This window comes from Amphibalanus amphitrite, unplaced genomic scaffold (assembly GCF_019059575.1).
Source record: "Amphibalanus amphitrite isolate SeventyFive unplaced genomic scaffold, NRLGWU_Aamphi_draft 000591F_arrow, whole genome shotgun sequence".
Lineage (NCBI taxonomy): Eukaryota > Metazoa > Arthropoda > Thecostraca > Balanomorpha > Balanidae > Amphibalanus > Amphibalanus amphitrite.
In genome coordinates this window covers 4,042-290,501 of record NW_024882085.1, presented here as the reverse complement: position 1 = coordinate 290,501, position 286,460 = coordinate 4,042, and the positions used below count along the sequence as shown (strand labels likewise).

General features: G+C 51.0%; 11 protein-coding genes across 17 annotated transcripts; 4 read left to right on the top strand and 7 right to left on the bottom strand.

The window, feature by feature from the left end:
* The first annotated feature begins 61,639 nt into the window (after positions 1 to 61,639).
* Positions 61,640 to 74,967, top strand: LOC122394445 (ikaros family zinc finger protein-like). Of its 2 annotated transcripts, none has more exons than XM_043391331.1 (2): positions 61,640 to 61,762; positions 71,887 to 74,967. In XM_043391331.1, the coding sequence occupies exon 2, from the start codon at positions 71,917 to 71,919 to the stop codon at positions 74,485 to 74,487; it is 2,571 nt and encodes an 856-aa protein (XP_043247266.1). In that variant the 5' UTR covers positions 61,640 to 61,762; positions 71,887 to 71,916; the 3' UTR covers positions 74,488 to 74,967. The 2 variants fall into 2 exon arrangements, with proteins under 2 accessions (XP_043247266.1, XP_043247267.1); XM_043391332.1 differs by lacking the exon at positions 61,640 to 61,762 and adding an exon at positions 68,460 to 68,581.
* A 1,195-nt stretch (positions 74,968 to 76,162) lies between these two features.
* On the bottom strand, positions 76,163 to 133,603 carry LOC122394431 (sodium-dependent transporter bedraggled-like). The gene is made up of 13 exons (XM_043391303.1): positions 133,335 to 133,603; positions 109,581 to 110,880; positions 85,653 to 85,933; positions 85,112 to 85,242; positions 83,880 to 84,073; positions 83,430 to 83,551; positions 82,957 to 83,111; positions 82,347 to 82,575; positions 80,519 to 80,805; positions 79,882 to 80,091; positions 79,375 to 79,521; positions 78,900 to 79,100; positions 76,163 to 77,409 (listed from the first exon to the last, which is right to left on the bottom strand). Exons 2-13 carry the CDS (start codon positions 110,786 to 110,788, stop codon positions 76,639 to 76,641), a joined length of 3,936 nt encoding a protein of 1,311 aa, XP_043247238.1. The 5' UTR covers positions 110,789 to 110,880; positions 133,335 to 133,603; the 3' UTR covers positions 76,163 to 76,638.
* Positions 124,068 to 129,124, top strand: LOC122394429 (uncharacterized protein K02A2.6-like). The gene has a single exon (XM_043391302.1). The coding sequence runs from the start codon at positions 124,803 to 124,805 to the stop codon at positions 129,120 to 129,122; it is 4,320 nt and encodes a 1,439-aa protein (XP_043247237.1). The 5' UTR covers positions 124,068 to 124,802; the 3' UTR covers positions 129,123 to 129,124.
* Positions 133,604 to 138,837: 5,234 nt separating the features above from the next.
* On the top strand, positions 138,838 to 166,728 carry LOC122394423 (bromodomain-containing protein 1-like). Its single transcript, XM_043391291.1, has 23 exons — positions 138,838 to 138,853; positions 141,934 to 142,116; positions 142,507 to 142,700; positions 143,227 to 143,483; positions 143,830 to 144,007; positions 144,269 to 144,589; positions 144,709 to 144,835; positions 145,940 to 146,079; positions 146,405 to 146,556; positions 147,011 to 147,194; positions 147,339 to 147,457; positions 147,669 to 147,789; positions 148,988 to 149,176; positions 149,405 to 149,537; positions 149,798 to 149,933; positions 150,247 to 150,395; positions 150,722 to 150,859; positions 151,198 to 151,511; positions 151,740 to 151,823; positions 159,342 to 159,474; positions 159,963 to 160,159; positions 165,352 to 165,494; positions 165,824 to 166,728. Exons 2-23 carry the CDS (start codon positions 141,942 to 141,944, stop codon positions 166,044 to 166,046), a joined length of 3,807 nt encoding a protein of 1,268 aa, XP_043247226.1. The 5' UTR covers positions 138,838 to 138,853; positions 141,934 to 141,941; the 3' UTR covers positions 166,047 to 166,728.
* A 1,204-nt stretch (positions 166,729 to 167,932) lies between these two features.
* On the bottom strand, positions 167,933 to 169,885 carry LOC122394426. The gene is made up of 4 exons (XM_043391298.1): positions 169,470 to 169,885; positions 168,861 to 169,028; positions 168,595 to 168,749; positions 167,933 to 168,447 (listed from the first exon to the last, which is right to left on the bottom strand). Exons 1-4 carry the CDS (start codon positions 169,563 to 169,565, stop codon positions 168,078 to 168,080), a joined length of 789 nt encoding a protein of 262 aa, XP_043247233.1. The 5' UTR covers positions 169,566 to 169,885; the 3' UTR covers positions 167,933 to 168,077.
* Positions 169,886 to 170,939: 1,054 nt separating this feature from the next.
* On the top strand, positions 170,940 to 204,054 carry LOC122394425 (3-hydroxy-3-methylglutaryl-coenzyme A reductase-like). 5 transcript variants are annotated; one of them, XR_006258864.1, is made up of 19 exons: positions 170,943 to 171,098; positions 185,161 to 185,342; positions 185,515 to 185,626; positions 186,059 to 186,146; positions 186,416 to 186,606; positions 187,834 to 187,940; positions 188,655 to 188,803; positions 189,903 to 190,010; positions 190,354 to 190,487; positions 191,216 to 191,505; positions 191,835 to 192,147; positions 192,380 to 192,506; positions 193,625 to 193,802; positions 194,148 to 194,254; positions 194,797 to 195,001; positions 195,510 to 195,684; positions 196,789 to 196,927; positions 202,116 to 203,806; positions 203,840 to 204,054. XR_006258864.1 is itself a non-coding variant. In XM_043391293.1 (18 exons), the coding sequence occupies exons 2-18, from the start codon at positions 185,181 to 185,183 to the stop codon at positions 202,159 to 202,161; spliced, it is 2,631 nt and encodes an 876-aa protein (XP_043247228.1). In that variant the 5' UTR covers positions 170,940 to 171,098; positions 185,161 to 185,180; the 3' UTR covers positions 202,162 to 204,054. The 5 variants fall into 5 exon arrangements, 4 of the variants coding, with proteins under 4 accessions (XP_043247228.1, XP_043247231.1, XP_043247229.1 ...); XM_043391293.1 differs by having other exon boundaries at positions 170,940 to 171,098; positions 202,116 to 204,054; XM_043391296.1 differs by lacking the exon at positions 170,943 to 171,098 and adding an exon at positions 171,209 to 171,313 and having other exon boundaries at positions 202,116 to 204,054.
* Positions 204,055 to 211,817: 7,763 nt separating this feature from the next.
* On the bottom strand, positions 211,818 to 214,106 carry LOC122394421. Its single transcript, XM_043391290.1, has 4 exons — positions 213,833 to 214,106; positions 213,237 to 213,353; positions 212,824 to 213,083; positions 211,818 to 212,639 (listed from the first exon to the last, which is right to left on the bottom strand). Exons 1-4 carry the CDS (start codon positions 214,104 to 214,106, stop codon positions 212,136 to 212,138), a joined length of 1,155 nt encoding a protein of 384 aa, XP_043247225.1. The 3' UTR covers positions 211,818 to 212,135.
* Positions 214,107 to 215,330: 1,224 nt separating this feature from the next.
* LOC122394433 (protein asteroid homolog 1-like) lies at positions 215,331 to 218,407 on the bottom strand. Its single transcript, XM_043391305.1, has 5 exons — positions 218,214 to 218,407; positions 217,706 to 217,883; positions 217,342 to 217,574; positions 215,386 to 215,462; positions 215,331 to 215,344 (listed from the first exon to the last, which is right to left on the bottom strand). Exons 1-5 carry the CDS (start codon positions 218,405 to 218,407, stop codon positions 215,331 to 215,333), a joined length of 696 nt encoding a protein of 231 aa, XP_043247240.1.
* A 6,410-nt stretch (positions 218,408 to 224,817) lies between these two features.
* Positions 224,818 to 268,493, bottom strand: LOC122394427 (dopamine receptor 1-like). Of its 2 annotated transcripts, none has more exons than XM_043391300.1 (2): positions 230,265 to 230,328; positions 224,818 to 226,698 (listed from the first exon to the last, which is right to left on the bottom strand). In XM_043391300.1, exon 2 carries the CDS (start codon positions 226,645 to 226,647, stop codon positions 225,490 to 225,492), a length of 1,158 nt encoding a protein of 385 aa, XP_043247235.1. In that variant the 5' UTR covers positions 226,648 to 226,698; positions 230,265 to 230,328; the 3' UTR covers positions 224,818 to 225,489. The 2 variants fall into 2 exon arrangements, with proteins under 2 accessions (XP_043247235.1, XP_043247234.1); XM_043391299.1 differs by lacking the exon at positions 230,265 to 230,328 and adding an exon at positions 268,344 to 268,493 and having other exon boundaries at positions 224,876 to 226,698.
* On the bottom strand, positions 239,670 to 241,457 carry LOC122394428 (glycine receptor subunit alpha-2-like). The gene has a single exon (XM_043391301.1). The coding sequence runs from the start codon at positions 241,259 to 241,261 to the stop codon at positions 239,804 to 239,806; it is 1,458 nt and encodes a 485-aa protein (XP_043247236.1). The 5' UTR covers positions 241,262 to 241,457; the 3' UTR covers positions 239,670 to 239,803.
* A 2,786-nt stretch (positions 268,494 to 271,279) lies between the features above and the next one.
* LOC122394432 (60S ribosomal protein L24-like) lies at positions 271,280 to 285,556 on the bottom strand. The gene is made up of 6 exons (XM_043391304.1): positions 285,449 to 285,556; positions 285,271 to 285,346; positions 277,966 to 278,051; positions 277,152 to 277,313; positions 276,064 to 276,127; positions 271,280 to 271,421 (listed from the first exon to the last, which is right to left on the bottom strand). The coding sequence occupies exons 1-6, from the start codon at positions 285,451 to 285,453 to the stop codon at positions 271,338 to 271,340; spliced, it is 477 nt and encodes a 158-aa protein (XP_043247239.1). The 5' UTR covers positions 285,454 to 285,556; the 3' UTR covers positions 271,280 to 271,337.
* Between the last annotated feature and the right edge of the window lie 904 nt (positions 285,557 to 286,460).

Genomic DNA, 286,460 nt, shown 5'->3' with positions numbered 1-286,460 from the left:
GGTGTCTTGCGTTGAGGATGTGTGCCTTGCATATATTTCCATCCAGTATGAAAAGAGCATGGGTCCCGAAAATTCTTCAGAAACTAGAGAAATTATCTACGAGAACTCTAGAGAAATTCTCGTACTGATCAATTAGGACATTCAGGGGAACATTATCAGATCGAGCAGATCGCCCAAATGCCGATGGCTGCGATAATTTCTCTGTTTCTGAAGAATTTTCGGGACCCATGCTCTTTTCATACTGGATCGCGTGTGCCTTACAGAAACTGAAAAGTTCTTCCTATATCAAAATATAGAAAAAAATATTTTGTTATAAAAAGGATTTATTTTCTTTGCTGATTATTTTGAACATAAAAAATCATAAATCCGTTGCAAAAAAATAATTTCGTGAAAGTGAACTATTTCCTTTAATATGATCGGAATTTTGAGGCCACTTGGCCTGTAGGGAACCGCTCTCAAACAACCGCACTCATTCGCTGAAAGTGATCGTTAAAAACCTACGGATTTTATCAAAGATCAGCATTCAATATCCCGTGCACCTTGAGGCAGTCTGTATGTACCGCCAGCCGTTCGCTCGGTCGTGCTACGTGCTGCTGACAGCGCCCTCCGCAGGTGGTGTCGAGCGCTGGAACCTTAGCTTCAGCGTTTGGCGCTAGGTGGCTTCTTAGATCCGCCGCTCCGCGATAGAGAAGCTCGTTGGAGAAGCGCGAATGTTTATTTCGCTCACTAGGCGGCGCTAGCAGGCCTTTAGTGGGCTGCGGCCAGCCAGTCGGCCACTGCGGGCCTCTGGGCTCCGCTCTGGGACATGGATGGGTATTGGGTATATGTGTGCGCCTAGCTGAGAGGAGAGAGGACGGGGGAGATTTGATGCACTAGTATATGGCATGTCAAACCAACAACCATTGATGTCCGGTTCATCCCGTTCTTCCCGGTTTGTCGGGTTCTTCGGATTCCTTATGGTGAGCTGAGGTCTTGGGCTCGGCTCTCTCCAGTTTCCGAGGTATGGAAGTTGACAGTTAAAGGGACCCTCCCACCTTCAAAAAAGTTAATGAATTGGCATGAAAGTGATGTCGCTCGGTTCAGAAAGAGCGAAAACGAATATCTACCAAATTTCACCGAAAAATATTCACCGGTTTTCAAGATATTAGACTTTTACATTTGTTTACTTTGTTGGGATCTCCGCTGTTTCTAGCGACTTTATTTTAGAAGTGCGGCGTTTGCGGCAGATGTTGCGCGCAAATAGCATATACCACCGCGTGCTACAAAACGTTTTAGTCAAACATTTAAAAATCGTTAGATATCTGCGCTGACGTCACACATTCAGAGGGGTATTCCTAAGCATTAGCCCCTCTGAATCAAAATGCTGCAATTTTGAAATTCAATATTTCCGATTTAAGGCATTTCTCGATGTTGTGAGTGCCGAAACCGGTAATTGTGAGCCAGGGACCCCATTTTGGCTATCTCAACTCAAATCTAATGTTAAGGTGGGAGGGTCCCTTTAAATGAGGATGGTCCCCGGTTGGTGGGAGCAACCGCAGCGCAGCCAGCCAATGAGTAGGACACATTCACTGCAACGGTCATGAGCAGACAAATGCCGGGTCTTGTGAGTATGCTGAACCTATAGCCTTCTAGAATCTAGCTGGCCTGATCTAGATTCTCCCGTCAGCTCGGAAACCCCTAATCGAATGGTGTTCGGTGGAGGTCTGCCTCGTCCTCCGCAACAAGCTGCTTGGAGGGCAGGCTCTGCCTTCGACAAGCCTTCCATCCGAAAGGTTTGAGTGCTATTGAAAATATCGGTGAATCCATGAACTTGGATTTATCCGCCTTGCTTTGTCTCCTTTTACATTTCGATGGCAATCACCTATCCTAACTTAGCCGGTCCGTCTATTTTCTACCACGGACCCCGGCCAACGGGGAAAGTATTGCCTCCATTGCTGTTTTGGCTATCTAAGCAAGAAATTCGCAAAAAAAACTAGTATACATATATGCCGCTACGGGGTGAAGCGACTAGTGCACGGTTTTACTGTTTCGGCTCAGTCGATGACTTCCCAGGTCAGGTCTGCGAGTGACGACCCATAGATCGGATCCTGCGTTTGACTAATTACTCCGCAAAACGATCGCAGAACGTATATTTTGGCACCATTAAACTTCTCACGCCTATCCGTGACGAACGGAACAATAAATGGCATATTATTTATTATTTACTTGATTCGATAAAAGTAAACGTGGGTGTTGACTGCTGACCTCAGGTCAAGGTCAAATCGAAGCCGGCCAGGTCAGGATATTGGCCGAGGGAAAACATGCGCATCATTCGTTTTGTCAGCTCATTCTGATGTCATCGATGCCTTTCTGTCATTCCCGATGCGGATTTAACTATTGTTCATCGTTATCGTTATCTTTATTAACGTTATTAACTAGCATTTATTTTTGTTTGTCATTGAAAACTACGGCGTATGGCATTAGCGCCAGGAAACGTGGCATATCTTGCTCAATTTTACTACCTCCCAATCCCGTGTAAAATTGGTTACCCCACTCCTAGGTCGCCTAAGATAGGTAAGTCACCTTGTCAAACCAAGAAATCGTTACCGAAAGCGACCGCATTTTAAAAGCTCTGCTTTGCTCAGCTTATATATCCTTCAGCTGACCAACCAGTTGAAGCGTATTGGCCTGCTATAATTCGCTCTTGCCGCCGCCGTCCTTTGTGGTGATCTGGTTCTGGTGGCCGGTGGTCGCTCCGCCGTCTTTGTCTGGTGATCGGGTTGTGGCAGCGCTCCTCTGCTCTATTCACACCTCTGCGGCCACAGCGCTGGTGCAGCTGCCGGCTATAGCAGTGTCCGGCACCCGTCCGCAGATCGCCGCTCTCCGGTCAGTGGACGAGACAGATCGGGCGCTTTGTGGAGCACCCTCCGACCGGTGCTCGGCGCCCTCTCTTGTCCATCTGCCCCCCTTTCTGCCCCCTCATCAGGTCACGTGCTCGACAAACACCCAACTGGGGCGGTCTGCACTCGTGGGGGACGGCGGGCCCTGGCCGGTCAGCTGCCGCTGTTTATTCTGCGTCCATCCGCGTCTGTTTTGGGGCGCGCGCTGACCAGGGGCCGGCGCCGGGTCAGACAAAGGTCACACAATGGACCTCTGGGCCGCTGGACCGTCCACCTGGCCGGCCAGTGTCCCCGGGTCAGGGAGATCCGCCCGGACCGCGGTCGGCCCGCGCTCTCTGCGTGTGCGTGCCGCGGGAGGGGGTGACCCAGTTGTCGGTTTTGCGGGTCAGCTGGTCGGCCAGCGTGAAAGGGCTGGCCGCTGGGGAGCGCCGTGCGGCCGCGCTGAAAAGGCGCGCTGACCGGTGCGGTGTTGCCGTTCTGGCTGGCCGGTTGTGATGACCGCAGTCGGCACACATCTGCCCGACATACCCTGCGGGCGGAGCGCTGAATGCCACCCGTTCCATGGGCGCCGGGGAGGGGCTACATCGCGGGGTCGACACGGCACGTCAAACAGAATACAAATTAGCAGTCTGTTCTACATATACAGTCTCGGGCTAGACATTGTTAGACATTTGTTTCCTGCAAAGTGAAAAATATTTTCTGTTTGTCCGGTTGCACATTCCGCGCTTATTCATTAGAATCGGCCTTTGTGCCTGTTTTCACGTTCTTGTGTTCTTGGCCATTTTATGGTGCATTTTTGTGCCTAACTTCTTAGTCCTGTCAATAAAGAAACGATGCCTTCACATTTTAAACGGAGGCAGTGATCCATGGCCGTGCTTTTCATTGATGAGCAATCCAAGGCTGTTGCACCGTCAAGAAAAGCCACATGTGATTCTAACTGCTGAAGCAGGCTAGGTATGGCAACAAGTTATTGACATGGCCGGAAAACCATTCGACGAATGAACTTCAACTTGCAAACAAGGTCCGTTCGGCTGGCGCTCATTCAGAAGAGCCTGCCATTACCAAAGAGCCGTGCGCGGGCGTCACCGCAAACGTTCACTGCTTTGATACCGCACGTGGACGACCCGACAATAAGGCGGTAAGCAGCAGCAGGCTCGCCAATCGCATTCCGTTTGAATTCGGGAGCGTTCCGCCCACATATCTGAGCGGATCGGTGGGTGGGTGTCCGTCGGCCTCAAGTATTTCGGCGTGTAAACAGCCGTTTGGAACAATGCGGCAGGTGCGAGAGCGCCGGCCCGCGCCGGTGACGGACAGTTGGCCGGCCGGTCGGCGGGGGCGGGCTATAATAGCGGGGGCGGGCACGGCCCGGCAGCCGGGAGGGCCGCGGAGGGGCCGCAAGACGGCCACAGCCTCGGAGCGAATCGGAGACGCTGGGGTGGGGCTGATTTGGGCGTCACTTAGGAATGATGCTGCGCGGAATAGAAACGAATCAATTCGCTGCCATAACAGTCCCTCAACTTAAAATCTACTGCGCTTTTTTACTTTTATCTCCTTGCTACTCACCTATAAAAATCTACCTAAATCCTAATGCTGTGTAAAAAGAGCTTACTAAAATGTTCTGACACCGTAAAGATTGTGTTACTCTTGTTTATTTTTGCAATTGCCGTTTTAAAACATTATTTTTGCTCTTCAATAAACTATGTTTCAATTACGTTATTTTAGTATAGCAACTTTCTACCAGCCTGCAACTGAAGAAGTGAGTGGACACACGATCAGCATGTAACACGATCCCCGTTAAACATCTCTCCGTTATCTTTTGGCACATTTGTCGGGTTGTTTTCGCCGCTCTATGGACGGCGGCCGGCGTCTGTTTGAAGAGTCTGCTGACCACAGCTGACCCGTCCAGTGTCCGGGGAACCGGAGCCCAGTGGACACTGCTCGGTTCACAGGCTACACTGCGGAAAAACACCGCGCCGGCCGCAGATGGACCGCACATGGCCCGCTCCCTCCCTCCCCAGCGGGCCTCCCTCCCCCTCCCTGTCTCAACCCTTGCGCCGGTCATTTTATCAGCGCCTGTTGTTGCCGCGTCGGCGCCGACAGCGGCGTAGCGCGCGCGTCGGTCGCGCTTTGTGCGCCGTCGGACGGCGGACGGGAGCGACGGGCGCGGCGATGGCGGCGCTCCAATGATGGACGATGTAAATCAGACCGATTGTGAGCCGGCCGACAGCCGCGTCCGATCGGCTCCGTCAACAATACTGACCGCCGTCCAGTCGGTCCGTCTGTCTGTCTGTGTGTGCGTCCGTCCCCGCGCGCTCCCCCAGGGAGGCGGTCCTCTGACCCTCCCCGGGTGAAGCGTCCCGGGAACACTGGACGCTGCTCCCCATTGGCAGCAGCAGAGAGCAGCGCTGCGTTTAAACAAATATTGATTCGACTCCAAACTTTACTGCCCCGCTGTAGACCAATCTGTACCGTGATGGATGCTACGGGGGATGTGGCGGTGCCCATTATGCATATGCGACATAAAATAATACTAAAATATTTGTGCTTGATTAAAATCGTTAAGCAATAAGCGTAGGTACCGAGAACCCTACACGTTTGTTTTCGGGATAAGAATTGAGAAGAAATGAGAAAAACAGAGGAATCCTTGTTTTTGTGCCTACACAAAATCTAACTCGTTTCACATATCTTTTGTCTTTTCATGTAAATATTTTTCATTCAGCTTCGAATCACAAAATTTATAATGTATTAAAGTCCAACGCTGGGTGGGACAGCGTTACGTAGGCTGCGTTCCGTTCCACTTGATCGTAACATTGACCGGCCGGATATGTAGGCACAGCCCGTGCATTGTGCTTTTACTTTTTAACTCCGTCTTTTATTGGGTTTTGTGCCTGTTGACGGTTTTAATAACATACAATAATACAAATACAACTGAAAAATAAAGAACTTCATCTGCCCTGTGGACACTGGACTGAATGCCATTTTACCGCAATCTGCGATTGCTCATAGGGAAATATCGAGCGCCGAAGTGGCTCGAACCGGGCTCTTTTCCCACTCGATTCACGGACCCAGCTCTCACCAGCCCGAGCTACGGAGCTGGGCTGATTTATATTGCAGTCAAGTCAACTTCTAAAACTAATTGTGATCTTGGGTGTGAAAACTGTCCTACTATCGCATTTGAACTTACGCCGTCCTTTAGGTAAAGCTTTATCCGTAATGAATGACTTTTCGTGCAGTAAAACCCTTGTACGAAGTATCCCTATAGATCCTCGTTCCAAAGAAGGAACCCAACTCCCAAGAAAAGACGGCCACTCTCAAAGCCGTCCATCGCGAATTTCCTCCTCCATTTTCCACTCCGTTAAACCGTCTTCGGATAAAATACGTCACAAACACCCACGTCGGTCAAAGGGATTCCAGAATAAGAAAAGTCTCGTCTCAGACGCCGGACTGGGAAGGTTGAATTTGCGGTCCTCTTTTTGAGCTGAATTCCAATCTCATTTCCTCCCCATATATTAGGTAGGACAGGCGCTGGATGGCCTTTATTCCGACTCGCGTGTTTTACATAAAGAGCTCGCTACCACTCACCGAATCACACGCGACCAGCGCCAGGTGCCCCACCAAAAACGACGCCCCAGCGACAAAAGTAAATCCCCGCTCTGTTCCTGTTTTTATTTCCATTTCCTATTCAAGTCGGCACCGATAGTCCCTGCTTTAGTACCACGAATTTATGAAAACCGTTATGCAAATGTTCTGCTGCTTGTAAAGCTGAGCTTTTTTTGCACTTAGACAGAGAGGAGTGGCTTCAAAGTCTAAGCTAAGAAAAATGTAGACGTGCAAAGTTATGTGAAGATTTTGCGTTGACTTTTTAGGCACGAACGCACGGTGCACTCAACCGTGCCACCGAATCCAGCTCCCAGCCCGCACTGCTCCCAGCACCCATATGCCACTATCGGGCCGACCCGTCCTTTCTACGTCGCTGCTGCCCAATTTTTGTCGTGCTTCAATAGTAAAAATTATTGGTTTTCAAAGCCAATAAAAAGAGAGGTGGTCGTGTGAATGGGGCGGCGCGCGCGGCTGCCGCCAGAAACGTGGCCGGCACCTGCCGACCGGGCCACAATGGCGGCGCCGGCCGGCCCGGGACCGCCGGCGACCCAGCGCGACGGTAAAACGTGGAAAATGAGGCTGCATTGCTGCCCAGACGCCCACGAGCCGGCGGCATTGTGCCTCGCAGAATGGTCAGTGGCAGCAGCGGTCGGTGGCGCGCGCGACAAAGAAGCCACGGCTATAACTCATGACCAGTGCCCGGCCCAAGACGGTAGCGAGTCACAGCTGAGACGGGCGAAGAGGCTCGAGCGAGTCTCGTCGAGACTCGACTCCGTTCCACAGCGCACAGTCGGATTACATGGGGCGTAAAACGGCGCACCGCAGCGGCGCTGAAGTGGGGGATGCCGCCAGCGGTTCTCTGGACCACTTGTGCGTCCCGCGACCGATGGGTGGCTGGTGGGTGGCTCAGCTGGAGATAAGAGGATCTTCTCTGCTCGATGTGTCGACTCAACACAGTAGCTCGGCGGCTTGGACGAGGAGTGGATTAACTCAGAGCAGGCATTCGCAGATGGCCCCAACCCTCACGTCAAGTTTTCATCGATGCTATCGTATGATATATCCAGTCTTTTGATAGACAATTAAAGTCTTTCATAGTTCTGTGGGTAGAGCATTTTGCACGTGACCATGGTTGCCTGTGAGATGTGCACATGGGACCGATGGCGGCTGGAGGAGCTGGTCGGAACAGATGTCTGGGCCTGTGCACTGCAGTGGTGACCGGGGAGAGAAACGGAGCCGACGTACAGCATGGCCCACCTGCAAACCCTCCTCTACTCTACCCACCCACATACCCTCTCCGTCCTCAGCGACCCACCCTATCCCGCCAGAGCAGGGCGGGCCACGCATAAATAAACCCTCGCATGTGTAGGGGGGGGGGGGTCGGATGGACCCCCCCCCCATGTTTTTTCGCGAATAACTCGCGTAAAAAGCGGCCGATCGCGACGAAACTTTCAGTACCCTCGCATTGATCAATTTTACACCTACCCTGAAAATTTCATGACCCTGACCCAAATGACCTTTGACCTGTGACCTCTTTTCCGAGACCATGTTTGGCCGGAATCGCGATTTCGCGTATGTCGGCTCGCACTAGCCGCGTGTTTGCAAGCTTTCCGTGCTTTCAAATGTTCAAACATGTGATTTGATGTTACTCCAGTGTGTGTCACGGTCACCTGAAGGTCAGGTCAGGTCATTGACCTTTGGTGACCTCGGGTGACCTCGGTTCACTTTTTCGAGTTTTACATGTTTCTAGGCTAGTTTTTGGAGCTGAATTCGAATTTAGCAACCATTTGAACATTTACGAAGTAGTTTTGGTGACTTCGTAACATGTTACGAAGCTGTCAGAGGTGGTTGACACGTACTACGAATACCCGTCACGACGCCTACTGGTTGACCTGGCCTGACCTGACCCGACCTGGTCTAAATGCTTCAATACATCATCTGTGATCAAAACTAACACGATATTCGTGATCAGCACCCCGAAAAACCCCTTAGCAGCCACACTTTACGACTTTCTAACAGGTCCCGATTTTCCCGACTTTGGGTCATTGACCTGACCTGGAAGGTCACCCAATGACCTAGGACCTTAAAATTGGGTATCATCGGCTTCCTCTCGTCACGTGCAACACGCTCGTTTTTTCCGCGAAGCTCTAGCTCGATCAGGGGCCAAACGGCAAGGGGGGGTCCAACCGACCCCCCCCCCCCCTACACATTAGAAGCTGGCAAACGCCGCACACATGCGAGGGTAAATACCCCGGCCGAGCCGTCACCCGGCCGACTCAGCCCGCCGCTAAAGCCCGACAGCACCGGCTCCAACCCGACAGTCGTCCACGAGTGGGTGGGGATAAGCAGACATGAGCGAAAAACGAACATAGGATGTTATACGTCAACTGTCAGATCTGTCTGAGATTGATGTCAGTGGAAACTGGAAAGGGATCGCAGTTGGCCACGGGGAAGGGGGAAGTGACACCATTAATTTCGAACAAATAATTAATTGCATATTTACGCAGTACCTAATGCTTGAAAGTGTTACAGACTGGAATATGTATTTGCACATTCCACCTTGATTATGCGAATGCTGCACGCTGAAAAACAATAGGGGAAGCCGGGGGAAGCCCGGCATAGTAAGCTCTTTTTCATTTTTATTACATACCATACGTGCTGTATAAAATGTTGATATCCTGCTAGCTAGCTAAGTTCATTGGCCGTGTTTTCCCAAAAATTCGGTTTCGTGGAATAAGTATAAGGTTGAGAAAATCGAGTTTTAAAAAAGTGTTGATTTTTCTGGGGTAAGCCCGGCATAGGGGTAACGCCGGCCACCTCCCCAGCGCTTTACAACGAGTTGATGAAACCATTATGTGTTTTCCAAATATTAACGGAAACTGAAATATTAAGGTACTGATTAGCTCTGGACATCTTAGAGTTTATGTCATTACTGGTATTTTAGCTAGCGTCTACTACATATACAGTACAGGTCGATGAAAATCGTGATGCAAAATTGACAAAAAATGTGTATTTCAAAATTCCTTAAAATTTATTTTTCTTTTAACCTTATTGCATCATATTGCATATCATTCGACTCGGCTGATGAAGAAGAACACAACGACACCATTTTTGAAGCCCTAGCTTCATTGTCTGTCGCGTTATCTGCAAAAACGTAGTTTGACCCTAGTTGACCTTAAGTGACATGACTGGCTTTGTCTATGATAACATGTTTATTTTCGAAATTTATCTTTGATCTAGGTGTAAACCAAACCTGCTCAGTACCTATTATCTCATGGAAAACAGTGGTTTAGTGGCATTGCTCTCGGTTGGGGGTAAGCTTGGCCACTCGCCCGGGGTTACCCCAATGTGCTAATTTTTATTTTAGAACAGCGATATTCGAAAAAAAATGTCATACTAAAGCCAGCCTGCCTCGTCACCCCTCACTACAAACACTTAAACGGTCCTTACATAACATTCGTATGAATATTAGTACTGTATGGTATAACATTAACAGTGCAACATATCTCACTTTTTAGCTAAAAACCCTTAAAATATCATTTTTGCGCTATAACTTTAACAATATGCAATTTTTGTCAGTCTTAACTTTTTTGCTGGCGTTACCTTAGCTGCCACGCTGAAAGGACAAACAGTTGAACATTTTATTGTGAATAATTTAGCCGGAAACGGGGTGGCCGGGCTTCCCCCGCGCCCGGGCTTCCCCCGGCTTCCCCTACCTATAAGGAAGAGAAAAAAAAAGAAGACAAGGATCAGCGTTATTTTGATTAAAAAAAAAATAAATAAGGTAGCAAATTTGCCATGATTCGAGTTACGTATTCCCATAGATAACAGTAGAACTGTTCTACTGTTATCATGGTATTCCCTTTAATGATAATCTCAAGCATGTGAATTCCTAGATAACGTGTTTGATTAAAAACACTCCTTTGGCATAACCATTTTTTTTTTTTTGTATGGCCTCCGCATATTTCATGACTTTTTGGTCAAGAGTCAAGGCCTGGCTACACTATGCGTTTTCTGCGTGCGTTTTTGCAGGTTTGCGTGTTTTGCGTAATATCGTTCTAGGAAAAAAGTTATAAACAATATAATTTTTACTTTGGTTATATACAAAAGCTAATATAACTCTTATGTAACTAAAATTTAAGGTGAAAAACATCACAAAAACGTAATATCGTTCTTTTTTCTAGAACGATATCACGCAAAACACGCAAACACGCAAAAAACGCACGAAGAAAACGCATAGTGTAGCCAGGCCTTCACAGTACCTACCTACCTACCTATTTAGGTGCGTATACGGAAAAGTGAGATTACGAAATTACATTTACTTATACAAGCAATATTGCTGTCTAGAATTTTACGCTTACTTCAAAGAAAAAATGGAGAAATGAAAAAACGAAATTAATTTTCAGGATCCAACCGTCCAAACTGTTATGTTTTGCCATATTTGAATGAGTACCTTCTCTGAGACTATGTTAGTATTTTAATGCGAATTTCTACGAAGTAGGACTGACGAGCAGTGACGTATACATCAGTTGATATATTAACTCAGCGTTATCAGTCAGTAATGCCTACATATGCACATAGTTTGACAGATATTCCCGCACAAACATGGTTTCCGTGTTAGTACCGACACAGACCTCCATCGGTACCGTCATAACCCCCATCGGTAGGTACTATCCCTCCATCGGTACCGTCATAACCCCCATCGGTACTATCCCTCCATCGGTACTGTCATAACCCCATCGGTACTATCCCTCCATCGGTACCGACACAACCCTCCGTCGAGCTCGGCGATCAGGGGCGCCCGTGCCGGCCGTGCGGACGCGCGGGTGAAAATAAACCGAAAATCAATACGTCCGCGGCGACTGCCCAGCGGTCAGGGGACGCGAAGGGTGGAGGGGACGGCAGGGCCGGCCAGCGACGCTGTTTTTACGAGGGGACCTCCCCAATGGCGGCCAACGAACGCGTGACACCCCGCCGGAGCCGACGGAGCGACGAGACGGCGACGGCGACGGCGGCGGCGGCGGCGGCGATTTTTGCCCCGTCGGCGCCGGCGGGCGATCGGGTGTCACCGACCCGTCCCTGTCCGCCGGCCGACAGACAGTCGACACGCACAAAACGCACACGGCCGCACCGCCGACCCAGACACGTGGCGGCCGGCCAGAGACGGGCGGGACGGCCGACCGTCCATCCCTGCACTCCCCCGTCTCCAAAACGGGGCACTACATCCCTCTCAATCATTCAGGCGTTATATTGTTGACTTGCGTCGCAGCGTGAGTTATTTATACGGCGCACCTCGGCCCGTCCCACCCACTCCTGTGACGATGTGTTTTATTGACCGGGAAGGTAGAGTCCCATGACGGGTCACTCACTTCCTGAATACAAACTCATCGATAGACTGAAGTGATCTAAGCCACTTCAGCGTTCTCTCCCGCCACTGATATCCATCATCAATCTCACTTTTACCAAAGACCTTGATCGCTCATCTCGCCGCGCTACCGACCGGTCGCCAAAATAAGACCCGGCCAAGCGGCCGTCATGCGTGTACGCAGCCCGCGGTGTGCGGCGGGGCCGGTGCGTCGTCCGGCCGGCCGGCCGGCGCGGCGACCGTCAGCTGACGGCAGTGCGCCCGCCGACCGCGGCCGCCGGCGCTGCCCGCGGCGGTTTCTTCCGGCTGTCTGGGGGAGCTACTCGTCCCATGTGAGTACCGAGTACCCGGCTGAACCGCGGTGACCCACCTACCCGCCTCCTTTGCGGTCCTCCGCGGCAGGTTAGATTCCGGACTTCCGGTTAGAGCCGCCCCTCGGCCGCTCCGCCCGGCCGCGAGGACCGTGTGTACGGGTGACGTCATAGCTGTGCGTATGGGCAGTCCACGGCCGGTCGATCGGCCCGTATCCCCCCTCCCCTCCCCTGCCACCTCCCACTATTTGACCAAACCGGATATTGAATAGGGTGGTGTGCAGACCTGCACATCATGCATTTCTGCAGAATGTAGCAGACATCAGTATACTGATGTCTGCTCTAGTTATCACCCTTCTATGTCGTATCTTAATTCTTATGCATGTCTTGATCAAAGCTTCTAGACACAGAACATTCGCAACGAAGAAACCACTGCGTTATAGTCCACATATCAGTACAGTGCACTGGAAAACACCCTCCTGAAAACAGCGGCGTCTTAAAAACAGCTGACAGCGTGCTCCAGAGGGCATTGGCCCTCACTCCAACGGTTAGTTCCCCGACAAAAACAATCACACAATCATCCGCCTTCAAGCGCGCGGCTAAAGCTGAATAAGACCCGCCGAGCGGCCTGAAAGCATTTCATCGACAAGCATTTCCTTCAAGGAAAAAGATGGCCGAATTGAAAACATGTTTACGGCCGGGGCTGAAGCGTCTCGTCTCCTCGTTACCAATGTCTGGGCCGGTGCCGGTCCTCCGCGCCGTCCTCTTTGAACCGGCCTGGCCTGTCACGTGGTGTAACGGTGAGTAACGGTCGGGCCAACCCTTCCGACCAGCGCGGCGACCAGCGCTCCCAGGCGGCCGCACTGTGCAGCCCAGATTTTTAGCGCAAACAAGTCGGTGGTATGGAGGCCGGGGCGGGGCTCAGCGCAGCCCGGCCCGAACTGCCCCGCCCCGTTCCGTCCCGCTCAGACCGGCCCGGCGCAGCGCGCGGTCCCTCGCCCTCTGACTCTGACATCGGTGGGTAGACGGCGCAATCCTAGCATTAGCTTTTTTGCATTAATGAATGGACAATTTGTATATGTACAGTAGGTCGAAATGAAGACATATGTACCTTATAACCTAGGATATACGTCGTAATTTTACCTCCGTCGACTTCAGCAGCTCAAGATGCGATTGTCTCCATCTGTCATATTATTCCTCCTTTCACCCTCCTACATAGGTATATAAGTATCTAGCACTAGCTAGCTGACCACCAATAATCTAGTTATTGCAATTTGAATCACTTATATAATTTACGAATGTGCATTGATTTTCGGCCGCAAGTTTCGGCACCTCTGTAGCTTTCACTGGCGCCAGTTTGATGTCTTGCGAATAATTCACCATTTCCAAAAATCCACCACCGCGACCGGTTGGCCGATGCCATCTGTGGTCCCAGGTGTGAGTCTGGCCCGCCCGCACCGCACGGTGTTATTGGGAGCTCCACGCGATATCACGACTATGTACATATAGGACTGTATATACACTGTATATATATACACTGACTATATATATATATATATATATATATATATATATATATATATATATATATATATATATATATATATATATATATATATATATATATATATATATATGTATATGTAAATTTGGGCAGCGGGTTCTCATTGATGCATGTTTGTGTAAAAATGACAGCATAACGGGCGTTTGTTTGCTTTTTTGCCAAGTTCTCTAAACTTCGTACGATCTTCTTGCCATCTGTTTCAAATTCATGTAAAATTGTGCCTTTATTGCCGGGTAACGTTTCGTTAATATCACCATTAACATCTTCAGACATACAAAACAGACACAATATCACCAAATATAACATTTGTCTCGTCTCGAAAATCGCAAGGAATGAGTTTCCTATTGACACGGATCTAATCGGATATATTATAAAAGAGAAGTTGTCTGTGTGTCACAAACGAAAAGTGTCATCCACATCTGGGTGTCTTGCGCCGGAACGGCGCCATGTAGGAGCGTGAAATTTGGCAGGCACCAAGCGTGGTCAAATCGAACGATCGTATTAAAATTTGGGGGCAATCCGACCAGGGGTGCGTCTCTGGCAGGGTCGCGAGCACGAGGCACGCTCGCCATTGGTTTAGCACGGGGCGCGAAAAATGGCGATATTGGCCGAAATCGGTCCGACGCGTGCTCCTTTCCGGGCTTATATCTTGACGACCGGTGGTCACAGCGACACGCGGTTGCCACCGATCGCCAGAGGAGAGATAAAGCTAGCGTATTGATATGGTTTTATAACGTTGGGCGCGTCACGTGCACATCAGGACCTTTTGTTGTACAGAAATGGACGATTTCGTGCCTCGTAGACATAAAATCGGTGCCGTTTGAAAACGGTTTGGCCGAATGAAATCGGTATGGCACCATTTTTTAGGTAATTGCACGTGTGATGCAATGAATGAAAAGAAAAAGTGATTTTTACTACCACTTCCTTAATAATGAAAAATTTATTTGAAAGTGTGATGCGCGCAGAGTGCGCTGTCCTTAACAACATCATAACGCATCGAAAACGTTAAAGATTGACCATGAAACGCACATATTCGGATAGCGCATTCTTTTCTGATCAATATCCACCCAAAATATTATCAAAAAGTCAATAAACTACCGTGAAAATGACTCAGGCATACCACAGTGTTTTGTTAACGTTAGACATATTTTCCGATGAAATCCGATCGATGGCTTATAGCCGGCATGTCATTAAACATTTGACTATCAGTCAGCACGGCATAGGCTGCAAGGCACCGCCCGCTTACGGATATCGCAAACCCTTGAAAATTGTACTTGCATATAACTCAGCCGTTTCTGGGCCGATTGCGCTGAAACTTGGACTGTCGGCAGGCAGGGCACTCACCAAGCGATGTAGGGTCATGTGTCACAGGTGGGGTAGACTCATGCACGTGCGCACGTGAGGGGGTCTGCTTCTACATCTGATGAATCCCTGGGTCGATTTCAATCAAATTTTGTACACTGTTAGGGACAATTTAGACAGGTGGCTTACATAAGTCATCTGGAGTCTCAGTAAGCGCGTGCGCACGTGCAGGGGCCCATTTATATATCTCAAGAACCGGTAGGACGACAGCACTCAAATGTTGTGAAACTCTTTGGCCAAGTATGAGTAGGGCATGAGTATGCCGGGTATAGGTAGGGTACGGTATGGGAAGGGTAGGGTATGGGTAGGGTAGGGTAGGGTAGGGTAGGGAAGGGCAGGGTAGGGTATGGGTAGGGTATTGTATAGGATAGAGGTAGTTTTGGGTATGGGTAGGATAGGGTAGAGGTAGGTTTGCCGTTTGGGTAGGGTAGGGTAAAGTTGGGTATGATAGGGTAAAGTTCGGTAGGGTAGGGTATGGGTAGGGTATGGGTAGGACTAGGGTATGGGTAGGGTATGTATATTGGTAGGGTAGGGTAGGGCCTTTTGCGGCTTTTCCTATTGGCGGCGGTTAGGCGTACGATGTGGGCGGTTTCCTTTGTTGCGGCGTTTGCGGCGTTTTGCGGTTGGCGGCGGGGAGGCGTGCGATTCGGGCGGGCGGTTTTATGCGGCGGCGTTTGCGCTTTTGCGGTGTTTGCGTTTATCGGCACGCGGTCGTTTTTTGCGGCGTTTTGCGGTTGGCGGCGGGCAGGCGTGCGATGCGGGCGGTTTTTTGCGGCGGTGTTTGTTTGGTGGCGGTCGGGCGGGCGATGCGGGCGGTTTTGATTTGTTTTCGGCGTTTTTGCGTTTTTTTTGCGGTTGACGGCGGGCGGGCGATTTTTTATTTGTTTTTATTTATTGCGACGTTTGCGTTGGCGCTTCGGGCGTGCGTTTTGCGTTTGGGGCGGGCGGGCGCTTTTTTGGTTCCTTTTTTTCGGTGTTTGCGTTTGAAGCGAGCGGGCGCTTTTTGCGGTGTTTGCGTTTGGTGGCGGGCGGGCGATTTTTAGGCGTTTTCGGTTGGCGGTTAGCGTGCGTTCGATGCGAACGGTTTTATTTTTGCGGCGTTTTTTGCGTTTTTTTTTGCGTCGGGCGGGCGATTCTTTATTTTTTGCGACGTTTGCGTCGGCATTTCGGGCGTGCCTTTGGCGCATTTTGCGGTGTTTGCGTTTTGCGGCGGACAATTCGGCGTTTCACAATTCAAAGTCCCAACATTAGGATCTCCATTGCTCCTCGAAAAGCCATACACACCTACTATACAGTTTAATGAAGAAACTACCAAACTCTACTTATTAAACCTAGAAGTTTTGACAACCAAACTGATAATCCCCTTAATATATCTCGAACCTATACAGTTATCGCGTAAACCTGTATTCTAGTCGGATATATTATAAAAGAGAAGTTGTCTGTGTGTCACAAACGAAAAGTGTCATCCACATCTGGGTGTCTTGCGCCGGAACGGCGCCATGTAGGAGCGTGAAATTTGGCAGGCACCAAGCGTGGTCAAATCGAACGATCGTATCAAAATCTGGGCGCAATCCGACCAGGGGTGCGTCTCTGGCGGCGTCGCGAGCACGAGGCACGCTCGCCATTGGTTTAACACGGGGCGCGAAAAATGGCGATATTGGCCGAAATCGGTGCGACGCCTGCTCCTTTCCGGGCTTATATCTTGACGACCGGTTGTCACAGCGACACGTGGTTGCCACCGATCGATATGGGAGAGATGGACCTAGCGTACTGATATAGTTTCATAGCATAGCACGCGTCACGTGCACATCAGGACCCATTGTTGTGAAAAAATGACCGATTTCGTGCCTCGTGGAGGAAAAATCGGTGCCGTTTGAAAACGGTTTGGCCGAATGAAATTGGTGTGGTACCATTTTTTAGGCAATTGCACGTGTGATGTAATGAATAAAAAGAAAAAGTGATTGTTGCAATGCTACCACTTCATTAATAACGAAAAATTTATTTGAAAGTTTGATGCGCGCCGAGTGCGCTGTCCTTTACAACATCATAACGTATCGAAAACGTTGAAAATTGACCATGAAACACACATCTTCGGATAGCGCATTCTTTTCTGATCAATATCCACCCAAAACATTATCAAAAGTCAATAAACTTCCGTGAAAATGACTCAGGCATACCACCGTGTTTCGTTAACGTTAGACATATTTTCCGATGAAATCCGATCGAGATGGCTTATAGCCGGCATGTCATTGCACTTTTGCCAATCAGTCAGCACGGCATAGGCAGCAAGGCACCGCCCGCTTAGGGATATCGCAAACCCTTGAAAATTGTACTTGCATATAACTCAGCCGTTTCTGGGCCGATTGCGCTGAAAATTGGACTGTCGGCAGGCAGGGCACTCACCAAGCGATGTAGGGTCATGTGTCACAGGTGGGGTGGACTCATGCACGCGCGCACGTGAGGGGGTCTGCTTCTACATCTGATGAATCCCTGGGTCGATTTCAATCAAATTTTGTACACTGTTAGGGACAATTTAGACAGGTGGCTTACATAAGTCATCTGGAGTCTCAGTAAGCGCGTGCGCACGTGCAGGGGCCCATTTATATATCTCAAGAACCGGTAGGACGACAGCACTCAAATGTTGTGAAACTCTTTGGTCAAGTATGAGTAGGGCATGAGTATGCCGGGTATAGGTAGGGTACGGTATGGGAAGGGTAGGGTATGGGTAGGGTAGGGTAGGGTAGGGTAGGGTAGGGTATTGTATGGGTAGGGTATTGTATAGGATAGAGGTAGTTTTGGGTATGGGTATGATAGGGTAGAGGTAGGTTTGCCGTTTGGGTAGGGTAGGGTAAAGTTGGGTATGATAGGGTAAAGTTCGGTATGGTAGGGTATAAGGTAATCGTAGGGTAGGGTATGGGTAGGGTATGGGTAGGACTAGGGTATGGGTAGGGTATGTATATTGGTAGGGTAGGGTAGGGCCTTTTGCGGCTTTTCCTATTGGCGGCGGTTAGGCGTACGATGTGGGCGGTTTCCTTTGTTGCGGCGTTTGCGGCGTTTTGCGGTTGGCGGCGGGGAGGCGTGCGATTCGGGCGGGCGGTTTTTTGCGGCGGCGTTTGCGCTTTTGCGGTGTTTGCGTTTATCGGCACGCGGTCGTTTTTTGCGGCGTTTTGCGGTTGGCGGCGGGCAGGCGTGCGATGCGGGCGGTTTTTTGCGGCGGTGTTTGTTTGGTGGCGGTCGGGCGGGCGATGCGGGCGGTTTTGATTTGTTTTCGGCGTTTTTGCGTTTTTTTTTGCGGTTGACGGCGGGCGGGCGATTTTTTATTTGTTTTTATTTATTGCGACGTTTGCGTTGGCGCTTCGGGCGTGCGTTTTGCGTTTGGGGCGGGCGGGCGCTTTTTTGGTTCCTTTTTTCGGTGTTTGCGTTTGAAGCGAGCGGGCGCTTTTTTGCGGTGTTTGCGTTTGGTGGCGGGCGGGCGATTTTTAGGCGTTTTCGGTTGGCGGTTAGCGTGCGTTCGATGCGAACGGTTTTATTTTTGCGGCGTTTTTGCGTTTTTTTTTTGCGTCGGGCGGGCGATTCTTTATTTTTTGCGACGTTTGCGTCGGCATTTCGGGCGTGCCTTTGGCGTATTTTGCGGTGTTTGCGTTTTGCGGCGGACGGGCGGCGTTTCACAATTCAAAGTCCCAACATTAGGATCTCCATTGCTCCTCGAAAAGCCATACACACCTACTATACAGTTTAATGAAGAAACTACCAAACTCTACTTATTAAACCTAGAAGTTTTGACAACCAAACTGATAATCCCCTTAATATATCTCGAACCTATACAGTTATCGCGTAAACCTGTATTCTAGTCTTACTTAATAAATTATAAGTTGTCATCATCGCTGTGTCATGCCTTATGTGTCTTAAAGCGCCGGAACGGCGCCGCGTATCGACATGAAATTTAGTGGCCACAAACTTTGGGTGGGGCGGACCATCGTATCAAAAGATGGGCGCAATCGGACCACGGGTGCGGCGTCGGCACGTGCAAAAGGGCGCTTCCATAGGGATAACACGGGGCTGGCTGACATGCCGATCGGACGAAAATTGGGCCTGCAGCGCTCCTTTCTCGAGCTTATTACTCTGCGAAACGAGGTGGCAGAGACATGCGGTTGCCACCAATGGATAGAGGAGAGATGGAACTAGCGTATTGACATGGTTTCATAGTATAGCACGCGTCACGTGCAAGGCAATGCCTCCGATTGTGAAAAAATGACCGATTTCGTGCATTACGGGAAGAAAATCGGTGCCGCTGGAAAACAGTTTGACGGAATGAAATCGGTGTGGTACCATTTTGCAGGTAAATGTACGTGTAATCAGAGGAAAGGAAATAAAAAGTGTTGATCAGTACCATTTCCTTAATAATGATAGATTTATTTGAAAATTTAATTCGCGCGGAGCGCGGTGTCCTTTGCAACATCAAAACGTATTGAAAAAGCTTATAAATGGTTATGAAACCTACATATTCGGAAAGAGCATTCTTTTCTGACCATATTATGATTTATAAGATGTCCGTGCGTGCCCGTGTCTGTCAGGACTTATGTGTCTTATTGCGCCTGAAAGGCGCCGCGTATCGGCGTGAAATTTGGCATGCCGAATCTGTAGGCGTGGGCGGCCTTTGTATTCAAATTTGGGCGTGATCGGACCAGGGCCGGGGTGCGCCGTCGGCACGCGCTCGCGTGCGCCATAGGGTTAACACGGGAAACGGTCAAATCGAAGATCGGGCGAAAACCGGCCTGCGGCGCCCGCTTCTCGGGCCCAAAACTCGGCGACAGATTGTCGTAGCGAGGTGGGGTTGCCACCACTGCATAGAGGAGAGATGGGCCTAGCGTATTGACATGGTTTCATAGTATAGCACGCGCCACGTGCAAGACAGCACCCCCGGTTGTGAAAAAATGACCGATTTCGTGCATTGTGACGGGAAAATCGATGCCGCTGGAAAACGGCTTGACGGAATGAACTCGGTGTTGTATCATTTTGTAGACAAATGTACGTGTAATCAGAGGAAAGCAAATAAAAAGTGATGATCCGTACCATTTCCTTAATAATTAAAAATTATTTGAAAATTTGATTCGCGCGGAGCGCGATGTCCTTTACAACACCAAAACGTATTGAAAACGATGATCAATGGCTATAAAACCTACATATTCGGAAAGAGCATTCTTTTCTGACCAATATCCACCCAAAATTTTATCGAAAAGTCAATAAACTTTTGTGAAAATGACTCAAACATACGACCGTGTTTTGTTAACGTTACAGGTATTTTTCGACAAAATCCGATCGATGGCTTATGGCCGGTAGGCCATACAACTTTTGACAATAGCTATCAAAGCATGGGCTGCAATGCACCACCCGCAAAGGGGAACTCCAAACACTCAAAACAAGCGCCTACCAGTAAACAGCACATTATTGTACTAAGAATAACTCAGCTGCTACTGGGCCGATTGCGCTGAAACTTGGACTGTGGGTGGAGGGGGCACTCATCTGGCGATGCATGGTCATGTGTGACAGGTAGGGTGGATCGATTGCACGTGCGCACGTGAGGGGTCCACTTATACATCTCAAGAACGGCTGGGCCGATTTCGCTCAAATTTTGTTCACTGTTGGGGACAATTTAGAAAGGCAGCTGGCACAAGTCATCTGGAGTCTCAGTTAGCGCGTGCGCACGTGCAGCGGACGGCTTTTATATCTCAAGAACGGCTGGGCCGATTGCGCTCAAATTTGGTACATTACTTTAATCGAGTATGAGAAGGGTAACTATGTGCTATTAATAAGGTAGGGTATGGGTAGGTTAGGGTAGGGTAGGGTGGATTTGAGTTCGATAAAGGCAAACCATGAGAAGGCTCTTACAAACCGCAACCAGCGCCAGCATACCATGCCGTTCAAACAAATATCCACCTCCCACAAAATAAGACAAATAAAAATCAAAAGTTCGGCCACACCCAAACTAATGCCCCCTCAAACGCTTCTATCCAAACGTACAGTTATCGCACCAACATGGCCATCTGGTCTATATTATGAATTATAAGTCGTCCGTCCAATCTCCATCCGTGTGTCATGACTTATGTGTCTTATTGCGCCTGAAAGGCGCCGCGTATCGACGTGAAATTTGGCATGCCGAATCTGTGGGCGTGGGCGGCCTTTGTATTAAAATTTGGACGCGATCGGGCCAGGGGTGCGCCGTCAGCACGTGCAAAAGGGCGCTCTCATAGGGATAGCATGGTGTCGGCGAGAGCGGCGGTCGGCCGAAAATCGGGCCGACACGGCTCACTTTCCGGCTTGATATCTCGGCAACGGGTGATTGCAGCGAGAAGCGGTTGCCACCAATGGATAGAGGAGAGATGGGCCTAGCGTATTGATATGGTTTCATAGTATAGCACGCGTCACGTGCAAGGCAGCACCCCCAGTTGTGAAAACATGACCGATTTCGTGCATTGTGACGGGAAAATCGATGCCGCTGGAAAACGGCTTGACGGAATGGAATCGGTGTGGTGCCATTTTCCAGGCAAATGTACGTGTCATCAGAGGATAGCAGATAAAAAGTGATGATCCGTACCATTTCTTTAATAATGAAAAATTGATTTGAAAATTTGATTCGCGCGGAGCGCGGTGTTCTTTACAACATCAAAACGTATTTAAAACGCTAATCAATGGCTATGAAACCTACATATTCGGAAAGAGCATTCTTTTCTGACCAATATCCATCCAAAATATTATCGAAAAGTCAATAAACTTTCGTGAAAATGACTCAAACATACGGCCGTGTTTTGTTAACGTTACAGGTATTTTTCGACAAAATCCGATCGATGGCTTATGGCCGGCAGGTCATACAACTTTTGACAATAGCTATCAAAGCATGGGCTGCAATGCACCGCCCGCCCATCGGAATCCCAAATACTTGAAATAAGTGCTAACCAGTAAACAGTACATTTGTGTACTAGGAATAACTCAGCAGCTACTGGGCCGATTGGACTGAAACTTGGACTGTGGGTGGAGGGGGCTATAACCTGGCGATGCATGGTCATTTGTGACAGGTAGGGTGGATCGATTGCACGTGCGCACGTGAGGGGTCCATTTATACATCTCAAGAACGGCTGGGCCGATTTCGCTCAAATTTTGTACACTGATAGCGACAATTTAGAAAGGTGGCTGGCACAAGTCATCTGGAGTCTCAGTTTGCGCGTGCGCACGTGCGGTGGGCCAGTTTTATATCTCAAGAACTGCTGGGCCGATTGCGCTCAAATTTGGTACGTTACTTTAATCGAGGATGAGAAGGGTAACTATATGTGTTATCAGTAAGGTAGGGTATGGGTAGGTTAGGGTAGGGTAGGGTGGGTTTGAGTTCAATAAAGGCAAACCATGAGAAAGGCTCTAACAACCCGCAACCAGCACCAGCATAACATGCCGTTCAAACAAATATCCAACTCCGACAAAATAAGACAAAAAAATATCATAAGTTCCCACACCCAAACTCAAAACGCACAGTTATAGCGCAAAACATGCCATCTAGTCGGATATATTATAAAAGAGAAGTTGTCGGTCTGTACGTCTGTGTGTCACAAACGAAAAGTGTCATCCACATCTGGGTGTCTTGCGCCGGAACGGCGCCATCCAGGAGCGTGAAATTTGGCAGGCACCAAGCGTGGTCAAATCGAACGATCGTATCAAAATTTGGGCGCAATCCGACCAGGGGTGCGTCTCTGGCAGGGTCAAGAGCACGAGGCACGCTCGCCATTGGTTTAACACGCGGCGCGAAAAATGGCGATATTGGCCGAAATCGGTCCGACGCGTGCTCCTTTCCGGGCCTATATCTTGACGACCAGTTGTCACAGCGACACGCGGTTGCCACCGATCGATAGAGGAGAGATACAGCTAGCGTATTGATATGTTTTTATAACGTTGGGCGCGTCACGTGCACATCAGGACCAATTGTTGTGAAAAAATGACCGATTTCGTGCCTCGTGGAGGCAAAATCGGTGCCGTTTGAAAACGGTTTGACCGAATGAAATCGGTGTGGTACCATTTTTTAGGTAATTGCACGTGTGATGCAATGAATGAAAAGAAAAAGTGATTGTTACTACCAGTTCCTTAATAATGAAAAATTTATTTGAAAGTTTGATGCGCACCGAGTGCGCTGTCCTTTACAACATCATAACGCATCGAAAACGTTGAAAATTGACCATGAAACACACATATTCGGAGAGCTCATTCTTTTCTGATCAATATCCACCCAAAACATTATCAAAAAGTCAATAAACATCCGTGAAAATGACTCAGGCATGCCACCGTGTTTTGTTAACGTTAGACATATTTTCCGATGAAATCCGATCGATGGCTTATAGCCATCGATCGGATCGTCTTCAAACATTTGACCATCAGTCAGCACGGCATAGGCTGCAAGGCACCGCCCGCTTAGGGATATCGTAAACCCTTGAAAATTGTACTTGCATATAACTCAGCCGTTTCTGGGCCGATTGCGCTGAAACTTGGACTGTCGGCAGGCAGGGCACTCACCAAGCGATGTAGGGTCATGTGTCACAGGTGGGGGTGGACTCATGCACGTGCGCACGTGTGGGGTCCCTTTCTACATCTCAAGAACGGCTGGGCCGATTTCACTCACATTTTGCACACTGTTAGGGACAATTTAGACAGGTGGCTTACATAAGTCATCCGGAGTCTCAGTAAGCGCGTGCGCACGTGCAGGGGCCCATTTATATATCTCAAGAACAGGTAGGACGATAGCACTCAAATTTGGTAAAACCCCTCGGTCAAGTATGAGTGGGGCATGAGTATGCCGGCTATAGGTAGGATACGATATGGGAAGGGTAGGGTATTGGTAGGGTAGGGTAGGGTAGGGTAGGGTAGGGTAGGGTAGGGTAGGGTAGGGTATGGGTAGGGTATTGTATAGGATAGAGGTAGTTTTTGGTATGGGTAGGATAGGGTAGAGGTAGGTTTGCCGTTTGGGTAGGGTAGGGTAAAGTTGGGTATGATAGGGTATAAGCTAGACATAGGGTAGGGTATGGGTAGGGTATGTATATTGGTAGGGTAGGGTAGGGCCTTTTGCGGCTTTTCCGATTGGCGGCGGTTAGGCGTGCGATGTGGGCGGTTTCCTTTGTTGCGGCGTTTGCGGCGTTTTGCGGTTGGCGGCGGGCAGGCGTGCGATGCGGGCGGTTTTTTGCGGCGGTGTTTGCGTTTTTGCGGTGTTTGCGTTTATCGGCACGCGGTCGTTTTTTGCGGCGTTTTGCGGTTGGCGGCGGGCAGGCGTGCGATGCGGGCGGTTTTTTGCGGCGGTGTTTGTGTTTGGTGGCGGTCGGGCGGGCGATGCGGGCGGTTTTGATTTGTTTCCGGAGTTTTTGCGTTTTTTGCGGTTTACGGCGGGCGGGCGATTTTTTATTTGTTTTTATTTATTGCGACGCTTGCGTTGGCGTTTCGGGCGTGCGTTTTGCGTTTGGGGCGGGCGGGCGCTTTTTTTTCCTTTTTTCGGTGTTTGCGTTTGGGGCGAGCGGGCGCTTTTTTTGCGGTGTTTGCGTTTGGTGGCGGGCGGGCGATTTTTAGGCGTTTTCGGTCGGCGGTTAGCGTGCGTGCGATGCGAACGGTTTTATTTTTGCGGCGTTTTTACGTTTTTTTTTGCGTCGGGCGGGCGATTCTTTATTTTTTGCGACGTTTGCGTCGGCATTTCGGGCGTGCCTTTGGCGCATTTTGCGGTGTTTGCGTTTTGCGGCGGGCGGGCGGCGTTTCACAATTCAAAGTCCCAACATTCGGATCTCCATAGCTCCTCGAAAAGCCATACACACCTACTATACAGTTTAATGAAGAAACTAACAAACTCTACTTATTAAACCTAGAAGTTTTGACAACCAAACTGATAATCCCCTTAATATATCTCGAACCTATACAGTTATCGCGTAAACCTGTATTCTAGTCGGATATATTATAAAAGAGAAGTTGTCGGTCTGTCTGTAACAACCAAAAAGTGTCATCCACATCTGGGTGTCTTGCGCCGGAACGGCGCCATGTAGGAGCGTGAAATTTGGCAGTCGACAAGCGCGGTCAAATCGAACGATCGTATTAAAATCTGGGTGCGATCCGACCAGGGGTGCGTCTCTGACAGGGTCGCGAGCACGAGGCACGCTCGCCATTGGTTTAGCACGGGGCGCGAAAAATGGCGATATTGGCCGAAATCGGTCCGACGCGTGTCCCTTTCCGGGCCTATATCTTGACGACCAGTTGTCACAGCGACACGCGGTTGCCACCGATCGATAGAGGAGAGCTAAAGCTAGCGTAATGCTATGGTTTTATAACGTTGGTCGCGTCACGTGCACATCAGGACCAATTGTTGTGAAAAAATGACCGATTTCGTGCCTCGTGGAGGAAAAATCGGTGCCGTTTGAAAACGGTTTGACCGAATGAAATCGGTGTGGTACCATTTTTTAGGTAATTGCACGTGTGATACAATGAATGAAAAGAAAAAGTGATTGTTGCTACCACTTCCTTAATAATGAGAAATTTATTTGAAAATTTGATGCGAGCCGAGTGCGCTGTCCTTTACAACATCATAACGTATCGAAAACGTTGAAAATTGACCATAAAACACACATATTCGGATAGCGCATTCTTTTGAGACCAATATCCACCCAAAATATTATCAAAAAGTCAATAAACTTCTGTGAAAATGACTCAGGCATGCCACCGTGTTTTGTTAACGTTAGACATATTTTCCGATGAAATCCGATCGATGGCTTATAGCCGGCATGTCTTTAAACATTTGACCATCAGTCAGCACGGCATAGGCTGTAAGGCACCGCCCGCTTAGGGATATCGCCAAACCCTTGAAAATTGTACTTGCATATAACTCAGCCGTTTCTGGGCCGATTGCGCTGAAACTTGGACTGTCGACAGGCAGGGCACTCACCAAGCAATGTAGGGTCATGTGTCACAGGTGAGGTGGACTCATGCACGTGCGCACGTGAGGGGGTCTGCTTCTACATCTGATGAATCCCTGGGTCGGTTTCAATCAAATTTTGTACACTGCTAGGGACAATTCAGACAGGTGGCTGACATAAGTCATCTGGAGTTTATTAAGCGCGTGCGCACGTGCAGGGGCCCATTTATACATGTCTCAAGAACAGGTAGGACGATAGCACTCAAATTTGGTAAAACTCCTCAGTCAAGTATGAGTAGGGCATGAGTATGCCGGGTATAGGTAGGGTACGGTATGGGAAGGGTAGGGTTTGGGTAGGAATAGGGTATGGGTAGGGTATGTATATTGGTAGGGTAGGGTAGGGCCTTTTGCGGCTTTTTCGATTGGCGGCGGTTGGGCGTGCGATGCGGGCGGTTTCCTTTATTGCGGCGTTTGCGGCGTTTTGCGGTTGGCGGCGGGCAGGCGTGCGATGCGGGCGGTTTTTTGCGGCGGTGTTTGCGTTTTTGCGGTGATTGCGATTGTCGGCGGGCGGCCGTTTTTTTTGCGGAGTTTGGCGGTTGGCGGCGGGCAGGCGTGCGATGCGGGCGGTTTTTTGCGGCGGTGTTTGCGTTTTTTGGTGTTTGAGTTTGTCGGCGGGCGGCCGCTTTTTTGGCGGCGTTTTGCGATTGGCGGCGGGCAGGCGTGCGATGCGGGCGGTTTTTTGCGGCGGTGTTTGAGTTTGGCGGCGGGCGGGCGGGCGATGCGGGCGGTTTTGATTTGTTTGCGGCATTTTTGCGTTTTTTGCGGTTTGCGGCGGGCGGGCGATTTTTTATTTGTTTTAATTTATTGCGACGTTTGCGTTGGCGTTTCGGGCGTGCGTTTTGCGCGTTTTGCGTTTTGGGGCGGGCGGGCGCTTTTTTGTTTCCTTTTTACGGTGTTTGCGTTTGGAGCGAGCGGGCGCTTTTTGCGGTGTTTGTGTTTGGTGGCGGGCGGGCGATTTTTAGGCGTTTTCGGTTGGCGGTTAGCGTGCGTGCGATGCGGACGGTTTTTAGGCGTTTTTGCGTCGGCATTTCGGGCGTGCCTTTGGCGCATTTTGCGGTTTTAGCGTTTGGCGGCGAGCGGCCGTTTTTTCGAGGATTTTGCGGTTGGCGGCGGGCGGGCGTGCGATGCGGGCGGTTTTCATTTTTGCAGCGTTTGCGGTTGGCGGCGGGCGGGCGCGCGATGCCAGCGGTTTTTTATTTTTTGCGCCGTTTGCGGTGTTGTTTGCGGTTGGAGGCGGTCGTTTTCATTTTTGCGGCGTTTGCGGTTGGCGGCGGGCGGGCGTGTTTTTTTTTAAATAATTCAATGTCCAAACTTTTACATCCGTAGTGCTCCTCGAAGAGCCATACCTACCTACTATACAATTAAATAAAGTAACCATCAAACCCAACCCTACTTATATAAACATACAAACCAAACTAATGGCCCCATCAACAGTATCTATCCAAACGTACAGTTATCGCGTAAACCTGTATTCTAGTCTATATTATGATTTATAAGTTGTCTGTACGACGTGCATCCGTGTGTCATGTCTTATGTGTCTTATTGCGCCTGAAAGGCGCCGCGTAGCGACGTGAAATTTGGCATGTCGAATCTGTGGGCGTGGGCGGCCTTTGTATTAAAATTTGGGCGTGTACGGACCAGGGGTGCGCCGTCGGCACGTGCAAAAGGGTGCTCCCATAGGCTTAACACGTGGCCGGCGAAAACCGCCAACGGGCGAAAATCGGGCCTGCAGCGCTCCTCTCCCGGGCTTATAACTCGGCGATGGGTAACCGCAGCGAGATGGGATTGCCACCAATGGATAGAGGAGAGATTGGCCTAGCGTATTGATATGGTTTCATAGTAAAGCACGCGTCACGTGCAAGGCAATATCCGCGGTTGCGAAAAAATGACCGATTTCGTGCATTGTGACGGGAAAATCGATGCCGCTGGAAGACGGCTTGACGGAATGAAATCGGTGTGGTGCCATTTTGCAGGCAAATGTACGTGTAATCAGAGGATAGCAGATAAAAATTGATGATCCGTACCATTTCCTAAATAATGAAAAATTAATTTGAAAATTTAATTCGTGCGGAGCGCGATGTCCTTTACAACATCAAAACGCATTGAAAACGCTGATCAATCGCTATGAAACCTACATATTCGGAAAGAGCATTCTTTTCTGACCAATATCCACCCAAAATATTATCGAAAAGTCAATAAACTTTTGTGAAAATGACTCAAGCATGTGACCGTGTTTTGTTAACGTTACCGGTATTTTTCGACGAAATCGGATCGGTGGCTTCGGCAGGCAGGCCCAAGATTACTTGGCAGGCCAAGGCAGGCCATTGAACCTTTGACAACAAACGGTAGCGGAAGGCACCTCTCGCCAGGGGAATTCGCCAGTAAATAAAATAAATTCATTCTTGCAATAACTCAGCCGCTACCGGGCCGATTGTGCTGAATTTTGGGACTGATAACGGGCACACATCGAACGACACATTGCCATATGTAGGGTGCTAAATGCTAATGCACGTGCACCCCTGGAAAGGAGCAGTTTCCTATCTCAAGAACGGCTGGGCCAATTTCTCTCAAACTTGGTACACACTACAGAACCCGTAAAATCAATTAAATACTATACAGTTATCGCGCAAATATGGCCATCTAGTCTATATTATGAATTATAACATGTCCGTCCATCCGTGCCCGCGTCCGTCAGGACTTATGTGTCTTATTGCGCCTGAAAGGCGCCGCGTATCGGCGTGAAATTTGGCATGCCGTATCTGTGGGCGTGGGGGACCTCTGTATTAAAATTTGGGCGTGATCGGACCAGGGATACGCCGTCAGCACGCGCTCGCGTGCGCCATAGGGTTAACACGGGAAACGGTCAAATCGGCGATCGGGCGAAAACCGGCCTGCGGCGCCTGCTTCCCGGCTGTATAAATCGGCAACGGAAGGTCGCAGCGAGAAGCGGTTTACACCACTCGATAGAGGAGAGATGGGCCTAGCGTATTGACTTGGTTTCATAGTATAGCACGCGCCACGTGCAAGACAGCACCCCCGGTTGTGAAAAAATGACCGATTTCGTGCATTGTGACGGGAAAATCGATGCCGCTGGAAAACGGCTTGACGGAATGAAATCGGTGTTGTATCATTTTGCAGACAAATGTATGTGTAATCAGAGAATAGCAAACAAAAACTGATGATCCATACCATTTCCTTAATAATAAAAAATTAATTTGAAAATTTAATTCGCGCGGAACGCGATGTCCTTTACAACATCAAAACGCATTGAAAACGCTGATCAATCGCTATGAAACCTGCACATTCGGAAAGAGCATTCTTTTCTGACCAATATCCATCCAAAATATTATCGAAAAGTCTATAAACTTTCATGAAAATGACTGAAGCATACGACCGTGTTTTGTTAACGTTCCCGGTATTTTTCGACAAAATCCGATCGATGGCTTATGGCCGGCAAGTCATTCAACTTTTGACAATAGCTATCAAAGCATGGGCTGCAATGCACCACCCGTAAAGGGGAATTCCAAACAAACACTGAAAATAAGCGCCTACCAATAAACAGCACATTATTGTACCACGAATAACTCAGCTACCACTGGGCCGATTGCGCTGAAACTTGGCCTGTGGGTGGAGGGGGCATTAACCTGGCGATGCATGGTCATTTGTGACAGGTAGGGTGGATCGATTGCACGTACGCACGTGAGGGGTCCATTTATACATCTCAAGAACGGCTGGGCCGATTTCGCTCAAATTTTGTACACTGATAGCGACAATTTAGAAAGGTGGCTGGCACAAGTCATCTGGAGGCTCAGTTTGCGCGTGCGCACGTGCAATGGGCCAGTTTTATATCTCAAGAACGGCTGGGCCGATTGCGCTCAAATTTGGTACGTTACTTTAATCGAGTATGAGAAGGGTAATTATGTGTTATTAGTAAGGTAGGGTATGGGTAGGTTAGGGTAGGGTAGGGTGGGTTTGAGTTCGATAAAGGCAAATCATGAGAAAGGCTCTAACAACCCGCAACCAGCACCAGCATACCATGCCGTTCAAACAAATATCCAACTCCGACAAAATAAGACAAATAAAAATCACAAGTTCCCACCCCCAAACTAATGCCCCATCAAACGCATCTATCAAAACGCACAGTTATAGCGCAAAATATGCCATCTAGTTCAATTTGATGTAGCACTTTAAAGTACAAACGCACATGATCATTGCAATGGCACCTCTCGCGATTACATTTTCAGCGCAAATATATGGACACTCTACGTACATATTCATTATACACCGACACACATTTCGTATAGCACAAACATTCAGTTACAATCATCGGTTCAGTTACATTCAGTTACAATCATCAGACAAGCCACACATGTTTCAATGACAGTTTCGCATGCATTCGGCCTACACATAATCAACTAGCACACAAGTCTAAAACCTAAGTGCTATCTATCTGGGCGCCAAGGGTCTTCCGTCGTATAAGGACAGAGTACCCGTCATGTTCATTTGCCGGTTGATAGCTGGGTCTCTATCCCTGATGAAGACGGCTTCAAGAATCGCAAGCTTATGTTTTTTGGGACATCTAGCTATGATGCTGGTATTGTTAACCATCATGCTGCGAGTGAGTTTGCTGCCGTGTTCTAGTCGGACGTGTTTTTCGGGGGCACCATTTTGAAGGTGCATAGTGATGCGTCGTGACAAGGTCGTAGTGGTGTGGCCAATATATGAGTTGTTTGGTCGGCGCGCGCAGTCGCCAATGGGGCATCGAAACTCATAAATGACGTTGGTCGCCTTGAGATCACTGTTGTCGCGTGATGCGTTGTTGATCATGACTAATCTTGATGTGCTGGGTGTTTGGTAGTAGACGATAAGTTTGATACTGGTATAAGGCGCGACCGGAACACAGTTACGATGTATGATGTTTCGGATGACCTTCTCGTCCTTCTTGTACGCAGATGACATGTGCCCTTTGAAGAAGAGTTTTACTGTTTGGGTGTCACTGTTTGGTGTGAGTGCGGGACGAGAGAGGTGTTTGTGTAGTTGACGTCTGATGTGAATGTCGATGTCGGTAACAGTGTACTTGTTGTTGACTAGAATCTGTTTGATTCGCTGAAGTTCCTGGTGTAAAAGAGGCCATGACGAGCAGTGTTTGATTGCGCGGTTGATGTATGACCTAATGACGCTGTCCTTATATTTGTCGGGACATTCGCTATCGCCGTTCAGGCAGTGACCAGTATCGGTGGGTTTCCTATGTACTGTCGTGGTAAATGGGCCGTGGGTAGCGTCTATTTCTACATCAAGGAACGGTAACTTATGGTCGATGGACGACTCTACCGTGAATCGAAGAACAGAGTGTTCCTCGAGAGCAGTTTTGACAGCGAGCAGTTGTTCATCACTTTGGACATCCACGAAGATATCGTCTATGTATCTGCAGTACGTGTACGGTTTCACATCTAGGCTATCAAGTGCAATTGACTCCACGTGCGCCATGTACGATTCAGCGAAAAGAACCCCTAGTGGCGAGCCCATCGCGACCCCATCAATTTGACGGTACATGTTTCCCTGTGGGCAGCGGAAAGCCGTTTCCATGGTGCAGATTTCGAGCATGCGTTTGAGGACGGCTCGAGGGAGCCGGGGCGCTGGGATGGAATCATGTTCGTAAACATTGCACAGTATGATCTCGATTGTCGTGTCGACCGGTACATTGGTAAACAGCGACGAGGCGTCCAAAGAGGCTAGAGTGCCCTGCCTTTCTTTCACTTTCAGGATCTGGATGAATTCATCAGATGACTTCAACGAGAATCTTTTAGGTACATAGGGCGAAATTATCGAGTTTAACTGCTTAGCAACCTCATACGCAGGGGTGGGAATCTGCGAAATAATGGGTCGAATAGGTGCGCCCGCCTTGTGCGTTTTCGGGTTCCCGTAAAAATACCCAGGACTGAACTCACCGGATAGTTTGCGGAATTTAACACCATCGACCTCCGCATTAGCAGCGTCGATCAGTGCATTTAAGTCTCTCTTTTGCTTCTCGATTGGGTTTCTTCGCAGTCTCTGGAACTTCGATGTGTCACTCAGAATAGCGTCAGTTTTTTCAAGGTAGTCAGCGCGGTTTAGGATGACGAAAGTAGACGACTTGTCTGCTCTCCTGATGATGACGTCTGGGTTGTCCTTGAGTTGTTTGGCCGCCTGACGGAGTCTGGGAGTGAGGATGCCGCTTCTGTTGGTGCCTCTGGTTTTGGTGCTCTCTGCCGAGAGCTGCTCCTGTATGTCTGGGTTGACCTCAATCTTGCCATCTCTGTGACGATCACAGATCTGCTCGTAGAGTAGCTCGACTTCAGCCAGACAAAAAGCAAACAAACGCCCGTTATGCTGTCATTTTTACACAAACATGCATATATGTATATATATGTACATATATATATATATATATATATATATATATATATATATATATATATATATATATATATATATATATATATATATATATATATATATATATATACATATATACATATATATAGGGGAAGTTGGGGGAACGCCGAAGACTTTTTTTCTGACGCCCGTAGCACGCAAGGTAGACAACATAAGCTATTCTTGTTGGCGTCATTCGAGAGGCCAGTCTTTTGCCTTTCAAACATACCAGGCGCATTTGATGAATTCGCATACCGTTAAGCGCACAAACTAAAAATATCAAAGAAGTGACTTTTTCGGCGTTGCCCCGGACTGCGGGGAAAGCCGAAAATGGGAGAAATGATCTACGGGAAATGCCGACATTGATGTTTTGCCATTTTATCTCAAACTTTATCCAGAATTGATCAAAGCTGACACGCGTTTTAAGAGCTTGAGGACGCGGTGCACACTGGAAGTTATAATTGTGTGATTTAATAAGAACATGCCAGGTAAATCATTCCTTATAGGTAACAGGCCGTTGTGTCGGTTGAAAGTGTAATTTGTGTGACTAAAAATACGCGTTGCTATTCTACAGCAGTAAAGTCCACGTAGCGTGCTTTTAACACGTGCGTAATCGCACGTTTTCGGCATTACCCCAGCCTGCCATACTTTCATTTGCAGGCCCATAACTTTTCAACGTGCTGTATAAATTTCAAATAGGCAGCACACTTATGCAAAGACATGCTAAAGATTACTTGACCGAATTGGCCAGACAAACGGTAGCTTAATGAGTAAGAAATGCAGCTTCAAAGGCGCATGTAGTACAAGGGAAACGTACCTTGAAAACGCTCTTGGCGCCCTCACAGTCGAAGTATTCCGAATGACGACTCGTAACAAACATGCGATAATTGTAGTTACTTAAGCTTCAGAGCATCACTGACAGGTGGCATCCATGTCTTACGGTTTTCGAAATATCTCGAATTTCGGCTTTGCCCCAACTCCGGCATTGCCCCAACTTCCCCTATATATATATATATATATATATATATATATATATATATATATATATATATATATATATATATATATATATATATATATATATATATATATATATATAATATATATAATAGAATATATATATATATATATATATATATATACATATATATATATATATATATATATATATATATATATATATATATATATATATATATATATATATATATATATATATATATATATATATATATATATATATACATATATACATATATATATACATATATATATATATATATATATATATATATATATATATATATATATATATATATATATATATATATATATATATATATATATATATATATATATATATATATATATATATATATATATATATATATATATATATATATATATATATATATATATTCTATTATATATATATTATATATATATATATATATATATATATATATTTTGTTTAGGCGACGGCGGCGGCGGCGGCGGCAATACGCTAGCGGCAGCTATGCGCATTAAATCGGAATTAATACTAAATTAATTCTTATATTGAGCTAGGCAAAACACATATTGTTTGATCAGTTCCGCCAGCAAAACTGGGCCAAGACCCAGCCGCTATTTCTTTATTTAAACATTCTCGTGAATGACATCATAATGAGACCTCACTCTCGGAGGTACCGATTTTAGCAATCGGCCGAACATCCTCCCTCCCCGTGGAGCAACGTATGCTCCACCTAGCTATCACACAGTCACAGTCACCTTCACATCACACTCTAGTCAGATCACACACTAGTCATTACTCCGCCGTAGGGGGCAGAGGCGCATGATGAGCCGGGCGTAAGTGCGGTAACGATTCTGACCTCCACAGTCCGCACATGTCCATCGCGGCCGGGATGAGTCCTCTCCACCCGTGCCCGAGGTAAGTGTCCGCGGGGCTCGTGGTGTCCAGCACCAGCACCACGTTACCATCTTTGAAATCTGGCCTTACGTCGTACCGCTTGTGCAGTATGTTGAGATTGGAGGAGCATCTCTCGCAGAAATCTCTTCCATGTCTTGCTGAAAACTCTCTGAGTGTGGCGCCATCTCCGTCTTGGAAAAGCAGCTTCTTTTCCTGTAGCTGAGAAGCCAAGGCACTGTCTATTTGACCGACCAGAAGGTGATTTGGTGCCAGGGAACTGTCGACCCTCGGATCGGAGCTCGGATACGTAAGCGGAGGCGAGTTCAGAAGGCTTTCGATCTCTGCTAGGACAGGCCGGTCCGCCTTCTGCAATCTTCCTCCCATGGTCATGACACCAGACTCTGACATGAGTGGCAGCAGCTCACTTAGTTTGCTGTAATTGTGGAGATCTCGTTTTGCTGCAAGGGACGTCTTTGCCTCGCCGAAGTCTTCTTTTCGTGCGTGCTTTAGCCGGAGTTTCTGTGCCTTCTCAAGTTCCAGAGCCGTCAGTTGTCCTTTCAAGCGGTTGGCTTTTGCAGTGCGGCAGTTCCGCGCGAATCTTTGGACCCAAGCGGTGACGGCTGTCAGGTGACTCCAGCTCGAGGAGGCGCCTGGCTGGAGGAGGGGCTCGGCAGACTTCGCTGAGGACGACATAACCACCTTCTTCTCTTCTTTCTTGGCGTCTTCGGAGGCAGAAAAGACTGGTGTTTTGAGCCAGCCCTCCGATGGCCGATGCAGAGAAGCTGGGCCGTTTATCCAGCGATTTTCAGCTTTCATTCCTCTGACGCTGAGGCCACTTGAGCAGTCGTCTTCACCAGCAGGATTCTTCAGTCCCGAAACATGTCTGGACTGACTTGAACATGTCTTCGAGTTAAGGCTGCTACTGTTGAGTTGGGCAGCAGAATTCGTTACGATGCTTACGATGACGATCGTTAGGATCGTTATGATCGTTTCAATGTTCGTCTGCCTGACTCCTCTCACGACGGGGAAATGAGGCCAGGCGGGTCCATTGCAATCGTTCTCCTTTCCTTCCACCAACCTCTCATAACCTTTCCCCAAACTTTCTCTCCTTTTCTCTTTATACTTCTTGATCATGTTCGGTTTACTCTCGGGGCTTTTCTCCAGCGAGCCGATACGAGCGAGCGCCGCTTTTCTGTTGTCCGGCAGAGTGGGTCCATCTCCTTTCCACGGTATGCCGATTTTGTACCGGTACTCATCAAAACGAAGCGGCTGGTCCGCTTTCTTGTCAGCGGTTTGCTCTTCTGGTGACAGGATCTTGTTTCGCTCTGTTTCGTTCCCACTCACTGTAGCATCGTCTACTTCCAAAAAGCTTCTCAGTTCTCAGCATAATTTCAGGGCTTTCTTCTACTGCTGAGGCGCGGGCTGTTACACGGTTCATAACGTCAGCTGACCCGACCGGGCCAACACAGACCCAGCCCAGAGGCGTTAGCTCTGCGACTGGCGACTGAGAAGGCCCGCTTCGCCTCTCGAGTACGTGGTGCAGCTCGGGGTAATCACTGCCGATGAGTAACTCGACAACATTCGGGATGGGCGGCTCCATGAATGGAATCTGGCTGAGGTGAGTCCATCTTCTTTTTTCGTTCGCCCAGTTCGTCACCTTCATCCCGCCACACACAACTGGAATAGTCCAGGCCTGGACCACTCCGACGAAATCGTCCTGTCCTGCGGGTCCTAGCTCTAGCCCTACTTCAGTAGTGCTCTGCTGCATCACATTTCCTCCCAGAGTTGTAATGTTGATGCTCCTTGGGTCCCACTGCGCTCCTAAGTCTCGAGCAACGTCTTCAGAAAGGTAAGTGGTGTCTGAGCCACCGTCAAGGAAGGCGTTCACCACCATTTCTTTACCATGGTGCTTTATCCGTACCGGTAAGGTCCGCAGTGCTACGGCGTTAAAAGTACCCCCCTGTATGCCGCCCAGTGTGCCGGCTGCCGTTCGAGATGGTGTCGTGGCGTCACCGATCTGCCGTTCGTCACAGAGGAGCGGGTGATGCGGCCTTCCGCACCCACAGCGGCGGCTTTGACGGCAGTCAGCGGAACGATGACTTCTTTTTAGACACGAGAAGCAAAGTTTGCTCTCTTTAGCAATGCTCCAGCGTCCTTCCATATCTTGATCCAGGAAGACCTTGCACTTCTCCAGCTGATGATCTCCATTCTTGCATATGCTGCAACTAGCGCTTATTTTGACGGCGAACGTGCGTTTCCGAGGGCTCTGATTGGTTCGTCCGACCGCTTCATCACTCCGTCGGCTGTCGGCTGTCGGCTGTGACTTCCTGTAAGTCTCGCTTAGCAGACTGGCTTCGGCCCGGCGCTGCAACCACGGCTCCAGTGTCACCAGATTACAGGCCTGTTCGGAGGAGACACACATCTCGAAGAATGCATCTCGGTCTTTGGAAGACAGCTTAGCCACTACTTCTCTGAGAAGGGTATCGGAATAAATGTTGCTTGTATCCCCGATGTTGCGTAATTTGTTCAAGGATGATGTAACCGCATCTGCAAACTCTCTAAGGCCGTGTGCCGATCCACTGCTGGACAGGCCTTGCAGTGCTCGGAGGCGCTTGAGGCTGTCTTGGATCAGGCGATCTCTGCCGCCGAAGCGCCGCTCCAAAATCAAGAGGGCCGAGACATAGTCTGCCTCGGAGAAGGCCAGACCACCGATGGCGTTTAGAGCAGCGCCACGGAGCTTGTCTTTTAGACGGAGCATCTTCTCCATTGCCGACATGTTCGGGTTATTGGCTACCAAGACTTTAAATGCGGCGATAAATTCAGGGTATGCGCAAGGATCTCCATCAAAAGGTAGCATCTTAACGGGCTCGAGATTGGGAAGGACAACAGAAGGCTGCGAACTTTTCAGATAGTTTTGAGCCCGCCCTAAACTGGACCTCTCCAGTGCCTCTAACTGAGCCCACGATTCGAGCTCCGTCTCCAGTGTCTCTTCACTCACCTCCGCTAAGAGCTTTTCATAGCTCTCTGTCAGTGTGGCTTTCTTTTGCTTCACGCTGTCTTAGTAGACTTTTACTTCTTCCCTGCTCTTTTCTTCTATGATCAGAGCGTCTAGTTCTGTTAAACTTCTAGTTAACATCGCTTTCTTGGCTCTTACTTGTTTTTGCAACCTGGCTTCCATGATGCTATTTCGTTCTTGGCTGGTCTTATCGAGATCCGGCCCGGAGGACCATTTGTTTAGGCGACGGCGGCGGCGGCGGCGGCAATACGCTAGCGGCAGCTATGCGCATTAAATCGGAATTAATATTAAATTAATTCTTATATTGAGCTAGGCAAAACACATATTGTTTGATCAGTTCCGCCAGCAAAACTGGGCCCAAGGCCATATAACCAGGTATGGTCATCAGGCTTTTTTTTACCGTCCCCTTACCGGGCCCGAATGACGTCACTGGGATGGTAACTCGCCGGCCGCCGTCCGTAGCCATTATGGAGGACGGACGTTTAAATACGTTTTCAGCGGATTTTAGTGCAGTTTTGATGTCCGATGCAAGGCAGAACGGTGTGATGTTTCCTCAGTGAAGCAAATCAGGACCAGCTGTTACTCGAACCAAAGATTTGGCGACATTATTGGGATCGGACCGAGCCAACGTGCGCCCCGCCGGTGATCCGGCCAGCACATCGGCGGCTCTCTCGTAGATGAAAATCGCCATAGTTTTGCGCCAGGCTTCGGAGTCAATGGATTTCTGGTGACTCTGACTCCAACCGCGACTTCCAAAAACCAACTCCGACTCCGACTCCGGGCTGGGTAATCAACTCCGACCGACTCTAACTCCGACTCCGCAGCCCTGCCAGATCTGCGGAGCGGCCAGGGCTGCGGAGTCGGAGTCGGAGTCGGTCGGAGTCGACAGTTGTGACCGGAGTCGGAGTCGGAGTCGACTTTAGAAACCCGAGCCGGAGTCGGAGTCGGAGTCACCGAAAATATGTCGACTCCGCAGCCCTGCTAGATCTGCGGAGTCGGAGTCGGGAGTTGGAGTCGGTCGGAGTCGACAATTCTGCCCGGAGTCGGAGTCGGAGCTGGTTTTTTAAAGCCGGAGTCGGAGTCGGAGTCGGAGTCGCCGAAAATCCATCGACTCCGCAGCCCTGGCGGAGCCGATGGATTTTCGGTGACCCCGACTCCGACTCGGTTTCCAAAATCGACTCCGAGTCCGGTCAGAACTGTCGACCCTGACTCCGACTCCGCAGCCCTGGTTTTGCGTCTATTTCGCCCCATAATTAAGAGAGGTGTGAACTGCACAAACCGAAATTGTACCGTAACACAAGTATATGTACACATTCCAAACTTCTGACTGGAACGAACCAAATGCGTACACAATATACCGGTTTATGTCATACCATAAATCGTAGTTATAAAAAAAACATATTGGACAGATTGGTAGAGGACAAATAAGGCACAAGTCTAATCTCTTGCGACTTGAGTAGGTACAATAAAATGCTCCGAACTGTCGGAAAGTTGTACAAGATGTCGCCTCTCCAAACACAATGTGCCGATTGACTCCGCGACAGCCAGGAACCGGGCAACATAACACGTGAAACAGAGCGGTGGCACCTCAGCACAGGCTCCCCAAGCTCGTCAAGGCGGCGAGAAAGGTCCGGCAAGTCGGTAACAGGTTCACCACGGCAGCGACAGGTCAGGCAGGTCGGCAGCAGATTCACCAGGGCGGTGGCAGGTGCGACAGGTCGGCAGCAGGTTTACCAGGGCGGCGACAGATCCGGCAGGGCGACGGCAGTTTCACCAGGGCGGAAGCGTAGACGCGGCGGCAGGTCCGCCGGGGTGGCAGCAGGTCCAGGGCGGCCGCAGGCTCACCAGGGCGGCGACAGGTTCGGCAGGGCGACGGCAGTTTCACCAGGGCGGCAGCGTAGACACGGCGGCAGGTCCGCCGGGGTGGCAGCAGGTCCAGGGCGGCCGCAGGCTCACCAGGGCGGCGACAGGTCCGGCAGGGCGACGGCAGTTTCACCAGGGCGGCAGCGTAGACACGGCGGCAAGTTCCAGGGCGGCTCAGGCTCACCAGGGCGGCGACAGGTCCGGCAGGTCGTCGGCAGGTCGGCCTCAGCAGCAGGCAGTCAGCACTAGCAGATTCTCGGGGCAGCCCTGGCTGAGGTGGGATGTCATCAGAAACTGCACGTCTGGGTGCCGGTGTCGGATGTCGTACAGACCACGCAGCGAGGCTTTACTGCGCAGCACGCCCTGCTGGCAGCGCAGGAGTGTCGGCAGCCCAGCGGGTGCTTTCGGGTCGCCTTCCTCAACTTCCTTTCGGAAACTGGCGCTCGCCACTCAGGGAGTCGGGCGACGTCTCCAAAGCTGGGAGACAGATGCTGAAGTCGATATGATGTGATTTTATGCCCTCAGCTCGGTGCCAGTCATTGTGTTATGTGCAGGTAGCCACTCCTCGCCGTCCTGCACGCCAGAGGACCAGCCCCGGACCTGCAAAACACATTACCAAGTTTATTAACACAATGCAACATGAAAAAATTCACTAAGCGATGGCAAGCAAAAATAATCAATGCCCAAAGATGCCTTTTCTTCGATTGCCTTTTCTATGTGCTGATATGTAGCCTCAAAACATGTACCATTTTATATTATGTATTGATTGCAGGCCTGACTCAGAATTCAGTTGAAACAAGCAAATAACACAATTTTTCATTATTATTTTGAATTTGGGTCTGGCATTACTGTTCCATGCACAGGTGCATCTGCGTATAAAATCATATGAAGCAAATGCATTAGGTAAATAGTCTCAACAAATAGAAATTAGTAGTAGCACAGGTGGTATAAATAGAAACCAATATATAGACATTAGACAAGGATGAGCTTGTTTAGTTAGCAAATGTCAATGACATAACATTTACATAAACAAGAATGGGATTTTCAGTAATAAGCATGTCAGAAATCCTTTTAAATTCAATTTTGAAAGTTTAGATACAGATTATAAAATCTGGCAACAACTAATATTGAAAAGAAGTAACAATGAGCTTCAACTTTGCACAAAAGATGTGCCAAAATTTTGGTGAGAAATCACTTGCGCTGAATTTTGAGACCCGAAAGCCCCTGGGCCCTGGCGCATCTGACAGTGAGTGAATTTTTTTCCAGTCTGGGAGGTAAGCATAGATTGATTTGTTATTTGATACTATTTAATTTGACAAATAAGTTGTTATTTTCACAAAGCATTAAGATTTATAGAAGCTAACCACTTCCGATCCGAAACAATTTACAACTATTCCATCTCCATTCTCCTTCTCATTATGTTTTAAACAATGCTAAGGTATTTTACAACTTAATATGAGATTATCATGCTCCCTTTGAAAGCCAAAAATGACAAAAAAAAGGTTAAACCGGGTTGAACTGAAACGTGGCTGACCTGCCTATGATACTCATGCTTATACAGTTGAATTAATTGAATACCTGAGCTGAACTGCTGAAGCTGGTCATTCTTCATGATCTCTGAGACGACAAGTGTGTGAATGCCACTTATGTATATGCTTTTCCGATCTTCAAACACATAAAAAGTGATATTATTATCAAATAAACAATATTCAAACTCCGTATAACAATACACGCAACGGCTGGAAAACACTGCGCCGGTGCGCCAGAATTGACAGCATCGCCTGAATCTCAGCGACCAATCAGCTTTCGACCATCCCAGTGACGTCACATTGGCAGCATTTGGTAGCAATTTTCCTCCTATGGCCCGGTAAAGGGACGGACCCCCCCTGACTGGGCCAAGACCCAGCCGCTATTTCTTTATTTAAACATTCTCGTGAATGACATCATAATGAGACCTCACTCTCGGAGGTACCGATTTTAGCAATCGGCCGAACATATATATATGCACTGACTGTATATACTGACTGTATATACATATAGACTGTATCATGTAGGGGTCTGGTCAGATATCGCGAGCTGTTTCAGCTGAAGGTGTGCGTGCCTATAATGTTGAAATCCCACACACGGTGGCTTCACGCGAGAATACCTATGCATTAATGACGCAGATGTTGGCTCCACGTAATGATTCTGTAGCTTTGAAAACACTGGAGGACAAAAAATTATGTCAACAATGTCACAATATTTATCCGATTTAATATCAATACCAGTACCATTTGCTCCGGCCGATTCACACAACAGTAAAGTGGAAATGAAGTAAGTCGAGGCTACTGAAAGTTTCGTCACGATAGGCTGATTTTTTACCTTAGTTATTCGCGAAAAACCCAGGGGTTCCATCCAACCCCTAATAGAACTAGGGTAAAATTTGGGGTTATTTCAAAGAAATAAGATAATATATCCACAACCTTACATATTAAAGCAGGGTAACTTTTAAAGGGGGAAAAGGGAATTTCCCCCCCCCCTTCGTAAATTCTGCTCCCCCTTTGAAATTGTGCGTGAACGGCTAGGGAGGGAAAGGGGAATTTCCCTCTTTCAAATTTATTTTTGAGCCCATTTTCAATCAATTCGCTATTCAGATTCTATAATAATCATCGTTGATCATACTCTAGTCATCAAGCAACGTTGCTGGAGATTAGATAATTTTCAATTTGAGGTTCCATCCAACCATTTTACGTTCAGTGCAGCGGGAACTCCAGATTTGACCCGATACCGATCGGATGGTCGGTGGGACCGTCTCTTGTCTCTTCCGTCTCTTCGCAATCACTGACATATCGCTACAGGCGTCGGCGTAGAAACCGGCGGGGGACGGGGGTCATGACCTTTCCGAACCAAGGGTCTTCTTTCGAACCAGGGTCCTTCAATCGGTCTTGGCCTAGCAAAAATAGTCACGCGTTAACCTCTCTCTCTAGGCCTATTTAGAAAGGCCGTGCTTGATGTTTGGCCAGGGTAATATGGTTGATACTACTGATTGACATTTGCAAGGGCGCAGTCAAGTTGGGACCTCACCCGCCCCTTACCGCCATGGTAGGTACGTACCTACGTATATTTTTGAGCTAATTTATTTTTTGGCAACCTTACAATATAAAGTGGCCAGAATCCGGGGAGAGAGTAGGATTTGGGGGTAGGTAAGGTTCTGCAGGCGCCATCCTAACAAAAACCTAATGGCATTGGGCCCCCCTTTCAGATGCCCCTGGATCCGCCCTTGCCCCGAACTTTTTCCCCTCTCGACTTTTCCTGTAAAAGTAGGCCTGTATTAAAGCTACGTTCACTACAGCAGTCAAAACACTTAGTTCGGGGACGTGAAGCCTACTCACCATAAGGCGCCATGTTCGGAGCCCGCGGAGGTTCTTCGCGTAACTTTTCCCGATGTGTCGTCGTCCCGGGAGCTGGGAGTGCCGGGCCGATGCAATGTGCCGGTCAGTCACCCTCAGTTGTAAACCAGCGGGATGTTACTTAAAGGGACTATCCCACCTTCTAAAATGTTGTTAAAACCAGTTAAATTGTGCCCGACTTTATAGATTGGATGACCAGGAACACGGTTCTGGCATTTATTTTTCATTAAACATCTTAGGCTTCCCATATTCCAAGCACAAACTTTCAAATATGTGACGTCACAGCCCAAAATTACCTCCTTCCCCAGGCCACATTACTGTCATAAAGCTGATTCTTTTTACTCTGTAGGCACCACAACAAAGTTCAGACCAAGTTTTAAGCGATTTTTCAACGAACAAACCCATTTAAATCAGAATGACTAAACGAGGTGACGTCACACTAACGGTCGCTCCATGTTGAAGATAGGGCCTTGTACAAGGCCCATTTTCAAATGAAGGGAACGAATTTCTTCAACACCAAGAGGCCGTGGGGGTTGCAACCTAGATAGATAGTGGTTTCTGAACCTCGCCGCAAACTTGGCTATCTCAACTCAAACCCCATGTTAAAGGTGGGATAGTCCCTTTAACGCCTAGAGGTTGATGAAAGAATTAAATGATGCTCATACATGGAGAAATGGGCTGATTCAAAAAGTCATAAAACAGCCTCGATTGGTACGGTGGTCAACGTGAAACGCAATACGTTTATGAATGACGAAAAATGAGCTAGTAACATTTTACCGATTTTCGATACCTAAATGGCAATGTAAAATGTTTCCGCCAGTAATCAACTATCGTGCTTTATTTTTCGGTCAACCGCTAAAGTAGCGCTCGGTATCCTCAGATGACCTTCTTTCACCCCGGCCGACCGGTCACGACCCTCACAGCCGCCCCGTGACCCCCGGCCACTCCTCCCGCCCCCCTCCGGCCAGGTGGTGAGTCAGCTCGCCCTGACGAGCCGACGACACCGTCCGGTAGCGGCGGCCTCCGCGGCCGGGCGCCGGGGGTCATCTCTGAGAAAACACGTCTAAAATTATCAGCGCCGCGTGCCGCGCTCGGCCGCCTCACGCGCGTGCGTGTCGGCCCTTCCGGTGTGTGCGTGCGCCGGGGCGGAGGCGGCGCCGGGCTGGACTGGCCGGCAGAGCTGTTTGTCGGCTCTCTGGTCACCAGATGAGCGGATGTCGGTCCGTCCACGGTCAGACAGATGCCTCCCCGCCGCCGCCACTCCGGTAATGGGGTGAAATGCAGCGGCGGCCCGGGAGGAGGTGTCTGGTTAGTTGGCTTGTTTGATTCCGTTTGTTCTTTGCGGACTCGTCGATATTGAGCTTTAATCATGGGAAGATTTTTCTTTAGTCTTCATTTTATTTAATGGTTATGAAGCGGTGATTGTGGTACCTATATTTTATTTTATTTTAATTCATTATGATTTATTTTCACGGAAAACAAATATTTTTTATCCATTCAGACTACCGCTATCGGTTTTTTGCGGACGATACGTCCGCTTACAAAATGAAATTCCACAAAAAGATTTGAAAACGCTTGATAGGGTAGCTGTTGATCCTTACACTGTGGAGTGTGGCCTATAAATGGGGAAAAAGCCGAAGTCTAAGTAGGGGAGAGTGGGGTAATTTGGCCGGTGGTGTAAATTGGCCGCCCCCTCCTGTACGAAAGCTCATAAAAGTGAATGAAATAACTTTAGTCTCTATTCATTTGTCATCGGCAGAACTAACTCGAGAACAAATGTCAAAACTTTTCCCCTCTTAGTTTTATTCAAAATTAATAAAAGGTGAATTTCGTTAGAAAATGATAACTTTTACTTCCGTTTAAAAATTTGTATAGCATGTAGTATTTGGGCTGTTAACAGATTCCAACATTATAACTCCATTTTTGAGGGTGTTCAGCGGTTCCAAGAGCAATTTCATCTAGTTTTGTACAGCCATGACGACTTTAAAGACAAAAATTTTCAGAATGGCAATGCGGGGTTATTTGGCCGGGACTAGCGGGGCAACTTGGCCGGTGCGCTCAGAGTCACTATGCTGGGACGGCCGAGTTGTCATGGTCAATTATACCATAAAGGACATAATTCATGACCAACTTTAACTACCTTGACGCCATATTTCCTATTGGATAGCTGTAAGGGCATGTGACGTCATCAAAGGTTACCTGACGCTTTTTTGCTAATAAATACTTACAGAAAAAAGATACAGCCGCGCAAATGGTCTCATTGTGTTCAGCTTGTCAAGGCGCATCGAATGATATACATGATGACCTTGGACTCACGTAACCTTGAGGTCAAGCGACCTGAGGTAGCGTGACCTGAAGCCAGCCTTTGACCTTGACCTCTCGAGGTCAACACATACATGTTTCGATGCGGAATGACGAGAGAATTACGATGGTACTTTTAGTTTTGGCCTAGCTTGATTACTTCAAAAGCTATTCGTAAAAAACTGTCATCGCATCTAAAGCCGTTATTTTGACTATTTTCGACCCCTGTGACGGCTAAGTCAACCTCCAAAATGCTTCAAATGCGTCGTAGGACACGTGTCATTGCTGAATATAAAGCTGACTCGCCTTTAACAAAAATCAGGGCCTCAAACTGACACCGGCCAAATTGCCCCACACCCCCGGCCAAATAACCCTGCTAGTGGGGCAATTTGGCCGCTTTGCAGACCTTTGTAATGCGTCACAATTTCAATATAAGTAGTTAACCTATCATTTCAAGTTTACTGTCCAAGAAAGTAAAATGTATGCCACACCTGTCAGCGTTGAGAAAATGCAGAAATGTGTTGTCAATTTTTAGTTACATCGTTTTCTAAAAAAAGCGGCCAAATTACCCCACTCTCCCCTAGTTGCATAAACGGCAACAGAAAAAAACGAGCAACAATAATCTGATTGACAATTCTTAGATGCAGTGTATTGCTGCATATAATTGAAGTGCTAATTTTACTGTCATCTCAGTGTATCGGTACGGTTTGATCTGCCATGTTCTGGCCTGTCCGACACGGGTTTCCGGCTTCACACGGAAGTGCAGGGCCCGGCAGTGGGGGTTACTGGGGAGTTTAACTCGGTCTAATCTGCTGCCGACTCTGTCTGTCTGGGCTGCTGGCCATTAATTAGCTGCTGCGGCTGACCCATAATTGGCTGCGGCCGACAGCTGGCTCCACTGACCGGTCAGGTGGGATAACTCCGCAGAGGGCACGGGTCAATCAAACAGCGCCGCCCCCGCTCCCGCCCCCGCCCCCGCCCCCGCCCCGCCGGGCACCAGGCCGGCCGGCAGGGGCGGAAGTGCCCCACTAATGACCGTGTTTGTAAACGGCCGAGACGACGAGAACAGCGGCCGATCTAATTAGGATCCACCGAATGCAAGCACACAACGATGGAAATTAAAAACAAGCCCGAACGCGGCCGATCAGCGCCGCTGGTTGCCATGGCAACTGAAGTCGCTGCCGGGTGCCTGTCATACCAGCGTCGAGTGAGGTGCCTGTTGCGGAAGCGGTCGTATCGGAGGATAACCAACCTGCGGTAATGGCAGGCGATGGCGGTCAGTTATTTATTAGGGAGCTGAAGGGGTATAGGGTTTGCCCAGGGAATGAGTACATACCTGGGGTATTACAGGGGGTGTGGACAGCTGCTGTTGGCGGTTTTGCCACGGGGACAGGCCGGCGGCACGGGATCACCCTGATCTGTAATGAGACGGTGGGTTATCCGCATGACTGCAGGTGGCCTCAAACACCAGCCAGGTATGGGCGAGCACGGCGAATCAATTACGGGGGCAGGGCCGCCGAAAACTACCAGGGTAATCTTTGGGCGCCGCTCGTGATGGAGCGAGCGCTGAGCGCCATTTTGCAGACCATGCAGCTGGCTCTGTTCATAATGAGCCGACTGGCATCGGGAGAGCAGAGTGAAACATAATTTGTGGGCGATGCAGCTCCAACTGAAGCTCGTCACAATCTGCTGCAAGCCAAAAACGCATTTGCGTATGCGTTTTCGGCCTATCTACGTTCAATGTTGGTTAGTTAGATAGATAAGAATAGGGGAGACCCGGGAGGAAGGTATGGGCCTCCGGGAGGTATGGGCCATCGCAGTTTTGAAGAAGTGTTGCATATTTTTACACATTTGACCGCGTAAACTGGTAGCAGCCATTTCGTTATACAACCCATGTGATTTCCAAAATCTTCCTCAGTTTTCTTTGGCAATGAGCGGTGATCATGCGTTTTTTGCCCTCTTGGAGTAAAATACGGTACATACAGAAAATTCGTGATAAAATTGAACCAGGCTCGTTTTATTATGTCACGCCATCGCTAACATAAAACTTAAAACATACAAAGTAAGACTGGATAGACAATTGAAGCTTTCTTGCAAGATTATGATATGAGCTGAGATGCTACGCGCATTCTGGCGTCCTAACCGGGAGGTTCGGGCCACCCACCCCCAGTGATCCTAAATGAATGAAATGATGCTTTCATTGAATGTCCTCTTCAATAAGTTTTATTTTTGTCGCACAATGTCGAAAATTTAAGTACAAACTGCATTCGAACAGAAAAATATTATTTGTCTTATTTCATGAAACATGATGAGAGTTTACCAAAATACATATGTGCCCCCAAGTGACCTCCATGAAGTAAGCTGTTGGCCGCTTATGCGGTACCTGGGCTCTAAGAGAGCTCAAGGTAGAGCCCAGCTACAAGTATTATCTCAATGTCGAGAAAAAATGTGAAATATGACACCGACCCATACCTCCCGGGCCATGGCCCATCCTCCCGGTGTATTTTGATGGATCGAAAAAGCGCATGATTTGTTGAAAGTTATCTCGAGACAAAATAGTTTATCCCAGCTGCCTACCTAATATCAGGGCCACTTTACAGGCGAAAGGCAATTTCACGTACACAGAGTAAAAAACCAGGTCTAGCCACTGCCCATCGGAAGAAAATTGCCCTTTCACAAAACCGGCCCATACCTCCCGGGTCTCCCCTACGTAACGACATTTTAGGACTGTAATGGTTAGCGAATATCTTGAACTTTGTAACCATCATTTAAAAGTGATCTGATAAGTACCTATGTATGGCTTTAATATCAGATCAACACCAAGATACAGAGAAAGTCTTAGATCGGGAGACCGTATCTTACACTCCTCATTACTGACGCTGCATATTTCCACTCGGTCCGCAAGCCTTCCGTTTTCTGTGTGCCCGTTTTCCACGCTGTGCTGTGCGCGCCGGTAGCGCTGGCCCACATTTCGGCGATTTGCCGGGGCCGTGAGAGGGCTTTTACCCCGGTCCTGGATCCCTCGGGGCACGGCCATGTGCGTACCGCGGCTCGTTCCACTAGGGCAGCACGCATGGCGAGGGTTCACCGGCGACCGGAGCTCTGGGCGAAGTAGGCCGCTGTTTTCGAGTAAACATGGTCGGAAAGTCGGCCCGTCAGGTGGATTCCAGGTCACCGGCTGGACCAGGACCCAAGGGCCGGATGCACGCGAGATTGCCGCCCGTTTTCACCCGGTTACTGGTTGCTGTTTGCTTCCCTGGGTCGCTGCCGCCGCCCGGCGAGCCGTCAACAGGCCACCAACGCTGCCGTGAATTCTGCCTCACAGTTGAACCACCATTGCTGCAATGCCGACCATCCGATCAACGGATGAAATTATCTGTTGTCGACAACGAGTGCTTTTAAACATGTTTTTTATCTTGGAAACAAGATCGCGAGTCTTCCATTGAATAAAGTATATTTGATAAACAATTTTTTTTTTAATTTTTATTTTTTTTTTATAAATTTAGTTCGAATGGTTGAATGGATGGATTTGAGGAATCAGAGCCTGCACTAAGCATAGCTTGTTGTGCCGACCCTGACCCCACCACCCGATCGCGCAATTCCGGTTGTACGGCAGAATTTTGTCCGAACGTTTAACGTGCCCTCACGACTGGACACGGCCCCCTCCGCTCACTCACGTTACTTGGCTTCTGTGCGGCCCCTGCCACAGACACGCACGCCATTACACGTAGGAGCTAAATGTGGCCGCCCGCACCGGGGCTGGAACCGGGCTCTCACTACCGGCTTAGCGTCGAATTCCGGCGCTTTAATCCACTCGGCCACGGAGGGGACTAAAGCGCCGGTAGCGCTTTAGTCCCCTCCGTGGCCGAACAATAACCATCTCCGTCTGATTGCATCCATGGATCACCGGCCACCGATCGCTCTGATTATTCAATATTCTTATCAGTGTGCCGAACTCGTTCTTATGAGTAAATCATAGGGATGCTTTTTCTTCATAAGCTCATGAAGGGTTTGATGAGCTTTGGGGCTTGGGAGTCGAGTTGCTGTCAGTTGTTGTTTCACTCAGGCAGTCGTTGATCCGTTTTTTGGTTTTGCACTAGGAGCACATCCGTCCCCGGTTCCTGTGCTTTCTCAGTGCAGTGGACCGGCAGACGAGGTCAGGGGTCAGCTCCGGGCCGGCGGGCGGGGTCAGAGGTCAGCACTCGGCTCGTGCCAGACGCTGGCTCCCCGCTGCTGGGGGACCGGGCGCCGGCGGTATTTTGTCCATCCGTCATGTCTCGGCCGGACGGCGGCCAGCCTCGGAGGAAGTCCGCAGGGGGAGGGAGAGGGGTGGACGGGTGTCGGCGGGTATGGCAGGGGCACGCGGCGTTTTGACGCCATGAGCGGAGGAGTTGTCGCGTCAACAAGCATCTTGGCACGTGGCGGGGCGCCGGACCGGATGTGGGGCTGTTCCTCGGCCGGGGATGGACGGGAAAGGCCGGGGAGGGCGCCGGAACCGACCTGGGCCGGGGTGGCCATCCCCCTCCACCCCCGGCTTCGTCTCTGTCTCCGTCGTCGGCCCCGACTCTTGACACAAGGGTGAAGACTCGTCAGCTGTTGAGAAAATGAGATGCACCAGAAAGTAAAAATCTGAGACCATGCTGAAGCTTGGCATCGAGCGATTTAGTATTTTTTTCCATTTTATTTCGCATAACCGCAGGGTTACTTTTACAGGAAAAGTTGAGAGGGGGAATAAAGTTCGGGGCAAAGGCGGATCCAGGGGCATCTGAAAGGGGGGTGGGCGGCAATACCATTAGGTTTTTCGTTAGGATGGAGCCTGCAGAACCTTACCTACCCCCAAATCCTATTCTTTCCTCGGGTTTCAGCCACTTTATTTTGGAAGGTTGCCAAAAAATAATTTTGCTAAAAAATATACGCACCTACCTTGGCTGTAAGGGGCGGGGGAGGTCCCAACTTGACTGCGCCCTTGCAAATGCCAATCAGTAGTATCAACCTATCAGTGGTATCAATAATAGAGTTGCAAAGTTTTCCCTATGGGCTGCTACCGGCACCGCCCCGCCCCACAAAAATTTTCTGGGATACCGGCATGCTACCACACCCCAAGCAAAAACACCGCCAAATTACCGGCATACTTAAAAACCTGCTTTCTTGATTCTGGCTTACCCCTACTGAGATGCCACATTTTGGCAATTTCAGTTACCGCCCCACCCAGCAGCCACCCATTGTCCAACCAAAACTCCAGCAGCCTGATTTTGGCTGAGTTAGCCCCACAAATACCACAATTTTGAAACTCAATTCCAGTTTACAGCTGTTAAAATATCACCTGGAATCAAAGAGGTATTGCCTACAAAAAGCCTACACACATTCATCAAAAAAGCAAGGTCAAAAAGAACTTGAATTACTGAAATGTGTTCCTGAAGACTGCACAGTGAGCAGCAATCACATCTACCACAAGCGTTCTTATTTTCCACATTACCCTAAAATGAACTATAGCTAGTCATAAATCACAATATAAAAAAACTACAGATTAAGCCATGTTCCTAACTGAGGAAGCGAGATCAACATCTGCTTTTTCCTATCCGCCATGGCTTGCTGGCTCGTGAGTAAGATACGATTACGAATCATGTAAAAATATGTGTTAATAACTCACTTGTCCTGCGAAGTCACCAAATAATATGTATAAAAACGATATAATATCCTCTCCCATCTCAAACGCAGGAACAAACACAAGGTTATAAAGGATCGAAACATATGCGCCATAACACAGTTTTTAACCAGCTGATTAAAACACTGCAAAAAAAGTTTTAGGACTGCAAACTACTGCCTCGTGAATGATTTTTTTGATAAAAATCATCCAACACGATATTAAAATCCAATAAAATCAACACTGTGAGTGTTATACACTACAAGAAAATCCACTTCTCTTGAGTAATTCAACCAAAAGGGCATATGAATAAATATTACGTCATCAGCTTACATCCTTTTTTTAGGGGACAGAAGATCTTAAAAGTCAATCCTTGGTTGCTTGATCAGCTGATCATATTGCGCCACTTTGTATTCATTTGGTCTGCATGTTGTGTTTTCTTGTAAAGATAAGACAAAATGCCAGTTTAATTCATTTTCATTTCACTTTGGGACCGAAGTTAGGCTCAGGGCTTCCTAACACCTGCCTTTTCAGCTGGATTTTCAGTGTCAAATTCTTTGTAGAGTATCTCAGACCACATCTCAGGACTCAAGGCCAGTTTCCAAACAATGTGTTTTGTGTTGTTTTGATTCTGCATTTTGCCTAGGGAATGTTGCCATCAACATTAATTTATTTTATTGCATTATACCTATTACCTACCATTAGACTTACTAATTGGTTGTGCTTTTGCAACATGAATGAGTATTGGTAATATTACTAAGTGCTCGAGCGAGGAACATATTGAATATAATTAGATAAATAAAAGAAGTTGACCTTTTCCTCGACATCAAAAATGTAAAAAGCCGAATAATATTATTCGGCTTTTTACATTTTTGATGTCGAGGAAAAGGTCAACTTCTTTTATTTATCTAATTATATGAATGAGTATTCTTCAGTTCCTTTGATAGACCACAGTACCTAGATTCTTGACAATTCTTATTAGAGCCAAACCTGTGAAATGCTGAGGTTCATGTGTACAATTACCCTTAGCAATGGAACTTCTACCACAAAATGTATTTTGCAGTGGCTAAGATTGCTGTTATTACAATTCAATAGCCTCTTAGTGTCCAAAGTTTGAATCATTTGCTGATAATTTTTTTTTTTGGTGCAAAATCAAAAATACCGGCATGCTACCGGCAGAATATGCCAAATACCACGAAAAAACCTGCGGTAGTGAAAAATTACCGGCATGCCGGTAGTGCGGTAGGGAAATTTTGCAACTCTAATCAATAACTAGTAGGTATACCCCGGCCAAACATTAAGTAACGCCTTTCTAAAGAGAGAGGTTAATCCGCGCCCTGATTGGAGGTCATTTTGGCCCCCATGTGGGTTTTCTTGAAAAGCGAAAAACGGCGGCGCGCAGCGCCGCCAAATTTTTAGTACCTTACCGGGCATCAATTTGAAACCTTCGCACAAAATTTCAAGTCTTAGGTCACCTTAGGTCAGGAGTAATTGATGTCAAACTGTTCGAGCAAAAATGAGCAAAAAACATGAAATTCTTAAACGCTCACAAAAGCTACAGTTAACGAGCAATTCCAAAGTTCTTTGTGTGGTCGTGTATGTAGAGAAACGACGGCGCTACAAAACTGCAACCTCTTCAACTACAAGGTGGGCAGTGATATCCGAACAAAAACTAATGAAGCACAAAACTTGAATTATTACTATTAGTATTAGTGAGCAGTGAAAGTTCCATTGGGAAAGCCGGCTGTGATGAGGTACATTTTTTTTGCGCCCTGCTCTGCATGCAAAGCAGATGAACGTGAATGCTGCATAAAGAGAAAAGTCATTTATTACTCAAAGCTTTAATGCCTATGGGACAAAAATAACGTTGTTTTTCCTTCAATGATTCCGGTTTGGAGGATGGTTAAACACGGCCATTGTCATATTGGGACAAAAATTTTAGATGTCTGGCCTTGGCGTCGATGAAAAAGTGAAAATAATCGTGAATAAATGGGTCGTTTCTGAGAAAGAACACAGAATATAAAAGGGGGTCCAAAAGGGGGTCACCTTCTTTTTGCGTCAAAGGAGGGGCCATGGCCCATTGCCCCCCTCCCCCTGTATCCACCCTTGGTTCGGAGAGGTAATCCCGTCCCCCGCCGGTTTCTACGCCGACGCCTGTACCGATATGTCAGTGATTGCGAAAAGACGGAAGAGACAAGACAAGAGACGGTCCCACCGACTATCCGATCGGTATCGGGTCAAATCTGGAGTTCCTGCTGCACTGAACGTAAAATGGTTGGATGGAACCGAAAATTGAAAATTAATAATTATCTTAACGCCAGCAACGTTGATTGATGACGAGAATCTGATTAACGATGGCTATAGAATCTGAATAGCGAATTGATTGAAAATGGGCTCCAAAATAAATTTGAAAGGGGGAAATTCCCCTTTCCCTCCCTAGCCGTTCAGACACGATTTGAAAGGGGGAGCGGAATTTTCGAAGGGGGGAAATTCCCCTCTTCCCCCCCTTTAAAAGTAACCCTGCATAACCGTATTAATTTTCCCCGTTCAGCATTTGACTTGTTCTGTTCTGATGTCAGCATTGGAGAGACGACTTGCCAGTTAGGCATTATCGTTATTTTTAACAGGAAAATGCTTCTGATGCTTTATTCTTTTCAATCGTTCCCCTCAAACTACCTTTGCAGTGAGTAGGTACACAACGCCAATAACGGCTGTTTGGTCTAACTTCAAATCACCGGATAAATTTTGCTATATTTGATCAAACTTTACTCGTTTTGTTCCTGCCAGCTCTAAGCGACGCCACAGCCGGCCTACACTGAAAACAAGCCCACACGGACTGCAGACAATGGCGACACTATGTGAACCGGCGGGGGAGTGCAGCGTCCTGTCAGCTTATTGAAATCGGCGGCGGAGTCGGGGCCGGACCGGCAGTCCGGTCCACAAAGGCCCCAAACGGCGCCGGACACTGACCACTCAATGGGGCGGCGCGCATAAAGCCGCCAATGGCCGGGATGCATTGCAGTGTCAAAACGGTCAAGCGTGCCATTTTAGTGTCGGGGCCGGGCCGGACCAGAGGAGGGTCGGTGCCGGAGAGTGGAATAAATCAGCGCCGGCGCAGCTGTGCCGCGGCAGCTGCGGGAGCGCTCCGCCGCTGACCAATGGCCACTTTTTGTCGCCGCTGACCGGCGCTTTGTGACCGCTGTCGGCGCAGCTTTGTCGCCCCCGACGCCGCGCCTAAAAACGGTCCACCCCGCGCGCCGGACCCGCGGCGCGAGATGCGGCGGTTCTCACGCGGCCGGCGCCGCCAGAGGTGCATTTCAATGCAAAACTGGCCAGTGGCCAGCGGCGATTCACACGGTCGCATTCTTCGTGTCCGGTGGAGGCTGGGGGCCGCCGGACCCGCCGGGCTGGCGCAGGGGGCCGCGGTGTAAAAAATGCGGAGGGACACTGCAGGCAGCCTGCGTCCACCGGGCGTCCACCGGGCGTCCACCGGGCGTCCACCGGGCGTCCAGGGGCGCCCGGTGCCGGCCGCAGCACCGGGGCGCCGTCAAATTTCACAGGGAGAGCCGAACCATACAGCTGCACGGTACTTGGGTGGGGACTGAGAAAAGAATGCGCAATGAAAAAAAACGTTTACTATATAACATCACAAGTTTTATCTATGCTGCGATAAATAATGGCATTATACCAAAATAAGACGCCCAGTTTTGGCTAGGATGGGGAGAGGTGGCTGGTGATAGTGACAGTTATCTAATTTTCAGCATCATCTAACATCTTTGCCACTCTGTCACTCCGCTCCGGGTGTTCAGCCTATCTTAACTTAATATCACCATCTCGGCCCGCTTCTCCTTCGCCAGCCCCTCCAGCCGCGAATCCAAGGATGGCGCGTCTCTTCCGGCCGTCTGTATGTCTGTGTGCGCGCGTGTGCCTCTCTCACTCTCTGTGTGATGGCTTTCATTAGTGTCAAAATTGGCCGTAGCCCTCGCGTTTGTGGCCCCCAGTGCATCAATCATCTACGGTGCGGCTGAAAACGGACCAATAAAAAGCGTCCGCGACGCGGCGCCGCCAATCGGGGCCGGCCGACCGCTGAATGGGCGCCCGGCCGGATTTTTGTCATTGGCAGCCGCCCGGCGGCCCGCCGATCAAAAGGCCGGCCCGTGGCAGCGCGTGCGTTTTTAAAAGAGCTCGAGTTTTGGGTAATTTTTATTGTGAATAGCGCGCGCGGCGCCGTCCGTTGAAATCTAAAAAGGGAGGGATATTCAGACAGTTGGTGAAATATCGATGGTTTCTGTGGAGGGAGGACGGTTGGAATATAGCGGACCAATGTCGACCCGTCGACTGTTCCCCAGTGTCGCCTTCGCTGTAACGGCTCGGGCATAACGTGGGCCCGAGAGGAAACGCTTGTCACTGCGACAATTTCTTGAAAATCTGCCTTATCGAGGTACGGCTTTGTGGCGGCGGCAATGCTCCTGCATATCGCTCACACTTCACGGCGGTTACTCGTCCTAAAAGCTGCGCGCCCAACGTGCCATGAACTATAGGTTTGACATTCGTAGATGCCAGTCGATAATCGAAATGCATAATGCGTCTTCTCTAATTGATCATGTAAGACCCGAGGACAGGTGCAGCATGTAGTAATGGGCGTCTTCCCGAGAGTATTACGCTGGTCATGTACGTTTGAACAATTTGCGTTACGTTAGCTTTTTGGGCATCTGCATGTATATGTATGTTCGCACATGAGCTTGCAAGTAAAAATGACTTAACTAAGAGCGGTTTTATCGAACTGCAGATGGTCTTCAAGCGATTACCTATGTGCGACTTAACTAGGTAACTATGTTTTCATTTGTAAAATATTTCACCGCTCACAAGTCACAATGATTCCAGCTCAAGCGGCCATTTCGCTCTATTCTAGCGAGGCTGTCTGGTCGGTCCTAGTACGCTGGCACGCTCACTCGACGTATAGTCGGCACGCTGTGGCATTGACCACGCACTGGCGACGAATAGTGCGCGCTGTCGATAAAAGACTGTGGTGAATGACACGACCCCCACTGACATATAGTGCGTGAGGAGCCGCACTTCTATACGCACACTGGCACAGCTGTATCTTCCACGGGATGTCAAGGGGACTAGAAAACGGCGAGACATCGCTCGCTGTTTGGTAGGACCTTCGTCGGCATATTTGTTCATTGCAACCAGTCTGAACTATGATTTATTGAATAAATAGATAAAAAAAATATAACGGAGACCTCCCACTTTTTATTTTATAATGTCTTGTGCCGCAGAGATTGCCTGCACACAGAAAAATATTGACACCGTTAGCGGTGTAATTGCACAGTACATATCTGAGCACTTGAGGAAAGTTAATTTAGTCCCTTCCCCGCTTAAATTACTCGCGCTTCCAAATGAACACCAGGAAGAAGGTAATAGAACACTGTTAGAAGGGTTGGGTGTTTTACTTCATGTAGCAAAACACCCAACCCTCCTAACAGTGTTCTATTACCTTCTTCCTGGTGTTCATTTGGAAGCGCGAGTAATTTAAGCGGGGAAGGGACTAAATTAACTTTCCTCAAGTGCTCAGATATGTACTGTGCAATTACACCGCTAACGGTGTTAATATTTTTCTGTGTGTGGGAATCGGGTCTGTTCCCGTCGGACGACACGACAACGGTTGAACCTTGGGTTTCGTAGTGCTCAAAACGGGTCGGTCTCCGTCTGTCTATTGAGACAGTAGCCGGACACTGAGACAGGGGCTGGACACTGAGACAGTGCCTCACACCGGTCGGCAGTTTGTCACCTCACACAGAGCGGAGCCGCCACTATCCTACAGCCAACGGAAGCCTGGCCGCCGCCGCCGCGACCCCTCCCCTCCTCCCCCACACAGACCGCGTCTGGGCCGCGATTTGTTACCGGTGTTTTTTGCCGCGTCTGGTCAGTGGGCCAGCCGGCCACCGCCGGAAGGTCGGTCTGCAAGGCGCTCTGCGGCCTCCCACGGTGACATGAGTTCAGCTGCTCGCCAAAAAACGCCGCCGACTGACCCTCCGGAGGGGGGGGGGGGGTCCTGGTGAATGAACGGGGAGGGGGGCACCCCGCGGGGAGAGAGGACAGCTGGGTCCAGTGGAACCAGTGGTCCGTCAGTTCGGACACGGGCTACCCCGCATACCGGGCCCTTTTGGTGACAAAAAAGCGGCTCTGGAAACGGACAGGAGGTAGAAAATGGCTTTCCTTAGTGATTGGTTCTGTTGTTCCAAAGCTCGTGAGTTGTAGTATGTATTTGTTAATTGTTTTATGATGTTCGTAAGATCTTGAAGTAAAGGGACTATGACAAAAGACTGAACTGAGGCGAGATAATGTTTTTCTTTTCTTCTTAGGAAGGTTAGTATCACTTGTTTGTGAATGTACTTACTTGGCATGATTAGTGCTCGCTTTCAATTAACCCGCGCCCCGTTGGGGTCTGCCGAGCAACGCGCCCTGCTGGGGGGGGGGGGGGGAATTTGCCCCCCCCCCCCTAAGATCTCGAGAACCACGCAACATAGCGACAAGCGGCAAACTGTGTTGGATAGCCCCATCAGTGAACTACCTTGTGACCCAATTTCATTGACCTAGGTCAAACCGATGACGTCACAGGTCAGGTCAAAGGTCGAATTTTCACCGTTTACAGGTATTTCAAGAGATGCGTTGTAAAATCGAGTAAAATGCATTTCATTGAAAATCATCGATGGGGAAATGTTCATCCAACACATATTTTGCTATTTGAGGTCACTGATACCAGGTCAGGTCACAGAGGTCAGGTCACTGAGGGTCGGTCACAATATGAAAATATCATGTGATGCATGTTTTATGGTCCATTTTATAAGCCAAATACGATTATGTGGGTCAGACAGCCTTTGGGGTCAGTTTAGATTATGTTCTGGTGGATGTCAGGTCAAGGTCAGGTCAAGGTCAGGTCAAGGTCAGGTCAAGGTCAGGTCAAGTTAGGTAAAATTTCAAAATTGATATTTTTGCATAAAATAGGTATCGATTCGATGCCGGTCGTCACGGGGAGTTCAATGGTGGTCTTTGTTTTGCGCTACGTGGTCTAGAATTGCTAAAAATTGAGTTCAAAAATTTGACGTCAACAATTTTAAACAGCTTTTTGCTGTGAAATAATATTTTCGGAGTTTCTTGAGTGATATATATTGAAAAATTGATAGCAAATATTTCGATACTCGTAGTGGTACCCTTTTCAATGCGAGTGATGCACAGTGCGAGCTTTGTTAAGCACAACAAAATAACACAATTCCCATGCAATCGGTGGAGCTGGGTCCTCCAGTGCAGATAAAATAACCTATACGATACCGCCTTCCTAAGAACTTATACAATATCACTGTCTATCACGGAATTTTAATTAAATATTTAGACAATCAGCGCTAATTTAATAAAAAGAGCGTCACTTCAGTTACAGGTAAGTCACACTTACACAAGGTGACCCCCCCCCCCCCCTCGCGTGTTCGTTCAGCGTGCCAACCACTATCAAGGTAGCTCACAAATCCAAGCGATTGAGGGGTCACCTGGTTAATGTCAAAGATCCCGTGGAGCAGAGCAAGAAGAAAGGGGCCGTATACGAGATAAAGTGCTCGTGCGGCTCCAGCTATATCGGAGAGTCAGGGCGACCAAAACAGGACAGATTGAAGGAGCACACCGCCGATATCAAGCACGGACGCTGCGATACGTCAGCGACGGCCAGACACTTTTGTACCTGTGGCGGTGACTTGAACCCGTTCGAGGCGAGAACCCTAGCCATCGAACGCCACTGGAAAAAACGTAAAATCAGGGAGGCCATCGAGATCCGACAGCTGCGCCCGTCAATGAATCTCGACAGCGGTGGCGTCCAGCTGAGCCCAATATGGGACATTGTGCTAAAAAAATAGTGGTTGGCACGCTGAACGAACACGCGAGGGGGGGGGGGGTCACCTTGTGTAAGTGTGACTTACCTGTAACTGAAGTGACGCTCTTTTTATTAAATTAGCGCTGATTGTCTAAATATTTAATAAAATTCCGTGATAGACAGTGATATTGTATAAGTTCTTAGGAAGGCGGTATCGTATAGGTTATTTTATCTGCACTGGAGGACCCAGCTCCACCGATTGCATGGGAATTGTGTTATTTTGTTGTGCTTAACAAAGCTCGCACTGTGCATCACTCGCATTGAAAAAGGTACCACTACGAGTATCGAAATATTTGCTATCAATTTTTCAATATATATCACTCAAGCAGACTTGTGACAGCTCAAGAAAAAAGTGAGCTCGCTCAGCTCAACTCCGTCTTATCCGCTCCCGCTCAGCTCCCGCTCAGTTTAACGCGGCTCAGCTCAGCTCACGTTCCGCTCAAACCGGTTGCGCTCCGCTCACGCTCAGCTCAGCTCAGCTCAGTTTCCGCTCAGCTCAGCTCAGCTCAGTTTCCGCTCAGCTCAGCTCAGCTCAGTTTCCGCTCAGCTCAGTTCAGTTTTCGCTCAGCTCAGTTTCCGCTCAGCTCAGCTCAGCTCAACTCAGTTCCCGTTCAGCTCAGCTCAGTTTCCGATCAGAAAAATGTACCGACGAAAAAATGCACGGACGAAAAAATGTACAGACGAAAAAAATGCGAGACGAAAAAAGTCGGACGAAAATCTGCGGACGAAAAATTGTCCGACGAAAATCTTCTAGACGAAAAAAACGTCATGGAATCATCTTATAGGTGGTGTTTCACGGCCGAGAGCAGCACCCCCACGCCGCCATCCGCTCTTGGCACCATGCCAGGAGCTGACGTTACATTTTGGGGTAGTGTTGGAACTTGGAGATAAGAGTTTGTTTATATCTCCATGGAAACCCCATTTGACACGTGTGATAGCAGCGTGCTGTTATCAGTGAAACCTATAATACCACCCTGATCTCAACCAAGGCAATGTCAACACTATTAGAATTCATAGTCGGCGTGTGAATAAGAGAGCTTTTCCCATATAATGGACATCAGAAGGTGAGAGTTCCAGTTAGCGCCTCTGCCCCACCCCACTTTCAATAGGATATGGTTGCTTAGCCCACATTCAACCAACGAAGAGGAACTTTATTTGCTAATTCCTAATTGTAAATATTTTATGCAGAGGTAAGAACCCTTATTGATAAAATTAATTTAAATAACTGCTTAAATAACAAAATGAAGAATGCTGAATTGTACATTGCGGAGCAGAGTGTCAAGGCGAAGCATCAAAGCCTGACAGTAGGTATTCATTCATCTTGCAGTCAGACTTGAAACTTGAGACTGGCTGTATTAGCCTGTAAATTGGCCAAGACCCTGGTCTTCCAATTTCCATGCAATATGGGTGAAAGAAATTAAGCTTGATTAGTGATTACTATTGATTTCTTTAGAGTTTTGATATTTTTAAGTGCGATCACGAAGGCAGTGTAATTGCTCACTCCATAGCTAGCTCATAGCTGAAGCATCAAAGCCTGAGTTAATTTCCAAGCATGAAGTGAACAGAATTAGAACTGGATCAGCTCAGCTCAGCTAAATCAGCTAAGCTCAATCAGCTCAGCTCAGCTCGCTCAGCTCAGCTCAGCTTAATCAGCTCAGCTCGCTCAGCTCAGCTCAGCTCAGCTCAGCTCGCTCAGCTCAGCTCAATCAGCTCAGCTCAGCTCAATCAGCTCAGCTCAGCTCAGCTCAAGCTCATTCAGCTCAGCTCAGCTCAAGCTCATTCAGCTCAGCTCAGACAGCAGCTCAGCTCAATGCATTACTGAGCCGGCTCAGCTCACAGCTCAACAATTTGGCAAAATGTTGAGCCGGCTCATGAGCTGAGCTGATTTTTGAGCCGGCTCAACTGAGCTGATCACAAGTCTGCACTCAAGAAACTCCGAAAATATTATTTCATATTCATTATAACTTGAGGAAAAGGTAACATGACTCTTAAGTCATAGCTTTTTCGCTATAACTTGGCCAAAAAAGGAGGTATCGATCTGAAATTTGGTATGCATGTATATAGAAGAGCGCAGGGACTATCACATATATTCCGGTTTTCTGAAATTCGGAAATATTTATGGATTTTTTTTGCGTTTTTCTAAAAAAATCATTTTTGAATTTTTGGGATCAAAAACCCAAAATTTTGAAAATCCGAGATGGCCGTGTTGTAGCGCCGCCTTTTGTCTACATGAACATATAAACAACTTTGAAATTGCTTGGTAACTAGATTTTGTGAGCGTTTCAAGATTTCATGTTTTTTTGCTCATTTATTGCTCGAACATGACCTCAGTTTGACCTCAATAACTCCTGACCTAAGGAGACCTAAGACTTGAAATTTTGTGTGAAGGTTTCAAATTGATGCCCGGGAAGGTACTGAAAATTTGGCAGCCGTTTTCTTGCTATTCAGGAAAACCACAGGGGGGAGGGGCAAATTGCCCCCCCCCAGCGGGGCGAGGGTTATTCGTATTATCGGCAGCGTTCGATACTAGCGTTGTTCAGAGACAAGTGACAACTGCTTCAAACGGTGTAGGTATTCCAGCGCAGTCATTGTCAGGAACCGCAAAACGGTTTCGCACCCTGCCCAGTGTCCATAGTCCGTCTCCTCACATAATGCCTTCATTGACCGTTAATACCGTCTTGTTAACGATTAGTTTGGAGCCGTTCTGTCCATTCACTTGGGACCCGGGTGACGACACAGAGAAACAGCCGGCGTGGCGGCTCATCCTTTCTGTGACCGAGGAGCTGCAGCTGGTCAGTGCCGCGGTGTTTGTCGCTGAGGTCTCCTCTCTGAGGCGCCGTCGGGGGGCACGTGCGCCCGTCTCGGTATTCCCGCGGCTGCACCGACCGGCCATCCGCCCCAGCCGCCGCGTTCTCCCCGCTGATCGAACTGGTCACCGCTGCCGTCCACACAGATGTCGGTGAACAAAAGTGTCGCCGGCGGCTGGCGGCCGGTGACCATTGTCCAGTCTAGGGGGCCGAGTTTGAGCCGCTGTCCGCTGGGCGGCGCTGCGCTCGCCGAGGGGGCGGCCGCCGCCCGTAGGACGTGCCGCAGGGGATGGCGGTGCGTGCTGATCTCGAGAGGGGAGAGGAGGCCGGCCAGAGGTGACGGGGTGGCCGCCGGCGCCGGACACCGCCGCCGTGAGTGAGTTCAGAGAGTGGGATCGGAGGACGGAGCCGGGGTGACACGGCGAGGAGCGCGGCACAGGTAGGTGTCCCAGGGAGGGCGTGCTCAGGTGGGGCCGTGACACGGCGCGGAGAGACGGGTGATCATGATGTGATTGATCACTCGGACGACCCTGCTGTTTAGTGGATCGGCAGTGGTCAGTGGATGTGGACTCCGGTGTACAGACTTGTGTGGTGATTGTCGCGTGGCGATGGCTTGGGCTGTGGTTTGGCGGGCTGGGCATGATAGGCTTGTTGAGGTGCATGACTGCCACACAAAAGTTTACACAGTTCCGTGATGTTGGGCATCTTTTTCTGCAGCACTAAGAATTCGGTGTTTGATACGTATCTACGAATGGTGTTTTGCCATTGCTCTTGGCTGTTATTTGGAATGGCTGCTTCTAATGTGTCATATCATATAAGGGCATCGTGAATTCGGAATGTGCTCGAGCTATAACCATTGTACTGGTTTTAAATCACATTATATGTTTCTATAACTGCAGGCTTCTATTACGCGGATAATTTGTGCTTAATTGGATCTTGTTCTTCATGACACGCATGTAGCTGCCCATCAACCAGGTGACGGATGTAGTGCGGTAATTACTGTTCGAAATTTTTTATCTGTCTTCCTACATGCATTCGGAAGGCGTACCTATAATTAGCTAAATATCAAGGATCGTAGGCTCTAGCTGTCGATGGCGATTCTTGTTTTAAATGGTTGCATTATCTGCCGGAGACAATGAATATGCTTTCTGGCTGTCATCGATCAGCTATTCAGTCATATATCTGCCGGTTCTGGCAGATAAATTCTTAGGTCATCCGCACGTGTGTCCGTTGGGGTATGGTATTAAGTTGTTTTTGCATTAGCTGACTCAGAATGGCGAGCCATACTTGAGTCGAATATCGTCTCTTATAAAATGGGGACCAAGTATTTGAAGTAAGTGTAACGTCTAAAAAAATTCAATTTGTCAGCAGTCTCTAATCTTACATCAATAGCGGCATCGTAAGCATAATCGCAAGCACCTCATAAAAATCGTATATCATCAGCATCCTAAGCAAGCAATAGGTATGCATTTCAGCGCAAATGTTCTTATCTTTAAATGCCGGGAGCAATGGCACTATAACTAGTGGTGCCAGCTTTAGAAAATATTCGTCCAATGTCCGTCCGCTATGTCCGATATTTTCGTCGACTGTCAGTCCAAAATGTCTAAGCCAGCCATTTTTCCAAAGATGTCCGAAAACTATGCAACATTCAGTGCTCGCCAAAATTGTCATTTACTTTCCTTTTATTGTACTTTCTGGCTAAAAGCTGAATAACACCGAACAGAGGCGGATCCAGCTCAGAGGTTTGGGGGGGGGGGGGCAAACCATAACAATTTATCGATTCTTTCCATGCATCGTATCGTCCATAGGCGTAACGTTCAAATTATGCAGTTTGGGGGGGGGGGGGGCAAATGCCCATTTTGCCCCCCCCCCCTGGATCCGCCACTGACACCGAAAGCAGGGTTTTCTGTTTAGGCACTTTTAGTGATATATACGACTATATTTTAAAAGGTTGAGATGCAGCCAGTGATTATCCGACTTTGTCCAAATCCTGCTGTCTCTGCCCAAGCAATTGTTCCGTATTGGACAGTGGACAAAGCCTGAATTCCGAATGTCCGAGTTCCGATTGGCATCTCTGGATCTAACAAATTACCTTATGTCTCGGAGCATCCAAACGATTAGTGATTACAGACTTCTTTTTTCTAGTGATTCCACACATACTTTTATTGAACTTCTGTGCCTTGACTCGACAGCGGATATCGGACACATTTGACCAAATGGCCGTTGTTATTGGCGACTTCTTTGAGTTCCATATAATAAATCTGCCCCTCCCCGACTATATATTATATAATAAATCTGCTTAGTCGGCGTGGGTGAAATTTAATGGGTCAAACAAACGTCAGTCGCATTATTCTCTGAATGGTCTTTCAGCGTGCAACGTCTTCGAAACACGGGAACTGTGGTTGTAAATAATACAAAGGAACGTAGGTAGGCTGTGCCGCAATGGCGGGTGTTGTGCGGCACAGTCTACCTACTGTCTCTCGCTGAGCAAAGCTAGCTTTACATTGGCGGTTGTGTTCATCAAGAAACTTGGTCAGGCTGACAACGTATTTCCATAAACGATTACTTGACAGGCTTCCAGTATGCAGCCAGGTTTCAGTTTACGTCAGCTTTATTTGTTGTTGTTGGGAAGGGTTAGATTGCACGACATTCGCTGTTCATCATTTTTATTACGCCGGGGACAAAGTACGCAAATTTGAAAATACAGCATTGAATAATGCATTGCTTTTGTCAGGATACCTGCTATTTTTTATTTCATACTAATGTTCTGATTGTTAGTTGGAAGTGCATTTTATGAGGCATACTTTTCCTAACTATTTCCTAACATTTCAACTAGATTTGATCACCTGTCAAATGCTTGCTGGAGGAATCTGAGTTTGATGCAAGCGGCTTTTCGTCAGCTTTTGAAACTTCTCACAGCACCGACTTTCCTGGGAAAAGATGCTTATTGCGTTTTGCCCAATCATTCTGTTCAAGAGATGCGCGGCACGAACACGGGATTCACTTTGGCGTTAGACGAAGTCCGCCCATCAGTCAGTCCATCTAACTCCGTCTGGCTGTCCGTATTTCTGTTGATCCGTCTTTCCGTCTGTCCGTCTGTCACTGTCCGTCTGTCCGTCCGTTTATCCGTGTATCTGGCCGTGTACCTGTCAGTCCGGCTATTCGTATTATATCCGTCTATCCGTCTGTCCGTATGTTCGTCTGACTGTCTGTATGCTCGTCTGTCCGTCTTTCCGTCTGTCCATCTGTCCTTCCTGTCTGCCATCTGTACGTCTGTCCGTCTATCCGTCCGTCTGTCCTTCTGTCCGTCCGTCGATTCCTGTATCTGGCTGTGTATCTGTCAGTCCGTCTGTTCGTATATTCGTCTGTCCGTCTGTCCGTCTGTCCGTCTGGCTATCCGTCTGTCCGTCTGTTTGTAAGTGTATCTGTCTGTCCGTCCGTTGGTCTATCCGTCCGTCCTTCCGTCCATCTGTCCCTTTACTGTGTGTATGTGCCTCGCTATCCTATCTCCCAATGTTGCATTCCACCGGCCACACCGTTCTCTGTTCTGCCGACTGCCGCGGCTGCTGAGTGCTGGTGGGACTCCGCTCGCTGCCCGGCCCTCCCCTCTCCACTGCAGCCGCCGCCGTGTCGCCGTCCATTTTCCCTGGCGCGCTCCCCTCCGACCCTCCTGTTTAATTTACATTTTTATCCCTGATTTAATATTCGGCGGCCGGCGCGGGGCGCGGACGGCACGTGCCGGCGGCGTCGCGTGCGCCGCTCGCGCCGCGCCGCCGCCCCGACCATAAAGGGCCGCTAAAAAAGCCGGGCGGCCGCCCGCCGGCCGGCAGCCAATCAGCTCGTCTGATGGCACCGCACCGGCGGCGTAAAAAGCTGCACACCGTCAAAAATGGCCGACTAATAGCGGCCCCCGCGGCGCCATTATGAAGGGTTGCTTATAAAAAGCCCGGGCGCGAGCTGGATCGCGGGTAATAGGGACACGATCAAAATGTCGGACAGACCTGGTGGTTTTGGTGATGCTTTAGTGGGTAAAGTGGCAAATGATTTTTATTAACGGGACTGATAATAAAGGTACAGCATCTGATGCCTTTAGTGCTGATGGTGAGCCTAATCAAACACTTTTTAGTTGATAAAAAAGAAAATAACACTGGTGCGTGGTCTAGGATTCGCCTGGTCACTCGTGTGGTAGTCACCACAGTTGCAGTCCAGTTGCGATGGGATGCCGTTTATTGATTTATCTTCACGACAAGAAGAAACGTTTTATTATAGCCTATTTTTGTTTTTATGTATTTTGACTCAGACATTGAATTGATCGTTAGGACTACACGCCACGTTTGTAGTTCTAAGTTTTCAGCCAGGCCAAACTTTTAAATTGTGTTCAGATTTTGCTCTGATTTGCTGTGCATGTGCAAGGAAGGCAGGCACATCGTATACCTATTCATTGATTTGTCGAGCTCGTCTCACCGTCGTCAGTGATGCCTAGGTCTGTATCTGGCGGAGTAATCAGACCACCGCCCCTTCGTTCCATCCCGTCCCCTTGCCTCCGTCAGACGAAATTCTCTGGGATTTTATCGGAGACTCGGTCGATGCTTACGGTAGTAAAACCACCAGACTTGGCCGTTTTAAGAATTCCTCTTCGTACCACCCGGCTCCGTGCCAGTAGCCGTCCGTTTGCGCCGCTCCGGTCTGCAGTGCGCCAATATCGTCTGTTCCGCGGCGCTATCGCCGGCTGCGCGCCGAGCCCGCCGCTGACTCAGACGCCGCCCCCGCGTACAATCACCACTTTATCATAGTTTATTGGCCATTTTATAAGGGAGGGTATTTTAGGAATAATAGGAAAACGCGCCGGCGGCGCGCGGCGACTCGGGATGGCGCGGCTGCGGCGGACGGCCGGGGGCGAGAGTAGTGGCGGCGCGGAGCGCACGGGGGGGGGGGAGGTCTCAGGAGACCGGCGGCAGAGAGGCTAGATGGCTGCGCTGCAGACCCCAGCTCGGCGGCCCCCTGCCAGCTGAAAACAGCCGCCAATAACCACCACCGGCGCCCCTCACCCATTCAAAATTGGAAATATGAGATTATTTAGGGTGTGCGGACGAGGGAGGGCCGATCAATCGGCGGCGATGGCCGCGACGTGCCGCGTCCGATCGCGCCGCGTCGGTCGCGACGGCGCGGCTAAAGGGTGCGCCCGCCGCCGGCCGTCGATGAGTCAGCGAACGGCGGCCATTTTTGGGAGCGGCGCTCCGCGATGGCGGGACGGCTGGTGAGAGAGCTAAAACAGCTGAGGGCGGCGCCCGTTGCACGACCGGCCGCCGCGCTGTGCAACGGACCGCGGACGGCGGCGATGGCGGCTGCTGCAGAGGACCGCGGGAGGCCTGTGGTTGGAGTGGTGCTACTGCTGACTGCTGCGCTGATATGTGTCTGAGGACTCACTGGGGATATTTTTGGACCGTTCTTTGTGCTTGAGCTCCCCACAAATGGATTTAGCTTAAAGTGAACAAAGCAACCTGCTAAACTCTCATAATGATACAGTTGAATTAGCTGCATAAGTGATTTCAGCAGCATTTTGCATCAGTTGATGAACAATAAGCTCGACTCTGGCTATGTAGTGTTGCAGTTTTCATCACCTTCCTGGGCCTCTGACGGTACTTTCCACCTGCGGCTTCGCGGTGGCCAGGATGTCGCGGCCCGGGGGTGTCACGGTCCGGGGCGGGTATCCAGCCTGCCGTTCGGACTGGGCGAGTCTGCCGTCCACATGACCGGTCTGCCGTCCGGTACTCCTCGGACCATCCGGTACCAGCTGTTTACCGGTCCTCAACCGCCGGCCTGGCCCACTTCTGAGCCGGCACAAGAATGCGATTTCCCCGGGCCCCATTGTTTATTCCTTTCTGTGCCCTCTCGCTCTCACAGAGAGCATTTCCTTGGTCGGGGAACACAACAACATGCCCTGACGGGCCGCGCCCGGGGCGGGCGACATCCTGCTCCGAGCGCAGCCTTCCGCGCCGCCGCGCGCACCAGTGCACCAGCGCACCAGCGCACTGCCGGGGCTGGACCAACCAGAGCCACCATCACCACTCCAGGTGGTGCAGTTACCAACTGGCACAGCCGCCATGGCCGGAGTCGCAGAGGGACAACCTGTTTGGTGTGGTGATCTGGAGTCGCTCAAAATGTCTCAAAATAGACGCAGCAAGTGACAGCGCTGTCGGTCGAGACGGGAACGTAAACGTCCTCTGTCCTCTTCTCCGCCTGGTTTTGCTGACAGTTCGCATGGTTCGTCTGGTTCGCCTGGTTCGCGTGGTTCTGGCGTTTCTACTGCGTCTGTTGTATTCTACCGCGCTCGAGAACATCCTATATTCGACTTATTCTTACTAGCTGGGGCCGGCCGAATGAAGCTGTTTTACCGTATATGATTCAAATGATAAGAGGCTCAAAAAAGCATTTTCATGAGGCCACATACGCTATGTGGTTTATTTAATTGCGTTAAATGATGTTCATTGCTGGACGCAGTTACAAAAACATATCAAACGGTATTTTAAATGAATGTCAAATGAAATGTCATTTATCACTATCGGATAAGGTTAAACTTTATGATAAAACGTCATATTTTTGTACCTTATACTTTACTTTGAATGCATTTTGAATTTATTCAGTTGTGTATATGTGGGATTTACGTTTAAAAGCAATGATTTTAAATTCATTTGATTCTCTTCGTGAAGCACCATAATTGAGCTTATTTACTCTTTGCGATTATTACGGTGGATAAATGGATCTCGTAAAAAGAAAAATAATTCAAACAAACTTAGGTATCTGTTCACTTTGTGGTTACTCAGCATCAAAAGCAGAGTCGCACTCTATCTTCCGTCCGATCTTAGCGGGCTACCCTACCGAATTAGTCCCGTCCCGGTCCGGCAATCCCTCCATGGCCCACCGCCGCGCCCGTCCCGCTAGACCGGCCATGCTGTCACCCTTTCGAAAGTGTTACACGCAAACGCCCACATCCGCACGCGCTCCACGCACATGCGTCGCTGCCTGGGATGTGGGTCACCGTTTTAACCCACTTTACCCCACAAACAAACAACAATGGCGGAGCGGGCGGCGGGCGGCGGGCGGGCGGCGGTGGCGGCGCGGCCCGCAGAAGGGTTGTGCGTGTGCGTGTGCGTGCGTCGCCGACGTGTCGCTCCCGGTGCGGGCCTGCTCTCGGCTGTCGCCTCACTGTCGCACCGTCCGTCCGTCCGTCCGTCGCCGCTCTCCGTCGGAAGCTTAGGTGAGGACACATTGGTCTCCTCAGAGTGAACTTTCAGTTTAGTGTGGTGTTACTGTTTTGAATTGACACGCATAAACATTTATTGCATTGTAGTGCAGTGTACCCTGTTTAAAAAGGAAATATTCCTTATCATGTTTATTTTTATACGCAAGGTAAGTAGTCGAATTTTTTTTAGCTAATTGACCATATTGATTGTTATAGTCGAGGAGGTATCATGGAGCTTCTTTGAAGCCTTTAATTGCATTTTGCATTTTTACATGCATAATTAAATCATGCACATCATTAGGTACGTGCCGGTGCTTTATTTCATTATTCGAATGAAATGCTCTCTGGAGTCGTTAGTCCATTTTACACTCCATTCGGTACCTACTCCTTATTGGAAACAATACCAATCGGATTTAAAAGTGTCTTGATTTTGCGTAACGTTCATTTTAGTTTATCTTCTACTTTTGACCCGACCGCTCATTCCTTCTTATATTATTTTATAGATAAATGTGTTGCTAGTTTTAAGCGAATACGTTTTATATTATTCGCAACGCTTCTGCGATTAAATATATGAGAATCGTTTGTTAATACTTTTCTCATATATTTACCTTTAAAATATATCATGTGTCGTCATAAATCATGCGTAAAAATTGTTTTTATATTATTAGCTCTATCATATATTTTTGTTTTTGATAATTTCATAAACCGGTATACACTGAACAAAATATCCCGGTACAATTACGTCCGGCTATTGTTGGTTCGCTGATCGTTATTCTTTTTGCTGGTTCTCGTTATGAAAATTCAGGAAATAATATCGAGAGCTAACACAGTAGAGCTACAATTCGAATGTAATTGACTCTCTGAAGGTGGACTATAACGGTTGAAAAAGTGATCCCATATATCCCAGTTATTAAATATGGCAGGTTCTATAGCGATTAGTCACACACTCGCATTATTTTACATTTCCTGTGTCATTTTTCTGAACGCTTTTCACTGTAAAATTCGGAAAGGTTTCTTCATTCGGTTGTAGTCTCCTTGTGGTGGTATGAAATTGCTTAGCAAGTATCTGAAGAAGCATTGCTTAGTTTCATTTCTCAGTCAAACATATTCCCATCATTTGCCGCTACCTCCGCTCGTGTGATCAGCTGTGCTCGCTTCAGTTCTGTCCCCATGGTGCCACCCCTCTCGCTGCTGATGGCCCGCTCACTTTCGCTAACCATATTTGCCGGCTGCCGTCCGTCCGCTCCTTCCGCGAATCATACGCGCCGCGGGAGGCAGCTTTCACTTTTGACGACTATTTCGGTCCGCGGCGACAGGGAGCAACGGCCGGCCACAAAACGCTGTCCGCGAGCGGCGCAAAGGGTTCGGTCCGCACTACCTACAGCCGAGGACGGGCTGGAAAACACCCCATATACCGGGCACGTGTCGCGCGCCGCAGCCGGCCGGCGCACCGCCTGTTCCGCTTCCCGGTCGGCACAGGTGGGGCGGCGCCCGTTCGGCCGCCTGCCCGCCTGCCCGACTGTTTGCCGATCCATATTTTTGTCATTGCGGAAGGCGCGGCGTCACCGAGCGGCGCCGGGGGGGTGGCATGTCGCCGGCCGCTGACGAAAACAGACGGCGGCCGCAGCGCCTCTGGCGGAGATCGCCGGCAGCTCGTGTAGTGTCGGACCGTGTTGGAACTTCGTCATGAGGTCTTTATCAATCAGTTCCGGATTATGACTACCTCGTGGCTTTCAGAAATCAGCATCCAAATCTGTTGGAAAGGCGGATAAAGACTCTTCGGCAAAGGCGGAGGAGGAGACGCTCTGAGGCGTTATAAATCGGTAACGGTCACGGCTTATTTCCCACGATCAGGCGAGACGTTTCAGCGAAAGGATTCCACTCCACGCTCTTATCCCTCTTACGGGTCTGACTTGTGGCCATGCTGCTGCTTTGCTTGCTTGTGTTCTGATTAGCCTGTGGCCGATTTTTCCGGCACTTACCATTCATATGCGGGCGGCTTCTCTTCCGGTTCGCTCAGATGGGTGGTGCGGTCGTGTTTGCATGATCTATTTTTATTTATGCAGGGTTGGTAATTAGGGTAGAACATGTAATCACCTATACTAATCATGAGGTGCGGAATAACTCACCATGTTCTCTCTTGAACGAATAAGTGAGTAGAACTGAACTAAACTCATGACGTTGGATCATGACCCAGGGCTTCCATAAAGTCGTATCGTTGGTCGGCAAGTCCATTACCTGTAATGAGGATTTCAATGCTTGTTACGGATTTCTAAATGTTATCTTCTTTTACACGATAGACAGGCTCGCATTTCAGCTTTTCGACATCATCAGATATATCTGCCTAACTGGCGCACAATCACCCGAGACACCGAACATTTTGGGACCGGGCAGCCGATGAGCGGATTCCGTATTTAGCCCTCGGTTTCCTTTTCAGCGGTCAGTAACCCTTTCTTCCGCTTCCTCCCCTCCATGGCACCGATCGGGGGTCAAAAATCGGATCACCAACGCGGAAGTGGCTGTGTGTGTGTGCGTGTTTTCCGATGGATTTTACCGGCACTACCGGAGCCTGTTTACGTGGCCCACTTCTGGCGCGGCGCGGCGAAAGCGCGGGGAGGCGCGGGCGCGCGCGAAAGGGGAGCAGGCGGGGTGCGTGTGTGCGTGAACGGCCGATAACCGGGTCGGTGGCAGCGCGCCGAACGGTCCGCCGACAAACAGTGTGCGTGCCGGGCGCGGCGGCGGCCAACGGCCCGGCCGGTCACACCGCCCGGCCATGGGACGGTAAACGGGACGCCAGATAGGTGCCGCGGGCGGAACGGCGACACCGGACGGCACCGGAATAACTGACGGGTGCTAAACGGGATACAGGACGGGAGAAGAGATATTTAGAGCAATGATCAGACCTGACATCGCGACTGCACGGTGCTCGAACGTATTTTAAGCTCACAGATTTATAAGTTCAGTGCAGCTAATAGCGATTTGTGTATGCATAATCATTCAGTGAAACTGGCTCTTGGTATCAATCATGTGAGGATGATTTCTAGAGAAAAAAGCACGTTTTCCACATCACCGGTTGTAAGATGGAGTGTTGTAAGTCAAAGATAGGAGGGCTATAAAGAAAAATAAGTACCTATATGTTGCCAGCGCAAAAAAAAAACGTGTGCGAAAGTTTTCACATTCCCACTATCGTAAATCAATGTTCGGCAACCTCGTTCCAAATGGGCCGTCTCAGTCGCTGTTAGACAGCTCGGGCAGTCCATTGACTCCTTGCTGAAGTCTCATGGAATGCCAAGTCTCTGACCCGCGCCGTCCTCCGCCAGGTACTCTCTGCTGTCTCGCCAGCCGCGCCCATGCTGGAGGAACCGCTGAAGATGGCCCCGAGCCATGACCACACGGGCGGGCCGACCGGCGGCTACCAGGCTAGCCTGCACTCGCCGCCGCCAGCAGCGCCGCCGTCGCCGCCGCCAGACGCGCCACCATCGCCGCAGCAGTACCCCTCGCCGGCCGAGCCGCCTCGGCCGCGCGAGACCAGCTCACCCGACTACAGCCTGTACGGGTTCGGCGCGGGCCACGGCGGCTTCCCGGTGCCCGTGTACCTGGACAAACCCCGGGAGGTAGAGGAGAGGTCAGAGAACGGCCACCCGGAGCCGGCGCCCAGCCCGCCGCCGGCCGCCAACGGCCACCACGGCAGCCCGCGGCCGGCCGCGGACGGCGCCGCCTCGCCGCCGCCGGTGGAGCCGGGCTCTCCGCCCGCCGACTGGCCGCGCACCGACTCCGTGCTGCGGTTCGGAGACCGTCTCCACCCGCCCCCCTCGGCAGGACCGGAGCGGACCGGTAACGGAGAAGGAGACTGCGAGACCGGGACCGAGGACCGCGGACCGCGGACCACCAGCTCCCCGCCGGCTCCCGGGACTGAGACCGACCAGCGGCCCGAGGGAGACGCCGCGCCCGCGCCCGGCTTCAACGCCCTGCAGCGGCTGCAGCACGCGCTGGAGCAGAACGGCACGTTCAGCGTCTACGGCGAGGAGTCGCCGAACGGCGGCGGCGGCGGCGGCGGAGGAGGCACCGAGATCTACCAGTGCCATCTCTGCACCTACACGGGCAGCTCAAAGTTCCACTTCAGCCAGCACATGCACTCGCACTACGACTTCAAGTGCTCGCAGTGCGACTTCAGCACCCACTCCAACGTCAGCCTCAAGGAGCACATGAAGACGGAGCACAACATCGAGATCAAGGACTACATGGACGAGCCGGGAGTTCGCGTGCCGCGCGTCAACGCCTCCGGTAAGGTGCGCCTCCACAAGTGCAAGTTCTGCGAGTTCAAGACGGCCACCCAGGTGGAGCACTGGGAGCACCTGAAGGGCCACATCGCTCCCGAGAAGCGATTCTGGTGTCACGTGTGTCCGTTCATCACAGACGTCAAACACCACCTCACCTACCACCTGCGTAACCACTTCAACTCAAAGCCGTTCAAGTGCAACAAGTGCGAGTACTCGTGCGTCAACAAGTCGATGCTGAGCTCGCACATGAAGTCGCACACCAACTTCTACCAGTACCGCTGTGGCGACTGCAACTTCGCCGCCAAGTACGCCAACGCGCTCAAGAACCACCTGCGCAAGGAGAAGCACCGGCCGGGCATGGTTCTCAACCCGGACGGCTCGCCAAACCCGTTCGTCATCATTGATGTGTACGGCACGCGACGAGGACCCAAGATCAAGAAGGACGACAACGGCATGCCCATCCTGCCGTCATCGCTGCAGGAGAACTACGTCAACTTTATCCAGACGCAGAGCAAGTACATTACGAGTCCGACCAACCCGTGTAACAACTTCAGCTCGCCGTACCTGAAGTCAGAGCCGCCGCTGGACGCTGGCGAGGGCAAGCTGGCGCTGCCGCGCGGCTACATCCGCTGTGACATGTGTCCATACAGCACGCCGGACCGGGAGCAGCTGACCCGGCACATGATGAACCACATGACGCCCGACAGCCAGCAGCCCGAGGAGACCTCGCCCGCCTCGTCCAAGTCTGGAGACGAGGTCCGCGAGCCGCCTCCACCCCCACCGCCGTCCGGGCTCGGCAGGATGGAGCTGCTGCGCAGCGCGCTCGCACAGCCCGTGCGCCTGCCGACCAGCCACCTGTCCATGACGGCGTCCCCGCCGCCGCCGCCGCCGCCGCCTCCGCCGCCCCCGCCGCCGGCGTACCGCCGCCCGGAGCCCAGCGAGCCGGCCGCGCCGCGGCTGCCGCAGTACGACTCCCTGGCGGCCCACCGGGTGCGCGAGTACTTCAGCCGCGCGCTGCAGTCGCCGCTTCTCTACAACCTGTCGATGGCGGCCGGTCTGAACGGCGCGCCGCCGCCGGCCGCCGGCCTGCCGCTGCCCTTCAGCATGACCCGGCCGCCGCCGCAGCCGGCCCCCAGCCCGCCGCACACGCGCGTCGTCTCGCCGCGGCCCAGCTCGCCGCCGTTCTACGAGCGTCCGCCGCCGCAGAGCGAGTCTCCGCAGCCGAGCTCGCCGCCGACCGAGCGCGGCGACGTAGCGCTCGACCTGAGCCGACTCGGCAAGCGCTCGAGCAGCGACGAGTCGCCACCTCCTCCGACCAAGCACCGGCGCAAGGGGCGCGCGCAGAAGCTGGAGCTGATCTCCCAGCGTCTTCAGGAGGCGGGCGGCTCTCCGCAGCACTCTGCCGGCAGCCGGGAGCGCAGCAGTTCTCCGGAGCGCGGCGGCGAGGAGCCGACTGACTGGCGCTCCGGCGCGCACACCTGCCACAACTGCGGCATCGCCTTCAAGGACCTGGTCATGTACACCATGCACATGGGCTTCCACGACTACCGGCGCCCGTTCAGCTGCAACAAGTGTGGCGAGCAGTGCCGGGACGCCATCGCCTTCTTCCTGCACATCGCGCGCGTGCCGCACTCGTCCTAGGAGCGGCCGGCGCCTGCTGTGCCGCCGGCCCGGTGCCTCACCGTTGTCTCGTCACACCACCGCGTGCCTCGAGCTCAGCTGCTGTGTCTCAGTGTCTCACCATCGCAGCCTCACTGGTCCGAGGTGGCTGCATCTTGTTGATTGTTTTCTTTTTATTTCTGATAGTATTTTTGTTGGTCGGTTTTGAAAGCGCGACGGCCAGTAGAAGACGAATTTGCATATCTTGCCTGCATTTAATCGTGTGAGTCATTTATTGTTTATTTATGCGTTGTCGCTGTATTTGTATTTTTATGGTGGTTGTTCCTGAATATCTAGTCCGGGCATGACATCGTTGCTAGACTTCCTTGAAACAAAGGCAGTGACCTCTTCGTATCTCTATATCGACTGATGTTATTTTTCGTATCGTTGAACTTCATTTATAGGAAATCTTCAAACTTTTGACCATATTGTGGCCTTGACGTTAGTGCTCTGAAGTTCATTTCCGCCTCAGACTTTATTTCGGGTTCCGACTTGATATTGCTACAATAGTCTTTTGTAAATATTCGTGACGTTTTTCTTGTGCGCAAGTGGTATGTATTGCATTGATTGACCTGAAGCTAGGCACTTCACAGTCCAACGTATTTGTATCGTTTGATACACAGTGTGCATGCATGTATTGTAAATGTTAGAATAGGCATTCAAGGATATCTCAGGGAATCGCAGGGATTTTGTGTGCACGTTTAGTTACACTAAGTGCATTTCGCATGAGCTCACTGGCATTTTATCGAATCGATCTCTGGAACTGGCATTTCCCCTGTGGCGCTGTCTCTGCCGGATACGGCCACCTGCTCATAGTGTATGATCTCCACAGAGCGTGTTCGCCGCTCTCTCCTCTCACTATAGGTATTAGTACCTCTGGGTAGTTCCACCCCTGTACGCCGGGACAGCGGTGCCCAACTGCCGCCGCCGTCCGAACCATGTCCAGACCTCGCACCGCTCCCAGTACAAAGGTAGACCCGCGCCCGGAGTGTCACCACTGAGCGACCGCAGTGTTTCGGTGTTTGTCTCATGATTGTCTCCGGGGAGACAGGCGCCAGGGCGGTGTTTGTCTCGATCAAGATCGCGCCGGATCTGACGGGCCTTATTGGTTGCCTCTATGCATCTCAGGAAGTTCAGTTCCGGTTGATTGGCCCGCTGGTGTAGAGCGGCGTGAACAATGTGTACAACGTACTGACAGAAACGGGTTTTCATTGCCAAATGTGTGAACAGTCGGCGTGTGAGTGTGGGTGAGTGCTTGCATCGTTTTGTAATTTCCTAGATCTGGATGTAAGATTGTTTATTCTTTTGTGGTTGGTGAATGGTAGCTCTCTAGTATGCTAACTTCATGAATAAACCGGCAAACCATTCGGCCTGTTTCTGGGGATATCGCAAGGCCCAGTTGCAGGACCGAGTCTTGGTAGAAGCTGCTTTGCGTGATTGTCGATACTGAATTTCGTATGAAGGTAGGAAACAGGTCGTGGCTAATCTATAACGTTTAATTAAATAGACGTTCAATCAAATAGATCGATGTCGGTTGTGGTACTTTTAGAAGCAGGTATGTACCAGTTATAGGTGACATCCCATGGACAAGGTCATCTAAATCTTCACCACCAGTGTTCTTATGAGGGCTCTTTCGTAGCCCCATGCAGAAAACAAATGGCTTGTTTCATTTATTATTGCACATACTTTCGGCGTCATTGACTATAGATATTATCGCACATATTGAGCCACCACGCGGTGGAAAACAGCAATTTCTACTAAAAGCATCCAGCGAAGCGATTTCCTCTTATATAAAAGCTACACTGTAAAACCTGCACCATCAACACCAAACATTGGACACAAGCACGAGTCTCGAACATGATCACATTGGACAGACGCTGCTGTCACCTGGAGCCGACACCTCGCAGCTCCAGTACACAGTTATCACGCTAGGTGGCACTCAAGTCGCGCGCGCCGCGCTCACCCGCTCACCGTATTATGTGCGGCTTCTCACCGCATCGCAGCTGCCGAAAAGTCAACCGCTCACCACAACCCGAACTCGCTGGATAGGGCCTCATGTCACAGTGGCCCGTGTCCGTGTCCGTGTCAGTGACCCGCGGCCGTGGCAGACGGCGGGCCGGCGCCGGCGCGGGGTCACGCGTCGGTAGTCTCCTCCTCCAGGGTGGCGTCGATGAGACTCTCGGCCCTGCTGGCGGGCCGCGGCAGGCCGCGTGTGGTACCGCCGCGCAGCACCTGCCGCACCTCGTCCGGGGTGAGCTGGCGCGGCGCGGCGCTCTCGGGCAGGCTGAGTCGGCCTGTCCGCAGCACCTCGCGCACCTGCTCCGGGGTCAGGTCACGGGGCAGACTCCGTGACACGGGCGGCACGCTGTCGGCCGGCAGCTGGCGCAGCAGGCCCAGACTGAATGAGCGCTGGTGACCGAGCGGCGGGGCGGGCGGCCGCCGCGGGTATCCCTCCTCGGTCAGCACGGCTGGCGGCGCGGCCGGCGCCGGCGGAGGCGCCCGCTCGGCCGCCGGCCGGCGCATGGAGCTGCCGAAGCGGCGCAGCGAGCGGCGCAGCGGTGCCGGCATCTGCTCCATCAGCAGCGAGGCGTAGCTGGGCGGCGGGTCCGAGGGCACGCCGCGCTCGGCGGCCGAGCTGGCGCGGGCGGCGGCTCCCTCCTCTGCCCGCTCAGCCGGCGCCGCCAGCTGGCGGACCGCGCGCATCGAGCGCCGCATGCTCTGTCGGAGCATCTTGGCGAGCCGGGCGCCAGTGGCGGTGCTGTAGCTGGGCGGCGGCGTGTACTTGGGCGGCGGGTCCGTGTAGCGGGTGCGCGTGCGCTGCACTGTGTGCTCCTCCTCCTCCTCGGCCGTCACTCTGCCCAGCATCGCCTCGTTGTACTCGGGGCGGTACAGACTCTGCACGCGCTGAAACCACAGAGCAGAGAACGATTAGCGTCAAACCGGAAACAGCCTATACATATGATACGGCTTTGCTAGTTACGGAGCGAGCGAAGCGAGCGAAGTCTTTCCTTAGATTAACGGAAATTTCTGAGTATGAGCGGCCGGCCGGCCGGCCGGCCGGCCGGCCGGCCGGCCGTGCGGACGCTTTTGCGAGGCTTATATCTCAGCAACCACTTGACCGATTTACACGCGGTAATTTTTGTAGGGTAGCTTCATTCCTTCTACCAAGTATTGGACCATTCCCGATGCATATAGGTGACCCCTTATGCACGTGCCACGTGCAAAACGAAGAGGTGTCAGTTTTGTAATTGTTGCAATATCTCGGTAACTACTTGGCCGATTGCGCTGAAAGTTGGTATGTAGGTAGGCACCCACTAGGCACTGCATATCCATGTGCCAGAGTTGGGGTGCTGCTGCACGTGCGCACGTGCAGGGGTCGTTTCCAGATCTCGAGAACGGCTGGACCGATGGCGCTCAAATTTGGTACACGGTTAGGGACCAGTTAGTAGGGTGCCGTGCACAAGTCAGTTGGGACCCATTTTGCACGTGCGCACGTGCAGGGTGCCGCTCCCAGATCTCGAGAACGGCTGGGCCGATTGTGCTCAAATTTGGCACATCGCTAGAAACCGGTCATTAGGGTGCCGTGCACGAGTCAGTTGGAGGTGCCCCCTCGAAATTTCGCACGTGCAAGACTCAACCCCTCGCTCGCTCCGTTAGTCGCCCCAAAAGGCGCTATACTGGTAGTTACTTCGTAAAACAACTTATTTCTCACAAGGACGTTGAGGCAATTGATTCACTAAACCCATTCCGTCACATCAATGCCATATCATACCTATGCGGTACGACATCGGCCGAATGGCTTAAAACAAGAAAACATAAATAAGAAATATGAAACAGCTACTCGTACTATCTAGGGCAGACATGTCGCTTGAAACCGTATGTCAGAGCGTAACTACAAGCGCTATTCAATCTCGACGGCTGCAGAACGTCGCATAATGCCGTGCGGCACAGCATAGCTTCAGGCGCTATCCGCTGCTGCCACCTAGCGTCAGGAATCAAAACTCGTTTTGTGTCATCCGGCACAGCATATCTTTAGGCGCCATTCACTGCTGCCATCTACCGACAGATATATAAGCTCGCTAAATGCCTTGCGGCGCAGCATAGCTACAGGCGCTATTCACTGCTGCCACCTAGCGTCAGGAAGGAAAGCTCACGCAAGGCCGTGCGGCACAGCATAGCTTTAGGCGCTATTCTTTACTGCCGTCTAGCGTCTCGCAACGACATGCGGCACAGTATAGCTTCAGGCGCTTTTCACTGCTGCCATCTAGCGTCCGCTCTGGAAACTCGCTCTGCGGTATGCATATGCCTACTACACCGCTTATTAATGCTCAGCGCTGTTGTCTTGCACAGCCGATCTGCTTATCACCCTCCCTCCCCATCCACCGTTCACTTACGTCGTAGAGGTCGCCCTCTCCGGAGCGGACGAAACGGATGGCCTGTACGAGTCCGACGATGGGTACCAGCAGGATGGGGAACATCATGAGCATGGAGCCCAGCTGGCGCACCCACAGGCCCCAGTAGCCGTAGCCGGAGCTCTCCTCCCACGTGAAGATGGCGTCGAAGCCGCCCGTCCGGAAAGACACCACCGAGAGGACCTGGCGGTGGGCGGAGAAACACAGAAGAGCGTCAGACATGGGCAGGACTCGAGCGACAGAGAATGATCATTGCGCTTCATTCAAACGAATTACACACCGAGACGTGGGAGCTCTGAGAAGCAAACGTAAAAATCCATGACCGTATTAGATTGAAATAAAAGACTGGAAGCAGACATAGTACGTTTAACATAATACGTTTAACATAGGTCATACACTTAATACATTCGATCGTGAGGTGATAACTGTATGAACATCAAGCGTAGCAATTTCTCACCAGTAGTGCCATAGGCATCAGGACGTGCCAGACGAAGCTGAGGAAGGGCCCCGCCCAGTTGGTCATGCAGCCGTTATTGGCTATCAGAATGGTGACCACTTGAGTGGACGCGAACGGCGTGCCGCGGATGTAGAACACGGCAAACAACTGCAGGGTGGAGGGGAACGGATCGTCAGACACAAGGCGAGTCGAGGGGGCGGGTCACAGTCTGGAGTACTACAAGTCTGTCTACTTTAGCGAATCGCCACATAAATTGCATAAACTTGAACAATGAGTGAGAATTTGAGGACTTCAATGCAAATGAAGCGTGTCTAAAATACATAAACGATAAGCATCTACTAGCTTGTTACTCTGATTGAAGCACTCAAGATCGATACGAAACAAAATTGATATATGACTAATGCCAGCACAAACCTCAAACAGTCATGACCTACAAACAACCCGCCTTCTCCAGCCCCACATGAGGCTACCACCCTCCCACCGCACGCGCCAAACCGCACCGCTCACCTCCAGCACGTAGATGACGACCAGCCACCACAGACAGCCGACGCAGTAGTCGAGGAAGTAGATGATGTGGATGCCGATCTCGGTCATCAGCGGCAGGCTGAGGCCGAAGCCGGTGACGCAGACGATGAACGTGGTGGTCAGCTCCCAGGAGCGCATTTTGGCTGGACAGACGGAGATGACGGCCTCGACCACGGCTCGCCAGATGGCCAGCTGGGGAGGGGAGAGAGGTCAGAGTCAGAGACGGGCTGGGTGGGTGGCATACCACACCGTGCTGTAACTAAGATGATTCTATAAACAAAATTTCAATCGTATCTTACTCCGTTGTTTTCCCTTTTCAACCGTCCCACCTCTTTCACTGCTCCCTGAGTCACGTGAGATGCTCACCATTGCCCAATGCCCATGCTCATCCCCGTCTCTCTTCTCTCTCTCTCTCTCTCTCTCTCTCTCTCTCTCTCTCTCTCTCTCTCTCTCTCTCTCTCTCTCTCTCTCTCTCTCTCTCTCTCTCTCTCTCTCTCTCTCTCTCTCTCTCTCTCTCACTCTCTCTCTCTCCCTCTCCCCCTCCCTCCCTCCCTCCCTCTCTCTCTCCCTCTCTCTCTCTACTCCCTCTCTCTCTAATCCCTCTCTCTCTCTCTCTCACCTGTTGTCCCACTCCAAACAGCAGCAGAGCCAGGTAGAAGACCAGCGCCCAGAACGAGCTGATGCCGCTGCCACCCACCACCGCCAGAAGCGAGGGGAACAGCTCGGTGGCCAGCCGGTGCACCTGGTAACCCGAGCTCCACACCGTGCCCTCCTCGCTGGCTGCCGACAGCTTGATGATGACGCCCGAGACCAGGTTGGTGTAGTGCTTCACCTCGGGCGGTGTGCCGCCGGAGTGCGAGGAGCCGATACCGGGCGCGATCAGGAACCGGCTCCGCTGCTCCGTCTCTGTTGAACGAGAGAGCGGTAGAAGGTGTGGTCAGAGACTGATGTGAAAATTTACCTTAACCCGCGACCTGGTGGGGGGGGGGGCTATTTTTTGCCCCCCCCCCTCCAGACTTTTCGATATATCTCCAGAACCGCTGCGCCGATCGTCACCAAACTTTCAGTACCCTCCCGGACATCAATTTTACACATTGTGACCAAAAATTTTTCCAAAAGCTATGATAGGTTGGCCGTAAATGACGTCAGAGTGACGTCATGTTCTGCCGTTTTCGACCCAAAAAAGGGTTTCGCGGGAAGAGCTGTCAGGCCTATAGCTTTGCAAATACAGAAAAATGTTTAAGACATAAAAGCTGTAGAATTGACAGGGCTACAAAACTGCTATCTCGAATTTTTGAATTTTTTTGATTTTGACCCCCAAAAATCAAAAAATAGATTTTTTGGATATAATAGTCAAAAAATCCAAAAAGTTTTTTGAATTTCGCAAAAACCGGAATATATGTGATAGTCCTTACCGCCTTCCATCCACATACCAAATTTTAGATTGATACCTCTTTTTTTGGCGAAGTTATAGCGAAAAAACTGTTCAAAATTGATGACGTCAAATTTTCAAACTCAATTTTTAGCAATTCTAGACCTCGTAGTGCAAAAAAAAAGACCACCATTAGACTCCCCGTGACGAGCTGCATCGAATCGATACCCATTTTATGCAAAGATATCAACTTTGAAATTTGACCTTTTTTGACCTGACCTTGACCTGACCTCCACCAGAAAGTGACCTAAACCGTACCTGATGGTCTTATAACCAACACCATTGGGTTGGAAATGAAAAACTGGCCATAAAACATGCATCGCACAACCTTAGTAAAGTTGGGTTCATGTGGTGACCCTTGGTGACCTTTGGTGACCTGACCTGTGACCTGACCTGGTATGACCAGTGACCTCTAATAGCAACATATGTACTAGACAACTGACGTCTTATCGCTGATTTTCGACAAAATGCGTTTTACTCGGTGTTATAGCGCTTTCCCTAGAAGCCCCGTGAACGGTGAAACATTTTATCTTTGACCTGACCTGTGACGTCATCGGTGACCCCGAGGTCAATAAACTTTGGTTTCCCTCGACAAATTTGACAGGGCTATCGAACACCGTTTGAATTTTGCGGATCCGTCCAGTAGTTTCGGAGATACGAGGGGGGGCAAAAAATAGCCCCCCCCCCACCAGGTCGCGTTATAAACAGACCCCACCAGGGCGCGGGTTAACGACCAAATAAACGTGTTCTCTCAGCATCTCCCTTCAGGTACAGCGTAAATAGTATCTGGATTTCAAGCGTCGATATTAGCATACAAATCCAGATACTGGTCCGTGTATCTTGAAAGAGCTCTCAATATTTAGCGAAGCAATGGAATACCAAAATATGTCGATAATGTCATGCGAGGCATGAGACCAGTGTTCATTACGATCCATTGAAAATACATGTGTCGTCAGTTACAAAAAATAATAACCCTTTCTATCCTCAGACCTCAGTATCCCCACGGCGCTCTTACCGAAGGAGCTGGAGCCGATGATGTAGCCGATGTCTCCCACCCGCAGCGCGTGCAGACAGGCGTATCCAAACAGTGCCGATAGGAAGAGCACCACTAATGTGACAAAAGCCACCAGCGTGGTGTCCCGCCGAAGATTGTGGTTGAATTTGTTATGTGATGTCACAGCCATCAGCGCGGCGCCGTGCAGGCCCCAGATCATGAACGTCTCCCGGGCAGCCACCACCCATGGCTGTGGGGAGGGGAAGGAAAGTGTCAGAGCGGCCATCATTCACAACTGGGAGGGGGGGGGGGGGGCAAGGCAGTGTCAGAGCGGCCACCACCCACGGCCGGGGGAGGGGAGGGAGAGTGTCAGAACGGGCCGAAATCTGTCCACGACTGAGTACACGAGAGGAGTCAGAACGGTTACCAACCAATTCTGGGAAGGCAATGGGTAAGTCATAGAGATGAGTCATAAATAGCGCGACATTTCGGCTCTTTGGATCCCGGACTATATAAAATGCGCGTTTAGACACTGCCTAACACTTGTAGCAGGCTCAATTATGGAATGCGGAACTTGAACAGGGACTGGCTCACAATTTATTGCATTATGTGTCCTAGCTCTTGCACTTACCACGGTGCTCCAGAAGACGTTATCGAAGAGGACCTTGTCGGTGAAGAACTCGTTGAGTCCCTCCGTCCAGGAGAGCAGCTGGATGCAGACGGTGAAGAAGGACACCATGGCCAGCAGTACGATGGCGTACACCACCTTACCGTACGACCGCAGACCTGAGTGTACGAACGGAGGGGAACGGGGTTAGCTGACGGTGGAGAGAAACAATGCATACTTGAGAGCCAATGACGTACTTATAGCATTGATACATGCTAGTAAAAATATCGCTAAAAATGCAGCATATTCATTCGATCACTATTTATCTGTAAATTTATGACATTTTTTAGTTTCAAAGTCCAATTTGAATAAGCATATCCTATGCGCTGGGGCATAAATGGGGTATTCAAAAACACGGTTTACGAGCAAACGATCTATCGCCAGAGTATCAGTGCACTTATAAGCTACACGTTTTACAAGAAGCACGCTCCACTTACCTCTTCCTAGAGAGAGGTACACCAGAATCCAGGTGACGGCCAGGTTGAACGAGATCTCGAAGCCCAGGTAGCCCACCTCCGGAAGGCCCGTTCCTGACATGTTACGCTGCAGAACGCGTTGGCTGGAAAAACGAGTAGGTAATGTGAAATGTCGGCACATTGTCATGCATATGGTTCTTGTAGCCATCAATAACAAACGGCTAACTGAGCAATATCGGTATGCACCCGTACAATTACGACATTGGTAGTTAACGAAGAGGAACTGACGCAAAAAGTTCCGTTCAAAGAGAAAATATCGTTAAAGAATAAAGTGCTTGCTATTTGGTGCAGTTCAAATCAAGAGACGATGTTGGAGAAAAATATCATTCAATGCCTTTCCAACAGCGATCTCAGTCGTAGCCTCTCCGTTTTCAAGCCCCGCGCTCCTGTCGTCCCCGAGCCCCAACTCACTTGAAGTACTGTGGCACGGTATAGGTGACGAGCTCGGCGTACCCGACCGAGCAGTTGCCCGGACACGCGGCCCACTTGTACCGGTCGTAGCTGGAGACGAAGCTGTCGCGCAGGTAGACGAGCATCCACGAGATGGGCACCACCGTATAGACGCCCAGTATCAACTCGGCTAGTACCGCCGCCAGACCGATACCCTGTGGTGAGGGGCAGGGTGGGTTAGGTTAAGGTGGGTCAGGGTGGGTTAGGGTGAGTCAGGGTGAGTCAGGGTGAGTCAGGACTGCGCTGGCACGACCGCCAGACCGATGTCCTGCGACGAGGGACAGGGCAGGGAAGGTCAGGGTGGGCTAAGTTTGTCTCAGGGCAGGGCATGCAGGGTCAGGGCAGATAAAATCGGGGCGGATCAGATGACGGCTAAGCAAGGCAGGGTACGCTACAAAAGAATGGGACAGGATAGTGGGCGGAACGCACCTACAATGGCAGTTAACGGCATAAGAAGTTCACAGAGTGGGATCTGATTAAGGCTTAGGAAGAGTGTCGTGCCAATAAGAACGGCGAAGAAAACGAAAGTCTTAATTGGCGTTGACGAATTAGTTGACGAGGTTAGTGGGACAGCCTCTAAAAATAAACCCGGCCTCGGGTGTCCACCCACATCGAGGCGAAGCCAGAAATCGGTATGTACTGCAGCTTATTATAAAGACCGTCCAGCCCCCACACTTTTTTGTGAAGCTAACGGTTTGACGACCCAATGATGGACGGATAAGCCGGATCTGGTCACTGATCCGGGTGGGTATTAATTAACGGAGCGCACGCTCGTGACTGTGGGCAGACGTCGGAGTTTTATTATCGGATTCAGCATTATCAGAGCTGGAAAGTTCGGAAATGAGAGACCTGGCTTATTACGTAAAGATAGTTAAGTTTGGCAACACAAGGGAGAAGACAAGAGAGAGATAGAGAGAGCGAAATGGATGATATACATGATGATATAGAGAGCGACAGAGGGAGAAAGAGAGAGAGAGAGAGAGAGAGAGAGAGAGAGAGAGAGAGAGAGAGAGAGAGAGAGAGGAGAGAGAGAGAGAGAGAGAGAGAGAGAGAGAGAGAGAGAGAGAGAGAGAGAGAGAGAGAGAGAGAGAGAGAGAGAGAGAGAGAGAGAGAGAGAGAGAGAGAGAGAGAGAGAGAGAGAGAGAAAGGGAGATACGGACAGGCGGCAGACAGACACAGAGACTGCTGTTTACCTTGAATATGGGCGATATCCGCCACATGTCGACGATTCCGGAGCCGATGTACTGTCCCATGGTCATGTGCAGCGTCATCAGAGGCATCCCAACGAGCAGCGACAGAATGAAAAACTGGATCACGAACGCCACTGAAAACAACACATGTGACCGTTCAAACACGAATTATGGCAACGAGCGCTCCGGTTCAAAAGTAAGTCGACACGTTTATGTACACATTACACATTTAACACATTCCGATAAAAGGAGCAAAAGGTTGTAGCATATTATGGTTACTCGTTCACGTTGCCTTGTAGTGTACTTTTCAATAGCAACAGAACTATACGAGTGTTGGTGGCTTTTCAAGCCTCTCCCGACCTTTCACTGCTCGAAAAGTCCATTTGCCCTTTTATGTGATGCGACATTATTGACTTTGGACACATTCCTGATAATTGACTCAGTACACTCTTATCACTCCCGCTCCCTCATGTCATCCTGCCACCCACATATCCGTATTTCCCTACTCCCTACTCTCCCTTCCACCGTACTCTTGCCCACTTACCTCCATAGGTGCCTCCGAACAGGGCGAACCGGCATATGGCGCCCAGGCCGATGGTACACGAGAGACAGGCCAGCGGCGAGGAGTAGTTGTGCTGCCAGAAGCCCCTGGCGGCGCGGCGCGTCTCCTCCTGGTCGCTGAGCTCCGGCACGGTCTGATACACGCCCAGGAAGGAGGAGCCGCGCGACAGCAGCCGGTTGGCGCGGCTGGAGCTCGCCGCCGGCCGGTCGGCGATCGGAGACGGCGCCGGTAGCGGAGGGGGAGGCGGTGTGTCGAACGACACACTGAAACAGACAGGGACAGAGGTCAGACGGGGTTACACAGGTCACACAGGTCACACGGGTCACATAGGTCAGTCGGGGAGCACACAGGTCACACAGGTCACACGGGTCACAAAGGCCACACGGCAGCGTAAAGGCCGACTGAGAAATTCGGCGGAAAGAGGCGGTGAGAGACCGGACAGAGGTCACAGTCCACGACAGGGAGGTGCAGCTAAACAAACATGTTTGTAACGTGGGGTACTGAGTATCGCTTAGTCAACGGTTCCGTTTTATGAATTGGGGGAAACGAACATTTGCACGAAAATTCACTCAAATTGAGTCTTGCACGATCAAGGCGGGCGACGGGAAATTCCATCGTCCCGTAACCATCATCATGATGATGCAGCATCAATAAACGCTCAGTCATTCAATTAGCCGCTCATTACGTGTACATGGAGCCAATTAACTGTATGAACACAATGCGACGACCTCTAGCCCGACAGGATCATGACAATGAGTTCCCAGCACACTCCACTTAGTCATAACCATGCGACCGCAATAGCGCATCTCAGCATGGAGTTCATTCATCCAAAATGCTCTGTCAGCATGTTACATCACCTACAGACGTGCCGGCTGCTCAGCATTGGACGGTACTGCAGAGGTGCGTCCGTTTTATGACTATGAGAGGGAGTGGGGCTCCACCGGCACCGTATGTATTGTCTGCACTCTGCACCGTTAGCCAGCGATACAGCTGATCGGTGCATTGTGGCCCGTCCTAGCCCAGCTGTGTAAGCTCTGGTTGTGACCGGTAAGCCGTGACGACTCGAGTGTCACGACCGTGTGGGGACTAAGTGCAGGACTATGTGCAGCAGGTCGACGATGTCGGATCAGAGGGAAGAAAAGGACGTCTGGTGCTGTCAGAGATTCAACCATGCGAAGAGTGGAAAGGACGTCTGGGGTCGTCGGCAGTTGAACAACATCGCGAGAAGAGGGAAGGACGTCAAACAACATCCCGTATCTGCACAACTCACGCATAACCGTGACTCTGGAATTTAGGCCCACCCAGCTAGTCTCTCCTCTCCGAGTCCGACCTCTGTTATTCCTCCCATCTCCCCACTCCCGAGTAATTCCAATTCCTAGCTCTGCCGACTCCGGCGGCGGCTCAAGAAGGGCCGATCCATCGACCCACCCATGCCATCGGTCTCACCCCAGCCACGCTCTGGTCTGTGCCGTGTAGCGGTTCGGTGGGCGCGGAGCGGTCCTCGTGGGCGTCCCATTGACACCGGCCCGATGACGTGATGTCGGGGTGACAGTGAGGCGGGGTGGGGCGGCATCAGACTGACGCGGCTCTGTAGCGTGCCGTGCAACGTGACTGTGACCTTATGGTGATGATGGTTCACACCTGATCGACGCCAGTTAAGTCAGGATCGCTTCAAATCGAAATGTTTAACTAGGTGAACGTTCTGGTATTCATTGTTGACTGTATATTTTGTTCTTTCTTTCCAATGGCTAACGGATCAGGATACCGGAGCATTCAAAAGACGGCGAGCGCCTGCTGTCACCGTTTAGACCGTGTGCCTGTGCCACTGCATTCCGCTGTTTTCTGTCAGAAATGTCACAACAGTCACCTTTCCGACTGTCACCAGGCCTTGCCGGCTGCACCTCGACCGCCGGCGGTGATCTCATGCCGCTGACGTCACCGCTAAGCTCCGCGAGTTCTCAACCCAAACTGTGGCGCATCATAAACCTTTCAACCACTGCTGCACACTACCTCGTCCACTAGCGCTACTCTGCTACGTACAGCAGCACTCGGCCGAATTCGAATTAGCAGCGATCACGTGTGTCTTACTGTTTCCGAAATCGGCCCTGCCCTTAGTGACGTCACACTCTGCACGTCAGCGTGCACGGAGTGGAGGACGGGGGCGGTAACACGGGCTCAAATATACGACACGGGACAGAAATAGCGAGACAGGCCGATGAACGAACGGTGGACAGACGGATAAAACGATGGATGGACCAATGAACCAATGAAATACTAAATATTGAAATTATCCAGCAACAATATATAACAAACGAGCAGAAGAAAAAACGAGCAAACGATCAATCAATCGAAAGAGCGTGTTAATGAATGAAGTAGCGAAGAAACGAGCGAATAAATACACTTACTAACGAGATAACAAACGAATAAACCGTCTAACCGGCCAGGAAACATGATTGAAAGAATGCTGTCCGTATGGAGGAAGGGATAGACGGACGGACGGACGAACGGACGGAGGGAAGGATGGACAGTGCGAACGAGGATGGATGACGGACGAAGATGACCAGATAGCCATACGGACGGTGGGCTGGTATGATGGACCCGGGGCGGTAGTGAGAGTACGCTGTCGAGTGCGTCGGGTGCGTGTGCCCACCGGCCGAGCCGCGCTGTCTGCTCCGCGCGAGCTGATGGGTCCGTCGATATGGTGACACGGAATGTGGCGGCTAGCGGGGTGAGGTGCTGTTGTCACCGGAGAAGCGCCGAGGACGGTGAGGCGGAGAGCGACATGGAGTAGGATGGGGAGGAGAAGAAGCACATGAACGGGCAGTGAAAGATTGGCACACCTGTGTCCTCCCTGCAACACTGCTTTCCAAAAACAGCTTCAGTTTGGCTGTATGCTTGGGTGTTTATCAACCTCTGCCGCTCCGCTCCTTCTGTAGCATCGCCCTTGCCACCAATGCCCGTTCAAATGCACACTATGCCCCAAGGCCGACTGGACGGCGCGGTGCGGCAGTACCGACCTGTCCACCTGTCCGTCACGTCCGTATAACCGCCGGTCCGTTTCAGCCGCGTATTGTGCACTGAGCCGCGCCAAACGCCACGCACGCCCTAACAGACAGTGACGTGACGCCGGGACACGGCGTTACGTGACGTTACGTGACGTTACGCGCCGTGACGCCGTGTGAGGTCAGAGGCGGATCAGCCCTCGGGGCACTGCGGGAACTGGGGCAGGGTCGGGGAAAGGTCACGACCCTCGCCATGGCGGCCGCCGCAAACAGTGCACCCAGCAGCGAAAGCGGGACAAACAAAACTGAGAACGACAAAGGCCAGGGGTTTATGTCATCGACCGGGAGCTGACCTCAGGAAGTTTCTGTCTGGGAGCATGTCTAGGAGGATGTCTAGGTGGATCTCTGAGAGGATGTCTGGCTGAGTCCGCGGCGAGTGGTGGATAGGCTCCATCTAACGGTGATCGGTTCGAGCGTTCTGTCTGAACAAATCGTGAGTCAGCTGGGCCGAATGACGGCCGATACACAGAGCCGTCAGCGGAGCGTGGCGAAATCCCAATCAATGGTCAGACGGCGCCGAATGCGGCACCGTGCCATCTGTCTAGTAATTACGGCACGCTGTTCAGCGTCCACGCTGCTCCACATCCAGGGCGTGTTCCACCGCCACCACCACGCTCCCCTACCCACAGCTGGGCCACGCCCGACTCCCGACACACCCACTTCCCAAACCGCGTCCCACCCAGGCTCTGTCCCGCTACCACGTTCCAGCCATACTCCATCCCGTTCATTGTGGCCGTTTTCACGACGGAATAGCAGGCATCTATTTAATCCCCATTTGATCCTTAAGTTCCTCAGGAATTTTAGTAGTTCTTTTTAGTAGGTTCCCCAGCTTTCGAATGAATGGTGCGTTAGTTTGCTATTTTTCTATTAAATATCACATCGATTTACTTTATCTAATGATTTATCACTAATATCAACATAAAGCGTAAGCACAATTATAAAATTATGAAATTATTAAATACTAGTACAATAGTTAAAAAAAGATACTGAGTTGCCAGGCTACAAAGAATATATTCATTTATGGCGCACGACAGACATTTAGAAAGCAGCGCCCTGTTTTATTGCACGCTGCTAGCCGCTTCCATGGGGTTTTGCAGGCCGTCGTCATTGGTCGTTACACGTATGATGTCACGCGACTTGTGGCCTGTCACGGCTATTTAATGATCTCCACTAAATGAATGCAACAATGGCCTTTTAAGTTGATCTCTGTGGCCATCTGTCTATGGAGCGACCAATATGAAAGTTGGGTGAATTTACCGGGGTTACATGACTATGAGCAAGCAAATGTGTATCAGGAATGGATTTAGGTGGAGAATTGCGCTGGACCATGAGTGCTCGAACGCTCCCAATTCCACGCCTGTTTGGCTTTGGAGCCGAGACAGACGATGCGGGTCAAGGTCACCGCTGGGGTAACGGTGGATTGGGTGCGCCCGAGCACCCGTAACGCGGCACAATTCTCCATCTATGGATTTTCCTATTCGCTCAGCATTGTGATAGGCGTTCGTAATAGCATTTACTCTGCTCATGTACCTATCCCCGGTTATTTAAAAGAAATTTTTGTGGGGGAATATCACGGCTTTAGGTACTCGGTGGCCCTATTCACGACTTTCAAAGAATGCTCCGATAACTAAACACCGCACAGACCTACTGCATTAGTGAATCTGACAGAATGTCTGTGGAATTACATCCCCCCTCACCACACCCCTAAAAACTCATCCAGTGTCCAAAACCACTTTTATCGACTCGCCAAAAAAAAAAAACACACACACACATACACACACAAAGCATGGGGCATGTCAGCTCTCAGTTCATTTATTATTGTCTTTACCATGGTTCAATTGCATTGCGCGATTTAAAGCACGTGAGTGCCTATATAGTATATATGTAGAAAATAATATCTACAGCAAAACATCCAAAATTACAAAGGCTACAATGCTTAAAAAGTAGGTTCATCAAGGAAGCCCATTTTTACTTGCGTTGTGTTCCCAACCATGCGATTCCAACGCGGGCTATTCGCAACGTCTGTAAGGCACGTTAACAACTGACAGGCCGCCACCGCTGCCACTTATTCATAGATGGTTGATATCGCAGCTTGGGCGTCAGCAGCGCGGCCCACAACGCGTCGGCGCCAGCGCACGCAGCTGTTGGCACTCGGCAGCCGGTGTTGCGACTTAACGGCCGGCCGGCCCCATGAAGGAGAAGCTCTTGGTGAAGCTTTGTGATCGCCTCATAGCCGCCTTGGATGTCATCTTTCTTGGCAGATCCATCCGTTCAGATGGTACGGTGCAGTCTGGATAAAGGACGAAGTCCAACGCCGCTAACCCCGCGACCGCCACCCCACAACGTGGCCGCAGACCGAACGGGCGTGAGGGCCGTAAGGGCCACCCCGCCATCCGGTAGGTGGCTGAGCAGCCGGGCGCAGCGGCGCCTGGGCGGCGGCCGCGCTGAGATGAAGTCCCAAACCGCCATGTCGCCATCACCGCCATCACCATTGCTGCAGCTGTTCCCAACCGCCTCAATCGCCGCCGTTTTGCCAGCAGTCGCGCCGCGGAATGGCAGAAGCTCCAGAGTAGCCTCCAGCGCCCCTCTCCGCACGTGTGCAGGTGCACTGCGGCTGCCGGGTCCGACGTCCAGGCAGAACATGATATTTCCATGCTGCTCCGACGGTGGGCTGGTCTTGTTTGGGCGTTCCTCCACTGTGACGTCGGTCACGCCTGCCCCGGCCAGGGCGCAGAGGCCGACGTGTCACCATCCGGTTGCAGTCCTCAGTCGGGTCGCAACGTGTACCTCTTCCGCAGCGTGGAGCGCGCTCCCGCTGGGCAGCGATACAGCCAAAAGTAGCATAGCATGCGGGCGGCCAGCGCTGCGCCGGACAGCGAACCCATGCCGGGGGTATGCCGGTCTCGGCCATTAGCGGGGTCGTCGGGGCCGAGGCTGTACATACAGCTGGTGACCGCGTGAGCCGCCAATCGAAGCTCACGGCTTATAAGCTCGACGCGGGCATCACACGCCGTCCCGATGGGAGCTCCACGACGCCGCCGCGAACTCCAGCGCGGCTCGCAGCGCGAAGACCAGTACGGACGGCCGGGGCAAACGGCGTGCGGGAGTCGCAGGCGACGTTCTGCGGACAGAAAGGGTTGGGCATAAGCTGGTCGGCAGGACACTCTTGAGCCGAGCCTTTGATGTAATTACAGATGATCCAGAAGCATGCACAAAAATTCATGACACACCATTCTCATTTATGTATTTGCTACATATGATATGATATACCAGCTCATGATCAGTGACGCATTCTGGGCAATATGTTCTAAAGTGAAGTAACTGAAGTTACAGCTTAAAAGCTTAAAAAAAAACAGCTTAAAAAAACACACACACATTCGATAGCTTATGAGAATAACATGCCTTGTGTGCTTAATGCAGGAAAATATTTTTTTTCACTTTTTTAGAAACAGCAAAAGAGTTGTCAACAAGCCATGTCAACTATCTAAACAATTTTTATGGAAACTGCTCTAGCTAGCTTAAAGTTCCACAACGTTTCCGGAGCACCGTACCCAAACTCAGTTCATGTTACAAGAAAAAACAGTAATAATGCCTCCTAATTTTGAATGAAATATAGGTATGAGTAATTTGATTTGGAAAGCAACAAATTTCCGCACATCATTTTAGCAAAATTACTATTTTCTTCAGCCATCAGGTTACACAAAACTATAGTTAACTTTATGATCTAGTTTACAAAAAACCAAAGCCCCGATTTTAACAAATGTAGATAAAATTTAAACAATTTTAAAAAATGTATCGTGGAGAAAATGAAAAGTGTAGATTTGTAAAGCCGGGATATTTCAATTTCACGGATTAGGCACTTAAAGAAATATCTTCACCTTTCTTTGAGCCACCAGCCTTCACCCAAGTTTTACACGAATGTAGTGAAGCAGACGATGTGGCAACTCAAAATTGTGATGGTTTGAGATAATTATGACGGTAAAAGAAAAAGCAACACAAGGTACCTTACCGTCGTTTTTTCACATGGGTTCAGATGAGGCTTCAACTGTTGCCGACCTGAGGAGCTATAGGGACTTGAGCTTTCCAAAACTCAATTTCTAAGGGCACTGAGCAGTGTTTGGCTTTCACACGAATGCGATAGTAAGTTATATGAAGTTGACAAAGCAAGCAAAGCAAAGCATGATGCCCCGCGCGTCCGCCCGCGACCACGCCCCGCGTCCGACTCCCGACCGCCGCGTGACCCGAGGCGCCCGGCGGTCACGTGACCTACCGGCCGGGACTGCAAACGGCCTTCACCACCATTCTTGTATGACGTCATATCCTACTGAGGTGCTGATTGGTCGGAATTAGATACCTGAAGGTAATTATCTGCCGTAGTTATTTTTGTTTCATTGTTTTGCGTGTTTTCTTATATGAAATGTAATTAAAAAATTTGTCATATTTTAATCACCATTAAAACATAACTGAATAGGTATAAAAGAGAACTCGATATATACTTTTCTTGTTTTTAAGAATTCCGGAATTAGATACCCGAGGGAGCAAAGAGGGAGCAAGTTGCCACGCTGATTTAATACCTCATAGTCGAAAGGTGGGCTACTAGAACCAAAAATTGCTGTGTTTGTAAATAAATAAGTGATTTGAGGGCAAAAAATGCCCAGATTTAAACTTCTAAAATTATTTTGAACATAAAATATTTCAGTTTGAGGGATGTTAAGGCCTCTAAGGGTAGGTACTTTTTAGGTATCAAATAAGTTCCTCTGCGAAAGTTCCGTCGTGAAAACGGCCTGTATGTACCACTCTGCAGAGGAAATTGAGCAATGCTGCCCGTCTGTCCCAACCCCGAAGTTTAAAAACGTTTGAGTAGCGCTGCTAGTTCAAACTATCACGGTAAGTTATAACTGACGGGGTCGCTGCCATTGGAAGTACTGACCGGTGATAAGGGCACATATAAATAGTGGAATGCCCGAGTACCGCCAGGGGCGATAAGGGCGCCCACACGCGAGTCGAAAGGGCACCTATAGGCGACCCGAGGGGCGCCAATACCCGAGCAAGGAGCGCCCACAGTCGAGCGGTCTATAGATGGGCTCCCAGGGCCCACGAAGCAGCAGTGAGGTGGCGGTGCGCCCAGCGAACCGGAGCGGTCGCCGCCCTCTCCCTCCCACGCCGGCGAGTCTCCGGCGCCGACTCCGAACGCTGACCATTTCTCACCGGCGCCGACTCCGAACGCTGACCGTTTCTCACGGGACTTAGTTCCGAGATTCGGACGTCCGGTTTTCGAGCGTTTCACGACTTCGCATTACGTGCGTGCTCGAAATAGGAGGAACGTGAGGATTGTGTAAAAACTTCTAATAGCACCATGCATTGTGTAAAAACTTCTAATAGCACATCTCAAAGCAAGACACATTATCAATGCTGTAGATGACTCAACATTGGTTAATTTGTTATAACTGGATTCAGGATGGGCCAATTGTTTACAAAAATGATGCAACTGGTTTACGGAAGACCCAAGCACAACAGCCTATCATCAGCCTTTTCTTTCACAGCTTATCGGAGCCCTGTGTGTACTGAACAGCGACCCGGCGCCCCGGGATCGACTCACCTCATCCTCAGAGCAGTGAGCAGGGCGGGCCGACATGTCCTCATCGGACGGCCGGCCGCCGCCCGGGCGGCGCGCTCACCCGCCACCGTCACTCCTTCCGCCGCCCCCGCCCGCGCCCGCGCCCGCGCGCACCGGAACAGGAAGCCGCTCACAACGGTACCGCCGCCGCCGCCGCCGCCGCCGCCGCCGGGGTGGGTGTGCGCACTTTGGCGGCTGCCGGCGACCGTCTCCACGGGGACGCCGAACGCTCACCACCGGACCCACGCGTCACGTGATCGGCCGCCGACGGCTCAACGGGGTCACGTGATCGACGTGACGGTATCGACGTCGCGACGGCGTCGATGAGGCTCGGCCGGCGCCGACGACCTGTTGACCACCTTCGGACGCGCCGTGGTTTGAGTCCGTAAGGCACTGGAGCCCGATCCAACACCGCTAACCACGCAGCACTGGCGGCGACTGCTCGGTCGGAATCAGCACACACACTGTCTGATGGAGAGCCGACCGGCCTGTCACACGCGCCCGCCTCGGCTCCCGGCGTCCCACTGCCACAGAATGTCACCGACCGACTGCGGCGCGGCGTGCCCGGCGTGGCGGGCGTAGCGGCGCGACGGACTGTGCTGCTCGCGCAGCGGGCCCGGCTGACGGACTGCGCCGGCCGGCCGACTGCCGCGGCAGCGACACACGTGGAGTCGGCGGAGGTACCGTAACGGGAGGACAGCCGAGCCGCAGCGGGCCGAACCACCCGCACAAAGGAGAGAGGAGTGAACGCACGCGCAGATGGCCGGCAGTGGCAGAGGGGTGACGGGCGAGCGGACGGACAGACGGACGGACGGCTGGCAGTGGCAGAGGGGTGACGGACGAGCGGCGGGAGGACGGACGGACAGACGGACGGACGGACGACTGGCAATGGCAGAGGAGTGACGGATGGACGGACGGAGGGCTGATAGAGGAGGAGTGCAAGCTCAGGAGGGCGGGAGCGCAAGGACGCGTTACTAAACAATCGTCAGACGGGGAAGTTATGGAACGCGATAACAATGGAACTCAGCTGCCACCGAAATGGTGGTGAAACAAGACCCGTGACTGGTGATGGCTTGGTGGCTGATAATGGCGGTGTTTGTCAACCAAAGCAACGGCAGATGGAGGACGTAAGTTAGAAAGGATAAATGGGTGAAATAATAGCCCATAAAGATATAACAACTGTTATTGACGAATGGTACAGAAAACCGTCCTGATGCTTAGGCATAAACTTGCATGATGACTTCAGCAACCCCAGTCCGTCGACTCCAATCAGCAATTCATTCCATCAATTCATCCCAACTCAGCCCAATTCAGCAGAACTCAGCCCAGTCCAGCTCAGTCCAGCTGCAGCCATCTCGGGTCGGTGACTCGCAGTTCCATGCCTGCCGTCTCGACAACCCGAGTCCCGCTAGTCCAGGCGCGGTCGGCCGGCAGCTGCGCCGATCGGGCCACTGGCATGGAGGGCAGACCCGACACGAGCAGGGACATCTGCCGCCCTGCGACCGCCACCTGGCACCGGCAGAAGCCGCGGGATCAGCCGCCAGCAGTGGGATTCAGTAGATCCAGTGGGATGTGGTAACCACGTGTGTCGCCGGCCGGCACGGGAGTTCCCGGCGCAGACCGATTCGCGCGCCGACTTGTGACGTCGCTACCCCGCCCCGGCGCTGGGGAGGCGGCCCAGGACGTGTCTGTTCGTGAACTTTGTCCCATCACGATGCGACCGCGTGGCTGCGGCCCTGCGCTGCCGCAGTGCGTCGGCCAGTGACCAATCCGCGCTCCGATCGGCAGCCACGTGGTGTCCGAGTGCTTCTGCGCATGTCTGGGCCCGGCCCGCTGCGTCGGGCCGCGCGCTCCCAGGGACTTCTGGCCGAGCTCTTGGCCCGAGCAGACGCGTCACGTCTGGCTCCGCGATTTGGCCCGTTCTGTCCGGGATTTATAACTTAGATTAGGCAGGGCATATTTGGCAAACTTGGATTTCATTCTCGTCTCTTCGTCGCTCCATTGTCTGATTCGCTGTTTTGGTTTTTGACTTCGTTTTGGTAATTTAAATATAACAACCCGCTCCTTTAATTAATTCTTTTACTTGGGGCCGTTTGGATCGAACTGATTGAATTTTTGGAACACGCACCAGGTTGATATTCTCCATTTCTGATTAACGTAAAATCCAGTCACTGATATGTGGTGAACTGCCCCACAGCACCACATATTGGTGACCCCGACGTGATTCTTGTTCGATTTTTTTCCATACTTCCGGGTTGTCGCCTCCGCTCATTCCCGAATCAATTATTTTATATTATTCCCCACATGGATTGCTATTCCGTCGCTCCACAGTGGCTTCTGCGCCACTTTTCCATGATGGTTTCTGTGCCATCTCTCCGCCGTGTGATTAGTTAGGCATTTATCTTCTAGGTGATTTTATTTCGGCGTTCCATTGGCTCTTTTGGATTTTGCACTCGGTGTTTTAAATTTTAATTGTTCAGTGCATTGCAAACACCGGCTATTCTTTAACGATCATGACGAACGACGGCACGATGGAGCCCGCTCATGCTGAGCCGGTCCATCATGTCTCGATCAAGCCGCCGGTTTTTATGGACACCGCGGTTGACGGCTGGTTTGCCATTATGGACGCCCAATTTAACATTGCCAAAATCACCAACTCGCAGACCAAATTCTACCACGTTCTCTCTGCCCTGCCTCCGGAAACCATCTCACACATCCCGCGTGCTGTCTTGAGCAACAAAAATTTCTCTGAGCTACAGACAGCCGTCACTGACATGTACGAAAAGACAAAGCCAGAGATGTTTGAGAAACTGATCAGCAAAACGCGTCTGACGGGCCGCCCCTCACTCTTTCTAAGCGAGCTCAGAGAGGTGGCCGACAAGGTTGGCGTCGGAGACGATCTCGTTCGGCACAAATTCATCCAGTCGTTACCCACAGGCATTGCTACGGCCCTGGCTTCTCAGCGCGAGCTCTCACTGTCGCAGTTGGGCAAACTCGCGGACGAACTGATGCCTCTTGTGCAAAACTCAGCTGCTAACATGGTTCACTGTCAGGATCAGGACCCACAGTCTGACTCACAGGCGTTCCTTGTGGCTCAGCAGCACCCAAGGTACCACAGGGCCACTCAGCCGCAGAGCCGAGCCGCCACACACTCCCCTGCTCGTGGTGCTCGTGATTCAAGAGCGTCTCTCGGTCTCACGCCGTTCCACCCTGACCAGAAGCCGAAAGTATGCCGTGCTCACCTGTTTTTCGGCAGCAGAGCACGCACTTGCAAGCCATGGTGTCACTGGCCCGACAAAGCTGCTGATCTGACCATGCAGCCGTCCTCACGAGCTGCATCTCCCTCCCGTGCAGCCTCAGAGTCGGGAAACGAGAGGAGCAGGCCGTAAACGCAGCCCTCGGCCTGCCGCTCCTTAGGGTAACAGCCAAGGTGAATGATCAGCCCCTGAAATTCATCGTGGATACTGGCGCTGGTGTATCCCTGGTTCCACCCTCCTATGTGAATGGAACTCTAATTCACCCGTCCGCTGTTTCGATCACGACTGCCAGCGGGCAGCCACTGCGCGTGCATGGCGAGGCCACTCTCGATATTGTCCTCCCCACACTCAGACGCAGTTACACATGGACATTTGTAGTGGCTGAAGTGACAGAGCCACTACTCGGTAACGATTTTCTCGCTCACAACTCGTTGGTTGTCGATTGTGGTTCCCAAGTTCTCCGCGACTCCACCACTCTGCTCTCTGCTCCCGGTGTACCGACGACCGGGGAGTCTGTTCATTTGGTGATAAATGATCTCGCTCAGGTGCCTGAGGCAGTGCGGCCCATCCTAGAGGATCACCCCGCTGTTCTCAGCCCTAACCAGCCGGATTACACAGACTCGCCAATCAAAACCACTCACTTCATCGACACCGGCAGCGCTCCACCCACGTTCGCCAGCCCACGCAAGCTGCCGCCCGACAAACTAACCGCAGCAAAGCAAGCACTCGATGTGCTGCTCAAAACAGGAGTGATTCGTCCGTCTAGGTCCCCGTGGGCCTCACCCATCCACATGGTTCCGAAGAGTACCCCTGGTGAGTGGCGTGTCACCGGTGATTACCGCGCGCTCAACGCCGTGACCAAACCGGACCGCTACCCACTGCCGCACATTCAGAGCCTCTCAACCAAGCTCCACAACGCTCAGTGGTTCAGCAAAATCGATCTGCTCCGTGCATATCACCAGGTGCCTATGAACCCCGCTGACTCAGAGAAGACGGCCGTCACCACGCCCTTCGGCTTGTACGAATACACCTTCATTCCAATGGGGCTTCGCAACGCAGGTGCCACATTCCAGAGGGTCATGGACGGCATCTTCCGAGACGTGCCGTGCGTATTCGTCTATCTTGACGATATCCTGGTATTTTCCGAGAACCAGGAGCAGCATGAGAAAGATTTGCGCCTCGTGTTCAGCAAGCTGGCTGAGCACAAGCTTCGCATCTCACTGGAGAAATGCGAGTTCATGAAAAAGTCACTCATTTTCCTCGGTCATGACGTCACCAGCACAGGTGTCACACCTCCCAAGGCCAGAGTGAAGGAGATTCTGGACCTCCCTCTACCGCATGACTCAGAGTCACTGCGTCGCTATCTGGGACTCATCGGCTTCTACCGGCGTATGATTCCGCGATTCGCCGATGTCACGTTCCACCTGACAGAACTGATTCGACTCAACCCAAAAAGCAAAGAACTGACGTGGACAGAGGAACAGACTCAGGCGTTCAGTGACAGTAAAGCAGCGCTGGCTGGCGCCTGCACTCTGCCACACCCAGTGCCACACTGCGAACAGTACGAGCTCGTTACTGACGCATCACAAGTCGCGGTGGGTGCCGCGCTCCATCAGATTGTGGACGGAGTACCCGTTCCCATTGGCTTCTTTTCACGGAAGCTCAGTCAGGCCCAACAGAAGTATGCCGCGTATGACAGAGAGCTACTCGCGGCTTATCTGGCCACACTACATTTTCGTGACATGATCGAAGGCCGCCACGTTACCCTGCGAACGGACCACAAGCCACTCGTGCGCGCTTTTCACAGCCCGCACACTGCTAAGTCTGACCGCCAACAGCGCCACTGGTGTGTCGTCACGGAATACATCACGGAGGTCTCGTACATTCGTGGCAGTGACAACGTGGTGGCGGACTGCCTCAGTCGCCCGGTAAATGCAGTGTCCCTCGATGCATGTGACCTCCATTTTATCGCGGCGGCTCAGAAGCAGGAAAAGGAGAGAGACGCCGACGACAGTGCCGATTCAGAGCACCAGGATTCCGAGTCAGGTCCAGGATCGCGCTCAAACCCGCAGGACACCTCCCGATTGGAGCCAGTAACACTGTCTGGCGACATCACAGTCCTGTGTGAAACCACTGGACCACATCCACGCCCGTACGTACCAGAGGCGTGCAGGCGCGCCGTGTTTGATCGTTTCCACGGCCTGTCACACCCGGGTAGGAAAGGCACCACCCGTCTCATCAGCTCTCGCTATTTCTGGCATGATATGCGCCGTGACATTGCGCGATGGGTGAAGGAGTGTGAAGCATGCCAGGAAGCCAAGGTGCACAGGCACACTCGTTCTCCGCCCGGTCGGTTTGACGTGCCCTCACAGCGGTTCGAAACTGTACATATAGACATAGTCGGGCCGCTGCCCCCGTCAGTACCCCACGGGCACCCCTTCACCGCGCCATTTCGTTATTTGTTGACATGCATCGATCGCGCCACGCGTTGGGTCGAGGCCGTGCCGTTGGTCTCGATCACCGCGGAAAGTGTAGCCTCCGCTTTCCTCGACACTTGGGTGTCCCGGTTCGGAGTGCCACTGCATGTAGTCACGGACCGCGGTTCCCAATTCGAATCGGAACTGTTTGCGCACTTGTCTTCAATGATAGGTTTCCATCGCCTCCGAACCACTGCTTATCATCCGACATGTAATGGGATGGTGGAAAGAGTCCACCGAACGCTCAAAGCCGCCATCCGGGCGCGCAGGCAAGAGTGGCTGCGCGCGCTACCCGTCGTTTTGCTAGGTTTGAGAGCCATGCCAGCAGAGTCGGGGTTTTCGGCATTCACTGCCGTCACAGGCGCACAGGTGCTGTTTCCCCGCTGCGCCGTCGAGAAGGTCCCCGTCGGGACAAAGTACGTCCAAGAACTGGCAAAGCGTATGTCAGAAATCGATTTCGTCACACTCTCACAGGGCTCGAACCACGCCCGCACACCACCGACGCACGTGCCACCCGATCTCATGACATGCACACACGTGTGGGTACGCGTTGACCGCGTGCGGCACTCTCTGGAGTCCCCGTACCGCGGCCCCATGCGAGTCATCAGACGCAGCCCTAAAGTGTTCACGTTGGAGCTGCCGACTGGCGCCCACGACACTGTAAGCGTCGACAGACTCAAACCGGCACACATGCCGCCACCTGAGGACACGCTTGGTCCGAGCAGTACTGAGCCTACGGCTCCGGAGCAGCAGCCGTCACCGTCGACCTCGCTCGGGCCCCTCGCCACTGGGGCGCCCGACGAGCCGACACAGACGCCGACGACTACAAGATCGTCCAGCAAGAGGACTTCAAGACCTGGAGTGACGTCTTCCGCATCGCCGGACGAGGACGACAAGCCGTCCGCGGCTGCGCCGGTGCACACCCGCAGCGGCCGCCGCGTGCAGTTCCGGCCGCAACCGGACTTCCGATACTTTTAAGTGCGCCCGCGTACGTCCGTTCGAGGACGATCCTGATCGCGTGGCGCCGACAGTGAAGTGATAACTGCGTCGCGCGGTGTAGTGATTCTTGCAACGCGCAGGACCGTGCAGTGACAATTGCGTTGCGCCGTACCGTGTAGTGATTATTGCGTCGCGCAGTGAAGTGTCGATCGCGTCGCGCACCGAGTGATGTGAAAAGTGATTGTTTTGGCTTATCGTGTATGCGCTCCGCGCTGAGGCGGTGAGTACTGTGGTAACCACGTGTGTCGCCGGCCGGCACGGGAGTTCCCGGCGCAGACCGATTCGCGCGCCGACTTGTGACGTCGCTACCCCGCCCCGGCGCTGGGGAGGCGGCCCAGGACGTGTCTGTTCGTGAACTTTGTCCCATCACGATGCGACCGCGTGGCTGCGGCCCTGCGCTGCCGCAGTGCGTCGGCCAGTGACCAATCCGCGCTCCGATCGGCAGCCACGTGGTGTCCGAGTGCTTCTGCGCATGTCTGGGCCCGGCCCGCTGCGTCGGGCCGCGCGCTCCCAGGGACTTCTGGCCGAGCTCTTGGCCCGAGCAGACGCGTCACGTCTGGCTCCGCGATTTGGCCCGTTCTGTCCGGGATTTATAACTTAGATTAGGCAGGGCATATTTGGCAAACTTGGATTTCATTCTCGTCTCTTCGTCGCTCCATTGTCTGATTCGCTGTTTTGGTTTTTGACTTCGTTTTGGTAATTTAAATATAACAACCCGCTCCTTTAATTAATTCTTTTACTTGGGGCCGTTTGGATCGAACTGATTGAATTTTTGGAACACGCACCAGGTTGATATTCTCCATTTCTGATTAACGTAAAATCCAGTCACTGATATGTGGTGAACTGCCCCACAGCACCACAGGATACAGAGCGACAGACGCCAGCCGGGTCGGAGCTCCAGCGCGGCGGCGCGGTCAGTCGCCCCGGAGACCGAGAGAACTGCTGGGCGGCGGAATAGTCGGCCGTATATGAAAAAGGTGTGCCGACTGATGGTCTGAAGATGCATGATGTTGGATTTTAATCTATTGAATCGGGAGTGGAAGGAAAGATTAACATATCCGCACGCAAGGACGATTGAGGATTGGGATTGGTAATGGGATGTGCGCCATCTAAAAAGTGATTAAAATGTTAACGTTACGTCATATTCATTCATATTTCTCTCCTTTTGCTGCAATATTCACCCATGAATTATACCTATGTAGCGAATACGTGAAGCTAAGAAGTTCAACGCCCTACACAGTACCCACCCACCCACACGCCGAGCGTAACCAAGTGTAAGATGCCTCGCTATACCGTGAACAGCATTACACCTATCTACCTACGGTCCGGCCTTTTTGACGGCATAATTCGCCGAGTGCTAACTGTACACGGGCCGTGTCCGTCCGACTGACGGGCTATAAAGCCAGCAGGCCGGAACCGCCGCTCCCCGGGGCCATCGTTAGTCGGTGTCGCCGCGAACGGGCGGTTCCGCGGGGCGAGACGCGGCCCGGCTCATGGGCGGCGGCGGGGCGGGGCGGGGCGGTCCCACGCTCCCCGGCACCGGACATTGGCAGGAGACGCCCCGATTATCACCACACAGAGTGACAGACAGGAACTGACCGAACGGATGGTGGTGTGTTCCGGTGGGGCCAGCGAGCCATCACAGAAGGCTGATTTATTGGTTATAAAAAATGAAATGTAGCTGTCATAAAGAGGCATCTGACTTAACTGCAAGTCCCGGCAATGGTCTATGAGCTGAATTTGAAATTTATGAAGCATTCACTACGATGATGGCATGAAGATGCTATAACAAAGGTAATTCGCCTTTTGTTCCGATGTGCGCTCCCGTCCAATTAGTTTTCGTTTCTGCCCACACCGTTATAACCTACCTCAAAGAATGGCCGTCCCCTTCCGGCCATTGCGGTCCGTTACCGTTTCCGGACACGTGCTGGGATTCCAGTATCCAGGCTGATGTGGCCATGTGTTCGTGCCGGCGGACACATGGCCTTTCTCACCACTTTCTCAGTAAACTCTTTTGTGTGTGTGGGGGGGGGGGGAGCAGGTCATCGCATCATTGTAACGATGAATTGATGCGGGCATGCGATGCTTGTTGAATAGTCGTGAATAGGGCCACGCCTCTCAAAAGTGGAAACATTATACATTTGAGGCAGATTTAGCACTCCAGGTACAGGTGGTGAATGGAAATGCTAAAAAAAATATAGGTATCTATAGCAATTCAGAGCGGTGCAACAGGGGCGGACAATGTTCTGCCTGAATCTATTCTATGTGAGGTAATCATTGCTGGCGCTCTCCAGGTAAACGGTCCCCCCCCCCCCCCGGCTCCGTGCAATGGTGAGGACAGTACCGGCAGACAAAGGGTCGGAACAACAGCTGGACAACCACCTGGGAGCGCATTGTGTGTGTCTGTGCGCCTCTGTGTGTGTTTGTATGTGTGTCTGCCAGCGTGAGCATATAACGGAGCCCGAACGAATATGCATAAACTTCGTGTTCAGAGCAGGGCCTGCACTTCAAAAAGTAGGCATGCTTTCTGTTAAGCCCATTAGCATATTCTAATGGGCTGATTTGAAATTCATCCATTAGTGCCCGTCTAAGTGCACGTGCTCTAAAAGTTAGCCTTCTTGAGATGAATTAACACTCGAAAGGTTGCGCTTCATTGCAACAAACAATGTCCCTTTCAATTATCATTCAGTTCGAAGTGGCGCTGTTTTGAAGTCTTTCAGGTCCAGGTATGTACCAGAGCACATTGGCGGCGGAACGGGGGGGGGGGGGCGGCACGGGGCACCGTGCCGGGTGCCCCCCTTTGATGTTGCTATTTGAACATTAGCCCTAATGGGCGTTGCATGGAAAGAATGGGACCAAAAGTCGGCAGTGCCCCTCCCCCCCCCCTTATCTGAAGGTATTCCGCCGCTACTGCCAGAGCATCGGTGTTGTTTCGCTCCTACAGGCTGACACCCTACCAAAGTGATGAATTGACCCGAGACGGGCCAGACGGCTCAGTTGGCGGCTCTGTGGAACCGACGCGACACCGTGCGGCCAGGTAGTGCTTCCACACCTGTCCGACAGAGGCGCTGCGGGCGGCGCCCGGCGGTGCGCAGGGACGCGTCGAGGCTATCAATCATGTCACGCCTGCTAAAGGGGGAGGGTGAGGGAGGGGAGGGGAGGGGAGCACAGCAGCGGCGGACTGCAGCAGAGCGGCGCGGCGTAGCGACTTCCTCATTGGCTCACAGGCGACACATACACTACGGCTCGAGCATCGAGCGACCGAGTGAGCCTTCTGAGGCGAGCGATGGGGACCACTGCGCCACTGCCGGCTGATTCTGATACCGCCCCTGCAGCCGTGTCCTTGGGGACGGCGGCCCTGTCCGCGAGCGGGGAGCGGCCAACACGCCGGCGGTAGGCGTGGAATCACGGCACGGGCCCGAGCTGAGAGCCCGCGCCTGGCGAGGGTCACCACAATCCGACTGCAGCTGGCGGAGCCGACCCGATAAAGGGCGGGGCATCAGTATCACGCATCGAACGCTAGGCAAAGACCGACCTAACCTCATCCGATCCATTTTGATATGATTGAAAATCTCTGAGCCGTAATAATATCTAAATAAGTATCTGGAATCACAGGCTTTTCCGTGACTTTTGAACAATGAGTTCTCCAAAAAATTAAGCAAGGTCATCTTTGTTTTGGCTTTGTTGAGACAACATACCTACCTATGGCTGCAGAGCGGGTAATATTACTCTGTGTCCCGATAAGAAAACAGCTGGCGTGCAGGCAGGCCAGAGTGCTTCATCTCGTGCATACCAATGGAAGCATCGCCTAATTACGATCTGCGCAATAGCGTCGTGTTGTGCCGACCGGCTATACGGAGCGGCGGCGGCAGATGCCATCAGAGACCAGATTCTGAAGGCCAGTGACGGTAAGCACGGAAATACCAGACAGTGCCTACACGGTGATGAAGGGTTACATAAAATCGACAACCGAGGCCAACACATTCGGCCGTTTACCTTAAATGCAAGGTGAGCTGATAAAGCTGCTATAATAATGAAAGGTTAGGTTAAAATGGTCTATCTTTAAAAGTATTGAAAGAAGGCTGCATTGAGGTGCAGTGTCACCGGGAATCAGGATTAAACCATGCCCATCTATGGCCACATGGCAAATCGAGCACAGTTGCACACCCTCGTGGCCCCATGCAATGTGCTCCTGGTGGGGTTTCTCCTCGGGAGACACTAGTAGTCGCGCTATCTCGCTGGACTTTCACTGGCCGCGAGCTGCTGAGGCCGCCCAGTACCGATCACGGCCCGTCCGGGCACACCCAGTACTGATCACGGTTTAACCGAACCGGCATCGATCGTGGTACGACCGATCCCACCGAATACCGATCACTGTCGGACTCAAACACCGAACACCGCGGTCACAGTTCAACGGAACCTCTACGGCTGATCACGGCAGACGACAAGTATCACCGTTGATACTGGACTCATATTAGGCCCAAATCGTTCATAGCATTTTCTAACCGCCTTGCAGTCGATTTCCTCGGTCCAATTTATCTCTTCCCGGGGCTCTGACGCATTTGTAGCGGCTAGTTTTCGCAATTATGTATGGACGAGTATAGGCTGGTGAATTTTCCTGAGTATGTGCGATGGTCACATTTGAGTCGGACTCTCCGCGTGTCCCCGCCGTCGCGGCGAAGTGTGGCGCCAGTCCGGCGACCAGACCAGCCGGACCGGTCAGCAGAGCCGTGGGCCCGACTCACACCAGGAAACAGGGCCGGCAGGGAAACCAGAGGCCGTGTGACGGCGGACAGGACACTGCGGTCCCAGAGGGGTCCGTCCCGGTCCGTCCTGCAGCCCTGCACGGCTGAGCGTTGCGCCAGAAGGCAAAAAAGACATATCTTCATTGACAAGCCCCGAGAGACACATCCATCGGGGGCATCGGGACTCTTGCTGTGAGTGCATGCGAAACTTATCCCTAAATGAAACATAAACATCATATGTCAATGCTGCTAAATACTGCATCGGTTATAATCACGTCTCTAAGCTCGTTTAAAGTTCCTTCGAGCTGATATGGGTGTTGGTTGACAGACCACGGCGCCAGCAAGAGTTGGCGAGTTAGAACCTCACGGGACCCCCGGGAGTGACTCGGCAGTCAGTCCGGTGTACCCAGGCCTGTCCCCGAGCCTTCCCGTCCCTCTGACTGAGGCCAACCGTGACGCTCTGTCCACACGGGCCTCCTTCCTACAAGAGGGCGGGTCAAGGCGCGGCATGCGCCAGTCACGTCCGCTAGTTTGCGCTCAGCATGAGAAGCCAAAAAGGTCAGCTGTGGTGTCCGATTACACAGTAGGTAACTTGTGTTTTGATCGGACCTGGACTGCGCTGTAGACACCAACAAAGGACGTGCTGACGCTTTACTGACGGCAAATCGAGTGAATATCTAATCTATGATCAGGAGCGCAACGAACCAAACAGGTATCTTTCCAAGTTTATCCCTTGGCTCAAATATGCAAGCCAGATGGTTTGAAGGTGCCGCTTAGCACACTTACTTATTCAAATCTAACTCAAGTGCGGCTTTGACGATCAGCTATCTACCGGGAATTTTCCTGTAACCTATCCCACCCTTGTGTCACAGCAGCGCGTCCAATTCAAGATGGCGGCCTCCAGTGGGCCCTGAAGCCGTGACAGGGCGGGTCGGCCAGCCTTCGGTGGCAAGGTTACGCGAGTGCCGCTGCTGTGCGAGTGGAAGTAGCTGGCGGCGGACCAGTCCAACTAACGGGGAGGGGTGAGGGACACAGTGCGTGACGCAACGCCGGCCGAACTGGAGCCACTGGCGACGGTCAGAGGAAAATACAGACTGTCCTGTGACGGTCAGAAGAAAAAACGCCGCCTGCGTCGTCCGCACAGAGGGAGAGGGAGAAGAAGAGGGAGAGAAAGAGGGAGAGGGAGAGGGAGAGGGGGAGGGAGAGGGAGAGGGAGAGGGAGAAGGAGAGAGAGAGGGAGAGGGAGAGGGAGAGGGAGAGGGAGTGGGAGAGGGAGAGGGAGAGGGAGAGGGAGAGGGAGAGGGAGAGGGAGAGGGAGAGGGAGAGGGAGAGGGAGAGGGAGAGAGAGGGGCGAGGGCTCATTCGCCAAGTAGTGATAAGCGGCACGATTGCAGTATGGGCCAGCTGGACAGCGCATGGTCTAATTTATCGGGGCCTCTTGAGTGCACCCAATTAGGGTCCATGACGTCACAGAGGCCAAGGTGCTGCCGAGGTGATGCTGCTGAGTTAGTGCGATGAATGTTTGAATCACACTCGCCGCTGCGAACGATCTGCACTCTGCGCCCGTCAAAAGGCCTATGCGGAGTTGAAGTCCCCGAGATGTGATACGTTGTGGTGAGGTGATGCAGTCTCCAATGTTCATTGATCACTGGACTTATCCCTGTGATCTGAATCGATACGCTGTGCCGCACTGAGAGGCTGTTCTGCGGGACAGGATACCCCGACAGGCGGCATCCACGAGAACCGGAGACTGCAGCCCCTCACAAGAGCCAAACACCAGTGAACAGTGACCGAACTTCAAAATAACCCTTCCTAGTTCATACCTACGCATGGCTCGACATCCGATCGCCATAGTATTTTTGTTGAATATGTAGATACTGATTTATCATTCAAGTCAAAGGATATTTCAGGAAATAAAAATGAACCTAGACTTTGCAGCTATGTTGAAATGGCTGTAAACGACCATTGTCACTGATAGCCAGTGAATTCCCTCGGAGACAAATAACGGACAACCAAACGGTTTGAAACGGGTTATGATGACCATTGTTCAGACTTCGAAACATCAGGTGAAGGGCACTCAATCACTGAGCAGCTTGGACGGGCAGTTTACGACACAAGGTCTTAACGAAAGCATGGTGACTAAGCCTCGTGCACAATACTGAGCCTCATGATTGTTGATTCATCTATGCAAATACGTCTTTGCAGCATCATATCCAGAGAAAAGATGCTCTCGAGGTAACCACTTAGCAATGGCTTCCCTTTGCATCGGCGCAATAGCCGCTCGCAACTGGTGTGGTGTCGTGAATACTGAGCTGTGATTATAAGCCCACCAGTCTCGGTCGGGTCAGGGCTGATTGCTGTAACTAAGACCGATAGAGCCGTATCGGTGTCCACACAGTGTGTTCGCGAATTAGGCTCACCCACATAATCGAGCACATCAATGCATACCGATCGAGCACGTACCAACAATAATTTACATAGAAAATGTGTTTCGGTTACAAGGGCACGCTCAACAGGACATCGACAGCTGATTTCAGCAGCACGAGCGCCAAGGCAGTGGCTACATTACACAGCTCGTGCTGCGCACTTCTCTATATACATGATCGGTGCGGATGTTCGTGCCCGTGCATATGAAGTGGAAACTGTGTTCACCACGGTGCCCACCGCCGCAGTTTATAGCTTGCTATAGCTTTGCATGTTATCGCGCTGCATAGCTTTGCATGTTAAAGTTATAATTGCAGCGCGGTTCTTTAGACGGCTATAGGCGCCAGTGTCACCGCGAATCCAACGCTCGATCAACGCCAACAATGCAGTGCCCAGTTGCGGTCGGTGGGTGGTGACAGTGTTGTTCGCTCCTGTGTTACGAGCTGCTCCACCGTGCAGTGCTGAACAGGCCGTCCGGCCACAATAGTCGACAGCCACAAACAGCTGTGCCGGCGGAGACAACAGTGCCAGATCGAGTACGATTGTGCCGGAGATAGTCATTCCACACATACTCCAGAGGTGTACTCGTATGCTTGTAAAACCAGTAAGACGTATTTTGAGGAAGAAAGGATCGAGCGCGAGAGTGAGCCTTGTATGTTTATAAGTTCTTTCTTTATAAATTTGTTGTGACAACTAGTTATATTTAAAAAGCTATGCCTCACCGATCATTGAAAAAAGTCTTTATAGAACAAATGGTCACACTATCTTTATAGAGTATAAGCAGATTACCATTATAGCCTAATTGACAGTATGGAAGCTGAAACAGTGCGTAAATGAAAAGTCGTTTGCGTCACAAGCATGTAGTTTCGACGCATGGCCTAGCCGATTGTGGCAGCTTATACCTAATGGAGTCCGCTGAGCGATTTGCTGCGATACCACCGCTGAGGGAACCCCAGCAGTCAGCGGAGTTTAAGAAGTGATATCATGAATAGACATTAGAATGGGCGAATTGCCTTGAGCAGTCCATAAGCATTTGCAAAGGAACCGTTGTTCGTTTGTGAAATTAATGGCAATTGGCATTGAAAGAAAATGTGGAGAATAGTGTGATTGAGGTAGCAGTCCTAGCTTAATTTGACACTTTCCAGCCATCCAAAGGTTCTTATGATTGATATCTAAATTTGCTGTTAATTTTGAACCTAAATTACAAGCCAATTGGTATTACACACTACACAGGAATAGATTAGGGGTTAATGTCTTGCAAACATACACCGCGAATATCAGCACACAGTTCCGGCAGTGAGCCGGTGCCCCCGGCGGGGGCCGACTGACCTTTCCGATTCCTCCAGGGCCGGCAGCGGCGCGTCGTGCAGGTGCGGCTCACGCGTGCTGACCTGGATGAGGTCGGGACCGGCCGCCACGCCGCTGGTGCCGGCCGCGCTGCTGGCCGCGCTGCTGGCGCCGGCAGCCGCGCCGTTCAGCCGGTCCAGCAGCGTGCTCATGCGGATGGTCTGGCCGCCGCCGGTGGCGCCGGCCTGTCCCGGCGGCGGCGAGTCCGTGTCGTCTCCGGCCGGGCTGCAGCACACCTGTTCGTCGGAGGTGCGCCGCGCCGCGCGCGCCGCACGGGTCTCCATTGCAGTGCGCGTCGACGGCGTCGGTGATGATTGCGACGGCTGCGAGGCGCTGCTGCGCCGGCGCAGACCGCGCGACGACAGACGGAAGTGGAACATCTTCCTCATGGACGCGCGCAGGAACCGGGACACAGCGCCGCCGCCCTCATCGTCCGTGCTGACGTCGGAGTCGGGCGGCACCAGCTCCAGCCGCGAGTCGGCGCACGAGCCGGGCCCCTCCGCCGGCTCCCGGCGCTCCGAGGGGTCCTCCGAGGGGTCCGCGGGGTCCGCGGGGTCCTCCGAGGGGCTCTCCGCCGGCGCCTCACTCAGCGGGTGCGCCGGCGATTCGGCACGCGCCACCGTCCCCGCCTCCTCCGCGCGGTGCGACGTGACGGGAGACTCAACACTCTGCAATGGCACTGTTGACTCCGACTCGGCCGACTCAGCCGACTCCACTGACTCGTGCGGTGACTGGGAGCAGTCGGCGTGCTCGGAGCGGTCGCCCAAGACGGTGTTCCGACACTCGGCGGGCCGGCCGCGCTGGCCTCCATCCGGGTCACGGCCGCTGCCTTTCTCCTCCCCGTCCGAGGTGTAGCGGCTCTCGGCCGCCGGCTCGCACCGCCAGCCGAGCGTGGGGCTGCCCGCGGGGCTCGCCCCGGGACTCGGCGCCGGGCTGAGCTCCGAGCTCGGCCTCTGACACACCTCCGGACTGGACTGCAGACTCCGCTCCTGGCCGTGCTTCTGACGGAGCTCCGGACTGGACTCCGGACTCGATCCCGGACTCGACTCCACGTTGGACTCGGAGTCGGCGCCGCGCTCGCTGGGTGGTGCCGTCTCGTCGTCGTCACTCTCACCGTCTCCTTCAGTGGCCGCCCCGGGCCCGTCCTCAGGCGTCGGAGCACGCGTCGTGACGTCATCGGCGGCTGCCATGGCGCGTCGGGCCCCTCTGCGGCGCGTTGGCGGCGGCAGAGCTGGCGCAGCGGCGGCGCGGGCGGCGCGGCTGGGACTGGCGCGCGCGGCACCTGCCGGCACGGACGGGGCGAGTCAGCGGTGCGGGGCGGCCGCGGCACGGTACAGAGCCAAGGCGAGAGGGCTGGCTCCCCGTGACCGCGCGAGGGGGGGGGGGAGGGAGGCGGAAGCCGGGGGGCTGCTGAAGCGAAAATATAGCGTCGTTAAATGGATCGCTCTCAAATAAAAACACATTGCTAAGAGCAAGACGGGATTCGTTAGCGCCAGTTCCCACGATAGACGAGCATGATGAAACGGCAGCACGGAATTCATGTCTCACGACTCCGGAGCAGGGCGCGAGACTGTGCATGCGATTGACCTTTGCACGCTGAGGGTTTGGTTTGCCGCTGGCAGAAATAGGCCAGCGAAGGTGACGCGAAGGCCCGTAGAGGGCTGCGCTCGCCGTATATGGGTTACTTGCACGAGAAAGGTGCGGCCTCAACACCAATTGTCACGAGCGTCCCTGGACCACTGCTTTCCGCAGTGGTCAGGGTGGATTAGCGACAGGCCACAACAACGCGTCTACGCTGCTTACAAACACGAAACAGTTTCAGAAGAATGAGAATGACAAAAAAAACGCTGGCCCACCATAAAACGCGACATCATCAGAATGTTCGATAACTAGGCGATAACTGGCATTGCGCAAAATGACGCGGTTCGGGGAGGAAAATTCTTTTACGCAATAATGGCTGTTCAGCATGAGCACAATGGAGCCTGTGTCGATAGGTTTAGGGCCAATTTTACGAATGGCATAGAACATGTGACTGTGGTGAAAGTTACCTATTCGGGTGACAAGGTCCATATAAGATGGCAATGGTAAAATGTCAGCAAAGTGATGTTAACCTTTTAACATACACACATCTTTCTGAGCTACAATGCTCTGTGCATGCCGTTAAAAAACGCCGTTCTGTCCCTCATTATCTACCGAACACGCCAAACGAACACCCCGCACACCGAACACCCCGCACCAAACACACCGCCAAGTTCAAACGAGCACGCGGCGTGCGATCCTGATGGTATCGATTATGGGACCGGTGGACCCTCCCCTCCCCTCGCGCGGGCGTCCCTGTGTGCTCCTCGGGCCGTCCCTGGCGATAGGGGGCGGTCTGGCTGACAAACAGCCGCGTACCATACCTACAGCACACAGGCGGCCGCCGAGATATGGCCGGGAGGCGGCGCGCGGCGGCGGGCGGGAGCTGAAAGGGCCGGCCGGAGAGGGCGATTATTCAGCCGGTGACGCTGGCCAGGGGCCGGTGGGATTGAGAATGAAGCACAGAATGCACTAGAGCACAGATATGCTTCAAATTACCATGACTAAAATGTTAATGAACATTGTTCAACCAGACATAAGAGAGGTTAACTTTGTCGTTTACTCGTATATCGTGTTATACAACCAAACTGGACCGCATTAAGCGACAACTATCAGCTATTTCCGCCTGCAAGCCGATCATATCTCAACAGGTAAGATGACTGCTCAGCAGGATGTTTGGTTTGGTCGTTGTCCTTGAAGCGAGCTCGACCACCGCTGCCGAAGGAAGTTCAGGCACCAGGAAAAACTCTTAGAGGTCCTTAACCGACTTCTCGGCCGAATGTGAGCCGTGCTGGGCCGGACCTGCCACTTCCGCCCCTGCACCCCCACTCCAGCCTTTCCCGCCCGTCCCTGAACGGTGGAGAAGCGGCCATCGGAAACTGCAACGTAGCACACGAGCGTACCCAGAAGACTACAACGTGGCACACGGGCCTAACTAAGAGACTGCCGCAGCACAGCGACTTTACCAAAACCAGAGGCTGCTGTGGATCACACAGGTCTATCCAGGGGACGGCAACGTGGCACTAGGTCTAACCAGGACACTATGTATGTAGGTATCCGTAGCACACGGGTCCAACTAAGCTATTACAGCAGATGCAGCAAGTCTATCCAAGAGACTGGCAACGTGATTCACGGATCTATAACCAAGAGACTGCAACGCAGCACACAGAAGTAGCTTAGAGAATGCAACGCATCATACGCATATAACCAGTCTGCAACGCGGCAGACACATCTGACACAGTCTAGCCAGGAGACTGCAATGAGGCACATAAATCTAAACAGGAAACTATACCGTTGAGCACATGGATCTAGCCAAGACACTACAAACGTGGGTCCGTAACCGAACGAATGTAGGTGTGGCCACACGAATCTAACAAGGAGACTGCAACGTATCACAAGGGTCTAACCGAGAGACTGCAGCGCATCACAAGGGTCTAACCGAGAGACTGTAACGTATCACAGGGGTCTAACCGAGAGACTGCAGCGCATCACAAGGGTCTAACCTAGAGGCTACAGCGTATCACAAGGGTCTAACCTAGAGGCTGCAACGTAGATCATGAGTGAAGTCAAGAGACTGCAGCGCAGCAAAGGATCTAGCCACGAGACTGCAACGCGGCACAAACGTATAGCCACGAGACTGTGCCAGTTCACAGGGGCCTAACCACTTGCAACGCAGCACATAGGTCCAACCAAAAGACTGCAGCGACCACTATACCCAAACGAATCTAGCCAGGAGGCTGCAACGTGGCATATTATAGGCATAGACAGGAAGCGACTGCAACGTGGCACTCGGTGTAATCAGGAGACTGTCATGCGACACATGAAGCTTCATATGGAACGTTAGTGGACGGACAGGATCGTCTTCCAGCACGGCTCACACTGATTTTAAGTTGTCACTGATGCATGTTCTCCTTCGTATCTATACCTACCGTATCCGTAAACGACGCTCTAGCACGGCGTCATTTTTACGCACATCAGTGAACGCTTTGCCGAAAGAGAATACAATAAACTATGAAATAAATGTATCAAATCAGGCCTGATTTTACATGGTAGGAAATGTTTTAACACCGTCTTTGCATAGGTACATTTGTATGGCATGTTGTTGGATAGAAAATATTGCTTCAGCCCCTCGCTTCCATTATCCTGTAGCACCGACTTTCTTTGGTCAACTCCTGGATGCGCCTCTGACCAGCGAAAGCATGACGATTACCTTCACGGTTTTTTAATGTACCTACACCCCCGGCTAGCAAGAGACTGGTCGGACTGGAAAGACTGCCGATTTTCCTCATGCCAGCATGCCTACCTTCAGCTTTTGCATTGTTTCCAATGCCAGTCTAAAACACTCCTTACCGTAAGTAACATTTCAATCAGCGTTACCATTAAAGCTTAAACAAATACCGTTGGCATATCAGCGGGCCCCACATGCTACTTATGTAGGACCCATGTGCACAGTGAAATCAATAGACGGCCTGCTGTAAACGTCCCGTCCAGCAGTCTAATCCCTGATTTCGCCTTTAAATATTCGTAGAAGCAGAGCAGGATGCAGCCAGTAGCGACTGGTTCAGCGATTTGCTTCAGGCTTTATTGTGCTCGGACCAAACCGGTCTAGCAACCTTCCTCCTATGCACTTAGCAAGGAGGCCAGCCTTGACGTCTGTGAGGGCCCTGGTGGTAGCGAACAGAACGAGTAGTGTCGCCTGTTACCACTAGACGGCGCTGTCGTATCCCTTCTGATGTGCCTCTTGCTGAGCATTGAGTAGGCACTAAGCATATCTCGATGTATATTGAGCGATAGAGCATTCAGATGCATAGGCATGGTATATGGATGCTTCACTGTCGGAAGTAGGTACAGATCTTCTGGCCTCTTCATCAAGATGGTAAGTAGGCTGTTATACGAGGTTCCCTTGTAGGTAGGTATACCTACCTATACCTATACTGGTTTACCAGTCGCATTCGCAAGTCACCTGTCCGTGCTTCTATCCTCAGGATACTGAAATCCTTCTCCTCCACGCCACAACCCCCTTCCGGGCTGGGCAGGCAACTTTATCTCATGCGGGCTGCTCCCTTGGAGCGGCATCGCTGCTCCTGAGGGAGCGCACCCCGTAGCCGGGTGCAGTGAGTGCCTTGGGGCTGGGTGGCCTGTCCTCTGGACGGGCTCAGCCCCGGCGACTCACTAGGGTGCCTGCCCAGACCAATGTCTCCCCCTAATTCCTATCATCCTTCCGGCTCTGCAATGGTCTTGTCGACCGAAAGGGCCTAACCCAACAAAACAAACAAACAATTCGCAAGTCGCAGCGACATTTAGCTTTCCTGATACCTGACGTCAAACGTAACTACCATATTTGAGAGCATAAGAACAATGGAAACCTAAATCTTATAAGTTATATGGTCATACGGAAAGTGGTGGAAAGTCACCAGCGTACCTACCACAGTCACCCACAGTTCACATATTCCTAAATCCTATTACGACGCTGCATTTAGACGGCACAGAGCGGCAGCGTGAGGATAACCGGGCACTTGCTACGCACATCACCCATGGCCTACAAATTTCAGCTGGTGTACCATTTCCACAGCTGCAGACGCCGCTACCCCGTCTGCTAGCCCAGCCGGCCGCCCGCCGCCGCCCGTCCCGCTACACAGCCTGTTACCACAGAGGTCGCACAGGTGGCTGTCTCCCAGTGCCGGCTGCAGCCCGCACGGCTGAGTCGGCCGCGGCGGCTGCGAAAGGCCCGTCACCTCAGACCTGCCCTCACGGCGGCATTAGAGTGGACGGCTCCATCCGCTGCAGTAACCGATGCAGAAACCAGACCGATGGCATATGTCGGCATATGGTGGACAAACTGGGATGGAACAGGGCGAGTTAACCGAGGAACATTGCACATCCTGCAATTCATTTAATTATCTGTGATAATTGAAAGAAAACTGAATGACAGTATCAACGACTTTGTTATTGATACGTGACATAAAAGCTAGGTACGGCTGGAAAAAGACGTGGTACCTATTCTTCCAAAGATTTCAAAATCAAAACGCAAATTCAGATATTAAACGGACTTCGGAAGACGAAAGTAGGATGGATTACATTTTGACGTCCTAAATCGTGCGGGAAGCTGTAAATTTTCAAAGTTTTGGAAGTTCAGAAACAAACAGGCACAGACGATAAATCAATTTTCGACAGGTATTGTTCGCTTATCGCTTTTCGCTTCTCTCATTGCGATTGCAATGTCGTACCGACATACTATCGGAAAGAGAATATGTTTTGATATACCCTGTGGTCCTACAAAGATAGAACATATCCCTTCATCATTTCTGTACCTATTGCTTTGCATGGCAGTCCTGCCACCCACTATTCCTTGATAGGTCAATTACTGCAAAAGTCAGTTGCAGTTGTCAAAGTCAAAGCATTTGGACGCTACCTCTGGATGTGATTAGCTCCGCCACTTATCATTGAACCACATATTTCGGCCATTCTGCAGGGGCAGAGCGGCTGATGTTTCCTGAATTACCGTCTTACCACCGAGCCGCGGCGCGACGGTGCCTGGCCCTGGATCAGTCATGCTATGACAGCAGTCAGTGAGCGGCAAACGGCGATAAGTCGAGCTGCATGAAGTTTCCCGCTGAGCCATTGACAGCATCGATGCAGCGTCTTAGAGGCGGATATAACCGATTTGCCCTCGCCCGAGCGGACATTTTGCCATCTCCCCGACAATCCGGCTCAAGGACTAATGGTGCTAAAACCGGCTGCGAGCCTTAGCGCAGGCTCTGCTTTCTTGAAACCGGTATTTTACGCGCCGCCATTGGCGACTGGAAGCAGCGTGGTCACAAGATTTCCAGGCGACGGACCCATGCTGGGACAGTTGAAAAAACCAGTCGGACAAAGTCGAGAAGTGTCTTTCTCTTTGGAAAGAAATGGTAAAACTGGTCATGACAGGCATGTGTGATAAACCTGCTGTGAAAATGTTTTGCCTATCTATCCCTCCCGAAGAAAACTTGGCTTTCATTCCAACATTATTTTCGATAAGGAAATGCTTTCTTTAGCAAAATAAATGTTTTATAAGCAGACATGGACATACAACGTATTGTCTGAGCGTTCATACTCGTATACAAATCGCGTTCTTAAAGTTTTTATCCCTGACGTGGCGGACGACCATGCTCGTTCAATCAATAATTTGATGGCAGACCGCGGCTGAGTTCGGTCCTACCGTGGTGTGCATAGCATCTGTACACCAGGACCGCTTTGTTCTACGGTTCGATGCTGACTGCTGACAGATGAACATTAGACAGTCTGCGACAGATCTGGCGCACTATCACCGCGCGGCTGGCGCAGCCCGTGCCGCTCATGCGAGCCAGAGCTGTCAGCTGCTGATAGCAGCTCGAGTTTCCCGTGACTAAATTGAGCGTACGTACATGACAGTCTGCAGCTGTTGGATATCATATAACGTAATGAGAGCTGCACTAGCCGGCACGCAATGGATGATATGTGACCATACAGGGCCTCCTCTAACATACCCACTGGGTGGGCAAATGCCTACCCAGTCACCACAATTGCCCACCCAGTGGCGTCGATTTGCCCACCCAGAAGCAAATGCAAAAATAAAGGTCCGGCCAGACGTCCGGTAGGAACTACCACTTCGGTTTCCCGGGGAAAAAGACTTGCTAGCAGCCAGTGCCCCAGCCCCCAATCACTGCAGTGCAAGTTATTTTTTTTTTTTACAATGGATGCATCTGAATGCAGGGGCGGTAGCAGACTTGGCGTTTGGGGGTGGGGGCAACTTGGCAACTTTGCCAACCCTCGGAGGGGGGGGGGCGGTGCTAGCTTACAGGGGCCCATGGCCATAGCGGCCTCAAAGGCCCGTATGGAACCCCAGAGGCCGATGTGGGCTCTCAGAGGCCAGTGCGTGACGCCTAAAGGTGTAAGCCATGGGTCCCCAACCACACAACAAAATAGGGCCATCAGAGACCTTATAGGCTGATTAGGGACTAAATAGGGCCTCAATTTGGAGCCATCAGAGGCAAATGTGGGCCTCAGATATCAGTGTGAGGCCCTTATAAGACTGACATTGGTCCTCAGAGACCGGCATCGATCCTTCAGAAGCCAGTACGGGGCCCTCAGAGGCACAAAAGGGTCAGTCTTGGATCTCAGAGGCAGAAAATGGGCCATCAGCAACCGGTGCGGGACCTTTAGAGGTCGGTTTGTGCCCTCAGAGGCCAGTTTAAGGCCCTCAGCGACCAGTACAGGGCCTGAAAATGGCAGTTTGAGGCCATCAGAGGCCGACTTAGGCTCTCAAAGGCTAATGCGGGTCCTTGAGGCAAGGATGGGACCCTCAGGGGTCAGTGTGGCACCCTAAAAGACAGGCTTGGGCTGGTGTTGGACCCCAGAGTCCAGAAAAGGCCAAGTTGAGCCCTCAGAGCCGATGCAGGTCCTTAACCCGGCAGTTGCTGGGGTATTTCGCCACCCACCGTTTGCTGGGGGGGGGGGCGTTAAACGCCCCCAGCCGATAACTCGAGAACCAATAGGCGCAGCGAAACGCACGAGGCGGCAAACGAAAGAACGCGACGAGACGCTTCAGATGAGTACTTTAAAGTTGAATTTTGAGGTCACAGGTCGGGTCAAGGTCAGGTCAAACACCTGAAATCGGACTTTCAGTAGCATGGACTTCAGGACTTTACAATGGGCGCCTCCCGTCATAAACTCTGTCAAAACGGTGCACAATCCATCATATAAGGCCTACAAGAGTGTCAGCTCCATGTAGGGGTCAGTCAAGCATAGGTCAGGGTCAAGGTCAGGTCAATATCCTCACATATCCTCACACATATCCTCGAAAATCAAAACTGATATTCGCAGCCTGTGACACATGTTTTATGGGTAATTTGGGGCGTAGAACACGATGGTGACATTCAATTTATCATATGTGTACGTGTTTGGGTCAAAAAGTTCAAATTAAGAAATACATGTATCATGGTCGTGAAGTAGTCATGAGAAATTGCCAAGATTCAGTTCAAGATTTTGGAAAATGGGGAACGATAATCAATAATCGAAGATTACCATTAAATTGTTCATGGTATTGGCAGTCTAATGCCGTTTACGGCATGTCTGTATGTCTATTCTGTGATTTTATATGATTTTTTGAACATATAACGTTTTTGGTCGAAAACCAAGAAATCATGACGTCACTGAAACCTCGATATCTCAAAAATTTTTCGGCCGATATTTTTGAAATATTGTCACAATAAACGTCAAACAATTCCCTAGAGGCACCCAAAATTTGGCGTGCCTGCGGCGCGCCGTTTTTTTTTTTTTTTGCTATGGCCCAGCGAAAAAAGTGGGGGCGTTTAACGCCCCCCAGCAACTCGGGGGGTAACCCTCGCCCGTATAGGGGGGAGTCGATCGGACCCCCCTCGATTTTTTGCGAATAACTCGCGACCTGTGACCTCTTTTCCGTGACCATGTTTGGCCGAAATCGCGATTCGGCGTATGTCGGCTCGCATTAGCCGCGCGTTTGCAAGCTTTTCGTGATTTCAAACGTTCAAACATGTGATTTGATGTTGCTCCCATACATAAGGGTGGGTGTCAAGGTCACCTAAAGGTCAGGTCACGTCATTGACCTTTGGTGACCTCGGGTGACCTCGGTTCACTTTTTCGAGTTTTTTCATGTTCTAGGCTAGTTTTTTAGCTGAATTCGAATTTAGCAACCATTTGAACATTTACGATGTAGTTTTGGTGCCTTCGGAACATGTTACGAAGCTGTCAGAGGCGGTTGACACGTAATACGAATACCCGTCACAACCCCTACCGGTTGACCTGACCTGACCTGACCCGACCTGGTCTAAATGGCATGCTTAAAACATCATCTCTGATCAAAACTAACACGATATTCGTGATCAGCACCCCGGAAAACCACATAGCAGCCACACTTTACGACTTTCTAACAAGTCCCGATTTTCCCGGTGTTCGGGTCATTGACCTGACCTGGAAGGTCACCCGATGACCTAGGACCTTAAAATTGGGTATCATCGGCTTCCTCTCGTAACGGGCAACACGCTCGTTTTTTCCGTGAAGCTTTAGCTTGATCAGGGGCCAAACGCGAGGGGGGGGGGGTCGTGCCGCCGAAGGACGCAATGGCCTGTGCCGGCGAGGGTTAAAATTGGGTATCATCGGCTTCCTCTCGTCACGGGCAACACGCTTGTTTTTTTTTCCGCGAAGCTCTAGCTCGATCAGGGGCGAAACGGCAAGGGAGGTCCAACGCCCCCCCCCCCCCCTATAAGAGTACCTACGTTCGCGGCTGGAAAAACACCAATACAGGGGATGGCTGAAGCCCGGCATCGGGTCTTCAGAATCCAGTGCGGGGCCCTCAGAGGCTAAAATGGGCCTTTACAGGCCAGCATGGGGCCTCAGAGGTCAGTGTGGGACCCTCAAAGACCGGCATGGGCCAGCAGGGTAGCGCGCTACAAGGCCAAGGATGTATTACAAGTAGATTAAGGTCAATAAAAGCCGTATTTAGATCAAGAGGACGCGCCAAGAGTAAGCTGACCATGCCTCCTAAAAAGAGGCAGCGAGCCTCACCTACCTATTCGATTTCTGGTTCAAGGAGCGGAGCAATCATAGTAAGTTTAACTCTGCACTTTTGCAGTGTTCTTAAAATTTTAAATGTATGTAGACTAGAGATGTCAATCGGATACCAACTTTTTGGTGTACCGATACCAAACTGATACCAACTTGGTATTTGGTATTTTGATCCTAATGTTGTTGGTATTTTGTTGGTATTACGAATCCGGCTAATGTATAAGAGGATACGAATTCGGTAAAAAGTTGGTATTTCCCTCATGTTCCCAAGTTGGTTTGATTTCGGTATTTTTCATGGTTTTGGTTGGCATTTGGTTTGGTATCGGTATCCTGATTTTCCGTTATTGATATCACTAATGTAAACAATAGGCATACCTATAAGGTGAAATACACACGAAATACCATATCACACACGACAAACGTTAAACTATAAATGGCACAGTTGGTTGACTGTGAAAGTGACATAGGCTTAACCCCCCCCCCCCCCCCCCCCAGTCGCAGGTGAAAATGGTTGCACCCCAAAACAAGTGACTGGATCTGCCCTTGGGCAGGGGAGCGGCGAAAAATTTTGCCCACCCAGTGAAAAATCCTTAGAGGAGGCCCTGTGACCATACAGTTAGGGCTTCGAACTTTGGCGGATTCAATTCAATGATCGCGGCATAAGGAAAACGGTGCTTGATGTTGCTGCTTCATTCCTGAAAATCGTACGTGAAGCAAATGCTAGAATTTGCACTTGAATATCACAGGCTATATGTCGCACTAATTCCGTGAACAGATCACACAAGAGTTTAGAAGAGATTTCAGCCATGCTCAATAAGACCTTCCAGCATTGGCAATCAGTTATCTAGATGACATTAAAGTGGCTCCACATTATTACGGCAACGAATGAATCGTTCCATAAATGTCAGCCCTCGTGCTAGTAGGTAGTTCAGATGAGTAAAATTACTGCCACGGTTACCCTGGTATTTCAAAGGATGACTAATGCGATTCATCTCATGTTTAGTTTTGGCAGTAAATGGTTCTCAGCTTCATGAGAGAAGGAATACAGCTTATGAATATGCTGGATTTAAATCAGCGAATAAAGTTTTCTATGGATATTATCCCCCGTTCTGGGTCTCACTGTGGCCGGACGGGCCGGCCGTTCCTCGGTGCCACCTGCCGACACCCGCGTCACTTTGCGTGACGGCGTCACGCCGGCTGCCAGTCGGGCGTCACGCGGACTGCCAGTCGGGCGTCACGTAACGCGCCCCGCTGGCGGCGAGATCGATACATGCACTGCACCGCCGCGGCCGAGCTGAGCCCGCGACAGCGACGGTGTCGGGTCGCTGCCCCGGCGCTCCGCTGTTATTAGGGTCACACCACACAGTCACACACACCACCGCACTGGGCAGTCGGTCGGCCTGGGGAGCGGGCTGACTAGACCCTCCGGCCCGCGCGGCCGGAGAGGGGCGGCCACTCCCTGCAGTGGCTCCATGGCCCAGCGTGTAATGAGTTCGCACTGACGCTGTTATGGATGGCCTCCTCCCTCTCTTCCTCTCTCTCTCTCTCTCTCTCTCTCTCTCTCTCTCTCTCTCTCTCTCTCTCTCTCTCTCTCTCTCTCTCTCTCTCTCTCTCTCTCTCTTCTCTTTCTCTCTCTCTCTCTCTCCTCTCTCTCTCTCTCTCTCCTCTCTCTCTCTCTCTCTCTCTCTCTCTCTCTCTCTCTCTCTCTCTCTCTCTCTCTCTCTCTCTCTCCAATCCTTGTTCGATCGACGATCTATAATCCGCTGTGCAACTGACCGCAGGATGGCCTCGATTACCTCAGTGCATTCACAATAATCTGTGAGTCATCCAACCACGGTTACCTACTCCAGGAATGAAGGCGTCCGGTGAATGCGAACGGGGTTTAATAAATCACCGACCTAAGGGCTCACTTTTGGCGCTTTGAACGGCTCACTTCAATCGATGCATGTGTTTATGCTTCGAAAATAACAATGCGATGCAAGACTTGCTTCATATTTGAGAAGATATGAATATTGAATAACTAAACGCAAACGAAAGTCAGTAGATATTCACCTTCATGTTAATTTTGTCAGATATGTATTTCAATTTCATTTCATGAAGGTACTAGATGATTTGATCCTTAGGTCATGTAGGAAATAAAATACCTACTTTCAGCTCTCTTCAGACTTCAGAGACAAGCAATAGGAGCTGAGCGTTTTCGAGGCATAAAATCCCATCCTGCATGTTAATGTGTCGTAATCCCGATGTCACATATTGCTTTGCAGCGACGGTCCCTCAAAGTTCCAACTACCACGAACAACACTGCAGTGTAGAAGTGCCGTGTCCGTGTGGGGAAAGTTCCCTCCGCCCTCGAAGTGGGAGGGGCCGGACCGGGCGGCGGGCGGAGGGGTCACACCAGACCGCCGTGACCGGTGACCCGACAAACTCCACGTCTGTCACGTGCTATGATCGTCGTACGTGACCAGCCATGAATTGGCCAGCGGCCCGCTGAAAACGGTCACCACAAACTGACGCTGCACTCAGCGTACAGTGTTTGTGCCGTTTGAACTGTGAATGAGTCCAAACTTCAGCCAATAATACAGCACGCGGTCAAACATCAACTTTTGTTGTGTTAAATGTAGTACCTGCAAATGGTTTGCCTTGGAACACCTCTAGTTCATTGTAATTTTTTCCATCCCACGTAACACGTTTTAACGCAATTAGCTGCATGATATTTGGTAAGCTGCTCACTGGAAACATCCTTCTTAGTCGTTCGGCATTTGAAACATGCAGGTCTAGCCTCTGCGCTGCTCTCCAGCCTGGTGCAGGGTGCGCAGCCCGCACCTCTCTGCCCCGTGGAATCGGATCGGCCTGGCCCTGACTGACCGCTATACCTATGGGACTTTTCCACTCTGCCAGCTCGGTAAAAGTAGGCGCTGATGGTGGGCGAGCGAGCGACGTGCATACAGTGCACCAGACACCGCGCACTGCACACACTGAGAGAACTTTCCTTCTATGTTGCAACGATTCACTGCTCAGTTCCGCATCGGGTTATGGGAAACTTCAGACCTTTGAACTCAGTGTGTGAAGTTGTATTGGTAAGTTATTTCTGATTATTAATCATACGTAGATACTGTTTTGATCAGTGGAATACCTAAAGATAGAATTTGGTTGTCAGAAAAAGAAGACCTATTGAATTGCACACATGGAGAGAGAGAAGGGACGGGTCAGACAACGGTGCGCAGGGTGGCCAAATCCCACGACTGCCGACCTTATCAGCTCCGGCATCCAGATCTCCCGCGGCGGAGTCCTTGACGGCGCGGCGGCGGCGGCGGCGGCGGCGGCGCGGCGCACGACGCTCAATCTGACGCGGCAGCGGCGGCGGCGCACCTGGCACGGCCCGCTCGCCCAGCAGGACCCGGGTGGGAGTCAATACGGGAAAGACGGCGTTGTTTTCACCACCGCGGCAGGGCGGCCCGTTAGTTGAGCAGTGCAGGGCGGCCGGCAGGGCCTCCAGAACGGTCTCTACCGGAGGGTATATCGGGAACGCCATCATAAAATGGCGGAGGGAGGCCGACCGGATAAAATGCGTCAAACAGCGGCACTCCAGTCTCTGCAGCGGCCGTCGATGTCATCAGATAACCGGGCGAGCCAATACACTGCGCAAATGCGCGACACCCTTCGACGACAACTTGCAGCAGGAATTGATTTAACGCCGTGCTCTTATATAATATTCAAAGAATCTTCACAGTACCTATATACTCGACCAATGGTCATTTCAATATAAAATATGTGCAAGTGGTGACTACTACAAACTACAATCTAACATCGTAGGTATGGGAACTGTGGTGACGTAGCCCTTGCCCTCTGAACTTTGTGCAGTAGACTAGGTGGCGCTGAGCTCGCTGCGCTCGTGGGCACGGTGCGGCCGTGCAGCAGTCGGGCAGCGGCCCCCGCCGGTAACCGATCACCAATACAGGACTACGTTATTCAGAACGCTGTGTGAGATCGCGGACCGAGATCGCGGACCCGGAAGCTGGAACGAACTCAGCCGCGGATACTAGCGGCGTAACAACTTGGCGACGAGGATGAGATTCGTTTGGTGGTGATCTCGGAAGGAAAAGTGGCGTTCTCACGGATTTGGCGTTCTGGTGGTGCGGCACCGGTGGCCGACGCGGATATACGTCACTGGGAAGTGACAGCGTCGGGACTCGGACAAACTCCTTTGGCGTGCTGGATGGTGCAGTGCGCGGCGGTCGGCGCGGATATACATCACGGTGAAGTGATAGCGTCGGGCCGGGTGATATTGCTTAGTGCTTAGTTCTGCTTAGTGCTTAGTATTTTTTTTTATACTGCTGCATAATTTTGTGCATTAACGCTGTAAGCTCTGCCGCTGCGTTTCGCTGTATCGTTGTTGGGAACATTTGTATTGCACCTCCGTGTTGGGTGAACAGTGGTGCGGGCGGCGACGGCGGCCGCTGGACTCTGAACTTTGGACTCTGCTCGGTGTGGCGTGACTGGTGAGTCAGCGCGGTCAGTGCAGTGTGCAGTGCCCGACCCCGGTGCAGCCTCGGGGCGGTGGCAAACATGGCGGCCGGACTGCCGAGCGTGGCTCCTTTTGCAAAGGGGATGGACTTTAGCCGGTGGCTGAAGGGTCTGGAATTCTACGCCGAGGCGATGGACATAACAGACGACCGGCGGCGGACTGCAGTCCTGCTCCATCTAATGGGGCCCGACATCCAGGACGTGTTCAACACCCTGCCGGAGCCGGCTGCAACGGCTGCAACGTCACAATACGACACCGCTGTGGCTAAACTACGCCAGTATCTACAGCCGACGTCTAACCTTATGGCGGAACGTGTAACGTTCCACCGCACGAGCATGTACGCCGGCGAGTCATTCGACGCGTACCTGGCTCGTTTGCGGGCGGTGGCTGGGCGGTGCGGGTTCCCGGCGGCTGACCTCGACCGTGAGCTCCGGGACAGGAGCGTGGCCGGCGCGACTCCACAAATTCAGGAGCGACTGTTGCAGACGGTCGGAACCAAAGGAGACAACTTTTCACTGCAAGATCTCCAGGCTACGGCTCGTGCATACGAGCAAACGCAAATGCTAGTGACGCAGTTCCGTAATGCGTCTCTGAGCACGGACGGCGTCGGACGGTCAACTACCGCATTGGACGAGCGGCCAGAGGTCGATGTGGTGACCTCGGGGCCGGATCAGCTGAACGCTGTCCGGCCACAGCGCACGGCTGACGGTAACCGGAGCCGCCAGCGGCGCACGGTCCGCTGCTACCGCTGCGGTGCGGCGGGACATTTTCAGCGGGACTGTCAGAACAGCCGACGCCCGGATGAGTCAGCGCGTGCGGCACCAGCGTCACGGCGGCCGACGGGGCCGGGGCGCCGGGAATCTGACACTCGTGGATCCGACGGGGTCAGACCGGCACCGGAGACGCGGCGGTGCTACCGCTGCAAGCAGATCGGACATCTGCGCAGTCAATGCCGACAGCGGACTGCCACGGCGGACATGTGGGGGCTGGGGCAGATAAACGCTGTTAACCTAACGGAGGCGGTTAAAATGACTTTACCGGTGAACGGGGTGGCCATCAAAATGGTGGTGGACACCGGCAGCCCTATCACTGCTGTGGGGCGGGACACGGTCATCCCGCGGCTGCGACTGAAACCTACTCAGCTGCAGCTGTCGTCATTCACTGGTCACCGGATCCCTCTCCGGGGTGAGGCAGACGTCTCTGTAAGGTTTCGCGGTCGGGACCATCGACTGCGACTGGTCGTGGTGGACCTGCCTGGCGATCGCCGTCTGCTAGGCCGCGACTGGCTGCGGGCTCTGGACATCAGTGTGGGCGGCGGAGAGACGGCGGTGATGGACGTCACTCCGGACCGAGGGACGGCGGACCTGGAGGCGGTCTGTAACAGGCACAATTCGGTGTTTGACGGCACACCGGGGCGCATCAGTGGAGTAAAGGCGCACCTGACACTGAAACCGGATGCACGGCCGGTGTCACGGCCGGTGCGCTCGCCTCCATATGCACTGAAACCGGCCGTCGAGCAGGAGCTCGACCGCTGGGTGCAGGCCGGGATCGCGGAAAAAGTCGGTCCAAACGACGCGCCCGGCTGGGGAACACCACTGGTGACGGTGCCACGGGCTGATGGCGGTGTGCGTCTGTGCGGTGATTATCGACTAACGGTAAACCCGCAGCTGCAAATGGCGACGCATCCTACGCCATCCGCCGAGGACATCTTTGCGAGCGTCCGAGGACGGCGGTTCTGCAAACTGGACCTGAAAGACGCCTTCCTGCAGCTGGAGCTCGCGGAGGAATCGCGGGATATGACAACAGTCGTCACGCACCGAGGACGGTATCGGATGAAATCCCTACCGTTCGGCATATCGGCGTGCAGTTCGGTGTTTCAGGCCGCAATCGATCACATCCTGGATGGCATAGACGGGTGTGTGGCCTATCAAGACGATCTGCTGGTGACGGCGGCGAACATGACGGACCTGTGCGAGCGCTTGGATGAAGTGCTAACTCGGCTGGAAGCTCATGGAGTGAAGCTGAAACGGGAGAAGTGTCAACTTGGACTCGACGAGGTGCAGTACCTCGGCTGGCGCATCTCAGCACAGGGGCTGCGTCCAGTACAGGAGAAAGTTGACGCAGTGATCGACATGCCGGACCCTAAAGATGTGAAAAGTCTGCGCAGCATCTTGGGGAGCATCAACTACTACCAGCGCGTGCTTCCCAACCTCTCCACGGAACTAGCGCCGCTGTACGAGCTCTTACAGAAGGGCGCCACGTGGAAATGGACTAATGTGCACAAAAACGCACTGGTCAGAGTGCGGAAACTGCTGGCAGGGGACACAGTCCTAAAGCGGTACGATGCAGAGGCGCCGCTCAAGCTCGTCACAGATAGCAGTGAAGTCGGCGTGGGAGCCGTGCTTCTGCAGCCTGACGAGGAAGGACTGGAGCGTCCGGTGATGTACGCCTCTCGGACACTCACAAAAACGGAAAGGAAGTATCCGATGGTAGAGAAGGAGGCGCTGGCGGTGTCTTTCGCCGTCAAGCGTTTCGGTCAGTTTCTCTACGGCCGGAGGTGGACCCTGGTTACGGACAACAGGGCGCTCTCGCGCATCTTAAGTCCGGAGCGTGAGCTGCCAACGCTGGCTGCGGCCAGGCTCCAGCGGTATGCGCTGCAGCTCGCGGCTTTCACCTACGATGTGGAGCTACGTCCATCAGAAGACATGCACCTGGCGGACAGTCTGTCTCGTATGGCAGTGCCAGGCGGAGAGGTCGAGCCAACGGATGCTGAAGACGACAACAGCGGCGGCTCGTACCTGCTGTTCATGGACGGAGTAGCTCCAGTTCTGACGGCCAAACAACTCGCGGCGGCGACACGCCGCGATCGGGTACTGTCGCGCGTCCTGACGTACGTGCACAGTGGGTGGCCCGGACAGGTGGAGCAGGAGCTGGCCCCGTTCCGTCAGAGGCGGGATGAGCTCTCCACGGACCTGGGATGTCTGCTCTGGGGTGGCAGGACGGTGGTTCCCCACTGCCTTCGGCAACAGGTGCTGGCAGAGCTGCACCAAGGTCACCTGGGCAGCGCCAAAATGAAAGGTGTGGCGCGCCGATACGTATGGTGGCCGGGCATGGACGCCGAGCTGGAGGCCCTAGCGCGTGACTGCGCGGCTTGCATGGAAAAGCGCGGGGCACCACCGCGTGCTGAACTACACCCTTGGGAACCGACGGACAGCTGCTGGTTCAGGGTTCACATCGACTTCGCTGGACCCTTCCAGGGCTCTTTCTTTCTGATAGTGTATGACAGCTACTCGCGCTGGGTGGAGGCAGTGCCGATGCGTGAGACCAGCACGGAAAGCACTGTGCGTGTTCTGCGCGAAATGTTCGCCAGGTTTGGATTGCCGGTCCAGGTGGTCAGCGACAATGGACCCCAGCTGACCGCCACTGCGTTCTCCCAGTTCCTGAACTCGAATGGGATTCGGCACATCAGGACAGCGCCGTGGCATCCAAGTAGCAACGGGGCGGCGGAGCGCGCAGTTCAAACCGTAAAGAATGGCTTGAAAGCTGCACTCAAGGACGGAGGAACGCTTTCTCAGCGCCTACAGCGGTTCTTGTTGGCATACCGGGTGGCGCCACACGCGACCACGGGGAGGTCTCCAGCGGAAATGATGTTGGGACGGAACGTGCGAACCAACCTGGACCTCCTAAAGCCGGATGTGCATGTGCGGCAGCGCGAGGAAAAACTTCGCCAGTGGCAGGCCGCTAGGCCAGGTCACAACAGGCAGTTCTCGATCGGAGACCACGTCTGGACACGGGCCTACGGTGGACCGTCCAAGTGGCGGCGGGGCGTCATCACCGCCCGGACGGGCCCGCTGTCGTTCGAAGTGGACGTGGGGAGCGCGATCTGGTCGCGGCACGCCGACCAGCTGCGTCTGGCGGGCACCCAACAGGTTGCTGCAGCGTCCGATGGCGCGGAGGAAGTCAGCCGGCAGCCGACGGTGGCAGCACCGAACCGTACTGGACAGGTTCCGGTGGCACCCACGGGGATGGGCGAACCACCGGTGATCATCAGACCGGGGGTCATCGTCGGGTCAGGTGTGACCGGCGGGTCGGAAACGACGGTCAGGTCACCGGCCAAAGACAGGCCGGGGGCGACGGGCAATGATGCTGTGACAGCACCTGCTACCGCTACCGGTGGCAGCTCCGAGGAAGCGCAGGTAGCTGCAGGCGGCGACGCTGGTGCCGAGGAGGAGGTCAGCAGAGGGGGCGGTGCGACCTCATCGGCGACAGGAACAGGAGCTGGATCAGCAACTGGGGGCATCGCTCAGCGTGTTTCCGTCAGGCAGCGGAAGCAGCCGCGTCGCCTCATAGCCGAAATGTGACGGCGACACAAAGTCGTGTTCGAAGCGACTGGCTTTGCTTTGAAATAGTTTTAGACGGATGTTTAGTCTTATTTCGGCCAGTTTTTGTGTTGTCTGCTTCGCCACGACTGTCATTCCTGTTGAGGGGGGTAGTGTGTGGTGACGTAGCCCTTGCCCTCTGAACTTTGTGCAGTAGACTAGGTGGCGCTGAGCTCGCTGCGCTCGTGGGCACGGTGCGGCCGTGCAGCAGTCGGGCAGCGGCCCCCGCCGGTAACCGATCACCAATACAGGACTACGTTATTCAGAACGCTGTGTGAGATCGCGGACCGAGATCGCGGACCCGGAAGCTGGAACGAACTCAGCCGCGGATACTAGCGGCGTAACAGGAACCTTCGTTCCTGATCCGAAGTGCCAGCCAACCATTACTTCTTATATCATTTCGGTACTATTCCACTGCCTCTCCTCGTCATGAGGCGGCGGTCGAGCGGCGTTGCAGTTTTGCCGGGGTTTCCAGTTGCCCGCAGAACCGGTCCCAGCCACCGTCATCGGTGATATGTGGTCGCAAACCAGTCTCTGGCTTAGTGTGTTTGCTCATTGCCTCTCTCTAGAGCTCTGCACACGTCTCTCTGTTAGCCCATCGGCCTGCGCGATGTCATGACAAAAGTCCGACTCTGGCGAGCCAGTTGGCTGGTTGGAACTGATTAAGAAGAGTTATCAATGCATTTACATATAAACATCTGCCGGAAACCGCTTACATATATCTATTCGGATAGATCTTGAAAAATACACATGGCGAAGGATATAGATGCGCCATATGCTCCGCTTATTTATGCATAGACCGGAACTACAATTTTTGGCTTCCGACTAAATAGAAAACAAGCTTCTGTCATTCGTGATGAACGACGTGATGTATATCGCCAATGAGAGGAACACTGTCCGGTGCCGGTCCAGCCAGTGTTGTCTCCGGCCTCATCTCGTGACAGCCGGAGGCAGCGGCAGCCGCCACATACCTACAAAAAGGCCGTGCCAGGCGGACCCTGGCACAGCCGGAGAGGATGCCAGCCTGGCCCAGCCGGCGCGCTGACACTGGGCGGACCAGCCTCCGGCGGACGGGAACTGATCGCGGCTGCTGCAGGGGAACAGGAGACGGCAGAGCTGTCAGCATCACACAGGAGACGGTAGAGCTGACAGCATCACACAGGAGACGGCAGAGCTGACAGCCTCACACGGGAGACGGCAGAGCTGACAGTCTCACACGGGAGACGAGACGGCAGAGATGACAGTCTCACATCGGGAGATAACGCAGCTCACAGTCTCACATCGGGAGATAGCGCAGCTGACAGTCTCACATCGGGAGACGGCAGAGCTGACAGTCTCACACGGGAGACAGCGCAGCCTACTCGCACACCAAAGCCTCGCACGAGAGGCAGAAGAGTTCTAAAGCTGATTTTTGTTGTTTGGCTAATGGCATGCTTACTTTGTGTGAGACCTTGGAGATGGCTACTTGTAGTGGCCGCAGGTCACTTTCATTATGCCTTTTCTAAATGATTCTGCGGAGAACCCCCATTTCTGCCGCAGAGTGCGGTACATACACCCATTCGCCTGGTCATCGAGTGACTATACCTCAGCAGTCTTATCGCGGCATTCTGAGTCATTGATAATTTATGGCTATATCCTCAATGCGCAATAGCTTTGACGTTCAGAAATAAAGAGGTTCCAGTAAGCCGATAAGGAGACGTGCATCCATACGGCTTCATGGAAAACTTCCAAGATAAGCAGCACGAATTCCCAATATGGTCGCGCACCGTTGAGCGATAAATCGCCTCTCGATCGCCTATTTCATCCACCGCAGCCCCATTCCGATAGAGCAAACCAGACTGGACGTGAGTGGACTGTCGAACCTCCTTATAATGCCCCTAACGCCGCCGAGTGTATACCAAAGCGGCTCGCATGCACTCGGCGTCCCACACTGGGCCTCCATCAACCCCCGTCACGTCATAAGCGTCTGCGCGCATTGCATCAGCCGCCAACGTCTCGGCGGGCAGGGTCCGAGCCATCGGCCGTCGCCACCGACGGACAGCCCGAGTCTCACCAGTCATCGACGTCCTACCAGCCACCGACATCCGTCCCATCAGTCGTCGAGGTGCGTCCCATCAGCCACCAACGACCGCCGGGACAGAGCCCAGCAGTCCCATCAACCGCCGACGTCCCATCAACCGCCCCCGTCCCACCAGCCGCCGACCGACGTCCCATCATCCACTGAGGTCCCATCAACCACCGACGTCCCACCAGCGCCCCCCCCCCCCCCCCACTGCACCAATCCTATATGAGCGCTGTGTGACAGTCACCCAGTCAAGGGCAGTCCAAGTAACAGCCCCCAGTCACCAGCACGCTATTCGCCAAAATTGGCTGTCCAGGAAGGCCAGCACTAGCGCTGTATGTATATCGGGTGGCCGGACTGAAAGGCGGCGGTGACGTCAGTGACGAGCAGGATCAGCGCCATAGACGGATAAATAAGGCGGCCGCGAGGTGTCGAATGTCTGCGGGAAAATGCATTAGGCGTGGAGTCACTGATAGTATAGATAAGAGATGGACAGATGCGACATATAATACACTACATTAGCTGCAGATAAGTTCATGTTTCAGCGTATAAAAGTTCCCGATGTAATATAATTATCTGGGTGTACCTAATGTCGTCATTGACGAAGGTGATCGCAAAGGTCACGACCCGTCACGATAAAACGCACCAGTCAATTTTCCAATCTGCAGTACCCAATCGATCTATATGTAGTTATGTTGCCGCAATGCGTATTCTCCCGTCATGGACTGGGAACTGACTCACGCAGCCTCTTGAATGTGTCTCACATATCCTCCAAATGATATTTGACTAAAATAAATACCAAATACGGTATTCAAAACCAATAATCCATGACATCACCCCATATTATCTTTGAACTACGAACGGACGAATGATCAAAGCTTTTCACGATTTGAATTTTCAAGCGGCAGATATAGGGCCAACAATCGGGCAGAATCGCATACCAAAGCGACGCCTCAGTCACCTTTCTGAAGTGCTGCATCATTCACAGGTGCACACAGACCCGTGTGACACTGCCGAACGGTCCCACACGTGCAGTGTCCAATGCAGATGCGTCTGCCGGCCGTGCGTCGGCCGCTCGCTCGTGCTTTGTTCGCGGCTGGGCCGGCCGTCCGCGGTGCTGGCGAGTGGACCAAACCGAACCGGTCCGGCGGGCCGGGCCGGGCCGGCCGGGGCCGATGGACGGCCCATTTGGCCGCCGCTGCCGGCCGCTGCTCTCTTCTGGGCTGCTCCGAGAGAGAGAGGCGCCCAGGTGACCAGGTTTCGCCGGTCTACCGTGAACGATGGTGCAGCCGCAGAGGAGAGGAGAGGAGAGGAGAGGAGAGGAGAGGAGAGGAGAGGAGAGGAGAGGAGAGGAGAGGAGAGGAGAGGAGAGGAGAGGAGAGGAGAGGAGAGGAGAGGAGAGGAGAGGAGAGGAGAGGAGAGGAGAGGAGAGGAGAGGAGAGGAGAGGAGAGGAGAGGAGAGGAGAGGAGAGGAGAGGAGAGGAGAGGAGAGGAGAGGAGAGGAGAGAACGAGCGAGGCGAGACGACAGGGAGACGCAGACGAGAATAGACGAGACGAGAGGAGTTGAATCTAGATAAGAGGAGAGGCCGAGGAGAGGAGTCTAGATAAAAGGAGAGAAGAGGAGAGGAGAGGAGAGGAGAAGAGTCTAGATGAGAGGAGAGAAGAGGAGAGGAGAGGAGAGGGAACGGGACGAGACAAGACGAGACGGGAGTAAGAGAAGTCGAAACGAGAATAAAACCTGAGCCCAAAATGCTCAACAGATCTCAGCGGGATAAATGCTAAGTTGCTAAGATATACTGGTTACTATGTCGAAATGAAAAGATCCGTTGATCGCATAATCAGCGACGGACAGCTGCAGACGGGGGCTGAGCTGGGTTACGCTATGCAGACGGGGCTGAGCTGGGTTACGCTACGCAGACCGGGGCAGCGGTCCGGTATGCAGATCAGGCGCGGAGACGGCGTGGCGTCTCCGCTCCGACAGGATCTGTTCACACACCGACCGGACCGCGCGGCCGAGCAGCGACCCAGCGTGCGTGTAGCCTCTGATTCAGCGGAACACACGACGCGCGCACTCCGACACCGCGAACGGCGCCTACGTAACGAGCTGGTCACACCGCGCAAAAACGCTCACCTGGTACGGCTGCGGTCTCAGGAGGCTGTGACGTGACTCCAACTGTCGGAGAACTCTGCTGGCTCACTCACACTCCACACTCACTCTATCACAGCCGAACTCCTCGCCACTTCTTTATCCTCACTCCTCACTGTATCTCTCAGCGTAAAATCTCTCGCTCTCGCCTCTCCTGGGCGTCGTCTGGATACATTGGCGCGGCTCGGCTGCCTGCGGCCGGAGCTCACCTCGCCCACTGCTGCGGGGACGTCGGTCGTCCGCTCACTGCTGCGGCGGCCACCGCCGGCACGGCAGCAGCAGCGGCGGCGGCGGCGGCGGCGGGACGGCCGGGGCCGCGGGCGCCGAGCGTTTTGTGGCGACTCGTAGTCCGAATGCCGCGCGGGGCGAACCGCGATGACCTGCCGCTGCACGGGCAATACCGAGCGACATAGCATGGTAGTTTGGATAATTTCAAAAAAATTGTCTTGTGAAATTCGGATAAATTATGAAGCCCCACGTGCAATTAATTTAACTGTTTTTTTTTTGCAAAAGACATTTATTTTAAACATGACATCATATCCAGAAAACAAAGCATTCAGCTTCGCCCCGTGCATTCAAAATGCATCTATAGAGCGTGTGCAGTAAGGCTCTCATGCCCTGCCAGGACGGTTTCACTGGCGCCGCCTCTGCGACTCCGTGCAGGCGGCACCGTGCAGAGCATGGCACGGGCCGGCCGGCCGGTGGAGAACGGTGCTGCGGCCAGCGGAGAAAGGTGCCGACCGCGACCGGCACTCGGCGGCGACCCTCGGCGGCGGGTCGGACTGGGCCGGCACCGGGGCGGGGCAGCGGAGCGAGAGGGGAGGTGGCAACGGAAGCTGGAAATTTTAAATAATCACCTAACTCACATAGGTGCCAGGCCTGTGATTATAAGAGCTCGTTCCCTGATTGTTCGTGTGCTGAGACTTTCCACCGAGTGCCGAGCGCCTGTCGCGAATCCTGCCTGTCGGCCTCAAATGTTAACTCAAACAAGCCTCGATAGCAAGGGATGGGCAGATCACGCTCCCTATTTAACCCTCGCCCGTATCGATCAGACCCTCCCCACTTCTTCCGGCGAGTCAGCTGCGGAACGATCTCGAACTTCGTGGAAAACAACGAGCGTCTTGAAGAGAAGAAGCCTCAGGAATTGTACGGTCGTTCAATAAATAAGGTAAAATGTGCTAATAGCTCATTAACCTTAACAAGTTAAACAAAATAAAATATGTCATCTGAATCTCAGAAAAATTTGCTACAAAAGATATCCAACCGTTTTTAGGAGTTTGGAAAATTGTCCGAATACGGTTGGTATATATGAAAACAGTAATGCAGCACCGTTCCGTTTGGGAAGTGCCGTTTTGTCAGGTGAGCCTCGAGTTCCTCTTTAACCCTCGCCGGACCTATTGGTTTTCTACATACGCGCCGGCCGGGGGGGGGGGGGGGGCGGGTACGACCCCCCCTCGCCGTTTTGCCCCTGGTGGAGCTAGCGCGTCGCGAAAAAAACGAGCGTGTGCGCCGTTACGAGACGCAGAGATTGGTACCCGATTTTAAGGTCCTAGGTCAACCGGTGACCTCTGAGGTCAGGTCAAGTGCCCCAATGTACGGTTCATTCTTTGGTGAATAACTTCGCAAAAAACGGCCGTAGAGCGCCGATTGTGGCAGCATCGTGTTCGCCTCGCTCAGGCGCGTCGAATGATATACTTTTTGTCCGGGTCAGGTCAACTTGGGGTGTTGACCTCAGGTCAAGGTCAGGTCAGCACCCCCAGGTCACGAAGCTGGTCGAAAGAGGTCATGTCGCATATCATTCGATTCGGTAGGCCTTCCTGAGTCCATTGGTGGCTTTTCCGACTCGCTAGCTCAATTTGATCAAGAGTTATTGACGAAAAACTAATATGACCTTGATGACGTCATAAATGACGTCACGCAAGGTCAACATCGCAAAAGTGACGCATCTAACCTTGCAAGGAGTGCACCAAATCACGATTCTGTGTGCTTGAGATAGTTAGAGATCGTTCGCGGCGCCAGAATAGCAGTTTTCATTTTTCCCCATTGACTTATAATGGTGAGGTCACGAAAATGACCTGACCTCATATGACCTTTAGGAAAAATCCGAGATATACAAGTTGTGAGACTCATAATGGATACTAGATCCTGCAAGTTTCATTTCCCTGTGACATCTCCTCTGGCAGTGAGGGCGTTGCGAAGTTGCGACATCTGAAGACCGTGCAGAGGTTCACTTATGACGTCATAGGTCAGTGACCTGACCTGACCCAAAAATGCGGTTGGTGTCAAAAGATCCGGCTTGGATCAAAGGTCAGGTATGCCAAGTTTCAGCTCTCTATGGCCAGCGTGTTTGGAGCTATCGCGAAAAAACCCTATGGGGGGGGCGGCACCCGCCCCCCCCCTCGGCCGGCGAGGGTTAAACCGGCGTCGGCAGCAAATTGTACCCTGATGACGCCATATGGACATTAAGTGGTGGGCAGTGGGTACCTGGACTTACCAGGTCACGCCAAGCGACCTCACCTCAGAAAAAAATTAGAATGCTCGTCATAGCAACACCGACTGAATGATCATTGCCTTGAAACTTTCAGCGATTAATAAGAGTAACAGTATCATTTATAAAACGTATGTCTCGGAATTTTGATATCGGTGACCTAAGGTCAGGTCAATTTTGCGGCCTCTCCATTATAAAGTCAATGGGATAAAATTGAAAAGCGTCTCTTTTGCAGGAACGCCATTCAAGACACTCTCAAACATCGGTATGCAGGTAAAATTGACACACTGAACCGGAAAATGGCACCTGTGACCCCTCGTTATGTCCCCGAGGTCATCTCAGGTCACGAATAGGTTAAGGTGCCTAATTAGCGACCCCCTTAATTTGAACCGTCATTGCTAACGCTCTGTGGGTGCCACTGTATTACTGGCTTGATTTTCGGAGAGATCGTTCATTTTCCATTGAAATATAGTCATTTTCTGCCCCAATAGTCGCTAACTTATTTGAAGTGAGTATTTTGGCAAACCATTGCATTATTGCAAAAAAAACGCTAATAGGGAACTCTTCCCAATTTGCGACCGGGGAGGGTCGCTAATAAGTCTATGGGTTTCCCCATATTAAAAATGGCAAAAAATGCGACGCCTGAAAAGATGAAATATGATCTAAAAAATGTAACCTATACGCAAAGCACTCAATCACTCGAACATGAACGTTTATATGATTTCAAGCTTTTACGACTAGACATTACAAGGTAGGAACGTTTTCGGCTACTAGTCGTTTATTGTTTTCGTTTCGAATTTTCGACCTTCGCATCGAGGTCGTTGTCAAGAAACATATAACAATGACAATAACATGCATCGTATGATATTCGAGGTCCGCGCTGAATTCGGCACCCCTGCAGTCGATGACGACATTTAGCATCCCCTGCCACACATTGCAATCTTCAGCAACACCTCATTTTCATTTCTCTCTTTTCCCCTTTCTTCCCCTTCTTGAGCTATTTGCGACCATGTCAGGCGCAAATAGGAAATAAGAGTGGCGACACATTTTTAACCGCCATGCTGTGCACAGTTGAGCGATTCACTATGGGAAAACGGCAATCAATTGAAAAAGGAATGTCGATTCAAAATAAAAAAGGTGCATCATCCTAATGTGCATCGCTTTTCATCAGAGAGGGCACAAACACACACGTTTTGGATAAGAAACTCGTCATTTTTATCTAAACTCAGATGAAACGTCCCACCAGAAACATCGACGACCGGAAAATAATTTAATTTGATAACCAAAGTATGGCTGACCTTTTGACGATGTTTTTACCCCGTTTCCTCCTGCCAGTTTTTCTGTAGGGAGGTAGGTCGCAAATCGGAAAGGGTCGCTAATTAGGCACCTTACCCTAGCATCTAACAGTTTTTCGCTAATAACTTCTGATTGAGGCATGTTAGAGCAACGAAAACGCCTTAGATGTGTTCGGCTCGACGATGCCGATCGACTAATACGCAACATGACCTTTTCTGGTTAGGTCATGACCTTGACCTGAGGTCAAATTTTCAAGTTGACCTTTCAAGGCCAAATTACAGTTCATTCGAAGCGTTTCGACGAGAAGAACACAATGCCGGTAAAAGCGATGTCGTGGCTCTTTTGAGTCAAAACTTATTGCCGAAAAAAAAACACTTTTCGTGAACACGGCTATTTTTGGAGTTTTTTCCCTCTGGAGGCTAAACCGTTGACCTGAGGTCAAATCTGAGGACACGTCCGCGAAAGAACGTTAAAAGAGCTATCGAATGCGCTTTCCCGCGGCGCTGTAGCTCTATCGGCTCCCGTGTTAGCCGTTGGCAGTTCCCAAAATGTTGAAATAGCCAACATTCTACCTTTGGTGAGTCCTTTAGTGACCTGACCTTTGACGACCTGACCAAAAAATGACCAAAGTGTTTTTGTCTTTATTTTGGATGTTCAGTTTCGATTGCCCTTACCGTGTGTCGCTACGTGACCCAGGAGCAGAGTTAAACTTAAGACACCCCCCCCCCCCGCGGCCCGGCGCGGAAGTCTCGGAGCACCGGCCCGGCGCGGGATCATAGGGCCATCAGTGGCAGGTGTAGACCTCATAGGCCAGTTGGGGCCTATAGATAGAGGCCTGTTTGGGGCCCCTCAGAGTCTCAGTGTCTAGCCGATCGGCTGAGTGTCGGTCCGACGTCGGCTGTACCTCGGGTTGATATAGCGGGGAGACGTCTGCTGAGCGTCGGGTTGACAGCGGGGAGATGTCGAGCCGACGTCGGCCCGACCGTCATCTCGGCTCAACTTCGGCGAACGATCTCGGCCCGACGTCGGCTGGACCTCGGCTGGACGTCGGTATAGGTATGCGGACGTTCCCGCCGTCCAGCCGACGTCGGGCTGAGCTTGGACCAAGGCTATATGGTTGGACCGATGTTGGGCCGACGTCGGCATGCTTGCTGGGTTTCGCTTGGTATCGCGTTTGTATCCGTAGCTGACCCTTATTTGCGGTGTTAGACAGGGGGCGAAAAACGTCCCCCATGGACTGTGGTGGTTAGGATTGCCCCCGGGTCAGGCCGGGTTAATAAAATAATTCATAGCTCAGGCGAGGTTCACGCCTGATGTCCCTAAAAGCAAAGAAAAGCGGTTGTGAAGTCAAAGTGACTCTCTCTGCCTCTGGGTGATAAAAGGGACGTCGAATATGGAATAAACCATATTCCAGCCATTGTAGCCATTATAGAGTTCAGCCATAATAGCCGCCAAGATTCCTTTACTACTCCACGATTCCTTCATAGCTATCATAGTCGAGTTCAGTGGGAATAAAATATGATACCAGTTTGACGGACATGCAAGTTATCTTTTGTCTCATCCGCGCAGTTTTTGTCGTCATTGCTAATGCCGCGCATTTCCCCAAAGGAGCTTATACGGCCTTCGGCAAAGGAGTGAGCTTTGAATAATATAATTTTAAATTTGAATAGAAGTATGATCAAGATCGTGACATTAATCGGGTGAACTGAAGCTGCATAAGGTTAAATAGAATATTCATGGTTCTTTTTCCTTGATTTCAAAACGAAAATGCTCTTTCCCAAATGTGAACACAAAAAACCATAACAGCAACCAACCAATTCAAATTCCAAACCGTCCTGCGGTCTATGAGTGTTGTGTTGTTGTGTAACAGCAAAACGTAATTAATTAATTAATTTCTGGTGATTTTCTTTGTAATAATAGCAATAATTACTGGTAAAATAACCAGTAAGTATTGAAAAGTCCCATGTAGGGTATCGTAAGGTGGGGCTATTTGAGACAATATTTAAAATTGTTATAAAATAAAAACCATTTGAAATTTATGCTTAATTTTTGCTCAGGCGATTTACTGCTCGATTCTACACCTTCCTGAGCAAAAATATCATAAAAATCAAACGCTCTTCATTTTATAGCGATTTTAAATGCCGTAAAACGGAGTGTTAAGGGACAGTTTTGAGGTGTTTTGTTATATATCTCAAGAAGGGTTGGAGATAGATACATCAAATTGTCAGCATTTTATGTGGAATTTGGGGCTTTACATGCCTGCCACATTAAAAATTTTAAGATTTATACCTGCATATTATTTTTTATTATTTTTCATCACTGTCCCTTAGCACCCCAATGTGGGGTGTTAAGGGACACCTATATTATTCCAAGAAATGGTCATCAAATGCCCACAGTTGGGGTGTGGAAGGGCACACAATTTATTTATTGAAATGTTTTGCATATTTTGTCACAAAACAAGTCAGGTTCATTCACCACTAATGACCTTTTTAGCCAATTACGTGTAATGCAGTTTACGCTTCTGGAAAATGTGCTAATTATAAGGCAAACAGAACCAAAAAGTAACCTTCTGTCATCAATAAAAACCCATGTTGAAGCTAGTCACTTGTCATTATGTTGCCCTCTTTGTTTTAGCCTTTTTATGATTACATCACATTTACTTACATCAGTCTCCATTGACCCATCATTGTAAAAGAGAGTGTGGAGATTTTTTTTTTCTTGATGGTCATGATTTTTTTTTTTTTACTAATCTACAAAATAGTCCGCCGCCCATGAACAGACGACCAGGAGTGTCCACCCACGGTCCCGCACGACCACAGAACCATACGTTAACACCAAAAACAAAAATATGCAAGTCGTGACACTCCCTGCTAAGAAAAGGAAAATAACAAAAAAAGAAGCGAAAAAAATGTTTTGTTATATAACTTAAGATGTCTTAGAGATAATAGCATGAACTTGTCAGCATTTTATGTGGAATTTGGTGTTTTCCATGCCCACTGAAATAAAACTTAATGAAATTATATCTATATATTATTTTTCATTTTTTATTCCCTGTCCTTTAGCACCCCACATCCACCCCAAAATATGCATGTATCCGGAAAAAAGGAAGAGGATGATGAATGAATGGGTGGATTTGCACAAATTTTTCAGGAAACATGTGCAATACATGTGACAATACACCTATGCCTTCATTTTCCCTGTACACCCACTAGTTTATGTGGTACACACAGAGTTTTGGAGATGTTTCAATTTTGTGAAAATGTAGCATGATTTTCAAATCCATTTTTGAACCAAATCACTTGCATGAAGAACCATACCATTTTGTCCTATGGTCAAGAACAAAACAGTGTCAACTGCCACACTGAAGTTTTTATTGAACCTTCTCAAATTAGGAAGTTAATATGACTCAAAGTTTTTCCCATGCAACTGTCCCTTATCACCCCACTGTCCCTTAACACCCCATTTTACGGTACTGTCAAATAGCCCCACTGTCTCAAATAGCCCCACTTTACGGTACCTAGGTAGGAACTTCACACACGATGGATATACCAGACTTTTCAAGTATCTTCTCGATATTTCTGCAATATCTAATGAGATAATGATATCTATTGTGATCTTTTTAGTTAGTGATTGAGTGCTGCCTATGTGCTTACTCAGCAATTCTGCTCAATCTGCTGTCTGTCTACAATAGTCCTTGCCTCCTATGGTAGGTAGGTATCATTTCACATTTGATTTAAAATCAGAGGATATTGTTTTTGGTCAGTTTTTTATCTCAAAAGACCTTCTTTTTCGTTGTTGAAAATAAAGGAAATATTTCAAATATGAAAGTTTTGTTTTCTCATAAATCAGACAAGATGTGAAATTAATCGGTACCTTTCTATTGACTACTTGTTAGTGGTTAGGCGTAGGTACATAGTTAAACTCAAGTGACATGATTATGTGCTATGAAGTACTTCATACTTGTCCAAAAATTTGCCAAGCATATTTCTAATCCTGGCTTTCACTTAATCAATGATCAAGGGAAAGGTCATGAAAAATATAAATTGACAAATATGTAATTTCAAGAGCTTTTTGTACCATGCTGTAGCACCAGTAAAGTAATCTTGGTACTACCAATCATTTATCTTTGATCAACATTTGCAGCTGGAGAGGATTTTGAGGATCTTATGGCCTATGGGGGATTTTGTGAACTCCTGGCATGGAGTGATTAGGGTTCCTTGAACACTTCACACCCCCTATCCTCATTCCATTTTATAAGCAATTGGCACCTGCCTGTATAATCCATTTCTTGGTCAATGTACTAGTCTCAACTACTACAAAACCTACCAAGTAATAATTACCTACAAATCTATAAAACTTTATTCACTTATGTTGACATTTTCAGAACTGTATGTTACCTACAGGCTACAAATAAAACATTGCTGATTCTTTTACTAACTTTAGGATAAAATTTCAGAGCAAGTAAGGTAGGGACAGCAGTGGAGAACTGTGTATTGTGGCATCATTTATTTACCTTAAGTCTTTTTCTTTTGTTCAAATTTTATCACAAAAATGTTTGAAGGTTGGTGACTGGATAAGATTTGGCTGGGCCCAATGAAAAGGCCACTCTCCACTGAACTAAGGTGCTGCCATTTTCAGCAAGTCACCTTTTTGCATCCTGGCTCACTCCTCAAAAGCCACCCACTCATTGCCAAGTTTTGATAAAAATCACGACATGTTACCACTGTTCTGTTTTGTTGCAACAATTCCTTCAATATCATTTGGTTTGCTTAATGCCTATGTTATATGCCTGCATTTCAGACTAAATCATGCCACTAGACTTTGATGTAGAGACATTTCTTCACAACCTCAAGGCAACCAAGCCGCCATATGAGTGTCCGGTGGAGAGCTGTGGCAAGGTGTACAAGAGTTTCTCTGGAATCCAGGTGCATCTGGAGAACTATGACCACAGCATCCCCACCCCAGTGTCTCAGTCCAAGTCAGGTGAGTGACATGTCAGATGATGGAGGGACAGGGGAGAGGCTGGTCTGAGATGGCATTAACTATCATCCATATAGTGTGATCATACCCACATTTGTTCTTCATTGAGTTCGAGTTTTCATATTTGCAGTCTATTTTCTGCAGAGACTAGTGAGTTCAGGAAGTGCATGTTATGTCAATAAGGCTGGCAAATGTATTTACTTTGAAGACAGCTGAACTGTTCTGATACATACATTTATCCATCTACCTGTCATATCTCTTGGTCCCTTCATGTCTCTGCTCATCACATGACCGTAGCATTTCTATTGTCTGTGTTCTGCTGACTGCTAAGCCTATATACTAGCCTGGGTGTCTGCTGGAAACCACCCCCCACCTAACCCCTCTGCCCCACAGCGCGTAAGAAGGGAAAGGCGCGGCGCGGCGGCCAGGCGGCCGACCGGTCCCCCTCCCCGGCGCCCGTGCTGCCCGTGAAGGCGCAGCGCGAGCCCCGGATCAGCTATGTGGACGCCACCAAGATGCTCGAGTACGAAACCGACGGCGGCCTCCTGACCTTCAGCATCTACGACAACCTCACCATCATGTCCAAGGTGAGGGTGGGGACCGACCGGGAGGAACAGCGCGATCTGTTCCGTAGTGGCGGACTGTTTTTGCAAGCCTTGGAGGATAATGCTGACAGCTGCCGACTCGGTTTTTCACGAAGCACGGTTGTCCGCACAAATTACTTGGAATGTCACTAGACAAGAGCTGTAAGACCGCTCATGTACCGAACGACGTCTTTTTCGAGACTGCTTCTCAGTAACAAGTTACATGGAAGTACAGTAGATCTACAAAATAAGTCCCCTCCGTATGCGGGCAGGCGGCGCCTGAGTAGCGCTCAGGCGCTTACTGCCCACTGGTGACCCGCATACGGCGGGGACTTTTTTGTAGACCTACTGTACAGTGGTAGGTATGCATTCTGTCAGTTTGTCTACAATAACGTAACGAACACATTAGCTGCCATTCTTTCTTCATTCGACCGTTTGTTTGTCTTTGTTCCCCGATGTCACCCACCTCTCACCCAGCAGCCCCTCGCCACCCCACTGTCTGCTCACGGCTGCGCTGTCTGTCTCACAGACCGAGTACGAGGCTCTGGTGCCTCCTCCCCCGCCGGACCCGGTGGCCAGTCCTGAGCCCGGTCAGCCGGCGGCCGCCGCGGCCCGGCACGGCACGCCGCGGCCGCCGGGCCGCTCGGCCAGCGGGGAGGCAGCCACGCGCCACCCGAGCCAGTCCGGGGACGAGCGGCGGCACCGGGCGCTGCCCGAGGCGGCCTTCTCAGAGGACGACGACTACCAGCTGGACGACGCGCCGCCCATGCCGACCAACTACATACGGTCAGTGGCTGTACCACTAGCGTACTGTACCGTGGGCAATGTGTGAATTGTACCGTAGGTGCTGTGTGAGCGTACCAGCTGGACGACGTTAGGTTAGGTGTGAATGTTGTAGTGCGCAAAATAAAAAATACGTCATCATGTGGCAGCTGAGCAGTATTGGTCTGAAGAATTTGATGTGTTTGTCGGTAACGCGATTCGTTTTCTCATCCACTCAGAAACCTGTGTGCGCTTGGTTTGATAAAGTGTCACGTAGCACTTCATTCGACGCACATATGTATTCCGACACGCATTTTAGTTAACCCGTGTTTTGACCACCTGCCGTCCGTGTTCGTTTCTGCGCGCGCAGCTTCATCGAGAAGTCTCTGGACGAGCTGGACGAGGAGGTAGAGTACGACATGGACGAGGAAGACGTGGCGTGGCTGGACATCACCAACCAGCAGCGCGCCGAGCGCGCGCTGGCACCCGTCAAAGACGCCGACTTCGAGCTGCTCATGGACAGACTGGAGAAGGAGAGCTACTTCCAGGTACAGAAGTGGAAATAACTGTGCTGTGACCAAGGGCAAACATGAGGGGCAATTCCGGTTAAATATTAGCTAGTTTGTTGCAGTAACACCCAGTATTTACCATGTCAGGCATGATCATCCTTGTCAGTGCGATAGATCGGATAAAATTGTACCCCGTCCCCGCTGGCACAGACGATAGTGGCTGACCTCCCCTCCCCTCTCCCCTCGGCAGGCACAGATAGTGTCATCTGACCAGTGACCCCTCTCCCCATTCCCCGGCAGGCGCAGACGACGGTGGGTACGAACGTGGCGCCGATCGACGAGGAGGCCGTCTGCTGCATCTGCATGGACGGCGAGTGCGAGAACAGCAACGTGATCCTGTTCTGCGACATGTGCAACCTGCCCGTGCACCAGGAGTGCTACGGCGTGCCGTACATCCCCGAGGGCCCCTGGTGGTGCCGCCGCTGTCTCCAGTCGCCCTCCCGAGCCGTCGACTGCGTGCTCTGCCCCAACAAGGGCGGCGCGTTCAAGCAGACGGACGATAACCGGTGGGCGCACGTGGTGTGTGCTCTCTGGGTGCCCGAGGTGTGCTTCGCTAACACGGTGAGTCGCCGGCGGCCGGCGGACGGGCGGCCGTCTGAGCTGTGTGTTGGGTAATGGGTACTGTTCTCCTATTATTGACCGTTGACTGAGCTCTCACACTGCGCGGGTCCACTCGGCAGGTGTTTCTGGAGCCGATCGATAGTCTGGACCGCATCCCGCCGGCTCGCTGGAAATTATCCTGCTACATCTGCAAACAGAGGAACGTGGGCGCCTGCATACAGTGCCACAAGGATAAATGCTACACAGGTAGGTACTGGACTGTCGGTGACTTCTCAAGCCATGAAGCATGCTTTCATCTGTTGTTGAATTATTTGTATATTGCATTATGGCAAGTAGCTTCATTCTTGAAAGCTGGAAATAGTGGATTATTCTTGGATATGTCGGAGATGCATCATCCATCACTTTTGAAACTGGGATCCTGAATGAAATATGTTTGTCGCCACGTGTCCTAGTCTGGTATTTCACACGCCAACGACACTTATTTAGCCGGATGATAGACAAGGACTGTAGGAGAGCGATGGGTAGATAAGGATGGTGAGGAAGACGCCAGCCGCTGCCCGATTCCAGCCTCTCGATGGCGAGACCACTGTAATCGGACAGATCAACCGATACTCCGGCGCCTCGATGGCAAGGTTAGCCGGAGCCGACTGGTCGCACCCCTGTCTGAGCGGAGACCCCGCACCCGAGCCTCGATGGCAAGACCCGGGGAACGAGTTTAAGCTCAGTGACTCGATGGCGAGACACTGTGGCCGCCTCCCTCACACACCCCGGAAGAGGCCGTGTTATGAGTCCCGGATGGAAGGAAATGATCGGCTACTCGCACGCTGAGAAGACTCGCTGCTGTTCACTGTCCCGTCCCTTTTTCCACTGGTCCAGCTCCTCTCCACACCAGTTAAGATATTTCACTTGCTGTATTGTGCACCACCACCACACCACAGCCAGAGCACCACTTCCCACACAGCGAGCACTTCCCCGCCGAGCATCCAGAACGAACTCCCCTCGAGCCCCGTGCGCCGACCCGAGGTCACCTCGCCGGCGCCCCGAGGGCAGGAGCCCACACAGCCAATCACGGGGCCGCTTACAATGAGCCAGCTCAGTGCCGGCATAGCCCCGAGCGCCACGTGGTCGGCCGGCCGCCGCATGGCCCGCTCGGTGGTCCCGGGCGGCCCGGCCTGCAGCCGCCGGTGCTAACAATGTTTTAAATGTATATTTGATGGCTGTATCTTCGATGTACGCAGACGACGTCATATTCTCATTTTCTTTACACATTTATCACTTGCTCCCGTTAGCTGAGCGTGCCAACTCGTTCCCCTCCCCCCACCACTAACCTCTTCTCGCTCCCCTCCGCAGCATTTCACGTGACGTGCGCACAGCAGGCGGGTATGCATATGAAGGTGGACGCCATCCGCGAGACGAGCAGCACGGGTACCTCGTTCATAGTGCGGAAGGCGGCCTACTGCGACATACACACGCCCATCGACTCGGACGCGGTGAGCTGATGGGTAGACGGCGGGATTGCATGATCGAAAGGCGGTAAAACGTTGAATTCTTTTCTAGCTGGTATGCGATGCTTAGCGAGTATTCTGTTATGTCTTAGGGGACAATTGGTGCTCCATAATTTTGCAATATTTTATCAACCGCGTCAAATTGAAAGGATGTTGCCAAAACTGGATTTGTTGTTCTTTTGTCATTCAACAACACGTACTCAGTTGGTGATGTCAACAGCTGGGTCCGGGGTCCGCGCCTGTGCCAGTCACGTGCTCCACTAACAATATGTAATGTTTTGACCGTTGCCTCTGTACTCTGACCTTGCAGAAGCCGCAGCTGGACGAGGCGCCGATGGACTCGGCTCGGAAGGCGCAGGCCAAGGCCGAGTCCCGACAGAAGATGAGGAAGGCGCGCAAGATCCTGGCCGAGCGTCGGTCGGCGCTGCCAGTGGTGTCCGTGCCCACCATACCGCCCGAGAGGTCAGTCAGGTTTATAGCGTGCTGTCGGTTTTCCCCAAATAAGGAAGTTATTGCTGGCGCTTCTTGGCCTCTCATTGGTCTAACGAATAGACCACTTTAATTCGACCAATGAGGAGCCAAGAAGTAGCAGCATGCTCGCAGCCTGCTGATAAATAAACGGGTGGCGAACAGAGCTCAGAGGTCAGTCTGCGCAGGGGTCGGCGGTCGGGTGACGGGTCGGTGGTCGGGTCAAGGATTGCTGGTTAGGTCAGTGTTCGGTGATAGTTGTCGACTGGCGAGAAGAGGCTGAGTTACGACGAAGGATAGATTGAACGAGCCTATTTAAAACACCGCACACAAAATATAAGTCTGTGCCCGGACTTAGCCCAGTTTGTTATCGAGATGGGCCTCTCAAAATTTGTGCCCCACCATTACCCAGTGTACTGGACCGCTCCCTCTCCCCCGTACATTCCAGAGTGCAGCACCTGGCCTCTCTGATCGAGTGCCCCCGCAAGAACCACTTCATCCAGCGTCTGTTGGCCTACTGGACGCTGAAGCGCTACTCGCGGTACGGCGTGCCTCTGCTCCGACGACTGCAGGTGTCGGCCAAACAGGCCCGGCGCGCAGACTCCGGCGGACGTGACCCGCTCCAGGACAAGGTGGGGAAAAGAGGGAAAAGAGGCTCTGGGCTGGGCCGTGGGCTGAAATGTGCCGGCTTCATTCGCCAAGTTTTCTAGTTTGGGTGTATTGGAGGATGTTACAAGAATATCTATTGACTGAGTTTGTGTGGTGTTTTTCCTCAGAACGAGATTCGTGAGCAGATCAAGTACTGGCAGCGGCTGAGACAGGATCTGGAGAAGGTCCGCCTGCTCTGCGAGCTCATCAGAAAACGGGAGAAAACCAAACGAGAACTCATCAAAGTGTGAGTATACTGGAACAGCTGCTTCATTATTTTGTTATAGATTGGAATATTGACACATTCCGAACCCCACACATTTATGTCTGTTGTGTCTTGGTCTTGATCTTGGGCTGAGGCGCACGGCCTCGAGTGCTCTGATTTCCGGGAGTTTCTGCGTTGTACCACTGAGTGCGCCCTCTGACACCGTACGCCCGATCCGTGCCTGTCCCTGCAGCTCGGAGCGGGAGCGCCGTCTGCGTCTGGCACCGCTGCAGTTCTTCCTCGAGGGAGTGGTGGAGCAGATCAGCGCCCGAGACCAGGGCGGCATCTTCGCCGAGCCGGTCGACACAGATGAGGTAGGGGCGCCTTAGAGAATGTTGGGGGGGGGGGAGGGTAAGGCATCAGGGAGGTAAGAGACCCAATCTGACACGGGATGGGCGATGAACAACGGGGCATGATCATGCAGATACGTCTTGATTCTATTTCTGAAATGTAAGTGAACTGCCGCAAGCACAACGATGGAGAGGGGGAGGTACTGTAGGCTGGGCAGCTTGGTAGTAATTATTGGTGAGGGATCCATGATAAAAGTAAGCCAGCTTTGGGTAGGTATTAACGGCAAAACAATTACATCGATGTTAGACGCCAATATATTCGTTTTAGCGTGACGCATGAAATGCAGCAACACGTCAGTATCACTGACGAGCGTCATAAATATATCGAGCGTCAGTATCACTGACGCTCTCCCCGTAGCATATTGGGAGCTGCTGGACCTTGTTCATTCACGTAGTTAGAGGTTGTTTGTCACACTATAAGTTTTTTCGGTCAACCTAGAGAAATGATACGGATTGAACAATGAATATTACGCAAACAAAATATGACGCTTTCAATATTATTGAATGCGTTCATTTTCGCAGTCCGGACAAGCGAGAAAAATGGTATAGAACATTTATTGTACTGTTGTTCTTGGTGTTTTTGATACGTTTCTCTAGCGTTTTGCTAAATTTGAGATAACTAGATGTTGTGAGCTAGAAAGCTTGTTTGCTCTGAGTCACGTCTCGGCTTGCGTGCAGTCATGGAAGAGTTCATGTCTGCTTCCATGTGAAATACAAGCAACTGGAACGTTAGTCACATTCAGTTGCTCAGTCTATTTACCCTTCATTTTTATCGTCGCTTCCGTGGGTTTTACTTTCTCCTAATTTGGGTAACAATGGATTTAAAAGCCTTGCTTCTTATGTCTTGTCTGTCCTCAGGTATATTCTGATAAATATAATCACTAATCAGACAGCCAAGACCTTTCTGGATTATTTCACACCAATCACTCCGAAGTTTTCTCTTTTCATCGTTCCAAAGATGGCAGTGGCTGGCGCTAGTGGCCGATTTAATAAGCACACTTGTCGGTTCAAAGGAGCTTGTCTTCTTTTTTCCTATGGTCAGATATTTTGTATCGATAAAGAAGCCGTATATAAAGTATCTATTGTTAACATCGTCGGCTCGTGTCCACGTACACCAGTCGGTGTAACCCGTCCCCCCCTCCCCCCCTGCCTCTACCATCAGGTGACCGACTACCTGTCGGTGATCTCGGAGCCGATGGACCTCTCCACCATGGCGCGCAAGGTGCGACAGCACGAGTACAGCTCGCTGCCGCAGCTGGTGGCCGACTTTGACCTGATGATCCAGAACTGCCTCACCTACAACGGACCGGCCACGCTCTTCTACAAGGCCGGCGTCAAACTGAGAGACGCAGTGAGTGGGCGATGGCGGGGCGGGGGTATATTACAGTGTGTTGATAAGGCTGTGTGTGTGAGTGTGAGTGAAGGCAGCAGTGAGTGATGATTGTGGTTTGCTTTTCTGGTCTCCGGTTAATTTGACGTAGGTGTTATCACGTGTTCACTGACTTTAAACCAGATGCTGTGTGTTTTGCTCAGTGTGGGACGGTGCTGGTGTCTAACCACTGTTGCTCGTCTCCCACAGGGCGGCGCGGTGCTGCGGAAGGCGGCCCGCGAGATGGAGCAGATCGGCTTTGACTCGGAGACGGGTCTGCTGTTGACTGAGCGGCCGCCGCAGCACGACGAGACGCTCACTGACGAGGACGTCCTCGAACAGGGTGAGGAAGACAGCGGCACGAGCGGTCTGTGTCTGCTGTGGGTGAGCTCGATATCACACTGAACGGCGGCTCACGGAGCCCCATATCTCTCATGATAATGCAACTGTTTCCGTAAGAGTTTGACGGCGCTCGAATATTGCAAACGCGTTGTTACCATCATTCCCTCCGTTTTAGTGAACCAACGTCTGTCCTGTGGCTTACCATCTCCGCTTCCATTGGACCAGTTTCTGTCCATTATCGCTTTGTTTCTCCGTTTCCAGTGGACCAGTTTCTGTCGAGCTCGTACCGTGAGACGATGAATGACGAGGAGCAGATGGACGCTCTGCTGCGGCACCTGGACCGGGTGACCGAGCTCAGACACGGCGGATCGCGCGTCAAGTGGACCAAGGCGCTACGGTGAGAGGGGGCGCAGGTCAACGACAGGCTACAGAGTGTGATACTCGGGTCAGTCTGATGGGTACAGGCTGCAGACTATATGGTGCTCTGGAACTCAGATGGGGGAGTGGGGTTAGAGAGGGAACTAAATAGGATACCCCAGTGACTGGTGGGGTGGGTGGAAACCTTACTGCGATAGCGCTGCACATGATATGTATTTCAAATAAAGTGCAGTAGCATTCTATATGCCACTGATTTCTTGGCCTCATTGTGTTTGAAGTGTCACTTGTATTGATGGAGACGACCTGACGCCCACGCCGCACCGTCTCCCCAGTGTGGAGATCTCCAAGCTGCGCCGGAAGAAGGCGCTGGCGCTGACGGGCGCCACGCCGGGCCGCCGTCCGGCGCCGGCCACCCCGGCCACGCCGTCCCAGCCGGGAGGCCACAAACGGAGGCGGGGTCACTCGGGGTCGTCAGGCTCAGGTGGGTACTGCAGGGACCGGTACTGGTACTGTCCGATGCAGACGTGGGTACTGCAGGGCTGGGACTCGTACCGCCTGGTGCAGCTGTTGTGGGTACTACAGGAATGGTACTGATTGGTACACGGACAGGTCGGTACAGTCCTGTCCTTAGCACAGAGGTCATGACTAAGGATTGTGGGTACAGTCAGGCTGGTTTCGCTAGTATTTCTCAGTTTGGATCAGTCAATTATGACTGGAATGCTGAGTGTGCATTCAGCGGGTTTATAATAGCGCAACAGCCTGTCCACCCAGTGATTCCCGTCCGTCTCTGTATGACTGCCGTTCCAGACGACGACTCGTCGGACGGTACGGAGGAGCCGGCGGAGACGGCCTCTGGACGCTCCAGAGACCCGTCTCCCCACGAGACAGAGCCGCAGAAGTCCCCTCCGGCGCCGCAGAAAAAACGGGCCCGTACCGCCGCCACCGGTCAGTTAGAAGTTAGGACAGGCGAGCGGTGACTAGGGAGGAGTGACAGTCCGCGGCTCGGGAGCAACCTCGGAGACAAATGTTACGGCAGCTTCTTGTCTTAGTACGCATTGGCCGTTGACTGCTTCTTGATTATCACAAATATGATTACTGATGGGTCAAGTAATTTTAGGCCTTAGCCTTTTTTCACTATAACGACCGTAAGCAGAGGGTGCAATCTGCGGCGCTGGCCGGGCAATATGTGACCGCCTGAGCTCGCTGGCATTTCTGTCCTCAGCCCTAGGTGAGGCACCTGTGACCGCGTATCTGTCAATGACGATCGACGTCTTTGTCCACAGAGGAGGGCTCGCCGGCCGACCCAAAGTCCGCCGCCGGCCGCCGGACCGTGCCGGGGAAGCGGGGCCGGCCCAGTGGGCGCCGCCCGCAGGCCAGGGGCGCCTCTACCGGCGGTGGCGGCGGCTCCTCGGGCGGCGAGAGTCGGGACGGCACCGAAGGCGGCGGGGAGGGCTCTGAGGCGCGGCCTGCGTCCCCCTCGGGCGGACGGCGACAGGGCGGGGGCGGCCGGCCGGCCGTCGGCGGCGCCGCCTCCAGTCCCGCCGGCGTCAACCGGCGGACGGCCGTGCTGTTCACCAAGAAGGCCGCCGGGATGAAGGTGGGCGAGACTGCAAGCTGTGTGTTTAACAGGCCGAGGGAGAGGAAGTTATTAGTGCTTTAGGAGCAGCAGGGAGGGAGCAGTAATAAACTGTGCTGAGTTGTGAGGGAGCAGGCCGGCTGACCGTACCAACTGTTACTACAGCTGTTGATCTGTGATGGGTGGTTAGTAGCAGCTCCTTAGAGCTGATGTCTTTGTCGCCTCTGATCATCGTGTTTGTGTTTTCAGGGGAGTCCGTCGCCGCAGAAGAAGGACGGCAGGAGGAAGTCGCGGTCCGGTCCGAGCCAGGCCGCCGCCGACGACCAGGAATCGGTACGACATATGGCACACACATTGTTATATATGATATAACAAGCTGAATATGTTTGGGGAGCTGAATCTCTCAGCGGTGTGGTGACCTCCTTGTGACCCTTTTTATTTTTCTTTCAGTGTGGCACAAGCATGTGACGCAATCGCATGATACGGACGTGTGTTGCCTGGCCTGATTGCATGTACCTAATGCCTGCTGCTTATCTGCCAGCAATTATTCACCACCACCGTCAGAGGCAAATACTTCTGGTGCGTAATTCTCGTTCGTTCTGTTTCTATCAGTGTTGGTGTCGTTGCAACAGTTCATGGCATCGTAATCTGGCCCTGCTTCTGTTTATGCGCAAACTTTCATCATTTGTCTCTATCACTGCGTGTACATTGTCTTGCGCTGTTGACCCGTGCATGTCGCCGTGGTTGGCCTAACTAACGGGATGTTGCATGTGTGTGCTTGTTGCTGTTTCAGAAACCGCTAGCAGCGCCATTCATATTCCTTTTCCACGTCTCCATTTTCAACCCTTGATTGTTCAATTTCCATTCCACCCACATCCGACGCAATACAGCGAACAAATGGCAAGAGCGCGTTTACGAAGTTTGACTTTGACTGAATAATGAACGGTGAGCGGTGGTGACAGTTTCAGAAGTATTTATTGCAGTTTTGAAAATGGATCCAGAACAGTTGGAAATGAAGAGTGAAGCACAACTGAAGTCACTGAAGAACAGTCGAGCAAGGAAGCTAAGCACCTTGACCAGAACAAGAAGACGATCGTTCATTATCATCGAAGCCAAGGGTAGTCGAACTCAGCTGGGAGAACTGCTCAAGGATCTTGATGTTGCATTGGATGCTGTGCAGGAGGTGCATGACCAGTATACCGCCTTGTTGAGCACAGCTGAAGAAGTGGAAGCAGCTGAGCTGTACATCAAAGATGTGGAGAGGCAGCATTCAGAAGCTGTTGAACGGATTCGTGAGCACCTTGAAGCCAGAAAGGATGAGGCCCCATCAACGGCATCAAGCAAGTCCGCAATCTCAGGAAAGTCTGGAAGTTCTGTGAGTCCAGAGGAAACTAAAGCCAGGGAAGCAGAAATCCAGAGGCGCTTGAGGGAACTGGAGTTGAAGAAAACCCAAGAGCGTCTTCAGCTAGAAGCACAAGAACAAGACCTAGCCAGAAGAAGAAAGCTGATGGAAGCAACAGATGCTCATGAAATGGCGAAACTGGAAGCAAGCCTGCAAAGAGCAGCATTGGATGACCTACAATGGGAACGGCGGGACGATTTCGTTGAAGGCCCGTGCTCTGAAGAGAAGACCGCTCCCCAGGTAAATGAAGAGTGTGCTCTGAAAGAGGATGGTCAGCCCAGAGGAGCACATCAACAGTGTGCAGTATTCAGCAAGAGCATCCCTAAGGTGAAGCTTCCACAGTTCAACGGAAATCCCCTGGAATGGTCGCAGTGGTTTGGCCTTTTCCAAGCTCTGGTAGACTCTCAACCGAATCTGTCAAACACAGAAAAGATGGTACACCTGCAAGCGGCAGTCACGGGTTTGGCACAGAAGACGATTGCAGGGTTCTTGTACAATCCTGAGCTTTATCAAGAAGCTTTGGCTGTGTTAAAGGAAAGATTCGGAAGAGAAAGGGATGTGGTTCGAGCTCACTTGAACGCAATGTTCAGTGCACCTCGTATAAATCAGTTCAGTGCTCCAGCCTTGGAAGACTTCTATGCCACTGTCAACTGCACTGTTACAGTGCTGCAGAGTCTACACTATGAAGGAGATCTGCACAGCCACGAGAACTTGCAGAGGGTTGTCGAGAAGCTCCCATCTGATCTCCGTCGTGAGTGGAGCAAGTTCGAAGTGGAGCATGCTCGTGACACTCCTTCTCTGGCTACCTTCTCTACTTGGCTGGGTGGACAGGTAAGGATAGCGCTGAACTGCGCGTCTTCTTGTACTACGTTTGAGCGACGCCCCAGTGCAAAGCGGACCGCTCTGCTGACAACCAGCGAGAGACAAGATGTGTGCAGTTGTTGCGGAGAAACACATCATCTGGTGGAGTGTCAGACATTCCTCAGTTGGTGTGTCGACACAAGAGCTCAGTTCGTGGCACGCCAGAGATTGTGCTTTGTGTGCCTGGAGCCGGGCCACCGGATTCGAAACTGCAGGTACGCAAGACCATGCGGAAGGAATGGATGCGTCATGAGACACCACGAACTATTGCATGGAAGTAAGCGAGTGGTGGGACCAGCGTCGTATTCAAACGTGCTTCCATCTGACAGAACAGAGACCTCTCAGTCCCAGCAAGAGTTTCGGGTGGACACGTCAACGAAGCGCACAGTCACGTCCACTTCCTTTCCTCGGCCAGATGACAGCGTGACGTTGTTGCAGATAGTTCCGGTGCGTATACACGGAGAAGCCAGTGACTTCCAGGATGTCTTCGCCCTGCTTGATCCCGGTTCGCAGACGTCACTTTGCACCGCTGATGTATTGTCGTCTCTTAAGATAACAGGTGCCCGAAGCAACCTTTGTCTTCAAAATGTCGAAGGGACTGGCGTCCCACATAGTTCTCAGAGAGTGAGGTTGATGGTCAGTCCAGGTTGTGACGCCAACTGTGAGTCGACGATAGAGGTTCCTGAAGCATTTTCAGTTCCGATGATCAACGTGAACCCGCCACACATCACCGCAGAGCAGAAGGCCTCATGGAAGCACGTCTCTGACCTGAACTTACCTGACTACAAGAACGTAGAGATCAAGCTGCTCCTTGGAGCCAACGTGTTAGAAGCAATCCTCCAGGAAGAAGCTCGCGTTGGTGCTCCTGGACAACCAGTGGCCGTCAAAACGGCGTTCGGCTGGACTCTGACGGGGACAATCAGAGGCCTGGTCCCCGGGAGGCACCGTGACGTGATGTTCATCCGGAAGAGTGCAGTGGATCCGGAGCTGTCAGCGGCAGTTGAAGAATGGTGGACGACAGAGTCTTTTGGAGTGAAGGTAAATCAGCAGTCGGCCAAGTCACGTGAAGACGAAAGAGCAGAGAAAATCATGGAGGAGACGACGAAGTTGGTCGACGGAAGATACGAAACAGGACTCATCTGGAGAACAGAAGGCGTACAGCTTCCAGACAATCGCGCTATGGCCGTTCAACGGTTGGAGGGTCTGGAGAGAGCACTCCTGCGCCAACCTGTGAAAGCAACTCAGTATCAAGACATCATCCAGAGCTATCTAGATCTAGGTTTTGCTCGGAAGCTCACCAATGAAGAGTTGGTGCAGTATCATCCGCGCAGATGGTTCTTACCACACCATCCCGTTAGCAACCCTAACAAACCTGGCAAGCTAAGACTTGTTTTCGATGCTGCCGCAAGCTGTCGAGGAACTTCACTGAACTCGGAGCTGCTTTCTGGACCAGACATGCTCTTGAGCCTTCCAGGTGTGCTTCTGAGGTTTCGTGAGGAACGTGTCGCACTGGTGGGTGACATTGAACAAATGTATCACCAAGTCCGCGTGATCACTGAGGACCAGGCGTCCCTGAGCTTCCTGTGGAGGGAAATGCAACAAGAGAAGCCACCAGATACCTACACCATGCTTGTGACAATTTTCGGAGCAAAATGTAGCCCGGCGTCAGCTAACTATGTTCTACGTAGGACAGCTGTGGAACATGCGACGGGCACCGATGTCTGTAACAGAGCGCTGGATGCTGTTCATCGAAACTTTTACATGGATGACTTCTTGAAGAGTGAAAAGTCCGTGGAAGCTGCTAAGGCCATGCGGCGAGAAGTAACCGATCTAGTCTCAAAGGGTGGTTTTCGGTTGACGAAATGGAGAAGCAGCTCTGAAGAAGTCCTGCTGGACATTCCCGAAGAGGAGCGTGCCCACGGAGGTACTCTGAGGAAAACGGAGAGTGTCCTGGGATGTCCCTGGAATCCCACTGCTGATTCTCTGGGAGTACGTGCAATCAATGCAGGATCTGTCCTTTCTAAACGTGGAGTCTTGCGAGCTGTAGCTCGGCTGTTCGATCCGCTGGGACTGGCAGCCCCGTTCACTCTCCGAGCAAAGCTGCTGGTGCAGAAATTGTGGTCGAACGGCTATGGATGGGACGATGAACTGAAGGACAACGAACTGAAAGCTTGGATGGACTGGGTCGCTGAGCTCAGCCAGTTGGAGGACCTGGTTGTTCCACGATGGTTGGGAGGGAGTGGTCAAGACAGTGATCAGCGTCTGGAACTGCACGTGTTCAGCGACGCGTCTGAGTCAGCCTTCGGCACCGTTGCTTATCTGAGGGTGTCGAATGGTGGGGAGTTCAATGTGACGTTGGTGGCAGCCAAGACCCGAGTGGCACCTTTGAGGCAGATATCCATTGTGAGGTTAGAGCTTCAGGGGGCAGTGATGGCATCGCGATTAGCAGCGTCTCTTCGTGAAGAGCTCACCTACGACCTGACCAGAGTGGTTTTCTGGACAGACAGTAGAGTTGTGCTGCGGTACCTGAGCAACGAAAGTCGCAGATTTCATACTTTCGTCGCCAATCGCGTGGCAGAAATTCGGGAAACGTCCAAGGTTGAGCAGTGGTACCACGTACCTGGGGAGCAAAACCCGGCAGACGCGTGTTCTCGGGGTCTCACAGTCCCAGAACTGGTCACAGATGCAAGGTGGATGTGTGGACCAGAGTACCTGAAGTACGACGAAGACCATTGGCCATGCCAAAGCGTACCAGAACCAGTGAGTTCAACTGATCCGGAAGTACGTATCTGTGGCACGACGAGCACCGAGAAGCAGTCCGAGGCGGTCCTCCCGGATCCATCAAGATTTTCATCCTGGCTAAAGCTGAAGCGAGTTGTAGCATGGATGAAGAGATTCGTGCGAAATTTCGCCGCACGAGCTCGGCCGGCGTGTTATGAGGGATCAGCTGGACCTCTTTCAGCGACCGAACTAAGCGAAGCCGAGACAGTTATTCTGCGGGATCTGCAGCGACGTCACTTCGAGAGCGAGGTTCGCGCACTGCAATCTGGAGAGACCGTCAAATCCACCTCACTGCAACATGTAACACCATTCCTGGACAGCGATGGTGTACTCCGCGTCGGTGGACGTCTAGACAGGGCACCGCTGACATTCGCAAGCAAGCACCCAGCGATCCTCCCTGCTGACGAACAAGTTTCTCGCCTGGTCATCGCAGATGCACATCGGCGGGTGTTCCACTCAGGTTTGGAGCGAACGTTGACTGAGTTACGCTCGCAGTTCTGGCTGTGCCGAGGGAGATCCCTGGTGAAGAAGGTCATCTACGGCTGCCTCGTCTGCAAACGGAGGCGCTGCAGCCCTCAAGTGCCGATGATGGCAGATCTTCCAAGTGCTCGGTTCAACGACGAGCGTGCGTTCAGCTCAGTAGGAGTTGATTACTTTGGGCCAATGATGGTTAAGCGTGCTCGCTCAACAGAGAAGCGCTACGGAGTTCTCTTCACGTGTCTGGCTACGAGAGCTATACATCTTGAGTTGGCACAGAGCCTGGACACTGATGGCTTTCTGCTGGCTCTGCGGCGTTTTCTTGCACGAAGAGGGAGGCCAAGATCATTGTTCTCTGACAACGGCAGCAATTTCGTCGGAGCAGAACGTCAGCTGAGAGAATCCCTCATGGAGTGGGAGCAGACAAAAATAGTTGATATGTGTAGCCAGCGAGACATTCAATGGCACTTCATACCTCCAGGAGCACCTCACATGGGCGGCGCGTGGGAACGCCTTGTGGGAAGCGTGAAAAGAGCGCTAAAGATCGTGGTGGGAGAGACCGTTCTGACTGATGAGGTGCTGCACACTCTACTGACAGAAGTCGAGTCAATGCTCAATGGGCGTCCTCTGACGTACGTCAGTTCAGATGGAAGAGATCTGGAGCCTCTTACGCCCAACCATCTGTTACTTGGATGTGCTAACGCCAACATGTCCCCAGGAAGGTTCCAAAGCAAGGAAGTAAACAGCAGGAGGCGTTGGAGACAAACACAAACCCTTGCTGATCAATTTTGGAAGAGGTGGCGGTGTGAATATCTTCCCTCTCTACTTCCTCGAGTGAAGTGGTTGAGAGAACGAAGAAACCTGAAGGTGGGAGATGTTGTGTTGATGATCGAAGAAAGCGCTCCACGAGGATTCTGGCCCCTGGCGAGAATCACTGAAGTCTTCCCGGGAAGTGACGGCCGGGTACGTTCTGTTGAAGTGAAGACAGGTTCAGGTGCTGTCTACCGGCGGCCGGCGGCAAAAATATGCCTCTTAGAAGAGTCATCCGACTGAAAACCAAGGTGTCCTTATCCCAGCAATGCCCGCCGCTCCTGACCATCCATCTGCCTCTTACCTTGAAAGCGGTGGATGAGCAGACGACGGACGACGGTGGCGACGTCCCGAGGATGCAGCTGGACCGCAACGGCGGACCTGTGACCGAGCTCCGGGAGAAGATGATGAACGGCGTGCCGGATCCAGGATCACGGCTGGCGCCGCTATGCTGATCGCCGCACGGTGCGCGGTGGCCGGACAGTATGAGCGTGTTTCTGTGGGTGAGCCGTTGGTGATGAGAGCCGGAGAGGGTGTCACCATTCGTGGAGTGAGTGGTGAACCCGCCGATCATGCTCGTTAGGGCTAAGGCTCTCCATCGGTGCAGCTGTGGTGTTGAGACTGAGCGACACATCAGCGTGATGTGTTCAAGACAGTGCCATTGCATATGTGGCCTGTGCGCTGGCTGAGAAGTTGAGCGAGCGGACGATATATACTAGAGATGTGAAAGTGTGATGCGCGGTGGAGTGTTGCTTTAGTTTGCGTGGCGCCGACGGAGTAGTGTGCGCTGCCTCGCACACGGTGGGGAGGATGTGGTGACCTCCTTGTGACCCTTTTTATTTTTCTTTCAGTGTGGCACAAGCATGTGACGCAATCGCATGATACGGACGTGTGTTGCCTGGCCTGATTGCATGTACCTAATGCCTGCTGCTTATCTGCCAGCAATTATTCACCACCACCGTCAGAGGCAAATACTTCTGGTGCGTAATTCTCGTTCGTTCTGTTTCTATCAGTGTTGGTGTCGTTGCAACAGTTCATGGCATCGTAATCTGGCCCTGCTTCTGTTTATGCGCAAACTTTCATCATTTGTCTCTATCACTGCGTGTACATTGTCTTGCGCTGTTGACCCGTGCATGTCGCCGTGGTTGGCCTAACTAACGGGATGTTGCATGTGTGTGCTTGTTGCTGTTTCAGAAACCGCTAGCAGCGCCATTCATATTCCTTTTCCACGTCTCCATTTTCAACCCTTGATTGTTCAATTTCCATTCCACCCACATCCGACGCAATACAGCGAACAAATGGCAAGAGCGCGTTTACGAAGTTTGACTTTGACTGAATAATGAACGGTGAGCGGTGGTGACAAGCGGTGTCCCGTCATGTTGTTTTGGGTGATGTGGTCGCTCAGTGGTTGTATTTGCACGGCCTTTGCAGTTGTATGTGTATTGTGTATCTCATGTTTGTAACGTAGTTCGCCGCGCTGATCATTTTCTGTTCATCACCCGCCCTCTCTCGCTCCGCAGGCTGGCCGCTCGAAGCCGTCGTCGTCGGGCGGCGGTCCGTCTCTGGCCAGTCGCGGGTCGGAGGAGCGGGACAGCGGGGACGACTTCCAGCCGCGCCACCGGGCCAGCTTCACTCAGTACCGACAGGGCAGAGGTGCGGTACGAGCCGCCGGCCGACCGTGCCGACGTGGCGGAGAGGGGGAGAGAGAGGTTGCCATTGGGGGTATACGGGGACTCGGTCGTAGGGACCGGCTGAGAGTTGCCACGCATGTAACGGTGTGAATTTCTGCTAATAAGTATTTACCTTAAGTATTTGCCTTAAGTAAAGGTCATTAGATACCCTTTCGAGTAATAAGACCCTTTACTCAAGAGGCGCCTCCTCCTCTTCTGATGAAGACGAGTTGGCTGCCATGCTTGTTGTCGCCATAAAATGACGACCACTGTTGTTAGTGACAGTAGCTACTGTTGTGTAATTAATAATCTCCGCTTTAGTTGAAATCTGTCCGACAATAGTGCCGTTTATATTTCCCTGAAACCACTAGGTCATTTCCCATATTTTCCCCACCGTTGTTATCCCTGACCCCTCGCCCTCCCCGCCTCTCCTTACCATCACCCTGACGCGACCCCTTGTTGCTCTGCCAGACGTGGCCCCCGGCTCTGACGAGGACACGGCCAGCGAGCCGGACGAGCTGCCGCCGCCCGGCCTGGAGACTGGATCAGAGGACTCCGAACTGGACTCTGAGCTCGAGGACGCCGACATCAGCAGCTCCGAGATCCCGCTGGAGCCGCTCGACATCGTCTGGGCCAAGTGCCGCGGCTTCCCCTGGTACCCGGCGCTGGTGAGTACTGGGTAGTCGGCCCGTCCCCTGGTATCCGGCACTGGTGAGAAGTCGGTCCGTCCCCTGGTACCCGGCAGTGGTGAGTACTGAGTAGTGAGTAGTGGGTCCGTCCCCTAGAACCCGGCACTGGTGAGTCGAGCACGGAGAACCGGAAGCATAATGACCTCGCTATCGATGCTCCCTTAAACCCAGCGAACAAACAAACAGCGCGGAGGACCGGGATGTATGACGTGCGTGGGGAGACGTGGTGACGTGGCGATAGGAGTTGGTCACGTTTGATGAAACGTGAAGGCTTTTCTTTTCCACGCTACATTACTGCCGTACAAAGGAAGAAAGCCGTAAGCGCCACTTTTACCGAAAATGAGTTATTGGTATCATTGGAATCGTCATGTTATTCTGCATCTAACCATATACATTACACAGATATTAAATGATTTTATACCAAGTTATACAAGAATAAAATATTTCAAAATAACCTTATGTCACATAAAGCATTTTATAATACTGGCAAATAAACGTATCTTTGACAAAAAAACGTATGATCAACGAAAAATCGGCTAAAACTCGGAGTAACCATGGATAAAAGACGCAAGTGCTCAGTTACGTTTATTTGCCACCATACATTGTCAACATGGTACAACGGAAAATAAACTTACAGATGGATATACGTTTATTTGCCTTGGTAGAAACCGAAAAAATGCACTTACGTTTATCTTCCATTCTGGAAAGGATTGTCCGACAATTTCGGCCAGCCGTATGTGGGCGTATACGTTTATTTTCCTGGTCACCCTGCCGAATTTCTAATGGCAAAAAGACGTACGATGGACTTACGGTTTTTATCCATTGTCAGTATACCCGTCCCCAAGCAAAATGGCAAGCTCGATGGACATACGTTTATTTGCCATAGCACCTGGAGGTTCCTGGAGGCCGGTGCCGGTGCTGGCCCCCGCGGCCGAGGCACCGTCCGTGCCGGGGCTGGCCCCTGTGGCAGGACCGCCGCCCGTGCCGGTGCTGGTCCCTGTGTCAGGACCGCCGCCCGTGCCGGTGCTGGCCCACACGGACGAGGCACCGTCCGTGCCGGGGCTGGCCCCTGTGACAGGACCGCCGCCCGTGCCGGTGCTGGCCCCCGCGGCCGAGGCGCCGCCCGTGCCGGGGCTGGATCCCGTGTCAGGACCGCCGCCCGTGCCGGGGCTGGCCCCTGTGACAGGACCGCCGCCCGTGTCGGTGCTGGCCCCCGCGGCCGAGGAGCCGCTCGTGCCGGGGCTGGCCCCTGTGTCAGGACCGCCGCCCGTGCCGGTGCTGGTCCCCGCGGCCGAGGCGCCGCCCGTGCCGGGGCTGGAGCCGGTGCTGGCCCCCACGGCCGAGGCGCCGTCCGTGCCGGTGACTGCGGTGCTGCCGGCGTTGGCGGTAACACTTCCCACTGGCATTGACGGTAGCGGAGACCACGCGGGAATGGGCTCCATCCAGGGAGCAGAGACAAGCATGGACACATCCTGGGGCATCGTCTTGGATGATTCAGCGGTGGAACTGGACGATATCAATATGCTGTGCGCCATTGGCTCCAGCATGGACATGGACGCAGGTGAAACGTCCATCACTGGCGATGCAACGAACGGGGACTATGAACCTGAGCGATATTCCCAGAACGATGCCGGAGCTAGCAGTGCACCAGTACCGACCACACCAGACGACCAGACGCACACACCTGACGACCCGGCGCACACATCCCCGAGGAGACCTCGGACAATGGAACAACAGATACATGCATATGCTGCGAAACATGCTGTATTATCCCCGCCGCCTGCGTGCGCTGATGGACGCTGTCCCAACGGTTGTGCCGAAAAGGTCAGTGAAACTGACAGGCGCAGGATAAACAAAGAGGTAAACAACATGCCAACTGAGGTAAGAAGAGAGTGGATCTGTGCCCACGTGATGGAACTAGATGTAAAGCGCTGCCGGAAGCGTAAGGCAGAAGAGGGTGGTGACACTGGAGGCTCTAGGCGGAAGAGGACGAGGGAATGGTATCTCCCGTCAGACCGGAGGAAAATCAAGGTGTGCAAGGGATATTTCCTTACCTCACTGGGGATGAAACCTACCAACGACACGCCGGTGCGGAATGCGCTGGAAAGGGAAGACATGACGGCGGTTGCACCCAAGGACAGACGAGGTGACAGCGCAGCAGCCAACAAGTGTGACCGCGAGGCCATAAAGGAGCATATCATGTCCTTCGAGCCCGCAGTGCCGCATTATAGATACCTCCATGCGCCGAACAGAAGGTATCTTCCGCCCGAACTGTCTGTATGCAAGATGTACAGGGACTTTAAAGCCAGTCGTGAGAGTGCATGTTCTTTTGAAACGTACCGGAAGGTCCTCAAGGACCTCAACATCGGCTTTACGCACCTGTCCGGGGAGGAATGTGAGACCTGCAAGCTTGAAGCTGCACGCGGTACACAAAGGAGAGTGCAGCGAGACGGAAGGCGACGGCGGATGCGAGGTCTGCACAAGACACAGAGGTCACATGGCACAGGCTCGACGAGCAAGACAGGAATATCGCTATGATGCCGAACGCGACTGGGACGACAACGAGCTGGTGCTGAGTGCGGATATGATGAAAGTTTGCATGCTTCCAATCCTGCCGCACAAGACCTGTCTCTTCACCAGACGCATCGTGGCGTACAACGAGACATTCAGCTTGATCCAGTCTACTGACAAGAGGAGGAGCAGGGCAAACAAGGAGAGAGGCCTGGCGGTGCTTTGGCACGAGGGGGTCTCAGAGCGAAAGGCGGGTGACGTAGCAAGCTCCTATCTGGCCCTCATCAAGGCCAACCGAGACACGAAGCAGTTCACCATCTTCTGCGACAACTGCTCTTCGCAAAATAAGTGCTGGGTGGTGCTGTCAGTTCTCCTGCATGCTGTGCAGTCAAGTGACCTGGCTGTTCAGCAAATCACGCTGAAATCTCACCACCGGACATACGGCGATGTCAGCAGACGCCGATCATCAAGTCATAAACAAAAGCATAAAGCGAAAGAAGTCAATCGAGGATTTCAATGACTTCGTTGAGACTGTCGCAAGCACGGGCCTGCGGGTGAAGAACATGAGCGGCACAGACTTCGTCGAGGCGGAGAACGTGTTCAGTGAGGCGAAGATTCGCTTACTCCAGGGCATAGAGGCACGCCCGTATCTCCGAGACTTCCAGGTGGTGCAAGTGAGGAAAGGGTCAGGACTGCTCTACACAAAGAGCAGCTTCGACCAGAGTGACTGGAAGACGTACAACCTGCTCAAAGCCAAAGTCAGCATCGACCGTCCCCTGAAGATGCGGGAGAAGGAGCGGTGTGTCAACAAGCAGAAGATCGACCAGCTGTGCGACAACCTGCTCAGCTTGATCAGCAGCCACAAGCGGTCCTTCTGGGTGACTCTGAAGGAAAACGCCAAGACGAGTGTGCGGGATCTGATTGGCTAGGCAGACGAGAAAGCAATACACAGGCTTGCAGACTCGCAACGCATCGAGGACCACACAAATGATTCAGTTAGTCGCGAAGGACTTGTCGAGTCCGTTTTTCTATTATCCCGCATTCGATTGCGGTACACGAGTTTCAGTTGTTCGCGGGTGAATTGTTAGGCCCGTTGTTGTTACCCCGCATTCGATTGCGGCACACAACATTCAGTGGGTCGCGGATGGATTTTTAAATCAATTTTATTGTTACCCTGTATTTGACTGTTCTCTGCCAGTGAGTACTCAGTCTGGCTGTTCTGTGCAATGACAGCCGTCACTGTGACTGTCACTGTCACTGTGACAGCTCTGACTGTGCAGTGTTTAATACACATATTGTTATATTCAATATCACCCAAAGTTCACAGCACCCTGTTGTTTTACAGCTGTGCCTGAATACACGCCATTGTGTGATTTTCAATACATCTTCATTCATTCATTCATTCATTTCTTTCACTTCCGGTGGAGCATACGTCTTTTTTATGGTCGTTTTGGCGAAGCGTGGACAATATCGACAAAGGGCAGAAAATCGGACAGTGGACTTACGTTTCTGATATAGTCAGTAAGATTGCAATAGCCAGGAAGCACCCAAAATAGAAAACGTATGTTGTTAGATACGGTTTTATGCGCGTAGATTATTATAGTTCGTTTTTCTTAAGTTTGCCCCTCACTGTAAACGTCTCTTTGAACACAGCACGAGAATTGCTAGCTGAATTACTGAGAAAACTGGTTAGCGCACATTGTATTGTAGATATGAATAATATTTTCAAAAATAAGTTTTGAACACCGACGATTTGACGTTATGTTAAGCGCCGTGCAATTTATTTATTAGTTCAGACATAATTCCTGAGGAATCGTCTATCCCTGTGGGCCTGTAGGTATTGGCAAGTACGATTTACGAGTCTGTGAAATAGTAAATAAATTTGATGAAATTGATCGTCTGTGAAATCTTGTCAAATCAGTGTGCGCCAACCAGTTTTCTCAGTAATTCAGCTAGCAATTCTCGTGCTATGTTCAAAAAGACGTTTACAGTGAGGGGCAAACTTAAGAAAAACGAACTATAGTCATGGTGACCAAGGCAAGAAAACGTATAGGAACCGTATCCGCCACCTTCCGTGTCGGCTGTGACTTACGTTTTTTTGCCTCGACATTTTTCTCGAGATTGGGTTAATACGCAAAGGCAATTAAACTTTTTCGAATTATCTCGATAGGTTTATATTTTTAAAAATAAAATCATATACCAATGTCATGCCCGTTCAAAGGCGGTTATTTTGATACCCAATTTACACAAAAGAATGCAGCAAGTTTTCATGTGTTGCGCAAAACACGAAAAAATGCTCTCCTGTAAAATTTGTTCAATGGCGCTTACGGTTTTCTTCCTTTGCACGGCAGATTAGCGTTTACTTAGTTGTTGTGTAATGCGCACGATCGCTTCACTCTACGTCAGCGTCAAAGAAATAGCGCTACGGGGTGAACACGGATATGTTGCAAATTGACGGCGAGTCCTGTAATGAGTTGAGTGCACATTGCACTTGCAATGTGCACAAGGATGTTGTTGCAAGGCTGGTAGTGTAATGAACCGTCAATTTAGAGAAAACCGTCTATCGTAATGAGCCTTAAGTCTAGCGAAGACTTTCAATTAATGTACCATCTGTGTATAACCGTCACCCAACTTAACCCTTCTCTCCCTGTCTTACACAGATAATCGACCCGAAGATGCCTCGGACGGGCTACTTCCACAACCTGGTGCCGATCCCGGTGCCGCCCGAGGACGTGCTGGCTCTGGCGGCCAACCACACCAGTCCCATGTACCTGGTGCTCTTCTTCGACGCCAAGCGCACCTGGTGAGTCTGGGAAGGGACTGGGGGTGGGTCCAGGCCGACGTGGGGTTCGGTCCGGGAGTGTGGGAGCGTCGAAGTTTGGTCGCATTGTGTGTAGTTTGTGTGCGCAACTATGGTAGTTTTCGATGTGCGTGATGCCGTCGTGAAAAGTGGCGTTTGTAAAAAAGGAAAACACGCCATTTACAGTTAACATTTGATCAATGGTTTGATGCACGTCTTCGAGCAGGCCAGAAAGACCCGACTCGCGGTCTTTGTGTCTCTGCGTTATCAAGTTTGTCCTTAGTTATCAATCCCTTTTTCTGACCCTGCCCCGGTTCTCTCCCCGTTCTCAGGCAGTGGCTGCCGCGCACCAAGCTGGAGCCACTCGGTGTCGACCCGGCCCTGGACAAGGCCAAGCTGGTCGAGTCGCGTAAGGCCAACGACAGGAAAGCAGTCAAGACGGCCTACGAGAAGGCGATCCTTCACCAGTGCCGTGTCACCGGCAAGAGCGCCAAATTCAGCCTGGAGGACAAGGACAAGTCGGCCGTGGACGTCTACTACAAGAATATGACCTGAGCGCGGTCAGTCCGGCTACCGGCGGACGGGGAGGAACGGGGACGGGAGAGAGATTCCCTCCGAGTGAGATAGCGGGGGAATGGGGGAACGGGAGAGGCACTTCATCCCAGTCACCAGTGAGATTGTGTGTACAAAGATGGCACCGTATACGTTCCCGAAGTGATGGCCAGAAGGTAGCTGAAGTATTTTGCTCGAACACGTAAATCATGACTACGCGTTTTGCACCTACACTTCCCTAGATGAGGTAGGTAAGACGGTAGTTGATTACGCCCAGCACTGTGTATCCCGGGTAGTCCCGTTCGGGGGGGGGGGGAAGGGTGCCGAGTTCTGCCGGCGACTCCGCCCCGTACCGTCCGACTCTCACCGGCAGGTGAGGCGGCGAGGGCCGGGAGTCGGGCCCCAGTGGTGTCCCGATAGTCGGCCTCGCGGTTGGCGGGGACGCTAGATGTGTGAGCTCATGTAGCATGGGCGGCATTTATGGCACCATACGCGTGGTCTCATCATGTGTTAAATCACCCAGACTGTGATGTGTGGCGGCGCTGTTAGCATTTCATCGTTTTCATCGCATTCAGTTCCCATAAGCACCATACGAGAGCGTAGGACGATTATGTGTCATAATCAGGAGGGTGCTATTTTATGTGCGCCGATAAAACATTTTCCGTAAATATACAGAGAAGTCTGACATCAGGGTGTGAAAACTGAAGTAATTATGTATGCTAATTGCTAATTCAACTGATTTGTCGGACCTCACTTTCATGTAAAAGGATCAAGTACGAGGAATTTAATGAAATGGAAATGTTCGGGAAGTTGTGGGTCTGTTATGGTATGTCGATCATTACGAGCTCACATTATACAGGGTGATCGAAAAAAAGTGTCACCCCTAACTTAAAATCTACATAACTCGCGACTGGTAGGTCGGATGACTTCGCGTCAGGCAGCATCGGAAAGAGCAGGCATTTTTTCAATTGAATGTATTCATGATTGTTTTCTATTGCAAATCATGTCCCCATGGGCTCAAAAACCAGTCAATGTGCGGCTTTCACGTGAAACGAAATTCACCGAACGGGAACGGACACCGCTGAACGAGAACAATGAGTATCGTAACTCAACATGACACACACCTTACACATTACACATGGAGTGTATGTATGTTGTTCACTGCAGACTGTTTCTCAGCTGACCTTAGACTCGTTTCTCAGCTGACCTTAGGCAAGGCAGACTTTATTTATCAGATCTTCCTTGCAAACATGCGGCCTCATTATTCACAAATTCGCCGGTAACTAGCGAAACATTGCGGCAACCTGCACTACCGGATTATCAATGTTATGCAGCGGTAACCATGGAACAGTTAGGAAAAATGCTCACGTGAGCTGTCACGTGAGCTGTCAGATCAAAAACTCTGTCAAAAGTACAAATTCGCACAAGCAAACTTTTGAACACGCCAAATTGCGTCCTTAACATACTTTTTGAATAGCTACATCTTCGTTTGCGGCATAAACCATGCATATTTACATCCATTCGAAAGGAAATTGTATGCTCTTTCTTATGCTGTCTGGCGCAAAGTCGCACGACCAACCAATCGCGAGTTATATGGCTTTTAAATTAGGGGTGACACTTTTTTTTCGATCACCCTGTATCTTCGGGATTTCTTCGTGATCGGCTGACACCACTTTTTTACTGAAACGATTATGTATTGCATCAAAATGACCACCATATAAATAAGTAATGACACATATAAAACACAGTATACACTTTTTAAAACAACCCGGTGCTGTGAGACATCTTTTCAAACAGCCTGTAAAGGACTCACGAGCTTCTAGAAGCGAAGATATGCTGGAAGTCAGCTTATCGAAACCACACAAAATTATCTATAAAATATGTACACCAACGCTTTGACGTTATAAAATCATTCGAGCGCACCATTAGAATATTTTTCGGCATTCAAACCCATCCGCGATTGACGGCAACCTCGGGGCATCTCTCAGCCTGTTCCTCCTCCGGCGCTGTAAGACGAGGCTGCCGTTCTCCAGATCAGGGCGTGAGGTAGGAGGAGGTCCTTCGCCAGCTGTCACCCCGTCCCGGCCAGCGGTCAGGGGAGGTCAGCCAGCGTGCCAGGGTCGCCGGGCGGGTCGGACACCCCTGGCCGGTCTCTGCTGCAGTGACCCGTCTCCTCGGGCCGTGACCCGCCGCCGGGGAGAAGGTCCGTGATCTGACCTGACCTCGGCGGCAGGCCGGGGTGAGAGTCCGCGGTGAGAGTCCGTGGGCCGGTGAGCGGCCGGGTGAGCTGAACTGGCCCGCGGGTCCAGTTGGTGGCGGCGGCGTGCAGGGCGGCCGAGGGGCCGCAGACTGGAGGCCCGTGTCCAGCAGGGAGTGCACTGGCAGCGAGTGGTGGCTGTGGTACCTGGAGAGTGGAAAGCATACACACTACACAGTCAGTGAAGGTCTGACATCAGATCGTGCATTAGTTCACAACACACACCGTTCTGATCCATTACCCCGAGCCCGTCCTTGCGTCATCCTCCCGACCATCCCCTCGCCGTGTCCTCACCCGGAGCCGTGCAGCCTCCCGGCCACCAGCAGCCAGTCGGAGCTGAGCTGGCCCAGCTGCTGGACGTCCCACGAGTCGCAGACGGTCCAGCGCAGCAGCGCACGCAGCCGGCGCCCCAGCCGTCCCAACTCGCGCAGGTACAGCGGCCAGTTGTCCTGCCGAGAACACGGCAGCTCCGGTCAGACGGCGGGCGGACAGGACATGTGGTTACAGAGCAGTGTCAGGGGACCGGGACGGCATCTGGGGCGGCGGGTGCCGCGGCTCACCCGACAGATCCTGTGTCGTAGCAGGGTGTCCCTGGCGCGCTGCAGCCGGCACCACTCGTCCAGCAGGCCCTGCGGTACGGCGTCGTGGGCGGCCAGCGCCAGCTCCATGTGAGCCATCAAGGTGACCCGCCGCGCCTCCAGCCACTCGTGCTGGTCCTCCACTGACATCTGCCGGCAGATAGGGAAAACTGGAGTTGGTGATATGCTCGCTAGGTTTCTGAAAGGTCACTGGTTACTGTCTTGTTCGTCCGTTCAAAGCAGGAACATTTTTAGGCATTTGTGGTTTACATCCAACTTTCCCCTGTCCTAGGGCCCAGATTCTTCGACCTAAAGCGTGCGGACTCTCCATGGGCTATTGACTACCAAAAACCTGCTAAGCCCTCATAGTTCGGTGTAACGTCGGCTCCGCTTAGCTTTATACCTATAAGTGACGTCTTTTCAAGATTGTGTGAGGCTGCCGCCACATCCTAAGTATTTGAACCCTTCCCGCATACGTTGAGAACGGTCTCCACCGCTGACTCCAGCACAATTTTATTGTCCCCGCCCACTCTGAAGTGATGTAACTCTGAACCAAAACACGTCAGCCCGCGCCGTGCTGACGCGACTGACCTGTGCCCTCGGCTGTTGGGGCGGCGGCGTCTGTAGATCCAGCACAAACTTCTCGTACCGGGAGACGTCCCAGCTGGGCTCCATCTGTCGCCACATATCGACCGGCACTCCCCAGAGCACTCTGAGTGGCACTCCAAGGATGGTCCTCGACTCTCGGGGCACTCCGCGGACAGCACCCCACCACCGCGACACTCTGCGGTCGGCACTCCCTCAGGACACTCCCCCCGGACACTCCCTGTTATCACTCTCCGGTCGGCACTCTACCGGGACACTCCCTGTCCATGGAGCACGAGCACTCCCCGGAGGGACCTCTGCCAGGACTCCCTCGGACGGCACTCTGTCAAAAACTCGGCTCGGTCTGCGGTCCGGCCGGTCAGCAGGGGCGGCAGTGACCTTGACACGGTCACAGCGGTGTCAGTGATTGGTCAAGGATCAGAGGCGCGCCCAGGCTCGTCGTCCGGGCCGGCAGTGGTCACGGGATGCCGCAACCTCACTTTGAACTGTCTCACCTATCCTACTGGTGGCAAGGCTCATTCACTGCGGCCAGCGCCGGTCTTCATAGTTGTAAATATTTTTGATAATCACTGTTATCTTGGGGCTTATGCTATGCATGGCTGTGCTGTCCCTGAGGTTTAAAGTTATAAACGCTGCGTAGTTACTTCGGATTTCTGTTTGCTTTGTATTGCTTTGTTTTGTACCGGCTGACCCAGTTCAAGTTGCGTAACATGTGTCAAACGTGTGTAGAAATCGAGACGTCGCTGACAGTTGACGTGGGCCCTTTAGCGTTTATTTTAACTTCTCTTACAGAAGCTGTCTTTCACGAGGGTATAGACGGCTGTAAGCGAGCACATAAAAGCAAACTTCGCTGCTTGCCACGGTTCCTCGTCAATCGGCGCTTCGTATGTGTCATATCTACTATACATTGTTAGAAACACATACACGCGACCCAACGTTATGTTCCTAGGTCATAGAATAACATCAGGAATTATTTCGACAATAACGTATAACATAGTGATAAGCAAACGTGATGAAAACACCTCGGATGTGTTTATAACAATACAGATCGACTGATTTGTGCAAAACGAGCTTTTCTAGTCACCGTTATCAGCGTAACCTTGTTTGACCTTTTCGATCGATGCAAACACATCGATGTGTTTGCATTGCAACAGCTTTCCGCCAATACCAGACAAACCGTTCAGTAATTAATTATGGTATTTAGTCTGGTGAGACAATACCCACACTTCCCTGTCTGTACTACGCACGCAAACTGGTGTATTCTGGTTACTTCTCGACCCTCCCACCCTGGACCCTGTTCTCCTGCTGTCCGCCGTCCGTCCCGCCGTCCCGTCTCCCTCCGTCCGTCGTCCGCTCGCCGCCTGCCGTCCGTCCCGCCGTCCGTCGTTCGCTCGCCGCGGGCCGGCCGCCGCAGTTCGTCGGTGAAAGCCAGCGGTGCCGGCGGCGGCGGAGCGGCGCACCGGCTCGGTACAGTTATCCCGACAGCGGCGGCGCTCGGCGGCGAGAACACTCGGCGTCCGGCCTCCCCGGCGCTCCGTCCGTCCGTCCGCGGCTCGAGAGCCGACCCGGCCGCCCTGCCGTGCCCACCGCTCGTCCCAGCCACCTCGGTGAAAGGTAAGCTGCGCAGCCGCGTTGCCCAACGGCGCCGGTGGCGTCTGGCCGTCCCGGTCCATGTGTGCGAGCGTGGCCCGGCCCCGAGGCGCGGCCGGTCGCTTGGCTGCCGGATTGGGGTCCACGTGCCGAGCAGGGTGCGAGGTGTGACTGTGTGAGACTGGCGGTGACCTGTCGGGAGCTTGTGCTAAGGACGTCGGGTTGTGAAGACGAGTGAGGTGAGCTGTGTTGGGGTTGTGTCGTTAGGGTATGTGGAAGTGGTTTGAGACATTTTGGGGGCATTGCATCAGGTCGGGTCACTGGTAACGATCTACCCCGGCTGCGATTGTATCGCGAACATGCATGAAGATGGGACCACTTTTACATATAGGCTGGCTGGACGTCTATCGGTATTGCTACAGTGTAAACTCTACTGGCCACCCTCAATTTCGTGTGGGTTTAACCCACTGTAAGACTGATGAAACGTTCCCACGATCGACTGATGTGCTCACACGGTGCCACGGACGATTTCCCGGCACATTAGCAAACTGCAGCCGAGCTGCTCCGGTGTGGAGCAGGCTCCGGTTGTGTTTAGTGTGCAGCCAGGGCCTCTAGGAACCGGTCGGGACCGCAGCTGATGTTCGCCGGCCCGCCTCCGCGGTGATGGCTCCGCTCGCACCGGATAACGGTTCGGTCCGAGACCCTCTCGACCGTGCGTACGCGTGTTTGTGTCGCTGGGCTGCGCGGCACGAAATGTAGGCCACCGTAACGAATCGCTGGAACCAGGCCGCGGGTCACCGCCGCCGCCTGCACCACTTGAAAACCGCCAAACCGCCATACGGCCACACCGAGTCCCGTGGTCTGATAGAGCGGCGGCAGCAGCCGGTCCGAGCTGCGGCGCTATTTCGAGTAGTTTCCAAGTTCCGGTAGCGGCGGGCTCGTGATAGCCACTTCCGCTTTATCTGACTCAGCCTCCGCTGTATGAGTCTCTGCCTCCGTAACTCCGCGACGGACGGGAACGGCAGGCGTGTCGCAGTTCCTGTAACGTCCGTCCGGCCGGCCGCGGGGATCGACCCGCTGACGGGTACCGATTGCGTCATGCGCTGCCGGCCGGCGGTGCAGTGGTCGCCGCTCGGCGTTAGACCGCCCCCGCGGGCTGCCCCGTGTCGCCCCCGGGTAACAGACCGCCGATGGCCAGAGTGGTGACATCAGCGGTCAGCCGGGACAAGGGTGTTTGTTGGTCCAGACACGTCCTTCGACCCCCGGATAGCACAGTGTGGAGGATGTTGTGCTGGAGTGTTTTTGTTACGGTGTTTGTTATCTGTGTATGTCTAACGACTGGACATCCCGGGCGGGCTATTTAACACGTCCTAGTCTCGAGTCTCGAGGCCTACTGTTATTTCTGAAAGTGCCAATCAATTATCCTTATGAGGAGGATCCGTGCAGATTTCACATGAAATCCAACAATGATGGAAAATTATGAAAAATGTAGAACAGTCTGGGTGAATGATGGATGATGTGAAACGAGGTGAATTTGTATCGACACTTGGCTAATAGTTTTACGAATTTCGAATACAGTCATTTAAAGTAACTGGCCCCTTTTACGATACCCGGCAAGAACAATCGTTAAAATGTTATTGACGTAACATTATGGTCCTCCGGGCCGGATAGAGTACCGTAAAATAACTGTAACCAGTTAAGAAATTGATTGACTGCGATTCGATAGGTAACGTAACTATGAGTGTACGATCGGCTTGCGGTGATAGGTCTGCATCTGCAAGTCTCAAAACCCGAAGTGAGGCTGAAATGAGCTCTACGTCCACCACTCGCAGTTCGGTAAGGAGGCGAGCGCTCGTATCACAGCTCAAAGCCGAACAGGCGAAGCGAGTGGCAGACGAGAAGATTAAGGCAGCTGAGGTTCGTGCGAGGCTAGCAAGAGATGAAGCTTTAGCTGAAGCACGACAGGCAGCTGATCAAGCGGAGGTAGACGCGCTGGAGCTTCAAATAATGGAAGAAGAGGTTGGATTGCGAAATTCGGTCGGCACTCCAGATAAAGATGGAATGCGACCGGTGTCCATGCACCACCAGCCGCCGTCCATGGACCGCGCTGTTGACAGGGTGAGCCCTGTGCCGCCGACCTCGATGGCTCGCGCTCAGAACGAGCAGTCTGATCAGCGGGTCCAGTGTCAACTGCTTGGTGACACGCCAGCTGCAGCGTGTCAAAGTATTGCCGGAGCGCAGTCTGGAAATGCGGGAGGGAGTAACCCGACTCGTCCACCCGATCAAGAGAACAACCCGGCAAACAGATCGCCCGATCGAAGCCATCGCACAGGACGATGGGTTGAAGCCAACACAAACTTCGCTCCTGTTCATGCCTCGCTGCCCAAGATACAGCTTGGGATGTTTGATGGGTCTCCGTTAGAGTGGCCCCGGTGGATCTCGGTCTTTCGAGCCCTGGTTCATGATAATGCGTCACTGACTGACACAGAGCGCATGATTCACCTCCAGTCGTTCCTGACGGGAGACGCTCGTGAAGCCGTGCGTGGTCTGCTCTGTGACATGTCGCTCTATGAAGTAGCGCTGAGCGAGCTGGAGACTCAGTTTGGAAACCCGACTGCTGTCGTCCAGAGCACACTCAGCAGCATTCTTCAGCACCCGGTAGTCAAGCACAACGATATCGCTGGCCTGACAAGTCTGTCACGAGCCCTGCACACGGCCGTGTGCGTGCTAAAGAGCATGGGCTACCGAGCGGATTTGGCCGCGACCTCTTCAATGCAGCAGGTGATATCCAAGCTACCAAGCGCGCTGGCCTGGCAGTGGGGCCAGCTAGAAGTAGAAATGATGCCACACGTACCCACTCTGGAGGATATTGATTCTTGGCTTGGGAAAGTAGTGCTGGCGGGTCGCCGCGTTCAGCCTGCGCTCTGCTCAAAGGTACAGGACAGTGTCGCCAGACCAGCGCATACACCGGCACCGCTTAACAGGCGCCGGGGCGACACAAGAGGGAACACAAGTTCAGCTCAGCGCACAACTTTGGCGACTGCTTCAGGAGCGGCTGTCAGTGCTGAATGTGTTGTGTGCCAAGGTGGCGCCCACGCACTCGCCGAATGCCCATCTTTTCTGGAGAAAACACCGGAGGAGCGCGGTCACATCGTGCGCAGTGGCCGTCGCTGTTTCCGATGTCTCAGTACTGGCCACTGGCTCAGCAAATGTTCGAGCAGGGCAGTCTGTGGAGAGCGGGGCTGCAAGGGGAGACACCATCGCCTTCTCCATATACCGTCGGCGCAATCTCCTCATCCCGCACAAACAAGACCGACGGCGACGACAGACGCCCGTGACGTAATGGCAATGACGCAGACGGAGACGCATACAAGTCAGCGCACCTTGCTACAAATCGTTCCAATCCGGATTCATGGAACTGAAGGACGCTACAAGGATACCCTCGCACTGTTGGACTCCGGTGCCGATACGAGTCTGTGCGAGGAGCACGTGCTAAAGGACCTGGGGATTGACGGAGACAGGAGGGAGCTACAACTGGCCAATGTTGAAGGAAGCGGAGACAACAGACTCGCGCTCAGAACGAGTCTGCAAGTGTCCTCCTTGTCCCCAGGAAGTAACGCCAAGACGGTCACAGTACCAGAGGTGTTCTCCGTCGCCCGACTGAATGTGCGTCCTCAAAGCGTGGACTGGAAGCAAAGGAAGGCCTGGAAGCATCTGGATGACATAGTGATTCCAGACAACAATGGAAAGGCCGTTGAACTGCTGCTGGGGGCCAATGTTCTGGAGGCCATGCTGCAGCAGGAGGTCAGAGTCGGCAAGCCAGGACAACCAGTGGCAGTACGAACCCACTTTGGCTGGTGTCTGACCGGAAATGTGGCTCAGCTGGTGACCCATGGCCAGCGAGAGGTGATGCACATTTCCAAGCACCGCTCAGCTGATGACGAGCTGGTGACTATGCTGAAGGACTGGTGGTCAACGGAGGCATTTGGTACTGCGTACAACATGAAAGAGCCGACATCTCAGGAAGACCGGCGAGCTGAAGACATCATGGCACGGACTACCACGTGGCGCGGCGATCGCTACGAGACCGGGCTGCTGTGGTGTGATGAGAATATCAAGCTGCCTGACAACTACCCCATGGCCATGCGCCGGCTGGAAAACACAGAGAGGGCTCTGCGCCGAGCTCCTGAGAAGGCGACAGCGTACCAACAGAGTATGGAGGAAAATGTGAAGAAAGGGTATGCGCGGCAGCTTGATGATGAGGAACTGCTGGTACAACATGACCGCACCTGGTATTTGCCTCATCACGCAGTCGCCAGCAAGCCAGGCAAATTCCGCGTGGTCTTTGACGCAGCGAGCAGCTATGGAGGTAGCTCTCTTAACGGTCATCTGCTGTCTGGACCGGACCTCCTAAGATCACTCCCAGGGGTGCTGCTACGTTTCCGTCTAGGGCCCGTTGGTCTCTGCGCCGACATAGAGAAGATGTTCATGCAGGTGGCTGTGAGAGCTGAGGACCAGGCCTCACTCCGCTATCTCTGGCGCGATCTGGATAGCACCCGTCCGCCAGATATATACCAAATGGACAGGGTAATATTCGGCGCTCGGAGCTCTCCAGCATCAGCCAGCTATGTACTACGCCGAACAGCCCAGGAGAAGAGTGATGACACTGTAGCTGGACGCAGATCACGTGAAATTGTCGAAAGAGACTTCTATATGGACGATTTGGCCACCTCTGAACCAGACAACGATACAGCACAAGAGACGGCGGCAGAGGTGACGGCGCTGCTCTCCAGGGGAGGCTTCAGACTCTGCAAATGGAACAGCAACTCCAGGGAGGTGCTTGCGAGAATTTCGATTGAAGACAGAGCAGTTGGTGCCGTAGATCTAAGCGCGTCACTCCCGACACAGAAGGTCCTGGGTGTGCAGTGGGATGCAGAGCTAGATGAGCTGAGTCCCAGTGCTCCGTCAGTCACGAAAGTCGGGCCGACAACGCCAACTACAAGGCGCGAGATCCTACGGGTTATCGCTGGTATTTTTGACCCACTGGGGCTGGCGAGCCCTTTCCTGGTCATGGGGAAGATGATACTGCAGACACTCTGGTCGACTGAACACACCTGGGACAGCCCTCTCTCTGACGAGGAGTGCAGCGAAGTTGCAGCTTGGATCTCAGAGTTGCAGTCAATAGAGAAGATTCGAGTCCCAAGATGCTATGCGTATCAGCACCACACCAAGAAAACAGTCACGAAGACGTTACACGTCTTCTGTGACGCCTCTGAGCGAGCCTTTGGGGCAGTCGCTTACCTCAGGCACGAATATGCAGACGGTGCTATCCACTGCTCCTTGATTATGAGCCGATGTAGGGTGGCGCCGCTAAAAAGGTTGACGATCGTCCGTCTAGAGATGCAGGCGGCGGTGCTGGCTGTGCGCTTGGCGGCCCAAGTAGCTCAGGAGCTGAACTTGAATCAAAGTGACACGGTCTTTTGGAGCGACAGCAAAGTCGTCCTCAGCTACATCGAAAACAACAGCAGGCGCTTCCACGCGTTCGTTGCTAATCGTGTGGCCGAGATCCGTGACGTGTCTGAGCCCAGACAGTGGCGTCATGTGCCGACCGAGCTCAACCCAGCAGACGACTGCTCGCGGGGATCGAAAGCCTCCGACCTGAAGAGAGACAGCCGATGGATAAGGGGACCCGACTTCTTGTGGCAGTCAGAAGATGCCTGGCCACCAGACCAGCAGCTGTCACTGAAAGATGAGGATCCAGAGCTTAAGACCGTGATGGTCACACAACACAGCACCCGGCTGGCCACCCTTACCCTGCCTGACCCACAACGGTTCTCTAAATGGGTCCGCTACCAAAGAACTGTCGCCTGGATTCTGCGATTCACGAGGAACATGTTGAGAGTGCTGAAGTCTCAGGTCGCACAGCCAAACGCCCTCGAGCGGGAGCCACTATCTGCCGAGGAGCTACATGAAGCTGAAAACATGGCGGTGCGAAGTGCCCAACGGCAGGCATTCGCCCAAGAGATTGAGGCACTGAACGAAGGTAAGGAGCTCCCTTCGTCAAGCAGTCTTCTGCAGCTGACTCCAATGCTAGACTCAGAGGGGCTGTTACGAGTCGGCGGACGGCTATCTAATGCTCCTGTGCCAGAAGAGACCCGCCACCCTGTGATCCTCCCGAGAAGTAGCTGCATCTCGAGGCTCATCATCGACGCAGTTCATCGACGACTGATGCACGCGGGAACCGAACATGTCCTAAATGAGCTCCGTCAGGCCTACTGGGTGCCGCGCGCCCGGCAAGAAGTCAAGAAGGTAGTGGCTGACTGCCCTCTTTGCCGACGACGCCGAGCTAAGCCGTGTCAGCCCCGCATGGCCGACTTGCCGACCGCACGTTTCGACACGAAGTACGCCTTCAGTTCAATTGGGCTCGACTTCTTCGGTCCTCTAAAGATCAAGGTGCATGGAGGACGAATCGAGAAGAAGTGGTGTATGCTGGTCACGTGCCTCTCCACGCGCGGGGTCCATCTGGAGCTGACATCCTCCCTGAGTACCGACAGCTTCCTGATGGCCTTCCGCAGGTATATCGCACGACGTGGACCGCCATCAGACGTCTTCTGTGACAACGGATCGTGTCTGCGGGCTGGAGAGAAAGAGCTACGCCAGCTGCTGCGACAATGGAACCAGCAGACTATCAGCGATGAGCTCACTCAACGCGACATCCGGTGGCATTTTAACCCACCGGCTGCCTGTGATATGGGCGGCGCCTGGGAACGGATGGTGGGGACTGTCAAACGCGCGCTGAGAGCTGTCCTCGGGCGGCTGCTTGTCTCCGAGGAAGTACTGCACACTGTTCTGACTGAAGTGGAAGCAGTCGTCAACAGCCGTCCACTCACGCACGTGTCGACAGACCCGAACAGTTTGGAGGCACTGACGCCCAATCATCTGCTGTTGGGGCGTCCGGTCAGGCGTCTGCCTCCGGGATTGTTCCGAGACGAAGAGAGCTGCTCCAAACGAGTTTGGCGGCAGAGCCAGGCGCTAACAGACCAGTTCTGGCGGAGATGGCTTCGAGAGTATGTACCAGGTCTGGCATGCCGACCGAAGTGGAGATCGGAAAGTCGCAGCCTGGCAGTGGGGGATCTCGTCCTCATCGTGGAGAACGGCAGCCCGCGCGGCCAGTGGCCCCTGGGACGCGTGACCGAGACAGTTCCTGGGCCTGATGGCCGCGTCCGGTCTGCGCGCGTACTGGTCCGTGGAGGAGAAGTGCACCGCCCCGCCCGGCGGCTCTGCCTGCTGGAGGAGGCGCCCGGGTCATGAGCTCGTGTGCGCCTGCTCCGCTCCGTTGGCGGGGGGAGGGTGTTATTTCTGAAAGTGCCAATCAATTATCCTTATGAGGAGGATCCGTGCAGATTTCACATGAAATCCAACAATGATGGAAAATTATGAAAAATGTAGAACAGTCTGGGTGAATGATGGATGATGTGAAACGAGGTGAATTTGTATCGACACTTGGCTAATAGTTTTACGAATTTCGAATACAGTCATTTAAAGTAACTGGCCCCTTTTACGATACCCGGCAAGAACAATCGTTAAAATGTTATTGACGTAACATAGATTGTAGGCCTCGAGACTCGAAGTTTTCATGATTCTGTGCAATACCCCGAACATTGCCTTGGAACAACAGCGTTTCTAATTCAGAAAATCAGCCGAATTAGATCAAGGCCTTCTGTGTGAAGCCGGAACGCCTCTTGATCTGACGGCCACCAGCCGCTTGGCTTCATTCATTGGGTCCGCTCGTATAACCGGGCGTAACGGCGGCGCCCCTGTCTGGGCCCCCGCAGCCAAGGCCGGAGCGTGGAGTGGGTACGAGGTGCCGGTTTCTGCGCCGGCTGCGGTGATCTGGCCGGTCAAACCCGACTATTTCACCGCGCCGGAGATCGACGGGCTGATCTGCCCGGGACGTGCGATTGGAACCCTATTTGGTACAGAGGCCATGGGCTGTAGGTTCCAGTTTTCCGGAGCCCTGAGCTCAGAACTGTAAGCATCAACCGGGTCCCGTAGTTTAGAGCCGAGACGGAGCGGTACCGCAATTTACCTACATTTGATGCATGGGGATACATGGGACCGACTTTTAACCCATCGTAAACGCTTCAAGGAGAATCACCATTCGGTATGACCTGCTGAAGAAGTAGTCGTCTTCATTTAATAATTCTACATCTGTAAAAGGAGCCGATATTCCGACAAACAGTATTGAATGACTCACATGACGTATGTCGCCGGTCGACAATGACGATTCAGTATCCAGTTCCATCGTTAGATATCAAACAAGATAGATACCATAATTATTCGTGTCTCACCAGTCTTTTAAGAATGGCCATCGTTATTCCTCGTAATTGTGGGCACTTGCATTACACACATGCAGCAAATAGCAATGAACACTTCGCCACATCGGGACAGCTCGAGACGGTCGTTATAAAATGGACACGAAAGACGTCAATGGCATATGGACAAATCGACCTGGGCTTACGCAATACATTCATCTTTTTTACTTGGGGATTGAATTGAATCTGTGTTCATCTTGCGCCTTGCGGTTTGATTTTATCGCCAAGCAACGTATAAAGTTCGAATAATGACAATTAAATGACTCGCATGATAAATCCATCTATATTGAATGTTTTCATTCTCAATAGGTTACCTACATGTACCTAATTTTAGGTAAAGCATTTCCCTACCATTCCGACATTTTTGAGAACATCTTCGTGGCAATGGAGACGTTTTCGCGTATGGAAAAGCGGTGCTGCACAGCCTAGGTATCGCAGAAAAAAAAAGATCGCTACAAAAGGTTCATTAGGTATATGGAAAACGATCGTAAAGAAAGCCATCTTTTGCTGAGAATGTTAAAGTTGAACACTTCTAGCGTGGCTTAAATGCAGCGAGCGAAAACAGCGTACTGTACAGCGTATGGTAACAGGTATGTGACCGGGAGAAAATGCACGCGAATTCTGACAAACAGCGTGCCAGAAGAGAACGTAAGATCCGTTTGCACGATGAAATACCTCGTTACAGCGTGAGTAGAGCCGCATATACCTAATACCTACCTACTCGTGCAGTCGCGGGCCGGGCCACGCAGACCCAAGGTCCTTATTTAAACCGCTTAGGCGTCCGAAGCCTGCAGCAGAGCGTTGCGGGCCATGACGCCATGGGACACTTAGCCTTGACCCGGCTGTCAGCAGGCGCACGCGCTGGTCACGTGTCTCTGGTCGGGCTCCTCCGTTGGGGAGAAACTCTCGTGCACATCCGGGACGGCGGCTGGGCGCCAGGGGAGGACGGCCGGCTAAATAACACCGATAGCACCCACCGCCGGCGGCTCCAGACGCGGCCGAATGGAAAGTGAACTGGCCCGGCCGGCGCGGCGGCCGGCGCACGCCAGGTGTGTAAGCTGCGCGTGCCTGTCCCAGTGACCTTGTAGGCTGTAGCCGAGCTGTGCGACCGTCACCGTATGTGTGTGTGTGTCTGTGTGTGCGAGTCGGACTGCCGACTGTTGTGTGGGTCTGTGAAGCGTGAATGGTGTGACTATACGTGACTGGGACTGCATTTTAATGTTTTTATGTAGGAGCGCAAATGGAAGAGCTCAGTGATTTGTTGTCGGATTTATTTTGAAAGGGGTGAAGCGCCTCGAAATTTGGGCATTAGAATCGACTGTCTCTACTCTCTAGTCTCTGTCCTCTGACTTGTGTCGAGGTGCTGCCCGATAGCCGCCTATAAACTTAGCCTGTTTGGGCAGCCGGTTGAGCATTATAACTCTAATCGGTGTACTAAAACGGTGATCCTGTGTTACATGCCTTGGGCGCCCTCTTTCCAATGAGAAAATTCCGTTTTTTAACGAGAAATCCACGTTTAAAACTGTCTTATAGACATAGCGAGACCGAGTGTCCGTCTCATTCGCCGACTCACTGTCCTCACCAACTTCACACCATGACCCAGGGCCCTGTGAAGAGTCTCCGTAGTTATATCCAAGGCCATGTACATTGATACGGTATAGCTACGGTATATCGGTAGTAGGGTACCCTAACAGCCCTGGTCCAACTCGAAGGCGGTTTCTCCTGAGGAATAGACGGGCAACGCTCGACCGAGTCCCGAGATCGCGAGTCGGGACGAGACGAACCAAGGCGATAAATAGGTAGGTACCGGACGAACTAGATAAATAACGTTATGGTTTTATTTTCAGTGAATCTGGAAAAGTCCTTGAATTTGATGTAGGAATGAAATCAGAAATTGTGCCCCGATTACATTTTCTTTACTCATATTCGGAGACACGAAATATTTTTTGCTTTGTTGTGGTTCTGCTACCATATGAAGTGATATGGTAGCAGTAAAAAGAGGCATAAACTACGTGCTAGAGACATACCTGGGATTGCATCATAATCCGTCGAATGTAACCATTTATTAGTGATTATTATTTTCTCTTCACCTGGAGATCAAGCTGGGCGAAGATAAATAATATTCATATGGACCAAAGAAAAGCATAAGGTGCTTTAATCTAACCTTAGCTGTGAAATCACCTGACTAGCTATACTGAGCCAGTGCCCAGCCCCAGGCCCTGGCCAAACCAAAGCGCAAAGATCCAACTTCAAAGGTATGCAGTGCGCTGAGCTCTCATTTAAAATATATTGAAGTTTCATGTTTGAGTCAGAGACCAGAATATCAAGCTATTATTTTCATGTATTTGTCTTTGTTTTGCATCAGTTATTGCACTTGTAACTGTAAACTGTCATTGATGGTTCAGGTTGGTTGCAAGGGACATGAAATTTAAAGTTGACCCTTATTGTAGTATTTCATTGCAAAATTTTGTTAAGCTGGTCTTAAATCTGACCATAATTTATTTAATATTTTAAGTTGATAAATGATACATATTAGGTACCTCGACTCGGCCTGATAAGAAGGTTAACCATTATTGGCCATTCTTTCATCATGATGCATTAGGTATTTGTTTAAAGTTATTCAGACAGTTATAAAACAGGCGTCTTACTTGTTGTTGCAACCAAGCAGGGGCACTATACCCCAACTAAGATGCTTCTTTCTAATGAAACCAACACTAACCCTAACCTAACCTAACCTAACCTAACCCAAACAAACTGAAACATACAATCTGCAACCAGGAGCGGCGCCACGGGTTTTCGATAGGGGGGGACGGGGACGGGGGCTTCCCTGACCGAAAATCCTAAAAGTAGATACTGAATACTGATCGTGTATGCAAAAAAAAACGAGGCACGTAACGCCACGAAACTTCGCAAAGCCCAAAACACATCGAATGGTGCATCCCGTTTCCAAACTTATCCTAGGACACCTAAGATCGATCACCTTTTCAAGCATCCTTGCCTCTAAATCAAAATTTGCAGTCTTGCCAACTCAAAGCTGGTTTCCTACAAGCTGCGTACCTATTGCTTAGGTATGAGTAGCAGTGCCAACTATTCTTACGTTTCGTACTTTCAAATTTTCGATCTTACGTCTGGTCAGCTTCAGGGCTTCACCATCATATATGTAGTCATGGAGGAAAAGTGGGAATGTCTTCTGCTCTGACAAGTGCGCAAAAACTGCAACATAATTTCAGAATCATGACATCACCACCTGATCCATATGCAACGGGCAGGGTGCAGGTAATGGCTAGCCGTCAGTGGTCATGTCATCGGTGGTCACTCAAAAGGTCATGCTAGGTCATGGAAGGTCACCAGCCGTTATTTAATCACACTTTCTGATGGATTTTACTTACCAAGAGCTTCACGGGAAAAACGAGCGCATGCACCGTGGAAAAAATTGAGTGAAAGGGTCTCAGGTCCGGCGACCTCTGCAGGTGACATGCCCCAGGGTAGGATTCCAGTCCTTGTTGATTAACTTCGTCGAAAATGGCAGTAGAGCTGTGATGTCGGCACCATTGTGTTCGTCATGATCGAGCTGGCACGACCTGCATCGTTCTCATATTCACCCTCCAATCGTAACAACTACAGCAGGGATTGGCAAATGGCGGGGCACCCCCTTTGGGAGGTAATGAAGGTCTCTGGAAACCTCATCCCTCATCTCTTTAGCATTAGTGGCTCTCCTTATGGAACAGGTTTCTTGACTGGTCTGTTTCACTCCAGAATGCAAAGACTAGTCAAGGTAAAACCGAGCGCACCACAGTGAGCACAATTTCAATTTGATAAGCTGGTGTATCTCAATTTTCATGTAGAACCTTTCACGTATCACGTAGGGTTAAATGGCATAGATTTGCTGGGGTTAAATGGCATAGATTTCAAATGGTTCCTGTGGTAGAACTGCCATGCTTGAATTTGACTAATTAGGAATGGAAAATATCCATATAGTAACGGAAATCTATGGAATTTCAGTAAACTTGGTTTTGTCGGCAATGGGGTCTGGCAGTGGGGTGGGGAGGTAATTACTAGTGGTGCCAATTTCATGAAATTTCAATTCCAATTCCGATCCAATTCCAAGAAATTGCCAAGTAAATTTCCAATTTTGTCCAAAGCGGGGGCTATTCCAATTTTTAACGATTTTTGCATTTTTTGCGTAAATTTTAAAAGTGTTTAAAAGCGTTTTAAAGGCCTCCGTTTTAAAATTTTAAATTTTAAAGGCCTTGTGTTCCGATTAATTTCCAAAAAATGTTAAGAATTCCGTCCAAATTCCAAATTGGAATTGGACAAAAATTGGAATTCCAAGAAAAGAAATTCCGATTGGCACCAATAGTAATTACCCTGCCTGGCGCCCCAAAAAGGGGGGGGGCACGATCCCCGAGGCCCTGCCGATCACCTTCTAACTACAGGCATCACAGCTCCACACCTTTTGCAGATGGCCAGGACCCCCTGCGATACATCCCAACAGCAATCTTTATTCAGAACCTGCCTTGATTAACCAACGATGCATTAAATGCGACGGATAACTCTACAATGCATTATTATCAACTATTGAACGGGCCTCGCCGATAGGGGGGTACTGTACCCCCCTAACTTTCGATAGCGGGGGACCTGTCCCCCCCGTCCCCCCCGGTGGCGCCGCCCATGTCTGCAACATATAGCCTACAACCTGAAACTGACAGCCTACCTGTACCACCTTCAACCTACAAACCTACAACCTACATCTCTGAATGTAGTTCCTCTCCTTGCTTGCAAAAACGGAAATGTGATACCTACTTTATGACTATAATTATTTCTGATGGTTATGTAATCAATAAATTGTAAATTAAACCATCCAAAAATTGCTGCCGTGATATATAATTGATTCATAAGCATCAACTTTACATCTTCGATATAAATTCTGACTGAACTGCTGAATTTCTTGTCCTTGGGCTTTAGCTACATCAATCATAGCTTGGCTCTCACTTGCTAAATTTCCATAGCCACTTTTGATCTATATAGCCCAAAACCAAAATAAGCTTAGTGAAATTTATCTCAGACAAAAATTGGTAGGACTGCACTCCATTTGTACCACAGTTCTTTCTGGTCTAGAGTTAATGCAATTGTTTTGCTGAAAAGCTCATTCACACATGTTTCAATGATGATTTTTTTTTTTTTTTTACTGTCATGCCTTAGATGAGGCATAGTTATTGAAGATGTTGCTTACATAGGTTTACTGCAAAATATATGACATTCAGTTTGACCCCATGCTTTATCAGATGTTTCAAATAGTATAATTGTATGCTTGAATGTAATAAATAACACTCGAATTGATCCAGCATATGATGTAACATGCAGTTTCACCTCAAGTCAAAGAGAGTGTAATTTTATAGATTAATTGTTTAATTTTAACTTCCACTCATAAGTGTAGCCAAGGTATCCGGCATGCTTTACATAATTTGATGCCTGTAAAATCTGAGCCATTAATACCCTATTTATATTTTAGTTATTTTGTCATTCACAGTAGATATGGATGAGTTGTATCAAGCATGAAATTTGAAACAGGGCACACAGTGCTAACTGAGGTTCATTTGGGCGCATACAGAGCAAAAGCTTCACTTTGTTCCATGTTTTGGACTGTAACTCCTCTGACTTGCCCCAGTTAATTGTATGTAAGCTTTGACCACCCCTCTTCTGTCCGTCAGGCGCCCAGGTGTGATCAGCCATGGCGCTGTCGTCGTATTTCCGTCGTCACGGTCAGATGTGCGCCTCCCACCAGTGGGAGGTGATTGTCAGCATCATCACCTTCACCGTGTGCATGCTGACCGTCAACGACCGGCGCGCGGCTCTGCACTGGCCCGACCGGGCACCCTGCAAAATACCCCAGGTGAGGGATGAGCCTCCGGCACTAACAGCTCTGGTGTACTCGGTGTTATTTGTTTCCTTATACTGAGTAATCTCGCACTCGTGTCACCACCAGCTAACGTCGTACTGTTTCTTACCTCACCATATGCGCACAGTTCGTGTGCATGCGCTGACACCCTGGGTCCTCTGTGCAGGAGTATTTCGGTGCTGACGCCGTCGTGATGACGGCTGTACGCTGTATCGCCCTGCTCTACACTTACCACCAGTTCCGGAAGCTGCGCGCGCTCGGCTCCAAGTACATCCTCGGTGAGTGAGACACGCCGAACGGGGCTCATATCTTCTAGTACCCAACTGTTAGAGGGAGGGGGATGGAGAGAGTATTCTGTGGGAGGGAAGTGAACGGCTTCTTTTATTATGATGTGAAAATATTGCTGGGACTTGAGGAGTACAAGATCATGTTGACTTATGCAGTAGTCAATGTTGGGTGTTATTTTACCAGTTGTGACTCGCTGAAGGGTCTTTCCCATTCGCTGTTTGTCGTAGCCGAATGAGACATCCCATGTTTTCTTATCCTGGTCAAGTCCCGGTACTTCCCAACATCGCCTCATCACCGTGTCAAGTTGCTGTCCTGCGGTTTATTGTTCAAACGTTAGTGCTTCACTGCGGTTTGCTGGTCCCAAAGCAGTCACCAGTGACGCTGGACGAACTGAAATATGACAATATCGGTCACCGTCACAGGCCTGGCGGGACTTTTCACGGTCATCTCCACTGCCGTGTTCACATCGAGCATCATCAACTTCATGCACAGTGACATGACAGACCTCAAGTGAGTATGCGCTCGGCGCTTGTGGAAAACGCTGCGCAGCCATGGCACAGCTGACAGCGTGAGTTTGACAGGCAGTCAAGTACTGATTTGGGGGGGGGGATGGTCGCTTATTTACTGCACAAACAAGTATGGTTGTTTGTTTTTAGCAAGTTTGTTTTTCGCTACTTTTCTTAGTTTTCTCGTTACTACAGAATTTAAGCATTGCAAATGCCGTAGACCTGTTTATATCATATCACCTTTAACATTCCTCCCTCGTCTCTCCGCCGCAGGGACGCGCTGTTCTTTTTCCTGCTGCTGATCGACCTCTCCAAGGTGACGCGCCTGGCGCAGTACGCGCTCGCCTCGCGACGCCTGGACGAGGTCGAGGTCAACATTGCGCGCGGGATGCAGGTGCTGGGGCCTCAGATGACGCTCGACGTGCTGGTCGAGGTGCTGCTCATCAGTGTCGGCACCCTCTCAGGTCGGTCAGAGTGGGAGGGGCGGGCAGTGGGGTCGTGTGGGGCGGTTGGTGCAGTAGTTGCGGTAATTGTGACGCTGATACGGACTGGGCCGCTTGGAGACGGGACCGAGATGGGGCAGTGCAGGATAGCCGCGCGGGATCGCTTGGTAGTTAGGCGGTGATTGTTAATCATTGTGCCAGATGAGGATATTGATCTGTTCATTTACGCTCGTTCACATGTGATTGGACTGCCGTCGGTAGATTGCACTCAGCTCCGGTCTCCGCCCCTTACATAACCCCTGTTACTCGATCCCCATCTCGGCCGGGAACCACTGCCCTTCTCAGACGGGTCGCGGCTTTAGGAGCGAACTAATGCAGCTCGCTGTGACCGCTCCACTTCCGCCGCCGTCTGCCCGGTGACAACCAGTCCTACCACAGAGGTACCGATGTAGTCTCCTCCCCTCCTCTCTCCTCTCCTCGCTCTGTCCTGAGCCCGATGACGTAAACCGCAGTCAGTGTAATGTGTATCTCCGGGGCTAGCCGCAGAAGCCGGGTATCACGCTCTTTTCGCACTGGATAGTGGTTATCGGTATACGCCGTGGAGCGGTATTACCGTAGCGGATTTCTGTTTGGCGCCATCGGACACGGCCTCCGGTTGGACCCGGCGTCCCGGTAGTGCCGGTGACGTCAGAGACATGATGACGTCACCAGCGAGTAGTGTGACGCGCGTGGGGTGGGAGGGACGGCGGCGTTACGGCGGCGGCGGCGCGATGCTGGCAGACGCAGCTCCTTCAGTGACAGTTTTAGACGTTACGTAACATGTTGATGACATGCTGCGAACGATATCGGCTGTGATCAGGCGCCAAAAGTCGCCTGGTTAGAGAATGATTCTTTTTGTGTGGCGATTGATATGATGAAATGTGCAGTTTTTCCATATCATGGATGCAAATGTCAGCGAAGTTTACCCTCGCTGCCGGCATGAAAGTGGCGTAGTTCGAGCGTTGACGAGCGTTGACTTTTTGGCGCTGAACTGTGCTTCTGAGTCGACATGCTCGTAATGCTGTACTCAGCCTATACACTTATTACGTCATATACTAATAGTCGCCATTAGAAAGCCGCCTGGTGTGATATTAATAACCGTCGCGATCGGTCTGGTGGGGTCAGTAGGCCGATTGGTCCTAACTGGACCATATTTGCCAGTCCGACCGCCTCGTCTGACTGTGGTGTCCACTGCTCTCTGACCCGCAGGCGTGTACCGTCTGGAGGTGCTCTGCTGCTACGCCTGTATGTCTGCCGTCATCAGCTACCTCATGTTCATGACCTTCTACCCGGCCTGCCTCTCGCTCGTCCTCGAGGTACGCATCGTCTACCGTTTGTTCTAGCGCGGTTCCAGCGGACCTTTAGGCATCCTCTCCAGATCCAATGGAGTGGTCACCAGGCATAAACGCTGACCATCCTGAGTCTGTTAGATACGAACGGTAGGCCATGGGATTAGTAGTATTTTCTGAAATGCGTGTTTAGCAGTTGATTTGACGCATGCGATATCAGTGATCTGAGATGTTATTCATAGCGGTCAGCTTACTCAGTCACCCCCAATAGGTTACATGGTTGTTGGATTACTGGCTTAGGTTCCCTTAAATAGCCGCTTGCTGACGTCAGACCGTTGAATTGAATGTATGCCGGCACATGGTCCCTGTCATGGGGGCGCTATCGGATGGCTGATCCACTATATCGGGATCGGAGGGGCTATTTGGCGACGCTGGGGTCGGGAGGCCGCTTACCGTTATGAATCGTTACCTTAGTATGGTGTTGCTCGCTTGTCATTTTCGTGTATCTACCGATCGAGCCTCGATCAGGTCTCCTGCTAGTTCGTATGTAAATCGTCACTGATTTGTACATGCCCAATCAGAAGCCGCGCACTCTGCCGATATTCGCATGTTGATTGTTGATTCCACATTTCATTCCTGTATCTGATGGTCCGCCGACCCCCGTTACCCTGCCGGCGCTCCACCAAACTGACTGGGTTTGTTTTCACCCACCGCTGACCCCGGCTCGTTGCGTCTGCGCAGATGTCCAGCGACGTCGGCTCGGAGACGCAGCCGTGGCAGCTCAAGTCGCTGACCAACCTGCTGCAGGAGGACGAACAAAAGCCCAACATCGTCATCCAGCGCGTCAAGATCATCATGTCCATCGGCCTGACGTTCGTCCACTTTGTCAGGTGGGTGACTCTACGGGTGACCCCGGTGACCCAGTGCTGACCCCTGGTGACCCGGAGCTGACGTCAGTGACCTCAGAGCCGCCCGGCGGTGCAGTCACCGGCGTGCTGCAGGCGCGGTGTTACTATTCCCGTACAGAGTTACGCCAGCGGCCGTCCCGTTTGGGTCGCTCGGGCTGTGAAGGGTTCGACTGGTATCTGATGGTCGATGTCCGGGGGCGGGCCGACGGTGCTGCCGCCTGGTGGGGACCTGGGCGGTGACCCTGCGGCCGCTCCGGTCCGATAACAGTCTGGTGTTATTCAGTAACCGCCGGGGGCTGTGTGCTGTGCGGTGAGCAGTGCCGCGCGTCTGCATGTACCAGCAAGGGATGGTGATGCCCTCTCCCGGAACAGTGACCCACCTCAGCTCTGTGCCGGCGGTTATATCTGATGGAAACTGAGTGGATTTGGGGTAATTTGTCAGAAGTGCAGCAGTTACCCCAGTGTGGACTGAGTCAGCGCCCAGTGGCTGCTATTAGGTAAAATTTCACTAATCTCGTCAGCGATTCAGCCTCGGCCGATTTGATGTGTCTGTCTGTTTCCGAAGAAGTGAAAGTGTTCTTGCTCTCGGGTGTGCCATGCGTGCTTCCCATCCTTTAAATACAGCTGGGCTCTGTTTTGTTAACGCTCCTCTTAATTTGCTCGTAATTATGATGTCTTTTACTGCACTTGTATCTGCCATGGTTGTATCGCTAATTTTCCACAAGCCAAATAGTTAGATGCTCCACTCCACCTGAAATATGCGATCATGTTTCCGTGCCCACCTTCTAACACGGTTCAGTGTTCTGTGCAGCCTGTGCTATGGCTCGTCCCGCGTTGGACGCGAGACACTAGGTCCGTCAAGCCACAGCCGCTAACTGCCGTTTGTCCACCTGTCCACAGCGCTGGCCGTCGTTTGTCCACCTGTCCACAGCCGCCAACCGCCGTTTGTCCACCTATCCACAGCCACTGACCGCTCTTGTAAACTGTCCACAGTTACTGACCACCCGTGTCCACCCTGTCCACAGCCGGTGGCCGAGTGTGTCCACTGATACTGACCGTTCTGTCCACTCTCTGTCCACAGCCGGTGGCCGAGCGTGTCCACTGACGCGGTGGACTCTGTGTTCGGCGCCGCCGCCGGTCCCGGTAGCTGTGACGCGCCCATCCCTAGTCCGTACAGCGTGCTGCTCAGGTCAGTAACTCGCCATCCTCCGCGGCTGGTAGCTCTAACAGCGATCCTTTGAATGGTGCTCACCCTGTCTCTCAGATCTCTGCATTCGTCCAAAGCTGATTTGGAAATGCACTCAGTCTGTAGCCGTCAACCATAAGTTTATTGCATAACTCTGCATTTGTGAGGACCTGGTTGTGAATAGTAGCTTCCTCGCGTGTTGCGTTTGACGGAGATTAGATGTTTTGATGTTTAAAGAAGGATGAAAGTTGAGTTCGTATTTGCTGCTTGTTTCCATGTAAGCATTTATCATTTGGTCTTACCACCAACCGGCACTGACCCGTGTGAACTCCTGTGACCCGACCAGGTGGATGAGTGTCAGCGCCGAGCACCTGGTGGTGCTCATTATCGTGGTGGCGCTGGTGGTCAAATACGTGCTGTTCGAGGCGCCGGACGCCGAGCAGATCCAGCTCAAGGTCCAGGCAGAGGACCAGGCCATGCGTGAGTGCCGGGACGCGGGACACGCTGCCGTGCAAAGGGCAAACCTACTATGTGAGGTCAGACTGACCTCACATAGTAGTTTTTGCCTTTGCATGGCCCCACAGCTCCCAGTCTGGGGTTTGAGGTGCGGGCTGTGTGCCGACCGCGGGCCGCCGGCTGGGGGCTGTGTTACGGGTGTATGTGTGGGCCGCGGCTGGGGTCTGTGCAGCTAGTGGGGTTTTCGTTTGGCTGTGTTTAGCAGGACGAAACTGCGCCGTTTGAGGGTTTGTCTGAGTCGACTATATGAAGTACAACGTCAGTAGCAGTTGCAGCTGCGCTTGAATGTGTTTGCCAGTGCCAGCTAGCGTGACTGTCGTTTTGCCGATCAGAAATAGCGACCCGTGAGGCAAACAATGAGCTGACGGTGTCGCTGTACCGAAGCCATGTCGTAATGTGTTTACACCGTGGGTTGACCCGAGTGTATAGCCTCAAGCGGTTCTATATCCTGAGGTGTGTGCGACTGCATCCGTCAATGTTTCTTGTCCTGCCGTAATCCTCCGTGCATCGTGAACTGCTGCCGCCAAATGCTGAGAGGTCTGTTGATCGGTCGATCGCCTGTCGTGTGTGTTCTTTCACTGTCCATCGGACCTTGCCACGTACGGCTGTCCATCCAGTCTGGCAATGTCTTACCCGCTCATGTATCACCTTCCCTCCTGCAGTCGGCAGTAACCTCCCCTCCTGTGCCACAGTTCGCGCGCTGCGTCCGCAGCTGCGCCGACGCTGCACCTCTGTCCTCATCACCGAGGACTCTGACGGGGAGGTCAAGGTGGACGAGCTGCCGCCGCCGGCCGCCTCCTCTGACGCCAGCTGCCAGACCCCCGCGTTCACCGGCGCCGAATCCGCCGCCGAGTCCGCTGCGGAGTCCGCTGCGGAGGAGGGTACCGCGGCGGCGGCCGGCGGAGAGCGGGAATCGGAGGGAGAGGAGCCAGCCGAGCCGGCGCCGCCCCGGACTCTGGACGAGTGCGTCCAGATACTTGAGGTGAGTGGGGTGGGAAGGGGGAGGGGTGGGGAGCAGACGGCTGAGGGGATGGGTGGCTTAAGGTTAGATAGTCTGATGGCTGTTGATTTGGAGAACTAAATATTTGAACGATTGTTAGGTGTTCATGTACTGCGATTATAATTATGTTAAAATATTTGGAATCTTGATGTGAAAGCCCGACCTACAATTGTGCACAGTTTCACCATTCTTCTCCCTCTGCTATGATTGCAATGCAAGTCCAGCTGCCGGCCAGCCTCCCCCCCCCCCCCCCCCCCACACACACATGCTCTGTAATATCTCACTCACCTGTCTTGCTTGACCGCCGTCAGGACGAGGGTCCGGACGCGCTCTCAGACGCCGAGCTGCTGGTGCTGCTGCGCGCGCGCAAACTGCGCGCCTACCAGCTGGAAGCGCGCCTGGGCGACGCGCAGCGGGCCGTGGCCGTGCGCCGGCAGCACGTGACCGAGACGGGACGGCTGGCCGACGCGCTGGACGAACTGCCGCACCAGGGCTTCGAGTACGAGCGCGTGATGGGCGCCTGCTGCGAGAACGTGGTGGGCTACATGCCGCTGCCGCTGGGCGTGGTGGGGCCGCTGCTGCTCGACGGCCGCCAGTACTACGTGCCGTTGGCCACCACCGAGGGTACGTGAGGGGAGGGGTGGTAGAACCGGAGCGAGCAGAACCCGTGGTTTTACTTAGCTTTAAGCAACTGTATAGATTGGAAGTGCTGCTCGTTTAATTTGATTCAAAGTGTTACTGTAGTGTCTGTTGTCGCCATGAGATGATTGTTGATCTCTTTATTTGTTGGTTTGACATGACCTGTCCCCACGGTTATCTTATCTACACTGTGCTCAATTGTGTTCCTGATCCTCAGGAGCGCTGGTGGCGAGCACCAACCGCGGCTGTGTGGCCGTCAGAAAGTGTGGCGTCAACAGCTACATCGTGGGTGACGGGATGACGCGGGCGCCCGTCATCGAGTGCCAGTCCGCCAGACAGGCCAGGTCAGACTGCCGCGCGGACGTGGGACTGCGGGGGGACTGTCGGGGCGGGTGGGTGGCTCTGTGAGGACGATAGCCAGCCTCTAACACGAAAGAGCCAAGATGTTTTCCTCGCCAAGGTTTCGAGCCCTTGGAGTAATTTCATAATGTGGGTCGTGAAGAGGATGATGCGTCGGGAAGTCGCTGGCGTGTATTTTGACGTTATGCAAGCGGCGAATGTTATTTGAAAACGTGTGTGGAAACTGGGAGCGTTCATCCTTATCATAGTTGACGATCAAGTATCGTGTAAAAGTCAGCAAAATTGGGTTTGGGGCTGTCCGTATGAAAAACGTTTTGGACAACCGGAACTTGGCCATATTTTCAAGACGTTTATGGCACGCTTTCTAGAAAATTATATTCGGTTCTCGTAAAAAAATGTTTTGGGACAAAGTGAGGGCAATAATTTTGCATTATTCACGCGCTTTCAACTATGTTTGCGCTGCTCTGCTATGGGGTTCGCTCATCCGCTTGTTAAGACCAAGATGTTAAGACGTTTATTCATAAACGTCACTTATGATACACACAAGCCCGTTAATCTAATCGACCGTTATCAGCTTGATGGTGCTCAAGACTGTCTTCAATTATTTGTTCACTAAGGCACTGTACAGTGTATAATGAACAGTGTTCATAGGTATCATTCTGGTAACATTCCAAGCTGGAACATCACCTCTTCCACACCCTTCATATGCCCTCGATCCCCAGTAAAACGGTTGTGACCAGCGGCGTCTGTTACGTTGAGATCGTAGATCGCTGCGATATATGTGAGATCAGTGTGTTACCACCTGCCACTTTACCCCGGCAGTGAGATCACTGTAAGGTCGCTAACCACCTCACCACTTGACCCGGCAGTGAGATCCCTTAAGGTCGCTTACCATCGCGCCACTTTGCCCCACAGTGATATCACTGTGAGATCGCTTACCATCGCGCCACTTGACCCGGCAGTGAGATCCCTTAAGGTCGCTTACCATCGCGCCACTTGACCCACAGTGAGATCACTGTGAGATCGCTTACCATCGCGCCACTTTGACCCACAGTGAGATCACTGTGAGGTCGCTTACCACCTCGCCACTTTGACCCGGCAGTGATATCCTGTACTGGCTGGAGACGACCGACGGCTTCCACGCTGTGAAGGCGGCCTTCGACTCGACGTCGCGGTTCGCCCGGCTCAGCAAGGTCGAGGTGAACATGTTCGGTCGGCAGCTGTTTGTGCGCTTCGTGGCCAAGACTGGTGACGCCATGGGCATGAACATGGTCTCCAAGGTGAGAGAGAGGGAGGGAGGGAGGCAGAGATAGAGAGAGAGGGAGTGAGCACACATTGAGAGCAGTGCTCTTGGGTGTGATTTAGGAGGTGCCGGTGGGCTAGGTTCTGAGTGAAATGCATTGGACAGAGTTTGTAAAAAAAAAAAATGTTGTTGAGTGATACTATTTAAGGACGTTTGCAACATTTCGTTTCTTCTCGTCTTCTAAATCTACCGAATGTCTTATTGGCACTCTTTGTCGCGCTCCCTGATCCAATGCACACATTGATCGCTCAATGTTTGTAGCCGCCTGGCGTCCAATTTTAGTCCCTATGGTTACAAAGCCCCTCTCTTTGCGTCCCGGCAGGGTACGGAGAAGGCTCTGGAACACCTTCAGGAGACGTTCCCCGGCATCTTTGTCACGAGCGTCAGCAGCAACGTGTGCACGGACAAAAAGCCGTCAGCCATCAACTGGTGAGCCGAGGGACGGCACTGGGGTGGGGGGGGGGGGGGGGTTCGTGACCAGGGCCCAATCTCACCAAGTGCGGTAAACTCAATTTGGGGTAAAATACCAAACTACCCCACTCCGTAACTACAAAAATACTACCCCGAAATTAGTTAAACTAGCTTGGTGAGATTGGGTCAAGTGTCCAACCTCGCCAAGTTGTATTAAGTATTAACTAATATTAACTAATTTCGGGGTAGTATTTTTGTAGTTACGGAGTGGGGTAGTTTGGTATTTTACCCCAAATTGAGTTTACCGCACTTGGTGAGATTGGGCCCGGGAGGGCACCGGAGGGGGAGGGCAGACACCGGTGAAGGTGGTTTTGTGTGTGAGTTTGAACAAGTCAGTTGATGACAGTAACAGGGCAGTGATTACTGTAGTTCGGTTGCTTTACGACGTACTAACGGAGTGCATTGAGTCCGTTTCGGGCCGACTCCACTGTAACTTCGGAGTTTTCGGTATTGGTCGATAGGCTGTGTGTGATTCACTGACCCTCCCCTCCAACCGTCAGGACGCGCGGCCGCGGCAAGTCGGTCATCTGCGAGGCCGTCGTCCCGGCGGAGGTGGTGACCAGCGTGCTCAAGACGTCGGTGCCGGCCATGGTGAACCTGTGCATCAGGAAGAACCTGATCGGCTCGGCGGTGGCCGGCAGCATCGGCGGCAACAACGCGCACGCGGCCAACATCGTCACGGCCATCTACATCGCCACCGGACAGGTAACGGCAGTAGCAATCCGCGGCTGTCAGCCCAGTCCTACCGGACAGGTAACGGCAGTAGCAATCCGCGGCTGTCAGCCCAGTCCTACCGGACAGGTAACGGCAGTAGCAATCCGCGGCTGTCAGCCCAGCTGTTCTACCGTTTACGGAGCTGTGCCGCTTTTCAGAGACTTATTAATTTTCATATTGTTGCATGTGCTAAGACATTTATTCATTCTAAAGCGTGAATTCGTCATGGATAGCAAATTATTTATGATGATCAAATAATGATGTTATAAAGCTTGAATTCAACTGCTCGGACCACCCCACATACCCGTCACCCATACAACCCCCACCCCACCCGCTACCCCCCCCCCCCCCCCTCCTACCACCGCCCTCCCCTCCACCCACTCACCCCCTGCCTCCCTCCCCGCCACCAGGACCCGGCCCACCCGCTACCCTTCCACCCCTCCTACCACCGCCCTCCCCTCCACCCCCACTCACCCCCTGCCTCGCTCCCGGCCGCCAGGACCCGGCCCAGAACGTGTGCAGCAGCAACTGTATGACGCTGCTGGAGCCGTGGGGAGAGACGGGCGAGGACCTCTACGTCACGTGCACAATGCCCTGTGTCGAGGTGGGCACCGTGGGCGGCGGCACCATCCTCAAGGCGCAGAGGGCCTGCCTCAAGATGCTCGGCTGCCAGGGTGAGTTCAGAGGCCAGCGGGGCGGGCTATGATTTTGGTCACAGGCATTGTTCGTAACAAAGTAATCAACAATATCATGAACCACTTTTAACATGCATCAAATCCTATCAATATACCCCTCACCGACCAATACACTCCGTAACTGAACACTACTCTTACCAGCGATCGCTGTGCTCTTTAACCCCTTCTCCCTCGACAGGAGCCAACAATGGCCATAACGCCCGCCAGCTGGCCGATATCGTGTGTATACTGTATAACCGTCTCCCTCTGTCTGTGTATAACCCTCCGCTCCGCCTCCGACAGGCGCCAACACGGATTGCCCCGGCCACAACGCCCGCCAGCTGGCCGATATCGTGTGTTTACTGTATAACCCTCCGCTCCGCCTCCGACAGGCGCCAACACGGATTGCCCCGGCCAGAACGCCCGCCAGCTGGCCGATATCGTGTGTATACTGTATAACCCTCCGCTCCGCCTCCGACAGGCGCCAACACGGATTACCCCGGCCAGAACGCCCGCCAGCTGGCCGATATCGTGTGTATACTGTATAACCCTCCGCTCCGCCTCCGACAGGCGCCAACACGGATTGCCCCGGCCAGAACGCCCGCCAGCTGGCCGATATCGTGTGTATACTGTATAACCCTCCGCTCCGCCTCCGACAGGCGCCAACACGGATTGCCCCGGCCACAACGCCCGCCAGCTGGCCGATATCGTGTGTATACTGTATAACCCTCCGCTCCGCCTCCGACAGGCGCCAACACGGATTGCCCCGGCCACAACGCCCGCCAGCTGGCCGATATCGTGTGTATACTGTATAACCCTCCGCTCCGCCTCCGACAGGCGCCAACACGGATTGCCCCGGCCAGAACGCCCGCCAGCTGGCCAGTATCGTGTGTATACTGTATATTGTATAACCCTCCGCTCCGCCTCCGACAGGCGCCAACACGGATTGCCCCGGCCAGAACGCCCGCCAGCTGACCGATATCGTGTATAACCCTCCGCTCCGCCTTTGACAGGCGCCAACACGGATTGCCCCGGCCAGAACGCCCGCCAGCTGGCCAGTATCGTTTGTATACTGTATGACCCTCTCCGCTCCGCCTCCGACAGGCGCCAACACGGACTGCCCCGGCCAGAACGCCCGCCAGCTGGCCAGTATCGTCTGTGCCACGGTGCTGGCCGGTGAACTGTCCCTGATGGCCGCGCAGAGCGCCGGACACCTGGTCAAGAGCCACATGACACTCAACAGGTGAGTGACGCGAACCGCTGACCGACGCGGCAGGGGCGGGGTGTCCGCCGCACCCTGGTGGTGTCCTGACTGGGGTCCGTCCGTCAGTGTGTCATAAAACGGGTGTGTATGGTCAGCTGAATAAGTTAACTTTCCTGTCATGTGTACATATGTTATCAACCGTTGTGACCTTTATTATCAAACGGGTTGTTACGTAATTTTATGAAAGACATGGTTTTCTGTATTTGTAAGGAAAAAGAAAGGTTTGAATGTTCAGCGACTTGCCGTGTATCTTACGCGTCACCTGTTTCGTGTTATGCGATCTCTGCTCCTTCTGAATCGGACGTTTTGGTCTCTTCCCTCCGCAGACAGCGAGCTCGTGACGTGAGTCGAAAAAAATGAGGCGTAAACGCTCTTGTTTGGTTCCGTGACTGTGTTTTGTTGTTGAGATGTGCCTTTAGTGATGAATGTCCCACAACAGGCAATGCTTGCACATTCTTGGCTTCCATATATTTTCAATCCTTCTCCCGTAGTGATTGCTAGAACTTTACCCCGATTGTGACTTGTCTGATAATTCACACATGTGATGAAAACGAAACTGACGTTTGATATGTGGCCTTGGTCGTCATCAGTGACGATGATACGGCAGAACTAATTGCACGGTTAATTTAACCCTCGCCCATGTAGGGGGGTTGGTGCAACCCCCCCCCCCCCCTGAGGCTTTTCGGAAATAGTGCAAAAACGGCGGCGCTGCGCGCCGCCAAATTTTGGGTACCTTATGGGGCAAACCTTGCGCATCTTTTGATAACAAAAAAATTTGACCGGGTCATGTCAGGTCACGGAGTTATGACGTCACAAAGGGAACAGCCTCCGGCCGGATTTTCACAAACTGAGTGCCAACGCCCGAGGTTTCCTGCCGGTGGTACGGACATCGGTTGATGGATCGTTATGAAACTTCCCATGCATGTTGGGGCAAGTATTGGCTATCATATGGTATAAGAAACTTGACCGGGTCAGGTCAGGTCACAGAGCTATGACGTCACAAGAGGAACAGCGTCCGGTACTATTTTTGAAAAGCGCCCGAACCACTATTTTGCTAATTCTTGTCACCTCAATGGGAATATGCTGCAATATTAGCTTCTATAGGGAGCAAATGGACCTCCCAAATCCAAAAATACAATCAGATTTCAAAAATTTAAATTTTGATTTTTCGAATTTCTGCCGCCGACTGTGACCTTGCCGACTTCCGGCGCTCCCAACGCGCCATTTTTAGAGCTAGGGAAACGAAATACATACCAAACGATAGGGTAGTGAGCCTAAAATGAGTATAGTTTTACATTATCAGTTAAATATATTCAAAACTAGAAAGGGTGTGAATAATGGCTATATGGGACATTGACATTACGTGTTCTGACTACGACGTCCTATGTGGCACAACGGTGTCAGACGAGCGGTTGTTCTGTAATAATTGCATCTTCTGACCAATGTCGGCTATACTCATTTTTTGCTCCTTCGCAAAAAATGAGTACAGTTGTTTCAACGCTCTATTGTGCCTAATCTGCTGGATTTGCGACGCTGAAATTCGCCTGGAACGTGGATATGAAATCGGTGTTGCTAACAATATAAGTATTGAAATGTAAAAAAATCAAGAAAATGTATTACCGGTCGTTTCAATTTATTAAGACACATAGATGACTTGAGCAGACAACAACACAACCGACAATGGCCACAACACCAACCACGGTCACAGTGGCGTGGCGAACGGGCACCGCCACATTTCCAAAAGCCTGCGTGAGCTTAATTACCCCCTCTACTTCGATCGAGTCGTCAGTTTGGTCACTTTTCGCTTCGCGGATGGCTTCTCGATCTTGTGCGACGAAGACCGCTTCTTTCCCTTCTCTTCGCGTTTCTTGGAGAGTTTCCTGTCCTGCTGTGACGACGGAGACTTCTTCCCTTTCTCTGCGCGCTTCGCCGCCTCCAGCTCGAGCCTCTGCAGAGAAGACTCTGACGTCAAGACCTCGCCGCTCTTGTTTTGAACTCGGCTGCGGCGTTTCGTCTTGTTGGCCAGGGCCGCCTTCGTCTCACTTGACTGTTCCGGACTGAGAACACTGAGCACAGCATCCTGGAGCGCCTCATCAGGTGACGGGATGTCATCACGTGACGTGCTCCCGGGTCCCACCATCCGGCTGCGAACCTTCTCAGCGTCGACTGGGAACAGACCCGAGCCGCGGAATCCGGCCACGGCGTGGACCGGATCCAGTTCCTTCCACAGCTGGGAGATGAGAGTCGGGAACACCGACTTGTCGACAGCGACGAGTCGTGACTCACGCTGCCACCGCTTCAGGATTTGCGCCCAGGCGACCTTGACCGGCTTGAACACGGCGACGTCGAGAGGCTGGATGGCGTGACTGGTGTGTGGCGGAAGACATACCACCGTGATGTTGTTGTCCTTCGCAAGCGCTGCTGTCCGATACGTCATGTGGGATCCGTGACCGTCATAGACGAGCACTGTGGGCTGACCATCATGCTTCTTGGTGATCTCTGGGACGAAGATGGTCTGGAACCAGCTCTCGAATATGTTGCCCTCCATCCAGCCTGACGGTGTCGTCCCATAGGCCGTTCCTGGCGGTCCGCCACGCATCCACGAGTCAAAGGGCTCACGTTTGGCCTTGTAGACGACGAAGGGTGGGAAGTAGCTTCCAGTGGCGTTCACGCAGAAGAGGACGCTGTATGTCGCCTTACCACAGCTGGCCGTCTTCAGGTAGGCGTCACGGGACTTGCTGGGGACGATGACCCTTGTCGAGCGCGGATCGGTCGAGAATCCCGTCTCATCGAGGTTGTAGATGTTGTCCGGCTTGTCCTCGAGTCCCAGGTCGACGAGCACCCCGTTGTACATGGAGAAGAAGGCGCCAACCACTTCCTCTGTCAGAGACTTGGCACGAGTGATGGTGAGGATCTCCGGTTTGCGCGACGCGAGGACACCGGCGTGACGAGCCTTGAAACGTGACAGCCAGAAGCGGGTGGGCCTGTTGTCCTTCCACTGCGTCTCTCTGCCGAGGTTGTTCAGGAACTGCTGGACCAGATCGCAGATGTCACTGGTGTCCAGTGGAAATGCTTGGCGGGCGAGGTAAGCGAGGATTTCCACCAGCTTGTCCTCTTCGGTCCTCGTCAGCACCGTCGGTCGCCCAGAGCCAGTGGAGCCGGTGACGTTGATGCCGAAGATGTGACGGCGGAGCGTCTCGTACGGCACGCCGGTGTCCTTGGCTGCCTTGTAGACGGTGAATCCATCCGCGACGAGCTTCTTCGCTCTGCCCAGATCTTCCTCCGTGTATTTCGGCATGACGATTGGTGCCACCTGACAAAAAAGAGGTCATTGTTTAATAATTCGTGCCAGGAATGTGCGCGTTTACACCAGTGCTTTTGAATCAATGACGACGATACTCGGCAGGCAGAGGCCCGCAGCTCAGGTCGGCAGGTCCTTCAGCAGGTCCCGTATGACCAAACATTACCCAATATATCAAGAGTTCTGAGGGCATACTAAATTGCGAACCGCTACAAACCAGAATGATTACCTGATATAATTTTTTTTAAAAGTTGAAATCAGATTGTAAGCAATACACAACAAACTATCACTGAAGGAGAATCCAAGACTAATGCCATTCAAAACTCACCAGTTTTGCCGTATGCCAGCAGGACACGCGCACGAGACGACGATCAGTGCAAAAAGGACGCGAAAAGCTCAGCCGACCCTCGGAGTCACCTCTGTCGCCGGAAACGCCTCCTGATTGGTCGAGCCGGTGCTGGTCACGTGACAGGTCACAGTGCCATTTCCGGTGACTCCCGATTGGTGGAGAGGGCACTGGTGGTCGCAGATCACATGACGTCACATCCGGTTGTACGGTATTTCGCCAAAATGGCCAGGAGTAGATAAAGCAATTAATGTCACCGCTTAACTATAAAAAAATAAAATAATAATAAAAAATAAAGGAAAAGAAAAAAGAAAAAAAAGATCGGTGACTGAAGCTCAAGCAAATGAGAATCGACCGAAACGAGTTCCAACGCTTACCGTATCGCGCTTACAAATACGCTGCAGCGTCAGTCATTGTGGCCATCGAAGATGGCCGGTAGAACGTAATCATAACCAAAATAATCCCGGAAATGTCTTTGGGGGCGATATTTAGCAGGCGGTGGAGTAGCCATGCTCAAATTCACACTTTTCATACTATACTCATTTTTTGCAACACTTTGTGGAACTATACTCATTTTATAGAAATTTACAAATGCTAAAATTTTTGCATTACGCTTTCGAATTTTCGATTATTTTTTACGGCTGCCAGCAAGCTCAGTGCATGAGACAAACAGCTGAAAAGGTAAAATTGTTTCAGCAGTGCACATATTTTCACCAGGCTTCACTTTTTAGCATGTACTTTTTGTGACATTTTTGAAAAAAGCATTCAATCATTTTTCAGACCAAAGTCGCTTGACATTTGGCGACGGACGTATTTGCAACTGTTGCAGTAGACCTTCGGACGCACTGTGTATTTTTTTTCTTATTTTTGTTCAAAATAACTTTGGCGTAATGCACATTTTCCAAAACTATACTCATTTTTTGCGTATACTCATTTTAGGCTCACTACCCTAGAGAATTGATCAAGGAACACGATAGTGAAGGTTTCAAGTCGATATCTCCCACCGTTTTGCCGCAATCGCCGCCGAAAGTTGAAAAAGTCTATTTTTCCGAAAATTTGACCTTTGACCGGTCAAAAGTAGGTCAAATGTTGACCTAGGACCAAAAAATATACCACCAATCGCGAGACCTCGGCGAGAGCAATCCGTTGGTCTTTTCCGCTAAGCTCTACGACGCTCCGTTTTCAAACGCCAAGGGGGGGGGGGTCGCACCAACCCCCCCCCCCCCCCTGCATGGGCGAAGGTGGCAGATCGCCGTTTACGGGCGAGGGTTAACATCCATCCGGTTGTCAGTATAGCACCACTGCTATTTCTCCGTTACTTTTACGCTGCCGTGTGTGGAATGTGACAGCATATGTTTAATAGAGTGTACCTTTATTCGCTACGTCTTCCATTTGCATGATTGATGCATGAAGCTGATGTGACCCTGAAGCGGGACAAGTAGGAAACATGTTCAACTGTTGCAGCTCACCCTGCATACGCCTCCCGTATCGTCTGCTCACGTGCTGTCTGTGTGTTCCAGGAACGCGACTCCGCGCACCAGTCGCCAGGAGGCGCTCAACCGCTAGCCGAACGATGCACCATTGGCTAGCCGAATACTGTGCGCCGGCCAAACGGGTGTCCATCTCCCTCCCAGCGGAAGGAGCGCCCTTTCTGATCGCAGCCGCCGGGCCCCGGTAAGACCTCTGCACCTACCGACGACCGCGGAACGGATCGCCAATGACGGGCTTCCAGCACCTGTGTTCAGCGCAGGGGCACGGCGACGACCGGCCGTCCCTCTGATGGACGGAGTCTCGGGTCGATGGGGGGCGAGGAGCAGACTCCACTGTGCCTGCAGGACGCCCCAGGCCGAGCAGGTGCGTGTCAGTGTCAGGGAACGACCATGACCCAGCGGGTGTAAACGCTGGACGGACGGTGACTACTCGCCGGTGTGTGCCCGTGAGAGTTCCGGGTGTACGTCACAGACTCTGTGTGAGAGCACGAGTGAAGAACGGGTTTTAGCGGAGAGAGAGGACTCCGGGGAGAATGTGTTTGCCAGAGTCTGGCCAGGGAGTGCGCTGTGTGTGTGTGTGCGTGTGCGTGCGTGCGCGCCTGACCGCTGGCCGGCGGGCGGTGCGCGCGCCTCGTCAGCCTTCCTCTGCCTGTCTGTTACTGTGGGGAGGCCGCCAGTGCCTGTGTAACCGCCGGTCAGGTCAGGTCAGGTCGTGTCGGCCGTGGCGGCGGGGCGGGTCCCTTGGAGCACCGGCCGGCGGCAGTAGTGGCGCCTGCTCAGGCTCGGGAGTGTCTTTCATCCCGTTAGTTCCAAAGCGGTATGTGTGAGATGATCGAGATCCAGGTCGTAAGTAGAGATATTTCTTAGTCTTAGCGTTCGTAGCTTTATTTTCGTGATTTTCGTGGGTTTGGTGTATACTGTACCGGTATGGCTGCCTTCCTCAATGTACGGTTTTCACGTAAGATATTAGAGGATGTTGGCTGGCTTATTGAGCAGACCTAGTTTTGATGTATGTTTTATTGTTAAGGGTAGTGCGCCATTTTACATGTGAGATGTGATGGAAACCACACCGCGCAGCTATGCTGTTATTTATTTATTTATCACGGATTTTGACATTTCTGAAGGGGCGCTCACTGTTTTATATTTATCTGCGACCTCGCTGTTTGGACGTTTTATTACAACTGATTTTCCACGAGCTGAATTTGAAAATAAGAATTCTGTTTTGACTGTTATGCACTAATGTCAGGTAAGGTCGATCAAATGCTAAGTTATTGACGATAATTTTTTAGTCTGATTAGTTAATCTAATTAATGTGTGAAGCTCTCTGCGTCTCAATGCGTAAGTGCGTACAACCATTAAAGTTAGTGCATACTCTTATGTTTGCGAGAATACGAACAACGCTATTCGAATGCGAGAATACGACCGATGTCTTGTGCTCTCCGCTGTGCCCCGGTGTCACACAGCTGTGTCTGTCCGGTGTAACATCATGTCGACCCGGTGTGTCCTGAGACACTGTGTCGGCCCGCTGTGTCCCGGTGACACTGTGTCGGCCCGCTGTGTCCCGGTGACACTGTGTCGGCCCGCTGTGCCCCGGTAACACTGTGTCGACCCCGGTGTAGCACCATGTCGGCCCGCTGTGTCCGGTCACAGAGCAGGTACCGGCCCCGCTGTGTCCGGTCACAGAGCAGGTACCGGCCCCGCTGTGTCCGGTCACAGAGCAGGTACCGGCCCCGCTGTGCCCGGTCGCAGAGCAGGTACCGGCCCCGCTGTGCCCGGTCGCCCGCCGCGCTGACACCGTCCGTGCCGAGATCTGACCCCAGTGCCGGTGAGAGTGTGAGAGGGTCGCCACGCGAATCTGTTTCAGTCTTTGACACACAGTCGAGACTATGCGGCTGCGGCCAGCAGTCAACACTGGATCTGTATTTATTTTGGCATAACTTAATACACAGCCACTGATGCTATGCTATAACATGTTTGTGAACAGACTGTCCCCAGTGTTGTATCGGTGCAAACGGAGCTGTGTTACATGAAGGGAGACCACGAGAGAGGTGTTCGTCACCACAGTCCATGTACGCAGATTTAGCCCGGGCTCTGCCCAGATTCGGGACGCCTCAGATCCACCTGAAACGTTGGCTGCGCTGCGAGCGATTGCAAAAAAACTCAGGGGTGGCACCTACTCCCGCACGCCGCAAAAGGGTTCAGGCTGTAACACTGTATTGCAATTAAAAATGAAGAATGACCACAATGATAAAACCTCATGCAAAACTCAATTAACTGTTAAGTCTACAATTTTTCGCCAGCTAAGGCAAATGCCACTTAGACACACAAATAGCCATCTGCAACCAGCTTAGCATGTCGTGCATATCACCACTCACCGGCACCCGATCGACCGTGCCTCGAGAAAGCAACGCATTGTCAGCATTGCTGCACTCTTATTCCTGACCGGTGCCTCGCGGCAGACGCTGCTGAGACCAGCACTTACCAAATAGGGTGGTATTCGCAGACGTGGCCTTTAAACGCGCCACAAGGTATGGCTCTGAGGAAATAATGTGAATTGTTCATACCGAGGCAGTCGTTGTCTTCATTGGCAGAGCCGTAAGCGGTCACAGGCAGAGTCACCACCTCGCCGGTGACAATGTCTCGGTAGACCCGCTCTTCCTCGACGTCCCAGATGCCAATGACCAGGTAGGCAGAGATGTGCCTCAGGACGCCGGTCCGCAGGTCTCTGAACTGGGCGGCCGTGCGCGGACTGGCCGGCAGCGCCTCCGGGTCGTACTCCCGGCAGCTGGCCACGATGGCCTCCTTGCCGCCCTGCAGGTCCAAGAGCCGCGCCCGGTAGGCGACCGTGGGGTCCTTGCTGCGCACGAAGCCGGCCGGCAGCGGCGGCTGGTAGAGCGGCTCCATGTCCGCCGTCAGCGGGTTATCGGCCGAGTGGAGCGGCCACAGTCGGCACAGGCCCGAGCCGTGGTCCCGGCTGAACTTGACGCAGGCGGGCGTGTGCAGGCAGCGCCGGGCGCACTGCACCAGCGACCCGAACTCCTCTGCCAGTGGCTCGCGGGCGTGCTCCACAATGTAAGAAAGGTAGTGGAAGGTTTCCACGGCGCCTCGAGCTGACGCCAGTGACAGCAGGAGCAGCAGCGCCAGCGGAGGCAGCTTCAGCGGGCTGGGGCAGCGGCGTGCTTTTGCCATGGGAGGAGTGCGGGTGGAGTTGAAAAAAAGCTCCGGTCCGTTGAAACTTTGGCGAGGTCGAGGTTGGTGGGAGGATACGGCGTGCAATGTCGACTTGCCCGACGCAGGGACAGCCAGCGACTGTGAGCCACGGAACACCGCCCTTTTACCACGGCACTGCCGCGGACCGAACGGTGGTTATCCTCATTAACGTCTGACTGAAGAGCTATCATTATTTACAAGATAGTTACAGCGAAGCTCTCCGGACGTAATTCAAGAGATTCCTAAGTGCACAGTATGCTTACGGACACCACTACGGTTTAGTATTGAAGGTATATTGGAGTCAACTGGTATAACGCTACCATCGCCGATCGGGAACCTAATGCACTTGCAGCGGGGCTAAGGGAAGCCAACGCGAGTTTTATCACGAAAAGTTCCAGGAACTAGACCTACATAGGCGAGTCATTGGTCCTAGGTTCCGACAGGCCTGAGTGACCTGGTGGACAGGTTGGCACGTTGGGGCAGGCTGGCCAATGGTCGCGCATGGCGCTATCGTGATGCACGGTCTTCATAAGAAATTTGTCGAACACCCTTAGTAAGAAACATAAAAATGTCAGTTTGCCTCAGACTGATTGAAAAGACTCGAGCTACTATGAACTGCAGATTTGAGCCCTGTAATGCACCCTAATTTTGCAAATACACCGTGTCGCCTTAGCCTATGTTGACAATGTAGGTACTAAAAAAGTACTAGTAAACAGGGCGACATTATTTTTGCCCGGTAAATCTTTATAACAAAAATAATCAGAGACCACGCGCGCAATCGATCACAGTGAAACAGTCCGTAACAGATCGCGCATAGCGTCACGTCTTGCTCACAAAGAAGGCTGCTGAGGCGCCTCCCACGTCGAGGTACGGCCTTGGTAGGCACTTCAACTAATGCCCTTGAATGATTAGATATTGGCGCTTAGGTACACGTTGACTAGTTATTTATATATTTATAGGTAGGTAGTAGTTATTTAGAAACACACTTAGGTACCCCGCGTTCGATGTCTCTCGGATGGCGAAGATTCTACGCCGTCCGGCCAATCACGTTCCATAACCGCAGCCGAGCCCCCGCTAACCTTGAACGGGATTGGTCGGACGACGTAGAATCTTCGTCGTCCGAGAGACATCGAACGCGGGGTATAACTCAATAACTCCGACTCAAACTGGTAACTTTAACTCGTCAAACTGGCAAGTACGTGAAGGAAGGCACTTCACTGAATGCCCTTGAATGATAAGAAAACTATCGTGTATACGTTGACTAAGGGGTCTGTACCTACATAAGCGTCACAGCGTGCTTATCACACACCCGCGACTGCTTATCGTCCACCCGATTTAAATGGCACGTTGTCATTGTCAGCGATAAAGGCCTCGTCAATCGTCATAGCACAGCTTGTCCAATGAGCTGGCTTGTTCTTGGCAAGGCCTGTAGGCCAATCGCACGTCCGCCGTCCCAAGCAAGCAAGAGATGCAACATTTCAAATGAATTCGGTAAACTTCGTGTCGGTATCTATATATAGAGACACGGTACCTGACCTTATATAATCGTTTAGAACTTAGAAACTTATTCAATTCATTCACAGTTGGGAACTGGAATAAATATGTATGTATGAATTCAACATAGGTACCTAACACGCGCCGTGCAACATTAGGAGTCGAAATGCTCAAGCCAATAAATGTGGCGAATCGTTAACCCTATTAGTGGCAGGCTCCCGGCTCCCCCTTGATATCTCGAGTTCTAACCGGCCGATTTTCAAAATTCAAACGACATTCGATTCCAGTCAACGAGATCTACACTTACTACACTACGAGAAAAATAAAACTCCCAAAAACGCAAATAGGTGGTAGAAGGGGGTAAAACGGCATATTTTAAATGCTTTGTTGGGAGGTAAAATCGACCTCCCTTTCTTTTTCCTGGAACCGCCTATGATCCACCCCTTGTTCACTTGCGAGCTTGTTATACCTACAAAAATGTTTATATACCTGAATGAATGAATAACTAGAGTTAGGGTAGACCGGGGCAAGTCGCCCCGCCGAGGTAAAACGCCTCACCGATGTTTCTCGGAACTGGCAAGGATCTGAGGAAATATTCTCTCTTCTATAAAACGTGCACTATATGATCATTATATGACCAGACTGAAAAGAAATTGTGATGACTCCTTAGGGAGATATAGCCAAAAATGTGTTTTTGGAGTGATTTTTATGTTTTGTTATCAGGTTATGCATCATGGCGTTCTTTTATGGTCCACATCAGGTTAACGACTTTTATGTATTTTGAACAACTATTATCTAACGCTTATAATGCCGGGTTGGTTCGTGTTAAATTATGTCTTGCTGGAGTGCAGGGCGTTGTTTTCTGACCGAACTACGTGATGGGGTAAAACGCCCCAGTAGGTCGCGGGGCAAAAAGCCCCATGGGGCGTTTTGCCTCAAGTGTTGTTCGTACTACCCACTTCCTAATGTTCGGTAGCTGGCAAACAGTAAGTTTCTATGCATTTATGTGCAGTTTTCTCAGCAACCGGATGGCAAAGGAAGTATTTATTTGGTTGACAGTTGCATGGCAATAATTTATTATTTGGCCTTATGAGGCAGGTGAAAAACCTGCTCATACAATAGTGTCATAGCTGAACACCTGATAGGATGGAAGGTGCTAACTTCAGTGCCGTGCCTCCCAAGGTCTAACGGACCTCTCATATAAGATTTGGTCAACTAGCATGTTTAATCTTTAATCTAGAGTATGGGGCTTCTTGCCCCGGGCCGTGGGGCGTTTTGCCCTGGGGTTGGGGCAAAATGCCCCATTTGCAGTTGCTTCACAAATCACTTCATAGCTGAGAGTCCGATCATAAGTGAATGAATTTGAGGGGTGGAATTTAAAGTAAAATGTCCAAAGAACGCATTGAGCACAAATTTGGCCTTCCAGGTGATGTAGGACAAAAGTTATGTAGCAAAATAAATTATCTGGGGCGTCTTGCCCCAGGCTACCCTATACTGCATCAGCATCGTCATCTTCGCCCAAATGACTCGCTCCACGAATAGGACCTCCCATTTCCCCATGCCCTGGAACCGTCCCTGATATAGATATCAACTTGAAATTTTCAGAGAATGTGGCCAGTTAAGTTTAAAGAAAAGTCAGAAAATTTCAACTTCCTAGCTCTAGCCGTTTTGAAGATATTCCCGAAAAAAAAAACTGAGGGGTGGATGGAAATACCCCGTGACACTAATAGGGTTAAGGTGTGGAATGCCGACAGATATGAAGTAAAATTGTTTATTATGCTTGCACAACCACACAGCTTAGGATGGCAAAAGAGGGTACCTCAGAGCTCATAAGATTTTCACGTTGAACCCTCGCCGGCATAGGCCATTTTGAGTCCTTCGACGGCACAAGGGTGGTGGTGGTACGACCCCCTCGCGTTTGGCCCCTGATGGAGCTAGAGCTTCGCGGAAAAAATCGAGCGTGTTGCCCGTCACGAGAGGAAGCCAATGATACCCAATTTTAAGGTCCTAGGTCATCGGTTGACCTTCCAGGTCAGGTCAATGACCCAAAAATCGGGAATATCGGGACCTGTTAGAAAGTCGTAAAATGTGGCTGCTTAGGGGTTTTCCGGGGTGCTGATCACGAATATCGTGTAAGTTTTGATCACAGATGATGTCGTTAAGCATTTAGACCAGGTCGGGTCAGGTCAGATCAGGTCAACCGGTGGGGGTCGTGACGGGTATTCGTAGTACCTGTCATCCGCCTCTGACAGCTTCGTAACATGTTACGAAGGCACCAAAACTACTTCGTTAATGTTCAAATGGTTGCTAAATTCGAATTCAGCTCCAAAAACTAGCCGAAACATGCAAAACTCGAAAAAGTGAACCGAGGTCACCAAAGGTCAATGACTTGACCTGACCCTTAGGAGACCTTGACACCCACCCTAACGCATGGGAGCAACATCAGATCACATATTTGAACGTTTGAAACCACGAAAAGCTTGCAAACGCGCGGCTAATGCAAGCCGACATACGCCGAATCGCGATTCCGGCCAAACAATGGTCTCGGAGAAGAGGTCACAGGTCAAAAGTCATTCGGGTCAGGGTCATGAAGTTTTCAGGGTAGGTGTAAAATTGATCAATGCGAGGGTACTGAAAGTTTCGTCGCGATCGGCCGCTTTTTACACGAGTTATTCGCGAAAAAACCTTAGGGGGGTGCATCAACCCCCCCCCCCCCCCCTAAGCAGGCGAGGGTTAACGTTTCCACGTGGCTCTGTGGTGTCGCCGTCTTCTGTATCCGCCAATATGAAGTGAGGACTGCGATTTGTCGGATAGTGACACTGCAGGGCCAATAAAGGTTGCCAATAACGTCCGTCAATATATTCATATTGGTCTGGTCGTCAGACGAACTCCACGAACATTTACCAGCCGCAGTCGCAGTGAACGAGTGGCTTATAACCTTATATTGAACGCTGCCTCAGTGTCTAGGTTAACCCGCGACCTGGTGGGGGGGACTATTTTTTGCCCCCCTCTAGACTTTTCGATATATCTCCAGAACCGCTGCGCCGATCGTCACCAAACTTTCAGTACCCTCCCGGACATCAATTTTACACAATGTGACCAAAAATTTTTCCAAAGGCTATGATAGGTTGGCCGGAAATGACGTCAGAGTGACGTCATGTTCTGCCGTTTTCGACCCAAAAAAGGGTTTCGCGGGAAGAGCTGTCAGGCCTATAGCTTTGCAAATACAGAAAAATGATAAGGTCATAAAAGCTGTAGAATTGACAGGGCTACAAAACTGCTATCTCGGATTTTTTAAATTTTTGGATTTTGACCCCCAAAAATCAAAAAATAATTTTTTTAGATATAATCATCGAAAAATCCAAAAAGTTTTTTGAATTTAGCAAAAACCGGAATATATGTGATAGTCCTTACCGCCTTCCATCCACATACCAAATTTTAGATTGATACCTCTTTTTTTGGCGAAGTTACAGCGAAAAAACTGTTCAAAATTGATGACGTCAAATTTTCAAACTCAATTTTTAGCAATTCTAGACCCCGTAGCGCAAAACAAAGACCACCATTAGACTCCCTGTGACGAGCTGCATCGAATCAATACCCATTTTATGCAAAAATATCAACTTTAAAGTTTGACCTTTTTTGGCCTGACCTTGACCTGACCTTGACCTGAACTTCACCAGAAAGTGACCTAAGCCATACCTGATAGTCTCATAACCAACACCATTGAGTTGGAAATGAAAAATTGGCCATAAAACATGCATCACACAACCTTAGTAAAGTTGGGCTCATGTGACCTGACCTGTGACCCTTGGTGACCTGACCTGTGACCTGACCTGGTATTGTCAGTGACCTCTAATAGCAACATATCTACTAGGCAACTGACGCCCTATCGCTGAATCTCGACAAAATGCGTTTTCTTCGGTGTTATAGCGCATTCCCTAGATGACCCGTGAACGGTGAAACATGTCATCTTTGACCTGACCTGTGACGTCATCGGTGACCCCGAGGTCAATGAAACTTGGTTTCCCTCGACAAATTTGATAGGCCCTTCGAACGCCGTTTGAATTTTGCGGATCCGTCCAGTAGTTTCGGAGATACGAGGGGGGGGCAAAAAATAGCCCCCCCCCCCCCCACCAGGTCGCGTTATAAACAGACCCCACCAGGGCGCGGGTTAAAAGCTAGTCCCTCTCAGAGCGTCCATCCAGCATAGGTGCAATTGGTTCGGTCAACTCATTTTGTTACGATTCCTGCTAACTCTCTAAAACATGTTTAAAAATGGCTGGGCAACGGACATCGATTACTGATTTACGAGTATGCACTCTGCAGGCAGTGTAATTATATTGTGAAAAGTCATCAACAGCACGGTAAAATGGACAACCACGGTGACGGCGCTAAGTGATTATGATTTATGATGCAAGCCGTATTCGTCATTAGTACGTTGGGGAAGTAAGAGCTTACTTGTATTGCCGCGGCACTTGCCATTTGCCCGAAGGCGTTGAATACGTTTGATTCCCTAGATAATCGCATTACGGTACGGTCGGGATAAGCTGATACAAGTACACAGGTGGTGGTGATAGGTACTGGTACAGTCCACAGCAGAAGTAATGTGGGGTTTCAGTCATGGGTATGTTCTGCTTCTGAAGCTTAGGAACGATTAGCCAGACTACAATGAAACTTTGAATGTAGCTTATATGTATCGTCACCCTTGCAGCTGCAACTTTAGCTATTGACATCTTCTTTTCGATCACTCCGCATTAAACAATCGCCAGTCAAAGCCAACCGTTGAGATTGGTAAAACCCTACATTACTTTAGCGGTGGGCTGTATGTAAATACATACTCACCGCTGCGCTGACGTCACTGCCGATTTCCATCCGTCGACACGGGCCGGTGGCACTGACTTACGAGGTGGGTAGGCTGCGCCGCCTAACACTCAAGTCAAGCGGCACAGTCTACCAGTACCACGCGGCTGTAGCAGTGCTGAGGCGTAGGTACTGGGTACCCGCAGGTTGTTTGAAATAGACAAACACTTTTCGTTACAATTGTGATTTTATATTGATAAACGGGGGATGGAGACCTTATACATCAACCTGTGGGCTGTGCTCGAATATTCCATCACGGTAACGGTTACTCAAGACCACGACACAGCCGGTAGTTTCCCGGAGCACATAAAACAGCTGTACCTACTTACCTAGCTATCGGTCACCAATATAAAAACGTTATTTCTTCACTTCCGCCAACAGCTGAAGCAGACTAGACCAAACGAACTATTCTCAGAACGGAGCTGACTTGGTCCCCTTCTCGTTCTGTCGTCTCAGGACGGTGCTCACTGTCCTATCCCGACAGCGCTACCGCGGCGGCTGGGCCGGGGCGGGCCCGTTCTGCGCGCCGCCGCACCAGTCGACCAGCTGCTGCAGGTCGTCCCGCTCGGCTGGGCTCGGCGAGATCCACTCTACGTGGAGGTCGAGGGAACCGAGCTCAGCGGGCCCGGCGGCCGGCGGCCGGGTCACGCCGTCCCCGCCGAGCAGCCGCTCCAGGCAGCGGCGCGCAGCCCACACAGGCACCAGGCGGCGCCGGCTGGAGGCCGCCAGCAGCCGCAGAGTGGCGCGCTGGCGGCGCTCCGCCTCGCGCCACACGGCCGCCAGCCGGCGGAACTGGCGCAGCCGCTCCTCCCGCTCCGGCACCGTGGCCAGGTGGGCGAGCAGGTCCGCGCGGCCGAGGGGCGCGCGGCGCCAGCTGCCTCCGTCACAGCGCGGCAGACCCAGACAGGCCGGACTGACCCCCAGCACCAGACGGGTGAGCAGCAGGTCACCGAACCGCACCGTCCCGCCGCGGGCCCCCGCCGACTTCACCTGAGGCAAACGTCCGGTCAGCAGTGGACATAAGTAGTGGCAGAAGATGGAGTGAAAAGGAAAACAATTTAGTCATTTATTGCACCTCCTACATATGTTGCACCATGGATAAATAAGCAGCGATGAAGACCGACAATGAGGATGCGGCACTCGAGTTCCGTAACTGATTAACACAGCAGCTTACCTCCAAATCCTGAAGGATGACGCACACGTTGGCACATTTTGAGCTCTCGTTGGGATCTGCGAGCACCCTCCGCACCACGGCGTCCACCAAGGCGTACAGACCGTCCTCGGTTTGCGCGGAGAGGCCACGCAGCTTCTCCGTCAGCCGAGCCTGGCTGGCGTCCGTCAGTTTGTTCAAGATGCCGGTGAGGGCTCTGACAGATCGCAGGTCTGGGTGCTCACTGACGACGTCACGTCCCCTGGTGGGCTTCCAGGCGGGCACTGCCAGCGAATAAGGAAATTCAGCTTTCTAAACAGGCGCTCAAATTGGGGTATAAGTGTTTTGTCGTTTCTCAATTTCGTTTCTTTTCACAAGTGCACATCACTGTAGGCAATTTGTGCAGAGAGGGAAAGTACTAACGGCAGTATTCTTACCTATGGCTCGTGTATCATCACCATCAGTGGTAGCTTCGTCTTCGATTGCGTCTGTCACTGATCTGACCAGCTCTTCTAGCTCGGCGCCTGGCTGAACCTCGCCATTTCCTTTTTCACCTGGGCACATAACGCGTGGTTATGTGAACTGGTATGGTTCATTTCGTAAAAAAAAACTATGACACGGCGCAAATGTATAAATGTCAACAATCAACATCCCCATACAATTTGCCTGCTGAAAACAAACCGATAAATGACATGAAATAACCAGTCTCAATTTATAAAACAATTACGTTTACGTTCGAAGAAGTCACCGACGAGACAGTCGAAGTAAATTGCATAATTAATTGATCAATCATAAATGGCATTTAGCCGACTGTCAACAGTACGGTATACATTGGCATAGTCAGTTAAGTAAGATGTTCCGTTGATGCTAAGCGCAAAGACATCGGTATTGTAGAAAGTCCAATAAAATAATCTATAGCCGTATGTATGTACGAGTATATGCCAGCTGAGCCATTTAATGGCAGTACCTATTCTGTTTCTCCATTTCTCATTTATCGTCTCCCGTCATATACAAACTAGGACGTCCGGCGCACCTTGATGAGCGCTGCTGAATCCGAGCCGCATGGCCAGGGAGGCGTGCAGGGTGTGCTCGACATCCAGCTGCTCCAGCGGCCGCTCCAGCACCTCGTTCACCACACACGCCGCCACATAGACGCCCAGTAGCTCGCAGTACAGGTGCATGGCGGACAGACTGAACTGGGACGGCCGCTGAGCCTGGGCGCGCAGCGGCGCCGTCCGAGCGCGCCACGCGGCCATCGCAGCACCGCTCAGACCCAGCGCCGAGGGCGGCGTGCCGGCCGGCGTCATCGCCAGCAGGGTCAGCAGCACGGCGCGCACCTGGTGCCGCCCGCTGCGGGCAGCCGTGACGCGGCGCCACTCGACCAGCGCGGCGGCCGGCAGCCGCAGCAGCGCCGGCAGCGCGGCCAGCGCGCCCGGCCGCAGTCGCAGCGCGGCCAGCGCCGCAGCCCGGTGGCTCTCGGCGCCGCCCAGCAGCACCCGCTCCAGCAGCGGCGCGCGCCACCAGCAGCTGGCCAGCAGCTGCCGCAGCTGCCTCTGATGCCGCGTGAAGAGCACCAGCGGCCCGACGGGGGCGCCCAGCAGCGCCGCGAGCCTGGTCAGCAGCGGCACGGCCGCCCGCGAGCTGCACGGCAGGGAGGGCTCCTCGACAGCCGGCCACAGCCGCCACGGCAGGCCGAACACGGCGCTGATGCAGCTGCCGGGCACGGCGCCGCGCGCCACGGCCCGCAGCAGCGCCGGCGGCTGCACCAGCCCGGTGCCGGAGGGCCCGCGGGACGCGTCACCGCTCTGTGCGGCAGAGGGCTCGGGGGACGCGACACCGTCTCGTGCCGGCGGCTCGTCGGCCAGCGGTACTCCGAATTCAGCGGCGCGCAGGAAGTCGAAGCTGACCTGATCCAGTGAGGTGGAGAAACTGAGAACGAAGCTTCTTAGGTTTTCCCGTTCGTTTTCATTAATACTTTGCAGAACCTAAAACCAAAGTGCCGCACTGCAGTTAATCCTTAAAACGTTGGATGCCAATTACATGTAGGTAATTGGATTGTATCTGGTATAATGTTTATTGCTAAGGATTTTTTTTCTTTCGGGCTATTTTCTTTGTTTTGAAATAGTAAACCATCAACGTTTTTTTTTCATCGACGCATTATAAGTACATATTGTCGGTAAGCATCATTCGACCGTGACACAAGAAAGTCTTACCAGAACCGATGGTGATCACCGATCAAGTTTTGGCTACTTGCACCACCATCACATAATACAAACCGTAAGATAATTTCGGAAGATTTGCCGTGATGAAAAAAGAAACGTGACTAGAAACGTGAGTGATACTGATCGCCGACATTAATGATGCATGATATGCTTTCCAAAGGTTCGAAAGGAAGCCTTATACGCGTAGCGAACTTACGAATACAATGCACGATACCCAAAAGACGGACCTTCTCCAGAGCTGCCGCCAGTGACGGCTGACTGCCCAACCAATGCATGAGCATCTCCAGGTGCTGCAGCTGCCTCTCCCCCTCAGGAGGATTGCACTCTCCGCGCAGCTCCTCGAAGAAGTCGTCAAAAAGCCAGCGCGGAAACCGGTCATTGCCAGGTACCACTGCCACCAACGACATCATGTCTTGGGTGATGTGATATGCATCGAGAAGCCTGTAAATATGTTAAACTCAATCACAGAGTCCTATATATTACTCTTTTTTTCTTTATAGTGACTGGGCTCCTGGGACACGTAAGACATGCCGTGTGCTCGGACTTGATAGGCCAATGTTTAACCCTCGCGGGCCCGGGGAGGGGCGTTTTTCGCCCTCCTCCCCCCTGGTGAATATTTACGATAGCTCCCATACGCTTAGGAGTAGGAAAGCGAAACCTTTAGTACCTTTTCTTCCATCAATTTGACATCTTCTGAGGTAAAAAATTGGACCTAGCCCTCTTGATTACGTCACAGGGTCGATTTTTTTAGACCCCTGCACGGCAGATTTCGGCGTCACAGACGTGAACTTCAAATAGCTGCCAAAATAAAGTTAAACCCAAGATACCTATAAGAAACCCTCGCTAAGAAACCCTCGCGGCGAGGGTTAAACCCTCGCCGGCCGAGGGGGGCGGGCGGGTGCCGCCACCCCCCTCCTAGTTTTTTTTCGCGATAGCTCCGAACACGCTGGAGATAGAGAGCTGAAACTTAGCATACCTGACCTTTGATTCAAGCCTGATCTTTTGACACCAACTGCATTTTCGGGTCAGGTCAGGTCACTGACCTATGACGTCATAAGTGAACCTCTGCACGGTCTTCAGATGTTGCAACTTCGCAACGCCCTCGCTGCCAGAGGAGTTTTCACAGGGAACTGAGAATTGCAGGAACTAGTATCCATTACGATTCTAACAACTTGTATATCTCGGATTTTTTTCTAAAGGTCATATGAAGTCAGGTCATTTTCGTGACCTCACCATTATAACTAAGTCAATGGGGAAAAATGAAAACTGCTTTTCTGGCGCCGGGAACGATCTCCAACTATCTCAAGCACACAGAATCGTGATTTGATGCACTCCTTGCAAGGCAAGATGCGTTACTTTTGCCATGTTGACCTTGCGTGACGTCATTTATGACGTCATCAAGGTCATATTAGTTTTTCGTCAATAACTCCCGATCAAATTGAGCTAGCGAGTCGGGAAAGCCGCCAGTGGATTTAGGAAAACCTGCCGAATCGAATAATATGCGACATGACCTCTTTCGACCAACTTCGTGACCTGGGCTGGGGCGCTGACCTGACCGTGACCTGAGGTCAACACCCTAAGTTGACCTGACCCAAACAAAAAGTATATCATTCGACGCGCCTGAGCGAGGCGAACACGATGCTGCCAAAATCGCGGCTCTGCGGCCGTTTTTTGCGAAGTTATTCACCAAAACTGAACCGTACCTTGAGTCACTTGACCACCTCAGAGGTCACCGGTTGACTTAAGACCTTAAAATCGGGTACCAATCTCTGCGTCTCGTAACGGCGCACACGCTCGTTTTTTCTTTACACCTATAATTATAATTATAGGTATCTATAATTCTCATCTATCATTCACTCGGTGTAACTGTGGCAAATATCTAGTAACTTTTATTGAGGTTAGGTCGTTTGATCTGGTGACTGGTGACCGACCTCAAACGACCTGGGTCTTAACTTGCACATGTGCGGAAAGAAAGTATCATAATGGGTGTCAAAACCAAATGTTGTAGACATCCTCAAAAATCTGATAAGGGACATGAAAATTATCCCTCCCTCGCGTCCAACACTATTTAACGGTTAAAATCCAAGTACCAGAGGCTCAAACACGCTCCTTTTTTTTGCCTCGAAGTTTCATCTCAATTAAGGACGAAGCCTGACGGGAGCTGTATCAATCCATACCACCCAGTACCGATAAATGCATTATGGCAAGAGTTTATTTAATTACTTATTTATTTTTTGCTCGCTCTGTCGAAGCTATAAACTCCCTTACAAACTAAAAAGGGCTGAAATTTGTGAAGTTTGAACTTGGTTTCAGTGCTTACCTCTGCGGGCGAAACACCGTGCAGGTCATGAAAGAGGACGAGTGATCCGAGTCCGGGTCCCCGAGCTTGATCGACACCCTCCGGACCGGAACCCGGACACAGGTGACTCCCAGCGTAAAGAAGTCGGAGTCGTTGCTCATCACCGCACAGCCGAGTCTCCGCGCCATGGCGGCGCACGGCAGGTCGGCCTCAAACAGACACTCGGCGAACGGTATCCCCAAATTTCTGAGAACCTACCGAAATAAACGGAAATGTGGCGTGTTGGCCACGGCGTTTCGGACAGGGGATTCACCGCTGCACCAGCCATATTTAAAGTTTTTTTTTTAAATAAATCACGAAGATACCTAGGTACATGATTTGTTACCTGAGTGAATAACGTTTTCAGTAGCAGCGGGCAAGACTTCTTCTCCGCAGTCTCCGCAGTAATGTTGCCCTGCACTGGCCGTTCTATCTCTGACTTCATGCGTTGTAGTATGCTGGGAAGCTTATGACAGTCACAGTCTGAGGTGCCATCCAGAAACACCAAAGGGTAGATGTCACACCTGCAATATAATGACAGGCGGGTCACGCGCTTCTGGTCAGCGCTTCAAATTACCGTTTACTATTTGTGTAGCTCCTAGTTATGCGCCTGCTAACATATCAGTAGATTTTAATGACTGACAGACTTTTACATTGCAAGTGCATTAGACTGGCCTTAGAGGTAGGAGATAATGACTGAAAATTACGTCATAACCTTTCACTTTGACGCACGTAAAAAAAAAACTAGGTGTCTGCCCTCCGATATTATTCGGAAAATGTACACAGGTAAAGGATAATGGAAAATCTTTATATAACGCCATCACTGCTTCGAAACCAGGTTGATAATGCCAGACCTCCTCAAATCGTGGAAGAATGTTTTCAGTTGCCGGGTAAACTCCTGGCAGACGCCTCCGGGGACATTTGCTATTCGTCCGAACAGCACCCAGAACAGGTTGTGGCCGTCAATGACCAGACGACACCGTGAGATTGGCTCCTCGCGCAGCAGGCCGCGACGCTGCAGAAACTGAGTCAGGCCGCCCACACCCATCGCTGAAAGAGGACGATCGAGCCTTCATGTAGCTTATGATATCCAGGCGCGGCTTACGTTATCTAATGTATTAATGTAGATCTGCATGATGTATCATCATAGCCACTTATTTTTGTGTCTTTCTGCAAATTTTATTTTCCACTTTTTAAAGTATTTTCCTAAAATACACTCATACTGCATTGGTCTACATATGAACTCACGGATATAGTTACCTATGTGGCTCGATTGTTGAGCCTTGGCGCCTTCTCACTCACCTTTGTGTAGTCAGATGCTGAGCCGACACGGCCGTCGCCGCCGATGACCGCCGGTGACCCGCAGATAGCCGGCGGGTTGTGCGGCGGCCCCCGCCGCCTCTCGCCAGCCACTGGGCGGCGCTTGTGGCCACGGCGGTATCGCGGGACAGTGCAGGGGGTCAGGGGTCCACGGGGGTCCCCCGGCCGGCCTCTCCGCTGCGCAGCCATCTCGAGTGGCGGCCGGATCACCCTTCAGAAGCCCGCCCCGACAGCCGATACCGGTGCACGAGTTGTTGTGCCGCGGCTCGTGCACGCGCGGTTGAGACGTCGGCATGGAATGTTACAGCATCGCCTGCCGTGCACTGATGCAACCAGTACCAAACATGTCTGCAAATGTGCCATTGCAACACACTTAACCAATAAATGAATTTGAAATACTTGAATGTCGTGCAAGAAATCAGCTGTCCTTTGTCGATTTAAACTCTCGCCGGACGTATCCGATATTCTAACTAAATGTGCAATGTGCATCTCGGGAACCAGGCATCTCGCGAAAAAGGAAGCATGTCAGCGGCCGGATGATAGACGATATAGGCAGCCGGCACACTAAACAAATAAACGACACTCGCAGAAAAAATACTCGCAGTGATATAAGCAATAAGCATTGTGCGAGTGACCAGCAGCGTGCCCGATCGTGAATTTTACTCCGGTGTTTCACTTCTGTACGGTGTTCGGTAGCTAACTGGTGCCCGCGTGCTTCTGGCGGTTTGGGGGCTGCTGAATTCGAGAGGTGTCGCCACAGTACTCGCTAGCCCTTCATATAGATGTCGGGAGGATCGTGCAAGGCACAAGGGTGGCCGGTCGTCAGCGAACAGCGCTGCTCTGTACTGTACCGACTTGATTTCATTCAGCCTTTAAACACCTCTGCTTGGGTTTTCAATTGTTTCCATGAAACCAATGCACGCCTCACTCAACAACGATTTTAGAAACCATTTTTCCATCATGAACTAAGCAGGCAAGGACAAGGAGGCTTGCGTGAAGACGTTTTAGTAGTTGACGTTTAACCCGTGCCGTGCTGGTGGCCCGAGTTTTCCGTGTCATGCTAGTGGGGGGGGGGGGCGTTTTCCGCCCCCCCGGCCCCGTCTAACTCAGCTTCTGGGCCACGTAGCGACAAGCGGTAAGCGGCAATCGAAAGAGTGCCAAAAGTAATGACGAAAAACATTTTTTGTCATTTCTTAGATCAGGTTAAAGGTCAGATTGCCAGAGGTCATCAAAGGTCAAATTTAGCCCATGATTTCAACAATTTTGGAAACTGCCAACGGCTAACTCGGGGACCAACAGAGCTACAGCGCCGCGGAAAAGCGCATTCGATAGCCCTTTTACAGACCTTTCTGGGTATTGTTCTCAGATTTGACCTCAGTTCAGATTCTACCTCAGGTCAACGGCGGAGCATCCATAGGGCAAAAACTCTAAAAATAGCCGTTTTCACGAAAAATGTTGTTAGGTAATAACTTTTGACTCAAAAGAGCCACGATATTAATTTTGACAACATCGTATTCCTCTCGTCGAAACGCGTCGAATGAACTATACCTACGTTGAGCTCCAAAGGTCATTTTGAAAATTAAGCCTCAGGTCAAAGTCATGACCTGATCGGAAAGGGTCATGTTGCATATCGCTCGCTCTGTATCGTCGAGCTGAACACATCTGACGTGTTTTCACCGCTCTAGCACGTCTCTATCAAAAGTGATAGTTAATATAAAAAAATGTTGGTGACGTTTCATCATATAGGTGGCGGAACGGGGAGGGCACCGAGGCACCGTGCCCCCCTTTGATTTTGGCATTTTAACATTAGCCCTATGGGCGTTGCATGGAAAAAAATGGGACCAAAAGTCGGCAGTGCCCCCCCCCCCTCCTTTAATTGCAGGTTTCCACCGCTACTGGCCATAACCTGAGAAGACCTCAGGTTCACACAAAGGGGTCAGAGGTGCATTTTTCCGATTCAGTGTGTCATGTTCACCTATTGCACTGATGTTTGAGAGGGTTCAGAACGACATTCGTCCAAACGACGTGCATTTCAATTTTCTCCCATTGACTTATAATGGAGAGGTCGCAAAATTGACCTGACCTTAGGTCACAGATATAAAAAACCGAAATACCAACATGTTATTCATAGGTAATGTTATTCTTATCAATCGCCGAGAGTTTCAAAGTGGTCGTTGAGTCGGTGCAGCTATAGCAAGCCTTTGAACTTTTTCTGAGCTAAGGTCACTCGACGTGACGTGGTGACCGACCTGGGTCTGAAATTTTAACATGTGCGGAAAAGATGTATGAACAGATGTACCAAAATGGCGGCGCGCAGCACCGCTGTTCATGAGATATTCGCGAAAAACCTGAGGGTGGGGGGCGTAAAAACGCCCTCCATAGCTCAGCTCGGGTTAATGTGAATATTTTACGTTAATACTAACATATATTTACATACCTAACCATGCCAGGTGATCCAAGCATAGCATGCCCATTGGCATTGCCCAGGTTGTTGAGAAGCGTAAAAAAGTCCTTAGTCATGTAGGTACATCCCTACGATAAACGTCCCATAAGTAACTAGACTGACTCTTGGGCCACTTTTCGACAAAATATAACAGGTTTTCGAAAAACCGTTGAACATCATTATACGAAGGTATGCATTTAGGTGTGACTTTTCCGTGTTTTCAATTGAACTCAACGATAGATATAATGCGAGGTCAGTATGAGCAGGGAAAAAGTGCACCAAAATCAGTCTAGAAACTCAAACAGCCAAAGGTAAGTAGCAACTGCACTGACGCTTTGATAAGTGAGCGAATCGCGTAACAATTCGTGATCAGATATTTGAAAGTAACATACCTATACCTATTTACCTGCCTCATTGTTTGAACTAAGTGACGATAAAGCTGGTAAAGTGATTCGTCATGATATATGAAAGCGTTTGACACCTGAAGACCAAGTTGTCGGCGGTAATGTCGACTTTGGCATCTCCTACCCTCCCCCTCCCCTGCCGCTCATCCTCCTCATCCGCGATCATCTCCCCTCAGCCGGCCGCCGTATTGGTCTCAGTCCAGACGGCACCTGTCGGCGACAATCCCGCCGCAGTGCGGCTCCGTCCAGATTGCGCCACTCAGCGGCACATCGGCGCCGGCTCTGTCGGCCTTATTGCGCCGGCGGCGGCGCCTCTCCCGGGGCGATATTGTGCGGGCGCCGGCAGCGCTGTTCCGGCTGAGCGGCCGCCGGTGACCGAAATGAAACGGAGCCGCGCGGCCGGCGGCGGTGGCACAGAGACCGACACCGTCCCCGGGAGACCGAGATCGGTCCGTCTGAGACCGACAGTGGTCCATCGGAGACCGAGACCGACACCGTCCCCGGGAGACTGAGACCGGTCCGTCGGAGACAGACTGGTCCATCGGAGACCGAGGCCGACCTGTCTCCGGAGACTGAGACCGGTCCGTCGGAGAACTTGATCTTCAGAGATCAATGCTGGGCCCGGTAACCGAGACTGATCAGACTCCAGAGACACGGCTACAGGTGACTGGCTGTACGTCATTGCACATTGCGATAAATACAGAACGAAGTAACAAAAATAAGGAACTATCTGAATGGGGAATCTCGATATAGGCAAATGAGAGACAAAGCAAACTTCTGGCATTCTCACTTACGTATTATTTTTCCCCAAGGCTTCATGATCGGGCAGAGAAAGGCGCTCGTTCGAAGTGGACAATGAGTTCTAGCCATCGAAAGGGAGAAAAAAAAACGCAAGTCGGTAAAGCAAGAGTACCAGCACTTGGAGTCGTTATGTGGGACGTTCATTTTTCATACCTATACCTTAGAATTATTATCGACACTTTTGTACTGCAGTTAGCGATGTTATTACGGAATTTTCGTCTCATCACGTAGTTTTCGTTAGACGCCGTAAGGCCTCGGGCCTGAAAATCAAAATATAATATAGTGGTATCTATATAAACATGTCGTGTAATTGATACTCACAATTGTAAGAAGCATATGCATTTCTATTTCAAGCATTTAGGTACCTATATATATATATATATATATATATATATATCGAATAACTAAACAAAAAATGCTAATTGAACATTGCATAAAATGTAATAAAAGGGATTGTAAAATGGAATAATCGGAAAAATATCACCTATAGCCTATTATAGGTATGTAGCTCTTAGTCAACTTTTATGGAAAGGACTGATGAAAATTTAACTTAGCTTCGACGTCATTGTCAAATGTTTATGCTTATGCAGAGAGATAAAATCGATATCTTTGAATAGCAATAAACCAAAATGACCGAAAAAGATCGCTATTGAAATAGACACGTTACAATCGTCAATATAGAAAGGACGCAAAATTACGGCGATTCTATTATTGAGTCTGACGTTAAATTTTCCTAGAGGTTGCTGTTTTGTTTGGTTTGTTCATGCATAGGTAGGTACTAATTTGACATGTCATTTTTTAATACCTAATTTTGACTAGCGTATCAAGAAAATGTCCCAATGTCTCTCTTAGATCCAACACCGACTATGCTCATCAACGGCATTCATCGGCACAGGCGCAGCTTAAGCTACAAAACAAACGACACACCGTCCAGAATACTGCGCTCAGGTAGGCATGGGTCCAGCCCATGTAGTAAAACAATGTCCAAACTACCAGAAATGTCCCAACATGGAGTGACATGTAGGTACTAAAAACCGTCCCAACTCCCAGAATTGTAACACTTATTCAGCGCCTCACTAAGACGACTGCGGGCCCGCTTTGTTTTTGCCTGTTTTCGCCGCAGAAAACCAATGTTTCTCGTGGAGCCATACACAGAAGGCCGCTGCGCATGCAAATGCAGGCAATGCTTTGTTGGAAGCGCACAATCGGGGGGAAGTGCTCCGCTTTCAGCTGGCCAAAACATTTCTTTGTGCGCCACCCAGGGTTAATCGGAAAAGTTAGTGTCTCTGAAACCACATCAACACGTCTGTGTGTGGTCTACAGAATTTAAAGGATGTCTCTGAATAAGCTGGGGCATGACGATGACCTAGTGGCCCATTGCATAGCTTGATGAGGAAGCGTATTGATTGTTTTGGCGCCAAGCAGCTAAATATAACTCCAGTAAAGAGTATTAAAAGAATAGTTGGTGCAAGGTACCTTTTATGCGGTATCTATCATTGCACCGAAATGCACTGACAGTGTAATGCGTACACCATTCATGTGGGCACCGTTCCACACATACACGTCATCTCCAGAACGCCGGATCGAAACTCTTCCTGTTTGGCAGCAGCTCTGCCACTGCCGTGTATTCGGCTCAGTTCACATCGGCCCGTGAGTCTGCCGTGACTGCCGGCTCAGTCACAGTCACAGTCAGTCACGGCAGCAGTCACAGTCGCAGTCACAGAGGCGACACACAGTCGGCGCCGCGTATGAAGAGCCTGTCGACAGGTTCAGCACAGACACGATCATATGGAGACATGGCGGCGCACAGCGGCGAATGACACGAGCGAACAAAGGGCATCGGGGTCGTTATGGCACGGAACATGAACTGGGTACAACACTGGACGAACGACAACCTCTCCATACCGGCGTTTCGGCTGCACCGAGCGATCGCCCGCACCGAGGCAGCTGAATTCGCCGCCCCAATGCCCGTACAAACACACAGCGCGGACTCAGGTCAGGTCAGGTCAGGTCAGATGAGCGGCAGATGAGACAGATCTGTGGTGAAGTGATGACTGGGACGATGGGTGGTCCCAGAGGCTGGACAGTGGGCATAGGGACGGAGCCGCCTACATCGCCTGGTCGGCGGACCGGCGGTGGCAGGTGACTGGCTGGGCCCTCATTGGAGGTCACCCCAGATCAGTAGACGGCGAAGAAAGCCACTATGGACGGGCTCAACACAGGGGCAGTCGGCACACGCAACGATTGGCGAAAAAAGAGCGACACGATGAGAATTCAACCCGCTTCAGGTAAACAAAAGACGGACTCAAGTCAACTAGCAATGCGCGGTATGTTTTCATGTCGAAAACACATTAATGCCCCCCTCTCTTTTCTCTTTCACTCCCTTCTTCCAACCCTCTCTCTCTCTCTCTCTCTCTCTCTCTCTCTCTCTTTCTCTCTCTCTCTCTCTCTCTCTCTCTTTCTCTCTCTCTCTCTTTCTCTCTCTCTCTCTCTCTCTTTCTCTCTCTCTCTCTCTCTCTCTCTCTCTCTCTCTCTCTCTCTCTCTCTCTCTCTCTCTCTCTCTCTCTCTCTCTCTCTCTCTCTGTCTCTCGCTCTCTCCTTCTCCTTTTTCGATCCACAAATAACAAAAACACCGATTGTACATAAAGAATCGCAATGTCATCCAAAATCTGGATCCAGATCCTTGATACTGCACTTGTTGGAAATTTCTACACAACAGACACCGACCCATTTGGCTGGGGGCATCACAGGACGGTCCAGGCGTTCACTGCAGCACGGAGGTCGCAGCTGCTCGCTGTTTGTTCATGTACCGCCGCCATAGCAGGCACGTCAATCTGCTACGGTCTCTTGTGCCCAGTCTAGCACAGTGAGATCACAAATTACGGCGCACGTCCCTATAGTCCCACCGCGTCCTACCACGTCCCACCAAGTCCAAGCACGTCCCGATCGCGCCCATAGACGGCGCCGATCCCATACGACCGCCGGCACTCGGCAGGTCGACTGCGGGTCCCGCTAGATCATCAGTTCCTGTCGCGGCGGCGGCGGCAGCGCAGCCACCTCTGCCGTCCGCCGCGCGCAGCTGGTCTGCGGCTGAGGGGGCGCGGAGCAGGGCGCGGACGGTGCCGGCCCGTCGGCGGAGCGGGCCGCCGGCAGCAGCGGTGGTCAGATGGCCGTCACCCGCTCCACGTACGGCGAGCGGCGGCCGTCGACGTCCGCGCCCGGCACCGGCGACAGACGCGTGTCCGAGGAGAAGGACTTGCTGCCGCAGGCGCGGCTAGGTCGCAGCCGCGCCTGGCAGAACCGCACGCACGAACGGCGCACCTTGGCCAGGATGCGCGCGAACGCCTCGCGGAACTCGACGTTGAAGATGGAGTAGATGATGGGGTTGAAGCTGCTGTTGCTGTAGCCGAACCAGGTCAGCGTCTGGAAGACGAGTCGCGGTACGCACGTCTTGCAGAAGGCGGCCAGGATGTTGACGCAGAAGAAGGGCACGTAGCAGACGAGGAACACGCCCACGATGAAGCCGACCGTGGTGGCCGCCTTGCTCTCGGAGACGTGGCACCGGTTACAGGCCGGCGGCGGCGCCACGCCGTCTATCGTGCCGAACATCACCGGCTTGGTGAGCGCCTTGATGCTCTCTACGTGTCGCTTGGCGTACAGGTACAGCTGGCTGTAGATGGCCAACATCACCATACACGGCATGTAGAAGCTGATACAGCTGCTGACGACCGCGTACAGCGGCGTCAGGTCCAGCGCGCACTGCGGCAGGCCGCGCTCGTCCACCGGCTCGGCGCTGCGCCCCGGCGGCCGGTGCAGGTCCAGGGAGATGGGCAGGAACGAGACCAGAGCCGCCATCAGCCAGATGCCCACGATACTCAGCGTGACCACACGTTTGGTCATCCACCGGCCGTAGCGCAGCGGGTCCTTGATGTGGATGTAGCGGTCCAGCGAGATGGCGCACAGGTTCAGGATGCTGGCCGTGCTGCACATGACGTCGAACGCAATCCAGGTGTCGCAGTACTGCGGCCCGAACGGCCAGTACTCCAGCAGGTCGTTGGTGAGCGCGAACGTCATCACCAGGCAGGCCAGCGTCATGTCGGCGAAGCTGAGCGACACGATGTAGAGGTTGCCGATTTTGCGCAGGTTGCGGTCGGTCAGCACCGCCACACAGACGAGGATGTTGCCCGACACGGCCAGGATGATGATGGCCGAGAGGAAGGTGCCGATGAACACCTGGGCGCCCAGACTCAGCGAGGCCACGTCCTCCAGAGGCGGCTCCAGCGCCGGTGCGGAGAGCGAGTCGTTGGCGGCGGTGGCCATGATGCAGGGACGGGACTGACTGGCTGGCCGACCTCACATCGACGGACGACTCTGTGACGCAGAGAAGCCACAGATCAGCTGGGGTCAGCAGGTCAGGTCACACGTGGAGAGTATATATATGTTACAGACCGTATGAAAACCCAGTCCGTTTGCAAACGGCCTGGCCCAGTCAGGCCGTTTGAAAACGGCCTGAAAAAGCCGGCCGTTTGCAAACCGCCTGAAATATCAGGCCGTATGAGAACGGCCTAGGCAGTTTGAAACGGCCTAGACAGTTTGCAAACGGCCTAGTCAGTTTTCAAACGGCGGCATAGACTACTGTATTACTCATTTACTGATATGCAGTAGTCTATGATGCCAGCAATACCCCATTGCTATCAGGTCCAATGTATTTCTTTAGTGTTGTTTCGAAAACGCTTTTCTCGGTAGATCCGAAAACAGAGGCACAAGGCAAACGGTTTCATTGATATTCTGGCCAGGTCGGCTGGTTGCGAACGCCCGTCTGCTGCCGTCAATTTATTGCAAACAAACGAAATATTTAATGATGTTTCGGGCTTTCCAACTTTAATGGAACGAGAGGAGGCACCGAACGGGAACCAGCACAGAATTTATGTTCTTTAAGTGGCTGATTCGATCAGCGGGTGACAATTCCGAGCTGTGTCACGGAAGCCGTGCTCGGGATCCGAACAGAGCTCTGTTTGACATAAACCGTATTTTAGTCGGGCTGCCGCACGCTTAAACATAGGATCCACTTCTGTTTTAACTTCTGTCTGCATATACTCAGCAATCATATACCGTTCGCGAACATGTCTACACTCGATATGTAGTTATGAATTGGGGTACTTTCTTTTCCTACGCCTAACCCTCCACCTGGCTGAACTTTTTCGGCCGGATTTTAGTTAGACGGGAAGCTGCCACAGCTGAACTATAGGGTGACCGGTTTTGCAAAAAGTTTCGAAAAGTTTTGCTCCCCAGGTCGAATCTAACGTATTTGGGGGTGCTGATCACGAATCCGGCGGAAAAAATATAAAATTCGAATTTTTTTTGACCGCCCCGGCTCTTTGAATATTTCCGGTTTTCTCAATTTTTGCATGTTTTTGAATAATATGATGAATGTAATGAAAAAATATTAACAATGTATCGCTAAATGCATGTACCAGTCGATTCGGCATACAGCGGCGTCGAAATCGGCAGGCGGCTTGCTTCACCGGCCTCGCAGGAAAGCATAAGGCTCGGAAGGTTTGCGTTAGTTACCCGATTCTCTCCATAGATGGCGCTGGCGTAGCCGCCCGCCGGCCGGTCGTTGCCGTGCCGTTTACAGCCCCGGCGGTCACTTGCGACCGTCGTGGTCGTTATGCTACGTCTATCAAAGCACGACAGAAATGTTCACTTCATTTTTATGTTACTTCAGACATATTTTAGACCTAACGTTGAATTGGATAAATGACTATTGTGAATTGGCGAAATAGTCGAGTGCGCTCGGGAGCCATTTACAATAGCGAGGAACGTAGGTGGATTGAGCTGAGTAACATATGACACTGCGTTCACTGTTGATATGAAGTTTATTCACACTATGTAGCATGAAGTCGGGTGACATGAGAACAAAGTGACTAACATACCTTGTGTACGACACATGGATGAAGCTAATGCTACTTTTTCATTTTGTTTCGGTAGGCCCGTTTGTTCAGAGCCTAGCCGTCCTGTCGGTCTGCGCCTGTTACAGCTGTGACTGATTCGGTGGTCAGCTTTACAGCCCTCTCGGTGGATTGGGTATGGCAGGGGACCCCCGTTTTGGAGTCTGTAGAAAGTCGCGCAACTCATCCTCGCTCATGTGTCGTACACAAGGGGGCTCAATGTCTCGGCCCTCGTCAACCGCTCGCTGCACGTTAACCAGTTCCATATAGTTGTTCGCTTGAACGTTAATTTCCGGCAGCCGGAAGTGCCGAATGGGCTGCTGCTGTGGCGGTGGGGGTGGCAGCTTTGGCGGCGGTCGTGGCGGCGGTGCCGGCGGCGGTGGCGGTGGTGGTGGTGGCGATGGCCGCCGCCTCTGTCGCCGCTGCGCTTCTGCTGTGGCGAGGGCGGGAACGGCGGCTGCTCCTGTCGCTGCCTTTTTTGACGAATGCTCTGGATTAATAATCCAAGACGAATGCTCTGGATTAATAATCCAGAGCATTCATCAAAAAAGGCAGCGACAGGAGCAGCCGCCGTTCCCGCCCCCGCCACAGCAGAAGCGCAGCGGCGACAGAGGCTACGGCCATCGCCACCACCACCACCGCCACCGCCGCCGCCGCCGCCGCCGCCACAACAGCAGCAGCGGCGTCTGCAACGGCGGCGGCCATCACCACCACCACCACCACCACCACCGCCGGCACCGCCGCCACGACCGCCGCCAAAGCTGCCACCCCCACCGCCACAGCAGCAGCCCATTCGGCACTTCCGGCTGCCGGAAATTAACGTTCAAGCGAACAACTATATGGAACTGATTAACGTGCAGCGAGCGGTTGACGAGGGCCGAGACATTGAGCCCCCTTGTGTACGACACATGAGCGAGGATGAGTTGCGCGACTTTCTACAGACTCCAAAACGGGGGTCCCCTGCCATACCCAATCCACCGAAAGGGCTGTAAAGCTGACCACCGAATCAGTCACAGCTGTAACAGGCGCAGACCGACAGGACGGCTACGCTCTGAATAAACGGGCCTACCGAAACAAAATGAAAAAGTAGCATTAGCTTCATCCATGTGTCGTACACAAGGTATGTTAGTCACTTTGTTCTCATGTCACCCGACTTCATGCTACATAGTGTGAATAAACTTCATATCAACAGTGAACGCAGTGTCATATATTACTCAGATCAATCCACCTACGTTCCTCGCTATTGTAAATGGCTCCCGAGCGCACTCCACTATTTCGCCAATTCACGATAGTCATTTATCCAATTCAACATTAGGTCTAAAATATGTCTGAAGTAACACAAAAATGAAGTGAACATTTCTGTCGTGCTTTGATAGACGTAGCATAACGACCACGACGGTCGCAAGTGACCGCCGGGGCTGTGAACGGCACGGCAACGACCGGCCGGCGGGCGGCTACGCCAGCGCCATCTATGGAGAGAATCGGGTAACTAACGCAAACCTTCCGAGCCTTATGCTTTCCTGCGAGGCCGGTGAAGCAGGCCGCCTGCCGATTTCGACGCCGCTGTATGCCGAATCGACTGGTACATGCATTTAGCGATACATTGTTAATATTTTTTCATTACATTCATCATATTATTTAAAAACATGCAAAAATTGAGAAAACCGGAAATATTCAAAGAGCCGGGGCGGTCAAAAAAAATTCGAATTTTATATTTTTTCCGCCGGATTCGTGATCAGCACCCCCGAATACGTTAGATCAGACCTGGGGAGCAAAACTTTTCGAAACTTTTTGCAAAACCGGTCACCCTACTGAACTATCACTCAGCTGTGCTCTTTATGGCTATTTTATAGTTCTGCATGAGTGACGCTTTAAGTTAATGTTACAGTTCAAACACGTAAATCACGCAGTAGACGTCAGAGGCCGCCTGGTGACGTCATCTGTGATGTCATAACGTAGCTCCGGCCTGTGCTCAGCGCCGCTGACCTATGCGCTTGGACGATGGTGTGAGCCGTCTCTTCCAGCACCGGTATAGGTAGAGTTCAGTCGTCTGTCAACGGAGCCAAAAGAGTGTCAGCCACCTGGCTAAGGAAAGAGAGAGGGAGAGATCGAGGGGGCGAACCAAGAGCATTAGCTGTTATCCAATTCGTATTACTACCGTCATTTAACAAACTGAAATTGAGCAGCCGGATAGTGACACTTCCAATCAGAGTAGCTGCTAGTATGCTGTAATGTTTCAGAAAAAATGCAAGGGATCATACGACTCACTTAACCCGCGCGGGGCTGGGGGGGGTAAATTTTACCCCCCCCTCGCGAATTTTTGCGATATCTCAAAAACGGCGGCGCGCAGCGCCGCCAAACTTTCAGTACCTTTTCTTACATCAATTTGACACGTTCCCTGAAAATTTGAGCGAAATCCGTCGGAAATTTTTTGAGAAATTGACGTTTTAGTGACGTCATGTTCGTCATTTTCGCCTCAAAAACGGCAAAAGTTCAAACGCCGCTAACATCTCCATTTTTAAAGGAATCAAGACGTAACAAAAAAGGTTATACGTAATTTTACTTTGTCTATCAAATGGCTATCTCGGTTTTTTGAAAATTTTGGATTTTGGCCTAATTTTTTTCAAAAAACTGACTTTTTTGGGAAAATCATTATAAAATCCAAAAGTTTGAGATTATCGAAAAAAACCGGAATATATGTCAGAGAAGTGGTCTGTGTGCACCTACATACCAAATTTTAGAAGAATCGGTTCAAAAATGTGGGAGTTATTCAAAATTTTATGACGTCACGACACACAAATTTTTTGAAAAATGACTTTTTTGGAAGTTCTAGACCTCGTACGGAAACAAAATAGCACCATTCGATTCGCCGTGAAAAACTGCATCAGATAGACACCTTTTTAGGCCTTAACAACCAACTTCAAAATTTGACCTCACTTGACCTGACCTTGACCTGACCTCGACCTGAAATTCATCCAGAGGTGGTCCATATCACTTATTGAGTGTGCCTATTGAATTCTATGAGTAAAATGACCCATAAAACATGTGTCGCACATGCCCTTTTCTATATTTTGTTTTTTGGTGACCTGACCTGACCTGACCTGACCTTGACCTTGACCTCTGAATGATATTGTATGCAACGAATATTGTCTTGGTAGCCTAAGAACACGTTTTGGGCGATCAGTCTCAGTCCATGACTCCATTCTTCGGCAACTACGGTGCAAGGCCGATACTGTAGAAACTTGCAATTTGTACCCTTGACCTGACCTTGACCTTGACCTCAAACTTTAAATTAAGTACATGTTTTTAGTAGTTCGTGATGAGAGCTTTCGATTGGCGTTTGAATTTTCCAAATCGGACCGTTAGTTCGGGAGATAACAGGGGGGGGTAAAATTTACCCCCCCCAGCCCCGCGCGTTCGGCTGGAGACCCCAGCCCCGCGCGGGTTAAGAAGTGAGCATGTTCGGGAAGTGAGCGTATTCTTGATCTAAATCAAAAACACTTCTAGGAAGAGTTCGTAAGCCGTAACACCTCTGTGATGGAAACCCTGACGTAATCTGTTTCTCAAAGTGAAACATTTCTCGAGTTATGGAACCAATTAGTGGGTATTCTGAAAGACATCAAGCTCTTTAATCGATGAAGGCAGGTATGTATTACAACTTAACATAGCTTCAGTCGAATGTTGACTCGCTCATCTCCCAGTTTCCCGCCTTTTCACACGGCCTCAGAAATACCCGTACTTGTGGACGCAGCGGAGAATATATGCCCCTGGTGCTATTTCCATGATGGAACTGTGGTGCCCCCGCCAATATAACCAGCAGGGCTGGAGGAATATGTTCAGCTGTTCCGTTGTTACAGTATAGAGAATAGAGAAAGTCTGGTCTGTGTGGAGATGATCCGGAGGGTCTAGAGCTGCGGTGTGCTGCTGTCGCTTTGGCTGTGTGATCTGTGTGGCCAGTGATAGATGTGGGGCTGCCCTGCGTTACTGTCAGCTGGCCGTGTACTCTGTGTGGGCTATAGGACAGGAAGGTATAGTAGGCGTGAGGCTGCGGTGCGCTGTTGTCGCGTGCCGGGTTCAGTCGCACTGTAAGGATTCCGCCGGCGCTGGCGGAAACAGCGTCACAGACAGACACACGCGTCTGTCACAGTGACCGGCGAAAAAAAGCATCGCGTTTCGCCGAAAATATCCTCCGAGTACCGTAGAATAATGTACTAATGCTTACGTAACAGTGCATATCAAATCATTCACTTCCGCTGCCTTCTTGATAACTTATTTCTGAAAGGATATTGTCAAGGATTAGCGTTCTGAAAAGACAGCCAAAGCTCCCAATTAGGCACACTTTGGACAAGGTCTCCAGTTAAAGATACCAATTAAATTCCCTTGATTATTTCAAATCTGTATGCTGTTGATACATGTTGACGTATACGCTAAATAAGTAGCCAATATCAGTCATCAGTCATTGTTGAAATTGTTCAACAGAGCTCATGTAACACAAATACATACATTTGATGAATGTCTACCTTTTGACCTTCACCCACCCGGTAAGTCACTCTGAACGCCCAATGGGGGCGGTTACCACAGATGGTGGCCCTGGGAGCGGCCATTTGCATATTGCATATGTGTCCGCTCGTCGTTCACAGTTCGCCTACGGAGATGAGATGACGAAGTAATGAAACGGAAAGTGTGTTGACAAACTGTGCCGACATCAGAGCCAGGCCTGATCAGCGCGCTACTCGGAGGCGCGGCCGTGATGAGGTGGTGAATTTCAAACGACCCTCCCCCTCCCCTCCCCGCTCAGTAACACCCCCTATGCTCTGTCCAGGGAGGTACTCAGGCGTGACAGATTGACACGACGTCCACAAAACAGGCGAGTTGGGTACACAGGCGCATTTTCGACACATCACTACGCACAACACCGACAGGAAACGCTGAGCGCATGCGTCGTCCAATCCCGCGAGAGTCAGGCTATGCATTGATTAAAAGCTAACTATGCGGCTGGGGATATTTTTTTGCGAGTAAGGTCTTGCATAGTTATTTATTAGCTACGCACTGTAAATGTGTATCTTTTTACCAGTCTGGCCATGGTGACCATACTTATTTAATCCGTATGTATATTGCATATGTCTATGTCGTCTATGTATATCTATGTTAGTAATAATGCATGGTATACTCATTAGTCCACAGTCAAGTTAATACATCCGGCTAAAGCATTTCTGTTGTTTTCAGTGATAAAGGTATCCTCCTATTCGGTCCAATAAGTTTATCGCATTATTTCGCCAATGGATGCTATACCTACAACACTTAAACCCAATGCTACCTTTAAACTTCCCCAGTCATCATCAGAGTAGGTACCATAATATTGTAGGAATGATGAGTATAGGTATGGCTTCCAGAACAAAGACAAAAAATGATGACGTCATCTCAGTTACAATAGCTTTGTGAGCATGGGCTAGAGGCACGCTGCACAATGCACACCGACGTACACACAGACACTTACACATGGGTACTACTAACTACATCTACCGCCCGTATACGCGCAATAGGCCGACTTACAGCTACTGGCTACATGATACCTGATACGAACTGAGAACAGCATCTGACCAAGTGTAGACCGGACCAATTCGGCAAAATCATTATGGAAATAATGGCTTTCGGAGCGCGGTAGCTCCGCTATGAGGAACATGAGCCATTGGTGTCATACAATGTTGGAAGGTACGCTATCCACGAACTCACACAACTGAAATACAGGTAGGTATGTGCATGCGGCGTTGTGCAGTGAAGGCTAAACACATTAATTAGTTCAATTGCATAAGCAAAACAAGTAATACATGATATGCCGTAAAACCAACGCAGAAAACCACGCAGAAAGTGCATTCGCAAGTCGCAACGCATTGTCTTCTCTCGAGTCAGGCGGTGCAGTATACCTTCAGGCGCGGCATACTACTGCCCTCTAGGGAGAGAACTGTGAACTATTCCATGGTTACCGAGTAAGGCGGTGCAGCATACCTTCAGGCGTAGTACAACGCTGCCATCTAGGGAGAAGACTATGAACCACCGCTGCCAGGCGGTGCAGCATACTTTCAGGCGTGGTACACTACTGTTCTCTAGGGAGAGAACTTGGTACCACTCCTGGCTCTCGAGTCTAGCGGTGCAGCATACTTTCAGGCGCAGTAGTATATTGCGTTCTAGGGAGAGAGCTTTGAACCAACGCTGTTTGTGAGGCACTAATTTACGTCACCCGTTTCCTCAGTTATAAAAACGGCCAGCTTGCGTCACGTGCTGCTCATATCGCCAGCAGTCTACTTCACGGAATATGCACCAGTATGTATATTTTTGTGCTTATTAATGTGGCGGAGGCGACCAATGCGTAGGATGCCAGCGTTTATTAGGCGGCGGCACATCTTTAGCTCGGGCATGGGAAGGAAAGAACGGAAGCCCACTTTGGGACACGTTGGTGATGTGATTCATGATTTAAGATTTCAATTAGGCTACCCCACACTAAGCGAAAAAAGGCCCAAAGGCCCTACTAAATCAGACCCTGAAGCTTTAGGCCCAGGTCACATGGCTGCGGCTAATGCTGCTGATTGAGTCGCTCGACAGCCACCTGAATAATGTTCATTTTTAATTCTTCTTAGATGTTTAATAGGTGGCTTCAGCGTTTTGAAACAGATATAAATCGCTTGTGACTTGGCAAATGGGGCATTCCACGATAGATCGTACCAGGCCCGTCACCCTCATCTCTCAGATTTTAATGAAAATCGGTCCTAGGGGTAATCATAGGCCCCAAAGACGCCTGGCAAAATATCAGACTTCTCAGATCAAAACTTTTTGAGTTATATTGCATTACATTTTTTAACTTCGGTATGTAACGGTGAGTTTGATGGCCTATAACTCAAGAACGGGTTAAGCAACCAACAAAAAGTAAACAACACTAAGCTTGCGATGAATCAAAAATTAATATAACTATTTAAAAATTCCAAAGAAAAAATTTCATTGTTGAGCAAAAACCTTAATCTTTTTTCATTTGCCTCTAATGACTTTTGGGACCAAAATTTTTCACATTTTTATTTTTTCAAAATAATCTTCATGTCATTGCAAATCGACATGCAAAAAATTAGAAAGGTGTTCTTTCTATAAGTTCCTCATTTTCGCGCAAACAAAATGGGTTTCGGAGGGGTTGATACGACCCCAGCACGCCGTTTCGCTTCTAATAGAGCTAGAGCCTCGCGGAAAAAACGAGCGTGTGTGCCGTTACAAGTCGCAGCGATTGGTACCCGATTTTAAGGTCTCAGGTTAACCGGAAGCGTCTGAGGTCAGGTCACGTGACTCAAGTTACGGGTTCGGTTTTTAGTAAATAACTTCGCAAAAAATGGCCGCAGAGCCGCGATTTTCGCATCATTGTGTTCGCCTAGCTCAGGTGCATCGAATGGTATACTTTTTGCTAGGGTGAGGTCAACTTAAGTAGTTGACCTCGGGTCAAGGTCAGGTCAGAGCCCCTCAGGTCACGAAGCTGGGCAAAGGGTATCATATGGCATATCATTCGATTCGGAAGGTCTTCCCGAGTTCATTGGTGGCTTTCCCGACTCTCTAGCTCCATTTGATCGGGAGTTATTGACGAAAAACTCGTACGACCCTAGTGACGTCATAAATGACGTCACGCAAGGTTAACAATGCAAAAGTAAAGCATTGGACTTTGCAAGGAGTGCATGAAATCACGATACCATGTACGTGGGATAGTTTTAGATCATTCTCGGCGCCAAAATAACAGTTTTTATATTTCCCCATTGATTTATAACAGGGATGTCACGTGACCGACCTGACCTCATGTAACCTTGAAAAATTCCTAGACATACAAGTTGTGAGACCTCTGGAGGACACCATGTATGCGTCCTGTAACTTTCATCTCGGACAGCTATGGTCATTGGCGTCCAAAACAATGTCAGAACCAAACAGCCTTTTTCACCCTCGCGCTAATAGGAAAGAGGGTTGAATGAACCCTCTTTTCGCTTTTTTTCAGGTGACTCAGACTTGAATTGAAATTTCAGTAACCCGTGATGTCACTAGACAGCTTTATCACGCCATTTGTAAGCTCCCCTCCCGAAATCACTATTCGAAACCGTTATCGTGACGTAAAATAAATACATTTTTAGAAAGAACACCTTCCTAATTTTTTGCATACTTCTTAACAATGAGCCAAATATTTTTTAAACAAATAAAAATTCAAAAAATTTTGGTCCCAAAGTCCAAAAAATACAAATGAAAGAAAACTCGATATGTCATATATCAAAAATAGCGTATTTTTCGAAATTTCAAAAATGCATATTAATCTCTGTTTCATTGCAAGTTCAATGTTATATAACATTTGGCATTTGAATAATCCGTCTTAGAGTTACAGCCCGCCAAACGTAGCGCTGCAAAGCAAGATCCAAAAAATGTTATACACCATAACTCAAAAAATACTTATCTGATAAGCCTGAAATTGTTACAGGTGGATTCAGAGCCCCTGATTACCCCTGAGACCAATTTTCGTCAAATTCCGAGAGATGAGGGTGTCAAATTGGAAAAAAGTGGTACGATCTATCGTGGAATGCCCCAAATGTTGGATACGCTCATAAAATGATAAACCTAACACATATATCCTTTTGACATTTACAAAGGCTTCCCTGAAATATTATGTTTCCCTAGCTAGCATATGTCATTTAACGACACCTCATTAAGTGCCTGTGCTCCCTGACGTGACCAATTTACTGGTCACCCGTAACTGACCTCTCTGCAGTACAAGACAGCGTGATCATATGACGCTCGGCGGCGGGTGAACCGTTGGGTACCGCCGCTCGTTCGGCACACAAGTAGACCGCCGCATAGTTCCCACCGTGGCGGGAGGACTCTGCGTGGTGACGGGAGGACTCCGTACTGCGGAAGGACTCCGTGCGACCGAAGGTCTCCGTACAATGACGAGTGATTTTTCTTTCTGCACCTGTGAGAAGCTGTGCATTTCTCGGTTAAGGTCCAGCACTTAGCGTCGTTCTAATTAGAAGTTCACACTCTCGTAAAACGTTGTCCGTTGCGTTATCAAGAGCCACATTGAGTCGTGCACCCGTGTTAAGATCGGTGCGAAACGACCACCCTGACTAAGCTGTCATCTGTGGCATTCCAGCCATCTCAGCGGGGCGGGGCTCCGCGTACGGACCGATATCATCCATAACTGACCACCGATTGGTATGGTAATCGAGCGGCGGTCACGCCGCGAGCAGATCGACCGGCTAATGGGAATGTAACACCACCGAGCGACTCGGGAGGCGACGGCGCCGGTACATCTTCCGGGCTCGGCCGATTGGTGTGCCGTATGTGAGAAGAGTACCGAGCTATGGGGTGGACTGAGAGGGCGCTGTGAATAGCGGTACACGTGAACACGAGCTTGCTTTGTGTCCGGAGTTTAGGGGCCCTGAATTAGTTGTTTGCCGCTGGTGGAAGGCGGTGGAATGAGGCAGGAGAATGATGGCCGCTGGCTGGGGGAAGCGGAGGAAAAAAACGAACTGGAAGAGGAGGCGGCGCTGCGGTGGGGGCAGGGGTGAGGATGGCGGCGTATGGCCGGCTCATTAAGGCCGAGCCGTCAGTGGCGAGCCGCGCCGGCCGCTGAAGGCGCTGTGTCGGCTGATGAACGGAGCGCGCCCGCCACTGTCCGGCTTCCCGGCGCCGCATTAGCAGCGGCGGCCGGCGCGGCGGCGGGGAGGGGCCGGGGGGCCGGGGGACGGGGACGGGGTCAGCGGTCCCCGGGGACAGCCGGCCGGCCGGCAGGGCAGCACGGACGGCCATCTCGGCTGACAGATGGACTCACGATGTGCAATGGGAGGAGGGCGCTCTACACGACTAACGAATGAATGGCTCGACGCGTAATGCACTTGTGCCGTCGACAGAGGCGACAGAGGAACTCCATTCGGCCGAGGGCCCAACTGAGCGTGAGCGATGCTTGCCGGTTTTGGGAGGTTACTCAACGTACCTTGGGTAACGCAATAATATGCCACCACCTTGGGGCAGAAGGGCAGGACAGCAGATTTATGCATGCCTATGTGGACTGCCGACGAGGACTGGTTTTCTTCTTTCTTTTCGTTAACGGCTACGTCAAAGTTTGAAATGGCCTCAAATAAAACACGGAGCTTGCATTTAAATACAGATTAGCAGACGTGCTGTGCAAAAGCGGTGACAATCTCTAAGGCTGGGAATTCTAAGAAGAATTAATACTTACACCATTAATGCCCAATGCCTAGTAATGTGCTTGGGCTTACACGGGCTTACCAAAGCTTGGCTTTTGGAGGTCTCGGAACGATTGATATAAAATCGACAGACTGCTACTTTTTATACAACTGTAAACCCTTGCAGACGATTTCGCACAGGCAAATGCAGCATAGCTGATGTGGCTGAGGCCTTGCTTGGAAAATGAGCGTTCGTGACGTGTGTACGTCCTCAGAGTTTTCATTGGTTTCAATGCTGCATTCTTTTATGCATTCCATTTATTTATATTTCACACAAAAATGGTAGTGGCAGTCCGAGCCCGAAGTATGTAAACGCCCTGTACCCGGCGCTCCGCACTGCCCGCCGGCGGCGCAGCCACAGGTCGTATACCGTCGCTGCCGGCACCAGTCCGGCGCCGATCGCCCACCGATGCGTCGATCGGCCGACGGCGCTTACTTATGCAAACAAGCGGCCGGTGGCGCTTTTTAGTAAGACAGAGCGGCAGGTGCATTATCTTGAGCATGTTTTCGCGCAGGTTCGCACCAGCCCAGATAAGGCGCGCTCGCTGGAGGCAGGTGGAACACGGTGCCAGCGCCCCGGTGGTTTGAAAGCTTAAGACACTGACCAGGAATACCCGAGCGGACAGCGACAGGACAGCTGCTCCAGCGTCACACGGAACGGGCAGCGATTATCCACGAAATGTGGGCCGGCAACATAGCAACCAGGCCAAACACCCGACCGCCAAAACAGTTCGATAAGGGCTTTACCGCATCCGTGAATACACCGGCTGCCGGTAAAACGGCATTTGAAAAATGAAGCGTCATTTTTGCCACCGACATGTTGGGCTTATCGGGCACTTGTGCGCATTTGTCAAAAGCCTCTGAAAGGCTGTTGGGTGAATAGTCAGTAACCAACGCCTGAACTGTATCATTTGAATGGAACGTGATTTTCAACGGATCACGACGCACAGCACTGACGCAAACTACCCATAGAAACAGTCGGAATACAGATAACTCCTGTGCCACTTGCAAGTGCCACCATCGCTAAGAATCTGAACACTTTAATGGTATCCTTAGGAGTCTCCGTTTGATGGTTTGCAAAACATACATGCACCCACAAATTCGTCTCCAGTATCTATTAGCTGCACATGCAAAATTCTTGGTTTCTACATATATTTCGCCACGACACATCTGGGCAGATATGAGGGACGCTTTGAACGCAAGCTATCTGACTGATCTGACTCTGGGATCTGTTGGCAGTTGGCAGATCGGAACGCTTTATTTATGACGCAATTACCTGGGTACCTCAGTGCCCTTGATCCCGCTATCCAGTGCGTCTTTGTGGATCGAGTCTGTTGGTCCTTCCATGTGCGAGAAACACACCGTCCAGTAGACAATGTTGAACAAAATAAACACGATCGGGTAAACGTACAGCGCGCCTCGTTGCATCTTGTGGCAGAACCGCAGGATCTTGCCCATGAGATCATCCTCGTCCTCAGCCGAGTGCTGAGGCTCACCGTCCCCGGGCTCCCTGGCTTTGGCTCCGATGGCGTACTTGCGGAAGATCTCGACTACCGTCTGCCGGCGCGCCTGGCCGGTGAGGACAAACGTGGGCGCCGCCCTCTTCCTCATGTTACCCATGATCATGCTCTCCATGCGGACATCCACCAGACAGTTGACGACGGCGAAGAAGGAGAGGAAGGTGCAGACGCACATCCAGACGTCGATGGCCTTGACGTAGCTGGCCTTGGGGACGTACTCGCTGCCGGCGGCGAATAGCGACACCATGGTGAGCATGGTGGTGATGGTGAGCAGCATGCGGCCCTGAGCCATCTCGGCCGGGATCAGGAACGACACCCACGACACCACCACGAACAGAATGGACGGGATGTAGATCTGCATCATGTAGAACATGATCTGCCGCTTCAGGATGACGTACATGTGCACCTGCGCGCGCTCCAGCGGACTCTTGCTACCCGAGTGGAAGGTTCTGCTGTGCGCTCTCGCGGAGGCACGGTGAATTTCGTAAGAGAACTGGGATAGTGTCGATGTGGAGTAAGACAATGGATTATTGTCTGCCCACGTTAGATTTAGTTCGCACGGGTTTCTTCCAAAACTTTGCAAGGCAACATCACAAATTTGCACATCCATCGGGAACAAGGCATAATTGAATGGGCATGACAACTTCAGAAGAAGGTACTGATTCGCAAACAGTGTATAGTTTCTGTACATTCTGAAACTTGTTGATGGCACAAATATCACGGGACTTATAACGCTTGCTGCATTGGGAATGTACAAGTCTGGAAGCCACAAAGAATCCTTTACGGTCGGAGCAATTTCTATGAATTCTCCGCGCATATTTTGCTCCGGCGGTGCGAGACGGTAGTCTTCCCAGGAGTAGCGTAAATATGCAGACATTGTCACAGCGCCATTCGTTACCAAGCTTATTTCAGAAACGTGAACAGATAACTGAACCTTAGTCGGTGGTGGCAGTCCCTCCTTGCAGTTGAATATCTTTGGCACTTTAGGAGCACGCAAGTGAATTCTGGCGTCGTGCAACGTTGGTCTCCGCCGCTTCATATAATCTCTCGGCGTTAGAATAAGGCCATCAAATTTTGCCTTTGAATCATCGTCTTGAAAAATTGATCGACCTTGAAGAAATCCGTATGCAGCCGAGCTGTTCATTAGAGAAATACTCTGTACAATATTCTCTGATAGAGCAATGACCAGCATAACAATGAAGCACCTCATCGTTGACTGCTTGCCTTCTTTGGATTATATGAGATAACGGATCATAGTTATATCCAAACGGTTTCTCTAAGTAACATTTACAAAAGAATAACCTCTATAGATATTAACGGTTTTCTACCATGATACAAGCGGGCAAATATTTAAAGGAACAAAATATGTGTAATGATCAGAGCATACTTTGCAACTCAAAGTGAGTGAATTCAACAGCAACTTATTAATTCAGCTGTAAAACACGTGGCTTGGCGAGGCACTTACAGCAGCGGTAGCTGAACAGTTGGCTGCGATTTTGAAGAAACAGGGAAAAGTATGTTTCTAATGTTCTTGCATGTCTTTAGCTCAGCATCTCCATCATTTCTATCGATTGTTACTTATATAGGTATGCTAATCGACACGGTCAACAAATGAACCGTGTTGGGTGCTCTTTGAAAGCTATGCAAAAAGTTACCGACCAGTTCAAAACCGAACACGTTTGCTGACTCCAAATGCATTGCTGTTCACAAACTAGCCAGGTGTGCAATACATATAAGCCCTTTCCTGGTGCTCTTCTTTCGGCTGGGTACCTGCTCTAAAGCCGCACACGTGAGTTACCTTGCAGCCTAGCACCCATGAGTCGCAGTAGGTAAAGGTAAGTCCAGCCACATTAATAGCTTTCCTGCCAATAATCGTAAGCAGATTACCTGTATCGTGTGCGAACGGATGAGACAATCAAGCATATTCTCCCCCCCCCCCCCCGTGAGGAGTTGTACGTGATTTGCTAGAGGGTATTGATTCTAGGGTATATTTACTCGTATCAATAATGGATATGCGTGTGAATAAGTGCTCCCCCTCTCCCTCTCTCTCTCTCTCTCTCTCTCTCCCTCTCTCTCTCTCTCTCTCTCTCTCTCTCTCTCTCTCTCTCTCTCTCTCTCTCTCTCTCTCAAAACACAAACGCGCACACATATTACTCTATCTCCGCTCCCCTATGTCTGCCCTGTCGCCGTCTGAGTTGTTTTCTCTGTCTTTTTCTGCGTCCCAGCAGGGTGTCATTTCCGGCTGTCCAGAGACAGCTGACACGTCACCACGCCCCCGGGCCAGTCGAGGACATCGCTGCTGACCTGTCACTTCAGAGCGGAGCCGGTCGGAGAGGCACAGTGCCGCCCACAGCCGCCGCGGGCTGTTCAGACGGCGCACCCGTCCCCCGGCCCACCGAGCCCGGCCAACAAACACATGGATTTGAGCGCGCTGGAGCCGCGTCGTCTCACGGCCTAAGTCGCCGGGGTGACAGTCGGGAACCTTCTCCGCGACCTGTGGTGGTGTTTGAAGCTTAGGTATCGGTAACATGGCCGAAGCAATATTAATCGGCTCTCTTGTAACTTACCAATGCGTTTGCTATACTTACCAATGCGTTTGCTATTTGCTTCTCGCAAGACTGCTATTTTTCGACGGGGAATATTTGTTTCTGGTCCCTAAAAAGCTGTTTCTGGCACCTAATTGCTGATCAGCCCCAAAATGCTTATTCGACCCTAATATCTGAATCTGGCACCTAATTGCTTCCACACAGCCTAAAGTTGCCAGATCGTCTAGTTGAACTCCGTATTTGCTGTTTGCTGATTCAGCACCAAAACCAAAACATCCAGCACCTATTTTATTCCACGTTTGCCTACCTAATTCGCGTAATCTTCCTGATTTTATGTATCCTAACAACATGAACGTTGCATTCGGTGATGTCAAGTGCCATTTTCGCCAGTGGGGATAATGATTAATGCCATTTCTAGCCAAAAGAGAATCACTAGCCAGCTATGGTGCAGCGTAGCAAGACGCTCCTATATCAAAAAAAAAATCGAGACAATTACTCACAAAAATGTTTCCCTTTAAGCATTACAAATAAATACTTTTAAATATTCAAATGACATTGTTTTTCAAACAAATTAATATTATTTGCTTACTTAAACGTCATATACAATGCTGAGATCACTACGGGGCTGTCTTAGAGTGTAGCTGCACTGGCAACCTTTAGGCTAGACTCCAGGGGTCATTATACCAGAACAACATGATTCTACCAGCCAGTAGTTCATTTTTCTACTAGATTGGTGCTACGCTCAGCATTTAGGTGCCAGATTCAGAAAAAAGAGTAAGGCGTACCGATGAATAGGTGCCAGAAACAGCTAATTAAGGTCATTTTCCATGATTGGTGCTGGTATCCACCAAATAGGTGCTGAGGACCAATTTTGGGGCGAGTCAGCTTTTAGGTGCCAGAAATAGCTTTTCTGGGACGCAATTAAATGGCGTCCTTTTTCGACACCCCTGGTAACCTGTCGCCAACAAACTCCCGTTGCGACCGCAATGCGGGTTGGTTGATAAACACCTAATCATGCGATATATCTTTCTCTGTCACACCGTTTATGTTCATCAGTCCTTAACCAAACGGCGCACTGACCTGTGTGCTCTGGTCGGTCCTGCTCCAGCTCCAGTCGCTCCAAGCCACTAACTGCGACCTGGACCGCTCTCCGCCCGCTCTCCGCCCGCTCTCCGCCCGCTCTCTGTCGGCTCCTTCCCGAGCGGTGCGCCACAGGTGACTGAGGCGGCACAGTCGGTGGGTGGCCAGCGACCCTTCGGCGTGGCGTCGGACGGCCGGGGGTAGAGAAGACCGGCGCAAATATCAGCTAAAATACCAGCCATGACCAGCGACTGACACGGACGTGTCCGACTAGATTGGCAGGCTGCACTTTGCCAATTATGAATTCTCACAACCCGGAATTTCGATCGGACTGTGGATGTCAGGGCCTGTGCAACAAAGTCTATTTAGCGCGGACCCTGACCTCGTGAATCCTTCCATCCAAAACACCGAACCAAAATTTCTTTTAAAATATCCGAAATAGCTATTAGTAAAATACCAATAAGTGCGAAATTTCGCTTTTTTGCCGGCGCCGGACGATCGTTTGTATTTATCATCCATTGGCGATGGCAGGTCGGGCTGTTATAAAAAGCGCGGCAGCGACGCTGGCTAAAATTCCCTGCCACCGGCACCCTCACAAATGGGCAAACCGCGAGTGCTGCTAACCTCGAGTCATGGAAGCCGGACTATCGGAGTAAGTGGAAGAAAAATCGGCCTATGTTACCTTTTTTCGGTGAAGCAAATCGGGTTAAATTAAAACGATGATATGCGAAGACATTTGAGCTAAGCGTATTTTACAAGAAAAACGAATAAAGAATTAAGTGATGGAAAATAAAAGATAAGCTAAATTAAATGTTCGCAAAATCTTTCAAGCAGACCATATGAACAAAAATGTCTATCAAACAGGGTCATGTTTCAAGGCCACCTTGAGTTTGCCAGCAGCCTCCAAGACTGACTTTCAAACCGTGTGCACTGTGCAGGCAGTGCATACACGTTCTTCTTTTGACCGATGAAGCTAGCGGATCCCACAGCTGATGTGACCCACAGATTCGTACAATAGAATGCAATAATTTTTCGCCTATTGGCCAATACCATATCCAGTTGCTTCATTTAATTTGACTTTGCACATCAACACAATCAACTTAATGTGCTTAGTCTCCCGAGTTTAATAGAAGAGATTTAACTCTGACAGCTTATCAACAGCCTATCGTTAGGACACAAACAATTTCTCCTCGCAAATGGAGACGTGAAAACCGGCAAAGGAAATAGGTGGCATAAGTTATTTGCTTCAACTGAACACAGCTCAAGTTTAACGGCACCATTGTATGGCAAACTATCCCTGCTTTCATCCCTGACCTTAATCACAATCAATACATGCCTATACCTACCTGCCAGCAGGGAACGATCCTTGCCTTATCTGGTACCTATGTTTGTACGCCCCCGGAAGGTAACAAGTGGGCAATGTGCAAATATGCCCATTCAATCAGCAGACCGATTGGTTTTCATGCCGCCTCTATGTTTCTTTCAATTTGTTGAGTTTGGAGCTTTTCTTTAGAGTTTAGACCCATATGTTTAAACATGGTAAGGTCTAGCATAATACATTTTGCACTCATGGTTGAAACGACTGTTCGCATCCATAATCACGTTATGTTTATTATCCTAAATCCTTTAGAACAATCAAAGCAGACATCCGGTTCGAAATCACGGGGATTTCGGGATGAATATGAGATCAATGGAAAACGCTGAATGTAATGAGAGTAAAAATCAGTTTTGCGTCGACTTAAAAGTTTATGATGTAATTAAATGTGGATTGCATGTTTAAAGCTACGTGCAATACTTTGTGTGCTCTGTAAATGCTCGGCACTGGGAGCCAGTGTATGCGGGCCAGTCATGCAGCCCCCTCTGCTCCCGCGGACCCGTCACCCCACGTGCCAGCGCGCCGGCGCACAGTGTGGCCAAACACCAGTTTAGCGCGAATTAAATCCCAGCGCTGCTCGGATCCGTTGAAAATGGTTCCCTGGTTTACAAATTGACACTTAAACCTATGTGAGACCTTTTACGATGCATTATAAATGCTTGCTGACATATAATGGCATAGTTCCGCCTCTAAAAGTAAGGAGAACTAGCTTACGACGGGTGATGTGCTTACCAGGCCAGGGCTGTGAAGTCGATGGAGTTACTCCGACTCCGACTATACGGCTTTCAAAAGTCAATTTCAACTCTGACTCCGGGCAAAACTGTCGACTTACACGATCGACTCGGACTCTGACTCCGCAGCCATGGCAAGTCCACGCAGTCAATGGATTTTCGGTGACTCAGACTACGAGTCTTGGTCCGGATTCCAAAATCGATTCCGATTCCGACTCTGTCTGCAGGGTCAGAACTGTTGACTCCTAACGACTCCGACTCTGATATTGAAATCCTGGAATTTAACCGCAAATAAGAGGCATAAAATTGTGGGTCCCAGCAATGATGGGCATGTTAGGAGGAGGAATCGTTTACGAAATTCCCATCATTTATCTGGTAAATTCTTATGATTGTCCAAAGTTTGCTTGAAAAAAAAATCAACATCTGATTATGTTTCTGTGTGAATGTTCCTGGTGAAGCACATGAATCGGTAGGTGGTTGCTGAAATACACGCACCGATAGGACTGAACCTCAGCAATGGGAGTAAAAACAAAGACTTACACCATAAGCACCTTCATGTCATTAGCCCTCGCCCGTATTGGTGTTTTGCTAGCCGCGAACGTAGGCAGGGTCAGGTCAGGTCAGGCCAACCAGTCCTGCCGGGTATTCATAATTAATAGGTGTCAACCGCCAGTGACAGCTTCGTTGCATGTTACGAAGGCACCAAAACTTCTTCCTAAATGTTCAAATGGTTACTTAATTCGAAATCAGCTCCAAAAACTAGCCTGGAAACATGTAAAACTAAAAAAGGTGAACCAAGGTCATCAAAGGTCATTGAACTGACCTGACCTTCAAGTGATCTTGACACCGACCATAATGCATGGGACCAACATCATAATATCACATGTTTAGACGCTTGAAACCACGAAAAGACTGCAAACGCGCGGCTAATGCAAGCAAACATACGCCCAATCGCGCTTCCGGCCAAACATGGTCTGGAGAAATAGGTCACAGGTCAAAGGTCATTGGGGTCAGGGTCGTGAAATTTAATGGGTAGGTGTAAAATTGACAAACTCGAGGGTACTGAAAGTTTTGTCGCGATCGGCCGCTTTTCACATCAGCTTTTTGCGAAAAACCGAGAGGGGTCCTTTCGACCCCCACCCTCACCCCCTACATGGGCGAGGGTTGAAAAATTGTCAAGATTTATTCATTGGCGACCATATTCTGCAATATAACAAGTCAGAAATACAGCGGTTGAGCCATCCGCGTAACGTTACGGAGCCGCCGCCGCGCCCACCCTGTAGCCGGACCTCCCCGGGCGGGCCAACCCGATATGTTCAAAGCTGAGCCAAAGGCCGGGGGGCAGGTTGGGGCAGGGTTTCTTGAATGGATCATGTCCAGAAAAGTGTGGCGAATCTTCTCATGGTAGATTTGGCGTGGAGTTTTTTGGCCATTTTCTTATATCTCTACGTTTTTAAGATGGACAGTGTTTTCAGGGGATGTTTGAAAAGGTCATTTTCAAATGAGCATAACTCATCGGTTAGTCCAAGGATACCTATAGAATTCGGGTATACTATCAAATATAGACGCAGTAGTCATATGCCACTCCAATTATTTCCAAACCTTTCCGACAATTACGCCAAAATGTGTTGTAAACATGACGCGGGTTTTCGACGATTTCAGCACAGCCGGGACCGGCATTGCGTATGTCCACTTTAGCTAGCTTTTTGAACACCGAAAGGAAGACATTGAACCAAAGTATTGTGATATTGACATACTTTGGACAATTTCCTATCGACTGATGGTTATAAAAAGTCAAAATTCCAAAATTCGTTTTTTGATTAAATTCGCGCTAATCTGGCGTTTGGCCACACTGTGCGGCGGCTGATTCCCGGGAGCTGGATGATCTGGCCCTCATGCGGCGCAACTGGCCAATGAGACCGGTATAGGGCCGGCAGTGCCGGGAAATCTCCACAGCCAGCGCACGAGAGCTCGCCGACATGGCGGCTCGGCGAGCTCAGTGTTATAATCCAAAGAGCCTTGCTAAATGCTCACTGTATGGTGCATCCCGCTCACAATTCACATCCTCGGTCTATATGATCTATCCGTGTGCGAGGGCCGATTGAGCCCCGATTCATCGTCACGGGCTGATGGCCAGAAGAGTGGGAAGTGTGATCAGGTGCTGCTTCTTCCCGTCCACGCTAAACATAAACGCTATGGCAGACAGACGTACAGGTAGATTGACAGAACAGGCGTAAAGACAGACACACAGACAGACAGACAGACACACAGACAGAGAGATGAACAGACAGACAGACAGGCAGACGAATAATCACTGCGACTGAAAGTTCACGTGTTGGCGGCGGACTAACTTCCGCGAAATCAGAGACGCCCTGCTCTCAGATCACCCTATAGTGGGTCATGTTGCATGTTTTTTCCTCCGATTCCTGTGCTCGTGTTGATGGTCATGAGATGTAGCCTTCAGTTTCACGCACGCTACAGTCCTATTTGTAAGCAAGGCACATGCCTGTCTCAGTGTCTCATGGTCAGATTTGCTGCAAAATACAGGCCGAAGCAATGTTCATATCATGAAGCCTAAATCGGCTGATTTACAGTGTCAATCATTGAATGCTGTTGCTGTATTCGCATGAATAAGTTTGCTAGTTTTTCAACATGCCCAACATATCATGTGCCATGCCTTTTGGGTTTTGAAAAACGTTGACATGTCTTATACGCGACTTTATTCCTTATTTAAATCTCCCGCACCAACCACCAGTAACCAATCCGGTGCAGTTTCCTCTCAGTTCCTGACATGACGCACCCTAAAGCTCTATGACGCACGAGCTGCCAGTCGAGCTGCCAGTAGCCAGCACCGATCAGCGGCGGCGCGCGGCGGCTCACACCTGTTTGAGGCGCCGGGGGACCAGAGGGCACATGACCATAGGTGTAGCAACGTATCTCTTTGGTGAAGGATACCTTTCACCAAAGTTTCAGATTGGTGAAGGATCCTTCACCAATCTTGGACAATGCAAGGGAGGGTCTTCACCTACCTATATGCTTAGAACTACTGGATTCGACGGTTGATCAAATGTCTGTTTTTTATATGATTTCAAGCTTTTACGACTAGCCATCTTAATTCAAGGTAGGTACGTTTTTCGGCTACTAGTCGTTTATTGTTTTCGTTTCGAATTTTCGACCTTCGCATCGAGGTCGTTGTCAAGAAACATACAACAATGACGATGACATGCATCGTGAACACGTTTGAAAAATAGTACGGTCATCATATCTAAAAACGTGCAAGTAATCCCTCCAGCTATTTCTGACCTGAAAATCTGTACCCAAAATTAATGAAGAAAAAAAAGTGTATGAATAATATGAAAGAATGAATGAATGGCTAACTGACGGACTGACTGACTGACTGACTGCCTGACTGACTGAAGAAATGAATGAATAAATGAATGAATGATGAATGCAGTACATGAGACACACAAACAGGCTGTGACACATTAAAAATACATGCTTAAAATCTTTGATTGCTTGATCGTCGGATCTCGTTGCCCTACCAGCACTGATCCCATAAAGGACTGAATGCGGTGCCGTCTACTCGGTTGATCGTGTCGTTTTTCTTGACGTGTATTTGTAGCGCTTCTTTCATTCATTCTTTCATATTATTCATACACTTTTTTTTCTTCATTAATTTTGGGTACAGATTTTCAGGTCAGAAATAGCTGGAGGGATTACTTGCACGTTTTTAGATATGATGACCGTACTATTTTTCAAACGTGTTCACGATGCATGTCATCGTCATTGTTGTATGTTTCTTGACAACGACCTCGATGCGAAGGTCGAAAATTCGAAACGAAAACAATAAACGACTAGTAGCCGAAAAACGTACCTACCTTGAGTCTGTTTTTTAACCCGCGCCCGGCTGGGGGTCCTGGATTTCCACGCCCTGCTGGGGGGGGGGTGTTTGAACACCCCCCTTCTAACTCGGCTCCTGGGCCACGTAGCGATACGCAGAAGGCGGCGTTCGAAAGAGCGTAAAAAAATAATGACGAAATCACTTCGGTCACTTTTTCGGTCAGGTCAAAGGTCAGGTCACCAGAGGTCATTAAAGGCAAAATTTTGCCGATTTTCAGGTCGAATGTCGACAATTTACAAGAAGCCAACGCATAGCTCGGGAACCAATAGAGCTACAGCGCCACGGAAAAGCGCATTCGATAGCCCTATTAACGCCCTTTCTGAGTGATTCTCTCAGATTTGACCTAACGTCAACGGTTTTGCCTGCAGGGGGCAAAAACTGCAAAAATAGCCGATTTTTTTCGGAAACAGTTTTTCTGCAATAACTTTTGACTCAAGCCTTGTACGAGCTTATTTTCACCGGCATCGAGTTCCTCTCGTCAAGACGCATCAAATGAACTATAACTTGACCTTGAAAGGTCAACTTGAAAATTTGACCTCAGGTCAAGGTCATGACCTGACCGGACATTGTCATGTTGCATATTAGTGGTTCTGTATCGTCGAGCTGAACATATATAAGGCGTTTTCATCGTTCTAGCATGCCTCTTTCAAAAGTTAGTCGCAAAAAAAACTGTTAGATACCATTCGTGACCTGAGATGACCTTAGGGGCATAAACAGGGGTCACGGGTGCCGTTTTCATGTTCAGTGTGTCAAAGTTCCTTGTAATTTAGTGTTTGAGAGTGTTAAGAATGACTTTCGTCCGAAAAAGACGGTTTTGAATTTTCTCCCATTGACATATAATACCTAGAGAGGTCGCAAAATTGACCCGACATTAGGTCACCGATATGAAAATTCCGAATTTTGTACATACTGTTGCACTTATCAATTGCTGAAAGCTTCAAAGCGATCCGTCACTTGGTGTAGCTATGGCATACATTGAAACATTTTATGATGTGTTTATGAGGTGAGGTCACTTGTAGCGACCTGGTGACCTGACCTTGAAGGACCCTGGTCTGAAATTTTCACAAAATGTATAAAATTGATAGATGATAAGGTGCCGCCGTTTTTCAGATATCCGCGAAAAACCGCAGGGTGGGTGTTATGGTGGGTGTTCAAAAACCTCCCCCCCTCCCAGCAGGGCGCGGGTTAACACACTTTGACCATTTGCCCCAGTAGTCAAAATTCCTCAGCCGAGGCCCTGATTTACATCTTGCTGTCATGGCAAGATGCACAATTCAGTTTTAGGCAGGCATTGAAAATTTGACGTTAATGGGATGATAAGGGCGTAAGATATCTGCGAAAAACAAGGGGTTGGCGAAATTCGCCCCCCCCCCCCCCCCCGCTTGCACTGTGCGTGTTGGTTGGCACGGTCCTGTCCCTTTTCATAAGGTTCAGGTGGCATCCTTCACCAATATTTTTGGCGCTCCTACACCCATGCACATGACGAACAAACCGAACAACTGCGGACGGACGAACGGAGAGGCTCGAGTTTTTTTATCCAATGACGAATACTTGGATAAAAACACTTTCAAATTCAGAGGTGCGGAGCCGGAGCCGGAGCTGGAGCCGGAGCTGCCGGAGCCGGCACATTTTGCTCTAAGCCGGCGCCGGAGCCGGAGCCGTGAAACAATATATGTAGTCCGAAGCCGGAGCCGTCAAAGGGGGCGACATGTTTTTTTTAAGAGGAAAAATTTATTGACCTAGTTCGGTTTGACAGTACAAGGCAGTAAACCATGTGGTACGCCACACGTGAGTGAAAAAAGCTGAATACGTGTTCTCAGTGTCCCACAGTACTACGTAATCCACCTCCTGTCTGCTCCTCCGTCCCAACGTCTACTGCACCTCCCCAGAACCGGAGGACCGGTCATCAGGTGACGGCCATTGTTTTGAAGCCAAAGCAGTGGACTGCGAGTGTTTGTGTCACCGTTAGCCGTTTTTTGGAACCTTTTGGAACTGTCACCGTTAGCCGTTAAAAAAAAATATGAAACTTAATGCCGCAAATGCACTTTCGAAATCAATGTTTATTTTGGTACAGGCTTGATCCACTTCGCTCCTTAACCGAAATGAAAAACACCGTTCCAAAAGTCGCACATTGCGGCTAGCGAGAGAAAATAAACTAAGAAATAAGTTGAAACATAAAGATGAAACCTTTCTTGAATGTCACTTTGACACTTGTTAATCAGTGAATGCATCGCCCTTGGCTCTGCATATTTTCTTTAACCTTTAACTGTTTCAGAATAAGCTATAATTAATGACCCCGTTTCAATCAGTTTTTCTCCTCGAAAAAGCCCCCTTTTCCTTAATTTTCTAAGCACAAAAATATGACAACAATGTCGTTGCTAGGCAACAAACGCACAGTACCCCCCCCCCCCCGGTCGCGACAGTTTGTTTCTGAAAAAGATACCTATACATTATAGGTATTCCGCCACGTGCTTATATACCCTGTTCGCTGATTGCTTGTGCTGTTGAGAATATAGCCTTGTTATGCAAATACAGAAGCAACGTGTATCAATCCAATCACCTTTTTCTTCCACCCGTATTTAATTGATCGCATAGGGATGAACTGAGGCGGAGCCGGAGCAGCCGCCGGACCCGGACTATTTTACTCGGAGCCGGAGCAGGAGCCGGAGCCGCCATGACATTTCGCCCGGAGCCGGAGCCGGAGCTGTTTTTTCTCCGGAGTCGCAGCCGGAGCCGGAGCCGTCTGAAATTTCCACGGCTCCGCATCCCTGCTTTCAATATTTATGTGAAAGCTTTGCTCACGTTTTCTGCCACGCGACATGTTATCGTGTCAAACGGCACATCCCAGTGCGTCCATTGTGACAGCGAGCGTGTCAGCCGAGTGTCACCCATGTGTCACCCGTACGTCAGAAAGCGTCATCCATGTCATCCATGTGTCAGCCATGTCAGTGGCTGCGCGGGGTGGGTGGCGCCTCGGGCCACCCCTGCACACACGGCACGTTGACTGACCGCCGCCCGTATATCGCATCCCTGTTCATAATTAGCTGTCCACAGAGCTCCCACACCATGGGAGGGACCAGCTCACGAAACATTCCTGAAATGCAACAGTTGCACGAGACGCCGACAGCTGCCGACTGCTGAGTCATGACATTCTACGGACCACACAGCCAAGAAGGCAGACGAAGGACGGTCTTCAACACCCACCAGCCACGAACTACTAGGAAATAAAAACAATCGTTCCGTGGCATCCGTGCACAGACAACTGCACTCCAATGTAGTCGGCTCCCGAGAGCGGTTCCCGATGCGGCAGATATTGAATCGCGGCTCCGGCGCACACGCCTGCTGACCTGTTATTAAGGATGCCAGTGCCTACCGGTATATTAGATTCTTTTGTGAATTTGGAGCAATCATGCGGAGGAGGTTCGCAGGTGGGTCGAGTGTCTTCTGATCAATAATATGAGATATGCGATACACTGGAACTGCTCAGAAAGGAGCGATAAGGCGAAGGACAGCTCTATACCAACACCGTGCGCTTTTGGTACATACCAAATCTGAACACAGTGCGCATGTGCGGAAATGGAATTGGCCTGTTCTTTTAGGTACTGGGTCACTTTGCCGAAGTGTTTTCTTTCGAAATCATTGGATTAAAAAAATGGGTCATACCTGATCAATCTGATTCCTTAACCGTTTACATCTACACGTAAGCCGATGACGTTCCTTTTTTTCTTTAGCGCACCTAACCTTAAATTGGTCAACGTCAAAAGCACGTATGGAGTACATACCTAACAAGCTCTTTTATTAATCAGCTAGCACCTAATCGCTTTGCGATCGATTTCAAAGTGCTTTTCATCCTCCGTCATGGAAACTGGTGTAATTTTTGGGCAAGTATCATAATCTAACTGTTATTATTCCTAATTGGAAACGCTGACTGAAAGGATGCAGACAGACGATAACCAATAAATCCGTGTAAAAAGTCCACTTTATGCTACAAAGATACATCCGAGTGAACGGTGGGTACGAAAAGATTACGTACATACAGTAGGTATAATTACTCGTGCTACTACTTACCACATAAGACCATTCACCACAAATGCCGGACCTATTTATTTAGTACCTAAATCACGCCTGCACGATATCCTTTCCAAAAATCCCACGTGCCCACTGGCCACTGGTCCTGATGGCGTCACTGCATACTCTGCTGATTTTCAGGAGGGTTTTCTATGGCGTGAGAGCGCCCGACAGGCGCCGGAAGCCGCGCAGCCGGCCGGTCCGGGCGGCGCCGGGAGCTCAGCTCATGTTGGACCAGTCTGCGCCGTCCCCGGCGGATCAGAGAGCACACAATGTACCAGAAATGCTCTGACGCGCTGATCCGATCCACAGTGCGGATCACTCCTCCCTGCGAGCACGGTGGTCGGGCCGCCCGCTCTGGAGGCTGCGGGACGCTCACCACTCAGCACTCACCAGCAAGAGCGCCGAGGCTGCCTTAGTCATAATAGTATGCGCATGTTAGCTTGGGTATATAAATTTTAAAAATCCCAGAATGGGTCTTTAGCTGCAGGCATAGCGTGCATGGTTCACAAAAAAGCGGCAAATGCTTAGTTCTGAGGAACGCTCTGGCAGTAGCTATGGCTCTGGTCAAGAGTAGGCTGGACTAAGGCTGTTGGTTACTGCTGGGTTCGATCGGACCTGACCCGGTCGGGTTTCTGCCCCGCCCCGCTCCACCTGGCTCCACCAGGCGAGCTGACGTGCGTGTGCTGGGAGTGTGTGTGTGGGGGGGGGGGCAGAGGGGAGGGGAGCGCGCTCGGGTCAGGTGACGGCGCTGAACACATATCCGCGGCACTGGAACAGCGCCGGATAATCGCGCCTCGTGAACACAAAGATTGAGATACCAGTTTAGGGATCAGTGACGCCACCAGAGCTGGTGGTATCGCGCAGAGCGCAGAGCGGCGCGGCGCGCTTTGGCTGTCCGCCCGCCTGCCGGGAGTTGAGACGGTGCGCCGCATCACTTCTGGGAGGGAGACGGCCGTGTCGGCGCAGACACCCGATTCCGAGTTTCATTATAATTTTGATTCTACAATATGAAGGATTGAACAGCTAAGATCGTTGTGAACCCATTCGAGATCATTCTGAGCACAGTCTGAGCCGGTTAAGAAAAGAATCAGTGCTTTGTTGACACTTTTTGAGGCTTGCCATTAGCAAAGAACATGACCTCAGCAAGGCCAAGAGAAAAGAGCCTGTGAACGCCCCGAGATCATACTAAGCCGTCTGAGCAATGTGAACATGACCTGGCCACGGCGGACGGGGTGCTGTCACAGAGCGATCCGAACACCCTCGGCGCCAGCTGAGCACGTGACAGTCGGAGGCGGTTTGAACGTGCCCCGCCGACCCGCTGAAGTCAAGGTCGTTTGCCCCGCCTCCATCCGGCTCCCTCTGGGCGGAGGGGGGGGGGGTGCTGGTGTCGGTCCCGGCGCAGTGACAACAGGTCCGACTACAGAGCGGCGGCGTCACGGAGCGCGGCCATTGACAGTCGCAGCCAGCAGCTAATGTGACGCATCGACGACAGAGGCGCTGTCGGTAACGTCTGACGCCAGCCTGTCGGTGCCAACGACAGGTGCTCCTGAACAACAACTCCAGACTGGAGGAGCACTGTTCACATGCAGGCGGTCACACTCCAGAGTCCCTGTTCACAGAGCGGACTCAGTTCCCGCCGGCCAGTCGCCGCTGTGGCTCGGGAACGGTTCGGACTTCGGCCGCTCCACCAGCTGACGGAGCGCCTCTCACCAGACTGCTCGGGTCAAACGGACACTGCGGCCATTACCGGCCGGTCAGAGATCGGGGGCACATCGGCGGACTGATCAGATACACCTCACAGCGCCGAACGGCTGCCGATGGAGACGGAGAGGCCGCCGATTGAGACGTCAGGGGAAGTGACTCAGCGCATCAGCTCATAGAAGCACTGCTGTGGAACTCGGCACTAACCCACGCCCACGCGCGCCGTTTGAGGTCCGATTGAAACGTAATGGGGAGGGTGCGTTCTTACGCCACTTCATGATTCCGCCCTCGGGCCACGTAATAGAGCTAAACAGCAAGTGGAATTCATCGGGTCATCAGGTCATGAGGTCAAGCTTGTTGAGAGCATGGTCGAATCAAAGGTCAAGTCACCAGATGACATCGAAAGTCTTCTGGTGACTTTTCTGATGATGCTTTGGCAATACGGCTCGATTACCAGTAGCGGCGGAACACCCTCAATTAACCCTATTCCTGGCGGGGGGGGCCTCAGGAGCCCCCCCCCCCCTGAGGTTTTTTGGTTGTATCTCCCAAACGCTTTGAGCTAGGAAGCTCAAATTTTCTGACTTTTTCTAAAAGGCTTTTACGCAACATTTCTGAAAATTTTGAGCTGATCTGACCTCAGGTCAGGTCACCAGAGGCGGTTTGGTGACCCTACCTCAGAAAAGTTTGCAATCACGCCAGAGCTAGAGTTTTTGACCGATCAATTTCTTCTCTTCAGGCTTTAGTTAGGGTACCAGTATGTGCAATTTGTATATCTCAGAATTTTCATATCTGTGACCTGAGGTCAGGCCAGACTCGTGACCTTTACATTGCAAGCCTATGGGAAAATATTGAAACGCCTCCTGCTTCGTGTAAACGAGTCAAAACCACCCAGTTCTTTCAGTATTATGGAAGATTATCTCATCGGTGATGATCCTGGTGCCGCTAATCGACAGGGGCACTGGCAAAGGTCATCTGAGGTCATGTGACGTCATAAATCGTTTTTCTGTCAATAAATCACGACATGATGGTGCTAAAGACTTGTAAGTGGTACCAAACTGCTCGCCTGGTCAAGGCGCGTCGTTTGGTATGCAGCATGACCATACCCCACAACCTCATTGATGAATGACCTGACCTTGACCTCAGGTCAAATTTTAAATTGACCTGTGAAGGTCATCACATACTTATTCCGCATCGCCTCGGCGAGAGCAACAAAAAATGTATTGGTTTTATGTCTCTATGTTTCTTAGTTTGAAAGTTATATAGGTAACTAATTCCAAAACATTTTATCGTTGATGACCTCTGGTGACCTCAATATTGACCTGACCTGAAAATGTTTTTTTTGTAAAAGTTGTAGATCTTTAAACGACCTATCAAACGCCGTTCGCCGTTTGTCGCTGCGATGTGTAGTTTTTGAGATCTGAAGGGGGGCCGAATCGGCCCCCCCCCCCGCCAGTTTCTTGTCCCGGCGGAGCCCGCCAGGAATAGGGTTAAGGGGGGCACTGCCGACTTTTGGTCCCATTCTTTCCATGCAACGCCCATAGGGCTAATGTTAAAATGCCAAAATCAAAGGGGGCACGGTGCCCCAGTGCCCTCCCCGTTCCGCTGCCTGTGTCGATTACTGACACCAAAAATGAACTAACCGCCCAGGTCAAATTCATGACCGAAGCGGAAAGGTCACGTCACCCATCAGTCGATCAGTATTCCACAGGTGTCTTCATGACTGTGCCGTGCGAAAAAAGTAAAGTAAGCAAGTACGTGCGAAGTGCCGAAGTCATGCTCTGGCATACGGGTACCTATTGTAAGAACTTACGAGCGAAATGAACAAACCGTTTTCCTCGTCGATTGTTCAGTAGGTGCGCTGGCTGTGAATTACTCGGGCATATTCTTGGCAGACCACAACAACAAAAAGATCAATAAGCACCACATAATGGATGTTTTTTTTCAAAGCGAACGTGTCCCATAATTGTAGAGGCTGTTCAAGCACCAATCGAAAGCTTTCACCAACTTCTCAGCAAAAGCGAAATTAGAAATAACTGCGTGCAAGCCAATAATTGCCATTTCCCATATGAATGCCCACTGCCCTAGTGATCAGCGTCCGGTCCTATACATATATGTAGTTTCCAACGAAAAGACGAGCACTACGCACCCGCACAACGCGACGGAAGGAATGCCGCGGAGCCAACTGGACACAAATTGGGCACAAAGTCCGACAAGAGTTCCGATAACTACGAAGGCCGACTCTTGGGTTTGACGTGACGAGAGCAGGTGTCCTGAAGGAAGAGTGGACCCTTGCATCCGTCCTCCACCTCCTTGTCCGGATAAAAACCCTCTAAGGGGTGACGATCGAAAAATACCCATTCGAAATGTTGTATAGTTGTAGGCTGTCCTCAGGCCCTTATGACCTAAGCAGGACGGGAGCTGGTGGTTCGCCCTGTTATGATAACGCTTTGTCCCGTTCTCGGTATGTCTTGTATTTGAAGACGGCTGGACACGGTGCAGGCCCCATGAGGCCCGCGCCGACCTCTGTGTATTCCCATGGGGCACTCACACAGGGTACAGACGGCGGACACGGCGCGTCATTCCCTGTCACAGAACAGCTCCAGGCCCGCCGCTGACTGTTGTGTCTCTCTGTTTGCCACCCGATACAATTCCCGGCGTCAGGCGCGCATTAAACGCGCACACACGGACGATGCACCTCCGGCAGTGACGTACCGGGCGGGAGCGGGACAAAAGGGACTGACGTGCCGCCCGCGGCTGTACTGACAGGTCGCCGGATACACCGGGGACGCTGACACCCGCGGCTGTATATATGGGAGCGCGGCAATGCAGGCTGGAAAGGCTGTTCACCTGAACGGAAGCTTATCATATACAATGTACAATGCATAGAGATCAGGGACAGTCAAACAATTACTTACTATGTATGTGTTACAGACCGTATGAAAACCCAGTCCGTTTGCAAACGGCCTGGCCCAGTCAGGCCGTTTGAAAACGGCCTGAAAAAGCCGGCCGTTTGCAAACCGCCTGAAATATCAGGCCGTATGAAAACGGCCTAGGCAGTTTGAAACGGCCTAGACAGTTTGAAAACGGCCTAGTCAGTTTTCAAACGGTCTGGCGAAGTACAACAGCCTCTGAAGATTGAACTTAATGGATCCAGGTTGGTCGATGATCAGGTTGCATCCATATGAATGCTTGCGCATTCCATGCCGAATGACTCGTCTACATACGTCGAACATTTTCTTACTGTGCTGATGCTCGGCCCGGCCGTTTTTCGACAATATTACTGACCACTACCAGTAAAACGCCTTTGGGCGAAGAACGAGCGAGCGAGATAGTGAGCCCTGCACGTGCGGAAGGGCGAGAGGGTACTTCCAACGGGCTTGTGCAAAGCAACCGGTCGCTAGCAGTGTGCCAAATTTGAACGCAATCGGCCCAGCCGTTCCTGAGATCTGGAAACGGCATTCTGCACGTGCGCACGTGCAGACGGGGTCCAAACTGACTTTCGCACGGCACCCTACTAACCGGTCCCAAACCGTGTACCAAATTTGAGCTCAATCGGCCCAGCCGTTCTCGAGATCTGGAAGCGCCCCCTGCACGTGCGCACGTGCAGTAGCACCCCGACCGCAACACATGGGAATGCATTGCCTGGTGGGTGCCTACCTGTATGCCAAGTTTCAGCGAAATCGCCCCAGTAATTACCGAGTTATTGAAATGGGAACAAATTTGGCACCTCTTCTTTTTGTATTTTGCACGTGCAGTGGGGGTCACTCACATAGATCAATAGTATCCGACCTTTGGTAGAAGGGGTGCAGCTACCCTACAAAAATTACCGCAAGACAATCGCCCAAGCGGCTGCTGAGATATGAGCCTCTCAAAATCACTACTTTTGCAAAACAGCTTGAACACCCTTGGCTTTTCACGTGGCACGTGCCACGACGGTCACTGAGATATTGTATCAAAAGTAGTCAATTACGGGGTAGAAGGGATGGGGCTACCCAGCAAAAAAGACCGCAGGCCAATCGGTCCAGCGGTTGCTGAGATATAAGCCTCTCAAAAGCGTTACAGGCCGGGCCGGGCCGGGCCGCTCATACTGAGATTTTTCTCTGACTATTGAAAAGACTTCGCTTCGCTCGCTGCGCTCGCTCGCTCGTAATTATACAAGTTCACGGTCCGCCTGTGTACGGCCATCCAGTTGATGGAGCCTGGTGAAGCCACTACTGGTGAGGTCTGGTGAAACGTATCACTACAAGACTCACCGATTATTTTGCGGCATAAAACGCCGAAGCGCGCAATGGACATCAGAGTTCACATCAGTGGCGCGGGAGCCGGGGGGGGAGGGGGGGCTAGCGGGGATTGAACCCCCCCCCCCAACTTTTCGGCTGGGGGGCTCGTAATGTATTTGAGCCCTCCCCCGCCCCCCCCCCCCAGCTGGAGGAATCGAAATCGGAAATCTACCAACATAATTTCATATATTCACACATAGGCGCGGGAACCGGGGAGGGGGCAGTGGGGGAAGCTTGCTCCCACAGCTCTGGGGCCGTGGGGGCGGTGCCCCACAACTTTCATGAGGTCAGGAGCCGTTGGGGCAGCTTGTCCTCCCCAAATTAGGGGTTGTGGGTCACAAAGGAAGAAAGCATGTAAGTGAAAAAATTCACCTCTTTCACTGGCTCATAAAATTCATTCACCTCAGGCAACTCATTTGGCAGATTAAAACCTTTTTTCCAGGTTGCCAAAACGGTAGTTTCTTCACTCAGTTGAGACGGAATACCTGACTTTTTTGCAAATATTTTCGTGTTTTTTTTTTTTTTTTTGTTGAAAAGGCCAAGGTCTGAAAAATAAGTGGCCTAAAACCGACCTGAGAAAACTAGATTTGGGGGTACCCTAGGTTGATCTCTATAATGGTTCAGCCCCCCCCCCCCCAGTCTGGAAGAAGTTTCCGCGCCACTGGTTCACATTAGAGTCCTCACCGCGCCCGGTCGACCGCCGGCGGCTGGCCGGTGGCGTACGCCGGCAATACTTGACCATTGCGGTGGAAGGCGAAACTTTGAAGTCCGGAGGAAGCCCAGGTCGACCGGGCGCTATACGGGCCGGGTCTCAGTTCTGCTAATCTCTTCCTGACCAGGCCTGCATTCGTCATCCGGAAAATCAGGGAGAATTTTCCGGAACTAGCGAGAATCATCGGGGATCACGAACGGTATCGCGATAACGAGACATGCTGAAGATAAGCGCTCAACAATAATTTTCCGACGGAGAATATCCGAGTGACAATATTTTTCCGGATGCCAAATGCACCTCAGGATTTCATGGTGCCATGTAATGTCATGAAACGGTCGTGCTTCAACAAATCCTACATTGTCCAGCTGTAACTTTATGCAGACCAGATTGTTTTCAAAATGCCTAGACCGTTTGCAAACGGCCTGGTGTCTGGAAAGTTGTCATACGGCCTAGACGATTTGCAAACGGCCTGAAATTTCAGGCGGTTTGCATACAGCCTGGAATTTCAGCCCATATTCAAACGGCCTGACTTTTCAGTCCGCGTGCATACTGACTGGGCTGTCCAGACCGTTTGCAAACGACCTGAATCGGGCCAGGCCGTTTGCAAACGGACTGAGTTTTCATACGGCCTGTAACATATGCATCAAATTAATATAAGCATGTATTAACAGCCTACGCGGCATGCCATGGTGCATGGCGTGCAAAAGCTTTTCAGTAGTTTTAACGTCGCAGAAATGCAAAAAAAAAACGTTTTTAACGCTATTACAAATGGTTGAGCCTATAAAGTAAGTATGAAGCTGATACTTTATGCCTACCGCTATGTGGAAAGACAGATTATGCCACCTATAAAAAGGGACACTATCAAGCAGGTGTGCTTCTTTAGTCCGCAACCACAATCATACGATAATGCCAGTGCTAGAGATGCAGAGCTCTCAGCGCGCCCTGCGGAATTAGGTCTATAAATGGTTCAGGTGTGAGGCACTGGCAAGTGGCAGGTGACATGGAGAATGGTACAGGTGGTATCGGTAAAGAAAGGAAAGGAAGTGTCTTACTCTCTCTAATGTCTGAAATCTGAAACGAAACAGCGTTTATTTGCTTGTTCTTTCTTATGCCACTTTAGAACGCGCCGACCGGAATTCATTTGAAAGTGAATGAGTTGAGGATATGAGCAATCCTTTTGGGAATGTAATAGGCCCGCAGCCCCGAGACAGCCTTTCCGAAAAATCAACTTTTCTGACACGACAGCTTTTCTTCAGGAATGACTTGCACAACGCAAATCTACATTACATCATACGCCACGTTTCTTAGATCAAAGCTCTCAGGAGCCGTGCAGACAAAGCTAGGCCGAGGGGTTTTGAAGCTCAAAAAGATCCGACTTCATAGCTAAGACTTAAATGATACGCTAAGACACAAATATATGGAATATCTTACGGCGGTAGTGTTTGAAATGGGATTCACTGTCTGGATATTGTGAACGGAGCGTGTCATTTTCTGGAACGCCGTTCAAAGTAGCCCGAGCAGCGGACGCGCTCATGCTCTTCTGGTGATTTAGTGAGGACAGCACGGCAGGTATAAGCCAGGAGGTAGGATGCGATCTGGCTTTACAATTAAATTCCTCGTGCAGACTAATGCCATTTACTTATGTGCCAGTGCCATTTACTTATGTATGTGCCAGCGTATTGCTCCGTGCAGCATTGTTGTCCTGCCGTCCTAGCATTTGCTATGTACGACTCAGGCATGGCAGTGCATCATGACTTGAGCACACCGTTAACTATAATATAGCCAGATCTACATGTGTTTTTAGGTATGTGCGCTCCAGGTGGTGAGGGAGGGCTGGATAGACCCCCTTCGTCAATTTGTCAATCATTAAGCTACAGCTTTCCTATCCTATGAACTAACAACCGTGTCAGCCGTCAGGACACAAAGCGACTGAAAATCTTTACTTTCTCATGTCTTAGGTCAACCAGTGACCTTTGTGGTCAGGTCAAAGAACGGGCTCCGGTACCTATTGGCAAATAACAGAACGAACGGGCGCAGATCCAGGATCCTGGTAGATACCACTGCGAGCGTTATAGAGACGCGTTGAATGACATGATAGGTACATACATAGACCCCTTTAAACCCCTTTTTTTGTTTAAAGGGGTCTATGGTACATACCTATCTTGTTAAGGAAAGGCCTTCTCAAATGGCAACCAAGTGCAAGATCAGGTCAGGTCAAAGTCGGTTGGAGGTTTATTCAGGTAGGTCGCGTTGCACATCCCATGACCCAGCGCCTCATTCAGTTTATTGGTGCCTTTCCCGACTCGTTACCTCAAGTTAATGAGGAGTTGCTGACGATACCTATGCCTGTACTCGATGACCTCAAATGACCAGCAGCCACAGGAAAGTCACATTACGTGCCATAACATCGTGCAAGGTCCAAAAATACAATAACCAATCATCAAGAGCTAACAAAGGAGTAGGGGAGAGTGGTGCAGGAGGCCCCCCCTTAAGCTCAGTTGCTATTTTTAGACAACTGATAATATTTAAGAGCTAACGTGTGCATGCGCTGTGAGCATGCATCATTTTCCCATACATATTTGCATTCAAAATGAATCTAGGGGGTACACAAACCGTAAACTTTAACATTTTGGAAAAAGTTGCAAAAGGGCCTCTTACACTATGGGTATGGTAAGACGCCCCCCCCCCCCCCTCGGGCGTTTTACAAGTCAAGTCGACTTGTAAAAGACGCTTTGCGAACACAGCTGCAAGGCCTTTTATTTCGAAAAGCTAAGCAAATACGGTGTTATCGAAACCAATAACACTTCCAAAGCGCTCGAACAATGCGAAAACTAGCACAACCAAACGCTGATCACCAACGAAAATTGTACCTATTACCTCTAAGAAAAGAAACATAAAAAAGAAACAAAAACAAACTCCTTGAAAAAAGAATGCCACGCCTGCCGCAGGTGCAGGCGTTTTAGCATCGGGGGCGTTTTTTATCGGGGGGCGTTTTATCATCCTCGAAGGGAGGGCCTCTTAAAAAAATGCAGTGTTTTAACGTCCACAATATTTATGGTTTATGAGACATTTGCAGCGCACCAGAACATGGGCCCTGTTCATGAACCCCGGCGGTCGCTGCGGCCGCTGCGGCCAGCCGGGTTGTTACGTCACAAAAAGGGGCGGGGCTCATGTAGTATGACAAATGTATGACGTCATCTTGCTGCGGCCGCTGCGATCTCTGCGGCCGCAATCCAGCGACCGCCGAGCCGAGTTCAGTGGCCGAGCCTCAAGAAAACTAATTGCACTGAACTTGGCGCACTGAAGTCAAATAGGCGCAAGCCGTGTTGTCATGGAGACGATTTTGTAAACAAATTATCTACCGGTGTGCTTCAGTTGTAAACAATTGTCGGAAACTATTTCGGCAGCAGACGCTGTTCATGGAACGCTGCTGCGGCCGAGAGAGTGATGACGTTTCAAAAATGGGCGGAGCTTAGAGCCTGCGGCCGGCCGCAGCGGCCGCAGACTTCATGAACAGGGCCATGGTCTATTCTGAAGCTAACATTGTGACAATTTCGATGAGATAAGACTGCATTTGATAGCCATTGTTTTTTTCAGATATATAAGGGTGATGATGCATATATCTAGCAAGTAAAGGGGCAAAAACAGAAACAGGCTTACCAAAAGTCGCTGCGACGCACCTGATACCTCAGGTTTCGTGAGTTGTTGTTTCAAGAAGGCTTCTGCTTTACCAGAACATTAAAAAATAAATAACATTATTGGTTTGGTAAAAAAAAGCGATGGGGCCTCTTACCGACCCTGGGCGTCTTACACGGATCTCCCCTATACAAGCATTAGGTTGCTACTTGCTACTAACGGGGAATGATCATCACCGGAATTAATACGAGATATCCGTATTTCCTTCAGAGTTCGACAGATCACGTAATCGTCTCAGGTAGCCCGTATAAATTATAATTCGAGACAAACAGCTGCATACCTGGACCGGGAACTTTCTGTAACTCTTTGTCACTGGATAAATTCTGGTACAGAGCGATGTGAAGTTGCAGCATTGCAACTTCACATCGAACATGCAGAAGTTTCTTATTCCAAAGGATGACTAAATGTGTTTTTTTATATTTGGCGTTCAATTTAAACGATAGAGCGACTGCTCAATGGAAGCCGACCCTGCGCAAAGAACGATATAAAAACACTTCAGCTATTTCGGACAGACTTGCCAGGCCCATCCGCTCACCCAGGGGGGTTCGCTCCCGTGCCTTCAGCATTACGAAAAATGGCAACAACCCGTGAGCAGCATCAGCTGCTCACGCACATGTTCAGGGAAAACGACATGTAATGGACTGCTGACGACGGCTCTCTCCACCAATCAGCGCTCGGCATCTCGAGCGCTGATTGGCTGGTAGCAAACGCGTCATATGTGGGTCTCATTTTTTTGCGATCAGTGAACGCGTTATTTAATACACAGTGGCCTATGGAGAATGGCACGCGGAACTGGAGGTCAGTGTTTTATTGCTTCGTACATGCGAATGGGGGTATTTGAGTGGCATTTGACACCATTTTCGAAATCTACAGTGAATTTCTGATCGACTCATGTATATATTTTCATGAATTTGATAGTATTACTGCTACATATTTGGTGTTTTATGTTGGTGTTGTTTCTCTCGACCTTTGTCTTGAACTTTTATCACATCTTTTCTCGAAAATGCTTGCCATAACCAGGTCTAAACTGTATCTGTATAAAGGGAATATGTGTTGAATATGAGGAGAAAGTAGTAATGACCATTCTGCCTATCAAACTGCCAGAAGGTGTTCTTGTAAGGTGATTGAAACTGCAGTACGGGTTGCAGATGTGGGTTGACATTAGCATTATATTATTGTTGTAACCCCACTTGCTCTAATAAAATGGCAACATGGGGTTATGTACCCACTATTGCACAGCCTGGTATTAAGCTGGTTGATATGTGGAGGATAATGAAAGCATAAAAGCTTTTCTTAAGTGAATAGGAGCGTTGCGTCTTGTAACTAATGTCAAGTCATTTTAAATCAAATGATTGTGTGTGATTGTAACTTTTACTTCAATTATTATTGCTAGTTTTGACCTTTTTAATCATCAAGTTTTATGTGTACCAATTTCATATGCCTGTGTAATGTCTGGTGCGACTTTGTGCAGTGTGGTGTCTTGAAACAAACCAATTTATTTTGTACCTTTTTGTATTTCAACAAATGTAGGTATGTCAAAGGACAAAAATGTCATGCCTATTATCATTGACACTACTACAGCTAACTTTGCCTATATTCCTTTTCAGAGGCATTCAATTCAATCTGCTTTCCAGTGCAGTACCTAGGAGGCTGCAACTGAAACTCGCACAAAGGCAATCAAGTGTCACTTCATCAGCCTACAGTAACAGCCCATCTGTCATCAAGATATGGATGAAGGGGCATAGAAGAACAACTAGTTCAAACATGAAAAGATTGTATTTTGTTTTGGACTATTTCTTAGCATAACATAACAGTACACTTGCTGCTTTTTTATGTTTGCCCTGTGTGCAGTTTTGAATAATTTTAACCATGAGATGCTTTTGTCAACTATTATCTTTACACAAGCTTCCTTTGTCATGCATATGTGTAATTTTGAGTTTACATGCATGATGTAGGCACATTTCCCTTGGCTTCATAAAAGTTAAAACTACTTGCAAGCTTTGGTTATGGACATTGGTGCTATATATGATGCTTCAAATGTGTCCAGTAGTTGATGAGAAGAGGAGTAGGACAGCTGAGGCCTCTTGCACCAAACTACCTAGCTAGGTAAAATCGAAAAACCGGTTTCAGAATAAGCTAATCTAGCGGTGGTAAATTTGTTTGCAATAGCCCAATACATAATCCTACATGTGCTTGCTAAATTTTGCACTCAAATTGTTACATTTGAGACTTGGACTGGGTATACGATGCAAAATAATCCAAGCATTGGTGCAAGAGGATTTTGGTGCAAGAGGCCTCTGATAGCTATTACCAAAAGTATGTGCTTGTCTGCACTTCGGGCTGTTTTACTTCCTTGAGTTGAAAAACCCTCATCTTTTGTTTCTTTCCGGTGTGCCCATTGTTTCCGTGGTGCTATACATAAACGTCAAGTTTGAAGTTGGTATCCAAGTGAGCAAAATGTGTATTATTTCAGTCCGTCTTGAATCATTCGTCTTGAATTATATCCCTAACTGACATCCTGTTATTTGTCCTGCAATGTCTGTGCCTGTGTCCGCCCCAGGGTTGTGCTCGACTCAAAAAAATTTGCCGACTCGACTCATCATTCAACCTCAGAAAGCCCTGACTCAACTCTGACTCAAACAAGGAGCTGATTTTTTCCCCTTGACTCGACTCATGACTCAAGCGGCTCAATGAAAATATGAGTCGACTCAAACTTGACTCAAATTTTTTGTTGAGTCAAGTGAGTTGACTCAAAATTGACTCAGACAAAAAAGCCGTTGAGCGGGGGGGGGGTGAAAAAGTCCGGCAGCAGGGCCAGGGCGAAGTTATTAAGCGGGGGGGGGGGGACGGGGGGGATGAAAAGCTTGTTTCTGGAAAGTTGAGTCAGCTGACTCATGTTCCTAAATGTTTGACTCAACTCAATGTCAAAAGTTATTTTACTGACTCAACTCTGACTCAACTCAACGCCTTAATATTTTTGTCCGACTCAACTCTGACTCAACTCAACAGCTCAACAATTTATCCGACTCGACTCAAATCTGACTCATTTGAGTCAGAGTTGAGTCAAATTTCTGACTCGACTCATGAGTCAAGCACAACCCTGGTCCGCCCTTACCTCCGGCTCCAGCCTCCAACCAGCCCTGCTGAGCTCTGTCGCCGGCGCGGTGTGTCGCAACGTGCTGTTTCTCCACTCCAGCCGACAGCTGCTAGGAATCGTCCTGTGCCATGATGCGCCATGCGACACAGCAATTGTAAGCTGCAGGTCACATTCGGACTGATTGGCTCCGCGTATGTGCATCCGGCCGGGAGCTAGTCGATATCAGGGACGTGGGTCGGACTGTTGTGGCGGCGTACACTGTGCTGGTTGAAGTTGTATTTCTGTTAGTGAAAAGCATTAATACATAACCATGGCTGCAGCCCAATGTTATTGTGGATTTCAGAGGGAGTGGCCAGTCAGGAGGGCCCCATGTGGGTATGGATCCAGTGTCCAGTGGGATTGGCTAAGATTTCCGGCGATTGATAAACGCTTCTATGATAGTAAACCTATTGAGTTATGAGGGGAGGTCACGTGACGGACCTGACCTTACTAAACTCTTGTGAAAACACGACACATACGAACGGTAAGAAACCGACAGCTCTTCTTTCTGCCAAGTGTCATCTTTCTGTGAAGGATTTCTTGGCACTGAGTGTTCAGAAATGGCGTTGTTTTTGGACTGTGCAGAGGCTCACGAGCGACAACATAGGTCAACAACCTGACGTACCTTAAATATGCGACTTGTACCATAAGATCCAGCTTGATCAAAAGATAGGACATGTCAAATTTCATCTCTTTATCTCAAAAGAATTTTGAGCTATCGTAAAAACCGCCAGTGTGGCACCATATCGCCTCCCCGCGCGGTCGGAAGGTAAAAGTTCGCCGGCTCTAACTAAACAAATAGTCGTCGTATCGCAAATTCATTGACGGCGTTCGAAGCGTCGTTCAATTTACTTTCGAAACATATCCTAACATTACCATTTAACTGCCTAGCGCAATCACCAACAAGCAAAAGTTCCGCGCATCCCTCCTCATACAGTGTTAGCGGCGGCCGGCCGCCGGCCGCTGACCCACATTCGCGTCATCAGGGAATGCCGCAACTAATTTATTGTTTCCAACTTTTTTCCCGGAGCGTTCTACCTGGTTTATATAGCCTTGCGCTCACCTCAAGGCTGGGAGCCCCAGGCCCTCTCCGATGGTTTCAGAAGCAGCGACTGTGGACCGGCGCGTCCGCCGCTCACCGCGCTCTCACACTCGGCGCTCACCGTTCGGCGGCGGCGCGCGCTCACCGCGCCGGCACTGGTCCCGGACTACCACCGTCCGCCCTGCTGCCGACCCGGCGGCTGACGGGCCCGCCCGCCCCCCGCCCGGGGCACTCAAATGCCGCCGCCCCCGCCCGGACACCGCCGCCGGCCGCCGGCGCGCATCGCACGCCGTTTCTACGGTTTCCGTGAATCGATCGTGAAAACGGGCCGACACTGGCTCCCTCGGGCCGCTGTCAGCCTCGCACACGCAACAACGCAAAGCCGGGACACACGCGCGCCAACACCGCCGCCGCGGGGCCTTTGCCAGGACTGTCTGAAATGGAGCAAGTAAGAGCTTAGTGTAGTAAATCGCACGTCTTCCGGAAGAAAAGAAGTTGCGGGATGCCCACCAATAATAATGTAAAGATTAAGCGCCGTGTCTTTTGATTCCAGCAATGTCACTCACTGCTGTTATCTTCAGTATATTGCCCACTGAAGTATGTGTTGTGCCGCAGCGGACGGATAATCTGCACAATCCGAAGTCGGTGAAGGTGATGGGATAAACGTCTCGCTCATGACAGTGTTATGACAAAATGCAATGTGACTTTGGGAAGCCCCTTCGTGACCCTTTCGATTGTAATTCGCAAGAAGTGTGACCAAACCTACCAGGTTATGGCCATTGCCGCATAGCGACACATATGAGTATCATTTCAGAGCAATGGCCAAGGTTGTCAAATCACCGAATAGCTTCGGAGAAACGGTAGTGTGTAATGTGTATGGTGTCCGGAGTCCAGATATATTGATCTCCCCAACGGCAGACGCTACAGTCCAATGTAGGGTATATAGGACTTTGCTACAGTCTACTGTACCTACATACGGCGGTGAATGAAGTGGTGTCACTACGAGAGGAGCGCCGCTCGCCGGCCGGCCTCTCTGGAATACGAATGTGGACGGCCACCACCAAACACGTTATAAGTCTCGCAGGAGGATAAATATCTTACCCGAGTCGGCGGTTAGTAGCAGCCCCGCCTCCCTCGGTGGCCACATAACACGGCCTCCAAATCACCCGTGTATGGGGGAGGGTCCCCGCGTCAACCCCGTGTTTGGGGGGGGGGGGGCAAGGGAGGATGACACTTCACAGCGGCAGACAAGCGGCCGCCAGCAGCGTGTCAATGAGTGTGTTAGAAAGTGCGCCGTAGCTGCTGCACATAGAATAAATGGGCTAGATACTGTCCTCCACTCCGGTTTGAACTGACCCCATGGCGCTTTCGGGGTCTTCTAGAAACAAACTCCCAGTTCTCTCGTGATATAGAGACGTGATAATGGCATTTTGGACACCTGTCCGTGCTTCTATCCTCAGGATACTGAAATCCTTCTCCTCCACGCCACAACCCCCTTCCGGGCTGGGCAGGCAACTTTATCTCATGCGGGCTGCTCCCTTGGAGCGGCACCGCTGCTCCTGAGGGAGCGCACCCCGTAGCCGGGTGCAGTGAGTGCCTTGGGGCTGGGTGGCCTGTCCTCTGGACGGGCTCAGCCCCGGCGACTCACTAGGGTGCCTGCCCAGACCAATGTCTCCCCCTAATTCCTATCATCCTTCCGGCTCTGAAATGGTCTTGTCGACCGAAAGGGCCTAACCCAACAAAACAAACAAACAAACAAGCATTTTGGGCACAGGAAACTGAACGCTGTTGCTGCATCGCCAAGAACACGAACATTTTGAGACGAGAGAGATGTGCAAATGATACTCACGACGAACCACTAAATACCACTCAAATAATTACTAATTTCCACATAGCATTCGTAAAACATCACGAAAATGCCGCTCCGAATCCTCAATGACGTTCATTCCCCGCGGTGAAGGGGCGGCCGTTCTCTGCCCGCCGATACGGAGCAGCCGGGACAGCGAACTGGGGGCTCCCGGACGTCGGCCTGTTTTGATTGCGGCCAGCCAGTTGTGAGGCGCGTCCGATCAACAGCGGCGGCGCGCGGACGGAACGCGACCGTCTCTGGCCATCCTGGCTCCATTCACACAGCGGCCGAGACTGCGCTACATGGAGTTCCGATTTCCGAACCCTCTTTGTCAACGTCAAATTCTTTGTAACTTGGTTCTTCAATAAACGAAAAAAGCCCGAGCCCGGCACTCCCAGCACCCAGTGACACACCTCCGGCCCTGCCGAGCACAGGTCGCCGCACGGGCCGCCAGTCCGGCGGTCCGACCCCGCCCGCTGCCCGGCGGCGACACGGTGCGCTCGTTAGTGGTCCGAGCTCCGTCCCCGGTCATCCGCGCCCGGCCTCAGGCCTCCGCCCCTCCCCTGCCCCAGCGCTAATTAGCACGGCTGGGCCCGTATAGTGGTAGTGACGTGGGAGGAGCAACGTGACGGAGCCGAGTCGGACCTTCCGTCCAGCCACACGCACATCGCTGGCGGATACAGCGGTGCGTGGGAGGGCTCATGGAGGATATTTGTCGACAGGCAATAGGGTAGGCAGGGTGGGGGTCGGTGGTATGCACACACTTCCTAACCAGCAGGGCACTGCACTGGCTGGGGGCGATGCCAGCCAGACTACGTAAAAAGCCGCGCAAATCTTGTTGTGCACTGCGGACGTGCGCATGGATAAGTTAAGTGTAGGCACTGATGCTATCGTTCCCAATCGCATGACCACACCCAACCACCTTGCGAGCGCTGCACGTGCGGCTCACTGCACACCTCAGCAGCGCCACCTAGGGTGAGGCGCTCTGCAGGGATGCGCCGCCTGGGCGGGCGGGCCGCCCCACGTGATTCGCCAGGATAGTGCGACTCTCAGAGTTCAGACCTTCGACGAACACACCGCAAACTACGACCCTCACAGAGAAATATTAGATAATTTGTTTGATGTATTTAGGTCACCGTCGCAGCAAAATGAAATAGGGTGGTCGTTTATCTCTTTCCTCCGACACGCGGCGCCTGCTTGGGCATCGTCTTGGCCTTGGGCACCTTCATCTTCTGCTTCGGCGCCTTGGTCTGAAAGGAGGCAACATATCCACGCTCAGTCGTACTATTTTTTACTTGTTTGTTGGTATTGTATTGTATTGTATTGTATTGACAATTAAAACACTCTCCATATTAAAATGGCTATTCTGAGTGTCGCGTCTGAGTTAAAAGGGGAAAACGAGTTAAAATGCACCCAAATCACAGCACTCAGTAAACATATCGAACCATTCACTCATCCCTAAATACGTAAAAACCACTCGGAAACAGAGCGTTTAAAACTTCCCATAGAGAGGCTCCTAAAATCATGGGGCAGGCGATTATATAACTGGGCGATGCTGTAGAGCAGACGGCGCCTCACTGCTTCGGTCCTCACGCGTGGGAGAGCCAGATCAGTGTCCCGCCTTGTCGAGCGTGAGCGCAGGGAAGAGTTGGTCAGGATTTGAGAGGATATAGTCTCCGGCTCCCCAGTGCAGCGTATTTTGTGAAGGAAATTGAGTGAGTGGATTTCGAACAGCTGACGGGCGGTGGGCCAACCCAGTTCCTCTCGCACGTCCGATATGTGGTCAAATTTTCTTCGGCCAGACACAACGCGCAGCGCAAAATTGATGACTTTTTGGAGACGTTGTATGTTTTTGTCCGAGCCGTTTCCGTAGACCGAGAGACAATAACGGACGTGCGAGAGGACCAAGGCGCTGACCACAGTAGGCAGGAGTTCACTAGGGATGTGGTGACGCACGTGGGACAGCCCGATGAGAATACCGTTGCATTTTTGGACGAGGGCCGATACGTGAGAGTCCCAGGTGAGGTGCTTGTCAAAAATCACGCCAAGGTTCCTCACCGTAGGGCCCTCACGGATCGTGTCCTCACGGGACCGAATCGAGATGGGATCCAAGCCACGGCAATTTTGACGAGAGCCAAACATGATGAGTTCAGTTTTGTTAGTGTTAACTTTCAAACCGTTGGTATGAAACCATGCGTCAAATGAGTCCAAAATTTGTTCCAAAGTTGCAATGAGGTGAGGGAGGGAGTCTTTTTTGCCAGATAGTAAGATTTGAGTATCGTCAGCGTACTGCACCACGTGCGCCCCAGGGGCGTAGAGGGGGAGGTCATTGGCAAATATTTGGAACAGGAGCGGACCGAGCGAGGATCCTTGGAACACGCCGATAGGATTGGGTAGAGGATCGGAGAGGACTCGATTTCCTCGCCCGTCAGCTGTGCAAACAGATTGGGTATGGCCACGGAGGTAAGAAGAAAACCAGGTCGGATCGATAGAATAGGTTTGAAGTTTGGACAGAAGCTTTGTGTGGTCGATCACGTCAAAGCATTTGGAGAGATCGAGGAGACAGAGGAGAGTGAGTTCCTGTCGGTCGGTGGCAGAGAGGATGTGATCGGATACGGTGGCGAGCGCGGTTTCTGTGGAGAGACAAGAGCGGAAACCGTGCTGGGATGAGGAAAACAGATGGTTGCCAGACATGTAGGTGTACAGCTGCTGCTGAGCAACTTTTTCTACAAGTTTGGCAAAGGCAGGAACAATGGAGATAGGTCGATAGTTGGATGGATCAGTAGGATTACCGGCTTTGTGGATGGGGTAGACGATGGAGTGCTTCCAGGATGCGGGAAATTCACAAGTTGTGAGACAGGTGTTGACGAAGTAAAGGAGGATGTGACTGATGGAATCGAAACAGAGGCGAAGGATCCGGATGCTGACACCATCGGAGCCGGAGGAGGAGGAGTTTTTCATGGAAAAAAGGATGTATCGGAGGGACTGAAGGGAAATAGGTTTTAAGGAAAAGGCACAGGCACCTACCCTAGGTAGCCTGCAGGGAAGGGGGATGGGCTCCCCCCTGTCCCGGACCTCAGCCGCGACGCGAGGGCCGACCCCCACAAAAAAGCTGTTAAGTTCGTTGGGGGTGGCCTCAGGCACGATACGCTGAGTGGACCTCTTGCCCTCGATCACCTGCCGAAGGTTACGGAAAGTGGAGGCCGGAACCTGCCTCCTCACCCGGCTGGCAATGTCGTTTTTAACGTCACGACGTATAGCAGATTTTACTTGTTTGTCCAGGGTGAGGAAGGCAGGAGTCCGGCCCTCTCGGGCAAGAAGTCCACGGCGCCGTGCCATGAGTCGCAGGGTGGTGTCCGAGACAGGGGGTGCAGAGGGGTTGCGGATTTTGAGACATCGTAAAGGAGCATGAAAGTCAAGGATAGGTAGGAGTAGCTCAGTAAAGGCGGCCCACTGATCCGTCAAACCCACACGAGAGAAAACCGGGCTCCAGTCGGTGTGACAAAGCGAACGGTGAAAATCAGCGACATCGATGCGGTCGAGGCGTCTAGAGTTCACAATGGTGGGTCGAGATCGATGCTTTGGTATAGTAAGACGTGCTTTGATAAAAGAATGATCGCTATATGGACATGTAGAACACAAACATCACGGACTAAACCAACAAAGTCAGATATAAAGACATCTAAAAGCGAACCGGTTCTAAAAGTTGACTGGTGTTTAGGGCACGTCGATAGCGGGGTCATTTAACACCTATTTCTTTTCACAGTTAAATAATCACAGCTCGAGAGCTGATCGCCTTACCCGATTCAAAAATGGCATGGATGCAACCAGAATTTGATAACAGCGATTTCGATTCGTGTCATCGTTGTATGTTCATCGACTTCACGAGTACCCCAACTCCCAAGACATCTCAAAAGGTCAATAAAAAGATCCTAAAAAGGGGTAGGGGAGAGTGGGGATAACTGGGACGGGGGAGAAGTGGGACACCTACAATATCTGGATGACCAATTGGACAAACAATTTCGGTTTTGCATATTTTCTCGTGGATTTAGTCGGGGCACGTCACAACCAAGCGGTTCCCTTTTCCGGTTGCCTGTCTCTGAGATATTGAGTTGGGGTCTAAAATATGTTATTGGGCATTGTACTCTAATTCATTTTGCCGTTTATTCAGCGTTGTGAAATGTTCATGCCGTTCACCTTCGGACGTCAGTGAAATATTCTTAGTTATGCAGAAACATTTTTTGATGTATCTTTTATACTTTTTGTGTGGGAGACAGTTGAAATAAAAAAATGACGACTTGGGGAGAAGTGGGACAAAGTGCCTTAACCACGTCCCAGTTCTCCCGCATGCAAATGCATGGGAATATTTTCCAAGATACTCAGAGCTGTCAGTGTAGTTCAAATTAAAGATAATCGAGGTGATTTCTTAAAGTGTCAATTTTAAAACACCTTCGTGATGGGTCATGAAATTTTAGTTGTATTCCATTTAAATCACATTTCTTGGTCAGTCCCAGTTCTCCCTATCATTTGTCCCACTTCTCTTGGACGTGTCCCCGTTCACCCCATTTTCAACTTTTCCTAAAATTCAAATGTGAGAAGTAACACGCGAAGAAACACGCATAAAACAGTAAAGAATGTTAGGAGAAATAAACCGTTTACCAGTAAAGGCAATCAATTTACTTAAGTCTTAAATATTCTATTTTTTACGAATTTTCAAAGTTGTTGTCAAAATAATGTCCCACTTCTCCCCGGTCTCCCCTAAGCACACATATGTATTCCGCCAAAACTACAGCATACAAAGGCGACCTTTCGAACAGATTACGCAGCCCATGGCGGACATTACAGACAACCCTAAAACTAAATTCGATCCGTGCTGGAGAGCAGACGTCAGGAGAAACATCTAAAACGATATACAGGGTGTTCCAAAAGTGTGCCCCCTAACTTATATTGCTCATATCTCCAAAACCGTATGTCTTACGAATCGATAAGAGAAAGAAGAACGGTCAATTTCGGTACTAATAAGCTACCTAGTGTGACTCATTATGTATTACCTACATTGAGAACAGCCAGAACGAAATGTGTTGCGAGATCGGGTGAAACACGACGAAGAATAAATGAACGCACGTGAACTGAAATGTGCGGTCGGATACGAATAAGTTTTGACCATATCCGATACCAATCCGATACCGCTAAATGTTTCACCAAGAATTTGGTATTGAATTGCGCTTTTCAAAATGCCGGTCGTGTTGTCTAAGATATGTATGGGAGTAACGGTTGATCTGGATGGAATTTGATCGCTTTTTCTAATGAACGGCTTCCCAAAGCTGTAGATGCATGGTTGCAGAGATATAGTTAGGCGATCTTAGTTGGGGGGCTCACTTTTTTGGAACACTGTGTATAACTAAATATCAAATACAAGGTATATAATGGAAATCAGTTGATCAGTTGGAGTCAGTTTGCCTCTACTCAACAATTATCTACATCAACTTTGACGAATATCACAAACTTCGAGGAACTACCTACGCAGTTATCAGGGATACTGGTACAATAACCTGACTCTGGAGAGCGATGAGTTTTGAACGGCCCAACAAATCGGAGCCCGACTCGCAAGGTCGGGCGCTACCCGGCGGATATGCCATCGTCCGCCTGGGCCAGTGACTGTAATTGCCCAGCAGATTTCATTGATGTTACTATGGAGTTTCAGCCCCCCCCCCCTCTAAATTGATGGTTGATGACGTAATGGACGACCTGCATTAGTGACAACAAATGTTTATGCAGGACCTGTTCTAAGAGCGGTTTGAACAGGCATGCAGAGCATGCATCCGCGACTTTTGAAAGGCTTCTCTGGAACGCCCATGGTCCCAGCCCAAGGACGGACGGGGCATTACTCACCTTGGTCTGGGCGCTGGCCTTCGCCTTGGCCTGCTTGGCGGCGCGGTTCTTCTCCTTGGCGGCCCTGCGGACAGACACACGGGCCCAGTCAGACCCCGTTCTCCCACTGCTGACAAACACAGCCCAATCAGACCCCGTTCTCCCACTGCAGACAAACACAGCCCAGTCAGACCCCGTTCTCCCACTGCAGACAAACACAGCCCAGTCAGACCCCGTTCTCCCACTGCAGACAAACACAGCCCAGTCAGACCCCGTTCTCCCACTGCAGACAAACACAGCCCAGTCAGACCCCGTTCTCCCACTGCAGACAAACACAGCCCAGTCAGACCCCGTTCTCCCACTGTGGACAGACACAGCCCAGTCAGACCCCGTTCTCCCACTGTGGACAGACACAGCCCAGTCAGACCCCGTTCTCCCACTGCAGACAGACACACGGGCCCAGTCAGACCCCGTTCTCCCACTGCTGACAAACACACGGGCCCAGTCAGACCCCGTTCTCCCACTGCAGACAAACACAGCCCAGTCAGACCCCGTTCTCCCACTGCAGACAAACACAGCCCAGTCAGACCCCGTTCTCCCACTGCTGACAAACACACAGCCCAGTCAGGCCCCGTTCTCCCACTCCCACATTCCATGGCACGTAAACTTTGGCTGAAAAGAAACCGAAACCAAACTCACGAGCAAAAACTGTGTTAGCGCAATATTTCACTAGATTATACTCAGCATGAATAACTTGTCCCTGCAGCATCCAAAATTGTATTTTGACTTGGGTGTCAGAAGGGAAATTACTCTCCAAAAAGGGGATTAAAGTGGAAAATTGCCAGACGTCAGCTAAGGCTGAAAAAGGCGGAAAAGGGATCAAAGGCATACATGTATGTTCAAGTGTGGTAACGTGCGATGAAAAACGACCTTTCATGCAAATGTTTGGTTTTTGGTAAAATTGGGAGTGGAAAATTGCGCTTAGAAAGACAGGAGTACAAAATGATTTTCATTTGAATGTTAGTTTCTAAACCAAATCAACACATTTTGGGACACTGCGTCCGAGACGTACTTTACGACAATACCGACAAAAAGCAGATATCACTTACTTGATGGCCTGTTCGCGCTGGGCCTTGCGCACCTCGGGCTTCATGTTCCTCTTGGCCATGATATCGGAGAGGGAGGCGCCGACGATGGCGCGCTGGAACTTGTGCGTGCGCCGCGCGCGTTTCTTCACCATCTCTTCATCCTGACCCTTCTTGTTCTTGCGCCTGAAACGAGCCAGTCATTGGCACTCTGTCAGACTTACAGTGAATGGTCCTCTAAAAATGTGACATAATGAAAACTTCCTAAAATATTGAGAAAAATGCAGCTGATAGCCCTTCCTCTAGCAGTGCTTACTTACACTGCTTACTTGCTTGCTTACAGCAGACTGGTCTTACCTTGGCATGGCTACTAACAAGGAGTACACAGGTTGATATACAGTACCACTGAACTGTTTGTGCATCACTATCATAATGTAACTTTGGGATCTAAATTCAGCTGAAGACTACAAATTATTAGAGTATGAGGGTAGGCGCCATCACAACAATCCCTGCTTTAGCAGAGGCCCTGTCCTTTGAATCCTTCAATTCAAACTGGTTGGACTGACTTTATAAAAAAGACAATAAAATGATATTGTTATGTCACCCAGATTCAAATAGAGCAACACTCAGTACACCACCTTTCTCATGTCTTAATAGTAACAGATTCTGCACTGTATTCTTACTTTATTTTTGGATGCTTGATGCTTCTACATTTAGAATCTGGTCTCCCATCAACAAGGAAAGCCTCAGAGCTCAGCAGCCCATAGCACAGCATATTTGGCTAGAAAATCTCTCCACTGCCAAGATGAATGAGCCACAGGAAACAAATGACACCTACCTGTAGAGGATGGTCCAGGTAACCTCACGGGGGTTCCTCTTCATGTTGAAGGACCTCTCAGCCTTCTTGTGGATGAAGGTATAGGCCTGCAAACACAAGAAACTTAAATGAGTCAACCATGGGCGTAGGAACGGCTGGAACATTGTGGGTGCATGGGTGCAGAAATCCAGCCATGGCCGGTGAAGCGGGGGGGGGGGGGGGGGCGACACCCGAGCGAAGGCTCGTTACGAGCTTTGAGGGTGTACCATGTCGAAAAGGTACCAACCGATAAGTGCATTTGGAAGCATTGACCCTCGCATGTGTAGGGGGGTCGGATGAACCCCCCCCCCCCCCATGGTTGTTCGCAAATAACTCGCGCAAAAAGCGGCCGATCGCGACGAAACTTTTAGTACCCTCGAGTTGATCAGTTTTACACCTACTCTAAAAATTTCATGACCCTGACCCAAAAGACCCTTGACCTGTGACCTGATTCTCAAGACCATGTTCGGCCGGAATCGCGATTTGGCGTATGTCAGCTCACATTATCCGCGCGTTTCCAGTCTTTTTGTGATTGCAGACGTCCAAACATGTGAAATGATGTTCTTCCCATGCATCACGGTGGTTGTGAAGATAACCTGAAGGTCAGGTCAGGTCATTGACCTTTGATGACCATTGACCTCGGTTCACTTTTTCGAGTTTTACATGTTTCTAGCAGGGATGCGGAGCCGGAGCCGGAGTCGGAGCCGGAGCCGCCGGAGCCGGCATATTTTGCCCGGAGCCGGAGCCGGAGCCGGAGCCGTGAAGCAATATCGCCCGGAGCCGGAGCCGGAGCCGGAGCCGCCAAAAAAGGGGGCGACTCCGGCTCCTTTTTATTTTTTGAAGAGGAAAAAAATAATAATTGACCTAGTTCGGTTTGACAGTACAAGGCAGTAAAACATATGGACTGGTAAGTACGTCATGGGCCATCAAGTGAATGAAAAAAGCCGAATATCCCCAGTATCCCACAGTACGCAACCAACTTCCTGTCTGCTCCTCCCCTCCCCCCCCCCCCACGTCTACTGCATCCCCAGAACATGAGGACCGGTCATCAGGTGACGGCCATTGTTTTGAAGCCAGTGCAGTGGACTGCGACTTCCAGCACCGTCTCCCCCCCCCCCCCCACCCCCCAATGCAGCCGAGACGGGTGTCAGCTTGCGATGGTTCAGTGAACTCCGATTCGCGGCGACTGCGTTTCCAATGCCATCGCTTCCGAGTCCTTTGTACTGCCAGTTGTAATACTGCCAGTTCTCTCCAAGGTGCGTTTGCGCGGGGACGCGGTGAGCCGGTCATGGCAAAGAGTAACGCGTATAAACATTTCGTGCCGGATGGTAACGGGTCGTTTACATGCGGTGTTACTGATGACGATGGCGAGTCGTGCGGGAAGGTCGTCAGCGGAAAAAAGGAGGGAAGTGGAAGCACTCGTGCCTACAACATGAAACGCCATTTGAAGCGCTACCATGCAGATGTGTACCAAAGTGTCATGGACGCGGACGCACTGCCAGCGAAGAGCGCAGGCACAAGCCAAGCCACCGAATCCGGAAAAAAAACAGCAGCAATCTCTGGACAGGTCAGTTTTATCGCCCTCTGCTGTATTTATTAGTGTACACCTATTGCGTTTACTACATGCTCGTCGGCAGTGGAGAGGGTGGGTGGAGGGGGGAGGACTATATACGCCAGTTTTTTAGTATAGTTCTCAATTCTCATGTTTACCGGCCGGGATCGCCACGAAATTTTGCAAGCGTTACCATAATTAATTTGATGCCCTCCCCGAAAACTTCAAGACCGTATCCCCATGAAGCGTGACCTGTAAAACTGAAGTGTTGGTCATTCTCACGGCGCATCAATCGGGATTTGCGTACTTAGCGCGCTTCAGTGCCTGCAGCTTGCGTTTGATCGCCGACATGCATTTTGCCAGCTGTTATCAAGCCGAGGTCATGGCATAGGCTGACCTTGTTACCTTTCTAAAGTCATCCGCGGTCAATGACGTCAGATGAAGTCACATGACGCTTTCGAGTTTAAGTGCTGCCTGGGATATTTACTCGCTCATTTCATTTTAAACTACAAATTTTAAGGTTAAGAAATTTTAGCATCCATTTATCGCTAAAAACGAGTTGAATTGTGGCTAACGAGGTCGTAACTCGTAATATGTCCCAAGAGGCGGAAATTAATTATCTCTAACGTCATAAAAGTTGTGATCTGATCAAATACGAAGCTTAGGTTCGAATTGTACGATAGGTAGATATATGTGCTCAACGGACCAAAAGCAAAGCGCTTACCTGGAGCAAAGCGCTTACCTGTGGTGACATGTCATGCATTTTCGGCCCTAAAATGATAAATCGTCGAATGCTAGTGCTTGTTGGGTACTATCGTATTTGGCCTAAAGTACAAAATACTAGATAGCTTTTCCTTTTGTCCTCAGGTACTTCGAGAGCACCAAGGTTGTCATGAACATCACGAAAGATGAGTTCACGAAAGATATAGTAAGCATGGTAGCCAATGATTCAGTTCCTCTTTCATTCTTCTCTTCTTCTGCTGGATTCGGGAACATCGCTGGACCCATTGCCAAAAAGCTGAAGGTCAGCCTGGACAGAGAGGCGGTCCGTGACATGGTCGTCAGCAAGGCCCGACGATTGCAACTCGATATAATTAAAGCGATGAAGAATAAGCCGGTGTTCCTGAAGGTCGATGGAGCCACTAGGCTGGGATCGAGCTATCTGGCCATCAACGTCCAGTACGTCGAAAACAGCAGGTCGACCACCAAAACGCTGGCCGTCGTAGACTGTGCGGGAAAACACTCGGCAGAAGCGACAATGAAGCTGGTGAAAGAAGTGATGGAGAGGTATGAGCTCAGGAAGGACCAGATATTGGCTATTGTAACAGACAATGCCAGGTCAATGCTGAAGACCGTGGAGCTGCTGAATGACGAAGAGCAGGAGAGTGGCGAACACGAGAACATCAATGCAACACAGGAAGAAGATGCTGACGATGATGACGATGACATCCTGGCCTTGGTTGTAGATTCATCTGATCAGTCCGCCAGCGCATCATTGGACAACACTATCTACACGGTGCGGTGCGCCGTTCATACGCTACAACTGGCTATCCGCGATGGTTTGAAGCAACGAGGGGCAAGCACGGTCCTGGCACAGGCACGCAGCGTCGTGAAAAAGCTCCGAGCACCAAACATGCTATCATCCCTAAAAAGCAAGGGTCAGCTGCATCCCATAATTGACGTCGAGACGCGATGGGGTAGCAGCTATCTGATGCTTAAGCGGCTGCTGACCCTGAAAGATGTGGTGCAAGACTATGCCGCGGTAGCGCCCGAACTTCACATGCCAGAAAGGATTTGGCAACAAGTCCAGCAGTTGGCGGACGTTCTAGAGCAGCCCTATGCCGTCACCATTCGTCTGCAGAGCGCCGACCTAACAGCAGGAGTGTTCTTCAAGGAGTGGTGCAGGCTCCGAGAGCTGCTGGAGAAAGGAGGTGCGATCGGTTCTGCCATCGCGGCAAGCATGAAACAACGTGAGGAGAAGATGCTGGAGTCGGATGTTCTGCTCGCTGCCATCTACGCGGACACGCGCTACCGTATTCTTCTGGGCGAAAGGTTCGAGAGGGCCGGACAAGCATTCGAAAACATCGCAGATCGGGTTCAGCAGGTGCATGGAACAGCTCCAGCAGTCGACTCCCCCAACGCAAGCATCACTTCTGAACAGGTACCCCTTTGATTTAATTTACTATTGTTGTTTAACATTTGATGCCCGGCTGTTTTGTGCATACAATACAGGAGTTTTACTTTTATTATTACATAAGACATCGAATATAACTATAAAATGTGTTCAAATGAAAGGAATGTTTGCTTTAGTTTTTACAACTTATCACATCGCATATTGACAGTTCCATCTTAATAGTTCCGCGTATTTTACGAGCCTTTTTTCTGCGCGGTTTAGTCAATAGTCAAAAGTAGAAAAGTAAATGAGCTGGCTGTGGTTATGTTAATTTATTCCATGAAGCCCAGTAAACAGCATTAAATGCCATATGTACCTACATTGTACAGTCGTCAGCACATGCTACCCAGCACCTTCACCGCTGATGTACCTAATCATGTCTAGGATTCTGGGTAGCAAGTGTAAGCGACTGTGTAATGCATACGTACGTACTATTTGCCACTGCAATGAAAAAAAACGTGGCTAACAAACGGTTTGCGTACATTCTCCACAGGAGGATGATCCTTTTGAACGCGAGCTGGATCGGCTGGAACAAGGACACAAAGCGCAAAAAAGAGCATCGACATCCACGATGGAGGTCGCCAAAATGGACTTCCGAAACATGGGGCGCATGAAGGGAGCCACAGTGTGGGACATCATAGAGCACTATCCCGATCCCCTCAAGTCAACCAGCATGGTGATGGCCGCCCTTCCAGCGACGCAGGTATCGGTAGAGAGGCTGTTTTCGGCTATGAAACTGCTGCTCACCGACCTGCGATCGCGTCTGAAGGAGGACATTCTGGAGGCCATGCTTCTCATCCGCTGCAACAGCGAATAAACAGCACACAATGAGGGCGGTCTGTCAGTTCGATCTAGTCAGGCGCATACCTACTATGCGAACGTTGTCACTTACTATCAGCAACTCTGAGTGAGTGCAGGACGAGACGGGTTTCCTGGTTCCGGCCATTAATGCCTCGGGTATTTTTTTTTCTGAGAAGGATACTTAACACATAAGTCATGCTCATAACATTTCGCCACGTGCTTATATACTCTGTTCGCTGATTGCATGTGCTGTTGAGAAAAATAGCCTTAGTTGTTAGTTGTTATGCAAATACAGAAGCAACGTGTACCAATCCAATTTTTCTTCCACCCGTATTTAATTGATTGCATAGGGGATGTACTGAGTCGGAGCCGGAGCCGCCGGAGCCGGAGCCGCCGGAGCCGGACCATTTTACTCGGAGCCGGAGCCGGAGCCGGAGCCGCCATAACATTTCACCCGGAGCCGGAGCCGGAGCCGGAGCCGATTTTTTTCTCCGGAGCCGGAGCCGGAGCCGGAGCCGTCTGAAATTTCCACGGCTCCGCATCCCTGGTTTCTAGGGTAGTTTATAGGGCTGATTTCGAATTTAGCATCCATTTGAACGTTTACGAAGTGGTTTTAGTGCTTTCGTGACATGCTACGACGCCGTCAGTGGTAGTTGACACCTACTATGGATAGCCGGTAGGACGCCTAATGTTGACCTGACCTGACCTGACCCGATCTGGCCTAATTGCATGAAGAAATCATCTGTGATCAAAACTTACATCAGATATTTGTGATCAGCACCCCGAAAAACCCGATGACAGCTTCACTTTACGCAGTCCTAGCAGGTCCCGATTTTCCCGACTTTTGGAAAATTGACCTGACCTGGAAGGTCAACCAATGAAGAAGGACCTTAAAATTGGGTATCATTGGCTTTCTCTCGTCACGGGCAACGCCCTCGTTTTTTCCGCGAAGCTCTAGCTCGATCAGGGGCCGAACGGCAGGGGGTCCGGCCGACCCCCTCCCCCTCCCCCTACACATTAGAAGCTGGAAAACGCTGCACACATTCGAGGGCTAATATTGTCAATATTGACTACCGCAAAAAGTAAAAGCGGCCAACTTAGCCATTTTCGAAGATATCGGGCTAAAGTTTTTGACAGTGGGTCATCGGTTCGGTATGTGTTCAATCACATGCTCCATTTCCCTTTTTTCAGCACAAATGTAAGTTTTGAAGACCATCACTGATCACAGTAGCATATGCTTCGAAAGATGGATAGTAGGCAACATATCCTGAATTTGCCGTGCTGCATGGGAAGTAGTGTTGATGAAAAAGGGGTTTTTGGTTCAGATTATTGTGGGTGCAGAATACATTGTCTGCACCCACTGGATAAATATTGTGGGTGCAGCTGCACCCTTGCACCCATGGTTCCTACGCTTATGGAGTCAACAACTTACTGATCAATATCAATATTGATTATTGACCAACAAAATATTTAAACACACATAGCTTTTATTCATAAGGGATTTGGCTCCAAGTGGCTTTTTGACTGCATGTGTTTTTGCCAGCAAAATCAGAAAAACTGAGCCTGAGAAAATTGAATGTCACCAAAGTTAAACGTGAATTATTCCAGATAAATTCCATTAGTGCGTTTTGGAACTCGATATCAGAATAGAGGTGATGCAATCCTGTCAAACTTGCTGTGTGTGTAGCAGGCGTGGGGGTCAGTCGGGGAAACTATGGTAAAATCTGCTATTTTTAGCAGAAATCTGCTAAAAATGGGTACGCATGTGACGTCATCGTACCCAAATATAGCAGATTTGGGTACGGCCCCATACAAAAGCAGATCTGCACCCTAATTGAAGCAAATGCGCATCAAATGCCTGGCAGATTCATGATGAGAATAGTGCTGAGAGTGATCTCTGCTATTTTTGTTCAGATCAAACTATTTTCAAATTCATTATTTGAAAATAGTCGGATCAGAACAAAAATATCAGAGGACATTCTCAGCACTATTCTAATCATGAATCTGCCAGGCATTTGATGCGCATTTGCTTCAATTAGGGTGCAGATCTGCTTTTGTATGGGGCCGTACCCAAATCTGCTATATTTGGGTACGATGACGTCACATGCGTACCCATTTTTAGCAGATTTCTGCTAAAAATAGCAGACTGCTAAAAATAGCAGATTTTACGGTATTAGTATATATTAGGTCCGAGTGGACAATTGTGACACTGTTGATACAAATATGTAACAGCAAAAATTTTAGGTTTTAGGTTAGGTTAGGTTAGGTTGTAGGTTTGTAGGTTTGTAGGTTTGTAGGTTAGGTTAGGTTAGGTTGTAGGTTTGTAGGTTGTAGGTTTGTAGGTTGTAGGTTGTAGGTTTGTAGGTTGTAGGTTGGTAGGTTGTAGGTAAGTAGGTAAGGTTAGGTCAGGTTTGATTATGTTTTTCTTTTATTTCCAGGACATATAAGTATCATTTTTGGATTCAGGATGTCAAATAATGTAAGAATATGAAAACTTTATCTATTAACAGTCACTCGGACTTAATGTATACTTTTACCGATTTTACCATAGTTTCCCCGACTGGGGTAAGGGATGGGTAGGCAGTTCTGACGTCACGGCTGCGTGCGGTATACACAGTCCCCTACAACACCTTCATGTGACATCTGCTCTACTAATGCCCAAATAAATGCACACCAAAATTAATACAAATAAGTTCTCATATTCACAATCAGCCAACTTCGTTCGGGATGAAATTTACAAGATCCTTGCAAAGGCACTCACCTTGCCATCGGCCTTAACGGCCGTTTTCCCATGGCCTGGGTAGATCTTGAAACCGCTGAATATGCAGAGACCGACCCTGAAAATAAAGTTGTATTAAAAACGCGACCTTAGGTGATATTTCAAACAAGCACATAGAAACAACCAAAGAATTATTACAATAATGCACATATATGCCCACCTCATTCTTGCTGTTTAGACGGAAAAGACAGTATCCGCGGCGTTGCCAATTTAATAAAAAAAATCACAACACCTTAGCTATTAAAAACGCTGAACCATTGTTCTATCAATGAACAAAAAATAAATTTATTTCATATTTTATCCCTTCATTTTTAAAGAAAAAGTAAACAAATAAAAAAACTCAAATTAGAGCGACCACTTTTTGATAAGTACAATCACGGTTACCCTGCATTCACCGTGCATTCACCCATACTGCTGCCAGCTGCGGGATACCTGCTTATGTCGAGACTGGCATATGTTGCTGTTGCATTTACGAAGGCGTTGCCAAAGATTTTTGATTTAGGGGGAAAATCATATTTAGTGTGTATTTCTACTCTAAGCTCAAATCAAATCTACTCGTTTGACGTTTCATATAGGTCATCCAACATGTTTAGCTCCGCAGTCCGCTGCCTGTACCTACTTAAGCTCCGGCTAAAGTACTGGCAAAGTCTGTGGCTCTACTGGAGCTGAGCCTGACACACGATCCTGGAGCTCACCCGCACCACAGCCGGACTAATGCCGCATCAGCCGACAGCCGTGCCATACCTCAACCGTACCTACCTACCTGCAGCCACAGTACGCCATAGCAGCTACGAGACAGCCGGACCTGGCCGTAGGGAGCCGGACTTGAGCCAGACTTGGCGGTCCGAAACCATACCAACTCAGGAGCGCTACGGCAAAGGCTGGCTAACCGGAATATAGAGCCATATCGACCCCAACCCCGGCTCTGGCCGTCTGACGGCGTTCCATTTACACCGGCCCAAGTCTCGCATGTCGTAGTTGCCGGGGCAAAATGGACTTAGCCAAGCCAAATTGCTGGCTGCGCCACCACACCCTTAGTGACCGGTGTGGTGTCGGTGTAGCTAGTCGTGCCGTCTTCCGAGCGACGAGTTTCTTCGTGCCATCTGTTGGCCGCCGTTGAATCTCTATTGTCAGTGCACTGCCGCTACCAGCTGTCTGCGGGTAATGCGGCG

Coding starts and splice junctions, on each gene's coding strand:
- LOC122394445 (XM_043391331.1), top strand. CDS start 71,917: ATGCTGGAGGAACCGCTGAAGATGGCCCCGAGCCATGACCACACGGGC.
- LOC122394431 (XM_043391303.1), bottom strand. CDS start 110,788: ATGGCAGCCGCCGATGACGTCACGACGCGTGCTCCGACGCCTGAGGAC. Junction 80,092..80,518: donor TGTTTGGAGTGGGACAACAG/GTGAGAGAGAGA, acceptor TCCCCTCCCCAG/CTGGCCATCTGGCGAGCCGT. Junction 79,101..79,374: donor TGATGCCTATGGCACTACTG/GTGAGAAATTGC, acceptor GCCCACCGCCAG/GTCCTCTCGGTGGTGTCTTT.
- LOC122394429 (XM_043391302.1), top strand. CDS start 124,803: ATGGCGGCCGGACTGCCGAGCGTGGCTCCTTTTGCAAAGGGGATGGAC.
- LOC122394423 (XM_043391291.1), top strand. CDS start 141,942: ATGCCACTAGACTTTGATGTAGAGACATTTCTTCACAACCTCAAGGCA. Junction 143,484..143,829: donor ATGCCGACCAACTACATACG/GTCAGTGGCTGT, acceptor CTGCGCGCGCAG/CTTCATCGAGAAGTCTCTGG. Junction 144,590..144,708: donor AGGTGTGCTTCGCTAACACG/GTGAGTCGCCGG, acceptor TCCACTCGGCAG/GTGTTTCTGGAGCCGATCGA.
- LOC122394426 (XM_043391298.1), bottom strand. CDS start 169,565: ATGTGGCGACAGATGGAGCCCAGCTGGGACGTCTCCCGGTACGAGAAG. Junction 168,750..168,860: donor TACGACACAGGATCTGTCGG/GTGAGCCGCGGC, acceptor TGTTCTCGGCAG/GACAACTGGCCGCTGTACCT. Junction 168,448..168,594: donor GGGAGGCTGCACGGCTCCGG/GTGAGGACACGG, acceptor TCCACTCTCCAG/GTACCACAGCCACCACTCGC.
- LOC122394425 (XM_043391293.1), top strand. CDS start 185,181: ATGGCGCTGTCGTCGTATTTCCGTCGTCACGGTCAGATGTGCGCCTCC. Junction 192,148..192,379: donor GCCGTTGGCCACCACCGAGG/GTACGTGAGGGG, acceptor CCTGATCCTCAG/GAGCGCTGGTGGCGAGCACC. Junction 193,803..194,147: donor GCATGAACATGGTCTCCAAG/GTGAGAGAGAGG, acceptor GCGTCCCGGCAG/GGTACGGAGAAGGCTCTGGA.
- LOC122394421 (XM_043391290.1), bottom strand. CDS start 214,106: ATGACGCCGGCCGGCACGCCGCCCTCGGCGCTGGGTCTGAGCGGTGCT. Junction 213,354..213,832: donor ATTCAGCAGCGCTCATCAAG/GTGCGCCGGACG, acceptor TTATGTGCCCAG/GTGAAAAAGGAAATGGCGAG. Junction 213,084..213,236: donor TGATGATACACGAGCCATAG/GTAAGAATACTG, acceptor ATTCGCTGGCAG/TGCCCGCCTGGAAGCCCACC.
- LOC122394433 (XM_043391305.1), bottom strand. CDS start 218,407: ATGGGTGTGGGCGGCCTGACTCAGTTTCTGCAGCGTCGCGGCCTGCTG. Junction 217,575..217,705: donor TGAAAACGTTATTCACTCAG/GTAACAAATCAT, acceptor TTATTTCGGTAG/GTTCTCAGAAATTTGGGGAT. Junction 215,463..217,341: donor ACGGTGTTTCGCCCGCAGAG/GTAAGCACTGAA, acceptor ACATATTTACAG/GCTTCTCGATGCATATCACA.
- LOC122394427 (XM_043391299.1), bottom strand. CDS start 226,647: ATGGCCACCGCCGCCAACGACTCGCTCTCCGCACCGGCGCTGGAGCCG.
- LOC122394428 (XM_043391301.1), bottom strand. CDS start 241,261: ATGAGGTGCTTCATTGTTATGCTGGTCATTGCTCTATCAGAGAATATT.
- LOC122394432 (XM_043391304.1), bottom strand. Junction 278,052..285,270: donor CCGTTAAGGCCGATGGCAAG/GTGAGTGCCTTT, acceptor TTGTGTTTGCAG/GCCTATACCTTCATCCACAA. Junction 276,128..277,151: donor CAGCGCGAACAGGCCATCAA/GTAAGTGATATC, acceptor GTCTGTCCGCAG/GGCCGCCAAGGAGAAGAACC.